The following is a 205886-nucleotide window of genomic DNA, read 5'->3' as shown; positions in this document are numbered from 1 at the left end:
ACAGCATATTGCGACGATGATTCGCCGATTTACGAGCCGAGTACGGATCAATCGGCAAAAGCATTTCGAGCAAGCTTCTGGAACATGCTGAGGTTTACAGGGCTGTGTGGGAAAGGATTTCCGGAAGTTACTGAACTGAATACATACTAAATAGGCAAATAATGTATTATTAAGGCACTTTGGCATTATCTAATTGCATACCTTAAGGCGTATACTGCATACGAGCCGTCAAGTATGCAATCTGCATTACAAAATCTGAATAATGCTGCAATTTGTAAAAGAAAATATGAAGCAATTGTAATAATGAATACAAATCACACCTTTGTATGTTTTGCTTTGAATTTTGAGTGTTTTGTAAATTTTATTAATAACGCTTGCATGCACCAACACTTACATCGCGCACTGTTAAACGAGAAGCCTGGTACACATCGAGAGCGCGTATCGCCCGTCCCGGAATGATGATAGATTCTCGGTCCGCACGTCTTGCATTAATGGAAATCGGCACAATCCCTATCGATTGTGCCATTCCGACAGCAATCAAATTCAGTTCCCGCCCCGATGAGAGTTCGATGTTTCGTTATTTATTCACCTCGAGCGCGGGTTACTTTGGAAAGTAATTTGAAATTTCCGTTCAACTCACCGATTCCCCTGGATTACTGGTGCTATTTAGTTTCTACTCATTTCGATTGAAGCAATTAGTGGACGGTGGCCGATGGTGGCTCAGTGGGTTCGGACGAGAGCGGTTTGCAGATACCGAACTTGAGCGTTACATGCCCGATAAAGGGCACGGGTGCTTGGGCGGGACAGGGGTTCGGTGGTGATGGAGATGGTTGGATGTCTCCTGCATCGGTACCGATGTTTTCCTGTGCCTTTGCCCGGAAAGGACACGCCAGCGGATGTATTAGAAAGCCATCGTTTTTGACGAACCGTCCAGGGGCATAAGTCGATACTTCCTGTCGATCTTCTTTAATATCCTCACTTTCGGATGGTTCCAGTGCTTGTGTCTCTTGCTGGCTTGATGCTTCCTCTTCCGACCCATCCACAATGGACAGGATCAACTTTTCCAGATCAAACACGAGCGAAACGCGCCGTATACCTTCGCGCGGGTAAAACGGAACGATCGTTCGCTCTCCCGCTGGCAGATGGTCCAGGGTGGAAAAATGCATCCACGGAAAGTCGCAGTACATTTCCATCGCACGACCACTACCGGTGTGGATCAGCCGTACGGCAAACCCATCTTGGGCCGCGTTGTTGAGGCTATAAATCCCGCGCACACCGTCCGCCCCTTCCAGCCCCTCGTTCCGGGCTTTGTACAGAGTCAGGCCGAGATGTTGCGCGATACGAAGATCGGTGAAATTTTCGCCTGCCGCACGAAGATTGCGCCTTTCGTCGACGTACGAGTCAGCGTTCAGTTGCAGCACGTGCTCGAACGCTCCCGCCGCGCCAGCATCATGTCCGGCCAGATTGAACAGCAACCGATGGGCCAACCGGTACAGTCCGCCACTGGTGCAGCAGGTTTGGTACTGGATGCGCACCACATTGGAAGCCTCCACACAGATGGTGACCGTGGCGAACGTGCTGCGATGATGCGTCGTCGGCGATTTGTGCACCAAGCTTAGATGGAGCCGCGTTTCGTCTACGAACGAGTGCCACACACGGTTAAGATCGACCGTACGGCAGCCGACCGCGTTCTGGCGCAGCCCGTTCCTCGTCAGCATTGGCCAGCCCTGCTCGAAGTGTGCGGCACAGGCGAGGGTCGGATCGAGCTGCAGGTACTCGTCGAGACTGTCGGCGGCCAGCAGCACGTTGGCGCTGCTGCTCCAGCTGCGGTCCGGTGCGCACAGCTCGATGATGGCCGCGTCCAGGTTCAGCACACACAGCTTCAGTCCGGCCGCTGTTTGCCAGGTAAACTTTTGCACCGCCACACGGTGGCCCTGCTCGTCCGTCAGGGTACCGAAATCTTCCACCGTAAGTCGTACAGGGGATGACATGTTTCGACGGACAATGATTTAGAATTTGGACACAGACTAGAGAGAACGGTGCCAGGGGGCCGGGTGGGTTCTGCAATCGGTTTTTTTTGTTGCAGCGCGGTGGATGAACGCAAACCGGGAAGTGAATTTGACAGAAGCGTGTGTGTGTGTGTTTGTGTGCGCGATGGATTGCTTACTTTGATGATGTTGATTGTTGTGCGAAACAAACGTATGGAAAGAATCAGTAGGCCATGAGTGCCAAAAGGAAGGTTGCGATTTTGCTTGATTGTCGTAAACGCCTAGTACTATGCAATCTGCAGTACACTATCATGCTGATAGCGTAAAATCAAACAAATGTATTCCTTAAGTAAGCCCACTCCCTCAATCTTCACCAACGTTCTTGTTCCAATCAAATCACAACAAACAAGATTTGTTCCGCCAGAAAAAGGGATTTTAATTTGTTAACTGTTTTGCTTTCCACCAACCAAAACGGAAAAGCAAACACCGCCGATGCGACGGCGGCACCATTGTTTGCTGATAGTTTTTCCTTCGCCCAGCGCTTTGATGTTCGGCGAGTGTTGTTTGCTCGTCAACGCCCTTCCGTTCCATGTTTCTCAGTCTCAGCGCTCGATGGGCTCACTCTTGGGCGCATCATCATCATCATCATCATGTGGGCATTGTACAAACACGGCGCCTAGTAGATGTAATTTCGGCGACTTTGTGCGAAACCACCCCCGGCGCAAGGAATGTAATAAAAATCATTCACACCATCTCGTCGTCTCGGTAGTGCGCTCGGCGAACGTGTTTTCCACCACGTGGCAAAGTCAATCGTAGCGTATCGGCCCCCTCTTTCAGCGCCCTGCGTGCGCCCACGTGCCGATGCTTGAGATAATGTTTTGCCCAAACAGCGAGGGATCGGAGAAACGACGAGCGACGAGAGCACGCCAAAACCAAATTTACACCAAAAAGGGAAATATTACGCTACATTCTCACGGCAGCGACACGATGACAGGATGGATATATTTGATTTGATCGCTTTTTTTTGGTTGGTGCCATTCCAAAACCGGCGTGCGTGTGTGTGGGTGCAGGTGTGTAACGCTCAAGTGCTTGTTATTTGTGCAAAACTTACCAATTTGACGTAAATTGCCACAATATTTCGTCCCGGGTGTTGAGGAGTCGCCGACGTCGACCGGAAATATTGGGTGTGAAAATAAACATATCATTTCACGCAACGGTTGGTGCGCGGCACGTGGCGGCACTCGGCACTCGGCGCTGTTTTAGCTGGTCGTGAAGGATTTGTTGTGTTTCTTGTCACTCTCTCTCTCGGGGTAACTGTGGTTTTCCGAAGGATGTTTGCCGTTGCCCTTTCGAAGGATATTTTATTATTAAATTTTTGCTCCGCACCAGACACGACCAAGCAGAAGGGTATCACACAGTGCAGGTGGAAAGCGAATGGTTAGATGAAACGCGTGTGAGCGATAGGACAAATTAAACCCGACAGCTCGCTAACTGGCACTCGAGTGGTGGTGGGTTTCTCTACACTCAGCGGGGTAGAAGAGGGTGACAACACGAAATCAGGACCACGTGGATAGTGACCGCGCGGGGAGGTTCGGGCATCAATCGCCTAATTCCTCGGACAACCTGCTGTGCGCCCGCGTTTCAAGCCAACGGGTGGTGGTGGCAGTGGTTCAGTAGCAGCAGTCCGCGGGACACTTTCCCTTGAGGTAATAGCACGCGGTTTCGATGACGAGGTAAGCGCGAGATGAATTAAATCATTTCTAAATCTCGCCCCCTCTTGAAATGGAAACAGGGCGAGAGCCTTCGTCGGGTTGTTTGTCACAAATCGAATTTATCGCAACGGGATCGTTTATAAATCGCACTTAATTAAATAACTATTTGAGTGTGTAAGAAACGGCAACGGCCTTAAATAATATGCCACCCAAAAGGGGGCTCAGCTGCTTTTATTTTCATGCTCAGCTGTTGTCGTTATGCTATTTTATTTCCCATTTTTCCTCTGTACCGTTTAGTGCTTAGAGACGATGATGCTAAATGTCTCAATATCATCAAGCAGCGGGAGAGAGGTTCGATACGATTCGTTCGAGCACCACTTGAGCGCTGACAGACAAGGAATATATAATAAAAACAGCAGTGCCAGGGACCTGCACTGTGTTTTAGAAAATCATCAAATAAAGGAAGGTCTATACACGGTGGCGATATGATTCGCATTGGTTTGAATTTGATTTGCGCACGAAAAACTCGAACGTCCCTTAGTTTCGATTTGTGGCGGGAAAACGATGAGTGGAGATTTGTATTTATCCCTGGCTCCTCTCCGGTGGCTAGTCCGCATGTTAGAGCGCATGCCATTCCGGGATGGTTGCCTTTAGGGAGGGACAAGCGTGGAAGGACGCACTCAATCAAACGCAGCCGATCGACGGTGGTGGTGCGTTTCTGCGTCACAACTTGCGCTTTGCCCTCAACGGGTTGGTGCCAGAAGTGGCGTGGAAGTGGTGTCTGATTTGAATAAATTTCTACTACTCTTCACAACTGGCGGTGATAGTACCGTACCATATACCATCTGCCTCTATGCTGTGTGCGTGTGTGTGGTGCACAAATATACAAATAACCGATACTCTAGTGGCAGTGGTTTGGAGTTTCTTCTAAAAGGGAACCCGAATTTAGCAATATTTGGGGGTGCAGTTCCGGGGAAAAAGGATATACAGGCAGCGACACACACGGGCGTATCTTTGTGTGTTGCGCATTCGGTAAATTTAGGTTTGATTTGCTGCGCGCCTCTCGATCCGGTGGGATGGGCTGATGTGCAGGTTTTTTGATGCGTCCGCCGCGTCGAACGCAGGGAATCGATATCATCGGATTTGTCTAAATTGAATAGAAACTAATAGTGGGGATGCTAACGCTCGGGACCGGCGAGACTCGGTTTTGCTGCTGCTGCTGCTTATTTGCTCAAGCTGGGATGCAATTTCGGAACGGAAAAAGTTATTCGAATCGATGGGAGGAATGAGGGTAAGGGTCGAGACAATGAAGATTAGAGCGTTGAAACGAAACCAATATATACTAACCGTGCAATGAGTGAGGAGGGACCTCTATTGGTTTATCAGAGCTTTTGTCAAATACTACTCCGTGTCGGTTTGGACGTATTTAGTGTGCTGGATGAGTGTGTGCTCTGGAAGCTTGATAATTAAACTGTGAAAGGAGTCGGTCTGGAGGCGATTGATTTGTATTGGTGTATTGGTGAATGTAGGATGAAATTGATGGCAAACGATTGAACCTAAATGGAAAATTCTATTCGAATTTATTTCAATTTTCATATGTTAATACAAATTTGTTAAATTTGAGAATAAGATTTGGACGTATTCTGTGGCTTTCTCTCTAATAATCAAATTTGATCATTATCCTTACTCTGATTTATTTTAACTGCTAATCAATTGGACCCAAAGATCTTCTTTTATCATGTAATATTAAAATAGCATAATTGAAGGTCAGAATTGTCGAATTAAATTAATTGACTGAACAATTGTCATTAGTTGTCTGTCTGTTTACTACGATTACTAGAGCGTAGCCTAATATTTTGTATGGTCGTATGGCCTACTATTAAGTAGGGTCGAAGTAACAGGAAAGTATAAACTTATACGTGAATGTATGTCTTTCTTTTTTTCTTTTATCAGTACATTTGTCAGAGAATTATAATCCACCGTATTATCTTTTCGCTTCGATGGCGTTTGAGATCAACCGCGAATCTTAATCCACGTACCGCTTCCCCTTTAGCCTTATCCCTCTCCACCGGTGCTAATGGATGCGTGTAAGCTTACGCAACCAAACAAAATCACTGTCCTTACCTTGTAACAAGCAAACCGTTAGCTTGTTTTGCACTTCAGCCAATCATTACAAACCAAGTGTCAAAGCGACCGTATCAAATTTGTGTTTTCATTTATTTTTGGTTTCAGTCTCACCCACGACACTTATCGACTTGTGGCCCTTTTTTTGTTTGGTGCATAACGTTTTCCCTACCTTTTCCAGCCTGGTGCGCGAACCCTTATCGCCCACTTGGACAACAATCGGCAGCAACAATGACACCAGTCGGCAATCGTGTACCGGGGCCCGTTTTCATCCCGTTTCCCAAAACCAGCGAGGCAAAATTGTTCCGCTCGATTTCGGCTGTGCCCGGTACCATGGGGCTTTTGATTCTTTTCTCGATTCGACAGTTGATTGTTGCTTATATTCCCCGGAACAGCCTCGATATGGTAGGGAAGTCCTTACAATAGGTACAGCACACACACACATCCTCGTTACCTACCCACTCTGCGTGTTATCCCTGCACTGTCGGTGGGGTAGAATAAAAGCGATAATCCTATCCTACTTAAAAACGCACCAAGACCAGTTTAATGCGTATGTACGTGGAGAGGAAGGAACGATTTTTCATTCATTGCAGTCGTCCTTGCGGATGGAATTTGGCTTGCGTCTGTGGTGTTGTTTGTGGAGCGAAAAGAGAAGAAGCGCAGAGTTTTTTGAAGTTTTGATGCTCTTCAGCAGCTACCGGCATGAAAAGGGATGGATTGGTTGAGTTTGGTTTAACAAAAATGTAATCATTTCGTTCAGCACGATATCAAGCTAAAGGTTCATCTATTACTTGAATATGTTTTTAAATTTTCTTGTATAAACATTTGTTATTTTGTGCTCGTTAATTGTTAATGGTTTGTCGACAAAATATATGTGATTTATTGTATCATCTATATCTACGCATTCGTTATTGTTTGTCCTAGAAATAAATATTGGATATCCTAATGCAACGTCTCAATCTAAATGTTTGAAGTTGCCTGATGTGTCGCGCTCGTTTCTACTCGACATAGCGCCGCCACAGCGCCCGTGCAAATCAGCTGTCAGTTTTGACAGCTCGCATGGCTTTGAAGCCGTGTGTCAAATAGCCCAGAACAGAATAACATAAACAATGCCGCCGAGGCTGCGTATCCTTTTTTCAAGGAATTAATCGGTTTATTTAACTGTGTTTTGCGTTGAATTTCGTTTAGCAAATTCTGTGCTCTGAAAGGGAAAGCGTCTGCCGTGTGGTTGCCAATGAAGTGAAGGAAATATATTGCCAAATTTAGCTACGAAATCAAAACAATTCAGGTGCTCCAAGACAGGGAAAACTAGAGCAGAATAACAACTCGCTCCGGTCGCTTCGTAGCATTTCCACACTGTGCTAGGTTGTATTACTTAATCTTTAAAGTATTTTGGGGTTTTGGAATAACGCAGTGGTTCAATTTCCTCAAAATTTAAAGCATTTGGTTGCGCCCCTGCACTCAAACAATTCGTTGTTCCGGTCGGGAATGTAAAGACGCTTTTCAAAAGGGAAAGTAAAAACCTAATTTGTGAGGTCAAGCACACAAGGAGCAGCTCACAATGAGCAGGAAAGTAAAATCGTCCGGTTATTCCAAAACAAATGATGATAGTAGCGATGAGCTACCGTACAAGGATCATAAAAACCGCAACCGCTCAAAGCACAAGTAAGTTGCTCCACTTGCATGTTTATGTGTTTGTTTGTGTGTTGTTAAATGTTGTATGTTTTATGCTCAGACACCGGTCGGATTCCGCGGAACGCACCTACGACGATTACGCTGAGTCCGGTCGTGAGAAATCATCCCGTGATCGGTCCAGATGGGAGGAGAAGAAAAGTTATCACAGGGATAACAACAGAGACCGGGAACAGACGACTTCGAAATATCAAGGTAACGCTGTAAAAACAACCACCGTACAATATGGTCATTGTGGAAGAGAGATTTTACAATTTATTTTTGATCCAGATGATAGAAGAGAAGACCAGAATCGCTCCCGGCAGTCTGATCGACCCGGATCCAGCCAACAACAGTATCGCCGAGACGCGCAGCCAAGCGGATCCCGTGACAGCCAGGGTGGACGTGACAACTATCGCAGACGCAGCCGCAGCCCCTTCAAACCGCCCACCGATAGGAGACCGCCGTCCGCACCGAACCAAGACCGCCGGGACCGGCCCAAAATGGGTAGAGCGAACATAAAGGAGGAAAAAAACAAGAGCGACGGGGAAGGCAACGACCACCAGTGGGGCAAGCGACGAGATGACAAAGTAAAGCAGGAACAGCAGGATGAGGATGCTCCTCCGGTGGAAAAACAAAAGCCCGACTTTGGTCTGTCGGGCAAGCTGACGGAAGAAACGAACAAGGTAAATGGTGTCGTTATTGCATATTCGGAACCGCCCGGTGCCCGCAAACCCAAGCGTCGCTGGCGCCTGTACCCGTTCAAGGGCGAACAGGCCCTGCCGACGCTGTACATTCACCGGCAGAGCTGCTACTTGATTGGGCGCGATCGAAAGGTGTGCGATTTGCCCGTTGACCATCCGTCCTGCTCGAAGCAGCATGCCGTGTTGCAGTACCGGCTGGTACCGTACGAGCGGGTGGACGGGACGAAAAGTCAACGCGTCCGGCCGTACATAATAGATCTAGACTCCTCGAACGGTACGTTTGTGAATAATAAGAAAATTGACCCAAAACGCTATTACGAGCTGCACGAGAAGGATGTGCTCAAGTTTGCGTTCAGCTCGCGCGAGTATGTGCTGCTGCACGAGAACAGCAAGGAGGATAATGAGGAGGACGAGGGACTAGATGCGTCACCGGCGGGGAAGGACCGTCCGGCTGGGGTGTCGGTGAAGGAGGAGGAAAAGTAATATTGTGTTACTTTTTGTTACCCGTTTTGCTGGTGTCCGGCAGTGCATATCAGTGTTGCTGTGCCGAACGTGACACTTGTTTTAGACAATGAGGGGAGGAAAAGAAACGTTTTGATTTGTATAAAATACTCTTCAGTTTAGCACAAATGCTTCACAACTATGGTAACATGAAGTTGTAAAAGAAACTGAGGTAAAAACTGAATAAAATGCATAAACTGCACGCTTCGCAGGGAATGTTTAATTTTCACACTAAGCGTAAAGAAAAATCATAAAATATTATAGAGCAGCATATCCTTCTTTCTTCCTTTCCTTCGCTTGCCTCACAACCACACAACCGCAGGAGCTGCTTAGCACATTGCCCTTGCTGTGTGTGTGTGTGTTATTCTCTCCACTTCACAGCCGAACAATGACGGTAGTTAAAAAGTGCACTTGAAAAATTTGCGCCCCACAAACACGCGCACACACACAGAAAGAACGGGCACACAAAGCGGAACAAGGCAAACGGGCGAATCCGCAGGATTAGGGATTGTGTCGTGCAAAACGGGGGGAAAACGAGAACGGCAAGGCACAGCAAAAAAGGTAGAGCGTCTGACCGACCTCCTGGTGCTGGGTGTGCCCACCGCATGAAGCCACCGTTCCACCGGAAGCTTTGCCTACGCTTGAATAATGTTTCCCTTTTTTATTTTATGCACCCACCACACACAAAGCTACTAGCTTCGGTGTCGCTTCAGTGTCTCGGTTTCCTATTTTTCCTCTTTATGCGTGTGTCTGTGCGCGTATTTTCATCACTTCCAGCTTCATCACGGACAGAGTAAGAGCGAGAGGCTTCATGGCGAAAGTATAACAGTTGGTTTAGGAGGCATTAATGGACCACATTTCGGGATCGATGCGGGATGCTGCTGCTGCCGCTGCTGCAGCGTGGCTGTTGAGTTTTGAGATCTCGATTCGTTTGAGTTATTTCAATTATGCACCACTCGTCGTTCAGTCGGTTCGGTTATTTTCCCCGCGTCTTGTCAAGTGCACAGAAACTCATGGGAGAAGGCCCAGGGGGTTGGGTCGGGGAATTTATTTTGCAATTGATGCTACGGAATTATACGTGTGTGTGGGTTTGCCAAACTGTGGGTGCATTATGCATGATGATTGCTACCGATTCAGTCTCGGCCGGCGTATTATTTGCTTAAGCGATACTTGTTGGGGGCAACACTTAAGAACCAAAGATCTTTTTCCGTGGATTGTTCTGCTCAAGCACACAAGCACAAGCGAGCAAAAAAGGACAGCGAAAACCGCTTCCAGAAGGAGACAGGTGTTTAAGGGTACAGTTGCCGAGCATAAAAATGGCAAAGAATAACGCTCAAAATTGCTCTTTTCGGGGGATGAAGGGTGGTATGAATAAATGGCGACAAATTGTACGAAAACAAAACATCATCGAACATCATCTACTTGAGCAAAGTAGTTTTACTTTAAGGGTAGGGATTTTTCCACGCAAATCTGTGTTCGATTCCTATCCTTTTTATAATATCATGCTTCGAATCATCTCCTCCTCATTGTTTGCGTATGCGCGAAGGTGAAATTGTTGCGCAAAATACACAAACGAACAACAATGGAACCGAACCCCTCCCCCCCCCCCTTCTCGTGTATTTTCCTCTCTTCCCATAGGCCTAGCGGGAGCTCTTAAAACTCTTACCTAAGTACTGTGCAAACGATAAAAACAACCTTTAAATTATTATTGGAAGCTATTTTCCAATGGCCGGACACCATGTGCCACTTTTCTGGTTGGCCTGAATATGTGCCGGGCAGGGGGAAATCTCTCCCCAAAAGGGCCAAACACAATCGATGTGTATAGCCAAAGTCGATTGTGAAGTGGCTCGTGGCAGCAAAGCGCGGGTAAACAAATCATGTTTACGGAAGTATTCAATCGAACAAGTTTTTGGGTGGGCAAGGTTTGCTGCAGGTCAGCAGGAGAGATGCGCTTGGCTTGGCCCAGGAGATGGAAAAAGGCCCCGAGGATTTGGTTGGGTCAGTTCAAGTTACGTAAAGGGATTTGAAACGAATACAATACACGCCACACACCGCGTACAAAGTCTTTGCAAGTATATACGCCTAAAAGTATGCAATTGACACAACAGTTCACACTGTTTTTGCATCTTCTAGCATCTGTTTTACACTGAAATGAGGTTTTTCTTTAACCTTTTTCAACTTAACGATAGAAAAATCATTATTTGAGTATATTTTATCACAAACTCCACTCTAACCTTACTGCACATGTTACATCGCCCCACCCGTCTTCTGCTTGAACTTTTGAGCGGATTACGTTACAGCTTCTGCGCGCCCTTTTGTATGTGCACGTGGCAGTGGCAGCGGCCATGCCCCCCCAAAGGATGCGCTCCTCCCGGTAAGCTCTCGAGTGCAAAGTATTTCTTTTTTTCTCTTCTTCTCATTGTTTTGTTTGACTCTTATCGTAAGCTCCCCGTCCCACACCGTTGGATGCCTTTGCCATTGCCATTCGGGGTTGGTTGTTTTTCTCGGGCACATAATCTTAAGATCTCTTGAAAGTTTGCCTCACCGAGGAAGATCTCTGTGTGTGTGTATGTGTATGTGTACTCTATGCCTTCCAACACAACAAGAAGCAGAGTCAACAGTGGTGCTCTTCTGTGTATGCAGGCGAAGAAAAATAAAACTCTTGTAAAGTCCTGCAGTAGATTTGTGTACACTTTTTGTGCCTCACTTTCGGAGGCGGAGGTGGTGAGGGGTGGGTGTATATTATGAAGCGAAAAGATGGGGTTTTTGTTTTACTTTCCCGTCTGTCAAGAGATTAGTAGTGTTGATCTAGCCGTTGCTGTAAAAGAGCAATGTTCATTCGAAGAATGTATGGAATTATTTTTAACCAAAAAATGGCAACTTTTGCTGTCTCTCTAACCGTGGCACCATCACTCAACAACACCACCATACGGTAGTAATAATTTGAAGCAGATTAGCACCAGATTAACAAACGAAATCGTGACCCCGAAGAAAAAGAAACCTCCCCCTCAATCATCAGCAATGAGAGCAATCATTGAATCCATATGGTATGGTTCACAAAATAAAATAAGTCCAAACGTTCCATATCCCATATCTCAAATAATGGTGCCAAATAAATGCCACTTCGGGTGATATTTGCTACAAATATCAATAAAAACACACACACACCCCTCCCCCTTACGCCTTTTGTTGTCACCCGCCGAATTGTGCTCACAGATAGTCAGTCGGGTGGTTGATTATGATGAGGTTTTCCTCCCCCTTTTTTTGGGCTTTTGCTTTTGCCGCACCAATTCCGGTGATCTGTTCCTCACACCCCTCTCGCCCGCTCGTACAGTTGCACAGTTGTGACTACTATTTGTCAACGGGATTACCGACGATTAGGAAATTTAATAAAGCGGCATAAATCATTAACCACTTTGAGAAGGAGAGAGAGAGAGAGGGCCAACAAGGGGGTGAGCAGAGAGCATAAGCCATTAAGGCCGGGGATGCGGTGAAAAGCGGGTATCAAAAAGCGACCATCACACCACACTTAATCCCTTTTTCAACTGCAATCAAACACACTCACACACAGACACTAACACCACCCTTCCCAGTGAATGTTTGTGAAATTATTAAACGATCCCTATTCCGGTCCTCAGCAAGAGCAGCAGCAGTAGTTGTAAAGTGTCGTAAAACAAATATGAAAATAAAGTATTTAATTATAAGCATGTCCGCGCTAATGCGATGTTGGCTCTTTCGGGGCCTGTCTATTGCCAATGAAGAGTGTCTTCCTGCTTTCTGTGTGTCCATTAAAAGCTGAAGAAGAATTTCGCTTATTATAGTCACCTCTTGGGTAGGCTTGGTTTGGTAGTTTGGTGCAGTTTTGTGGATGAATTTTCTTCTCTCACGCCCTAACAAGCACTTCATAATTCATCATACACCATTTACGCCAAATCCTAATTCATCATCATCCTTTCCCGGCGCAAAGAATCATCGTCATCAGAACAACATTATTAAAACTATTACGCGTTAAGGAGAGGCGTTTAAGTTTAATTTTATTATTCGCCTTTTTCTTCCCGCACACACGCCTCAAACATCAAAAAGAGCAATTATTTCAAAGTGTGTGTGTCTAGAATTGTGGAAAAGGAGGAAAAGAAAGCCATTTTTGCTGTGCAACGCGAGTGTAAGACACCAAAGTGAGATGAATTACTAACGTTGTTTAGAGCGCTGTTGTGTTCCTTCACTTTCACACACTTCGGACTTCACCGGATTTACTTGTTTGTTGAGGCGTAGGAAATGGTCCAAATAATTACCGGTTATTTTGAGAGATTGCAAGCGGAAACGGGGAGGCTTTTTGGCGTATCTAAGTAGGCATATACGGTGGACTATTGTCTGGCATGTGTGTTACCACGGACAACATCCCTTTTTACATGCTCAAAATCAAATACAAGGATGAAGTATCCAACACTAGCCCCCGGGGCTGGCAGGCTACTCAATAAAGCAAGTCAAGCGAAGAATGGCGTGACAATATTCCGCCCATAATCGATTCCGACACGTGCAACAAGGGCCTTTGTCCTACCTCTTTACCTCGTGCCGTGCTAAATTACTGGGAGGAAGAACGTAATTTCCTCCACTCTAAGGTCCAGCGCGAAGGTGGTAGATGATGATCACGAGGCGCTGGTTTTTTGCGGATGGTTGTTATTACGCGCTCCGATGGTCCAGGCGCCGACGATAGACGTTGCGTTAGATCGCGAGCGTGGGGCTTGAAGGAATTTGTGGAGTGGATTTTTGTGCCCGAGTAGGTATGATTGCAGGTATGCCGGTGAACTTGTAGAGAAATTCTCGTTTTCGTTTAATGCTAAGATGCTAAGATGGTTGATGTTTTGATATTTGATTTAGTTAAACGGAAAAACCTGAATTGCTTGCGCTTTGATTCCAAAGACAATCATCTTTCAAAGGGAATATTCCACCAAAGAGATGGCACACCAAACAAAATAAGCATGAAACAGTAAGTAACAAATTGCTCCTATCAATTGGTTAACAATGTTATTAAAATTTCATTTAATTTTAAGTGATTTATTTCACCGGTTTCTTAATCAGTTTCAACTATTGACAGCATTATTCCCCGCTCGCCAGATGATTGTCAACAGCTGTCAAGTGTTTGTGACACCTGTGCTGTTGAAAAACATCTCGCTAGTGTTGAATATTGACTGTTAACATTTGAAATTGACCCAAAAAACAGTGTAATGATATTAATAATTTTAAGGAAAGATACATCCTACAAATTAGCCGTTGAATATGAAAACTATAAAATAAATACTTTTATATACTGCAATAAGTAATACTCTTACCTTTTTGTTTGCGCCATCCAATTCAGCCCTTCGTCCTCAACTCCTTTGTCTGCTCCTGTCCTCTAAAACTCTTTTCTCGCTACTATTTAAATATTATCACATTAAACACCGGCTGTAATGGCGGCGAAAAAAGCAGTAGTAGTTTTTTTTCATTATTGAATTTTCCCGGATGCCCGCCAGTAAGCTTCTAGACTTCTAGCTAAAGCAACTAAACCTTTTCGACTAAAAGAAAAAGAAAGAGAAAAAATGTATGAAAATTGTTTCCCTTTACGTGCCATGTGGAACAACTTCCTCCGATCCAGTACTACCTTTCCCTGGTTCGTTCCATTCGTTCGTTCTTTTGTTTTATCACTACTATCACCTACCTCCAACAAACGGAACGGAAGGAAACAACACCGAACACGAAATTCTTCCAGATAATACGGCGTGTGTTGGTGTGTGTACGTGAGGAATCTTTGCCGTACGTATAGCAAAGGGCTAGAAAATATTTTGCGCAAAGCAAAAATTGTGTTATTATTTTTATCATCGCCTGCTGCATCGCCTTCCGACGGATTGTTTTTCCGGATCGAGGAGCAAACCTAACGACGCGGCGGGCATCACCATCGAAGCAGGCGAAAAAGCTGCCGACTTTTGCACACACACCACACAGCTCAAGCCACGCACACGTACGTTCCAGCGCAAAGATCCCGTGGAGTGGAAGCGGAACAGGACGCTCAAGGCAGATGCCGCCACGAGGTAAGTAGTACACCAATACACTGGCAAACCAGTGGTGCCGCGTCTATTTGCGGTGTGTGAGAAAGCGAGACGACGCCAACCAAACACGCGCATCCCATGGCGTCGTCTCGCCATTACAAGAGAGCTTCTTATTGGCTGGCTACTTTTAGGCGTTCGCCCGGTGTTCCGGTGAAGGGTGTCCTGTTGCGGCACACGCACACAACTACCGACTGGTGCCTAGAGGTTGTGCAAGGTACGTACACAAGTAGGCGCGTACTGTGTTGCTATGTAATTCGGTGGGTGTAGTTGTGTGCTGGTGGCGCTTACATTTATGTGTTGCCTCTTTTACATAGCCGCACGTTTGGTGGAGGTTGAATGGAGATGAGGTCCTTACATAAGGCCGAGTGTACTGTGCGGAGTGCGTTGGGTACACGGGATGTAATGAAATTTGTTGCGAAAATTTTCACATTAAACCCCAACACAATCTCTGTGTGCGTGTGCGTGTGTGTGTGTGCACATACAAGCGAAGTAATAGAATTGATTTGTAGGTTATCTATTTACCTTTCTCCGGTGTGGTTCAACGTTTCAATGGGAGAATTGCCTCCCTTTTTTTGTGTACTGTGCGTTTGTGTGTGACGATAGTTCGGAAAGATGGCGCAGGATGATGTAGCTCCAGAGGACGACGGGGAGAGGACCGCCGGCCGCATCAGATTGTAAAGTGCCCTGTGCCGATTTTCTCTTCTCCGACAACAGGAGCCAGCGAGTTTCTTTGTTATGCCATGCAACAATCAATTGGTCCGCGGGCAGCACACCGGAAGGAAAGGAAGGTGGCCACAAGAGTGGCAGAGGAGCACGGGCACGGTAAAAGAAATCATGAACAGGAATTGCGTTTGTAAACGCGTTTGTGGAGTGTAGATTAATGTTTGCAATCCTGTGGAGGACGGCGACGATGATGATGATGAGAATTTGTTGCCCGACGACCGACCGATCGATGTCGATGACAATTTTAGGATGGATTAGAAAGTGGAATGATGGTACAATACGGGGGGGAAGCTTGGATTTTCCATCCCCCTTTATCCCCCCCTGGTTGGTCCTGTTGGAGCGGAAATGATGCTTTGTTTTTGTGTGTGTCGCCCGGTTGGCTCACCGCTTGCTTTGTTTGTCTTCGATATGGTCGAGATGGCTTAGTGAAATTCACGTTCTTTGTTTGTGTGTGTGTGCCTGTGTGGTAGGGGGGATCATGATGCGGTGTACCGATTGTTTGGACGCTAGGGTTTTGTTGTTTCGAGCAAAATGGATGTAAAAGTTAATAACATGTTTGCTGGCGAGCTTTTGAGGTTAGTGTGCGGGTAAACGAGACATATTTGCAGAAACAGTTGCATACAAACCTGGTTAGGAGGATGAGCTAAAAAGTTGATCCATTTTGGTGCGCTTGCAGCTCTGTAAACCGGGATGCAGTTATTTTGGGAAATTAATGTGATAGAATTAGTATCCGCGATTAGCTTTATTTCTTCATTAATGCGATTAACTTTATTTCTTAAATATAGTTCTTCGATTTTGGCGTAACGTCCTACGCGGACATGCTGGTCTATACAGGTTTTCGAGACTTAATTCATTACCACGTAGCCAGATAAGTCAATCCTTGCTACGGGGGGACGGTCCACTCTGGGCTTGAACCCATGACGGGCATGTTATTGAGTCGTTCGAGTTGACGACTGTACCACGGGACCGCCCCATAGTATTCTCACAAATCTTCTGTAATAAAGAAACAAAGATGTAATCTTCTTATAGTTCCACCACCACTGTGGTCCTCTTGGTATTTCTCCTGCATCGAGTATAATCCTGCCAGTGGAGAGCAAAATAAATTGCAAATTTTCATTAACTTTTTCTCGCCTCTTCGACACTCCTTTCTCCATCCTTCCCTGGGTTGGGTGTAATTTGGTGGTCGCTTTGTTCCGCTCTTTACTTATTCTTCTGGCGAGAAGATACTGCGCGGCGAGAAGAAAAAAGCAGATTTTTTTTTGTTTGGTACGGAGAGTGTTGGGACGGTTTATTGGTTTCCTCCCCAAAAAGGTGTTGTTGGTAAGGTTAAGTTTAATCAAAACCAAGTACCAATATGCGCTGGGAAGAGGAGAAGGGTGAAGCGAAAAGGGAAGATGTGAAATGGGGGAATGAATTGAGCGAATATGTGGCATTGCGAAATGTAATTTAACGCAGAAAAGGTCATACAATGTAGTGGTGAGTAGTAAATTAGAAGAAGCCTTTGAATGGTGAATTTTTTTTCATTAGTAGCTTAGTAATTGTGTGTGTTATTATGCTCTGAGTGGTAATATTCTAACCAAGAGTAGTTTTAGAAAGTAATGTAAGTTAAGAAAATATCAGAAGCAGAATATTTGTATAAAATTGAATTCATCTAATTCTAATCGTAATCAAATCTAATTGGATTTTCACTACAAATTTGTTTGTAGCTTTTTATTTTATTTTTTTTTAACATTTTGGAATATTCAATTCCGTGTCTGAAAAAAAAAACAATTTTCCAACACAAACGAGAGCAAAGATACTTTATTCAAAATTTCAAACTTAAACACTCCAAACCTTACTGCTACGGCGCATATTCTTCCCTGCTTTTCTGCTGCGAAACACTCTCCTCTCCCCTATACTCCTCCACCCCAACCGATGGTTGAATAATGGTGGCAAATGTTTTTCCTTCCCGGTGACAGAGTTGCTGTTTTCCCGTTTCCGCGATGACACTGAGGCCTCCCCATCCCCACCAAAAGGACCAAAGAAAAACCAGGAAAACAATCACTCGTCTTCTCTTTGTCAGTTTTTGCCAGTCGCGCCACCATCGCTGTCGTCGTCGCCGTCGTCGTTCGTTATTGCTTTTGTTGCCTCCGTCAGAATTGTGTGTGTGTATTTGTGTCTCTAGCAGTCCAACAACCAACAAGGGTGCGGGGTGTAAAATGGCATCCGGATCCGGTTTTGCCAGCAAGAAACACACGGGGACAGGGGGGAGCAAAACCCCGCCCGGTGCGGAATAGTTTTGTCAAGGTGTTTCTTTCGTTTTCTTTCCTTCCGTCAAGTGGCGGTGGAGGCGTTGGTTGTATGTATATTTGCAAGTGTTAGGGTACTTTTGTGCTCCCTCTTGTTGTGCCGTTTGTAATTTGCGGAAGCGTAAATAGTTACTTAGTTTTGCATTTTCACTGCAAATGATTGTGAAAGAAATGGGATAACAAAATAATACCATGGCCGTTGTGTTGGGTGATGTAATTTAAATACAATTTTTTACCTTTTTTTTGTCTTTTTTTGCTTTTTTTGAAACATTTATTCGACAATTCTATTATGTTTTTAACGTGCCCTTTATTTCAAATATGATACCATTCTTCATGCAATGCAAACAACATTAGCTTGCATACCTTCAGGCGCTTAACTTTCAAACATTTTAACAAAATGCTTTGATCTTTCTGCTCGTTTCTCCACTCTGTCTACATCATCAAATTAGTTCCCTTTAGTGAGTGGAGTTGATAATTGTTCCAAAATACAAATAAATCAACACTTTCTATCCAACCGTTCATAAGCACCTCACAGAAGTCAACCGTCGGTGGTGTCATCGTCGTAAAAGCCAGCCCGTTCGTTTATCATTCAACCACGTCAAATGGCAAAACCTCTGCAACCTTTTGAGCCATTTAATTGCCCCCCTCCCAGCCAGAGTGGCACTCGAAGCGAAATCTTTCCAAAAAGAGATACTTTAACTGCCAGTGCCAACGTCAGTGATTAGTATTTTCGCACTTGCATACATTTTGCAGTGGTGACGCACCGGTAACCGTGACCCATGACGAATAGTTTTGGCGATTCGCGAGGATAAGAGGGGGTTTTTTTTAATTATGCTTTCCAAACTCAGGAAGTCGGTAGTTATCGGTGTTCAACGGCGTGACTGGTTGTGCCTTTTGTGCCTTACAATTGAGCAGCTGGGTCCAATCTTACAAACACCAAACGACTGCTTCAGCAACCAATTAGCACTCCTAAACGACTGTGTCACTCCTTTGTTGCTGTGTCTGTGACTCTGTAAAAGTGAAAGTAAATGCCTGCCATGATCGGAAAAGTGATAGCAAAGAGCCATTAAAACAACTAGTAACAACACGTGTTTTATAATCTCAATCTATATTAACAGCTAACAGTTTCCCCATGCACTAGGGAACTGGATCAACACTGGAAGCTCGCTTTTATACAATTTCTATTACACTAAAGCTAATGTCACGCCACGACGCAGTTCTTAAGAATTATTGGGGAAAGGAAGAGCACAATAAATACAGCGCCACTGTTTCAATATCGCTAGAATATCCGCTTCGAGGAGGATGCAAATGATGCAAAAAGTAGGATCAGAATTGTACTGAACCTTCCCACCCTCCCGTTATCACTGCTCGCCCGCGATCGAGCACTGGCCTTGGCCAGATTGAGCGGGTACTTGTAGTTGTACTGTGCGTTGTACTGCCGCTTGACCGCCTCCAGATCGGCCGGCAGCGGTACGCACTGCGTATCGAGGAAGTTGATCGCACCGTCGCTCGATTTGGCCAGCACGCACAGCTCCAGCTGGGGATCGCCCTGCGGCACAATGTCCGTCCCATCGATCGCAAGCGATCGACTGCTGTACGCTACCGTCCGCTCGACAATGATCCTGTTCGCACGGTCGCGAATGTACACGTAAAAGTCGGCCACATCGGACGAGGCGGCAACGTACCAGTTCACAACCAGCTGTCCGCGGAAGCTGTGGGGAAAAAAGACAAATTGTTGACAACACGCTTTGTCGATAGCAAGATCACCTCTCCTCCCTCCACTCAACACTTACTAAGCAATCTCACGGAACCGTAGATCCGGCAGCGGACGGAAGGCGTCATCTTCAACAGCCGGAACACACGCCAACAGCTCATCGGACACGTTGTACAGCCGCTCGCCGGTAAGCGAACCGGGCCCAGCACACTCCAGCTCCCGGTAAACCGCCCCGATCGAGGGCAGCAACCGGAGATGGTGGAACAGTGGTCGCATGTAGCAATCACACTGCAGCGGATTTGCGCCTAACGCCACCGTCAGGTTGGAAACCTTCATACGCTTCACCAACTCCGGCTCGAAGCGGGTCAGCTCGTTGGAGCGTAGATCCAGCAGCGTAAGATTGCTCAGCTTCAGCAACGCATCGTACGACGCGTTGTTCAGCTTGTTGTGCTGCAGATGGAGGGTGGTGAAGTTGACCGGCATTCGGAAGACTTCGTTCTCCAGCTTGGTCAGCTCGTTGTAGGACAGGTCGAGCGTTCGCAGCGATGTCAGGTTGCCCAGCACGTTCGGGCGAATGTCTTTGATATTGTTGTGGGAAAGGTTCAAGTGATGGACGGTACCGGTGCCGACCTTCAGGTCGCCCGTAACGATCGACATCGTGTTGTAGCTTAGATCGACCGATCGCAAACGATAGGGAATGTACGGATCGGAGGGGAACGTCTTTCTAGTGACGAAACTAACCCGATTGTGGCTTAGATTGAGCTGAAATGATAGAGCATATCAGAAGACCATTCTACTACTCCAAACCCTTCTTTCTCCTAAACTCACCTCCTCCAGGCTGAGACAGTCGTCCAGCAAACCGTGCGTCTTGTTGTCGATCGTGGTGAGCAGATTGTGCGACAGATCGAGCCGGCGCAACGAAACCAACCCAAAAAAGGCACCGTTCGGAACGGACCGTAGCACATTGCGGGACATGTTGAGGGTCAGCAGCTGCAGCAGCCCATCGAACGCCCGGTCGGCTACCGTTTCCAACCCATTGTCCGTTAGCTGCACCTCGAACAGGATGGGCAATCGTCCAAACGCTCCCTTCGGCAGCTCGGATATGTTGTTGTGCGCGAGGTACAGGTACTGCATGGTCCCTAGGTCGGAGAAGCTATCCTTCGGTACGGTGGAGATCCCGTTCGACACGAGATGCAAGCGCTGCAGGGTTAGCAGCCCCGCGAAGCTGCCCCGGGCCAGATTGTTCCCCAACCGATTGTGGCTCAGATCGAGCCCGAGCAGCGAGTTCATGGTGGGCCAGGTTTTCTCCGGTATTTCCGCTATTTCGTTGTGCGAGAGATTGAGCTCGTTCAGTGAGATCGGTATCTGGAACACCTTCTCCAGCTTGTTGTGCTGCATGTGCAGGAAGCGCAGACCGGTCGTTTTGGCCAGCGCGCCTCGCGTAATGTCCCGCAGGCGGTTGTAGCTGAGATCGAGCTCGAGCAGCGTTGGCAGTGTGCCGAACGTGGACGGGCCAATCTTTTCGAGCGCATTGTGGCTCAGGTTGAGGTTGCGCAGGGAGAGCAGGTTCTGAAAGACGGCATTGTAGATGTGCGAGATGTTGTTGTGCGACACGTCGATCGTGTGCAGCTCGTACAGCTTCGGGAAGGTGTTTTTCGGTATCTCGACGAGATTGTTGTACGAAACGTTCAGTATCTTCAGCCCGGTCATGTTCGAGAGGGGCAGCTGGGTCATGTTGGTGAGCAGATTGTGCGTGACGATCCACTCCGTCGCGTAGGTCGTCTCGTCGAAGGCGGTTCGGGGGATGGCGCGGATCAGATTGTGGGACAGATCGAGCACGGTCATGTTGGCACAGTTGATGAACGATTTCGGCTCGATCGTTTCCAGCCGGTTGTGGGAAATGTTTATGTGCGTTAGGTAGAGGTCTTTGAAGGCGTCCTTTTGGATTTCCGTTATTTCATTCTCCGCCAGATCGATCAACTGAAAGCAAGAGGGCGGCAAGAGGCGTTATAGGTTGTTAGGTAGAGGAAGTTACTTGTTTGCTTTTGGACCCTCAACCTACCTCAACATAGTTCAGCTGGAAGAACATCTGAAAGTCGACCTTCTTGATGCGATTGCGCGCCAAATCGATCGTACCGATGCGCGTCACCGAACCGAACGTTCCCCGCCCGACATCGCTGATCATGTTGTCGCTCAGGTAGAGTCGTCGCAGAAAGCGCATCCCGCGGAAGGTGTTGGCATCGATCTTCCGGATAGCATTGGCGGCCATATTTACCACACGTAGCACCGTATTACGGGCAAATGTTCCTCTGGGGAGGGGAAAAGAAAGAAATATCGTGTTATATACAGACATAAGTATTGGAGGGGAATTCTGTAGCTCCTTGGAAAGTACCTAGTAATTTCCGTGAGCGCATTGTTGGACACATTGCACCAGGTCATCTTGGTCAGGTCGGACACGTGCGTCGCGTCCAACTTCGTGAGATTGTTGAAGCTCAGATCCAGTATCTCCACTTCGCGCATCCCCTTGAACTGTCCCTTCTTAAGCGTCCCCAGCTGATTGCCGTGCAGATCGAGCGTTTTCACTTTCTTCAAGCTCTGTGGAAGATGTGTTTTATTACTTTTATGGGTCCCCGTTTACATGTTTCCTTCTTGCAACTCACCCCAAATATGTCCGCCGCAAGCTCTGTCAGTGGTCCGTTCACTAGGTGCAGCTTCTCCAGACTACCCTCGAACTGTGCCCCTGCGAAAGACCCTTTCGCCAGCAGCTCGATCTTATGTCCATCGATGTTGAGTACCTTCAGGAGGCCAAGAATTTTGAGTGCTTCGGTGGGGAACTGTGTCATCTCCGTGCGGACAAGATGTAGCTCCTGCAGGGTGTCGTTGATGCCGTAGAACGCATGATCCGCTATGCTGGCCAGCGGTGTGTCGGTTAGGTGTAGATGCTTTACCTGCAATCGGTGGAGCAGTGTGCCGAAGAGGTTCTCTAAAGGAAGGAAGAGTTGTTGGGGGTTAATTTGCTCTAATTATAGTGTTGTGTTCGCGAGAATTAAGATAATCAATGGTTGAGTTACGCCCAACGTCCTTCGACTCATAAACACAGGAAGACACAAACGATACCACTAAAGAGAGAGACATAAAAGAGAGATTCTCAAGTAGTTAAAAAACAGTATTAAAAATGCCAGCATTTGTAACGGATGCAATCGGAAGGGTGTGGCCATATTTTACCAACAAGTAAATGGCCTGTCAGCCCTTTTTCTATTTTTATGAAAGCGTTTAGTAGTAGAGTAAGTTGTCACTGCTGTGGCGCTTTACGATCCGTGTCCGTGAACGTAAACATGACATATTTTTTTTCGCTTTTCTGCAGCGAGCGGAAGCTCCCCGTGACCGGATGATCCGGTCAATCGAGCTCGTCAACAGAAGGGCCACAGACTTGTCACACTCGAGCGACTCGGCGACCTGCTTGGGTTGGGTTTGTCGGTGGTGGTGGCCCTTTGCCAGGGAGCTTTCCGTTAAGCCTCTGACCGGTGAGTAAACCGGCTCGATCGCAACCGAAATGACGGAGAGGGCATTCATTTCACTTTTAAATCCAAAACGAAACTAAACCACAGTTTTAGCCGCCGGTCCGTTATGGATGAAATACATAAACAAGTGTCCGGGGCGATGTTTGCAGACATGTGATTTGAATTTGCATTCTTAATTCTTCGCCGGAAGTATGCATACATTATAGGCAGGCAGGCCCGGTGGAGGGGCTATGCGTTTGAGGGAGAGGGGCGGGGGGGGGGGAGAGGTGTCACCTACATGCAAAACCAAACTTTCTAATTTAGCTGACAGATTGTTTGATTTGGGAAGCTGATAAGATGCTTGGTGTTAGTTTTATATTTCTTACTGAAAAGGCTTGACGGTCTTTTATTCATAATTTCCTGAAAAGCTGCATTTAAACCCAACATACACTCATTTTCCCTATGCCTTTTCCCCGTCTCCGACAAGAAAGAGCTTATTGTAAGCTTGTTAGGAAAGTACAAGCTGCAGTGGAAAACCGAAACAGCCGCAAACACGCGCTTGCTCCACATTTTGCCTCGCTTGCTTCGACTGACGAGGTGCGTCTCGGGTAACGGCTTTCCAGGCTCAGGTGGTGGCTGTTGCCATGGGTACTATTTTTGTTTTCTTTTATTTATTTCTTCCCACCGAAAAGCACCGATTGCTTTCAGCTGTTGCGGTACAAAGCATAAGTGTGGTGTAGTGTGGGGGGATAGTAGTGAAATGTATTAAAACAATTACGGCAACAAACACACTCTGATGATGATGATGATTGTTTGCTGCATCCTACACCCCTTCGCGTGGGCTAGTACTTGTGCTCGATTCATACGAGCACGAGCATTAGGACAAAGTGGACACAAAAAAGCATCCAAACAGGGAATTAGAAGTGGAGATGGAAGCGAACAAATTGTGTGAGTTTGTGTGTACATGAGTTTTAGGTTTAGAGTCATTTCCTGCAACAGATGATCTTGTTACGTTTACTTTAAATGGGAAAGCTGGAGAAAAATGAACCACGTATCAATGGGAAAAGGGAGACTATTTTCTCTCACAATTTCGATTTCTCGATCATGTTGATGAAAGGCAACTACTAAGTTCCAGGGTCAGTCTCAGTTTGATGCGCAGAAAAAAATCACATAAAATTCCAAAAAAACCGAAAGGTTTGTGCAGCCAACCTTAGACGATTTACGAGCCAGCCGTGTCATGTGTACCTCCCCATACACGCACACCTTAATTCGTTACCTTAATTTTTGCCAAATTTTGCCTCCATCCCTCGTGCATCGCGGGCAAAGGTGTGTTGTGAGGTGCGATGAGCCTGTGTTTTAAGTGTGACCTCGCGAAGATCGCGCTTTTTATCTCTGCACACATTACGGCGAAAAGCGAGAAAACAATAGCAATATTGCTGTACATTACGCAGCAAAGGAGATAAGAGGAAGACAAAACACATATAAAACGAGATAACGAGCAACAATGATGATCGTATGGAGAGCAGCACACACAAAGCAGATGGATTTGCTGCTGTGAAGTAATTGGATTGGGTTGCATTTGTGCAAATGCACTCCTTTGTCTCTCTCTCTTTCGGCTGGCCTGGTTTCGTGGCAAATTTGCAGATTATGCATGAGTTCGAGCGATTGCCAAACAACATGGCCTCCAATACTTACTGATTTTGCATCGCTGCAGGCGAAGCTGAACGATCGGTACGTTCATGCTGGCCAGATTGATGAACGCCACCGAGAGGCTGGCCAGGTTGGAGTTTTCGCACTGTATGAATATGCCATCGTCCGTGCCTTGGGTGCAGATGCAGGGATAGATAAGCTTCGTCCTGAAGAGCATTGGGAAAGCTTATGAGTTTAGTATTGCTACTACTCACCAGATGGCACTAATTGTGTGTACCATTGAAAGGATGTTAAGTTTAGGGGGATTAGCGTGTTGTAATTTGATTTTGTAACAACCCAAAATGGCACTTTGTTCTACAGTACATGGTTTATTTGCATATAAATGAAACAATACATTTTTTCTCGTACTTACTTTTCCGGGCATTTGTATTTCGGTCCAGGTGGTACGTACTCGGCGTGGGCGCTGGGCGGTGGACACACCGACACCCACCCTATCGTAAGCAGCACAACAAAACCCAACCCATTCACTAGCCGGGCGCCACGTTTCTGTTTCATTGTTCTATGCGCGACCATTTACAGCTTTACTTAGGGTTTTTTTTCTCTCGTTTCTCTCGTTAAACGGTTCAGTCACACTGTAAATCAATCCAGCTGTGCTGCACGGCATTCACTGTCGTGTATCTCACGGCAACAACTGCCGTGCAAACCGCAAAACTTGCTGGCAGAACAACACCGTGTTGGGTTGGGTGCGGACACATTATTCGCTGACCTTGACGTGCATGTTGATGCCGCCCTCCCCCTGGAGCCGGCCGGTGGTGAGGGTTTCGTTGCTTGTTCTCTTTTCCGGCTTTACCGATCACTTTACGCTGTTGCTGAAACGACGCAGGCTGTACGAAACGGGAAAGTAAATGTACGGTTGTTCGAACGGTGCGCTTAAAATAGTAGTTCTTTAGCCGGGTGCGGTTGTGCACAGTCCGGCCCTGCTCTTATGTCTTTAAATCGGCGATCATGATCGTTCCCATTCGTGTGGCACAACAAATACCGTAGCGAATGTTTACGATCGCAAAACAATCAACAATTTTGTGTGGACCCTTATATTGTGTGAAATCTTTTTTTTTTTCTTTGCAAAGGAAATGACATTTCGTTTCTCTGACGGTGATTTGTGTCTCATTCAAAGGATGATTGATTTTCTACGATCGGAACCGAAGCAAATGAGCTAAAAATAAATTGCTATTCGAAATCGCCCGTTCACCGGCGATGGCTTTCATGGTTCCGTTGCAAGCTTCGTTAGAGGCAGAAAAAATGGCAAAAAATCAGCATTTTTGTGTGTGGCACGTGGTTATCAACTAAAATGTGTTGCTGAAGTCTAAGAGGGCCCTCTATAAATTCCATAATGCTGTTCAGCAGTTGTTTGTCATAGTCATGAAAAACGCCCATGATTACATGATAGAAACCTTAACAAATCAAATTAATTTTCCCTAAATTGCCACTAAGGGTAACTTTCTACACTTCAAGCTCTCTGTCATCAAGTGCAGATCAATTATCGTCTCCCTTTAGCAAAAAACCGGCCACCTTGTCTGAACCAGCCCCCAGTCAATGGCCGCCAGGGGTTTGCCCGATACCGGTCCCTTCACTATCGATCCACTTCACTACACGGCCGAAGAGGAATCTGCACCGATCGATCATAGCCGATATCATCCTTCACGCTCATCGGACCCATCCATCGCGGGTTCGTCGCTTTATCGCACATGTTCGCTCGCGCAAATCTTTCGTATCAAACCGCCGTTTCACTTTCCTATATCAATCGCAATTCGCTTAACAGTGAAGCCACACATAATCACACACGTGTCTCCCGGTGTTGTTGTTTAATTAATTCAATACAGACCCACACACACACACACAAATACTAGTGGATCATTTAACTGGAACGCCTTCGGTTTCGGAGTGCAGAAGCAGCACTCCTTTTATAATGAGGGTGTGTGGTACATTTCTCACATCACAGATCACGGGCCGCAAAAAGGAGGATATTCACGCACGACTACGTTTTGCACGTGGACCATTTTTTTTCTCTCCTCCGCTTCTCTTTCTCCGTTTGCGAATCAATTTCACCACGAACAGCCTAATGGAGTTTATTTTACGATTACGGTACGGTATGGATTTACATTACGCCAGGGCATTATTGTTTATGCCCACACGCACACACACACACACTAAGAGACGGCTAAGAGAGACCGCTTTACTTGTTGCGATCATTGCGCCCCGCCATCACATCCACGGGGTGGTGGCGTGCGACGGAAACTTTATCAAGGCTGCAGCCAAACCAAATGTCACGAAATGCCAGGCAAGTAAATCGAGGCGGTGGGTCGATTGTGTTATGAGCTTCTTTTCGGATTTGTTTGAAGTGACACTCATTAGCACGTATTCCGGGCACGAATCGGCACCAAACACTGGTCGGCTTGCGGACGCATAATTTGGCACTATTTTCGATCCGTGTCAGTAAGTCAATTGATCAATCTGGTTACGGCATTAGATCTGTACCAATGCAATTCGTGCAATTCGTGACACATTTCAACTGGTTTTATGCAATCAACACTCTAGTACACTTTCGTTTCTTGATAAATTCTTAATTATTGAGATTACTTTATTCGCTATGATATACATACAATGCACTGCAAACGATCACTTGATCAGCACAGCCACTTTATTCTCCCAAATGCTGCTGTAAAGCAATCCGAACCGAATGAATGTGAAAGTATGACTAAACCAGTCGACGATCGTGTTTGATCGTACATGGGACTGGTGCGTGTTTTTTTCTTTCTTTCTTTCATCCCCCTCCTTCAGCTGTTCGGTGCAGCAAAGTATGCTGTTGGCATGTTGTTGCGAACGAGCATAGCAAAAGGGAAAGAGATGAATGGGCCACACTAGGGTTGTTCGTGCAAAGTTGACAGATAATGTTAAAAATATTAATGTTTATGTACATATTGTTTCAGAGAATAAATAAAAATAATCTTCGTGGAAATTATTTGAGGAAGAATATTGAGAAAATCCACGAATTTGCTCAATTGAATAAAACCAAGGTGTGTATAAAGTGTCGAGCAAAACAGAGGGACCGCTCGAACTGCTCGAAAAACAGCTCGCCTGCACGTGTTGTTTACATCAGAGATGTCAAAGCGAGATTTGTGGTTTGTAATATTTCGATTAAATTTTTTAAATAATCTTTCTTTTCTATTTCAGCTTTAATATCGTGTTTCAAGAAGTATTTAATATGTTGCCACTGAATCGTGAAATAAAGAGTAAACTATTTATAAAATTATACGCATCCTATAAAATTTGTAGTTCGCCACCCCTGTCCGACCGGCACGAAACGTCAAAACGTTGTTTACAACCGAGCACGTTCTGGCTGTGCGTTGCATTTCGTTGCAAAAAATCAGTAAAATTTGGTGAAAATACACAAAATTTCCACTCCTAACTTGTGTTGAACTGCAAACGAACTGTTCCCACCGCCGGCACCATGCATGGCGAGGAGAAACACTGGAAGGAAGAGGGCAAAAACTACAAGAAAGTGCAACGTGCCCTAGAGGTTCGAAAGGGGAAAACACACACACACAGACTTGCATCATGCAAATCCTCGCAACGTGCTCTAGGTGTAACCTTCTGCTTGTAATTCTCTTTTGCAGGAAAAATGGAAACTGGTGCCAGCGTTCCTGCAGGTGAAGGGGCTGGTAAAGCAACACATCGACTCATTCAACTACTTCATCAACGTGGACATCAAGAAGATTGTGCAGGCCAACCAGGAGGTAAAGAGTGATGCCGATCCGTGCTTCTACCTCAAGTACCTGAACGTACACGTCGGCAAGCCGGATGTGGAGGAGGGTTTCAACAACACGAAATCAACCACACCGCACGAATGCCGGCTGCGGGACATGACCTACTCGGCACCGATCACCGTCGACATTGAGTACACCCGCGGCACGCAGCGTGTCGTGCGGAACGGGCTGCTCATCGGCCGTATGCCTATAATGCTGCGCTCGTCCAACTGTGTGCTGACGGGCAAATCGGACTACCAGCTGTCGAAGGTGAACGAGTGTCCGATGGATCCGGGCGGTTACTTTATCATCCGCGGCACGGAGAAGGTAATTCTCATCCAGGAGCAGCTGAGCTGGAACAAAATGATCACGGAGGATTACAACGGCGTGATCCAGTGTCAGGTGACGAGCTCGACGCACGAGAAGAAATCGCGCACCATCCTGCTGACGAAGCACGGCCGGTACTATCTGAAGCACAACTCCATGACGGAGGAAATCCCGGTCGCGATCATACTGAAGGCGATGGGCATTGCGTCGGATCAGGAGATTATGCAGCTCGTCGGTATCGATCCGGAGACGCAGAAGCGCTTCGCACCGTCGCTGCTGGAAGCGGCCAACCATAAGGTGTTTACGCAGCAGCGTGCGCTGGAGTATATGGGGTCGAAGTTGATTGCTAAGCGGTTCACAACGGCAGCAACGAAGTATAAAACGACCGCCGATGAGGCACGCGATCTACTTGCCACTACGATCCTGGCGCACGTGCCCGTACCGAGCTTTAACTTTCAGGTGAAAGCGATCTACGTGGCGCTGATGATACGCCGCGTGATGGCGGCCGAGCTGGATCGCAGTGCGGTGGACGATCGGGACTACTACGGCAACAAGCGGCTGGAGTTGGCCGGTTCGCTGCTTTCGCTGATGTTTGAGGATCTGTTCAAGCGGTTCAACTGGGAGCTGAAGATGATTGCGGACAAGAACATTCCGAAGATAAAGGCAGCCCAGTTCGATGTGGGAAAGCACATGAGGGAGGCGCTCATTACGGCCGGCCTGGAAACGGCCATCTCGACGGGCAACTGGACGATCAAGCGGTTCAAGATGGAGCGGGCGGGCGTTACGCAGGTGCTGTCGCGGCTCAGCTACATCTCCGCCCTCGGCATGATGACGCGCGTCAACTCCCAGTTCGAAAAGACGCGCAAAGTGTCGGGGCCACGCTCGCTGCAGCCCAGTCAGTGGGGCATGCTGTGCCCTTCCGATACGCCCGAGGGTGAGGCGTGCGGGTTGGTGAAAAATCTCGCCCTCATGACGCACATCACGACGGAGGTGGACGAGGAACCGGTCATACGGTTGGCGTACAATGCGGGCGTGGAAGACATTCGCCTGCTGGGCGGTGAAACGATCAACAATCCGAAGGTGTTTATGGTGTTCATCAACGGTAACATATTGGGCGTGACGATCGCTTACCGCCGGCTGGTGGAGGTGTTCCGTATGATGCGCCGTCGTGGACTGATCGGAGCGTTCGTGTCGATTCACACCTCGTTCACGCAGCGCTGCGTTTACATTCACACCGACGGGGGAAGACTGTGCCGGCCGTACATTATCGTGCAGGCGGGGCGTCCGCTCGTGCTGCAGGAGCATCTCGAGCAGATGAAGCTTGGATTGCGCAAGTTCGATGACTTCCTGCACGATGGGCTGATCGAGTATTTGGACGTGAATGAGGAGAATGATTCGTTCATCGCGTACCAGGAGCGTGACATTGATCCGGAAAAGACGACCCACTTGGAGATTGAACCGTTCACGCTGCTGGGGGTCTGTGCCGGGTTGGTACCGTACCCGCACCACAACCAGAGCCCCCGTAACACGTACCAGTGTGCGATGGGAAAGCAGGCGATGGGCATCATCGGGTACAATCAGAAGAACCGCATCGACACGCTGATGTACAATATCGTGTATCCGCAGAGTCCGATGGTACGATCGCGCACGATCGAGCTGACGAATTTCGACAAGCTGCCGGCGGGCCAAAACGCAACCGTCGCCGTAATGAGCTACTCCGGGTACGACATTGAGGATGCGCTGATACTGAACAAAGCGTCGATCGACCGTGGGTACGGTCGGTGTCTCGTGTACAAGAACAGCAAGTGTACGATCAAGCGGTACAGCAACCAAACGTTCGATCGTATCATGGGCCCGATGAAGGATGGAGTGACTGGGAAGATAATCGCCAAGCATGAGTGTCTCGATACGGACGGTATCGTGTCGCCGGGCGAGCGGCTCACGTGCAAGCAAACGATGGTGAACAAGGAAATGCCGGCAGTGAAATCGAACAATCCGATCGAGCAGAAAGAGTCCGGCCAGCAGCCGATCGCGTACAGTGCGGTACCGGTGACGTACAAGGGCACCGAGCCGAGCTACGCCGAGCGGGTCCTCGTGTCGACCAACAATGAGGAAGAGTTCCTGGTCAAGATTCTGTTGCGTCAAACGCGCCGTCCGGAAATCGGGGACAAGTTTAGCTCCCGTCATGGGCAGAAAGGTGTGACGGGGCTGATTGTGGAGCAGGAAGACCTTCCCTTCAATGATTACGGCATGTCGCCGGATATGGTGATGAACCCGCACGGTTTCCCGTCCCGTATGACGGTCGGTAAAACGCTGGAGCTGCTGGGCAGTAAGGCGGGCGTGCTGGAGGGCAAATTTCACTACGGCACCGCGTTCGGCGGATCAAAGTGTTCGGATCTGCAGGACGAGCTGTTCAACCATGGGTTTAACTATCTCGGCAAGGATGTGTTTTACTCGGGCATTACGGGCGAACCGCTCGAGGTGTACATCTACTCCGGGCCGGTGTACTACCAGAAGCTGAAGCACATGGTGCAGGACAAGATGCATGCACGTGCCCGCGGACCGAGGGCGGTACTAACGCGCCAACCGACGCAGGGTCGTAGCCGGGAGGGTGGCCTCCGGTTGGGTGAGATGGAGCGCGATTGTTTGATTTCGTACGGCGCTAGCATGCTGATTATGGAGCGGCTGATGATTTCGTCCGACGCGTTCGATGTGGACGTGTGCAATGTGTGCGGCCGGTTGGCTTACTCGTCCTGGTGTCACAACTGTCGCTCGTCGGCGAGCGTGTCGACGATTTCGATGCCGTACGCGTGCAAGCTGCTGTTCCAGGAGCTGACCAGCATGAACATTGTGCCGCGGCTGAAGTTGCAGAACTATTAGAATGGAAGGGAATTGTCGCTTTACGGCCGAAGATTAATGTTATAGAGTTTGAATAAAGAATGCAGCTTGATTATTACAGTTTAATTTTCTCAACTTGTTATGAGATTTTTACCACGAGAAGGTTCATACATTCAGAACAACTCACATGTATTTTCGAACATAAGCGAACGACCTCTGGGAGATTACTTTCCCTTCACGCTAAAGTACGTCTCGTCGATGTTTTTACAGAACTGGTTCAGATTGCTGTACTTGTGAATTGTTAGTGCGAGCACGTTGTTCGGCAGCTTCATCGTGAAGATGCTGTACAGATGTCCAAACACGAGAGCGTCCAGTTCCGTGGGGCTAAAAGTAGAGAAAGCAATAAAATAAGACCCTGGGACATACCACAGGCCATGCGACTTACCTGTCCCCGAAGAAGTACCGCTTATCGCCCAACCGGCTGCTCAAATCCTGACACAGATGGTCCACCTCGCCCATAATCGTGTCGATGCCCTCGTGCAGATAGTCCGCCATGCGGAGCTGCCGCCGTACCGCACTCTCCTTGCGCCAGTTCTGCACGTGGTTGAGCGGGAAAGGAAATACGCACCCGTTGCGCTTCTTCGTCACCGTGTTGCGCACCTCCGGATCGATCCAGCTCACGTACTGCTCGGCCGTGGTGAACAGATGCTCCACCAGACAGTTGGTCGAGCGCATCTGGTCCTTCTCCTCGGGCGTGAGCGGCGCGCTGAGCGATTTGTTAAAGTTTTTCTCCAGAAACGTCACGATGTGGTCGAACTCGGCGTAGATAAAGTTTTCCACCCGCAGGACGGGCAGCTTGGTGCGTTTGCCACCGGGCGACATGAACTCGGCGTTCGCCCGCTGCTCCAGCGCGACCGGCAGGTTGAGCATTTTCAGGTAGGTGCGTACCGCCAGGCAGCTCGCATTCTCTGCCAGCAGGATCTGTTCCTCCTCGTACGGCTGGTACAGTACGGCATCGCGGGGCCAATCTTTCATGGCTGTATAGGGGATGGCGGTGGTGAGATCATCAAACAAAAGCTTCTCACACAACAGAGACGGACAACTTACCTGCTGTGGCCGTTTTTTGGTAAAAGTTATCTATCGTTGATGCCATTGGTTTGTGGGAGAAGGGTTGCTGCTAGCACCCGGCAGAAAGCACCAAAGACTAAAAGCACAAAATAAACAACAATCCTCAGCGCAAGTTATGTAAAAACTCTCGTCCGTGACTTTCACAGCAGGAGAAGAGAGCAATCACAACAAAACGGCAACTGACAGCGCGAACCAAGGTTTATAGAGCTAACATGGGGGGGTTGTGTTTGGCAAAGGTTGCTATGATGATGGTTGTTTTGTTGGTGACCACGTGCCAGCTGTGCCGACCATGTGATTTCGTAGACGGTTACATTTTAAATCAAAAACAGGAAAGCAATCAATAATTTTCGTTTATTTTAAGCACCATTTACAAAATTAACATTTCCCGACGTTAAACAGACGCCAAACCTCGATCTGATCGAGGTTACGTACGCGTCCATATCCATTGAAGCAGCTTGGACGCACGTGTACACTCGTAGCTCGAGCTCCGCCAGCTCCGAGTGAATGAACGCTACGTAGCTCTGTATCCGCGAGTCGACCAGCATAATCTGATCCCCCAAGGAAAGGTAATACTGCCAAAGAGAAACCATATGGAACCATTGAAGGGATGTAAAATGTGAAAACGAAAACAACACTTACAAAATCAGTGCAAGCGGTTGAGCTGCAGATAGCGTTCATCTTCGTCGCACTACTGTCCGAGATGGCCGCACGTTCCAGTATCGGTCCGGCCACCGTTACCAGATACTGCAGTGTGCTCAGTTCCGGCTCACCGCAGTGCAGCAGCTTTGCCACCGCTCGCGCCTCATCGAAGTACGAGTAGACGTAGCGCTTTAGGCAGAGGTAAAGAAACTGATGCCCCGAAGACGTTGCAGCATCCGTCAGCAAACCCGTAAGGCCAGCGGTTAGCTGGCCGTCAACCATTGTGCTGAAAGCTTCCATCTTCTCACTCACGGACGTGCCGATCAGCGTCAGCTTTGCGTTAATATCGCTTTTCTGCAACGCGTACAGCTCGGCCAACTTCATCAGATACTGCCCCAGCGCGGTCGTCGCATCGAGGGAAGCGAGACGGGACTTTACGCGTCTTAAAGCACGATTGATTTGGGTTTGAAAGTTTTCCTGCGTGTCCACTATCGCACGGTTGAACACGTCCAGGAACAGGTCGATGGTTGCGTTGGTCGGGTTGGCCCGTCCCGTCCTTTCGCTCGTGCCGGCCAGCACGCGCAACAGTTTGGCCGACACGTGGGTAAGTCCGTGTACGCTGGACTGCATGGTGTATGTGATAGCGGCGGGATACTTTCCCGAGCGTTCGATTAGTGCTGTTGCATCAATGTCTGATACGCGTTTCATGAAGTGAATCCTTTCCCGTCGGATCACATCCAGAGCTTTGTGTAGTGAAACGTGCGTTGCATTATCCGATGCGGATCGTTGGAGCAACTCTTGCAGCACCACTTCCGTGTGGTTCCACATGGCACCGGCATGGTCGAGCGCGTGTCGAGAGTCGACCGTATCATCCAGCGCGTACACTGCCAGGTGTTTGATGAGTTCGTTCAGATGAAGGATAAAATCCGTTGTCAGGTAGAACGATGGGTTGAGGCCGGATATGTCGTTGCCGCTTTTTTCATTCTCCTTACACAAAATTCCTTCCGTTTTCCAGAAAATCATTAAAACTAGCACGGAATAAACGCCTTTCGAGAACATCATACTTCAGCACACACACTATTAACACACTGACAAAACTGGGCTGCTGCGTGCAATCACTGTCACAGCCACGGAATCAATGTTCTTCACACATCGCAGTAACCATCGGGCAGTGCAGCTTTCACTTGCCGCACGGGAGGAGCCATTTTCACTTTCAGTTCAATTACTCTCCTCGAAGGTGATAACAGATGATCACCCCGGGCGCGGCACAAAACGACCAGGTGGTACGATAAGAGATTTGTAATATTTATCTTTTCTATAAGTAAACAACGGCGAAATGTGTGTTAGCACGTCTCGTTAAGTTCAAACTTCCGCATTGAGACGGGATGACCGTTTCGGATGTACGCGCAGCACAGGTTTTGCCAGTCGAAATACACTACTCCACCACACACCAAACAACACACACACACATGCATCATATTTCAAACGGTCTTCTAGCAATAAAACACCAACTCTATTTTCTTTTTCATTTACAGTATTTTTGTGTGTGTCTGGGTGTGTATGTTTTCAAATGGGAAGCTGGCCTCCAGATTCTTACGAAACAGGACAGCTACATTACATTGGAGTGTTTTTGTGTAGTGTTTTTCCGTTTTTTTCTAGTGATGGTTTTCAAGTTTTACAGCACACACTCAATGGAACGCGCGATGTCTCGTGTCTTTGAAGACGACTCCCCCTCCTACAAACCGCCGGTACATCTCGCGTATTTTAAATGCAAAAATATAGTTCTGAATGTATAGATGAATGTTGGGTGAGTATGTTTTACTTCTCTTTTTGTTGGTTTGATTGCATTTTACGTTTGGCCCTCTGCTCGCAACTACTACAAACATAATGCATCCCCACGTACTCTGGGGAGGGGGTGATGTATGTCTAGGGAAGTGTTAGAGCGAGCGATATACACACCGCAAAGCTAGTATACACAAACGACGGGCGCACTTGATATTATTAACTTCTTGCAAGGGGCACGCACGCAGCCAAACATTAAACTTTGTTGTAGGATGATGAAATACTAATCACTCCCGCTGGGAGTTGTTTATCCACTGACACTTGCTGTCTCTCTCTCTGTCCGGTACAAAATGAATCTTCGCACATGGTTTTGTTGCATGCTTGCTTGCTTTTTTACAAATCCCATCCTTTAAGGGTGGAACAACATGCCCCCTTGCACGAGGGTTCTAATCTAGTAGGCTTGTGTGCTTTGTGTAGGTATGTGAGTGTGTGGATCTTATGGAATGTTTTTCCCCTACTACTTGTTTTACTTAGTATGCTTTCCTCCCCCTTCTGTCTACTCCATGGTCTCTACTCCGGTGTGATCGCATTGGACACTTTTAATGCAGCTTCTACTCAAACCAAACCGATAAAGCTTGGAACCAAATTCAAAAAAGGGATTTGTTTGTTTGTTTGTTTGCTTGCTTGTTTGGTAAACATATTAATACAATTTGCCTTTTTTTTGCAACCTAGCATCCTTTTCTCGTGGACGATCATTCGATCGATTATTTCCCATTCTTTTCTTCTACTTTTGATGCAGTGCAAGATAATGAATTTCACGCATTGTGAATAAAAAGTAAGGACGCGGGAGAGTGGTGTTCTTCCCAAAATTCCTATCTTAACAGAAAATTGCTTATACAAGAAACCTAACACGAGTAGGAGGAAAGGGCTTCGAACAGCGAGTCCCAGACACATGCCTCAAAACACGCAAGATCGAGCTCGTTTATGGTTGTTCTTCATACGTGTTTTGTTTGCTCTGCCGTGTGTGTTCCTCACTTGCCTGTTACCTTTTCTATGCTCAAAACTACACTTCATTGTTCTACTCGTCTGTGCCCCCATTGGACATCGTATGTTCATTCCTTTTCTCTGTTTTTTCGTCTTATCACAACATCATTTCTCTTCAGTAAGAACAAACAAAAAAGGACCAGTATGATGTGAAGGATAGTTTTGTTAATGGTTCTTAACGTACTACGATACATTATATCAACTCCTGTGTTTCGCGTTCCCTTTTCGCCCTTTATCTCATTCCCCGTTACCCGTTACCATTTTTTAATTCTGACCCCCTACCCAACCCAACTCCATCGACTCCAACGCTACAATATAACATGTCTTTTGTGACTTTTACAGCTTACTCCCCTCCCTTTACAATCCTATACGAGAAATGTGTGTGTTTGCTGTCGCTTTTCGGGTGTGTGTAGTGTTTAGTTACTTCCTTTGTAATCCATTATCATTTTTCATAGCTGAGAGCGCTGCTATACGACAATCGCAACACAAACAAACTTGAATTTTGTTAATATACCTTTTGAAAACAGCAGCACTTGCAAGAAGGGAGGGACAGAGCGAGAGTAAAGCGTTGAAGGGGGGATGGCAGATAGGGGGGAGGGGTAGGCGAGTAATATTTAGCACTATCACAACAACACGCTAACAAACCTATCGGCCTAGTCTTACACTATCATTTCACTGAGAAACAAAATGGAAACCGTAAAACGTCCTGACAAAGTGGACGAAAGTGAAAAGAATACGAACGGAAAGCACAAACTAAAGAAAGCAATAGATCCGCGCAATACTTGTACGCAACTGCCACATTCATATAGTAGTTAATTAGCATAAGGGTTCGTTAATTTCAGCGCCCCTAAACACGGCATAAATTTAGATTTAAAACTGCTAATCCGAAGAATAATACAGATAGTACTTTAAAAACTAAAAACATACTTAATTAATGTAACTTAAACGTTTTGTTTCTTACGATGCTCTTACTGTTGCTGCTGCTTCTTTTGACTGTGTCCTTACCGATCCCTACCAGTGTTGAGCTATGTATACTACCAGCTATCCGCTAATCAAATGAAAAAATGGCGCCGATGGTGTGTGTGTGTGTTCTGTACAGTGTATAGCTTGGGTTTGTTTTGTTTTAATTGTTTACTTGCGACACCTCACCACACAACTCACTTGGCACCCATGTTTTGAAGACAATCTGCGCTGCTTTGTTGCGTTGTGTACGTCCTGTATGTTCAGTATGTATGTCCACTTTTTTCATTATTTTGTGTTTTCTCTCTCTCTCTCTCTCTCTTCACTATAACAGCAACAATGAACACAGCCTTATTAGCTACTACTGCTCCTTACGATCTACGTCCTTTTATATGCTTGGGCTTTTTGTTTCTGTGTGTGTGTTCATCATATCAATTCACTGCCTGATTTGAATGATTACAGTAGAAAAAAAAAGATGCTCGTTCCCAGCTATATTCCTTTGTATGCGATTTTACCCTGCCAGCCAGCACTTGTTCGGCACATTCGCGCATGCCAAAGTGCTCGCTGGGAAGGAAGAGTGTGTGGGACTGGGCGGAGGATACAACACCACCGGGAAGGGCGTGGGACATCTTTGCATCTGTTTGTTGTAATTATTACTTTATAACCTTTCCTTTTTGTTTGTTCTATTTCCGCACTACCTGCCGTCCCTGCTTTTAGTAGTTTCCCATTTCGCACGTTTCGGCCAGCTTTGGATGCAGCTCCTTAAACACCTTCGACACGTACGAACACTTGGCGTGTAGGCCACCGCCGGGCGGTAGGTCGGGAATGTCCTCCCGGGCCAGCTCCTTCAGCAGTGCGCCGTACTCGATCGAGCTCATCTCGCCCAGTATCTGCTCGATGCGGGCCCGCAGGTGCTGCTCCAGCGCTTCCTCGCGCTTCTGCGCCTCCTCCGAGACGGGCGGCGCGCCCGGAAATGCGATGATGATGATGCTCATGTTGTCCCGGCTGCCCTTGTGCAGGCAGGTGTCGATCACCTGGTTCGCCACGTCCACCAGGTTGTCGGACACCTCCAGCCGGTTGTGCACGAACTGGCACAGCTCCTCGTTGCTCATCACGTCCCAGACGCCGTCGCAGGCGAGCACCAGAAACTCGTCGGCCGGTTCCCGGTCGCGGCAGAATATCTCCGGCTCGGGCGACACGAGCTGCTCGCACTGGCCCAGGTTCGCCACCTTCTTGTAGTCATAGTCGCCGAGCGCCCGGCTCACCGCGAGGCTGCCGTTCACGCGCTGCACCATGACGGAGCCGCCCGCGTTCTGGATGCGCTCCTTCTCGCCCGGCAGGATCGGCTTGTGGTCCTGGGTGGTGAAGATGGGCTGCGCGTTCTGGCAGAGGACGGCGCGCGAATCGCCACAGTTCGCTATGTACAGGTGCTGGCCGGAGATGAACGCGCAGACGGCGGTCGTGCCGGACTTGTCCAGCCCGGACGCCAGCTCGGGGATGGCGCGCATCGACTCGTCCAGCTGCAGGAAGCCGGTGTGTATGCCCTTGGTGATGTCATTGTTGCCGAACTCGGTCGTCGTGATGATGCGCTGCAGCAGGTTGGCCGCACAGTGCTTGGCCACGTTGTCGCCCGCGTGCCCATCGAACACGGCGAAGTAGTTCCAGTCGTCCAGGCTGTCGCCCAGCCCGGTTTTGGCGTGGTAGGCGTCCTCCATCTCGCACCGCCAGCCCTGCATCGAGCCGACGCCGTACCGCAGCCCATTGCCCTCGCCGTGCTCGTTGTGCTTGGAGGTCATTGGCTTCTCCAGAAAGGCACCCATCGTTCTCGGCTATCTCGGTAGTAAGCTACGGGATTTTTTGGTTTTTTTTTTGCGACACGCTTCAGACCCACGGCCGGTGGAGAGATTGCCTGCGTGTGACGGTAGAGATCGAAGCCGTCCGTCACTTTCCCAACTGTTCCAAATGAGCAAAGTAATGAGAAGAGTAAGAAAAGGGAAGGTTCGTCTCGTGGTACGGAAGGTTTAAAAAAAACCTCGGTGTAAACTTACCTTCTCTGAGGCGAATGGTTATACCGCTCCTGGATGATGATGATGTTGAATTTATCAGTTAACAGTTTAATGTGAAACGATTATCTCTACGTTCTGAAAAGCAAGATAAAAAGAAACAAAATTAGATAACGATAACACAACATAATAACGGATTTAAGCAACCACAACCAACTCTTGGCCGTGTGCTTGCGCGAGGAGAGGGGAAAGTATATGTCGTAACGTTTTGCTACATATTGCTACCGTTGCTAAAAATAGAAATGATCTCATTTGCGATAACTTCATTCCTGACCGATGCTGATATTTAATTGACCACCTTTTAAATACTGAGAACGACACAGCATCACGCATGCTACTTATTTCCGGCCTTTGATACGCCTTTGGTAGCGATTTTTAAAATACAAATTTTGTCACGATCACGAAAAAGGAAGTCAAGTCAAGATCGAACCGAAGTAATTCTATCCACTGGTGCATGACTCAACGGACACTCCAACAGGAGGCATGATGGCATGCGCTCCTTTTAGATATAAAATTATTGACCGGAACACCATTGTTTGAAAGCTCGCCGATAGGTCAGGATGGCAGCAGACTAAAGGGGAAAATCGAACTAAAGGTCAAAAGCTTCCTCCCAAGCGCTCTCTCCAACACCGGCCCTCCCCTTACCAGCACAAATTACCCCATCGGAAGCGGAAGCAAATTTCGTTTGCGCCACTGGCCCATTTTGCATATGCCACATGCAGCAGAAGCAGCAAGCCAAACCGCGCCATCCCATACAGTGTGTGTGTGAGTGTCCAGGATTGGATGTGGTTTGGGTGGAGCAGAGGATGGAAAGGAAACTGGAGCCTCCATGCCAATAGAGACCGGAGCGAACGGCGCACACTGCTCAACCCGAAAGCGTCACCATGTTTGCACACAATTTAATTAAAATTCACCATCCAAGCCCTCTTCACCCCCACCATAATTTCCTCTGATATCTCGTGTGCGCTTTTACTTTATCACTAAAAATAGTGTGACGGGAAAAAGATGCGAAACAGCGTGCACACACACACACATATCGTTGCGGCGGCTCTAGGGGCTCTCTATCGATATGCTTCAGAAAAGCAAAACATTACATGGGATGGGGAGAGTAACACAGACGAAGCAGGCGGCGATGGCAGCACATTGCTCATGGCTTGCTTCTTCTTTTACTTTGCATTACACTGCCCCTTTCCCGCTCGCACTGGGAACCCCCAACGCTACACAATTGGGTTCCGCGCGCGATGGTCATTGTTAAATCATTTAAAATAGATTATTTTTAAATTGTTCGCGTAAGCGCGCAATACCATTTTGCGCCCCGACAGATTTATATGAATGTGCGCGCGGTTGGGAGCCCGAGCAGTTAAACAGTTCTTCCCTCGCTCGCGGTGCGTCTCTAAGGTGGCGGTTGGCTGTTTAGAAACCCGGGAGCACAAATTCCTCCTGCATTTTGTCTGAGTGCTTAGTGACAGTGCTCGTCTGACGGACATTCAATGGCGATTGTGAGGTGGCCTATGCAAGTTCCTATGCACCACCACATTCCATAGGCGCACATTCTCCGGGCTGGTGCTGCTGCACCCATTCCGTTGCTATGTGTGTGCGATGCCATTTTTCTTACAGGCGCCTCCAGAAAGGATTATCCCTCACTGCTATCGATGACTCCTCATCGGCAATCGATGCGCCTATTCATATGATATAAACGCACGCACACACGCCACATGGACACAATCTATCACACATCGTTCATTCTTCGTCCTTGCACTCGTGTTGACGGACTTGGGGTCGAACGGAACCAGAGCAGCAGCAGCAGTAGCAGAACGTTCTTCCGGGTGTCGCCTATATCCCTTTGCTTTCAAGTGGCTGTGTGGCTCCTTTTGTCGCCGGACGTATAATGTCAGCACATAGATCCACCACCGCCACCAGTGGTGTATCTAGTAGTTGGCCTTTTGCCGGGCATCTTTTATGAATCAAATGGGTCGGTCGTCCCCCTTTCAAGGCTCTGTCTCTTTCTCTCTCTTTCGCTCTCTCTCCCTCATCGTGCCGGACAACTAGGACGACGACGAGGACGTGCGACAGGACTGCTGCTGCTGCTGCTGTGTATGAATGAAACGCTTTCCGCGTGACCTATTTTTCGCCGTGACTGCGCGCTGCTCCCCCGCTCAAACAACGCTCATTGATGCTCTTCTATCAGTGGCTGCGATTCTGCGTTTAAAGCCCTCCTTGCGTCAGCAGGTTAGCATGAATTACCTTTCCTGCAACAACAACAACCAAAAAAAGAAGCAAAAAGAAAGAAAGATACAAGAGACTATAAAGTGTTGGGAATTTGCAAATTCAAAACTCCTTTTGCTGTCCCCACATTTGCATATCGGCTGCAATGCACACAAGCACACACATACAGTTTCCGATGAGTAAGGACACACAAACAAAACACACCGACACTCGCACACATACGCACACACGTTTACATGTTGTTTCAAGTTGAACGCGCGCGCGATTCTGCTGCCATCGATTGTATGAGTCACAAGTAGCGAGCGCCTCCGGTCACTTGTGCACCATGCACTTGGCGAAACGTAAACGAGCATTTGCATCGGTTTGGAAAATTCATGTTACAACAGGCTACCCACCTACCACCCTTCCACCATTACACCCCCTCCCCCCATCCGTCCTACCTTCACGCCAACAAACAGTGGAGGGGAAATCCAATCGCTCACGGAAAATGAATCAACCTGTGGGCGAGGAAACAAAGCGACGTCGTTGTTAGGGCGCCCGCAAGAGGGAAGGGCGTGAGAAGGAAGGGAAGGGACACATAAATCGGTCGCTATGGAATCGAAATAAACCTGCCTCTCCGCCTGCCTTGTTCTCCCTGCTGCATTTATGATGTGTCCTTTATTTAGGGTAAATCGGACAAGTCTCGACGGGTGGTGGAACCGAAAAAAGGACTTCAATACTCCATTTATTGAGGGCACTACATTTTAAAACAAGCTTTGCAAGCTTCAATGCAATGTAACGATATTTTTCTTGCTTCTAATTGGACTCGAGCCGAAATGTGCAACTGAAAGCTGATTCTTGTCAGTCGCTCCGTACCCCGCCTTAGCAATGATACAAAGTTTCAATATTGAGCCAAAGTTTTCGAAACCTCTGTGCGTACATGCCGCAGTGTGTTCTCTGGGGCACACGATGCTGATGTGTCGTGCGAGAAGGAGGGGGTGGAGAAAGAGTACTTATTTTAATTACCCTCGGAGCTCAGAACACAGTTTCGAGTCGAAGGAGAGGCCGAATGACACGGCCCGGTACGGTCCGAGGTCCAGCAAAACTGACAAGATTGCAATCACCACATGTGACTACTTAGTAATCAAAGGTGTATTGAGGGTAGTGGTCCTTGGCATCGGAAGGACGTAAGCCTCATGACAGCAGTAAATTGCAGTTGTCGTTCTTTTCATCTGATAATTCCCCCACCTTCGAATTTCACCCCCTTCGACTCCCGGGGGTGGGTTAGAAGAGAGAGAGCGAGCCTTGTTGCCTGTTTGGAACACAAAAGTTTGCCGAAAATTAGCGAGCTGGCTCCCGTGCGGTGCACACCTACCTGTGATTACTTATCGGTGCAGCAACCCCGCCTAGTCCGCGCCTTCGCTCTTCTTGCGCCTTCGCTTACGGGTGTGCCTTTCCGTTGCGACGATCTTGCGGAACAAACGGGACAAGCTTAAGCTACGCCGATGGCCACAATTCATTCGGAGCAGACGACGCGGAGTGGAAGGTGGGCCTGTGTGCTTTAGCCGCGCAACGCGCACATTATTCTACAACTACGGGACGGACGGACGGTCCACCGGTGTGCGGTATGATGCAGCAGCTTGCCTTGCGACCGTTCGCTGTAATTACAACGCTGACCGACCAACGATGACGTGAGAGGGGTCGTGGTCGTTAAGTTTGACCCAATGTGTGACACACACACGCGCGTGCAGCCTTATTGCAAGCCAGCGAGCCAGCACAGCTTGCTGCCCCCCTTGTGATGGGTGTAATGGGGTGGTGGTGTGATTGCAAAACTCCGCGCGCGCGACACTGAGGGCCAAACAAAACAAAACTAAAACGCGACTAAACGCACGCACACACACACATTGACGCACGGGCACACACACACACTCACATACACACCATTCAGCACTCGTTACTCATGGCACAGTTGCGGACGACAGGTAGAGCGCGTTTCAGCTGCACATCATCACCGTCATCACAGCAACAGCTCGCCTCATTGATCCCTAGCAGCCACTGCGTCCTTCGTTTGGTGTCACGGGGATCGTCGTTTGCTTATCCTGTTTCGCTCCAAATGCGTGTATGCTTTTTTCACACTTTAGGCGATGGAGTTCTGAGATGGACCCGTGTCCACACAAGCCTACAGCGTCTTGTATTTATCTCGCACGATGCTCTTGCTTTTTGCGCATTCAGTCGTAGGCTCTATCATCGAGACGGGATTGGTTATCGAAGGCTCTTTTCTGTATGCGTTTAACAGTGTCTTCTTCGTTTTTTTATAGCCTGCACGCGGGGTACTGCCAACCTGTTCGTCTCCTCCAGGTGTGCTTTCACGGCTCGCGCTGCTACCTGTTTGACGCCCAGTGCATCGGTGTCCTCGCACCAGCAAGCTTGAGGGCCACGGTGCGTACCTTTTGTGCCCTTCCGGTCGTGCTGTTCACGCTTCGGAACACACTTTACAGCCCGCACAAGGAGCAAATGCGTGTGCGTGTGTGGTATTGTTCAATCTAGAAGTATCGCCCGTGTCACCATCACCACAGCCACAGAGCGTAGTGTAGTGCCGCAATCCAGGAGCTCCTTGTGTTCGATCCTGCCAATGGAAGCCGGTGTGCCCGCTGCCTGTTCGCAGCAATTTGTAGCGTGCAGCCCGTTGCCACCGTGTCCGTTCCGTTCTTAGGGGTAAGGGGATTACAATCCGATCGCGGGGGAACACTTCTTATCCGTCGCACAGTTTTGTCGCGATACGCGAGCAGAGTGTGTTGTAAGTTTGCAAAGTCCACGGAACGCGCACAATTTCGTAGGCTACGCGCTGTCAGAAAAAAATGACAGTTGAAGAAAAAAACGGCAGTTGACAGCGCGGGGCGCTGCCAGAATTGTCCACTGTTGCCGTCTCGCTTGCGCATTCAAACGTCTTACGTCTGACGTATGCGTGGATTTGAAAATGAACGGTCCGTGGGAAACCGTTGCCGAATAATATTTGATTGGCCTTGTTTAACGTTCAACTGCTACCATGCTACCTTTTCTTTGATTAGCTTTATATTAACAAAAATAAAGAAATATTCCATCCGTGTGTGATATTGCTATGAGCAAAAAAAGCATCCAACAACGATTTTTCATTAAATAACATGAACATGATCGGTCCATTGTTTTGTTTTACTCAGTGGCGCTTTTATAAATCAAACTCTGTTTTACACATTTCGCACATACTCTTACTAGCCATTATTTACAATCCCCTGTTCCATACAATGCTTTTGCGCGTGTACAAAAATATATCAGTCGTATTTGTTACCCTATTTATACATCATCGTTTCCTACAACTCTTCCCTGTGCACAACAACATTTCACGCAGTTCACTAACTAATGAATGTTACTGGACCCGCTGCTACTGCTCTACCACCCTCTTTTCAACGGCCTGTTTTTTTTAGATAGGTTTCTTTTTGCTATGGTTATTTCTTTTGGTAGCGTACCCCGGTGCTGTTGTAAAGGAACAGGAAAAACAACGGACGTTACTGATACCTGTGTGCTTTGCATGTTGCTGAATGTGTATGTCCTTGTTTGTTCGTGTATTTTATTGAACTACTTTAAACGTAACAAACTTGACGAATAATGTTTTCTGTTGTTCGCAATTGTAATGCTCCCGGGTGCTGTGTTAAATCGGAAAAGTAAATGGTACAGCAAACCAAAATTCATGGATCGCAAAAACGGACCCCATATGGTGCAACTGTAATTCTACTCCTCTAATGCTCTCTCTGCATAGACTTCCCCCCAGTCGTCGTTGCTTTTGTTTGCCTATTTTGCCTATTCCCAAAACTAACGCGCGCGTGCACTGACGAGTTCCTTCACAAACATTCTCATCTTAGGTCACTAGGTGTGGTAAGTTATTAGTGCAATGTGCTGATTGTTTCATGGTTAAATAGCTCTGTCTAGTAGTATTGTCTTCGATGAACGTATATGCACGGGCAGCAGCAATACGTTCAGCACAGGCGTGTCTAAAAACAACAAACTCGAAACACTAAACAAATAACTAAATCCATACAGGTTACGCAGTGATAGCCCCTAATACTTAGTACCCTAACGTATAACGTATTAAAAATGATGCAATTACACCGGTCCGGAGTTGTGCTTCTCGAACACCTTGCACGGAGAGTTTCTGAAACTCAAACGACGTGTAAAACCGGAAGACGGTTGCGCAAAACATCGAGAAAAACATTGACCGAAAGTTTAAACCGTGTTTCTTCCTTTCCCCTGCCCCGGGCGTGATACTTTTTGTGATGGCAAACTGTGGTGACAAATGTACATGTAAACGAGAGGGGGTGAGGGGAAAAGATCTCAACCGATTACCTACACAGTACATTATAAGTACACAAGCCATGTGACACGATGTAACGTTTTACAACGACACACATGGCGTTTAAAAAACAAACACACACTGCTAGACGCCCATTTGTTTGCTTATAGGCCAGAGGCTATCGCACCGGTCTATCTATCTCTCTCTTGCTCTATCGTTCACTACTTCTCCTTCCTATCACACTTTGTTTCGCTCGTGTTTTTGTTGTGTTTGCTGTACTGTTAGTTAGTGTTCCGTTTTTCTCCAATAGAAAGCTATCACATTTTCTCACTGCATTAGGACATATTTGCCGCAAAATGGAGGGCTTGCTAAGCAAAGCAGTGTAACCCCGCATTAAACACAAGCACAGCGCTCGATCGCTCGCAATTATTACCCGCCTGTGTGGTTCCGGCGCACTTACACTTGCGCCTGTTCCTCCTCTGCGTTGGTTGCTTTGGGCAGCACGCCGCTCCCGCTCGATTGATTCGCTTCCGAGCTGCCCACCGGGCTGGTATCGTCCGGGGGCGTTTCCTCCTGCACCGTACTGACAATGTCGGCGCGACACATCGGACAGAACTGCAACAGTGCGGCACAGTTCGTGCAGAAACCGCGATGCTGGCACGGTTCGATTCGTATCGTCGCCTTCATGTCGAAGCACAGCGTGCAGGAATCCTCGCGCACGCTCAGCTTGCGCAGCTGCTCCAGGAACAGATGACGGGGCAAAACAATCTGAAGCGAAGGAGAGAGGAGAATTGTAGACTTGAATCGTACCACCGGGTGGGCTTTCGCTCACCTTATCCTGCTCGCTCAGCGCCGCATGATCGTTAAAGCTCTTGAAGGGCCGATTTTTGGGCGGATAGACAAACGGCGTGGAGCCAAAGTTGAACCGGCACTGCTGGAAGGACATGAACGAGGCCGCCGCAAAGAACCCATCGATCGTGTCGCTCGACTCGAACAGCTGCTTCAGCACCTCGCCCTCCACCCCGTCCAGGCTGAAGATGACTTCGCGCGCGTCCAGATCGAGCAGACAGCCGAGCACCGAACCGCCCGACCACACGTTCAGGTTGTGCTGCATCGGTTTCGCCTTGTGCCAGATCAGCTTCCGGCAGCCGTCGAACGCGATCGAGTACGCATCGTCCCCGATGCCGTAGCCCTCGTGGCTGAGGAAGTTGGAGTCCTTGGTCGCCCAGCCGATCTGCATCACGCCCGGTGTCATGATCAGCACCTCGTAGTACCAGCAGCCCGCATTCACCTGGTACGTGCACCGGACGCTCTCGAACGAGTACGCGTCGCAGCGGGCCGTCAGCCCGTCGGCCGAGATTTTCAGGTACTCGCTGACGTCGCGCGTGTTGAGCATCACGTTCACGTTGCTGACGTCCGCCACCTCGTATGAGTATTGCCGACCATCGATAAGGACTGGCAGGAGAGAGAGAGAGAGAAGGAAGGGGCAGGATCAGTAAGCATTCCAAAAAAAAGGACTTCCACGAGACTCGCTTACAATAGTTATCGAGACACCATTGGGCGCAAAAGCCGACCTGTCGCAGGGTGAAATCATTGTTGCTGATGTGTCGTTCGAGCCGCAGCAGTGGATTGTCCGGATAGAGTGCCAGTTTTCGCTACAATTGAAGGAAAATGTCTTTAGCTTTATTGTTCCACGAGTGCGATCGATCAAACCCTCCAACACTCACCCTAATGGTGCTCTTGTTTTCACTCGTTTGTGCGAACTTTTCCAGCGCGATCAGCGAAAACAGCATCACGTCTGGGTGGATTCCTTCGTCCTAAATTGGAAAAACGGGGAGCAGGACAAAAGAACGCATAAGCCCAGTGCTACAACACATTTTGCGATCAAAACTTACCAAATTCCCTAGCAAATAGCCGAGCGTTACCTCCGACAGGGCCGATATGCTGCACGGACCGGCCAGACGCTCGGCCAGGAAGCCCAGTATGATGCACATGTTGCGCTCGCGCTTCGGCGTGCGGCGTATCGATCGTGTTATCATGTCGGCCACCTCCAGCACCGATTCCTTCGACGGCAGCGGGCTATCGTCGAGCAGTAGCGTGATCACGCTCGGGCCCATCGGATTGTCCAGCGGCACCACGCGTATTAGGGACTTTACCAGCTGTATCCAGCCGGACGGTTTGTCCGTTAGGTCGTGCAGCATCACCATCGAGCTGGGTGTTTCCGGTTCACTGGAAGATGAAAAAAGGAGATAAAAAGGGAGATTAATAATTGCAGTTGTGATGCATTTTGGTTATAAAACTATTTCATGGAGTAAAAGCTCTCCTCTGCTCAGTGCAGCAATCAGGCACGTAACTCTCTACATCCTCTTATTGATTGCTAACAATTAAATTATTCACCGGTGGGGTAAAAAGGCTCGAAAGTAACACACATCACTTTTTTTGGTGTGAGTGCCAACATCTCGCACAAGACGAGCAAGCGACCTTGAGCAAAAGGGATCCGTGCACTTCTCCGGCCACTCCGGTAGCTAGAGAGAGCGAGCGCGCGCTCAAGTGTTGAATCAATATACCATCCGGTGAGCCCCAACTTTCTGCCACTTCCCCCTCCACTTCAGGGTCAATAATGGAAGGCGCGCCACTGCCGGGCGTCCTTTTTCCTATCTTTCTTCTCCAGAACGAAGCATTTGCGCGAGCGAAATGTAATCATTGCATCGCCTGACATGCATTGCCAGCTTTGCGAAACTGTAGTGCAAGTGATTGGCATGCATGCAAACACGGTGCCTCCTCTCTTGCTTAAAACTGCATTGCATCGCGATGCAATTCGTTTATTTGTATAACAAACGGAAAGGTACAACACACTCCACCCTTCTTTCGATGCTTTCCCACGATAGCATTGCCCTACCCTCCCCCCTATTTAGTGGGTTGGTTAGTGGCACTCACAAACAAGACGACGCCGAGCAGGACAGAATGTTAGCAAATTCCAATTGAATTATCTTGTTAGATTGTACGGGACGCATCATCTGTAATCGGATGTGAATACAGATTTCCTTCCACCGATCGGATTAATCACAGCACAAGCAAACGTCAGCCGCTCGCTCGCTTGCCTACAAATGCAGGTGCAGTGCGTCTTGCGTAGCGTCTTTGAAGGCACGTACACTCGGTGTTATTAATATGTGGCCGAAAAAGTAGCAAAGCAGAGAGTGAGAGGGCGGCACAACAAAATGCACACTTTTTGAAGGATTAAAAGGGCACGTTTCGCATTCGCTTTGAAGTCGACGTGCGGAGCGCCCTCCCCCTTTCGATCCCCATCCCTCCCTTTCCTCATCCACCGTGCACTTCCTTATCAGCAGGCGTGACTAACGACTTGCGCCAATAAGAGGCAATCCCCCCGGTTGCGGATGAAGAGCGTGCGCGTGTTCGCGTCATCGCAAGGTGGCAAGGTGTTTTCGGTCAAGCTATCTACGCAAAAAGAGCGTTGATATGGATTAGTGATATCCATGGTCGCTTCTGTTGCTATCACCCTTACCGAACGGCGTGTGATAAGGATCGACAAGCAATGCAGCAAGATGATTTCTTTTTTGTTTTGTTTTTAGTTGGTACATACGTTTATGTACATTTTAAGCAAACAAAATAGATTTAGTGATTGAAACTAAAACGTTTTCTGAAAAATAGTTTTGTTACCTATTCTGATTAGTAAAAATACAATATTTTGGCGTTGATCGTTTCAAAATAGCGATGTGCTCTCTGGAGCGCATCTACGACTCGGATTCGACTCCGGCAAAATCGGAACCACTAGTTCTGCCCAGAACTAGTCGGTCTCGAGCCGGTCTGGTGGTACAATCGTCAACTCGTACGACTTAACAACATGCCCGTCATGGGTTCAAGTCCCGAATAGACCGTGCCCCCATACGTAGGACGACTGACTATCCTGCTATGGTAACTATAAGTCACTGAAAGCCAAGCTCAAGCTCACTTCACTAGTGGGTACAAGGAAGGCCTTGCCCGACAACGGTTGTTGTGTCAAATAAGAAGAAGAAGTTCTGCCCAGAATCAGAGTCGTCTAGAGTCTTCAGGAGTTGTCCGGAATCATCCGGAGTCGCCAGGAGCCGTCCGGGCTCGTCAGGAGCCGTCCGAAGTCGGAGTCATTCGGAGTTGTCCAGAGTCGTTCGGAATCAATTGGAGTCGTCCGGTACAATGTGCTTGCGATCAGGCATTTCATTTCGTTGTGTTTTTTTGTCTTTCGTGTGCATCCAACAGGCCTTTGTTTCGACTCCAATCGATTCCGCACGACTCTTACTCCGGGAAACTTCGGACGACTCCGACTCCGGACGGCTCCAGACGATTCCGAACAGCTCCAGAAGACTCCAAATGACTCCGGATAATGCTGGGTGGAACAACCTAAGTCGGTTCCGAAATTATCGGCATCGGATCGGAGTCAACTCCGAATTTTTGCCAACTTTACCCATCACTAGTTCAGGGATTAGATTTAAAGCCGTGTTGCAGTGAGTGACTCACTACTAGTGAGTTTGTCAGAGATCGTTTCCAAGGCAACTCGTCTAGAACTAAAAACACATTTTGAGTTTCAAATCTGTCGAAGCAACCCTTCTGGTTGGTTGGTTTAACTTTGCTCAGAACTTTGCTATTTTTTACAATAATTGATACATTACTTTTCCTTGCAAATACTGTTGACCAAAGCTCTTACTTTTCTCTTGTACTAACATGAATTTTTCACCACAGAAAAAAACAAAACCCAGAAAACCAATAAAACTCTTTCTAATTCAACACCCTACTTTGTGTCCTAAATTCCCGCATGACGCCAACCCAAACCCGCTACTTACTAACTGAGGTGAGGTAGTGTGTGTGTGAACATAATCTCCGTGAAAAAAAAAGGTTTCGTGTGAAAATTAATTAGACTCAGAAGGACCTTTAGACCTCCCGGCACCCCTCTTTTCTCACGGGTTCGCAATGTGTGTGCTCGATAGTTTCCTTCCCATTTTCGTAATGCGATACGCGTGTTCGCGTGCTTCATACAAATGGTTGCTTTGATGCGTGTGTGTGTGTTTGTGTATGTTTGTGTGCGACATACAACTTTGGTTCCCTGGCAAGAGCCCCCTATTTTGCTTATTATGGGGCGACAAAGCAACCGAAACGACGTACCCACTTTCTTTCGCCAGCCCGACCCCGAACCAGCAAAAACCCAATATTATCGACGTGTTGTGCCGGTCCACAAACCATGCCAAGAGACCAGCCAGCATGTCCAGCGCAAAAAGGTAGAGACCGAAACCTTCTGCCGAAAGATTATCGAGCCAATAGACGCGATGTGTGTGTGTTTGCTTGGTTGTGATGAAATGGGGATTTTCTTTTGCGATGTGCCATTTGTGCCAGCAGACAATGGAAGAAAATCATAATTGCCCAAAGACAGCGTGCCCCATACATTAAGCATGAGAACTGGCTGCTCCGGAGAGACGCAGTTGAGCAAGCTGAGCGAATAATGGGCATTAATTGTAATGGAGGAAATCATTTCAAACCTCTTCCGAAACGTGGCCAAAAGGGGGAAGGGGAACCTATTGCAAAAAAAGCCTAATTCACATACGGCTGCTCCTCGTACCTTGTACCTCCCATTGTAAAATTCCCGCTGGGGGGTGGTTTTGTACGGCCACTATTACTACGCTACCCGATTGTGATGATGACGTCGACTCGCGTAGGCGAACAATGCGAGCTTATCAGAACGACATTAATATCATCGACTGTGCGGGGTGTTGTGTTGTGTGCTGGGGGATGCTGATTAAAGAGGCAGAGAGAGAGAAAGAGAAAGAAAGAATGTAAAAAACCCGTCCCCGGATGACCTTTTTTAACCGTTTCCGCCGCGTACGCTCGCGTAAGATGATGCGTAAAACAAGTGCCAAGGGCAATGAAGGCGAACACATGAGCACATGAGCATGCATTTTATGCAGTGTTGTTGGGGGGAAAACACGTTTTTATGATAAAAAAAACACACACACAGAGGATGTTTGCTTCATGGCCACGAGAGATGAGTCCATGTCCAACATCCCTTTCGGCGACAGACAGCGCACACCAACCACCAACCAAAGCTTATTCGTTTATCTCTTGAATGTTGAAACATTTTGGAGCGATAATGGTGGGGACACGTCAGAGGACACGGGGGTTTCTTTGACACGCTTCCTTTCTTCCGCAAATCCATCGCATTGGGGCGTTCGTTAATCGGACACTCACTTTTACAGTACGGTGCGCACGTGTTTGGAACGGAAACCCCCCCCCCCCCCCACTTCATTACGCCCCTTCCTTTGCCCCGTCCCCATTGCCCTTCCAATCGATGGTGACTAAACGTTTGCCAGCCGAATGAGAAGCTCACGCTGACAGAATGAATTAATTTCCGCCCTACTGGCCAACCGAGCAAGGATTATCGCGGTCGTCGTGGCAGGGTCCAAAGGTCCTCGATATCTCGGTTAATAAACACGCACACCCAGAGGCACAGCAGGTGCGTGTGAGTAATCAACGGCACCACATTTCAATTGGTTCAATCCACCAATCGCTGCCAAGGATTGGGGGCTGTCGCGCGGATCGATTCCGGCTAGGACTGGCAAGGACAAAAAGAGGGACAGGAAGGAAACGGCCGGAAGGGACGCGCGACGACGTCAATGCTTCGATTCGATAATTACACTCATTTACCAAGGGTCGGAGCATTGGCCCTCCTCCCCGGCCCACCCATTAATGCCCCTTTTCGAAGGGCTGTTTTTTGTTTTCTGTTTCGCGCGTTCGTTCGCATCCGTTACACTTACTTGTCCACGATCGAGCGGATGATTTCGAGCGTCTCCTTGACCAGCGCGTCCACCGTGTCGGACAGTGAAACCTGCCGATCGGACCGGGAGTAGTGCCGGATGTGGTGGTTGTGATGATGGTGATGATGCTGCTGCTGCTGACCGTTCGGTCCACCGCTGCTGCCACCGCCACTGCCCGCCAGCCGGCCCGTATCGTTGCCGGTCGGTGCGTACGAATCCCGGCTACTGTCGTCCACAAATCCCTCTTCGACCTTGTCCTTGCACAGGCACACACCCATTGCGAATACACGCGGGCTGGGAGGGTGGTGAGATGAGGGGAAGAATGCTACGAAGAGAATGGATGGGAGAGAGAGAGGACGGGGGTCGTACTACTTCTACGCCTCGAAGTATGGGCGTGGATGGTGGTGGATGGAGCCGCACACAAAACCCGTGTTCCTTTGCCGTTATGTGGTCAGCTTCTTCATATTTGCAGATGGCCCCCGGTCGACGACGTGGCCGACACACACACACACACGCTTCCGGTGTATTGGCGATTCTTTTTTTCTCTCTCTCTCTCACTTCAAATTCCTTTTTGCCGACGTTTTAACGACACTTTCTACACACACACACACCTTTTTGTTTCACTCACTGCGCGCTGGGAAAGAAACAATTTTAAGAGATTTTTTTTTGGTTTGGGTTATAGTACTAAAAATGGCACAAAACCGTTCGTCATGTCCGCATTCGTCACTGGGCAGCTTTCGCGGTACGCGTACGCACAACAGACGCAACACCCAGTCGCACACAGCATCAGCCGGATTAGCGGTGCGCACGCGGGCACGCGGGTTCGTGCGACAAAATGCGCGTAAACAAACGCAATTCACGCAATCGGCCCGAGAAGAGGGGAGTGAGTGACAAAAAGCACCCTCCCGTTACAAGATACGATTAACACAGGGTGTGGAGGTGGGGGATGGGAAGGTTTACGAAAGCGAAAGCACACCGGGGTTGGCTCGGGGAGGAGTTGTTGCGGCACCGATTACGATCATTTGTTCTGCGACACCTTTTAGCTCGGTGCGCTTTTTCTGTCGTCGGCGGCTGCGACTACTGCTGCTGCTGCTGCTGCTCGGTGGTTCGGCGATCTAAGACGGCGAGACGATAGACGCAAGGTTGATAGAGGTGTGCTCACTTCCTTGGTCGGCTAAAACGGTGCAAACAAGGGGATGGGGGTGTTTCAGGTTCGCCTGCTAGGATCATCGATCATGCTGCCAATTAGCGCTGCTGTTTAATATCACATTTTTATCCCACATACAAACACACACGCACACACACATGCTCCGAATGACGGTCAACGGTTCTTCTTGGGAGGGAGATCGAAGCTTGCCTCGTTGGGGGGTGGTGAACTTTCGTTATGCGGTGGAGCCTGCTGCTGCTGCTATTACCATCAATCGCTTGAAAATAAACACACGCATGCAACCAGTGAGTGGTGGCCGTGTTTGTGTGAAAGGGGTGTGTATGTGTGTGTGTGTTTGTGTTTTCTAAGACCTGGCACTTCACCCTCCTCCCCTGCACCCAGGACACATTCACTTTACATCACTTGATAAGGGGGACAAGAGCAAACGACACTGAAATAGAAAATAAACACCTAGCCCCCACGGAAAGGTTCCGGCCGAACGGTTCGGACTGTCCGGAACTTTTGGAACCACACACACACACACACCCGTACAAATGCAAACACACACATCACACACAAACGCACTGGAAACGAACTCAGGCCAACTATGCGAAGTTGCTCGACTGTTGATGCAATCCAACACACCAACCAACCTAGGAGAATGGAACGGGGACAGGTAACGGGGGCAGGTTGCGAACTTGTCGCCGTCCACCTTTTGGCGTGTGAGACGTTGAGATTCTTCGGCACCACCAGAGCGCACACAATTCGCCACTCGCGCGTTTCACTACTTCGAGTTGGTGCGTAATTTTCACTGCAACCCGTGGCGCAAGGAAAGTGACCGCTGCCGGAATGTTCGTACGCGGCGGGACAGCGCGAGACACAGCACACGCGAACGCGGAGGGTTTTGGATTGCCGAGGAAACCTTTTTTACGCCCGTTCTGTCGTTTAATCCGTCCCGAATGGTGGCGGAGATTAGAAAAAAAAACAATGAATCAACAAGGCAATTATGGGCGGCCCCGCAGGACGTGACGTTTGACAGTTGGTAAAATGTGTTTGCATTTTTACTTTATTTGAAATTAGAACATTCAGAGATGTTGGGACTTTTTAAACTCAAAATTATGATTGTATTTCGTGTTAAAATGTGATATTTGTAATATTACAGGGTTTCACACTTTATCTCAAGACCGCGGGACCCCTTCCCGAATCTGTCTTAGCCAAAGCCAAGACTGCGGTATGATGCTTGAAAACGTTGATGATACCTGAATTCATCGGATGCAATGCTGAATCTGCGGCACATTTCTCGAAACACACTGGTCCGCGCTGAGGACATGCGGTCTAATATTTTTTTACACGGATAACCTTTGTGTACATCAGTCTATTAGAAACACTCAATTATCCTTTCGTTTTTTTTTTACCAAAAAAGACAATTTAATAAAATGAGTGAATGCATATTTGTTTGATTAAAATATTTACAAGTGTTAAGAAAGTAGTTTGAACTGTTTAAATAATCTTTTTTGGTAAAAACACGAAAAAATAATTAACTGTTTTCAGTACACTGATGTACACAAAGGTTATCCGTGTAAAAAAATATTCGACCGCATGTCCTCGGCGCGGACCAGTGTGTTTCGAGAAATGTGCCGCAGATTCAGCATTGCATCCGATGAATTCAGGTATCATCAACGTTTTCAAGCATCATACCGCAGTCTTGGCTTTGGCTAAGACAGATTCGGGAAGGGGTCCCGCGGTCTTGAGATAAAGTGTGAAACCCTGTATTTCAATATTTTTTGTTAGTTTGCGTTAAAATAACAAAACTCCAAAGGATCGCCCACTGTGCAATGTCATTCGAATCACAACTTCATATTTACAGTGACCTACTTGTACATCGCAGCACTACGAAACTCTTGAAAATGCTTCCAGTGTCGATTTTTAAAGGAATTTTAATTTATTAAATCAAAATTGTATTCACAGTCCGCCAGCCATCACGACATCGCTTCCCCGCTTATCCCTTAATAACCGCGATCGGGCGCAATTTGATGGCCTTATTGCTTATGCCTACATCGTGGCACGTTTGCACCACATCCCGCACATCCTTGTACGAATCTGGCGCTTCCTCCTGTACCAGCTTTGGCGACGCGACACGAATCGAAATGCCCTTCTCCTCCAGATCCCGCAGCACGTCCTTGTAGTCCAGATTGCGGCGCGATTTGGCACGCGACAAGCTACGACCAGCTCCGTGGCACGTCGAGCCGAACGTTTCCACCATGCCCGTCTCGGTACCGGTCAGCACGAAGCTGCACGTGCCCATCGAACCACCCACCAGCACCGGCTGGCCGGTGAGCTGATAATCGACCGGAATCAGCGGATGGTGCGGCGGGAACGCACGCGTCGATCCCTTCCGGTGCACCAGCAGCTGCTTCGGTCGGCCGTTCACCATGTGTTCCTCCATCTTGGCCACGTTGTGCGACACGTCGTAAATGACGTGCATGTCCAGATCGTCCGGCGTGGTGTTGAACTGTTTCGCAAACGCTTGCCGCGTCAGGAACGTCATCGAGCTCCGGTTGACCCAGGCAAAGTTGGCCGCCGCCGACATGGCTTTCAGGTAGTTTTGGCCCTCAGGACTGTTGATGCGGGCACAGGCGAGCTGCCGATCGTTCGTTTCGATTTTGTCTCGCTTCATCGCTTTCTCCATCTCGACCAGCGCGTCCGTAGCGACCTGATGGCCGAAACCGCGGCTCCCGGAATGGATCATCACGCAGATCTGGCCCAGCTCCTCGATGCCCATCTTGCTGGCGGCGTATTTGTCGTAAATTTCTTCCACCACCTGTATCTCGGCGTAATGGTTACCGGCTCCGAGCGTTCCGAGCTGCGGCAGGCCACGTTTCTTCGCCCGCAGACTAACCTTGCTCGGGTCGGCGTTCAGCATTCGTCCGTACTCTTCGCAGTGCTCTTTGTCTTCCGCCCAAACGTACCCTTCGCGCAGCGACCAATCCATGCCCATTTCGAGCGCTTCCTCCAGATCGTGTGCGTTCATCGGAATGATACCCTTGGAACCTACACCCACGGGAATGTGATCGAACAGGCTCTGGGCGAGCTGCTCCTTTACCGGCTGCACGTCCTTCTCGAACAGGTTCGTGCGAAGCAGACGCACGCCACAGTTGATGTCGAATCCGACGCCACCGGGCGACACGATCGAGGTCGGATCGCTCATATCGAATGCGGCCATGTTGCCGATGGCGAACCCGTACCCTGAGTGAATGTCCGGAAGTCCAACGGAGCTGCAAGAACCAATTGGGAAGGGGAAGAAGCGATTAGCCGGCATGGTTTACGAGTGAAAATCCGGGGCATGTAATCAGTACCGTCCAACGATGCCAGGCAGGGCGGCAACGTTTGCAATCTGCTTCACGCCGGGAAGAAATCCGCCAGTCATTCCGGGCCGGCAGGCATTGCGCAGCTCGTCGAACATCAGCTTCTCAAGCCGGCTGTTTGCGTAGAATATGCCCTCGACGTTCATGTTCGACTGGAAGCCTTTCTTGATGAGGAAGCTGTTCGGCGAAAGCCGCTCGATGTACTTCATCTCCTCGTTGTACTCTCGGACAACCATTTTGGGGCGGTGCTCGAAACTTGGCCGACACTAAAAAGGTGAGTAATTACGAATTTTGCCTCACTGAATGACGAAAAATGCAAAACTATGAACACAAATGATGCAAATGTTTGACAGCTCGCAACAAGCCGGCTTTGACAGCCCGGGTTGAAATGACGGCAAGCTCGTTGATTAGCGTAAACAGTCGCGTGGAGTCTATTTTTGAACCTTCGCACGTGTCAGTGAGTGTAACGGTTGCATAAAAGGCGATTGATTCGATCAGCCTCGAAAATACCACTCGAGAAGCTACATTCTTCCAATTACGACTTAAAATTTAGCAAAAACTCGGTCACAAGCACTTTTGTCTCACAGAAAGAGAGAATAGAGGAGTTTGTGGGTGGATGTTCCAAAAAATATCATCCCACCAAGCGAATGTTCTGCAAAAGACTGTCCGAAGTAAACAAGTGCGCGCTTACGGCGCTTAGTCCTTGGCGAAGGTTCTACAACACATGTGGGCGATCGCAAAATTGGGGCCAGCCCGAGCTGACCACAACCACCAAAATCGACGCACATGCTGCCGAAGCTGTTGTGTGTCTCATCCGCCTCGCGTTTAATGCATTCATTATTCATTGTTTTGTGGCTAATGTGTTACTATTGTATGTACGTTTATTTTTGTTCCAAATTTGCCTATTTCTCTGGCATTTTATGGCAAAAGGCTTTTGAGGGGTATTGGCCTTAAGATTGATCATTTCCAAACGCAACGCCGAAAGGGACTGTCCTCGAAAGGGAAGGTAGTAGTAGTAGTAGTAGGAAGTAGCTTTCGTTCAGCAGTACGTGTGCATATTTAAAACCTTCCCACTTCTACCCCCCCTCGAGTCTGAGCCCTGAGAGAGCGAGGCGACGCTGTCCCTGTTTGTGGCCGGATCAGAGTGGTGTTGTCGTGTCGTTCGATGACGCTTGTTCCTTTCGGCTTTAGATCTCGCGCCCGTACCGCTCCGATCTTGTGCTGTTGGTGGCCCTCGCCACTTCCAAGGTGGGAGGCCAGCGTGGGCAGATGAGAATCGACAGATTAGCTGTTGGCCCCGTGCCCAACGCTCTAATGCGACCCGATGCGATGTCTTATTGCCAGTGTGCGCCCCAGTCAAACGGACCTAGTACACACAGCCTAGATCGATGGTTGGAGTTTGATTTGAACATACACACAACGCTGTCCGTGTCAACGCTAGCTGGTACTACAGTTGGAGCTGGAGACAATTTAATTCTACGGAAACCTACGAGTTCCCGCTTGGCAGGAGTGCCGATTTTGTAACGCCAAAAGCAGACGCAGAGCGTAAGGCCCCCGCTGGCGGAAAACCCGCGCAACAGTGCGAACCGCGAGTGCTAGAATATCAGTGCAACGAACTTCTTTCCCTGCTGTGGCAGCTGACTCATAGAAGTGTCTTAAAATTGGGTAGACCCGGTGGAATTGTCGCTCCAAGTGGGATTTATTTTCCAATCCGCCTCTTCCATACGTGCGCACACGGGGTACTGCGTAGTGTGTGCGAGCAGCGTTTATGGCATGTGCAGCAGCAGCAGCAGCAGCCGAATCGGCGGGTGATCGTGACGGCGGGCAGACCCAAAAAGAAGAAAAAAGTGAACTTGCCAAAAAAGTGGTCAAAAACCACATTCGTCCCCATTGAGTGAAGCGCACACACACGCCCGGATTCCCTTACCTCCCTGCTCGTGTGTTCCCGTGCGTACCGAGCGGTTGGCCTGGCGGCGCAAAGGGGAATGCAGGGGACCACTGGGGGAGTACGGCTTGTGTGGCGATGAATTTTGGCGAGATTTTCGCACACCATAGTGGCTAGTGGTGGACTGCACCAGTTTTCGACCGACTGCTGAACAGTTCGAACCGATTCCGATCCGTTAATGAATTCCCGTGTCCAGTGTCCGGTTTTGCTGCGGTCGTTGTCCAGTGTCCAGCCTTTCCGTACAATCATCTTTGGTGTCTTTGGGTTTTTACGATCGCGTGTGTGATCATCCAGCTATCGGATTATCGGTAGCTTCGCGCAAACGATCACAGCGAGCGAGCTCCAACGGCATCGACAAGCGAAAGTACGGACCAAAAGCCATTGGAAGAACCCCAATTAGTAGGTGATTTTTGGGGGCGCTATGTGTGGTCACTGTGGCCAGTGGCTGCTGGAAACGGTGTCTCGAAGTGAAGATAGGTTTAGTCATAACGGCCGGTTAAGTGCGCGCTATCCAGGTGATTCGAACACTAAAAGTGTTCATTAGCATACGTTCGCACGCGGCCTCCAGGGACAGCCATTGACACAGCCACGGAAGTGTGTGTGTGTGTGTGTAACAGGATTAGATGCAGGAATATAAACCAATAAAAGTACTAATTCCCAAACGCCTGATTAAGTGGCGATCGTGTGCCGTCACCGAGGTTTTTTACGATCGTCGTTTTGAGCTGCTGGAGTGCCAAGAGTCCATCATAAGGCCTAAAGGAGGTAAGTTCCAATTCCACAGCCACATTCGCTTAGAACACACGGCACACATTTGCATAACCGTCTTATCTTGAGGACCCTCCCCCCCCCCCCCCCCCCCTTCTTAACGTCAGCCAGTATCAGGTGAGGGCAAAGACACAACGAGAGACAGTTTGTCTCAGGCGTTGCCACTTGCCAAGATAATGCGCGAAAGAAGGCCACGTTTGAGGGGGGAGGGGGTGGAAGGGTTGGGTGTGGTGTGTATGTAAAAGTTGCATAAATTTCTGACACCCACCCAATATCTGCAGCCGTGGCTTTTGGTGGTGCAGCAGCTGTCACGCAAAGACCTCGCGCGCACCGTCGCGCGATGTATCATATCGCGGTTTTGTCGCGGCAAGACGCTCGTGATCGTGATCGTACGTACGCGGTGCGGATTTTGCTCAACACCTCAACTCTATCTTCTAGCCTTCCCGCCCCCGAATAGTGTCAGCGTGCACCTTCCTCCCTGTGAGTGCAGTCCCTTCGCGCCCCCATGTTCCCCCCCGTTTTGCTATCCGTATCCGTTAGATCTTCTGACGTTCCTTTCCCCGCCGTTTCCTCAGAGATATTCCTTTCAACCCAGCAGCGCCAACCCATCCGTGCCTACCCATATATGGGCGAGCTGGGCTTCGAAGCGTCTGCTGGATGTTACTTTATTTTTTCGGTTTTATTTCACCCATTTCGGGTGAGGTCTGCGCGTACTACGCACCACCCAAGCCGTGTTTGGGATCGGGACAGGCTGTCTCTTGGTGCAGAATGTCTCTCGGCGCGCCGGGTCCGTCCGTCCAAAACACCACCGGTAGACCTTCGAACGAGTCCCACTCGTCATCGCCTTCGGTTCGCGTATGGTACGCACGGCCCTGTTTCACGTTGCGTACCCGGTCGGTGGCGTTCCGTTTTTGCTTTGCTTTGCTTTGCTTTGGACAGCACACTGCTTTTGGACACTTTCGGGTCCAGCAGCAGCAGCCAGTTCGGAGGGTGTGGTTGCCAAAAAGCTTTACGATGTCAGGGTTAAGGGAGATCGTGTCGCTACTGTGTATAGGTGCTGGATTGGATGCTGAAAGGTGGAGGTGCTTTTTTGCTTACCGTTGGTATCGATTCCCGTTCGACTGGTAGCGGCCCAGGCCATAAAATGTGTCCAAAATTAGACGAACACCCGCGCTAACCTTGAAGGTTGTAGGGGATGGTTGGGCTTAACATGTGTGTAAACAGGTTGTATCGTTTCGTGTGTTCATGAGCGCATTTTTATAGCGTTTTACGAAGGACAAATGTAAGAAATTTGCCTACCAGGAAAGGTCATTTCACGGGACCGTAAAAAGCTAACGGAGACCACGGAGACCACTGTGCGTCCGGCGGAGCAGCCAACACAATGGTTAATGTTGTTCGCAGTGGAGCACCGGTTTTATAGTGAAACTTTAAATACAAAACGCTAGTAATGGCATGATTACGCACCAAAGATTATGCGCGTGTCAGTGTGTAAAGACCCTGTTTTCGGGGTGGGGTGTAATTAGTGAGCTGCTGTCTGTTTTTTTACTAATCACTTCTAAGCGGCATAGATAAAAGAGACGCACTCCTTCGTGGAAGAAAGCGACAAATAAGCTTCAAAGATTAGCTTGCTTTTGAGAACACTTTATCGCGGTAGCATCCATGCGCGGATGTTTTAATGATGTTGTCCATATTTGGAGAGTGGCTCGATTGGGCGGGCTATCGGAGTCTCTCTGTTGGATTACTGGTAGCTCCCACAAACACTCATAATTCACGTTCCTTGGCCGATCGCCAACAGGCCAGTAAGCATAGGATTAAGGGTCATAACTCGGACTTTTTCCACCCCAAAGTAAGGTGTGCGTTGGGTGGTTGCTGAGATGCTAGGAGATCTATAAATCAGATGCTAGAGCCTTTTTTGCATACCGAGATGCGATGCGTGTCTAGCTTCGTATTGCGAAAGCTTCTTCGTTCATTGGATTAAGATCAAGTTGCAGCTGCAGATTGCACTTTTGGTGCCTAGATCGTGTAAAATACATGACACACGAGCCATTTGCAGGTATATATCGACCTGAGGTGTGTATTCTAAGTGAGTCAAATGTGCATGAAATGTAGCCAATGGATTTGGCTCGCTACCGTTACGCCTCGCCATACAGGGGGGCAGATTCTTCATCCCGGGGCGAGGCCTTTACCTTTCATGGGAAGATGTTTTCTGAGGCACTTTGGGAAGGAGCAAAGTCTCAAAAGTCGCACTCGGTGGAGTTGGCGAGTAGGCGTCGAAATGATGTGTCGTCTGCACCGTCTGCGCAAGATGTGCGCACTGAAAAACAGACCGCCGAGTGGCCCCGATTCCGTGGGCCGGCCCGGGCGAACCGTTGCGAACCGTTCAAATGTACCGTTAAAAGACGGGAAGGTTTTTCCCGCGCCACCAACTCCTGCACAGGTGAACGCACAGGTTGGTGCGTAAATGAGTGCGTATCTCTCATTATCATGACATTTTGGTGCGTACATCGTACAGGGAGGGACCGAAAAAAAACACAACAAACAACTTCCCCCGGAGTACGCCTGCGGTCGATGGTTAAGTGAAATTATTGGCCGCATGGTTCGTGTCGGAGGCTGTTGTAGAAAGGGACTGAAGTTCAGAATTTCAAGGACACAGACGGATACAAGATTGGAGTGGGCAGAAGAAGAGAGAGAGAAAGAGAGAGAGAGATAGAGAGAGAGAGAGAGAGAGAGAGAGAGTAAATTAAATCCCCATCCCAGTGGGCCACAACCGTTCAAGCGGAGGAGCAAGAGGACCAAAAGCCACCAGGACCAGGACCACAGTAGCCTTTGGAAAACTCGACCACTTGTTTATTCGTTACCAACGTATCATCATAACATTTCATTCGTTCGTGTTCGTGAGACACTGTGGAGGCACCCGTTCAATGCCAAAGAGAACCGTGGCAAGAGATCATCATCAGCAGACAGTGGTAAACTACTTTTACCGGCGAACAGGGAACCATTTCTTTTGGGCACTTTTGGCGTCGAATTTTGGAGTAAAGCTCACAAACGTACCTGGTACAATGCAAAGCAATAACGCTGCAACAGCAAACCAGATTCATGGCTCAGCAAGCCACCGTTGTCGTTGGTAACGGGTGTGACGTCAAGGTTTCAGGTCGGATGGTGTGTCCGATCCAGTGGCACATTTTGCGCCCCAGTTCCAAACTGCAGCTGAAGGAAAGAGCGCTATTTGCAATTCTGCAGAAACCCACCAGCAGCCGGATTTCGAAGGCCAAACCGAGCTGCTGACCACGGGTGGGTGTGTGTGTAATGAGTGTTAAATTGAAATTGAATTTTTGACATTTTAATACAGGAAAAAAGAGTGCAAGAAGAATACGCCGAGAATCCACAGTGACATACGAGCGGGTGCGCGAATGTTGGTAAATGGTAGCAATGTTAATTACTTCCCCCGGCCACACGGTGGCATTCGGTTGTCTCACACCAGGGGCAGGATTAAGTGTGTATGTGCCGGGATGGTAATAATACATGCGGCAAGTACCCAGGCAAGCACGTAGCTTTCAATTGAGCCGTAGTAGTAGTAGCAGTGGAAGTGGGTCGTAAAAATAGGAATTTCAGATACAAGAGTACAAGCCCTCTCCATAGGGGGCTTTTGGCTCTCCGCGGGATTTATGATGCTTGTTTTTATTATGAAAATTAAGAGGCGAAAGAACTCCGCAGGAGCCAAAGCCTCTCTAAACCATACTAATAATAATAATAATAATTTATTATGAAAATCTCCTTTTTTTGCTAATTATTTCTCGGTGTGGTTTTGTGCTGAAGGCCTTATCTTCGTTTTTTTGTAGATCATGTAGTGGTTTAATCGAATAAATAATGAAAAGCGAGAGACATTTACAAGGAGCGCCACAGGGTTTAACCGTATCTAAGCCCGGCTTAATGTCACACGCATACTTATCAGCTCAGAAATGAGCTTGTTTCGGATGGGTGTTGTTTGAGTCATAAAATATTAACTTATCTCGTACTCTTGCAGGCCTTTTTTCCATGTATATTTCTATCGCTCTGCTTCCTACTTGTGGCTGGCCGAAAACTGCAAAAGAAACAGAAAAGTAAACGTACGGCACGTCATTCTGCAGGGTGCTTTTCTTTGCAGTACAGCCCCCCTCATTGAATGGTACCAGGGCGGTAGCAAGCATAATGGTGTAGCGAATGGATTTCATTTACCACTTTGACTTGCATTTTCCATTGGCTACTACTCATTGTCCAGTAGCAACCAATTTCGGCTCGGTTGCCATTTTTTCACCCATTCCATGGATTGTCACCAGAGAAAAAAGGGCCACCCCGTTGGCATGCTCGGGTTGTCCGCTTTTTTTCGCTGCACAGAGACAAAACTGTACTCTCTCGGTACAATCATGATAACCAATGACGGGGGTCAGTGAAGGGGAACCGATCGCGACCACGAACGGCAGCACACAGCTTTATCCGATTGCATAACAATCGTAACACAATTCGTCCCCTCGCCCAGTCCCTTCGTGCTTATCGGGCGAAAGATTGATGACCGGCCGGTATGTGTACAGCAAAGTAAAAGGGTCTACTAAAGGGTTAACAGCAACTGCTGGACACTCACTAATCTTCCCGCGACCACAAACTAGGTCAGACGCGTTTTCCCCCGCGTCTCGGAAGAGAGCGAGGACGTAAATTGTAGTTTTGTTTTATTTTTTGTTAATTTTAGCTCTCCAAGCATAACTGCGATCGCTAGCGATCACGAAAATGACGCCCCGGGTGGGGGAAATGGTGCGTGAAAAATGACCGCACAGCACCTGCACGGACAGTTTTCCGCTCAGCCTCAGGGGAAAATGGTTCCGCTGGAAGCGATAGGCGCTTCGGTCCGTGCAGAGAGAGGTAGATAGCCGGTTTGTTGGGTCAGTTAAGCACGGCTCGTGCATGGTTCGTTTGGTGGTTTTGTGGCAGCACCCGAAAGTGTTAAAATTTCATCGCCACAATTGATTTGAAGCACTGGATCGGCTCTACCCAACTGCATTTTTGTGTGTTTTTTTTAGTACTGGCAGGTGGTAAAGGAAGCGTTACCGACAAAGCACCGACGCTCCAGTCTAGTGAAAGTTGAATTGAAGAGATCACGTATCATCACGCGGATGCTTTAGGCCGGGTGCGATCAACAAAACCCATGGGGCGTGTGGAAAATTGAATCTTTTACTACATAACGCATTTAGTAGCTGCCGATGGGGGGGAAGCGGAGAGTGGCTGTAAAACATCCCCGAGCAGCAGTGTGTGTGTGTGTGTGGACGTGGAGTTAAGCTGCCCACGTGCTGCAGTTTTAACAGCTGTGATGGATCATCGAGTGAGTTTTCCACCAGCTCGGAGTGGTGCAATGAGCACCACCGAACGAGCATAAACGATCGATAGGGCGAATGAAAACGAACGAAAAAAAGTGAAGTAAATAAATTGCCACTGCAGTACAGAAAAGTGTGAAGAAATTGCAAAAAAGAAGAAAGAGAGAAGAAGAAGAGTAACGATCAAGTAAGTAAGTGAAGAGATAGGAAGAAGGAGAAAAGGTAATCACAAGAAAACAAAAGAGTAATAGCTTGTAACACAAACTAAGAGAAAAACAAAAACAAAGCAGTGGAGAAAATGAAAAAAAAACGAAACAAAAAAGAAAAAAAACCCAAAAGCAAGAGAAAAACAATTGAACCACAACCACACAATGAAGAGTGGTTAGGTGAGTGTGGAGTAAAGAAAATAATTGGGAGAAAAAAGCTATAAAAAGCTGCGGTGGTTTTAACGAGAGAGGAAGGAAGAAATCGTTGTAATAGAAGTGGACAATGAAAAATGAGGAAAAAGTCGACTGCTGAAGTGTGTGTGTGGTACAAAAAACAAACATGCGTAAACATGAAACTAGATAAAACATATGAAAGGGGAGGAGGAGAAAAAAACATGAGGAACAAAAGTAAAACGAAGTACAACAGAGATAACAACAAATTTGTGCAAACGATGCTATTAAAGCCGACCGAAAAAAGGGGGAAACAACTCTACGCTTATGCAACTTCGTTAGCAGCATCGATCAGTAACAGTCGGCCAGAAGTCCCCTCTCCCTCCCCCCCCCTCTGCTCTGTTAGGAGGGTTGCGGGTGGTTTCTTGATGCAGTTTTCTTATTCTCCTCGGCGTGGCGCACACATAAAGCATCAATCAAAACAAAAAAGAGTGCATTATCCCCCTCAAATGAAGGAGTGTGTTTGTGGTGTGGTGAAGTGATGAAAATAACATAACAAATTGTATAAAACGCAACCACACAGAGACCCTACACAGCCCCCGTTTTTCCCTTCCCTGTGCTGCTTACCCTTCTTTTTTTTAAATGAAAACATTGTGTTTCGGTCAGTTTGCTTAATATGTTTGATTGATCGTCATTTCGGATCGATGATCGGCAAAAATGGAGAAATAGAAAATAGAGGGAGAAGAGACACACACAAACGAACGAACGATGTTTTGCAAATGTACCGCTCAGCCCTTAATGTACATTCCGCATGTTTGTACAGCGGAGTCAGGGATGGATAGAAGAGGAAAAAAAAGGCACAAAGCACAAACACTGGTATGGATTCGGAAATGTTTGTGCAAAATTATTCATGCAAATGTCAGTTCTCATGTCATGTCGGCGCAAAAACAAAAAAAAACCAGGAAATTTGCATACCACACAGGCTCTAGAAGGAAAGCTTTGAGGAAGGAAGAAAGCAGTAGAAAAAAACAGAACACTCACATACTTACAAGCAAACGAATGCAGACGAAAGTTACTTCCTTTTTACAAAATAGCAAAAGAAATAGTTTCGGAAGCAGCCCGGCCAAATGATGAAGCAATTTATGCATGACATCTTGGAAACGCAGGAAATGGGTGGAAAAAAATGTATTTCGTACCGCCAGTGTCCGTCAAACCTTTCCTTTCCTCCTCCTTTCGGTAGGCAAATGAGTTGAGAGGCGCTTGCTACACTTTCGATATTCAAATCGGAACCGTTCACCGTCTACTTCTTTGTACTAAATTATGCACAAACGCACAGACTTATGCGGCCCGGGGGGGGTGGCCGGGAGGGGGGAAGGCGAGAAAAACATGTTGCAGCCGGTGGTTGTGTTGTGTGTGGTGAGTTGTTCCGGGCTGTCCAGTGTGATGGATGGAAAGCTTTCCTTCTGCGCTCCCTTCTCGTGTAGCGTGTAGGATATCTACTCTGCAGGGTGATCGTTGATCGGTAATGTAAAGCTAGCGCTGACGCTCTGTCACTATCATATCACTCAACTGTTTCACAAATCACACTTTCTGCCGCTTCTCTAATCAAACCACTGAGACACACACACACACACACGCTGAGCCTGTCAAATGGTTTGTTTGTTTCTGCTGTCTTTGCGCGTTCTTTCCACTTGATTAACGCCCCGTTTCGGTTCCGGTTTGCCTTAGACGGTACCGGTGAAATCAACTCACAAGGCTGCTGAACTGATCATGCTCAGCCATCAACCATTTTTGGGTGAGGAGCATCATCTGTTGAGCCTTTTGTTGTTGTTATTTGCTCCGCGTTACTAATAATGATGTACCGTAAATCATCTAACGGTTGCGTCACGACAATTCGAAGATAAAACTGAAACTTCAAATACACACGTTTGCCAACCCAAGCGGCCAAGCAGAGAGCCAGTCAGTCAGTGGTGACGGTGGTAGTGGTTTCCGGTGCGCAGAAACATTATGCCCATCTAGGGAAACTGCTTGGCCAGTACTTGGCACGGTACGAACCCGGAAGCCTTTCTTGTACACCCCCCTCCCCTCTCCGTGCGCATGAAGGGTCGCACATTTTTCAAGTTCAAGTTCAATCACGACCATCAGGCACTGTCAGGGGTGGGGGAGCACGGTGCTGACGGGTGATAAAATATCATGTTGTGTCGAATGCAGATAGAGGTGTCACACGCTTCCAAGACGGTCGCCTTTTTCCTGCTCGTGTGTGTGTGTGTGTGTGTGTGTGATTTTTGCATTTTATTTAGCATTTTTTTATTTCCTCCGGTTGAATATGATTTCTACATACGACACGAAACACACATTAACCGAGCGAGCGAGCGAGCACTCGCGCGTTACGGTTATGCAGATATTGCAAATCCTTTTTTGGATTTGCGGGATAAAGCGAAAGGGCAACTCGTACGGGTGTAGGGGAGAACTTTGCCAAGGACGGGATGCTACGGAGCACGACGGTGTATTATAATATTTGAATAATAAAAATATACATATACCCTCCAAATGTATCTCATTATCGTGCTCTGTTGGTAGAGTGGCGCAGTTTAGTAGTGCTTTAAAAATGACAGCTGTCAAACTGAAAGTGGACGCTTTTGTTTACAAGCAGCAGCTACTCGCGTACGACTTGTAGTAGATAGCTCCCGTGTGTTGTGTGTCGTACTGTTTGCTGTAATGAATGTACTTCCGCCTTATTAAAACACCGAGCTAGTAATAGTAGTAGTTGCAACCAGAGAGAAACAGATTGTGTGTTTGGCTACCAATCCAATTACCATAAATTTTGCATCAAAATGGGCAAGATCAAAATCACATACCGATGCCGAATTCGATTTCCGTCTTCCTATCCTTCGGCTGGATAGAACGCGACTTGCCCTCCTTGCAATGGAGTGCCACAGTGGCACAAGACACAAGAGAGCACACTACACCACCTGGCTGGCGTTTCTCGCTGACTTGTCAATCGGCGACGATCGAGAGTCAAAAATACCGGCGCTCTGTTTTTACAAATCTCCATTTGGGAAAATAGGATACGAGGCAACGAACAAAAAAAAAACACACGTTTCTAGCGGGTTGGTTGAGTTCAACTGGTACGGGGAGCGACCCCCGTAACCCTCCACAGCACGGCAACAGTCAGCGTTGCCGTCGTCGAATGCGGAATGATAATCAGCGATGGTGATCGTGCATAACGATCAATTTCGAGGTTTTTAATGACCTAACGTTTGCCTTTTTTGGCATGCGCTTACAGTGTGATTAATAAGGCGGCAGTGGTGGCAGTGGCGGCTGCGTGTGCACACACACACACACACACACACACACGCAACCAGTGTCTGTCGGCAGCCTGATAGTGCGCGCGCGCAGGAGTTGATCCTGTGCGCGAGTTGTTCGGCCGAAACGGTTCAAAGTATCCGACCAACAGATCAACATGCAATTGCGCTGACTCGTAAATCAATACACGCAGTGCCACAGTCTCCACCATACAGCCGACGATCATCGGTACGGCACGCAAACGAACGAACGCGCTCGCGCTAGTGGTCTGCCATGCCGCGGATGATGATTGCGCGTTCGTGGCGGAGGCCCATTGTGCGGAGGCCCTCTGTTTATCTTCCGGAAGAGGTCCGATTTTGCATGTGTTGCTTTTTCAGGGTTAAGGTACGGTTATGGTAAAAGCCAAACAATCGACCCCAGCTGCCAACATACACACAGGCACACACACGCACACGGAGCTTGTTTTTGTTAGTTAGCCCGTTTTGGGACGAGTGTTTCGACATGATTTAGATGTTGCGGAGGAATGATGCGCTCAGACAGTTGTTTTTGTGTGTGTGTGCGTATCTTTGTAGAGAGCCCCACAGATGGACACGCGAAACGTGCTGCCGGAAGGTTCCTTTGAACATGCCTTTGAAGGGACAGGGCAGGGAAGGTTCTGTTGGGCCCTATCCAGAACGTTCTCGCGCTTGCTTGCCGAGCTGTCGTAATGAGTCATTCCATGCCATTTGCATATTAAAAGCTACACAATCAGAGTGAAAATAATGGTGAAGAAGAAGAAGGTGCTTTGTGAACAATTAAAACACGCTTTTCTTTCCAACCGGCTGCCCGCTTTTGCTTATTTTCGAGTGGAATAAACAAAAGACTTCACCACAAGCGACGAACCTTTTTCTCGGCGCTTCCATGCCTGTCTGTCTCGGAAATGTGTCGAAAACTGTCAAACGGTGTTTTGTTTTACCTTTCACACGCTGCAAAAAAACCGTGATGACGATGATGATGATGATAGGTGGACCGTAAGAAATGGTTAATTACAAAACAGCAGTAGCAGCAGCAGCGTTAGCACTCTCACACCGATCGGAAGTGGGTCTAAGTAATTATGTACAACAACTGCTGGCGATGTTGTGAACTAAACACACACACGCACACGCAAAATCAGTTGTACACGCAAGCTATCAAGCTGTGGCATGCAGCCGTGAGAGAGAAAGGAAAAATTTAAACTTCAACTACCTCCCAACGGCGACGCGGAAGCGCGCGCGAGGAAAATGGGTTCAGTTCGGCGAGTATGAGGAAATGCTTTCGTGTAGCTGGCTAGTAGAGGAGTGATTGTGTGTGCGTGTGTTGTTATGAGACGAAGAAGGAAGCTAATTCTTGCAGCACTTTCGCGCATGAGACTGCGTATGACGGAGAGAGGTGAACTACACCGATCGTTCTGCAATTCATTGGCACCGTGTTGTCCGTGGAATGATAGGAAAATGGAGGCTGGCAAAGTAATCGGGTCACCTTTTCTCCTGAAAGTATGTGACGCCCCGTCATCGATGGCGTGTGTTTGTGTGTGGTGTATCGAAAGTTGGTTCCTCAGCCACATGGGGAAGGTGGAATTTTCCGCATAAACGAGAAGGGAATGTGGTGAACGATGGAAGGAGCAACTTTTCTTCGGACGAATGCACGATAGTGGAGCATTCTTGGAAAATAGTTCATTCCTCAGTTCGATGGAAAGTGTTGGTAAGAGAAAAAGGGAAAAATGTTCGTGGAAGCTATTGATGGGAGCTAGAGATGAATGCTGCTGTGTGAAGGGAGATCAAGGAGAAGGAGGTTTTTTATGAACATTTACAATAAGTTATCTAATGTGTCATTCTAAAGAGCAAACCTTAAGATATGAGATCATAAACTTCTCATCTTTATAAAGCTTTCATAATTGACCCTCAAAGCGAATGGAAGCACTGAACATCCTTGGCAAAGTGTCCTTTACTTACTCAACACTTAATGTACGATACAGATGACACAAACGGCACTAGAGTGTGTGCTTAACACTCTCTCGAGTACCCATGCCCATAGACTGTAATCCCTATCGACTGTTCAAAACGGTAGCAAATGCTAATTTGCCCATGTGTGTCCCAGGCGTGTGTGGTGGCCTTAGCCGATGTCAACAAGCACGGCGGCCGCACCAGGGCAAAGGTTATTTATTGAGCGATAAAGTTAAACCGACTATTGGACACGTTTACAAAACGGTGGGACACAAATGAGATGTGCCACGATTCAAGGGCTTATAAAGAATGTCGCATTAATATCGGACGGGGGTTTGCGTAATGGAAGCGTTAGAATTTATTGAACGATGTACTTGATCTGACTATGGGAGCATGGCTACTGGTTGTTGTGTGGAATGAACTAATGATCTGGGAAGTTTGTCCATTCGCCCTTCTACAAGATCATCGCTGGGCGTTGCTGTAACTTCATAACGCCCCTTCATGGATGCATTGGAAGTTGTCACAGTTGTGTGTTATTTAAGTCCACCAGCTCCAATGTCTTGTTCATCCCCCCCAGGAAGGCACCGAGTTGCACTATTTTGCACTCTGAATAGCACAACCATTAGCATTGAATTGATCGGTTGTTTTAAACTCCCGCGTTTCCTCTTCATTTACTTGTACCATGTTACCCCGATCGCGTTGCCCCTTGTTTTTCCTCTGCTTTTCTGGGCATGACCTGCAGGTCCTCCTTGCAGCGTCTTACAAGAGCAGTTAACTACAGCGCAATATCTCTTCCTTACAATCCAGACAGAAGTCTCCATTCCCAAGTGACCGCTGCTGCACTCGCTACAGAACAACAATCCGCTCCGTATGCTGTACCGTTTTTTCTTCCTCCAACTACACAACTCTGCCGCTCTGCCTGCTAATCGCAATGAATATGGATTGGCTGGCTCGTGTACGGATCGCGATCGACGGTGTTAGGCCCCGTCCACTGTGCCATATTTGTGCCTACCCAAAACGGGGTTTAGAAGGGTCGCGGGGCGCGCTCTGCGGTCACAGATGGTACACGGTTCGTCGTTAGAGAAACACGCTTGCTCCGGTGTGAAGCGCCCGTGAACATGATCATCATCACAGCCACGTTTGTGGTGACGGGACGGGGATGGGGCGATTGGTGGCCCACCGCTGCCATGCCCTGTCTCGAGCCGTTATAACAAGTTAATAAAACTGTAACGGATATCGGTTTGGTTTTGCGCTGAAAATGAAGTCAGCAGCAGCAGCAGCAGCAGCAGTGGGTGATCCAGATGGATTGGAAGAGGAAGCGGCACATCCCACCAGACATCGATGAATAATCGATCCGATCCGGTCGATCAGCATCGATCAGCAGCTTAGGCCGCTCGGAACTGGAACGGATTGGCGCTGAATGGGGAGTTCGTTTGCTGGGTTGCGGGGTCTTCAGGTGAGGTGCCGGTCTGAACGGGGCCAAAAAAGGGGATTTACCGGAGCTATTAAGCTGGGGCGGCTTCCGCCGCTACGCAAGATCACAACTCGCTTGCACTGTGCTTGCGCAGGATGCTCCGAAGAACCAGAAGCGTTCGTTGCTGCGTCTGCTCTTTGCTTCGATCGTGGCGAGTTCAATTTCATGGCCGTGCGCGCGAAGAGGGATGATCCAACAAATGTCTTCGGTCTGCAAAACGGGCTTCGGTGTGCCTTGATTTATGTAGCATTGTTCCGACCGCCGTTCGTTAGTTGCAGTGGGGATGGGGTTTTTTCCCGTCTTCTTCTTTCTTTTCTTCTTGTGCTTTGGTTTCGCCTGCCGTCAGGGTTGTCTCGCTTTTATTTTAATGGGTGCATCGCACGGGGTTGTGCATCGTTGATGCAGTTTGATTGCAGTACAGTCAACGATCGGCTCAGACGGACGGACGGATGGACGGGCTGGGTTCTCGAACGAGTGTGCGCGAGAGCTACTTTATTACCGTTTCGGATTGGATTCGTTAATCTTCGTAGAGGTAGTAGGGATGGTATAAACCAGGAGGTAGACTTTGGTGTAGGCTGAAGAGGTTCATCTCTGTCTGTCACTGGGAGGTTAAATATTTGGACAGTCAGACAATTGGCAATCGAGACGCTTAAAGTCGTTCGAGGGGAAGTTACCACAGGAAGTCTGTTCGAGTTTTAGATAGAGATATGTATTTTGGAATTCATGTTATAGGTCACAGTTATCTGAAAATACTTAAAAAATTCTGAAGATTTCATTAAAATGACTAGAAATTGTGAAGTAAGAAACCGATTCAACAATACCTAAAGAAGTCCTCGTAGCAAGCCGAAATAAACAGGAATCTAATCGGATTAACGGCATAAAAACAAACTAGAATATGGGAAGTGGAAAAACGCAAAGCATCTAATGGCACATCAGTTTTCCGAAGGAAATTAATCGCCCGCTCATTTGCGATAGGGCTAATTATCTTTTTTATTGCAAAACTCGCCTCCCTCATCACAAGCAGAGCTTGATGGAAGGCTCAGTAAAGTGTAGCATTAAGGCTTTCTTATCGTTTTGCACTGCTCCGTAGTAACGAGACATACACACACACAACGAGTCGATTCATTTACTTACTACCACAAAACGGCTATAAACTGGAACGATCAATCTAAACGCTAGGCGCTGCTGCACTCGTGCTTTGCATACCCGGAGTAAGATAAACCCGTCCCGGTCGGGGGAAGATAAACTGTACGACATTATGATTGAACATTGCAGCTTGAAATTAAGTGTCCATTCGATCGAATGGGACTGGTACGGACAGGGTGATCAGGGAGACCAACTACGGTGCAGATCAGACACCTACGCGGTTTGGGCAGCGAACAAGCACACCCCTCGGCTGGGCCATCTGTTGTTTGCTCTGGCCAATCTAGAACGCGAGAAGTGGAGAACTAGGAAGCGACTAGACAGCGTACCCTTGGAGCCCCTCTTTGCATCGTAAAGCATCGTTGGCAGTGATGGTATTATAAATTATACTTCGCTTACTTTCATGACGACGACGTGTGCGTTGCGTTTCGTCGACGACCCTTTGGATATTCCGCTTCTTCCCGCATCCCTCATTAGTCTCCAAATGGTCGAAGCTCATCGTCGTGTTCATCGTTTATCGTCAAAAGCGCGCTGTTGTCTCTGGGCGAAAGCGCACACCACTGTGTCTTTCTGTCTGTGAGCCTCTTTGCCATGTTCGTTCCACATGCTCGCCGACCGTCTGGAACGGTCCCACAATCGGAAAGGTAAAGATGATTTATGATTCATTCGTTTGCGAGGGATTGAAAATTGAAACCGAGTGCGTTTGCGTTCGATTCGTTGCACCTTCGCTCGGTAAGGGAACGATCGAGAAAGGGTCATTCGCAAAAATCGCGACCGCCCGAACGCCCGATGTCAGCGGCAGTTGGTTCTGCCGTGGCCGCGACTTCTCCTGCCATCATCGCCTGCCTTCCTGGGCGTTCGCGTCAATCGGAGCGGTTGGAAAGATCTTGTCCAACCTTTTGCTGCCCAGACGAGTCGTTGTCTTCACACGGGCTTCATCTTTGTGTGTTTGTGAGTCTGGCAGCGAGACGCAAGATAAGCTCCGCTTTGGTGGGACGCTTTTGATGGGACCATTAAAAAAAGCGTCCGTACGTGCACAATTGCTTGCACACACACGGGTGAAGATCCTCCACGGAGCACTGTGGGCCTTTGCTCGAATATTGGCGCAGACAGGATCATGGGGCTGGGGCGGCATGTCATCGTAAATCCGTCCATTTGGCTGTCGGGACCAGCCCCATAAGTGGACGGTGGCGTAGGCAATTGTGATGCATTTTCGCCTTGTTTTGGGGCCATGTTTTCGCTACCTCACACCTTCACCCACGGAGCCGAGGAACGAAGAATAGCAAGGGAAAGGTTTTAACGCCGCTTAACCTTACTTAACAATTAACGCAACACTTCTGTGGGGCTGGAGCTAAAATTGTTGCCGAAAAAATGTAACACGGCACAGTGTGTGTGGCAGCACTGTGGCATTTTAAGTGCGCATGCAGTCGCGCCACTTTAGGTGGGCAAGAACGGTAGCGGGGTTGGTTCGAAGCTCAGCCCGGGCTCAGTTTTATACGCCTTTATTCGCTGTTGATTGAAAGTAAATAAAAATCACGCGTACTTCAGACACACACAGAAAGAGACCTTAGTGCAACAAAGAGAGGTAAAGAACAGAGCAATAAAATTATCCGTAAAGGTAATTGGCAAACGGGGAATGGGCCCAGGTGTGAAGGTTAAATTGTAAACCCATCGCCGCCTGGAAGTTAATCTTCTGGCACGTCGGGATAATAAGGAAAATGGTTTTGGTCCATATACACAAGGGCTGAGTATGCATTAACCTCCGGGAAGGGCGAGCAGAAAAGGTTGTCGTTTTTTCAATTTTCACGCCAAGACCAAAGTTGGACAGTGTGTTTGATGGACCTAATGCCGCAGTCACGAAACGCTGTGAAATGTCTTGTCGAAAGCAATTTTCTCTTAAAATCCTTATTTCTTTTTTGTTATTTTTTTAAGACATAGGAGCATACAACTGATTCATACAAAAGTTCTACGCCCTGTCACAATAGCTGCAATTGCAGTTGTGCCGCAGTGAAGCTCAGAGTTTCCCCCCACATCATCTCCATTGAATGGCATCGAAAATGCGTTTTCGAAGCGTTTACGCAAGTGTTTACGCCGACGTCGTCGTAACTGTCGTCTGGTGATCTTGTGCGTCTCCCTCTTTCGCGCTCTCTTCTATGCCTTCTCGCGGTTTCGATTTACAACTCGTCGATGAACCTCAACTTGGCTTGTGTAGGCGAACCCTTCAACGCCAATGGGTTCATGGCTGTTTGCTAAAAAGCCTTTGGATTCTTTGGTCGAGCGAGAGTTATCGCAAAGCCCGGGGAAGAGTTGCCGAGAATGGGGGAAGGGATGGGAATGGGAACAAGGGAACTATCTTATCCTCTCTCCCACGCATCCACGGGTCCCAGGCCAGGCCAGCTGCATCTGGGAGTAAGCTTGAGCTTTTAGAGCTTCCCGTTGGAGGTTTGGAGGTTTTTGTTGAGCTGTTGGAGAGCGTTCTTGGAGCGCTGTTCTGGCTTTCGCTGCAACCGGTTCGGTCCAAGGCACCAAGCGTATGCTCACGATCGTTGTGGATTGTTTTTTGCATCATCGTTTTGGCAAAGGTTTTTTTGGTAAACTGAAGGCGAAGGGAAAGAAAGCTGTAACATAAGCCGAGCGGGACGAGTATGCTTTCTAGTCGCGACTGCTTTTACGCCCGGCTTAGAGCCTCAGCTGAACAACGTTCTGGCTGGAGCAGATGCACGGTTGATCTTGCGAGGACTCGATCCGATCCGGGCAGCTGCAAAAGAGTGAACGTGAAATCGGGCTCTTCGCCCCGAAGAGATAACCCATTCAATCTCCCTGGAGGTCTGCAAAGTCTTGGAGGAAGATCTTGCATTATGATCTAGTGAGTGGAAACGTTTTTGTGGTTTTGGTCACGTTCCAATAACTTTGAAGATACCTTTAAGGTATCTACAGTCATGATACAAATGAAGTACTTCTTTGTTATGGACTTTCAACAACATTCAGATTACTTTTACTCTACATAAATGCTTTTTCTACATTAAATTATACCTCTCCGACATCTTCCAACTCCAATACTTGTTCACAAAATCGCACCACCACACAAGATGGGCAATCGTACCGAGGCGGCCCCAACAAATCCATACCTCTGCTAACAAAACCCCCTACCCAACATGCGCAGGGAAAAGAAAATCACACACAATCGACACAATCGACGCTCGGAGCGAACGCCCCACGAGTCACCGAGTCCATGACCACGAAGAGCGCAAGAGCGTTGCCGTCGAATGCGTCCGTCCGGTCGTCGAACGCTGCTGCTGCTGCTGTTGCATGCAGTCTCCCCGCTTGGCGCAGGAAACACACAACAGTGCCACACACCTGGGCCGGCTGCCGCACCGCACCTTCACCGTCCCTCAAGGGCCGCTGCAAAGCTCTGTTTTTTCTTGACGCGAGCGAACGAACGCGCTCGGGCGCGCGCGCGCCCGCTCACTCGCGCACTAGAAGAGACGGCTCGCGCGAAGCCCGCAAACCGGCCCGGGGCAGCTTCAGTATCGCGTTGGCGTGCAACCCGAACGGACGTGAAATCGTAGACGTCAGGGCAGGTTGTGCCGTGTCTCCCGTGCGTAAACGTGCTTCCGAACGCGCCGCAGTGTTTGGTGCCGCGAATTTGTGCCGCGGCCAAAGCAAGCAAAGCGAAGAAGAGGAAGGAAAAGTGCTCGCGCACAAGTCGCGCCCATCGCACGTGCATCCCAAAACGCACGGCAAAAAAAAAAACAAGTCAAAAAGTTATACTCTCGCGAAGAGTTTGTCTTTCTTACAAAACTAATATTCGCCCAGGTGGCTTACAATCGCACTCCTGCAAAGCTTAAGACGTCCAACGCGATCTCCTGGCACAACCAGGTGGCCACTGCAAAGGACGTGGACGCTCTAGAGAAAAAAATACGCTTCTTTTTGCACCGACTTTTATCTGCACAGCCTAACTGGGAAGAGGCCGGGAAACAGCCGAAGCAGCAGCAGCAGCAGCAGCAGATATTCGCGAATCACTCGAGGGCAAGTAACAGTTCTTTCACCCGGCGCAACGTTTGCGCGGGAAAGGAAGAAGGCAAGAAGCACCGTGCCCAACTGTGCGCACGAACTGTCTGCTGTATTCATTATTCGCACGGCTTAAGGCACGCCGTAAATAGAGCACACACACACATTAAACCCGACGCGCTGCTTGCGCAGAAAACGAAGCTGAAGACGTGTAAAGTGACCCCTCACTTGAGCCTTCAAATCTTGAGTGTCCGGCGTGTTTGGAGTGGAGGAGTCACTGGAATCCAGGCCCTTGTCAACGAGCCAAACACCCTGTTGGTACTCACCTGGCGCCTCAGTTTCTGGAGCAAAGGTGGCGGAAAAGACGCGAAACCAAATCAACCACCGGGTGGCGGCAACAAAACCCCAAAACAGATCAAGGTTACTAGATGAAAGTGTACCGCACCGCGGACCCAGCTCGTAGGTGAAGAAGAAAACAGCCCACAAGACGGGACACCCTCGTACGCCATCTGTCATCTTAATTCACCGGTGGTGGGCCACCGAGAGGACGTTGGCGTTGCTGCTCAAGAGTTCAAGCTTTTTGTACAATTAAACGGCAACTATTTAACAGTGTGGAACCAGCGCACCGGTGTGGTTGTTGTTGTTGCTATTGTAGCTTAGCCTACTCTGTGTCTGTGTGTGCATTAGATTGTGTGTGTGCGTGTGGTACGGTTTGTGTGCCTGTGTGTATTCCCCGCCCAAAGTGAGTCGAAGAAGTGAGTGAGTGGAATCGATAAATCAAAGTAGGCGCGAATCAACTGCTACAGCAAACTCAGAATCGAGACGTGAAGAGAGTCACCACAGACACATCTCTTGCCAACTCGAGCTGAAACCCCGCACAGCCAGCCAGCTGGAAGTCGAATTCGAAAACCGGAAAAAAGGTATTTACTTACAAACGGAAAAGCAAAGTGTCTGTGTGTGTGTGTTCGTGTGTGTTAGTTTGTGAGGTTAGTGTGCGTATCGTTCCGCGACGTGCGTGAGCCCCAAATATCGAGGGGTGGAAAATTTCGCCCCCCCCCCATCAAACCGGAGGAAGGGTTGGCCGGAACATCCCGGAAACACTCGCCCCCGCGGCTGCTGCTACCGGAAAATTTGAAATTGACCGTACCAAACGAACCGAAGCCGAAGTAGCCTGATCCATCGTTCCATCTTGGTGCCTGGTGGTGCGTCATCTTGATAAAAAGGTAAATATTTGCCCCAAGTTGAAATATAAAACTCTTTCACTGAGAGGGAGCTATAGCTCTGGCTTCAAAATAACCACGGTAGCACACGGTAGAGCACAACAGCATTTGCCTACCGCTCGGTGTGGGATGTGCTGGAGCGATAGCTGAGGGGCTGAGGGTGAGATCCCAAGAATAGGACGCAATGGACCGTGGTAAATTCTTCTAAGCCCGCGCGCACCAGCGTAGAACGTGAGGGCAAGATTTTTCGCCCGGGGTTCGTCGCCTGCCCTCTCTCTCTCCTTAGTGTGTTGCGCGCTCGCACACGGATCCGGTTGGGTGGGAGTTTGTGGCCAAATTGGGAAACTTGGCCCGACCATGCGAAGGAAAGGTGGTCCACGAGCGGTCTCTAGAGTGATCTAGGGATTGCTTGGTGTAGGTTTTTTCTTCTTCTTCTCTTTGCTGTGTAATTAAAGATTTCTAATACTGGGAAGGGAGGACAAGAAAAAAAGCCAGGGAGTACCAGAATTTGTGTCACATCATTGCAGCGTTACTGTTTGCTCACTTCCATTTTGACATCTGTCACTGTGTGTTTCACTCTGCCTTGTTTTTGTTGCGTCTTTTTCTGTTTTGAAAAGTAAACACGACCTGTCACGTCCCATTCGATCGCTCCGATGAGCAGTTTAGGCTAGATTCATGATACTCTCTGGTCCAGTTTTTTTGTTTGTGCGTAGCCCCCATCTGTCCACACTACACCCCAACAATGGGAAGAGGATCAACATGGTGTGGTGTACGGGGCACTTACCAATCGTCCGCCTTCCTTTTGCGGGCAGCGGGAAAACATTTGTTCAAGTTGCGACTTTGTTTGCGGCTTCCGTAAAATTGTTTTTAAAAATAGCAAAACCCAACACCGCAATGATGGCGACAATGTTTCTGGGCGACGTCAAATGTTGCCAAACCAAAGTGGTGGTACCCTCACGTACGCCCTTCTCCTCCTTCGGGAGGGGGTGTTGAACGAGGTACGTGAGCAGCGCGCGAGTTTAATATCTTAATGGCACTGCTGCCGTCTGGCCGGCGTTAATCCAGCGTGCGTGTGTGTGTGTCATCGTTGTGGCCACCTTCCCAATAAGGACTGTATCAATTATGACACCTGAAGAAGCGCTGCCTGTGAAGACGACGAGAAGCAGCAGCACAGGTTCGAAATGTTTCTTATTTTGTTTATGCTGACCGATTGAATTCTTAAGTAGCCGAGTGCCGTTGACCAAAAAGAAAAAGGCGTTGGAAACTTTCCATATCGGTGTAGAATAAAATTAGCACCCAACGGGCATAAAACTTACGGCCAACTAATGTTTATCGATTAATCAAAGAAACAGCAACACCAACGATTACGATCGTGTGTGCGTTAGAGACGCCGGCAAGAAAACAACCCATTGGAATTTTGTTTATAGGGCATACGCTTTGTGCAAATGTGTTGTGGCTGGAGAAGAGCAGAGCAGAGGGAGAACCAGGGACACCAAGATTTATGCCGACAGATGGGTGTGATTAATAAACCCTCCGCCCGTCTCTAAACTGGCTGACGCTCGGCAAAAGGACGCGAGTCTTTAATTATAGCCCCGATGAAGCAGACGACGAACCCTGTGGCGGTGGCTTATTAGCATGGTAAACTCATCATAGGATGAGCATCAACTTTCCCGCCCGGCTGACCTAGTTCTGCTTGGGCAAATAAATCACTTACCCTTCCGGTGTTTCATTTTCACTGCGCTCGGTGGCGCCGTGTCGGCAGTGTTTTCCCTCCCGGGAGCGGTGGAGATCGCTCTGCAAGAAAATGGGTCAAGACAATAAATATTGAATCGGCCCGACTAGATTGATGATCAAACGACGTCGACGCCGAAAGTGAAATCTCGATCAATCGAACACCGGCAGCATAAAATTGCAACTCCCCCTCTTTCCCCTTGTATTGTTGATGGAGTGAAGGGGGATGCTGTATGCCGTCTCACTCCAAAGTAGCACGGAGCGAGCTTTCTGCTTTAATCGTTGCTCTCTTTTCGTGTCTGCTTGCTAGATCGGACGGGCGAGATCACATAACACGCTTTGTTTGAGATCGCTTCTTTTTCTTCTTCTTCTTCTGCCCTCCTTCTCAATATCGATGATAGCGCAAGCATTTCAGACACGACGAACCGCGCAGGAAATGACTAATTCTTCTGGTGCGCCATGGGGTTTTGTTTACGCAAAAGGTGGCCCGGTCCGTGGGTGTGTGCGCTTTTGTTGTTGGAATTGTGTCACCAAACGCACATCTGTGTGTGTGTGTATGTTTCGTGATGTATTTTTTTGTTTTTGCTATGTTTTACACTCAGCATGCTGCGAAGACACCGCGCAGAGGCTAGCTCGTTGGGCACCAGTTGGGCAAAAAGGTTTCGGGTTAAGCACGCGTGCACCCCTCATCTCATCCATCAAACAGCATGGTTTTTGGTATTGCCGGTGGCTACATAGCATGGATGGGTCAATGCCATGAAAGCTGAAATGTGAGTCTGATCGATATTGCGTGGTTTGCGTTTGGGTGTAAGCAATTCGAAATATCAGCTTACCGAACGGCGATACGATCGTTTCGGTTTCGATTTTAGCTGCCCTTGAACTTCGGTTACGATGAGCGAACAGACTCGGACAGATTAGTGTTCATTACATTTCTCTCCAACTGCCCCGTTCAAAACCCGTCCCAGGCTCCTCTGCCGGTTAAAAGCTTTGCCTGATATCATCCTCCCTGCTAGTGTTAGCAGCCACTTAAGCTGGCAGCCCCCAAATATGGGATACTTCATCCCCACGTCAAACGTTTGTGAGATGGAGCGGTGCCCGCTCCAGGCCCGAATCTCCTTCCCGAGACGTGGAATGATTTATAGCTGTCGACGCCGGTTGATAAAAACCAAAACGCATATCTTCATTAGCTCCCCATGTGCTTCTCGGTGAGATCGTTTGCTCGCAGCAACGATGACGGCTGCTTTTGAGTGCTTACACACGCCTATCATCCTCTCGACCCGATCCGAGCTGCATCCTGTTCGGCGATTGCACAAGCGCACTGCAGAATCCGCAGTGCCTGGAGCGCAAAACAAAAGACTCGCATGAAAAAGCGACGAACCTTTCAGCGTTCCGATGGCAAAGTTCAAAATGTCAGCACTGTGTGTGTGTGTGATGGTTTGAAGTTTTCTCCATCGCCTGTCCGGTGCGTTGTTCGAATGTCGACAGGTTGTGCAAAAGTTTCGGCACTTCAACCTTCCCGAATCCTTGACTGCTTGTTTTTTTGTGCACCACAACAACCGCCCAGTTTTATTTTTGCAACTTGAATGGTTTTTGACATACTGACAAGGATTAAAGTGGCTCGGTTTGGTTTTGGTTTTGTTTTTTGCGAACAGGTTGTCGCACGGATTAGGAACTGATTCCGATGGCCAGATTAGGCACGTGTGTGGCAGCTAGGAGGAAGAAACGAAGAAGCGTGTATCGCTTTTGTAAAAATAATAGCCATGAAGGGGTGGTAACAGGGTGGTTACACGGGGTTGAAAGGGAAAGACGATACCAAAATTAGCTTGCGACATGTGATGTTGTTTATGGCATTATTTAATAAACTGTTGTTTAACACGTAGCAGCAGGTTCTCACTCACACTTTGTGGTTGCGTTCGTTGTGGGTGCATAAGCGGGGAACCTTTTTCTGCAAGTTTATCTAAATTTAAATGTACGTTCCGCTATGGTGTGAAACGTTGCAAAACTGTACGCATTGCACTGCGCATTGCACTGCGTCCACTTTCGATTATTATGCACACTCTCTTCGGCAGCGTTTTCGACCGATTCCTCGAATAATGATCATTATCATGCCCGGGCCATCGCAACGGGCGTTTTTTTTTTGTTTCGAATGTCTTTCGGTGTTACTCCCCGTTCCGCCTGGCTGGACCGGATTTAATTGAGCTTGAAAATGATCGATTCGATGCAGACGGCGTGTTTTCCACGCCGCGTTGCATCGCACTGCACGCCAGTTGACGTGAAATTTGAGCTTTCACGAACCGGCAGGCGGTGAAGGTGTTGGTTGGCTGCTTTGATTCTTACCCCCGTCGTCCGCCGCAAGGGTGGAGCAGTTCAGAGAACTAAGGAGTGCACGTTTGGAAAGGTTCCCCGTAGCTTCCGTTTGGGCCTCCCCTAAACTCACGCTACTGTCCATGAAAAGGAGGAAGGAGAGCGCTTTCTTAGAAGTGGAACTCTGCTCCCTTGCCAACATGGCGCCGGCGATTGGGTGTACATTTCGAGGGAGGATTAAGTTACACGGCTGCATAAAAATTTGGTGGACGCACCGGTTATCTCAGCCTGTCAACTGACGAAAATCGGGTTTTTTTTGAATGCTTGAATCATTCAATCTTCGACAGCAAATCTCACTCTCTCTCTCTCTCTCTCTCTCTCTCTCTCTATCCTTCTCTCTTCTTTCTCTCAATGTACGAAAGAAAAAAAAACAACGGAAATGTAAATTGTTTGATTCACCTTCACGATGCGATAAAACATGATGAACGTCACTCGATCATCGACGACATGCTGATCGGCCTTCGGACTGTTGCCCCTTGCCAACGGGCTGACGGAAATGTCGCTCGGTCCCATCAGGCTGTGAAAGAAAACCATAAAAAAAATGCTAGGACCCTATTTTGGAGACTAATATTTCGGCGACGCGGTGACAATCAATCAACAATTTTTGGATCGCGCACGCTCGTGATTAGCCATATTTAGCAGGTTGCTGCCTGTGGTGCCGTTTGCCGCAAAGTCCACCGCCGCTCCGTGATGTGTGCCGTTGAGTTCGTGTTGAGTAGCACTTTACATTACTCACTCACTTACCCCAAAAAGAAACTAGTTGTCAGATTGGGGATTGCCAGCTCCGAGTCATGATCGAGAGTTTCTAGCAGAGCAGAGATGACTCAGTGAGGAGTCTCCCTTTGGCGGAGGTCTTTCGCGCTTGAGGATTGAAGGTTGAAGGTTTTATTGGCAATTGAAGTGTGGCCGATGACGGGACAGCCGATGGTCCTTGAGTTAATCAGGGGAGAAATTGCTGTCCAAGGCTTTCACTTACGCTCTCGAGAGGGTGTCACATTGGAATTTACACGGTAATAAAACGGGCAAAGAAAAAGATCAAGTCACCACCGATCGAGACGAAGGTTGGACAAGGTCACTATGATATTTTAACCAAGTCATTTCAAAATGGGTGCAAATTATATACTTCGATCTGAATTTCGAAACTATCGACCGAGAATGTCCCAGAACTGGTGGCCGTATCATGCTCGTTTGACAGTTTTGCGATCAATTAACACCTTTCGCGAATTTTGCATATGCAAATTTGAGGCGTGTTGAATATGCAGAAAAGCGGATCGAATGTTAACATTTGTATATGCTGGGCATCTAGCGGAAGAATGAACGTTTGGCTAGCTGTCGGTTGCCATTCTCTTTTTTGTTTGCCAAAACTAAGTGGACTCGATTTCAGTGCTGTGATCTTAGTTTCTACAAAACTATTTGTATGCTTTTATTTTTACAACTCGTGAATGATATGTACTATTTTACTATTTATATCCCTTCACCTCACAATCGTACACCTCCTTGATTAGATCGTGCGCATCGGCAATCAGCTTGTACTTGCTGAACGCGGTACAAGATTTGACCCGCTGTAGGCTTGCCTTCGCCTCGTACGGCACGATCTGCAGTATCAGGTCGTACTTCTCCTCCATCAGGAGTGCCAATGTGTCGAGGAACCTTCCGAGCTGGAATCGAAAGCAAAACGATTTGTAGTTATCTACATTATTCCACCATCGAACGTCAGCTAACGCTTACCGTGTCAACGCAAGGATCGCAATCACCCGGGCAGGGCTGTATGGCAGCGCAAACGCTAAGATTGTCGAACAGATCGGCAAAGTTGAACGTCGCCAGGCTGATCAGGTTCGAGATGAGCCGGCTGACCGAGTAGAGCCGGTTCAGCTCGAGCTGGTAGCACTCGCCGATGTCGTAGAAGTTGTGGATCGCCAGATCCACCACGCGGTGTGAGTATTTGCTGTAGCAGTAGGCCGCGTACGGTCCGCTCGCGATCAGGACCTGCACGACGGCCCGCATCGCCGGGCAGATCCGATCGCCGTACACGGTCACCAGATCGTCATCGTACGTGGTCGAGTTGGACACGTAATACGCAATGGTTTGATTCAGCAGTCCCGTTTTCTCCTCGATCGAGGGAACTGACGCGACGTCAACAAACGTATCCAGCGCCATCTTCAGCTCGTACTGGTAGTTGATGGAGGCCTTCAGCTTCGGCAGTAGATCGACGGACAGTGTCTGCTGGTCTCGGTAGGCGGTGGAAATCGTGGCTATCACATCGTTCGTTTCCTGCTTGAGCTGGCGTATCTGGCCGTTAAAGTTGACCACCTCTTGGTGCGCTTGCAGCAGGGCCGATTCAATGTCACCCTTGGCCGTGCTGATGTACGAATCCGCTTTATCGAGCTTCGCCAACGGACTGTGCACGGAGTAGATGAGGGGCGAGATGGCACCCGGTAATCGATCGACGGTGTTCAGCAGTGTGTTTATCAGCCGTGGACTAATGAATTCCCGTACTATCTTCATATCAATTGTTTGTCCGTTGCTGCCTGCCTCTTGCTGGGCTTTGGCCGCCGTCGTTTGGAGCTGGCGTAGCGTTTTGTCCAGCTGTACCAACGTTTGGTTGATGTAGGCGAAGCTGTCCGTCAGCCGGTCGGTTATGAACGATTGGTTACGAGGCTGCAGCGTGACGTACTCTTGCGTGTAGCCGGTAGTGAGCACGGTTTGCAGGCTGGCTATGGCCGCGAGGGTAGTCTGGAAGTCCACCAGAACCGAACGGTTGCTCGCTAGGTAGGCCAGCTGGTCCGTTATCTCCGCTCCAGGTTTCGTGAAGTTATCGGCGACGGAATAGAACGCATCGCGCATACCGTAAAGCACCTGGTACTGTGAGCCGAGCAGGATTTTATAGTCACTGAGCGTTCCAATGCCGACGGATAGGGCAGTGGACCTGTTTGCTACAAAAATGCTGCCCACAACTTCTCCTTTCAGTCCAAAATCGGGTCGTCCGGTGACATTCTACAAACGAATGGTTTGAGAGATTAGAGCAGAGATGACGAGAAAACTGAACTGAGCTACACTTGCCTGTAGAATGCACAGGAGCGACAACACCAATGCACAGATGGTTCCCATCACTGACCGCGGGTCTGCTTGCCTTCCAAAAACACCTTCCAGAGTTGGAACTCCTCCAACGTGTCGACTCGCTGCAACTAAAGTTGCAAAATATTCACCCGCCGCGTGGTCGAGACCGTGAGGCCGTGTTCGGATCGCCTACCAGCTGTGCAAACGTGCGACGCCCTAACCTCAGCCTAAATTCTTGTCGAGCTGTTTTGCAACCATCGCCATCGACTGGCGGGTGTGTTTTTCGCGAGGAAAGCATCCGTCCAGCTGCGGATTGTTGGAGAAAGATGCTACATGTTTTGTCATAAACTGTGCAAATATTTCTCAAAATAAAAACAAAAATCTGCCACTGACACACCGGGCTAACATGTCATTCCGCACTCCGATGCAGTGGTGTAGCCCACACACGGCGTGACAGTGGCGTTAGAATATAAAGCTTGTTGTGTTTGTTTGCTGCGGTTCGATTTATTAGACAAGTGTTGCGGCAGTCACTGAACGAAGTCAGCCCACCGTTCGCTTGATCACAAACGAAACCACCGGCAGGGCCGAGCGCAGCTGAGCCAGCGCGGTCAGCAGCCGGTTGGTCAGTGTAATCGGAACGAAGGTTCGGACATGCAGCGCCGTCACCGGTCCACCGCCCGCTGCCTTCTGGGCGGCCTCAATGGCCGCCTGCAGTTCGGCCAGCACGGTTGACAATTTCTTCAGCGCCGTGGTAATGCCCCGGAACCCATCCCGGAACTGGTTGCCAAGCGCCGGGCCCAATCTACTGTCGAGTGTGCTCAGTTCCACCTTCAGACCGCCGTTGATCAGCTGCTCCAGTTCGGCCAGGGCAGCGTTCACTTGACCGAACACACCCGCTACGGGTCCTGCCTCGTCGTTGGCCAGCGTCACAATCGTGTCCATGAGGGCGGTACCGGTGTGGGACAGTTTGGTGGCGATCGAGGTGACCATATTGGCGACCTGGATGAGCAGCTCGTAGCCCGACTTGATGTTGACGGTGCCGCCATTGTCCAGGTCGCTGAACGATTGCAGCGCCTCGAGCGCCCGTTCGAGCACTTTGCCACTGTTCGGCACGCTCTGCGCAATGCCAAAGTCCGCCCGCGGGCGACCATAAGCCACCGACTGTAAAGAATGCCGGACACAGCAGTAGTGGTGGCGCTTTATTCGCGAAAGATTTGTATGCAACTACAAGCTACTAACCTGCAGGGTGAGCAGTGCTGCAAAAATGGTGCAAATTCTCATGCTGAAGGTCGTCGAAATTAGTTCACCAGCGGGGGGCAGGCAACCTCTAGGGGAATGAGACACTTGTTTGATAAAGTGTCGCACGGGATGGGTCTCCCAGAGTAGACTGCTTAAAGCTACATTAATACCACCGACTGCGCTAACAGCTGAATCCACTCAGAAACAGGCTGCGATCAAAACAGCTGAACAAACAACACCATTTCACCGAAAAGAGTCTGCCGTGTTACATCATTATATTGAGTGGATAGTAAAAAAAATAGAAGAAAAGTCTATCTTTCCAAAGAAATAATGTTGGAAGTTGAAAGATGTTTGTTTTTGCATGTCAATTTTAATGTTACTACCTCTACACAACTGTCGGTCCATTAAGTTTACATTTATCGATTTCGATCTTCATCTCCTCGGCATTGAGCAGCATAATATGCTCGCCATTGTGGTAGCATCCAGCCAGCCGATAGTAGCTGCCGTTGGTTTCCTTCGTCGCCAGCCGGTACAGGTAGTCCCGCTTTTTGGCCGTGTATCCGAGGAGCGTTTTGTACTCCGCTCCCAGCTGTGGATGAAGGGTGACGGGTGAGACAGTTGGAGGAGACAGATTGAAACTGAGAGGTGACAACAATACTTACGTAGGGGACACAGTTCTGCAGGTTCTTGAACTGAGTGCAGCGCTCGACATGCACGGCAAAATCGTCAATGTCGTGCACCATCAGCTTGACGATGTTGAGCAGCGCGGGCACCAGCTTATCCAGCCGGGTCATCTGCAACCGATAGCAGTCCTCGACGTCGGTAGCGTGCAGGACGAAAAAGTTGAACACCTTTTGGCCGTACTTGCTGAAGCAGAACTGTGCGTAGGGACCGTTTTCGATGAGCGATTGCAGCAGATGGTACACCAGACTGCACATGCTGGAGCCGTAAAAGGCGGCCAGATCGTCGTCGAGCGCCAGCACTTGCTGGACGTACGTGGAGTAGATGGTTTCGAGCTTGCCACCAATATCCACATTATCGAACAGCGGTGCCGTATCGTTCAGCCATCCATCGACCATGGCTTTGAAGGTGGCATTCGCTTCCACGGTCACCTGCAGCTTGGTCCGGTACAGCTGGGTAAGCCTGCTGTACGGGCCGTTCAGTTCGGTGGTCAAGCTTTGCGTCACCGTCGTGACGGAAGCGTTCACATCGGCCGTGTTGCTGACGCCGAGCGCGATCACGTCCTGTTCGCGCTGCATCGCCTCCTGGACCAGCCCGACCAGGTACTGGTCCGCCGACTGGAACGAGCTGAGCGTGGACTTGACGATGTACACCAGAATCGGCACGTTCGTGCGCAGCAACCGGACGCCGTTGGTGATGTCGGATATGACGCGCGTCGTAACGAACTTCTTCACGTCATTGGGCGACACGGTCACGGCGGTACCGGAGGCGGCCCGGGCACTGGTGACGGCCGTCCGCAGGTTGGTCACCGCTTGCGACAGTGTGACCAGCGTCGGTCCCAGCGCTTTGAAGCTGTCCAAAAAATTGTCCTTCACGTAGTGGTCGATCTCGGCGGTAAGGTTGGTCAGCTGCCCGGTCAGATCGGTGGTGATGAGCCGTTGCAGCTTCGTGATCGCCGCGCTGATCGGATCGAAATAGGTTGCGATGGGGCCGTTTTTGTTGAGCGACATGGTGGATATTGCCTGCGTAAGGGTAACGCCGGTCGTCGACAGCTGCCCGGCGATGCTGGTCAGTGCTGCCAGGGCGCGTTCGATACGGGTGTAGCCTGACTGCAGCAGTACCGTCGGGCCGGCCACATCCACAAAAAAGGCTTTCGTTTCGAGCGCAATCGACGAAACGGTGCTGCTGCCCGATATCACGGCATTGATGGCAAAGTCCGGTAGGGGGTCCGCTCGCCCGACCTGCAATTGTGGGGGGATTTTTTGGTGGTGGGTGAAAACAATGATTAACTATCACTATTATAGTGCATTGCTGTGGATACTAACACCGAGAAACAGCCAGCAGAAAAGGATCGCTTTGAAAGCGCAGGACCTGCGAGGATGCAGCATGTTGTGTGTGCGGAGCAGTGGCATGTACTAAAGGAAATGGACGTTTTTTAAGAGCCAGTGCCCCATCCCAATGTGCAATGTACGCGTCGCAGTACGGGAGACGGTTTGTGTACAAACGCTATTCTGTGAATCGCGAATGTCTGGATCGATAACCAGTCAGTTGCGAAGAATGGGCGCGTGAAACGCGGTGCCAACTGTGCAAATATCGCCACACATTTGGGCTGGCTGTAGGCTTTCGAAGCGTAGCAGGGCAGTCGGTCGTTTTATTTATATCGCCCATCGTCCGTTTCTGCAGTTGATTGATGAGATTTTATTACAAAAAGGTTAGTTTCTTTTTCTGTTTTGCTTTGCTGGATGAAACGTGAAATGCAGATTATGGCAGCCGTATTATGATCATGCACTCAATCCCACACGCCTTAGAAGCGCAACACATAGCACAAAAAACTGGAATACTTCGTTCCCCGCTTAATAGTCGCATTCGTCGTTCGCTGCCACCAATTGGAGCGATGAAACAAATAAAGCGATGCTAATAAGATTTTATCATCCCGGCCGATCGCCATGAAGATACCGATCGCCTCCCGGTCTCGCAGATCTCCCGCGAACGATATATAGTTATCTGGGGTGAGCGTCTCTTTCGAGTTTTTGGAGTTCGCGGTTTGCGCTGGAAGCGAAGCAATAAGTTCCCAATATGGTAAAACCGGCGGCACGGTGGCGGGACCTATTAGGCGGATCTCTAGTATGCTGCCACAGTGGAAGCACCCAACCAAAATAAACGGCTCCAAATTCGAGACTCTCCCCAAGAAGAGCGCCAAACGATGAAATGGCATCGGTTTTTCGGTTCCAATAACTTAGCCAAACAAATGACGCACTGGAGGAGATTCTAATGGGAGCAAACGTTTTTTCGAAGCGGCTACGTTCCATTGGATGACATCAGAGCACGAGCTGAAATGACACCGGAAGACCGACCGGTCCGCGCGGAGTACCTGGATGGAAGTTTTGGATCTTTATTTCGGTTTTTTGGGGGGACCAACATCTCAGCAGGAGAGCACACAACAACTCCAGTTCTTGAGAGGCTCATTTCATCCCATCTCGTGTGTGACATTACACAGTTTTCTCGTTCTGGTTGCTTGCTTTAATTTCCTGCGTGTCGTTCGGAACCTACCTCCTACAGGCAGTGTCTTTGGCAGTGGAGTGTATAATTAAAGCGCATCAATAATCAAAATAGGTCACCAGCCGGTAATGGACCGTGTTCTAGCGGTAGATTCGAGCGGGTTTTGTTTGAATTTCGGGCTGCGGTGTCGTCGGTTGCCGTGATTGTATTATTCGCTCCATCGTTGCCGTACCATCTTCCTCGCCAGATAATGCGGGGAGCGTATCTTGGTGCTCTCTCGGTGCTCCGGACTCGAGACAGAACGTGGAGAAAGTTGGCCACCACATCGCGTGTTGTAAAAGTACCGTTCGTTGATCGAGCTTGGAGAAGACGTAGAATGCGAGAACGAGCAACACAGAGCCATTCGGCCGTTGGGTAGAAAAAGAGGCTACAAGAAGAGCTGGTTTCGTCGTTGATGTTGGTTTTTTTTGGAGAACGTCTTCTGATGGACTCGCAAGAAGTTTGGCCCGTGATCGCTCAATCAGTGTGGTGAGATTTTCGGTGCGTGACAGACGGTCAGTGACAGAGATCGGGAGAAAAATGGCACGCTCGACTGCTTGGTTGCTGGTAGCTGGGTGTGTTGTGTTGCTTGGCGCACAGTGCCAAGGGGCTGGCGACTTTGGACTTTCTTACAGTGTGCCCGGATTTGAGCCGAGCTTCCGGGGCGGTATCGGATCGGGGCTAGTGGCCGTCGTAAAGGCAAACGCCAGTCTGCTCAAGTACGAAGCGAACCTTGACCGTAGCGGCGCCACGACGGTATTGTACGAGGTGGCGACGAACCTCACCAGCCCACTGAACAAAGTGTTGGGCCACGTGGCAGCGAGCTTTGGAGCGAACGGTAGCGATGCGTTCCGGACGTTGACCGACGAGCTGCAGGCCACTGTGCAGCCAACGATTTTGGCGCTGGAGCAAGCGGCCAACAAGCTCCGGACGCTGGAGGGAGTCGTACGCCCGAACGTGTTCAGTGCGTTCGTCGCCAACGTGAGCACGATTGCGCTGGAGCTGGAAACACTGGCTGCGAGCTGGCCAACGTTTGCCGAAACGGTTCAAATGGCCCGGTCGTCCGAAGCTCCGTACGGTGCTGGTAACATCTCGTCGCTCATCACGCCAACTATCGTAAAGTCGGTGACCGCTCCGGTACAGCAAATCAATTCCGCTCTGGCCAATATTGCGGCGGCGTACGGTGCCGTTGCCAAGGATCGCACCACCATCATCGGGTACGAAGCGTCCACCAACACCAGCGTCCAGAACGCGCAGCAGGATCTGGCGAGTAGCGTGACGATCGCGAACCGAACGTTCGCCGATACCGCCCACCAGATGGAGCAGCAGTGCAATGGAACAGTGCGTCAGGTGCGTGACGGTTACACCGCCCTGCTCGGGCGGCTTAACGATGAGACGTCCGGGGCGAAGGTGCGCAGCTTCCTGGAGCAGCTGGAAGCGCAAGGCTTGGCGCACAATCAGCGCACCCGAGAGTTGCTGCACGAACTGGCCACCCAGTACACGGAGTCGGTTACGTCCGCAGGCGATGCGATTGGGAAGGGCCTATTTGTCGGCACGGCTGCCCTTATCGATGAGGCAACGGCCAGCGACAGTAGCAATGCCGAACGGTGCCTTCAGCGCTACATCGGTGACTTCCGGCAGGGATCGTACGCACCGACACGGCTCTCCGTCTGCTACCAGATGGACGCACGCACGATCGGATACTTCTCGTCCGCCAATACCGCTTTCCTCGAGCAGTGGCGCAATGGAGCGGTGTACGGCAATCAGGCACAGTCGGTCTGCACGCAGGGTTCGGCCAACTGTACGGCGGAGGTGGGTTAAGTCGTTGTAGGAGCTTGTTCAGCCAAAAAACGTTGTCTAATTCGATGATTTTATCGTCCCTATAGTACGTAGGACAGCTAGAAGGCATTGTCATGCAGAATCAAGCCCGGATGAACGCGTTCGATACCTTCCTCGGTGAGGAGATGGTTGCCTTGCGCGAACGGTACGACCTTTGCACGCGAGCCGTTCGAGCGGATGTGGAGCATTTGGTGGAAGCGACGACCGAAAAGTACCGAAACTGTCTCGTAACTGGCAGATAGATGGCAATGAATGAGTAAATAAAAACCATATCTCTTAAGTGTTTTCTTATTCGCATTGTAAAGTGTCCAGGGCAGTCCCTTGCGGGCGCATGGAAAGGGTCTGTGAGAAACCGGGAAGCACTACGAAAAGGCGAGCCTACTTTCTCGTTGGGAAAAGCTGGGACCAAGATAAGATGGACCTGAATGGGTAAAGATAAAACGGCCAAACAGACAAACACTAATTGAATGTTCATTTCTCATGAGCGCGGAAGCGATTGAAATTTGAATTGCGTTAGTGATTAGAGAGGCAAACCCACCGAGCGCCTGGATTGGTGGAATTGGTTGGGAGAGTGTTAAACAAAGAGCATTCAGCAACAGTTGTTAAAAGAGATTCGCCAAAGCGTTTGTTTCGGTCAGCTGATTGTGCGTTCGGGTTTGGATTCTTTTTCCCCACAAAAACACTTTGAAAATGGTGAAAGAAACGCCCTAAACGCAAGTGCAGAGCAAACAAAGGTAATTAATAAGGAGTATGCATTACAGAAGGCACGATCAGAGCGGCACGTAACAGATCTACCACGTCCTCCTGTCTCGGAGGTGTGATAGCCGGGCCGGACACCTTTGGAATGGCACACCACCATCGTCTCGGAACAAGCCGTGATCACCCGCGATGACGGCTTTACGGCGGCATTGAACTTGCGTGCGTGTCAAGTGCCGTCCACGACAGCGCCAAACTGCGCGTTCCTTATGGGTTTTGCGCGCACGAACGAACGAAAGACATCTTGCGGTGCGCAGCAAGCGACGAACCCGTTTACCGGTGGCCGTATTTGAAACCGTTCCGTGCACACGTCCCTTTTATGGATGTGCCTGTTCGCTGTTCGTTGTATTTCGTTGGGCAAGTCTTCCTTAAACTGATTGCTGATCTGCGATAATGTGCGTCCAGTGCGGGTACGGTAGAAGATCTCATTCTGGCGCGACAAACTCTTCCCCCACTGGGTTGCATCCCACTCGCCCCACGGTCCCATCTTCTTTTCGCACAGATTTACACTCTGCTGTCTCTGGGAGAGGAGAGTGTGTTTATTTATTGCATTTATTTCCCCTTTTTGCGAACATTGCGGTTAGGTTCGTCCAATCCATCCTGACAATATAAATTCACCGGCCACCGTGTTTGTCTTCTCTTTGCCCTTTTTCAGAACCCAAAACGTCGATCCTGATCCGGATAGGAGAACAGCAGTATCTCGCGCGCCGCCTGTAAATTGGAACACGAACGTCGTCGAGATCGGGAAAAACCTCTCCCCAAACACCGGACCCTCACAGACAGACAGCAGCAGCAGCACCAGCATGGAAGTGGCGTCGCTGGCAACCGGGACCGGCACGACGACGGCGACGCGGGCACCATTCCAGCGCGAGGTGCGCGAGTGGCAACATGTCGATCCAAATACGGGCGCCCTGCTGACGGGCCGGCTCGAGGCGGACCGCTGGGTAAACGGGCCACTCAACAGCTACGGCAAGGTAAGGGAGGGCCGCCGTGCCTTTCGGGAGCATCATCTTTTCGCACCTAACGGTGGTTTTGTTTTTTTTTTTCGCCAAGCATCCACCCGGGAGACGACGCAGCATTCCGGGATGCGACAGTTTTTCTCCCATCCCTGTCGGGTCTGTCCCCCTCTCTCTCTCCCTCTCTTTCTCTCTTACTGTGTGTGGATGACGGGGGGTATGTCACCTTTGGACGCGTGTTGGCGTTGATGGATTGTTCCAGTTTTCGCCAGCACAGGCCGAGAAGCTCGCGGTCCACTGGGAATGAGTCCAAGCGGACGAAAATGGACACAGCCACACGTGGAAATGGAAAACTGTAGCGCATGTTCTACGGGGTTTTTTTTTCTTTGCAAAAAAGCTGCAATTTGAAAGTCTAAGACCTTTCACTAAAGCAAATGTATCTCACTGTGCCTCATTCTCAGGGCAGATGTTTCCTTCCTTGAGAAGTAAGATATGCATTCGCCATTACTGAGACCACCAATTCACACTCTTAACAATCCCATCCCGGAATCGCTGTGCAAGTGTGCAAGAAAGTGTGCTAAAGCAGTGCATCTCGATCGCAAAACGATGGTGCCAAAGTCCAAAGTCCGTTTCAGCTTCAGGGCACGGCAGCAAAAAAAAAAGAAAAAGAAAACCATACTCATTCCTCGCAACTCGCAAATTACGATGTTAAACCGTTTATTTTCAACGCCACAGTGCGCTGAAACAATTGGCCACCCTTTAGGCCACCCTGTGTGAGTGAGTGTTTTGTTGTTTTGTTTTGCTTCGGCGAAAGAGAAAGTCTGCCTTGGTGTAAGTGTGTAGTGGCTGGGAAGCAAATGGGTTCAAACCCGGTGGCACCCCTCTTCCATCGAACCGGAAAGTGCAATCCTCTCCTCAGGGTGGGGGTGGGGGGGAAGTTATGGATCGCCGGTGGTAAAATGTTGTTGTTAAAGCTGTGCTAACATGATGTTTTCGTCTTAGGTTTAATGTTGTTTTACTCTCTTTTTGTGAAGAGAGAGACAGTGGGGTCTGAGCTAAAACGCTTCCTGACACCTTCCTCCTCCTCTCTCTCTTTTCATTTGGCCACTAACTCACCCCCAAGGGATTTGTAATGAACTTGCCCTTTTTCAGCCCAGAACAATGGGCTTGTAGTTGGAGTGTGTTTTCCAATGCATTAACCTCTGGTCCGCGAAATTATGGTTTTCCTCCTTTTTTTGGTGGCCCCTGGGGAGGGACGACGATTGGAGTGGCTGATCTTGATACAGATATTGCGACGGTTACGGTCGCTCACTCGCGTCGGGGAGGGGAGGGAAGCATTGTCTTCTGGGGCCGTCCCAAAAACGGTCTATCGGCGAAGACATCGATTGGAACTCATTTGCCTACAATTGCCAGACGGTTCGCGGCGCAGTCAGCGTGTCGTGTCACGGACAGAAGCGTTATCGATTGTTCGAAAGCGGTGCCCTGTTAAGGGTGGAAGCGGAGCGGGAAGGGAGCCATCGATAGAGTTTATTTTCCCCCCGTCAACTGCACAACAAACCACAGATGGAGTTGGCTCAAGAACGTCGCGATGAGCCGCAGCGCCGCAGTATATAGACACGGCCGGGCGGGAGAGCGAAGCAATCCGAGGAACCGCAAACCGCGCAATCGTATCGAAAGTAAACCAAAGCCACCACGAAGGGGTAGCGTCCTCCGGCATAAAGAGACATCTGGGAATTTATGACGGAACTTTACCCCGGCCGGCCGACGTTCGGCAAATGAACCATTAAGGTCGTCTGGTGAGCGCTTCGAGTGCGAGGGGGTTGTCTGCAAGAAATGGGATGGAAGGTAAGGGAGGACATGATGAGATGGTACACAGTACACGGCACAATGCTACATTGTAACCAGTCATGTGTGTTTCTGCGCGCTTCCTGTCTCGCTGTACTGGAAGCGAAAAGATTCCGTTGCGAACAAGCAACGAACCCACTCCACCTTGAAGCGGTTGTGTTGGTTGGGAGTCAAGTTGAATTTGTACCGGTCCGTGTCTGTGCGCGTACCCTTTTTAAGGTGCTGGCAGATTGGCTTTGTCCACCGGAGAGGATGTTTGGTTTGATTGCCTTTGCAATCCCCGGGGTGGAGGTTTTTATTGCATCTCTCGGTTAATCCTTTTGTGTGCCCGAATGAAGGTTAAAAAATCCTTACCTTGAATGTGGTTAACGATACTCAAGGCTTATTAGTAGCAGTAGAAGTCTATTAGGTTGAGTTTATTGAAATGTGTTACTCTTCAGAGCAACTCTAAAAAAAACAATCAAAACCCTCCATTGTACTGATTACTTCAGCTACCAAAGGGGAAGCCGCTATTCGCATAATCGCTTTGTTTCGCATCGCGCACCAAAAAAGGGCATCCCGGAAAGCCCGGAAGTATGCAAAAGCTGGCAAGCGGCAAGCCTCATAATGACTGGTTATGTTCTGCACCGTACGCCTCGCCGTAATGTGGTTACACGCTTTCGCGCAAGACGCACGCGGTTTAATGGAAGGGGGGGGGGACCCTTTGCCAGCGGTTAATATCCCACAAGGAAGTAATCATCGTTTGGAGCCGTTGACGTGTCTGCACTGTTACAATCGGCACAGCCTAGCTAACACAGCTTAGCTACTCGCGCAAGCGCTCACACTGTCGCTACCTGTCTTGCCGCAAACCACGCACACTTGCGCATGGGGTTACGCACGCAAAACGCCATGTGTAACGCTTTGTGTAACGCGTACAATTCCCATCTCGAACCCGCGTAGCAGCTGTAGCAGCATTTCGAGTGCTTATCACGATCACCGGACTGACAATGTTGTCGTGTACTGCACTGTACTGTGCCCTCGGTTGCCCTTCTGCGCCCTCTCCACCAATATAGATCTCTTCGACGATCGACAGCGATTAATGGGAAGGATAGGTAGGCAGCGCGACTACACCTCGTCGAAGGACAGCGTGCAAGAAATCTATTTAAAGCATCTCAGCACTGCCCCACTGCACGTAATGCATATGTAATTGGTGGCCGGGAGGTGTGTGCGTGTCCCTTAACAAGCCGTTTGCGTTTATTTTCCACTCAGAAAGCGGAAGGCAGGAGGGTGCGGTAATGGCACACGAAAAGCACGCACACGAGTCGCGTAATTAATTAAACTTTGTGTGTGTGTGTGTGTGTCGCTCTGCCAGCAATTATACGGTAAATCACTTGCATCGATCGATTTAATCGTGCAGACGATAAATTATCTCCAATCTGTACCCTCCATCGGTTGGTTGGTTGGTGTGTAGAGGGTGACATTCCTCCACCCCCATTTCTCCTTTCCCTTTTTTGTCGCAGCTCCAATCTTTAAAGTGTCTCCGAGCATGAATTTGTACTAATTTTCATCAAACAACCGGGAAAGTGCTAGAATGTATGTCTGTCTGTCACCAACCCAAGCTGCAACACGTTTGTCGCCCCGCATAGGCACCGCGTGCAGGTGCCACCGTTTTATGGCTTTCTGTGCCTGTCCTATGTGCTGCTATGTGCTCTAATTTTCATCAGGTGCCAATTACACTTTTGCCCCTTCGCTTGGGTAATCGGTGGTGCGACACGGCTAATTCCGTGCCTTAAAGCGTGAACCGCGCAAAATGTAAGCACAATTTACGCCCGAACACCCGTTACCGTTGCCAAATTTGCAGCATGGGCTCCACTCGGAAGGCGGAATTCCGTCAATTAGCTGTCAATTTGTTGCCGCTCGATTGCGAAACGAAAGCACGAGCGGTATGGCGGTGTGTTTCTAATCTGATTTTGAAATTTGCGATCGCGATCTCGTCGTCAATCGTTAACGAAGCGACACACCGACGGTGCTGCCATCTAGATGTGAAACGGTGGAACTGCACGCGATGCGATTCGAACGCACGAACCCGGTTGGCCTTCGAATCTTCGATTGGGACATCGTCCCGGGGAGGATGTGATTAAGTAAAAATGTCGTTCCGTTGTCGTTCTGTTGTCGTTGTGTCCCCTTCTATAATTCTTCTTCCATATGGCGTCTTGCTTCATTCCACTCGCATTCTGAGGTGTGTCTTTTCCGTTCTTCTTCTGGCTGATGGTTGTTCTTTCAGATGGTTTCACAGAACCTGTCCACACCGGACGGAACGCAGCACACGCAGCGGAAGCAGATGGAGATCCTGCAGGCCCGCACGTCCGCCGGCTCGCTGCAAGTGGTCCGCGCCCAAACCGTCCAAACGACCTCGTCCCGCTGGTCCTCCTCGACGGTGCACTCCACCACCACGAGCACAGAGCAAACGACGGGCAGCAGCGGCAGCGTTGGCGCCATCACCGGACCCACCGCTGCTGGTTCGCCCCTCGCAACGAACGGCTTCTCCAGCCATCATCTCCTGTCTTCCTTCCACCGTCCGTTGTCCTCTGGCACTACTAGCAGCAGTAGACTCTTGGTAAGTAAAGGGTTGGGTATCAACTGCTCCTTTTAAACATTCATTCATGCGCGATCGCGTGACGGTCGTCACTAGCAGGGAGCGCGCGCCCGGGAATGGGTAAATATTTTCTCTGATCAAGTTGCACGACGAGCTTGTTCCGAGTTGTGTGCAGAGACGACGCTTGTTGTCTGTAGAAATTCCGATGTACACACACACACGCATTGCGAACGAACCAATGTGAAGATCAGGAAGTTTTGTTGCGTTTTGAAGTTCAAGCTGAAATGGATACAAATGTCAATCGTTCGATGTAACGAGGAAATAGGCGCCAGTTTTTACACAAGGTCTTGTGCACGCTCTGTACATCTGAAACTCTGGGCTCAAAAATTACCAGCATAAAACCACAATCGATTAATCGGTCCACAATTGACATTTATTTGGGGTGTCCCCCCGGGTAGATCAAACGCGACCCGCTGATAGGTTTGCATTTTCTGGGGTTTGATTTATTGCCCACCTGGGTTTTGTTGATCGGCCCACACACGTGCGCGCATTGGACGACATCAAAACTGTGTCCGAAGCACGAAAGGAAAAGTAGAAGAAAAAAAACGGGCTATGACATTGACATTTGCCCCAAGATGGACAGACTAGCCGAAAAAGCTGAAATCCGGGGCGCAAGCTATACGCAGCATTGGCGAAGTGCAAAACCTGCTGCGCCTGAAGACTGCAAATACACTACGTACACCTACGAGGTGAAGCAATTTCACTGCAGTCCCTCTGGGTCTTAGCAGACATCAAACCATCAGGAAATTGGATCCTTGATCGGCATCTGTAAAGATGTTTGACACTAGGTCACTAAATCATCATAAAGATTGACGTTATTCTCCTGTCTTCTCCATCTCCGCACAGACTGTAGGATCTAGTCGATCCGATGCACCACAGACGACACCACTCGGCGGATCTGCGTTCGTCAGCACGGCCACGAAACCATTCCCAAGGTTTTCCTCCAGCCCAACGTCCGCGGGCAGCAGCTTCGTCAACACCAGCGGACCACTCCGGTACGGCCGGCAGCTGTATGCAGTCGATGCGGATGCGCATGACGATCGTGGCTCGTACCACCACACTGCTACCAACCAGCAGCCCCTTCGTACCGTTGCCGTTGAACAGGACAGGTAAGAGCGCGCGCGCGTGTAGGCTATAAGATTTCTATTCAAACACACGCCAAGCAGTCATTGGCAGTGGGATGAGAGAGGCTTTAAGGGGGAGGTGGGTATAATGATCGCGTTTATTGGTTTACGATCGAGCGAGCGAGGGTTTGCCAAATTCCACCACAAGCGCTTGCAATCTTGGAATGTTTGTCGATATGTTGGGGTTTTTTTGTTATTCTTTGCTTTTCTTTGCGTGATAGTTGCCGTCTACGCCATGACATCTTTCGGAGACTTTCGATCGGTTAGCGATTCGGTACGATTTATGGTTGCAGGCTGCGTCTGAAATGCTGAAGCTGTAAATGGTCCAAAACTGACCGCCTCATAATGTATTGTTTCTCACATTGTAGAATTTGCATTCGATCAGAAATACAACTTTTCGACCAAATCCGTGGACGCGCGGGACTTGGCCTGAATATCCACGGGTTGTGCGGGGATTGTACACAAATCTAGTTGTGTACTACTTCACTCCATAAATCAGGTACCACACAAAAGTGAACGGGTCTGCGAGTGCTTGACAATGTGCGGTTTGTCGATCGTTCTGCTCGAAAAAAACGAGAACCAGGGCCCGGGAATCAGCGCCATTTCGACCGTCCGGCCAAAGAATGTAGGCGCGGACAGAGGGGGCGATACACTGCTTTTACCATTTGAGTAGAAATGCCATCACCACTGGCACTGCTACACCTCGCCAGTCTCCCGTGGGCCAGGAATCTTGGCGTTCTTCAGCGTTCGGGACGGACGCGTCCAGCGAGAGACCGGATTGATACACGTAGAGAGTTCGTTATGTCATCGCCAGGGGTACGCCTACGGAATTTCTTTTCGCCGTTTCAATGCTGGCCAACCGCGCGCGATCGCGTGTAGGACCTATAAAGCTATAAAACGCGCCTCTAACACGGGCATTCATGCAACGCACGGCTTGGCAAAGGGACATTGGTGCAATCGGAGGGCGGCATGGCAGGAAGGAAGAAGGAACTCGGGAAAGCGGGGAGAGAAATGACACTATCCAACGCAAAACGTTTGCCGAAATTGCTTAATGCAATGCTGTGTAGGCTCCAAAACAAAAAAAAACGAGAACAACTGGCTCGGTCCATTGGAGTACGATTTGTCCAGAAAAGTAAACGAAACAAAACCAAAAAAAAAGGTGGACAGATTAACGAAAAAACATGACCAATCCAAGCCGCGGCGCGCTTTGGTCGGCACAAAAGCGTGAGGCCACCGAGAGTTGGGTACACTACACACTTCATTAAAATACAATAAACGTTCGCGGATCCCGGGCACAACAACCCAGAATTGACAGTTTCGTTTTGATTTTTGGTTTCGGTTTCGGCCAAAGCGGTTCCCGATGCCGATTCCGGCGTGTGTGTGTGTGTGTGTGTGTGTGTGTGGTATATGTGGCTACCGATTTCGGTTAATGATCGGTGTTTTACTATAAAGCGTGCTAAACGTGGTTAGCCTCGGTGACAATATGTGCTGCTGCCAACGGGCCGGGACAGACGGGAATCCCTAACTTTATGGGGGCCTCCTACGACTTTTGGCTTTGGCATGAGGGAAGGGGGGGGGGGGGGGGGAGGAGGGTTGAATGGGTTGGTTTGGTAAACCTTAACACGGCAGACACGGTGGCGTGCCACGAACTGTGTGACAGCTGGCGTTGGACTTTGGAGCTGTGAGAGATCCTCAAATCTTCGAGAAATTCTGAGAGAATTTGCGAAATTGGGAAACAGATTCTAACGGGCATAGAAATGGCTGTGAGTCTATTTGAGCAGCAATTGATCGGTGTTTGTAGACTCTCTCCCGCTTCCTCTCTCTGTCACCTCAACCGATCAACGTTCTCTTCTTCTCCATGCGTCATGATTCACCACCGATCACGGGTGACGGCGATGACGACGACGACGACGACGACGAACCAGACGTTTGCCGCGCATGATTTTCGTACGTGGGTTTTCGGTAGGCTGGGCCACGGAACCGAACCACCGTCCCTGGGAGGAAAGACCCCCAAAGCGTCCGGATCCCGCACGTGCGCACGTCATTCTTTGAACGTCAATCGTTGGATCAACGTCGTGCGTCGTCGGCTCTGGAACTCTGAGAATTGGTGTTTCCATTCCCTAACTAAACTCATTAAACTCATCCGGCAGACGCAATTCTGCCTGGATTGATGTTGTCCCGTGTTTGCAGTGTGTGTTAATAGTGTGAAAGCTTTGTGAAAAGCGAAACCAAACGCATTCGGAAGGTATTCAGCCAAAGAAAAGGTGAGCCTGTGTGTTTGGTTTCCCATTTGGGCAGCGTTACGCTATCGAATGATCGTAAAATTGAATTATCATAAATCGTAAATGTGCGTCAGCGGATGGCGGATAGTGGCGGATTGTGCATGCAGTTGTGCTGCTGGTGGACGGTGTTCGGTCGTGTGGGCGCGCTCGCCGTGTTTGCGTGTCGTACCGGAACCAATGCGCGCAGGAGTGGCTCGTGTGCGCAATTGCACATCAGCGCAAACACGCTCCGGAGAGGTGCGCGCGCGCTGTGAATGACAGCAGCTTTCGGCCTACACGCAACTTCGATTAAGATCTGTGTGGTGGCAGGGAAGAAAGACAATTAAAACTCACCTACTCACCCAGAGTAGGTTGCTCAATGCGCAAAACTCCCGAACTCCGGCGGGGACTTTTCGATCTATGCTAAAGGGTGTCAATGCTGCAAATTTAATCACCTCTCTCTCTCTCTCTCTTTGGTTCTTTTTCTCCTACCTTCTCCTCCTGGGTACTTCCGGTTGCATCCTGTGAGCAGCAGCATCAACGGCAACAGCGTACCGCTGGCCCGCGGCAAGAGCATCTCGATCGAGGACCTTTCGACCGAGCGTGACGAGAGCAACTTCGATGACGACGTCGAACCCACGCAGTGGAAGCGAGTGAGCAAAATACGGCGATCATTACAGTTCCCAAGGAAAACCACCCCGAGGTAAGTTGGAAGCGAGCGTCAATGTGTGTGTGTGTGGGGGAAGGTACGCTGGTACGATCATTTCTGGTACTGACGCGTGTCTTGGGAATTGCTCTTATTAATAACCCTATTTCGTACCTACTTTGGGGAGAGTAATTTAGTTTTAGTTTGCTTTTTTTGGGGGGGAAGGAGAACGATCCCACAAAACCGGTATCCGGAGCAACGAGACAGTTTTGACTCACCACGCTTCCCGAGCCCCAGAAGGAGTTGGTGATTTCATCGATCGCTCGTTTGTGTTTTGCATATATGCGGGTTTTGCTCTTTTTATTAGCTCGTTCCTATTGGTGCATTGGAATTTGGGGAATATCTCACTACACTTCGGGCGTTTCGGCTGCATTTTTCTTGCACCATCTGCACAGGATTCGCTTCCGGTTTGTGGTGCTCCATGGTGGTGCAGTGCTAAAAATAACAGCCCACAGCACAAACCCGATGACGAAGAGTTAGCCACTTGAAATTCAAATCAGCCAGAACGGATCCAGAGTGGGGAGGGGGAGCAGTGCGTCGTGCGGACCTGACGGCCCTGGGATACTGGCTGGGCATATGATGTATGATTCAATCCCAACCGATCACCGACGCCCGAAGCTCGCCGAAGTGGCTCGCCTCGTGTACTAGAGTACGTGTTGATGATGCAAAACCGAACAGCAAGCGACAGCAACGGCAGCGAAAAAGTGCTTGCAACATTTGCACATCATTAAATGAGGCAGGTTATAGACACGGGTACGACAGTAGGTGATCTTGTGAAAACAACAAATATGCGTAGGATGGTCCAGTTTGCATTGGACGCGAGCTCTGGTACAGCGTGTGAAACCGTCTAGTCTATGTACATTCTTGAAGTGTTTGAGTAGCTTTACTTTCGGGTGCAATGAGGTTAGGCTTTGGGTGTAGGAAGCGCGAAGTGGTACAATTCTAATGCGTCTCCTTCGTCTCCTCTCCCCGCACAGGACCAACACACGCCCGATCGACCTGCCCGAGAACTCCGTCAGCGTGTCGCGCATCTGTCAGGAGCTCGAGAACGGCCGCCGTCTCAACACGGCCATGCGCAACAACCACATCGACTTTGTGGCGCTGGACAACATCCTGAAGAGCGTGGCGGATCAGCCCTGCACGGCCGCGACCACACCGCCCCACAGCAATCCGCCCCACAGCAAATCGCCCCCGAAAGCGTCCTTCCTGACGGCGGAATCGCTGCGCGAAATACGCGGCCGCCTGCGCCGGCTCAGCAACGAGTCGCTGTACCGTGACGACATGAGCCCGGCCGATGACGCTTCCGGGCAGACGGTGGCGAGCGATCGACCCAGCCCCGCTGACGAGGGTGGCGTAACGATCACCGAGGTGGAAACGCGGCTCGGCCAGCTCGAGACGAGCAGCTCGTCCGACTCGAACTATCGCAGCAGCAGTTTGCAGACGAGCAAGAAGCCAGCGCCAGACACAACGGTGCTAGCGCCGGACGATTGGCATTCGCGCCGTAAGTCGTACGGGTTTGAGCGGATGAGCCAGCAGCCGCTTGGCAGCGGGTTTGCCATGGCCAAGATGGACTCGTCGACGGACAGTGGAATTGGGCGGTCGTCGGATCTGAGCTCGAGCTGGTCGAGTGCCGCTACCGAGAGTGGTCAGGGTGCGGGCGGTTCCTACCATCATCAGCGGGCGACGATTGTGACGCTTGGCGAACGGTCACAGCTGAAGGAGAAGCAAGCGACGAACCCGGCGATGGTGATCAAAATCACTAGCAAGCCGGTTGACAGCACCAGCGACACGTTTGCAGTTCCATCCATGGAACCAACGGACGAGGAACCGAAGCGCCACTCGATCGCGGTCGACGAGACGAGCTACGTGCGGGACAGCTTGCGCACCATGTTCGAGCGCAAGTCGTCGGTGCACGTGAACGGATTCAGCCACACGCTCATCGACGATCTGAGCCGCAACAAGAAGCGGGTCGAGTTCTGCAAGACGGAGGTACACTTTACGGCCGACTCGGGCCGGGTGAACATCGTCGAGACGGATGAGAAGCCACCGCCAACGAACAACTTCCGCCGGCGACGACGCTCATCCGGCGGTTCGTCCTACCTGGTGTCGAACCTGGACGGCGATTCGGACAGTGTCAACGCGACGGATGAATCGAAACTGGTGGGCCCCTCGTCGGAGAGTGTTGTGATCGAGCAGGACACGGCGCCGGTCGTTACCACCACCATCGGGGGAATGGGTCGTGCGGCACCGGAACCAACGCCCCGGAAGTACGTACCATCGGCCACCGTCACCGTGTCGGATGAAAGCGATGGCCACTCGACGGATGAGATATCGCTGCGCAGCATTCTGAAAAACAAACCCGTCAAACCGAAACCATACGTGCTGGGCGAGAATCTGGACAGCAACGAGGCGTTGTGGGGTGTGAAGCTGAAGCCGGTGGTAGCAGGAGGAGCGACGGTCGAGCAGAGCCAGCCCAGACTGCTGAGTGTGGAGATGGGAACGGAGTCGAAAAGTTCGTCGCCCATTGCCCCTGGCAGCGGCTACTCGACGAGGATTAACCTGACGAAGGAACCGGCGGGACCCAGCTCCTGGAGTGGCAGCAATTCCACAGGTAAGCTTCGACCGGCCGCAGCTATACTTCGTGATTGAGGGCATTTTGTAAAGCTTTTACCACATGTTTAACCGATGTACGACTCATCCTAACTATTCGAAAAGGGTCCATATTCGGTGTGCTGTACAGCGTTTGCCAAAACAAGCATAGTAAGAATGTGTGCGAGGTTGTACTAGTCTGTACCATTTTCCAACAAAAAAGATGTAAATTACCGGTCCCAAGGTTGCTTTCCACCATTGCCAAAAGCACTCAGAATTGGAGCTTTAGTTTGTTAAGCCTAAACAGTTTGCCTTTATATTAGCCCTACCTTCCGTTTTTCTTCTTCTTTCTTCCCTCTCATTGTAATGCTCTGACCCCTTCTCCGCGCTGTACATTATCCTACAACCGCCAACCACCAAACCACACACTCTCAAACAACCACCCATACGCAACAATGCTCTCCATCCTCTTCTATCCTAACCACCTTTACGATGCACATCCAACCCTCTCCAAACAAACAACACCACCATTAATGCACCGCTGTATCATCACCACGAACGACCTGGGCGCACAAGTAGACAAAGCGATCCTTCACAGTGCGACGAACGGGCACGAGTCGGCTGCGGCGAAATCAACCACCAAGATCCTGATCGACATGACGTCAGCGGGCGAAGAGAAAGGACCGGCGGCGGCGGCGGGCGACGAGCTAAAGTCAACCTCGCTGATCATGCGCACCATGCGTGCCGCGACCAAGCTCAACGAAGCGCTGAAGAGTCTGCAAGCCATTCGGCGCGACTCGCTGGGAGAGAGCGGAACGCCAACGGGGCTATATCAGAGAGGTGGAGTCGACATTGCCAGCCCGAAAGTGCGTCGCCATTCCGCATTCTGTCAGCTGAATGGAGCTGCTGGTGTGAGTCAGCACAACAGCAGCAGCAGTACGATCAGCAGCCACTCGATCGCCAAGTCTAGCAGTGCCAGCAGTATCTACGCCGACTATCCGAAGCTGAGGACGTCCGGGAAGTATGCGTCCTCGCTCGATGGAGACTCGCTGGAGCGTGATGCCACGGCGTACGGTGTTTCGCGCTACACTTCCGTGCTGCCAACGACGGCAGCATCCCGTCGTATCCTAACGAGTGAATCGCGGCTGTCCGATTTTGAGGCTTATATAAGCAAAAACACGGCCTCGGTAAGGCGTTCCAGCACGGCGGACGATGTGGATCGACTGGTGAGCAGTAAACCGATCGCTGCACCGAGACTGAAGAAGCTCCAAGGCTCAACCGTGCTTAGTCAGCAGCTGTCGCAGCTACGCCGACTGTACGATGCGGCCGAACTGTACGATAGTGACAGTGATAGCGCGAAGGCGGACGAGGAGGTGAAGCTGTACCTGGGCAATCTGGCCGACGCCTCATCGTCGACGTCTTCGTTTGGGCAGGCAACGGAACTGTCCGGTAGCTGGAGTCGCATCAAAGCGAAACGAAACATTCAGAAGTTCAACGGTAGCAGCCTTTCGACGGTGACGGCTGCGCGCGACGAACCTAAGGATACGGCCTTCTCGGTAAACTCGTCTGCAGGTAAGTGAATGCCCGGGTCATTGCACTCTCTCTCTATCTCTTACTCACGTGTTGATGCTTGCCCAAGTTTGTCCATACGTTTGTTGCGCACTCACTCACGCACATTTACTCCCCTTAATCTATTTGGGCTATACACAGTCCCCTGTGCCCCCTGACTGATCCGATACTAATCTGAAGCAGCTGGCTTTGAAAAGACAATTGCTAACATGGTAGGAGCTTGCAAATGATGAGCTTGCTTTACTCTCTTCAATATGTTGCAGAGTTTGATGTTGTGAAACCCTCGGCCCTGATCAGCCGCCAGCCGGCCAAACCTTCTGCTGTGATGTCGATTGAGCTGAAGAGCCCAACGCCCGTCAAGAAACTGCCACCAGCTTCTCACACCTCTAGTCCAGGTATGGGGAGTCGCCTTTACTATGCCGTTGCTGTGCGGCTTTACTTTAATTCGTGCGTCTTCTTTCCCAGACACTTCTACGACAAAGATAACAACGACACTGAACGATGAATCGACGGCTGCTAGCACGCAGCAGCAATCACCGAAGTTCCGACGTTACATTCCGACCACGGCCACCAGCGCCACCACGCCCGGTGCCGTGCGTAACGAGGAACGCGCCTCGCTCCGGCTGTCGTCCGGTGCGCGGCAACTGCGCGAGAATGAACTGTCATTTTTCGGCGTCAACCCGAACAAGCAGCAGTCGTCCAGCCCGGCGGGCCCCACCGGCAAACCGCCAACGACTTCGACGACGACCCCGAACTCACCCTTTCAGCGATCGGCCACACTAACGTCCTCCTTTATTAGACGCTCTGGTACCACGACGACATCGTCGACGACGACCACTACGGGGTCTGGCGATAGTGCCACATCCAAGGCGTCCCTTTGGCAGCTAACCAACGATAAGCCGGATCTGTTACGCCACGGTCAGCTAGCAGCTGCAGCAGTGGCGGTAGAACAGCCGAAGAGTCAAGCTGTAGCAGCTCCACGACCAGCTGTGGTACGCACTGGATCTTCCTCCGTTGCTACCAGCAACAGTGTGAGCGTAAACAGCAGCAGTAGCAGTGTGACAACGTCCACGCTTTCATCGGCCGATGGTAGTCCCCACTACGAGAACTTGTCCCACTTTGCGCTGAAACCGAAGGCAGCACAGCGCTCCGTGGGTTCTTCACCGTCGGCTGGAGAGTTGTTGGTGCAGCAGCAGACGGCGAAGGTTGCAGAGAGCGAGAAACCGGCTGCAGCATACGACCGGAAGAAGGATTTGGAGCGGGATGAACGCATCTTGGAGGAGCTTACCCGTGCCGCGGATGAGATATTGAATGTAAGTGAAAAGGGGAAGAGCACGAACCAAGATGCTGAAATTGAATTACCTTGCCGTCTTGTAGGTTGTGAACAACATGTCGAACGGTGAAAGTATGGAGAGCATTCTGAGTGAGCTGAACGACGGTGAGGGACATCATCGACGACTCTCAACCGGTGGCTGTACGCTTGGCACTATCCGGGAATGCTCAACGACGAACAAGATCATGAAGTCACGGGGCGTTCAAGTTTCCAAAAACATTGACGACAGCCTCAAGCGTCACCATCAGCGGCAATCGAGATGTGAGTAGGCTCTTCTAGAGGAAGATTGGAAAGCATATTAATGATCTTCCTCCGCTTTGCAGTGTCATCAGCTTCTTCGAACGAAAGCATCGGACGCCGCCCGGAGGGTAACTTTACGCGCAGTGTCTCGCTACGCGGTCACTCAACTGCATCCACGACCGCCGGTGATAGTCTTTCCAGCCGCTCCGGATCTAGCCGTCGAAGCCGCGCCCCAATGGCGACCGAAACCCGGCGTCTGGTGCGCATGTGCAGCAAGGAAAAGCTACAATCAAACGCTAGCTCCTCGGAAGATCTTCCCAGCACTACTGCGGTAGAGCCACCGCGTAGACCTCGCCGGACGCGCTACCACTCGAAGGAAACGAAGGACCCGGAACGCACGAGTGGCACCAGTAACGGACACGGTACCAGAGTGAGCTCCTCCACCCGGTCCCATCGTAACGAGCGATCGAGCGGATCAGTTCGAACTGTCAGCTCCAGGCATCAGGGTAGGTCTGAGGAGCTTTGGGTCTGGAGATCTGATATTAATTTCCCCGGTATCTTCCCAGGACAAAGTGCAACTCCAACCGCTGGACACACTGCCCAGACAGCGGTAAGCGCAAGTGTGTCGAGCCACCATTCGCTACACTCCGCCTCGTGTCCATCGTCCCGCGGGCTCAAGTCATCGGCCACTAACGGGCACCACCAGCACCATCATTCGCAGCTGGCCTCCGCCACCACCACAACGTACGTATTGCAATCGTTCATGCTGGTGCCGCCGCCCCGGCGCAAACGACGCCAGCAGCTCCAGCAGCACCCGACCAAGGTGGCCAAGGTGGTGCGGCGCCAGTCGTCCCGCCTATCGCGCCACTCGCGGGAAGCAAAGCTGGCAAACCCGGTGCGCCGTCGCCGCCGCCGGCTTGAGCAGTGCATCTGTTCCTAAACAAAAAAACACCCCGCGCAGCAAGCTTTTGACCATTTGCGGCGGTTGGTCGCGCGTGTGCCTCGCTTATTTCATTTGGCCGCTGTTTGCGTATGCGTATGTGCTTGTGTGTGTGTATTTGGAGTTAGGTGTGTACATAACAGCGCGCGCGCGGGTCGAACACTCGGCGATAGGTGAATTTGCATACTTTGTCATATATCTACCTTTTTCCCCCTTTCTTTCCTCTGTTGATCCTGGTGCGGATATTAACTGCCTGCCTTATATTACTGATTCGGAGCTAATTTCTTTCGGCTAATCTTTGGACGACGATCATCCGCTTTCGAAGATGGTTTTAACACTTAGGAACTAGCGCTGTACTTTGAATGCTTAAATTTGCTTTCCGTTAGGTCCTATCCTCAAGGTTTTGGGAATTAATTCCAACTTAATCTAGGTGTACATGTCTGAAGACTAAATAAGTCTTACTTACTGATGAGGACCACACACACCATTCTGTGATCTTCAAGCTGTTACAGTGGGTTCAAGAACTCATCCATGTCCCAGACTCATATGCCCTCTATTGACGTGGATGATTTGAAGGGTGGTGTTGTTGTTGATGATGTAGACTTTTGGCAGAAAACATCAAACATCGAGCAAATAACTTTGCTATATTTGCTTGAAGGCGATGTACTTATAACCGATCATTTACTGATCCTCATCAATACGCTATAACCTCCGCATCGTCATCAAGATTCGCTTTTCGCTGATTCGTGTGCCTTCTGGCGTTACTCTTGATTGCGCAAACGCGTAGGGGCGCACGAGTCTCAACTTTAGCCCACCCGCTCAGCCACCGTTCAGCGAACATCCGCGATCGAAGATCGCACCAGATGATCGTTGATAGCAAAAGCCCCGTCCAACTACTTATCAGCCTTCCAGAACGGTTGATGGCGCATTACAACACATGATCGTTCGTAGCCTGCCAGTACCGAGAAAGTGAATCTGCGTTGAACCTATTCCAGCTGCAAAAAAGGGGTTATCGGCGCCCTGTTCTGGGCGGCGCCGTCTCAATCATCACACCTTCACACCGCTCTACCAGTGCAACCACGGGTTGCAAAGTTTACAAATTGATTCCGTACAGACAGACAGACAGCTATGTATGTAGGAACCCCCCCGAGCCACACACGGTTTATCGTTCGCAGAAGGTCAATTGTGCGGAACGGGACGCATTCACCGCACTGGAATCGCATTAGGGGCTAGTACTAGGGAACGCAGTGAGAACGCATCTCAACGCACGTGCTGTGGCAGTGATCGCAACCGGGGCGGAGGACCGTTACAAAGGTTTCGCGGCCATGCGAACGCACTCACTTGACCGCGTGGGACCGGAACGAAAGCGTTAGATTCTAGAAGGACGCACTATCATCCCCACCTCGCGCTTATCGCGGACGAATGTGTGTGTGTGTCTAGTGCATTGACAATGCGTTCTAATGCGTTCAGAGTCGGGGCGCTCGCCGTAGAGCACGCGCGCAAAAAAGGGGAACGCACGACCTACAATTTTTGTTTTTACTTTTCCATCTGCCATTCCCGCTGGGGGGAGAGGTTCTTACAAATTAAGCGAAAGCCGGATCATAGACGCGTTTTTATTATTATTTCAAAACATCAACATTTGATTATATTTATAGTTTGTTAACCGTTTGTGATAACAGTTGCAATAACAAATAACAGGTAGCACAGCGCTTTAGCACACACTCCTCCCGGGGTTTTTGGGCAGCCCGGGAAGCATGCCATTTACGGGGAGTGGGGAAAGGTGGCTCAACTACTTCCGCCATCGATCGATCGTGTTCGTGATTAATTAATAATATTCAGTTTCTTTCATGTGATGCCGTAATACTTCTCAAACCGTTGGCTAATAATCTGCTATCGCTGCACTACACAGCCTATCTACACAATGCCTTGCGTATGCCTCTTTGGGGGAATCTTGCCATTTTGGCTCATCTTAATGCCTTCTTTGTCCATTAGTCTCCCTTGGTGGTGGCCGTCGGCTGGAACCAACCGTGCAGACACTTTGGCACGGGACCGGGCGTCACAAACTCGCACCGGCCGAGCTCGGTGAAGCTCTTCGCATCGAGCACGAGCAGCCCGGCCCGGTTCTGTTCCTCGCGGCCCCACACCATGGCCGCCAGCACGACCCCATCGTCCTCGGACTGCGGGTCGGGCGCGGGCACAAAGATCGGCTCGCTCGGGTACACGTTCTCCTCGCACCAGGTCAGCTTGCCCTTCGTCACCACGTCCACCTTGATCAGCGTGCCCGGGTTGCTGGCGTCCACGTCCGAGCTGATGGCGTAGAAGTACCGGTACGGTCGGCCGAGATGGCGCTCGTAGTAGATGCGGGGCGTCTCGCAGCCCAAATCGCACAGCAGCTCCGGCTTGCAGAAGATCGTCCTGTTTGGCATCACGTACGCGGTCGCTTTCGAGTCTTCGATCTGCACCAGATTCTGCAGCACCAGCCCACTGTCGGTGGAATCGCCCGCCGAAAAGGAGCCCAAATTTTGCCACATATCCGACCAGGAGGCGTCGGCGGCGGCTGACGACCCTTTCGGACCCGCGGCTGGACGGCCCTTCGCCCGCTCCGTGCCGCAGTTGAGCGGCAGCACGAACCGCAACGGTCGGCCGCGGAACATCTTCGCGTAGTCCGGATTGTTCTGCATGTTGCGCATCGTGTCGACGTACATGCAGTTCAGCATGGCCGGATCCTTGTAGCAGCAGATGTCCAGCACGACGTGGCCCTCCCGCTCGTACTGGTTGATGATGTGCAGGTAGAAGAACGGTTCCGTGTGGAACGTGTGCCGCAGCTCGCCCGTATCCCGATCCAGCAGGTAGATGTACGTCTGCTGGCTTTCGAACCACTTGAGGGCGGCCGCCATCGGCCGGTTCCGGATCTGGCTTACCACCATCGTCGGCACGGACACGCTGAGCGGTTGCTCCACAATCACGAAGTAGTTCTCCGTAATGCCGAACGTGTGCATGTACCCCGGGTGGAACTTCCAGCGTGCCGGGACCGAGGCGACAATGCGCGCATTCTCAAACATTCCCGGCCCGTGGGGGAAGCAGATGATGGTGTAGGCCGGGCCCGTTTTAGTGATCGAACAGCCCAAATTGTACACCGTCCCGTCGGACATGACGTGCGGATGGGAGGTGTGGTTGACGATACCGACGTAGTCGGACACATTCAGCTTCGCCTCCGTGTCGAGCGTTTCCGGATCGATCCGGTGGATGATGGGGCTTTCGGTGAACGCGAAAAACTCGTCCCCGAACGGGTAGATCGAGATCATCGCGTTGTCCGAGTTGTTGACGCCCGGTTTGTTGAACACGGCTGCAATTCTACAACGAAGAACAGGGAGGATCATTGGGATGTAAAGGGTGGATGGATCGCTTGCAAGATACTCACTTTTGGAAGATCGTTTGACACGGATCGGGTACGGCACTGGTCCCGAATTCAGTCACCACGATGCGTCGAGCTGCGTTGTTCTTCTTGTACGCGTCCGACTTTAGGAACCGACACTGGTACGTGATCTTCCCATTATCAATGTTGAACCTACAAGGACACAATCGGGGAGTGAACTCTCTCTCTCTCTGTCTCTCTGGGTGTCATCTATTCCCAACTCACCTGTGCAGCAGTGCCGAACTATCGAACAGGTGGTTAAACATCATGTCGCCCACCTTTAGACTGCCGGGGCCGTTGCGCAGCAGACTCCCGTTTAACCACTCGGGGACCGTGCCCTGCACCTTGCCCTCGATCGGTTCCACGATCTCCTGCTCGCAGGAACGCAACCACACGTTCACGTCACAGTTCGGGTACATGTCGTCCTTCGGCTGGGTGGTGTCCTTCGCTGCTTTCGTTGGCTCCGTTGCCGGCTCTTCGTCCACTTCCAGTTCGGCCTCGGAATCGACCACGCTCGACACTTCCGAGACGCTTGTTTCGGTTGCGGCCTCTTGCTCGAGCTTGATATGGAGGAGAAAGAGGAACCGTGGGATAAGATTTGATATTGTGACACACATTGAGAACACGAATAGGACACACACAGAGACACATAAACACAAAACACACACGATGGTGGCCCACCTGGGAGAAGACGATCTGCTGGTTTTTGTCGCTCAGCGCGTAAATCACATTGCTGGACGTGGGCATCGGGTTCCAGGTGAAGACGGGCGTCGCCCGCCCACTCAGCTCGAACTTGGTCGCCTCCGTCGGCAGATGGGGCAGGGACCATTTGCGAGGCTTCGGGTTCTCCTCCTGCCCGCCCGGTTCACCGTGCCGGTGCTCTTCCTGTTCCTCCGTTGCGTCCGTTGCGTCCGGTGGTACGGGAGTGGCCGCCAGGCTGCAGCTACGCGTCGAACACACGGACGATGGGCCGGAGTGGGGCGTAAAGCGCCCATTGATCTGCAGGAAGCCAATGTTGAGCAGCTGCTTGGCCGGCTCGAACGGGCTCGGACAGGGCGACTCCTCGGGAAAGTTGGTTTCCTCGCAAAAGTCTTCCACGGTAACGTCCATCGCGAACGGTAACGGTACAGGGGCGAAGCGGTGGACTTTCAAGGGACGACTTTCAACTCACGGCCAGACACGGCAACAATGACACACTGATGGGTACGTTTCGCGCGGTAGAACGTTTTTATACTTCCGGGTATTCCGAATGGATCCGTTTTTTGTTGTTTTTTTTGGACGCGCCAATTCTATCGGGACCACCGTTACAGGCAGTTAGTGGACTGGTTCTGAGCTTGGCGTGCAGTTTTGGGTACTCCCGTGGGAGCACTTGTGGTGGCCATCCGACCGACATGCGCCGTACGGCGAAAGGTTCGTCGTCACACGTCTTGCAGTTGTTTGGCTTCCTGCAAACGGTGTGTGCGTGCGTGTGTGTTGTGTTTGTTCTGGTTTGTTCCTGCTCCGGACGACTTTTGCAATTAAATTAATCAAGACGACGCAATTCATCACTTTCCCAGCGCAACCCAACCCACCGATTGCGTCACACCTTGTCCCAAATTCCCAGTTGACCGCCCGGGGGGAGGTCAGATTAGTGTACCACAAACTTACCTGGCTAGGAGGAAGAGTTGCCCTGGTCAGTCGCAGCGCACAATGAGTGTTGTCTGGTCGTTGGCCACAGTCGGTTTGTTGGCCACAGTCCCTCGCTCCGGGCGATGGCGACCACAATCCGGGATGTAAACGCAAAACGTGCGCTCTGTGTATGTCGTGGGGTGCCGTTAATTCACACCAATCACAGTTCATTGCGGGTTCACGCCGTTGAAGGGCACGGTCAAACATCCACGGGATGCGTGTGTGCACTTGACCTTGCACGGTAGTTGCGGGACGCAGGTCACATCACATCCGGTTTAGTGGTCCAAAAACAGTAAAGGGTTACAATGGCCGAATGGCCTGAAGAAGGGCTACTGTAGGGAGCTAACAAGCGGAACAAGTGATAAAGTTCACGGTACTGACCCGGGGGAGAGAGTTCGGCAGACTGAACTCCCAATCGTTGGGTGGCGATGGTGGTTTGCCCTTGCCGGTGCATTAGTGACCGCTGTAAGGTAGGTAAAGGTAAAGGTAAAGGTAATTAGGTAAAGAGCGCGTGACGTCGTAAGCGTTAGAGCGTACTGTTTTTGTACTATCAACATTTATTCGTTTCATCATTCCTGCCAGTTTTAGCAGACCATTTTACTGCTCTCTGCGAAAAGTGAAACAGACCTCTTTATTTTGGCGTTCTTTTATTAAAATTATTACGGTTTTAAGCAACCGTAAAATTTGCCCCCCTTACCCCTCACCCCTTTGATACGATCTTACGTGTTGGGAACGGGTTTGTGCTCCGTCATAAGTGGCTTCTCCATTTATAGCAGCAGCAACCAAAGTCTACTATGATGTGTGGTTGCTTCGTAACCGATCGATAACTTAAAAAAAAAAACAGGTGTCTGGTTACAGTTCTTGGTGACATAATCTTCGGAAGGTCACGCTTACTTCAGGAGGAACCTTTTCCGTGTGCTACAAAAATGCCAAATACCTAGATCTAGATTTTTTAGGACCTACTCCAGTTAAAGCCAGTTCCAGCTCTGTTCCCAACTTCTAGTTGTCTCGCAGTATCTTGTCACTATTTAACAGTCTGGTGACATGGTGTATCTTATCCTGTTTCTATCCTTATATTGTCCATCTTCTTCTTATTATTCTTCTTGTTTGGCCTCTCGGTTAAGGCCATTGTGATACGGGCCTGCCGATAAAGGACTTTGCTATTAGTGACGTCATTGATTACCTATACCAGGATAGTCAGTCCTACGTATGGTTTGAGCCTATAAAGGGCAGTTGACGAATGTAACATGGCTTCATTCGGTTCAAGAGCTACACGGATTATCCTACTGCAAATATAAATTCCAATCAAAGTCTACACATTAGTACAGATTTATCTGTCTCATAGATTTCGATCAACCATTATTGAACAGAGAGTCGTTGAGATGTTGATTGCATACAAAGTCCTTAGTAACCATCTTCTCCCCTGCTGACAATCTCGATAGAAATCGAACCCAATAGACAATCTAGCCACCTTGATACACCAACCCGACGTATCGAAGAGAGCTGACCCAAGTGAGTTGATATATCAGGTGGGCTTATCCAGTGCAATTTGACGTCTATAAACGAAAATAGGAAGAAAACATGGTTTGACAGTTAGATCCACAACAAACTGGATCCTTTGATGATTTTGCTATGGACTAACTCCTAACTCTATCCAAAATTTTCATAATTTTACTCGATATTTGAAATCAATCGGTGCCTAATAAGCCCACCTGATGTATACACTCACTTTGGAGCTGACGCTTTCCAAAAGAGTCTTCAATAGGTAACACTCCACGGAACGATTATTTGATTGCGAATCTTTCCCCTTCTTCCGTCAAAACAAGATTCGCGAACAGTTTTGCGTTTCGATGACACGATTCTTCTGTGGATTCGAAAATGGCGATTTTATGAACGTATACACATTACACTAAAAACCTTTATACGAGTGTTCTCCCATGCGCAGAGATCCCAAAAATAAGTTGAAATACCAAAATACACAGTTTTCTTCGCACCTGTCAAATGATTACAAGCAAAGATTCGTGCCAACCAGCCTGCGATAGATGGCAACAATTGCACGAATAAGATTCGCTGAACTCTGCACGCTTTTTCGTTGCCATGGGAAACGGTGATTTTGACAGGAGTTTTCCAGCAGAAATTGTTCCGTCGAAACGCGGCTGAATGTCTTCCATCATTTCCAGGCATTGGGGATACCTCCATTGTACTCCTCCAACTCGTACAAAAAAAAGTCGCGAACGACACGACCATATTGATTAACGATTGAAGGAATGGGTTACATCATTTAGCAGAAAGGGGTGTTGCCTGCCCTGCTAGAACTAAGTGTTTCTAGAATGGTTGGCCTAAGCCTCAAATCTTCTAGAATTTGTATTGCAGTAAGCGTCCATCTTTAGTAGGTCAGTGATTTTTTTATGCCCAATTGGTAACGCCTCAACACTATCAACCCGGCCTTGATTTGCTTCCGTGAGTTGTTGGCAGCCCTTCCAGCGAGTTCTTGAAGTGTCTTTGTCGTTTGAACGGTACAAGCAGGCTTCAAGCTGCTTCATTTCCACTGAGGGAGATGTGCGTCAAGTTAGTTCAGAAAACAGAAAACAATCACATTACACCATAATCAATGGGTGCAATCTATCACAATCATTCATCTCACCTTCCTATCTCGCCCTGTTTAACGACTTTCACTACCAGACTATTACAACGTTTACGTTTTATTATTAATGCACGTCAAACCGAACAGCATACGGGCAATGAGTTGCCAGTGACATTGCGATTGTAAAACTGCATTGGTTGATTAATTTGAATTGTGGGAAAAGGAATCCGCAAAACAAAGGGGAAAAACTGGTCGAAACTGCACCGATCCGACTCGACTTCCCAGAACACGCACACACACGGGGACTCGGGGCTAGGAGAGGAGAACGCAGGGGATGTACGGAAATGGTTTTGCTGATCGATCGATCGATCGCCGATTAATGACGCTGATCGCTGATCGCTGATGATAACGCCCCTAACTAACCAGCTCTAACTGGCCCGGTTCGGTTGCAGCGGACAATAGTTTAATAGCCGGCCACACACACACATAGGCGTGCCGTGTCCCATCGAAACCATAACAATAGTTTGGCGCGCTTTTCCACACTATCACGACGCTTGCTCATCATCATCATCCCCGTCATCAAAATGTGCATGGTCGCGCTATTTGCTATATTGAAACAGTTACAAACAAACAAACAAAAAAAGGATCATTCTACAATTTGTGTTTTTTTTTTTATTTCCCCCTCTTCCAGATCGTCCAAAAAACATCACCGATAAGAGACGAACCCAAACACACACATCGGATGACGCGTAGGAAAGTTCCCAACCATGCATGCACTGATCGCGGGATCTTCCCTATTTTTTTGGGGACGAAACAGATTGTTGGAGCAACGGCAAACAACGGCTAATGATGATGATGATGATGATGATGATGATGATGGCACGCCTTCATGTTGTGCTGGTGCAAGCGGACCAGCTCCAAAAACTGACCCCCCACGGGACGATGTAACGGCCGACGTTGATAAGCGACCAAGAAAGAGCCTGATGATGATGATGATGTTGTGTCTTACTGGTGGTCACACACTGCTGCACTGCTGGAACCCGAGCAGGCCCCGTACGTACGCTCCAGTTAACAGTTACGGCGATAGGGGCTGGCCGCGGTGCCTGAAAATAGAAAAGAAAGAGAGAGGGCGCGCTTCTGCTGGCAACAAGCGCATAAGCGATGTATGATGTATGAACCAATTTCAACAAAACAAAAGATTAACTAACCAACAACGTGGATTGTGGCGACACCGACAATTCGACAGCGACGAGCGCATAAGACGAGGAAGAAAGAACGAAGCAAACAAACGGCATGTGACGTTAATGTTACGAAAACGAAAGATTTATTATTGCCCTTTCCATTATAGTGTTTTTATGCATTCCTTTCTTGCGAACACACTTAGTGCATAAGGTCCGACATGTGCTCTCACTAACATTAACACAAACAACCGAGTTAGATAGCTGCTCCTTCCTGCCGAATGGGGTGGGGGAGTAGTTCGCGCTTGACAAACGATCAAGATATCAAGAGCAAACTATAGCAACACACTTGCATGCGTTTCGAGAGGATCGCGCACTGTCGTCAGGGGGCAATCCTGTGATCACAATGTAATATTTGGTAGCCTACTACTATTACTACTACACTGCAACTACTACTACTACTGCTACTACTACTACTTGCGTAAATATACATACATACATACATATCTAAAGAGAGTGAGAGAGTGCGTTATATCGACTCGTTTTACTGACTACGGGTTGGGGAGGGTTTTCTGGCGAAAGAAACGTTCGGGGTTCGTCGTCTAGACTCACTAATTAGCTCGGTACGTGTCCCTCCACGAACGCACGCAACACCCGGATCTGTTCCTGCACCGACAGGCGCGATGTACCGCCCACCACCGTGTACTGCTCCACGCTGTTCTCGTAGTTCCAGATGCGGCTGATCGTTTCGTCAAAGTGGGGACTAATTTCCTGCAGATCCTCCAGCGTCAGCTTGTTAATTGGGATCTTTACCTTTTCCGAGTGGGCGACTACCTCGCCGGAGATGTGGTGTGCCTCCCGGAAGGGAATGCCACGGCGCACCAGATAGTAGGCCTAGTTTCGAACAGAGAGAGAGAGCGAGAGAAAGAGATGCCCGGTTAGCAGTTGTTTTGAGAAAAAAAAGGTAGAGTGCGCTCCCCTTTCCGTCCTACTTACCATATCGGTCGCGAGCATCTCGTACCCGAGCGAGCTGAGACAACGATCCTCGTCCACCCGCATCGTCTGAATGATGCCACCGATCAGCACCAGACACATCTGCATCTGGTCGTACACCGCGAACATGCCGCTCTTGTCGCACTGCAGATCCTTGTTGTACGTGGACGGCAGCCCCTTGAGCGTCATCAGGATGGCACAGTGCTGTCCAAACACCGGGCCAGTAATGCCGCGGATCAGCTCCAAGCTGTCCGGGTTGCGCTTCTGCGGCATCAAGCTGCTGCCCGTCGTGTACTCCTCCGACAGCTCGATAAAGTTGTACTCCTTGGTCGCGTACAGGATCAGATCCTCCGCCAGCCGGCTCATGTGGACGGCGACCAGCGTGCAGAGGAAGTTAAACTCCACCACAAAGTCCCGATCGCTCACCACGTTCATGCTGTTCGGGGACACGCCGTCGAAGCCGAGATCGGCCGCCAGCTTGTGGCGGTTGATGTTGAACGGATTGCCGGCCAGCGCCCCGCTGCCCAGCGGCAGCACGTTCATCCGGCGCCCGAACTCATCGAACCGGTCGAAGTCTTCCTTGAAGTAGAACGCGTAGCTCAGCAGCCAGTGGCTGAAGCGGACCGGCTGGGCCCGCTGCATGTGCGTGTAGCCCGGCATCAGCACGTCGATGTGCCGGTCGGCCGCCTCGTTGATGGCGCCGACCAGCTCCACCAGCAGGCGCTGCAGGTCGGCGATCGCATTGCGCATCCACAGCTTCATGTCCACCACGACCTGCTCGTTGCGGCTGCGGCCCGTGTGCAGCTTGCCCGCGATCTGCGGCCCAATGATCTCGAACAGCCGGCGCTCGTTCACCGTGTGGACGTCTTCGTCGCGCGGCAGCAGCTTGATCGTGCCCTTGCTCCACTCGTCCCGTATCGCGTCCAGCCCGTACACGATCACCTTAAACTCGCTCTGCGTCAGCAGGCCCGCCTCGGCCAGACTCTTCGCGTACGCGATCGATCCGTCGATGTCCTCCGAGTACAGCCGCTTGTCCACGGTGAGCGAGTTGTTCACCTTCGACAGGACGTGGTCGGTTGCTTTGGAGTAGCGGCCGCCCCACAGCTTGAACGGCGTCGGCAGCTGCTGCTCGCCGGCCGACACGATGCGATTATTGCGATTACTCATTCTGTGTGGCAGAGACACGCGCGACGTTTTGCGATTTTACGTTTTGCACTTCACTTAGCTGCTGGAACCGATTTGCACCGTTTTCACTCCCAGGCCGGGGTACAGCACAGAGCCACTGAGCTTCTAAAACGTTGGTGTGCTTGCGAGCGCCCTTAAATACCCGCCCATGGTCCAGTGGGGCCCCTGGCGTGGGGACCGTTCGCTGATTACGTGCCTACAGGGGTCAGCCAGCCGAACGTGCGGGTTATCAGCAGCCAGCCAGTCAGTCGCAGGCTCCGGGGATCCGGCTGCGGCATCAAGGGGGCTGTGTGCGTCCGAACAGATGGCATCGTGTCGGGACTTTGGGCGTGTTGCGACTTTGAACTTGAACGAATCAGCGCAGTTGCGATGACTTTCCGCCCGCCCGTTCGAGGGGCTGCTGGCAAAACTATGTGACATTTTTTTCTTCCTTCTGCTTCTTCTCCTCCACACACTCATACTTTCGACGTTGTGCACGGTCCCCAAAACGGTGTGTGCTATTGCGCCGCCAGTTCGCGACAGTTCGTTGTCCTGTTCTGTGCCCGTGGGCTTACTAAGTGTGTGTCTCTCCTACGATTGGGCTATTTCCGTCCCATTCTCGGTAGACGAAGCGGGTCACCTTTATCAGCTTCTTCTTGCCAATGCATGCTTCCCCTTCTCACGTCCAGCGTCATTGTACATCGCAAAAATAGATCAACGATTTGTTTTGTTCATTTCCGTTCTTTGCTTCAACATCATTGTGTAGCAGGCCCCCGGGCCCGCCGTTGGTTGTCATGGAGATGTCAGCAATACATAAAACCAAAACCACCCGCCGTGTGACGGGGTGCGAGATAAGCTGAAAATGAAGAGAGAGAGAGAGAGAGAGAGAGAGAGAGAGAGAGGTGAAAGAGATAGCATTAGTTTCATAATTCACCGGAGAAGAGATGGCGTAATATACGCATCATCGGGGCAGGACTTGGCAGCGGGTTATTACGCTGAACGTGTCGTGCGCGTCTGGATTTGCGCATGGTTTGCGAGTGGTTTGCGAGTGTTTAGTTAACTGGAGCAATTCAAACTGTTTCAACAAGCACCTACCCAACTTCACAGAACTCGAGCCACTTTCGGGAAACGGACGACTCCCCCCCCCCCTCGATGTATGGCGTGAGACTACGAAGCTGACACACCATGGCATACTTTGTGCAACAGTCTCGCACGTTTCATTTCTCGGGACGATGCTGGTTTCCCTGGTTTTGAACACTTATTGCTCGTCATTGCCCTTTCGCTGAAAGTGTCACCTTTGGGATGCGTCTTCTTTAATCCTGTGTCCAATATATTTATGAACTTCCATTTGAAAACTTAATCTTAGAGAACCTGGACATTCAAACCGCGCTTAGAGAGTATTCGCTATAGGACATCCCTCTTGAAAAGACTATCAGTAGTCCAATGTCGAAGAACCGGAACAGTTGGCTACTATTGTTAGTCGGGACAGATGGCCTACTATTTTTGTATCCGGAATCTATTGCTAGTCGCTCAGTCAGCTTATAGTCGCTAATAGTGTAACTGCAGAGTTCTCAATGACCTCAGAGTGAGCAGACGGCGGAACTGCTGCAGTAACACAGAATATATTTAGCTAACAACTGGACCTAAGCTCCAACCTGCACACAGAATTATGCAAAGCAACGTGCTACAGACGGTCAAAAATCCCAACGGGATTGACATGGTTTCTTAAGAAGCTATCAATATGCCGCCAGTCATGGAAAGATGATGCTACGGCAATGCCGTCCAACTGTACGATCGACGTTAACATATCCAGCAAGACGTGTAGTTGGCACTTTCTCATTCCGAAGCTCGTAAAACGCGACTAAATTCGTATCGGGAACGGTACCTTTCCACAGTCCAGCATCTAACTGAAACCCAGAGTTTTGCATTTGCACAAGTGTTGAACCGCCAGACAACACCGGCAGTCGGCGTAGAGACTATTGCTGTACATGTATGTACATTACACGCTGTATGTATGATAAGCGATGTGGTTTCGTTCTCTAAAATTGATGTTATACTATTATGTGGGTCAGTGTATAATGTCCCAACGTTAGACCTCTGCACACCTTGGCTCAAACAAATCTTTTCTGTATTTATGTATAACAATTACTCAATAAATTGCTAACAAAATAAAATGTTTTTTTTTTCGGGTTGTTTTTTTTTGTAAAACGAAAAATAACAAAATAAAGTTGTGAAATTATGTCCTCTCTGGATGTATACCAAAGGTGTAATGGATCTCTAACCGTGCGGCCAGACGAGGTGAAATATACAGCGAAATGAACTATTTGACGAGCGAAATATTTGACAGGTAAAGCTAAAGGGTTGGGGGAGATACAACATCCGTTTTCAAAAATCACTTAAAAAGAGTATCTTCTTAAGTGGAACATTCACATATGGGAAGAAATGATGAAATGTTGACTGAAAATTAACGAAATACTTGAAATCGATATTTTTAATCGATTTAGTTGCGATTTTGTACACGTTATTTGTTTACATTGCACATCAGCTGGTTGCTGTGATGCGTTATTTGACAGATATTTCACCTGTCAAATAGTTAATTTCGCTGTATATTTCACCTCGTCTGGCCTTGCGGTAAAAAAAAACCCCACACGTCCCAAAGTTTGAGAAGCAAAGGCAAGAGCTACTTTGATTTGGGCTGATTTGTAGATTTGTAGATATTTAACCAAACCAGAATGACCGTGTTTATGTGGCATAACGTTCTCAGTTCGTCATTCGATCGCAGTTAGCCATACTTTCCTATTGGCTTTGCTGGCACGACTGTAAAAACATGCTCGTCGTGGGTTCAAGTCTAGAATGGACCGTACCCCCGTACCATGGACTAACTATCCGGCTGCATTGTTCTGAATAAGTCTTCGAAAGCCTTTATAGGCCGGCATGTCCACGGAGAACGTTACGCCAAGTAGTAGAAGAATAAGAAGCCATTCACCAACAATTTTCGTAGATAATGTTTGTGTCATGTAGCAAAGGTGCTGTATAATTATATCTTTTAATATGTTTTACCTCCAAATAATTTTACCGGTCCAAAGAACCTTAAAACATCGTTCGTTCGTTTACACTACGACTACCCTGCCACCCTCCATCCATTTGAAGTGTGTGAGGTTCGTCTTCTTCTATGTAGTGGTAGAGAAACAGACGCATCTACTACCACACCGAAGATGCCGACTAAAAACTGGCAATATGAGACGGGCCCAAAATTGAACGAGAATCTGCACACCCCGTTCCAGCGGTATGGTTCATGTTTGATCAGGTGATCCACTAGATATCTGTAGCGGGCGACCCCTGTCATTTCCGTTGCCTTCCATCATCCTCACCATCGAGTAGATTCGCATGAAGGTCTAAGATATTGAGTTTGCCTCAGGATACGCTTGGCACCCCCGCCCCCTCCAGCACAGCTGAATCTGCACAGTACCAGGCGTGTGGGATGGACTATAAATGGACCACGCCATCATCGAAATCGATCAAACGTAGCAGCAAATCTGCAACATGAGGGCGTTCTGCTTTGCTTTGACGATTCTCTGCGCCGTCCAGGTAGGCTACCACTGGCAGACCACTGGGTCCGCGGTGATATACACGCACTCACAGCCACTCACACGTATCTTCCTTCCAACGCGTCTCTTTTCAGAGCATTCTGGCGTACCCGCGGCCAGACTTTGCCATCAATGGAGTAGTGTCGGGCTCGGCTACGGTGAAAACAGCTGCGGTCGGACTCAGCCAGGACATCGCAGACGCTGGTAAAGGAACCGTGAATCTCACCTCCGGTTACACAGTGCTGTCGAACCTCAGCACCTCTCTGCAATTCATCGGCGATGAGATCGTCCGAGTCGCTGCCCCCCTGGCCTCGCAGCTGACCAATCTGTCCACTGATAATTCTAATCAGATCGAGACAACGTACGCTGCTATTAATACCTCAATTATTCAATTCGACGCATTGATTAGTGGAGGATTAAACACCACGATCACCGATATCAACAACACAGCGGGTACGGACTACATTGTGAAGCAGTTTGCCGATGCGTTCAAGAACACGAAACTGACGCTGGCCGAGCTGATTAAGGCAGTCGATCAACTTAAATCGGATGTGGGTAAGGCCAGGAAAGCAGCAGGTACCACCAACCCCATCCCGTCTGCCATCATTCGGGCGAACATTCCGGCCAAAACCGTCAACAACGTGATCACAGCGATCCGCAACTTGCGTGCCCGCGTTCCGCTCATCACGTACGTCATTGACAGCTCGCTGGATAATCTGCATTTGGTGGATCTGTTCATTATCGCGTTGCAGAAGGAAGTTGTGGATGGTGCCGCTAGATATCCACTGTCGTACCAAGCATTCCAATCGAACCTGGGCGTGGAATCAGCCAGCGTCAATACGCAGTTCATCACCGGTTACGGTTCAAATGTCTCCGCGATCATTTCCGGCATCAACACTGATCTGCAAAATAATACAGCGTACACCTCGGGTCTGCAAACGAACATCAATAGCTTGGCTACCGCCTACGGGTCGATCGACACAGAAGCTGGCAAGATTGCCACTGCATTTAACAATTACTCAACGAACGTACCGAACCTGATCGGCAACCTCTCGAACGAGCTCGCCACCAGCCTGTGCAATCCGCTTAAAATGGTTTCCAAGGTGCAGATTGCCAACGCTGGCTATTCGGACTTCTGCTTCAGCAAGTACTCGCCGCGTGTGTTCTCGCAAGTTCAACTCACCATCGACGCGTTCGACGTGTGCTTCGAGAAGGAGTTGGCCCGCCTGATGAACCTTTCGCCGGTGGTCCAGCGAATTGCCACCCAGATTTCCTACAACACTGCCGATCTTCTCAGCAACCTGAATGTGTGCCTCGCAATCGTCGACCCGACTGCCGAGGGTGCATGCTTCACGACGGTAAGTTGCAGCAGCTGATTTATCACAATGCGCCTCAAATCCACTCAACCCAACTGACACAACTCACTCGTTTCAGATCGCTCCGTACTATGCAGTGCTGGCCACGAAAGTCACAGCTCATACAGCGACGGCCATCAATCTGGTGAATGCTGAAACCAAAGCCAGCTACAACCGTCTCGGTGCCTGTCTCTACTCATCGCTCTCAGTGACGACCGCGAGTGCGACAGACATTTCTAACGAGGCTGCGAGCTGTCTGGATGTCGGACCTCAATGATAGCATTTCTTCTCTAAACACTACACTCTAAACATACAATACGATGGTTCAATCAGTGCAAATATAGTTGAAAGGTAACGTGCGCCCAACCAATTGCTTTAATGCATTTCGATACGGATGACATGTGACTAGTAACAGATTCTAGGGTAGAATGGTCATGTCGTTGTCATTTCAGACAGGGACTTAACTTTAGTCTGGTTTGGTGGCTTGATCTTTCTACCGATTGCCTTGCTTCGGGGTGTACTGCATGACGTGTATGATGCTAATGCCTGTTAGTACTATTACCTGCTAAAACCAGTGCACGACGAATACTTGTAATTTGCGAAAGAAAAAAAAACTGTTCTGAGAACCAAACTACAGGTGTGACAGAACCCCATGATTTACACAGCCTGCAAAACACCAAGCGAACACTGCGTCAGCGTTGGAGTGGGTCACATTGTCCTTTGCACGTTGCTGTTGGCAGGTTGTGATAGGCAAGTTGATCCTACCTTGCACGTCTCTCTTTTACCTCAATCTTGTATGTTCTGCAAAGCTAGTGAACTTGTCGTTGGAATATGAATACGTACCGACTGTGTGAATTTGTACCGAATCGGTATTGATTGGTTTGATTGATTTCGATCTAAACTAACACAAATCGCAATGGGTCTGCTTCCAAGGTTCAAGACATCAATCTCCTATGCATATGACCGATGTTTCTTTCTGTCAAAGCTATTGAGGTTTGACTATTGATGTGCACTATAGAGGTGCCATCCTGTCCTCCATGTTGTGCCATGCCAGACGCAAGAAGCGTGGCTCGCCTAATGCCAGAAACTGACGTTTAGAACAAATTGACTAACTAAACGTTTAGAACAAATTGACAGAAAGCCATGGGACAATTTTAACAGTTAAATTAAACATTGTTTATGGTCGTTGCTACCACTTTTCCTCGTTAACTATTAGCCGTTTGTTTGTAAACACTTTTTCATGAAACTGTCCAAGCGAGCTGAAAATGGCAACCTAGCAACGGGCTTTGCATCGAGCTTTTAACCTCCTTAACAAATTCTGTCCAAAATCAAACAATTTGACATCTCGGTAGGCCGTCGCGCTTAGATTGGTGTTGCTGATGTTCTTCATATTCAGATTGGCAATAACGGTCTACGCGGTCATGCCGCCCCTGTACAGGCTTTAAAGGCCGCAGTGCAACGGGGAAAAAAACGACGGCTTAAATACAAAGCGCAAAGTAACGCTCTTTTTTTTTTCGGTCGACCCATATCGGTGCATCCGTAGGCGAGCGAAATCCAAACGAAGTTACTGCTGTTAGTTCGTTTTTGCAATGTAAACCAACAATTTAACCCAAATTTATACTAAGTTTTACACGGTCTTACGGAGCTTTTTTCTGGTCTATGTGGCAGCGGCCTGAGAGACTACTTTTCGAATACCACGCAGCTGGATAGTCACAGCCCTGCTACGAGGGGGAGCGCGGTCCATATGAAGTTTGAACCCAGGCCTGGCATGTTTGTATGTGTTGACGACTGTATTACGGGACCTGGCCTCAAGTGCATATGCTGCAGTTACTGATATTTTTCTTTTGGCTTCAACGACCGTTGTCGGTCAAGGCCTGCCTGTACCCACTAGTAGACTGGGCTTGGTTTTCAGTGTCTTATTGATCCTCCCAAGGCAGGATCCTGCTATCAGTGTGCTTGCAAAATTCCACAACTCGGTTGCAACACTCCATTGTATGATTGCAAACCTCCACAGAATGCTTGTGCGTTTCCACTACCCGATTGAAACATTCTCTTAACCGGTTGAACTATTCCATTATATGACCTGTATTGTGCGTTAAAAGCACTGCTGAGCAGTCGGTATTGAATATATTCACAGAAAAATTACTCTCCTATGTTCGACTCAGTTGTAGGAAACACTTGTCAAATGATGTTTGTTGTGTTTCCATAGTGGTTAAGAGGCATATATCTACATACATGATAAATGCAAATGGAAATAGTACACCGTTTTTATCACAGAATAGAAAATAGAAAAATACACTGAAAAACTTATTGTAATGTAGTTTTCTTCAGCTAAGATTTGCTCTAGTTGGAGAGGACCATTTTTTCTGTAAACCAACACTGTACGCCGCAGATACACAACATTTAGATGTTGAATCACTTTACAAAGCTTTTTGGGTAGAATGCGCTTGTTTTAACCCGTGTTTTCACGATGGTTTCCTACAAAGAAGAGAGAGAAAAATCGCAGATTCTGTTCCAAACACGGCGTTATGTTTGATCAGGTGATGGCTCACGGGAATGCCAATACGGAGAGTTTTATGACGGCATAAACATTGCTCCCAAAACACCACCCATGGCAAAAACGCATGGCGCTACCATTTGGTCTGTATTTGCCGACGACTATAAATAGAGAATGCCATCTTCGAAATCGATCAAAAGTAGCAGCAAATCAGCAACATGAGGACGTTCTGCTTTGCTTTGACGATTCTCTGCGCCGTCCAGGTAAGATACAGCGACCTTTCGTTAGTGGTAATATACACGCATACATGTCAAAACACTCACACGCATCATCCTTCCAACGCGTCTCTTTTCAGAGCATTCTGGCGTACCCGCGGCCAGACTTTGCCATCAATGGGCCAGTGGCAACCTCGGTTACGGTGAGAACAGCTGCGAACGAGCTTGGTGCGAAGATCATTAACGCTGGTAATGGTACCGTGGAGCTCACCTCCGGATACACAGAGCTAACGACTCTCAGAACGGCTCTACAATTCATCGGTGATGAGATCGTCCGAGTCGCTGGCCCCCTGGTCCCACAACTGACCAATCTGTCCACTGATAATGTTGGTCCGATCGACACAGTGTACGGTGCTATTAATACCACTATTCTCCAATTCGAAGCATTGATGAGTGGAGGATTAAACGGCACGATCGCCAATATCACCACAGCCACGGGTAATTACACCTACATTGCGAAGCAGTTTCACGATACGTTCAACAATACGAAAACCACGCTGGGCGAGCTGAGGATGGCACTCGAGCAGCTTAGATTGAATGTGACTAAGGCAAAGAGCATGGCCGGTACAGCCAATCCCATACCGCCTGTCATCATTCTAACGTACGTTCCGGCCACAACCGTTAACGCAGTGATCGCACAGATCCGCATCTTGCGTGATCGCGTCTCGACCATGACGTTCGTCATCGACAGCTCGCTTGAAAATCTTAAGTTTGCGGACCGATTCATATTCTCGTTGAAGGATGAAATTGTGCGTAATGCCGATAGATATCCACTGTCATACCAAGCGTTCCAAATCAACCTCGGAGTGGAACAAAGCAAAGTTTATTCAATATTAGCAACCGGTCCCGGGTGCACCATCAATTTCAACATTAGCATTCAAAACGAGCTAGAAGCTAACCAACAGTACACGGACAATCTGGCACCGAAGCTCAATAACCTGTATGTTGCCTACGAGGCGATTGCTACTGAAGCTGATAAAACGAACACATCATTCGCTGCGTACTCTGGGAAGGTGCCGACGCTGATCGGCAACCGTACCACCGAGCTCGCCTTAAGCCTCTGCCCCTCGCTTCGAACGGTATTGCAGGTGCAGATTGCGAACGCTGGCTATTCGGACTTCTGCTTCAGCAAGTACTCGTCGATTGTGTTGTCGCAAGCTGCACTCACCATCGACGCGTTCGACGTGTGCTTCGAGAAGGAGTTGCTTCGCCTGATGAACCTCTCAACGATTATCGAGCGCATGCTCAAGCAACTTTCGTTCAACACTGCCGATCTTCTCAGTAATCTGCAGGTGTGCCTTAGAATCGCCGACCCGACTGCCGAGGGTGCATGCTACACAAAGGTAAGTTTCACAATGCGCCTGAAATCCACTCAACCCAACTGACACAATTCGTTTCAGATCGCTCCGTACTATGCAGTGCTGGCCGCGAAAGTCACAGCCCATACAACGACGGCCACCAAGCTGGTGGATGCCGAAACCAGGGCCAGCCTCAACCGTCTCGGTGCCTGTCTCTACTCATCGCTCTCAGTGACGGCTGTGAGTGCGGAAGAGATTTCTGCGGAGGCTTCGAAGTGTCTGGATGTCGGACCTCAATGATAGCATTTCTTCTCTAAACACTACACTCTAAACATACAATACGAAGGTTCAATCATTGGAAATATAGTGCAATGATGACGTAAGTAAACAAAAACAAATAAATCACACTGGTGCAGTAGCCGTGCGTTTAGACATTTCGTGACAATTTTACGCCGAAAAGACGAGAAAAAGAAGCCATAATCAACAGTATTGAAACATTTTACGCATACAGGAAATAAGTCTCAGTGTGAATGCTTGAATTCACGAGCTTCAATGTCAAGCATTTAGCTAATTTTTGGTCTTCTAATTTGAGAAGGTTCCGCAAAAAAAGATCCTCTTTTTGAGTGCTTCCAACCCTGTAGCTAAACCTGTAAGATATTTTACCTGTGAAATATATTTCACCCTGTGTACGGTTAGAGAATTTGAGTTGTTGTATCGCGTACGCAGCTTGGAGAATTACATTTCCTTTCATTTCATTTCATTTGGTAAATTTGTCTGCCTATTGGCTAGACAAAGTTGTTTATAATCTAACTTAAACTATGATTACATTACATAATCGGCCAGAGCATGGAATCCGATCGCCGCGACACTCAATCTCAACTCATTTGCACTCATTTCACAGCCGCTTTGGGTTAAAAATTGGCTCACGTCCCCAAAGCCGCTTTCAAGAAGAGTTGAAAGAGAGATAGTCAGCTAGAACTAGCGAGTGATCGGAGTCACTAGATCTGAATGACTCTGATGAAATGTAGAAATAGATTGAAAAAGTTTTAGGATTCAGTAATGTTACGGATACTAATGCTAATAACGGATCACTCATGCCGATTCGTCTGGGCACGGATAGTGGAGGCCGATATCGCAACAAAACGGGAAGGAACATACAAGTTGATAGAGGAAAGGAGAGGAGGGATTTCGACTTTGACGAGAAGAACTATTCGGTTAATGAAGACATTAAGATTGAAGAGACATAAAATGTATCGAATATGACGGAACCGTCAAAATGTTCATCTTAAAGAAACAATTAATCTTGGAGAGACTACAACTGCTAGAGATTTCACTGTACAGGCGTGCCCCGAGTTACGACCCTCTCGTGTTACGATGATTCGCAGATATGACGAATTTGATTTTGACAGTTAAAAGTTGTAATTGACAAGAAATTGATGTATTTTTTTTTTTTTTGAATTTCTAGGCTGACCGTTATACACACATTTCCGAAAACTACCCGATCTTGAATATCTATATTGTGTACGGCTTTTGGAATATAATTATTACATTATCGAACATTATTTTAAATAAAATACACGATATCATAGATTTCAACTCTTCAACTTCGGTTATAAACTTTATATTCATAGATATTCGATATACGGCTTTTTCGACTTACGCCTTGCTTTGGGGCAGTTTTTCGGTCCCAAATACAGTCGTATCTCGGGGGATACCTGTATATGTATATATGTATGCAACGTGAGCCTGTACGGTGGGCGATCAATAGTCGATGAATTCGATTGTAATCGAATGCGGCTTCACATTTTACTGCCCGACGCTATTTGACGGTATGTTTAGGTTCACGGTAACCTTTGGACTTTGTCCCGTTGCATTTTACCCCACGCACAGGAGCATTTAGCTTAAACCAAATACAAATCGTTCCAAAATTGATTTGTTTAGCAAATGATATCTTCTTCTATTTGACGTAAGCGTCCTACTAGGACATGCCAGCCTATAAAGGCTTGACTAAGGCGTGACTTTATTCACTACCACGCATCGCGATAATCAGTCCTTGCTACGAGGGGATGGCCCCTAACAGATTACTACATTGCACCTTAAAGAACCATATTAATTGATAAAATCAACAATACGGTTTTCTAGCTAGCAGATTTTATTGATTTTTTTTTCTTTAAGTAGTGCGTATAACCCTATGAAGGCCTATTTCATAGCATCAGGTCGATGTGGAAAGATCCTAATGCAATGCAGTTCCTGAATGATTATCGAATCAATTCGACTCAGCTTTTGCTCAAAATATAGTATTTGCACATTCCCGCTTAATTCTCACACCTACCTTCATTTAACTGCATCGATCCCCATCCCACGGCATCCGATACGGTGGCCGGGCATTTGCTGCACAGGACGAATAATACATCTTATCATTGGTGAGATTATTCGATTTCAACACGGTACACACTTTTACTGGAATTATGATAGGCCACTGGCACCACTTTATCCTACTTTCCATGTTCACAGTCACAGATCGATTGATCGACCATTCGATTAAAGCGAGCATTGCTCAGGCATGACCGGTTTCCAAATTCATACGATTACTGTATTTACTTTATCTGGTGGCCCGTGCACAGAGCAGACTCCGTTCCCAGAAATTTAACAACGCCTGGTGACCATATTGCAGGCAAACGGGATTTACATCCTGTACAAACAGGGTTCCATTGTACAAATATTGAATAATCGGAAGCTGGAGCTGTTCACCAATCCGTACATGTTCTAAGAAATGACCCATATGGGATCCATTTGGTGCCTGTGTCAACGGCAAGTTTTCAAAGAATTTAGATTTATTTGTTTTACCCAACGAAACCTCTGGCAAGTACATGTGCATTCATTCTGCTCATTCACATCGTGCTGACATGGCTAAATCGCTAGTCACTTCCAACGGGTATACGATACCGTAGTACAGGGGAACATTCTTTCCATTGTAGTCTCACTACAAACCCAGATACCGACGTATACTTCGCTACCGTTAGGATGCTTTTCTGGGCATACGGATCGCTTCATATTTTGTGTGTGTTTTGTGGATATGCACAGTTTCCTGGAAGTTTGTGAAGTCTGTTGCCCTAACTCCGTTACTCTTTATATCCACCATGGGTAGAACGAATAAACTTAACATTACGAATATACTGCTAAGCCTAGCCAGTGGATACTTCACATTAATCACATTGATCATCAATATCAAAATACAATCTTTTGAGCAACTAGTTATAAACTCACGTCGGTACTAGCCGTAGAGTTGTTTGGTGGTTTGGTTTTCATGCGGGTTTGACTACAGGTGGGTTCTTAGCTCTTATTTTAGTAGCAATGAAGGATACAAATGTCTATGGAGATTGGTATATAAAAAGCTAGGGTTGATAAGAAATTTGTATGAGTTGATAAATAATACTGCAAGCTACCCTAGCTGAAAATTAGTTAAAGTACACTGGATGGACCGGCCTGTAGTAATTTATGGACCTCAAACTTGATATAAACCTTTCTAATGAGTACATGTTCCAAATAAGACCAGTGCATCGGCAAAACTCTCATAGTGCGTTATCGAGATGAAGTACAAATACTTCAGATATGATTCTTAGACACTATGATCATTTGAATATCAACCATAAAAGACGACTTACTGGCTAAAATGAACCTAAGCAGTAAGTGGTTTGTAGACGACATTAACAATGGATGCATTTAAAAATCTCCTTTCAGCTTTATATAACCTTCTTTAGGCCAACGAATGATCAATAGTTAGCAACAACATATTTGTTTAGATATTTTGCATGTTTCCTAAACCACTAATAATGAGTTCGGTAAATAAATAAATTGAATAATAAATAAATAAATAAATAAATAAATAAATCAATACATGAATGAATTTATCGGATGAATGGTCAAAAGGATAAATACAACAATTTTGAACGCATGAGTCAAGTCCCACATTTCCATTTTTCCCGTTTGCATCTGACACGCTTGCTCTGCGGCAGCTTAGTCTAACTTCTAGATATGCACTCTTGTCATAGACCAAACCACAGAGGATCCATATTGTTTAGAATTTCACCAAAAATATGCCCTTTTAGTGCCTACCGTGATAGGTATGCTGGCCATTGGTACCGTGAAGCTTAGTCTCTTGAAGAAATATAACACAAAACAGAACAGAGCTAATAGCATCGCAGTGCCGGACGCACAGACAGATGTTGCCAACGAGCAAGACTGACGACCAATGAGTGCGAATGAGCTTGATAAGCTTGAATCCCAAACCATCCCCAATGGATGGTTCGAAAAATCTGCACAAACTCTTCAACTAGTAACACAGTTCTGTTTGTTCAGGTGATATTTTACCACAAACATACACATATGCACACACATATCTATGGCTGAATTATTCATGGTTCGTGGCCTGTGATGGTAGCAGGGTTTGTCTACGACTATAAATGGACCACGCCATGATCGAAATCGATCAAACGTAGCAGCAAATCTGCAACATGAGGGCGTTCTGCTTTGCTTTGACGATTCTCTGCGCCGTCCAGGTAGGCTACCACTGGCAGGCCACTGGGTCCGCGGTGATATACACGCACCCACAGCCACTCACACGTATCTTCCTTCCAACGCGTCTCTTTTCAGAGCATTCTGGCGTACCCGCGGCCAGACTTTGCCATCAATGGGGTAGTGTCGGGCTCGGCTACGGTGAAAACAGCTGCGATCGATCTCGGCGTGGACATTGCAGACGCTGGTAAAGGAACCGTGAATCTCACCTCCGGTTACACAGTGCTGTCGAACCTCAGCACCTCTCTGCAATTCATTGGTGATGAGATCGTCCGAGTCGCTGCCCCCCTGGCCTCGCAGCTGACCAATCTGTCCACTGATAATTCTAATACGATCGAGACAACGTACGCTGCTATTAATACCTCAATTATTCAATTCGACGCATTGATTAGTGGAGGATTGAACACCACGATCGCCAATATCAACAACACAGCGGGTACGGGCTACATTGTGAAGCAGTTTGCCGATGCATTCAAGAACACGAAACTGACGCTGGCCGAGCTGATTAAAGCAGTCGATCAACTTAAATCGGATGTGGGTAAGGCCAGGAAAGCAGCAGGTACCACCAACCCCATCCCGTCTGCCATCATTCGGGCGAACATTCCGGCCAAAACCGTCAACAACGTGATCACAGCGATCCGCAACTTGCGTGCTCGCATTCCGCTCATCACGTACGTCATCGACAGCTCGCTGGATAATCTGCATTTGGTGGATCTGTTCATCATCGCGCTGAAGGATGAGGTTGTGCGAAGTGTTAGTCTTTACCAAACCTCATACCAAGCATTCCAATCGAACCTTGGCGTGGAATCAGACATCGTTTATACACAGTTTGTGACCAATGTCGGTGGAACTGTCTCGTCGATCATTAGCAGCATCCAGAGTAATTTGAATAATAATACTGGGTACCCGAATCTGCACATCGAAAGCTTAGGCAATGCCATAAACTCTGTCAAGCCAACCGCTAGTGCTATCAACACCACATTTAACAATTACTCAACGAACGTACCGAACCTGATCACCAACCTTACAACCAGTCTTTCCTCAAGCCTGTGCAACTCGCTTCAAACAGTTTCAAAGGTGCAGATTGCCAACGCTGGCTATTCGGACTTCTGCTTCAGCAAGTACTCGCCCCGTGTTTTCTCGCAAGTTCAACTCACCATCGACGCGTTCGACGTGTGCTTCGAGAAGGAGTTGGCCCGCCTGATGAACCTCTCAACGATTCTTCTGCGCATTGCCACCCAGATTTCCTACAACACTGCCGATCTCTTCAGCAACCTGCAGGTGTGCCTCGCAATCATCGACCCGACTGCCGAGGGTGCATGCTACACAAAGGTAAGTTGCAGAAGCTGTTCTATCACAATGCGCCTGAAATCCACTCAACTCAACTGACACAACTCACTCGTTTCAGATCGCTCCGTACTATGCAGTGCTGGCCACGAAAGTCACAGCCCATACAACGACGGCCATCAATCTGGTGAATGCTGAAACCAAAGCCAGCTACAACCGTCTCGGTGCCTGTCTCTACTCATCGCTCTCAGTGACAGCTGTGAGTGCGACAGACATTTCTAACGAGGCTACGACGTGTCTGGATGTCGGACCTCAATGATAGCATTGCTTCTCCAAAAACTACACTTTAAACATAAACTATGAAGGTTCAATCAGTGCAAATATAGTTGAAAGGTAACGTGCGCCCAACCAATTGCCTCGACGCGTTTCGATACGGATGACATGGACTTATTGTATGTGTTCCAGTAGAGGTGGGTAAGCTAATGCTCTGTTATTCCAATCAATCCTCAATCTTCATGGTTCGTCGTACCGTGGAAAGTCTCGGTGTTCAAGAAGTATAGCTAGCGGCGCTTTGCACGCGGGTGGCACCGATACGACTACCTTCATTTAAAATGTGTCGTTTCCGGAGGAGTTTAATTGGAGTAGTGCCCAGTCAGACAAATCGGACTTAATTTACCCCTATCTTACCGCTAAATTACTGGTAATTTAAGAGTAATTTAATGGTAAATTAGCAGTCGTTAATTTACCCATTCGAGCAGTTTTGACAGATCCTATTCCTTCCTGTATTTTATTTTTATTTTTTTCGGCCAAATTGTTAATAAATAACACGAAATTTATTATATTACTGTGAAATGGTTATATTCAATCTTTTCCTTAACTTATACACAGGATTACAATGTATTTTTTTTTAGTAAACTCGACTTGAACAGCCGCTTCACCCGGAGAAGGTGATGCACAAATAGCACTAACAAACGCAATTTCTCGACTGTTTTTTACATTTAACAGTTTTGAACACACCACCGACGTCTTCTTCCACTAAAAGATCATTAAGACAATACTTTTTGTGTTATTATTTATATCTTTTTACTGCAACAAACGACAACACTTCGTACCGCTAAATTGCTCTTAAATTACTGTTATGACAGACACAAAACTGCTCAAATGGGTAAATTAACAGAAGGCTGTCTGACTGGGTGCTTTTAATTGACATAAAATCATTTGCTTTTGTTACGTAATGTCTGCCCTCTTCGGGACTATACTTCTTCTTCTTTTTTTTTGGCAAAACAACCGTTGCTGGTCAAGGCCTGCCTGTACCCACTGAGGAAGTGAGCTTGGCTTTCTGTGACTTATTGTTACCATACCAGGATAGTCAATCCTACGTATGGGGACACGGACTATTTGGGGCTTGAACCCATGACGGGCATGTTGTTAAGTCGTTCGAGTTGACGACTGTACCACTAGACCGGCCCATGCTTCGGTACTATATTACTCTAAATAAAATGTGCAACATGAGGGCTTCTGTACTGCTTTGACAATCCTCTCCGCCGCAAAGGTAGGCTTCTGAGAGTATCTTTGCCTGTTGATTGCATGCACATATCCTCTGGGCTATCATTTGGATGTACATTCCGGCCAAAACCGTACAAGTATCATGTCATTATGTACGTCATGGGCAACTCGCTAGATAATCTTCTTAGAGTTTTTGCGTAATGTTGGTACATACAAGAATACGATGAATGCCTTCGCAATTAACTTCCTGCAGAATTCTGACACGCTGGCTGAAAAGCTGAAAAGCTTGGAGCTTTTACATCTTCTGGCCAAGACTAGCCCTAACTATCGATCAGGGAAGAACAAGAGCGTATTTGGCAATAAGGCGACACGTGCGGCTTCAGATATCAATTTCTTCGTATGAAAATCATTCGAGACTGCATTATTTTGATGAAACTGATTCAATTTTATAACACTTTACAAAGAAATGATGCTTAAAACACATATTCACGCTTTAGATTGCAAAAATAACAACGTAAAACCCGATTTGTTCATTTGCAACCTACGCACTACGCCCAAAACGACAGTTGTCAACAAAACATTCATGGTATACTGCGATCTTTGGTATACCGATTGTAACGGTACTTTATTCGCTTGCATACGTCCGTCCTCACTCACTGTCGCTCATCTAATCCCTATCTCTCTCTCTCTTTTGATAATTATCGCTCTCATCCTTATCTGCCTGCATCTTATCGTTTGCGCTTATCGTTTCGCACTTAAGGCGAGTTTACACGATGTTCAGTTTGTTTGTCACTTTTTTCAGCTTTTGTCAAAATTTTGCAACCTGGAGCAGCCAGGAAAAAAAGTTGACAAAAGTTGACTAAAAGTGAAAAAAATTGACGTCCGCAAAAAGCGTAAACAAACAACTATTTGGCGCAGTTGTGACCCATTGCTACGATAATAGTGCTAAAATCCATGATTCTAATTGATTTATGTACCTATTTCGTGCTTCTTAAACAAAATATCGATGATTTTTAGATGTTGGAGCTTTTTGTCGTTCTTGTGTATGTTTTTGGTGCGGCCACGAGAAAAAACTCTTTTTTGCAGTTGACAAGCAATTTTGACAAAGTTCAAAAATTTTTCAACATTTTGTCAGCTCCGTGGCCACGCGCTAAATTACGGACCTACGAAAAAAAACACACATTTTCGGTAAAATGATCAGCCGTACCGGCGAACTCGTTCGTTCCTGGGAAACCCGTATAGATTTTGTTCTGTCCAATCTAGTGGTACAACCCTGCCCACTCATGAGCGACGAATGTTTCTCGTCGAACGAGTTCGCCGGTACGGTTGAATTAGTTACTTCAAAATCACTAATATGCTGCAGTCCTGCTCTTAGCAAAATGGTAAGAGATGCACAAACATCTTGGCAACACATTTCAAAAGGTTGATATTTAACAAACGGAGGTGGCCATAACGGAACTAATGAAGCACAAACACGTTAAAATCAGCCGTACCGGCGAACTCGTTCGACGAGAAACATTTGTCGCTCATGAGTGGACAGGGTTGTACCACTAGGTTGGCCAGTACAAAATCTATATGGTTTTCTAATTTTTGATCTAGAGGGCTATGAAATGAGTGAAAATGAGCGTCGCGGCGAACGTTCCCAGGAACGAACGAGTTCGCCGGTATGGCTGAATGTTCATAATTGAAAAGAAAAATCCTTCCGTGGTTTCAGAATGCTAATAGACTGTTCTGGGGCGAAAATAGTGTTCGTTATAGCCATCATTGGTACTATAGCCACAATGGGTACACTTACTCTATAGAGCGTTAAGGCCAGAGGACATTGTCCGTACTCGCTAGTGTAATTTCGATTTTCACTAGCGCATCTGGCGGCGGCTGGTGGAAGCTTTTTTCATCATCGAGGGAATGGTCGCGCCAGATTTTCTTTAAAAAAATGGCTGAAATACTTCCACAATATCAACATTATCTATCAATTGCAAAGATTTTCCAGCCCAGTTTAAGTGAAAAAAATATGAAAAATAACCTATTTTTTGAAGCGGCTACAAATTGTTTGGCAACATGCTTCGGTCAGTCGCCGCCAGATGGGGCCTTACTTTTTCACTCCCTCCACCTTTTTCACTTTCCCCCGGCCTTTACTTTTTCACTCTACTGTCTCCTTTCCAGTTATGACCAATTATTTTGCCAACATTCGCCAATCTTTCCAATCATTAAAATCTTTTAATATTGATTATTAGGGGTCAATCGACTTGGCAATATAGAAGCTTTGGTGTGCACTTTTAAGTACGTATATTATGAATTTTATTTCGTTACCCTTCATCTGTGCCATTTTAACTGGTAACTTCAAAGATAACATATATTCGCTGATCTCCAATGTGATCACCACCTTTGGCAAAACCGTTTGCAATCCGCTTCAAACGATCGCGAATTCCCAACGCTGGCTATTCGAAGTTGTGCTTCAACTAACACTCGCCGGGAGTGTATTTGCAACTTGTCCTGCCAATTAAATGATTCGACGTATTCTTTCGCGATGGAATTGGCATGCATGTTCCAAACCCGATTCTTGATCGTATGTTGTCGCAATATTGATGATCTCAATTACGTAGCGCTTGTAGGAGTGAGAGGGGGTTAAATCAAGCGTTACGATTAGTTATATGGGGAAACGGATTTTGGTACTTTGTATGTACCATGCAACCGAATAGTCCGTCATTGCTAGGGGGCCGGTTTTTGCGAGGATTTAACCCATGCGAGCCCATGGAGCAAAGACCGCAGTGGCACGTATTCCATTGTAAAAGCACACTTTTGATGATGGTGGCACACATGCGTTTCGCAGGTGGCGACACGGGACTCTACACGCAAATGGCACGAGAGTTAACTATAACGCTAGAAACAGGTGTAAAACCAATCCAATTCTCTTTCAAACTCAATTCGATTCAAACAAACTAAAGATGGAGTTAATGCGGATAGCCCTGCTTTCGTCAGAGTTGATCATTGGTCGTAATGTTATGGAGTCAACGAAAATGTAGCCGAAACTCCTGCATACGATACCGATTTTGTTCGTAATTTGTAAGACATGCGTAACATAGTAAGCATCACATGTTACGTAAAAAAGAATCATTAATTTGATGATGATACAATATCTAAATCCAAAGAATCATTTCTGGAAAGATGGACATATTTATGGAGGACCAGGAAGATGACTGGATGATATACGCATACGATGATGGTGATGCAAGAACATTGCAAACGACGCTGAGGATCCGACTATCGGAATCAATAAAAGTGAGTGATTTGTCTTTGGAACTACATTTAGGAAGAGCTACACTTATCCAAAGTTTTTCTAACGCTAAACTTATTTAAATCATCGAAAGTTGGTATAATTTAACATGCAAACAATTTTGAAACCATCGCCACGATCGCCATTAGTATCATTGGTACGCCAGGAAGAACTAGAACCATTTCTACAGTTGGTCTCAATTTTTTTGCAATTGCTTACCCACGCTCTACATTTTGCCTCTGGATGAGCTGTGACGTGTTAGCACAAGCGCATGTTTACATAGATGGGGATGATGGTGGCGATGAAAATACTTCACTGGTCTGCACACGCTCGCGGACAGGAAAAAAAGCAACCAGTGTTGAACTGAATGATCGTCGAAAAACAACCACAGGCATACTACGGGCAGAACGAAAAAATAATCTGCTTGGTTTTTCCTAAAAACGAACAGTAACGGTGGAGCCGCGCAACAGTCGTGGATTGAAAACGCTTGAGGATACAGGAGTTTGCGATGAGCACGTTTAGTGTTGCGCTCGTGCTGGTGCTTTGCACCATACAGGTTTGCTTATATACGCACGCGACGAGTGCGACAAACTACATCCAGTTCGGTTTCTTTTGTTTTTTCAGCACTTGGTCGTGGCTATACCTCGTCCCGATTTTGGAGTTTACGCCCCCGTGTACGGCAGTGGTGACGTTTCCACTAACGCCAAGGAGAGCGGTGCGCTGATCGCGAAGGTGAACATCTCCCTGGATGTGCAGCTCGTATCTGGCTACCCGCTGCTGGAGATAATCAAGACGCAGCTGATCGCTATTGCGGACAACTTCACCCAGAGTGCCCTGGCTGTGTCCAATTCGATCGATACGCTCGCTCTCAGCAACGGTACATTGGACAGTGCGTTTGGTCAATTCAACAACGCAAGCGGTGAATTCTTTTACCTGATTACCCAAGGACTGACCGGTTATCTGAACGAGCTGGACACAAAGCTCGACAAATCAATCAGCACCATGCTGGACGACGGATTGCAGGAGGTGAACAGTGAGTTGATCCGGCTCGCCGTGCTGATGGACTCGTTGAAAGCGAAGCTGAAGCTAGCGGTGAAAGCTGCCGCTTCCAACGAAATACCGAAAGCAGTTTTGCGCCAGTACGTGCCGACCAACCTGACGAACCAGATCTCGAAGAGTGTGATTACGCTCAAGGCTGGCATCCCGCTGGTGACGTACATTATTGCCAACTCGATCGAGAATCTGAAGACGGCGGATGACTACATTATCGCATCGGGCTCGGCCGCCTCTCAAACGTTCGACGATGTTAGCAAGGGGTTGGAAAATCTCGAAACGGAGGTGCAGCAGTACAGTGACGACACTAGCGAAATTACCGCCATCATCGATCCGGTGTATAAGACCAACTTCAACTTTTCCGGCGTCAATCTGTCGAGCATACCGTTGATTCAGAACCAGATGAACGAGTACACGGTAACGTACACGACGGATCTTAATTCTACGATAGCCGATATTAAGCAGTACTACGAAACATACAAGCAAGCGATCCCGCTGGTTTCCGACGGGCTGGGCGCCTTCTACAGTACCAATGCATGCGGCCATCTGGTGCGGCTGGTGAAGGTGCTGATCTCGAACGGACCGTACGCAGACTACTGTTACAACAAGTACAGTCCGCGCTCATTCGCCCTGTTCGATCAACAGTCGCGCGAGGTAAGCCGCTGCGTGGATCAGGAGATCACGCGCTTGCTGAAGCTGCAACAGGTGCTGCTCGCCATGGCCAAAACGCTGCTGTTCGACATCGAAGATGTACTGGCACAGGTTACGCTTTGCTCCCGCTCACCGCTAGTATGCAACACTAATGTATGTCGTTCTACTATATAGGCTTAAGGTTTTCATTCCCTTGGAGTTATCGCTAACTGTAGGGCATATATTTGCCATTTTCCTGCTTTTTTTCTCTCTGCTCTATTCTAGGAGGTCGAAACCTTATTCAAAAACGTCAACATAGTGGCGAGGCGGCACCAGAACACTATGCGAAACATCGTCAAATACGAGACGGTGGCCGGCCTGAACCGTCTCAGCGCCTGTTTCAGCACCTCCAAATATATGCTGGTGATTGCCATCAACAATATGATTCCAGAAATGGACCAATGTGCAAAAATGGGCCCGTATGTGTAATTGCAAGCTAACAGCCGACTGACTGATGCCCTACTGCCCACAAGGAACTGTTCATAAGGTAGAAATACTGTCAGAAGGGCTTTTAAGTAAGTTATAGGCCCATTGTTACACGCCACGGGTAAAATCTCAGAAAAAAAGCATTCTAAATTAGAAATAACCAACTTGCTACACTTGCTTCAAGAAACGGGAAAGAAACTATCGTTGGCCTGAAAACGTCCACTTACTTCCAGACCGCCGGCTGTTGGTTCAGCTGCTGGGTGCCAGCTTTGTTTGTGTTTTCTGTTTCTGTTTCAACGAAATTATTTCGACTGGCTTTCAAGAGACTCACACTTGAAGCACGGCGTGTCTGTATTGAGGAACATAGCACAGCTTTATTTTAAGTCTCTCTGAACATTTTTAAAATCACTGAAATCCTCAAATGATTGCATCCATAATCAAGCGATCAAGAACGCATAATCAAACTGTCCAAGAATCATTGTCAAACATCATCATCAGATCATCATTTTCCATCACCATTTGTCAATTGAACATTTAAAAAATCTCACAGTTCACTAATCCATCCTTCTTCTTCTTCTATTTGGCGTAACGTCCTACGAGAACATGCCCCCCGCCGGCCTATACAGGCTTTCGCGACTTTATTCATTACCACGCAGCCGGATAAGTAAGTCCTTGCTACGGGGGGACGGTCCATTCTAGGCTTGAACCCATGACGGGCATGTTATTGAGTCAGTCGAGTTGACGACTATACCACGGGACCGCACCCATTGCTAATCCTTATTCCATGATTTGATGTCAGTCATGATTGCTTGGTGACCTCATTTCCTTTTCCATTTCATCAATTGTTGTGTATCCCTTCTGAGGCCTTTCATCGGCTGCGATCTTTAGCTAAAAAGTGAACGTTACAGCTCTACTTGGTATAAAAATACTAACTGAATTTAAGAAATGTTTACATTTATATAATATTGAAGCTTGTTCTGCGTCTACACGTTAGATTAAAATAGTGCAAACTATAAACTATACTTTTTAACCTTTTGCAAAGTCATCACGAACCGCCATTTAGCCGACCATAGTTTGAAGAGCGATTGTTAAGGTTTAGGCGACAGGCAGTTTTTTTTTTACAAAATCTTCTTTCATTATTAGGAACCCACTTTTCAGCTTTTTCCTTGTACCTGTGTATATGCTCTTTTCTAAAGCTTTTGAGCGTTTGATACATTTGCTGTTAACACTTTTTGTAATAACTAACCAACATGAATCAGCGACTCATGATGGAAACGATCAGCTTTCAGGCTTGCAGCAGTCTGCGCCACCATCCATTCGACCGTTCGGGGTTACCATGCATTAGTGTAACTATTCGAAAATAGATCAAATACACGGTTGCCCAGTCAGTAAATAAAAGAACAACTATCTACAGGCCTGTTCTCGTGCGTTTGTCAAGAATCTCCAATATATGGTAACGTTCTATTTAATTAAGTACCTTTCGTTGCAATGCAATGCACGCCTCAATATCAACTGCCGAGAAATATGTATTCTCACTGTCTCTTCCTCTCTCTCTCTTTCTTTTTTTCTTTCGTTTTGTTTTGTTTTGTGATGAAATGAACCCATTCCCCGATAGTTGCACAGCATCGTTTAGATAGCTGGTGCCCACAAGATGCCGGATGATGCAACGAACAACCAAAGAAAGATGTATTCGCTTCAGAAATTTGATTTATAGAGATACCACCATCACTGTGCGGTGGAAATAGTTTTTGGAGGCCGATCCGTGCACACCCTCTATTACTAGTACCTCAGTGAACCACAGCGACCATGCAAGTGCTCCACCGTTGGCCGGTACTCCTCGTACCGTTGGTATTTTGTTTGGTGATGGTGCAGGTAATTCGAGCTGGTTTGCTGCTGCTACCGTGAATGACGCTCTGTACCACTCTGTATTGCAGCACGCTGGAGCGATACCGAACCCGGACTTTGGTGTGCCCGTTACGATCAATCCGGTAAGGAACGAGGTCATACTGGAGGCGTCGCTGCTGACCAGCGAGTTTGTCAGCGTTGCCAACGTGAGCGTTCGGCTCGTGTCGGGCACGGCGATGCTGACCCAGGTACAGGCGGCCGTCGTTTCGATCGGCCAGCGGTTCCGTGACGGTGGTATCGCGCTAATGCAACTGCTAGTCACACTCGCGACCAGCACCGGCACAATGGGGAACGCGAACGCCTTCATGCCCGCGTACCAAGGGATCGACGCATTGCAACAGCTAACCAAGACCGGCTTTGCGACCGAGCTGGCCAACATCGGCAGGGTAGTGCCACCGCCGTCGACGCTGGTGCAAAAGTTTAACGACGCGTTTCGTGAGATGCAAGGCGCACTCAACCAGCTGCGCCTCAGCCTGGAGGCGCTGGAGCGCGATATTCGCAAATCCCGCCAGAACGTGCCCGCCCGAACGCAGAGCGACGTCACGCAGGCACTGATTGCGTTGCGGCCGTGCATTCACGCCGTACGGTACATGGTGCGGACCACCCTGATGTACCTGCTGGAAGCGGACGAGTTCATGGTAGATGTCGCCAAAGAGTTGAACGCGTTCGACACATCCATGCGCAACACGCTCGCCAATTTTAGCATAGAAACGAACAAACTGAAAGAAGACGCGGTGCAGTACATAAGCGACACGTTCGGCTGTAGCCTGCTGGAGCAGCACGAGGCGCTACAACCGCTAATGCCACAGCTGTCGGCTATCTCCAGCTATGCCACCGCACTGCAGCAACCGCTCGACGGTATCCTGGCCGAGCTTGGACCGTCCGCTATCGCCGCCCGAACGGATGTATTCGTGCAAGCCTTCGACCAGTACCGGGTGGATGCAGTCGCGGTCTCGACCACTGCGGCCGGACTCTTCGTACGTTCGGCCACGGCGCAGCTGCTACGCACGATGGTACTGACGTTGATTGCGTTCGGTCCCCAGAACGAGTACTGCTTCAATTGGTTTGCCTGGCGCGCCTACAGCCTGTACGCGTTGCACCTTAACGCAGCGAGCAAGTGCTACGAGGCGGAACAGGATCGGCTTAAAACGATGGTCGAGTTCCTGCGCCACGTGGTGGATGTGGTGCTGTACGATGTGGAGGAACTGGTGGACAATCTGTCGGTCTGTGTGAATCTTGTACCGGGCGGCGGTGTGTCTTGCGTCGAGCAGGTTAGTATAACAAGGCGGTCAGCGTTTGAATCGGTACTTGCATTGGAGCATCTCCTCTATTTCTTTCTTTCTTTCCAGCAAGCAAATCTGTACACAGCGGTACTGCTTACACTATCCAAGATGCTAGACGATGGGGGTAGGCTCATCGCCGAAGAGTTTGCCGTCAGCTCGGCCAGACTCGGTGCGTGCCTATCCTCCGGCGAACAGACGACGCTTAACGACGTTGATAAATGGGAAAAGCTAGTGAAACTTTGCCAGACGCCACGTAATCAATAAAGTGCATGCAGCGACAGAGCATCATGCATCATGAAAAATGGAGTTTGTTTTTGGTCAATTTATGATGACCGGTTACTGTTTTCCTTCATCCGAAAGTTGTGTTGCAATACATTGAGAATCCATTGTACAATCCGATCATTCTCCAGCTCTTTGCATTAAGATCCGTTACCCCGAAACCGCACTGTGTGCACAGCTGGGACGGTTGAAAATCTGTACACTCATACAAGCTGGCTGGAGTGTTTACCTTCTGGTACAGGGCGCGACACTCGGCAGCCCGATCTCGGCTCAGTGCTATTCTCGTGCTGTCAGGGAATAAACGATGAAACTATTTTACGGCGCGTTCATCCTCGCTCTGCTCGGACGGGTAAGTTTGGGCGCCAGCCCCTCTCTTTCAAGCGCATTCATTCGATACGACTTTCCCCTTCCCAACTGGTAGGATGTTTCCGGCGAGCCAAGGCCCGATTTCGGCGTCATAGGAAATATCGCCGGAAGTATTCAAGCCGGCACGGTAGCGAACGAGACGGGCGAATCGTTCGATCAGATCGATTTCAAGACGATCACGCTAAAATCCCACTACACCGTGCTGAAGACGCTCAACACACAGCTAACGATAATCGGCAACAACATCTCCACGACCGGCCTGAAGCTGACGGACAGCCTGGAAGTGCTCGCTCCCAGCAATGGCTCCCTGCCGCAAGTGTACAACAATGTCACTGTGGCGATCGTGAAACTGCAAACGCTGCTCCAAACCGGCCTCACCCCCCAAACGGCCGTGATCGAGCAGCTGGTCGGCAAGTACATCGGCGACATGCTGACCGATGCGTCGCGCGAGCTGAACGCCACGCTCGTCCGCCTCACCGCCCAGCTCGGGCTGATGCAGGCGGGTGTGACCGCGGCGGTGGCTGCGACCGGCTCCAGCACCATTCCGGACACGGTGCTGCGGCGCTACGTCTCGCCCAAGGTGGTGTACGAGCTGTTGCGCGCGCTGCAGGACCTCAAGTCGCGCCTGCCGCTCGTGACGTACATTATCGAGCTGACGCTTGGCCATCTCAGTACGGCCGACGCGTTCCTGCTCGACTTTATGGACGGTGTCGACGAGAAGGTGCTGGAGACGATCCGGCACTACGACTCGATCCGGAAGGAGATGGAGGCGAGCTCGCTGACGGTGGCCGAGTCGATCGTGGCGCCGTTCAAAAAGTCGTACGAAAAGCAGATTAGCAGCATCGCGTACATCAAGTTCAACCTGCAAGCGTTGGACTCGTACGACGACTCGCTGAAGCCCGTGCTCAACGCGTATGCCGCCTTGTTCGGGCAAGCGAACCGGCTCACCATCCAGCCACAGGTTGACACCATATATACCAACTACCTGAAGAACATCGTCACACTGGACGACTATCTCGACCGGTTCTACAACGACAAGCTTTGCACGCCGACCAAGGCCGTGCTGGAGGTGCTGATCGCGTCCGGCCCGTGGGCCGAGTACTGCTTCAGCAAGTACTCGCCCCGGCTGCTCGGCCTGGTGTCCGTCAATGCCAACCGCTTCCTGATGTGCTACCAGATCGAGGCCGAACGGCTGGCGAAGGTCGCTACGCTTGTCGAGCGACTGGTCGCGCAGATCGTGTACGGCGTGGAGGATCTGGCCACCCATCTGATTGCCTGCTTTAACCGGATCCCTGATGGATCGGAGTGTATAGCTTCGGTAAAATGGGGTGTTTGGGAATGAATCGTTCGCTTGAGAAGGTAAACTATACTGTGGTTTTCTTCTTCCACACAGATCGGACCGGACTATAGCGAGCTGGTGGCAACCCTGAAGCTGAAGGTGGACGACGTGCAGCGACTGCTGACCGCCCAGACGACGGCCAGCTACAATCGTGCGGCGGCGTGCATTGCCAGCGGAAAGTGCGGCTTTGTCGCCTCGTCCGAAACGTACGTGAAGGACATTAAGCTGTGCGAAACTAAGGGACCGAAAGTCTGAACAGTTGCCGAATAAACAGAACTATCGGGAGGAAAAAATGTACATCATTGAGCTGTAGCCTAATTATTTGCCAGTGGTTCTATGGAAGCCTTAGTATTGCAGATTTATCAACTAAAAGAAACAGTTTCACTGCATTCGTTGCAGTCTGTGTGCACAACTTAATGTTGCAAAATATTCCTAAAAGGCCTAAGAAAGGGGAACTGTTTCCAAGAATTACAGCAGAGGCGGGAGAATTTGCACAGCTGCATACAGCAGCTGCTCGTCCGTTTGAAGCGTTATCTTTTTCCCCGAATCGTTTTTATGGGCATTATTCTACACAAGTGTCTCATCGATACGATAAGAAGTTTTAAAAATTCTATCAAACTTTTGGCGACGCATTCAAATTTCAGATTTGTTATTGAATTCATCACAATAGTAGCGTCGACTGTTTAACCTACAAGTATAAACGAGCCTAGTATTTTCCTGTTAATTTTGAAGAGTTCGGTCGAAGGAACGGAGCGAATCATGTTACCTTAGTAAAGAAACGTAACATTACACTTAGAATTAGATAGACGTCATATGTCATGGTTGTCAGTCCATAATCTACATGGACAAAGCCCCACATACACAGTCTCAATATGTGGTACTTGGAAAGACCAAGACTGACTACGGTTGTTGCTTTAAATTTGGAGAAGATAAGCATTAGACATTTCGAGTAGTATCGAGAAGTTTAGAATCGAGGCTAGAAGGCTAGAATCGAGTAGTTTATCTAGGTATGGATGAAAGACTTCATGATTCTTGGGGTTTGATAATAACAGGTTTGAAGTATTCCGTTCCATAACCATGCAAACTGAAATTTTCAATCTCTGCGACCCGCATGCAAAACCAAGGCCAAGGTCGTAATTGAAAAAATGATACTACTAGGGCAAGTCCTAAGAATACTACTTGATGTTCGGCAGAGACCTATTGAGAAACTGAGATGAGAACCATGCCTTTTCTATGAGAGAATTATGAGAAACAAACATATATAAGATTTTGAAACAATATTACTAAAGCCTAATAAAATTATGATATATCCTTCAAAGCCATCATAAGGGCAGTGGACACAAAATTGTTTAACCCTCGTGTATTGGCTGCTCTCCATCGTGTAACACACTCAAAATGTGTCCTCATCGAGTGGCTCTAATAAAAAGGAGCCCAGAGCCCGTACGCCCTCCAGCAGCAGCAGCAGCAGCCTCCACAGACACCACCACATACACGCGTGGTGATGAGTTTGGTCAGCTGCACGGTGCTAACTGTGCAAATCGAGTGAAAGAAAACAACATACCTTTTTTCTTGCAGCGAATTCACCGCCAAAACGCTACCACACCTCTTCGCCCGTATGCGGTGTGCGCGTCTGGCACGAGCTGGAAACACTTGTGGATACGCCGTTATCACTACAGTTGATTCGTCAGCACCGTTAGCGCGTTTCACAGCACACGGAAACCCGCAGGAACGAGCCTGTTCTCGAGCCATCATCAAACTTTGCGCAATTTCACGTCCGTTTGCGTGATTGTTGCGCCGCAAACATGCTGCTAAAATCGGCACTACTACCGGTGCTGCTGCTCCTCGGTGCGCTGCAGGTAAGAAGAAGAGTCGTTGCATTAGTATTCCGTAGCTTTCGACTTGCCCCTTCCAACTTACCAGCTGCGTCGCTCTACTCTCTTTTGTCTGTACTTTATCCTTTTGACCGTAGCGCATCGAAGCAGAGCCACGGCCCGATTTCGCCATCAAGGCCACCATCTCAGGCACGGGGAACGTGGTGAAGAACTCCGGCAAAGTGAGCGCATCGTTCGATCTGGTCGATAACCTGAACCTAACGCTCACGAGCGGCTACAACCTGCTGAACGATATGAAGGCGGCCGTTCTGTACATCGGCAGCAATGTAACGGCAGCCGGTATGACATTTACCACCGCCCTCAACACGCTAGCCGCGGACCGATCGAACAACGTGAACGGTACGTTCGCTCCCGTATACCAGGCCATCACCGCAATGCGCACACTGCTGCAGACCGGGTTTACCGATCAGTTCGCCGCCCTGTCGAAGCAGGGCCCGTTCATCACGAAGCAGTTCAACGACGCGTTCCGCTCCATTCTCGATCGGTTGACCCTGTTCACCGGTGCGCTCGATCGGATGAAGACGGGCGTTACGTCGGCACGGGACGCAGCCGGCAACCCGCCGAACGGCATCTCCTCCGACAATCTGGCCCGGTACGTGCCGCTAAAGCTGTCGATCGATCTGCAGGACGCACTGTCGCGCCTGAACGCCGACATACCGCTCGTCACGTACATCGTGGAGGAAACGCAGCGGCGCCTTAGCACGGCCGATACGTTCGTCGATCAGATGCGCACCGAGGGCCATACGATGGTGAATGACGCAAAGAGCTCGAAGGACGTGCTGCTGAGCGACGTCGACACGATCAGCACGAACGTGATGGACGCGGTGGACAATCGCGTGGTGCCGGTGTACAACGAGCAGGTGGCCGCGCTGGCTACGGTGCAGACCGCGCTGCAGGCAATCACCACGTACGGGGACGATCTGCAGCCAGCACTCGACAGTCTGGCGGCAGTGCTGGACGCGAACGGTACCAGTGCGCTAACGGCCGACATCGATGCAAGGTTCACTGCGTACCAAACCGGCGTCAACGCGTCGGTCGCCAACTCATCGTCCGTGGAGCAGTTCATGGTCGGCGAAACCTGCGTCGGTCTGCGCAGCGTGGTCGAAGCGCTTGTGGCCAGTTCGCCGTACTCCAAGTTTTGCTACAGCAAATTCTCGCCCCAAATCTTCAACCAGTTTGCGCTGTCGTACTATACTGTTTCCGAATGCTACGACTTTGAGGTGTTCCGGCTGTACCAGCTGCAGGATCTGATGTCGCTCGTCGTCACCATGATCATCTACGACGTGGAGGATCTCGGGGCAGCGATCACTATTTGCGCACCGCTAACGGATGGTGCACCGTGCCTAACGATGGTAAGAGGCTCTTCTTTGCCACCGTATGCTTTCTCCAGAATTGAAGATGGCTAATGTTTTCCATGCTTTGCAGATTGGCCCATACTATGAAACGCTGGCAACCACCATAGGCCAAAAGCAAGCCTACATACTGAGCTTCATCCAGGAGGAAACCAAGTTCAGCTTGCAGCGACTGAGTTCGTGCGTCGTTGCAGCAAAGTACACAACGATCATTTCAGTTGCCGCCACCGTCTCGAATCTGAACAGCTGCATCCTCACCGGACCGGTGGCTGTTTAGAACCATGCGTCGCCGTTATGAAGTTCCTATTGCGTATCGGTTTGAATTAGAACGATCTGAAACAGAAAAAAACGCAAATAAAAAACAAAACTATTACAATCCCAAACAGAGCATCAGGATACATGAACCTCGACAAAGAGCCACGAGAATATATGAACCACGAGAAAGAGAAGATCGAAAAATTCCCTAAAATTCGAACCCATTCTCGAAAGATGGTTCCATATGAAAATAGTTATTTGAACTTCTTTTTGTCGAAGAGCTGTATGGATCTTCTGAACAGATTCATCAGCACAACTGTAATCCGTAGGCTTCCTCTGTTACGCGGTCTACTACTCATCTACTACTAAATATTCCTGCTACGCAATTGTACTTCTAACCGACTAAAGTTGCAACCAGTTCGGATTATGCAAAGCTCCGGTGAAAATGTCTCAATCGCATCAGTCACATTTTAAACCTTTATTTATTTACTCCTTAATTACATTCCTCACAGTTTTCCGCCCTATTTCACATACCTTTTACACACACATTATACTCCCTCCTCTCTGTGTGTTTTGTGTATGTTTACGTGTTTGTTTGTTTTAGAATGTTTATGTATGCTGCCCTTTATTCTATTATGCAACAAAATATACAACCCAAAAGTTCATTACAGCAATGCAACACCAGATTCAGGAATTTATACTAAAAATTAGACACAGGCTTAACACCTTCATTCTAAGCTTCCATTTACTTATCTTGCGTAACACAACACAACGAACGAGAGCGCCAACTTAAAGAAAGCTTTGGTTTACCCTTGTCACCTGCACCTTGCATAATGTTGGGAGCGGCCAAAAGAAACTCACTAACCATACAAACTGATTCACTTTGGCCATCTGGGGTCAGCAGTGTGGTGTACAACAATTCTTTTTTTTTTGGAAATTTAATTACTATTCCGCACTTTCGTCCCTTTTTTCTACCGTTCCCTGCTCCGTCCTTTCTCACTATATTACATTTTCTTCCTTTACAGACTTACATCTCGGCCATCCCTATACAATATGTTCCTCTCTGTTTGCTTCCTTTTGAAGGGCCTCCGCATTATCTTTACCCATCTCTACCATAAAGCATCCTTTCGTTACTGCCGTAATCTAGCTAACAACAGAGCCCGCTGACACAAGCGAAAGTAACAACTTGCAAGGGGAAAAAACATACTTGCTTCGATAAAACAAAGAACGACGGAATCGAAACGTGACAGAGCTAGTGACGGGATTAAGGTCATAGCTATCGGTTGCTTGCAAAACTGCAAAACTGAATTTCTAGCTGGCAGTAACTATACTTACAAACTAATAGTGAATATAATCAGAGACAAACTGGACACGTTTTTTTCCTAGTTTGGAGCTTGATTAAGCGTCGCTAACACCTGCATTTGCTGCAATAATTCAAGAACGGAATGAGCGAAATAATTTAAACCTAACCGAGGAGAGCCGGAGGAGGGGAAGAGACCCGCAAAGTACCGCCGCTCCTCCGTGCTCGCACACACCTCGCTCGTTTGCCTCAACCAAAAATTATCTACGCGGTCGTGTGCTGGGGCGCGTGCATTGCGATAAGCACAGCGTGAGTTTGTGAGTGGTATACACGTGTAACCTATTTATAGTTTAACAATAGTAAGGATGGACCGTAATCTTAAACATCAATTAGCAGGGAGAAGCAATAAGCCAACGGACAGGACAGGCGGACCCGTTTGGCTCACTTCTGCCTAGAGAATACTTTTTTGTTTTCGGTAAAATATGGAATCACAAGAAGCTTTTAAGGGGAGGGAGAGGGTGGGATGCAGAACAGAACAGTATGCCAACAATAGTAGTCATCCCTAGCGGAGCTTTGTAACCGGGCACGAGTGAGGGTGAATTAGAGGGTTGTGGTTTTGAACAGAAAAGCACTAACCATTTTCTAGAATGCTCCCCATGGTACAAATCCTGCTCACTCGCGGACCGTCACCTGCTACACACCTTTCACAAATTTATCTATAGTAGTTCGTCGTATGCAAGGCACCGGAAACAGTTGTCTACACATGAAGTAGGGCGAAGCGCGGTGTGTAAAAAGCTAGGACAGCGTTGGTTTTCGTTCGATTTCGCAGCAGTTTGTAGGAACACACACAGCACGTCAACGGACGCGGCTGGAAAAGTTGTAACCTGCTATTATCTTGACCAACTGGGACCGATTCTTTCCTCCGCCCTTTCCCAAAAGTGCTAGCTAGGGGTGTGTGGTGGTTGCATTGTAACACAATTATAGAAGATTGGAAACTGTACGACCCAACTGGTGGCCACAAATTAGCTATGATTGTAATGGACAAATGAATCACAGTCACAGTCGTTTCATGGTAATCTTCTTTTCCACCCATTGGTTATTATCGACAGTAGTAGTTAAGCGCTAAGTGCTACCGATTTGTGAAGAATAAGAAGAAAAAACAATCTAGAATACTAGAAACACATGAAAAATTGAAAAATAATTCATTCCCTTTAAGTCTGCCGAATTCTTGGTTCCTTTGTAAACTGTAACTCTCACGGTCTCTTCTGTCTAGTTCCTCTTTTTCTGCATTTGTATGAAAAGTAAATAACCGTACCCTGTAACTACACATCTTTTCCCCTTCCTGCTCGTATGATACATTGCGATGTGTCACCTTGTCACCTTATCATTGTCTTCCGTTTTGTATATTCCCCTCCTTGAAGGTTAAGAATCCCTCGATAGTTCCTGCTCTTGCATACGATCCACACTTGTAGACATGAAATTCACTATTTTCTCACAGCACCAACTTATTACGAGCAGTGTGGAGTGTGCTTTTGTATCGATCCACAGTTTAGCATACTGTTTTCTTTTTCGTTTCCTTTCCAACCCCTTTAAGACATCACACAAGCATTCTAAAACATAGGCTATCTATCATTGTCCCTTTTCTATACAACTGCCACAATAATAAGCGTCCTGCCTCTATCTCTCTCTCTCTGTACCTCTCTTTAACAAGCTGAACACACTATCAACCACCAATTCCCACCACGCAACTAGCGCCATCGCACACTCATGCTGCAAGCGCAGACATCCTCCAACAACCAACAAGGGTCTACAGGGCTTGATAAGGTGCAGCCAGCAGTCCTTTCCAGCTCCAACAACAACCAACAAATATGCATCCAACGAACGCTTTCCGTCCATTTTCTACCATTTAGCTATTCCTGCTCCATATCTCCCCTCCATCGCGCGATATACCTTTGCGGCAGTACGAACAACATTAAAATTTCGCACCACGTCCACCATAGTGTCCTAAACAGTTCCCACCCAGTTCCGTAAGCCATTCCCGCTCTATGTAGCCGATTATTATTCTTATTGAAGGTGTGATCTGCATTATTCCAAGACCGAACCAACGGTTTTTTTTTTTGATTAACGGTTACGTGACTGTATCCTACGACAGTGGGAAATATTATAATTTCAATAGGAATATACATCTGGACATCAAATGTGTATACAAACTTACGTACATGCCCCCACTATTCGATCCTTAATGATCATTGCTCTCTTCTAACGCTTTCTTCGCTTCTTCCCTTCATTGTGGGGTGATTTATGATATACATATGTTGCCATTGCTTCGAGCTGCGCGCGACCAGTTTCGAACTGTTTCGTTGTGTGACTGTGTTTGCATAAATATAGAAAATCTCGGTCCACAGCTTCGTAACTGTTCGCACGAAAACGTCACAAAACGGGCAAGCAGGAACACACGATTCAAGTTCCCTTACCTGGAGAGGGAAACGAAATTGATTTGTCGGTAGATTTAGAACGATCTGTTACTACGTTTTGAGAACAAACCCCGCACTCCTACACGCCTATTTTGGTCTGCAATGTGTGTGTGTGCATTCTCCTCTCCTAACCTTGCGTGATTCAGACAGCCCAGGACGGTACCCACATCTCACAGAGTGGAGTACGATCAGCAAGGATATACTAGCTGTTTTACTTGTTTGTCACGGTCACACTGTAGTATGCAGCTTAACGAACGCCACCAATCAGTTGCAATAGCTTAATGTCTATGTGATTTCACCGTTCCTGCCAGTGGTGATGAAATATAAATATCACCTCCATATCACCCTGGACACATGCTGCTGCTGCCGCCTGACCAGAACTCGGCAATGATTTGTCATCGCGCACTCCAGCATTAGCGCCTTCTCTTACCGTCCCCGGGGCACGATCGTTGAACGGGAGGACGAACCAGACGACTTCAGTGTTCGCTGATCTTCCCCGCGGTACGTCGCAGCGCTATTACTATTGTTCGGCGATTCGGCCATCGCTTCCCCTTTCTTCCTCTCCTGCTCCTCCTCCTCGTCCTCTTCGCCGTCCAAATCTTCCGAGTCTTCCGCCACCACTAGCGGCGCCTTCGGGTGCTCGATTTCCGTCTGTGCGTCCTTCGAGCGGCTCTTGCGCAACCGGTGCCGGTTGGACGTTTTGGAGGCTTTGGACGTTTTTGACGACAGCGAGGAGGACGAGATAGATGAGGACGGGGATAGCTTTGTGGTGGTGGGTGGCGCTGTCGGGGCCTTTGACGCGGTCTGTTCTTGCGGCGCCGTACTGCTCGATGCGGTTACTACTGCTGTTACTGTTGCTGGTTGGTGTTTCGGGGCTTCCTTTAGAGATCCGTGCGGGGCGCACTGCCTGCCTGGGGAAGCTTGCTGCAGAAGAGGCTCGGTAAGCTCCTCCGTATCCTCACCCGGAGGAAGGTCGTGCTGGGCGTGGACCTCAAGGGTGGTTCGCTGCTGTTGCTGTTGCTGCTGCTGGGATGGTCCGGCCTGGGCTCGGCCGGATGATACTGCTCGTGCTCCGGAGTAACCGGCTCTGCTAGATGCTGCTCCTGCTGGCCAGTGGGGTCGTCCTCCTGCGCTGCGGATCTCTTGTTCCGCCCGAACCACTGGATGATTCGTTGGCGGCTCCGCTCGCTGAAGGTTGGCGTGCTCAGTATCGTCGTCGTCGTCGTCGTCGTCGTGGTAGCTGTGGTGGTGGTGATAGTTGGGAGATTGTCGGTCGTCATAGTACGCTGCATCCTGTTCCATATTCTGCTCCTCATCGATCTCATTAGCACTGGGGTGGTGTGGGACGTTGGAGGCATCGTTGTTGGAGCGCCTTCGGCGGTGCATCACGCCTGTTTTGCGAAAATCATTCAGGAAGAGGTTTTTTTTTGTTCGTGTGGGATAAGGGAAGGACAAGCAGATGAGAGAAGGACAGAGAGAAGGATACAATTAGTAAAGTAAACATAATCGGATTGTCAAAATGAGAGGTTCAGTAGAGTGTAAGGAATAAAAGGGCACGCCACAACGTTCACTGTACACAACTCAAACTAAGTAAAGCGGTTCTAGAGAATGATAGGCGGTCAACGGGACGGGATAGCGGAAATGAAACTAGGAATAAACCAAACCACCAAAAATCAAACTATTAATATCAAGCCATTCGAACACTACACTCAAGCGAAAGGTTTATATAATAGTGATGCAAATGTAACATAATTACAACCTCACAAAAGTGATCTGAAGCAATGCCTAAATACAACGTGAAAAGTATGTTATAATCGGAGCAACTTAAACAAATAAACAATAATTAATTCAATCTATGCTGTACCGTCCAGGCAAATGCATTGGTATGATTCATTCAGACACCATTAATATCCTCAAAGTAATGGATGTTGATATGGTTCGTACTTCAGCACCGTGTGCATATGTGTATATATATAGAAAATGTGTTACATTTCGTTACATTTGCTTGTGTGCAATAGTTGCGCGTTAGCACTGGCTGACCCTCCTGGTATAAGTAGTGGCGAATTTACAAAATGTTTTGCGTTTGTACCACCCCGAATCACTGTGCAAGTGCACTTCTGTTTTGCTGCTACCGGTTGGATGGCCAAATGGCAATCTTGGACGCTCCTCGCTGGCGGGTGGCGTCGAAAGCTCCCTTTTTTATCGGTGGCAATCGGCGGTTACTAAGAAACTCAACAAAGCACAGCATTGTATTCTAGAGAAACTGCTCTATTTGCACTAGGTACGGGTAGAGAGGTTGCTTGCAATTAAAGGTACAAACCTTCCGATCGCCCCGCTTGGCGAACACACGCTTAACATTCTAAAAGGCACATTTATTGATGGAGGCGGTCCCCCAGGGTCCAATGAACGGTGTTCTCGGGAGGTTTGAGTTAGAGATCCACACAATCCGTCGTAGTACCCCACAAACAAGTGTGGAGCGCGGTGTAAAAAAAAAATACTTTCAAACCATATCACAGCAAATATGTGATGACAAAAAAAACGCAAAACATGAGTAAACAATAAAACAAATAATGGACCTTTTCAAACAACTTTGTTTGTGATTGTTAAAGAACACGGTAATGTATGATTGTGCGCAAAGGAATCGCGGAAGGATACAGATATTTGCAAACAAAACATAATAATGAATGGTTAAGGTACATCAAACAAACGAATGTATGTAGGTAGGTAGAGCCTTGCCGGAGGATAAAATTGCGGGCAAATGCAAACTGTACCGTTCCACAGATGGAAGGAAAAACAGCTTCTCACAGAGAAAAGAAAGTGTGATGAAGGCACTCTATTTAGTACACATACACGGAAAACGAAAATTAGAGAAATAAATTAAAAACAAACATAAAAACCGGAACCGAAGGAACACAACCGATATTGAATGGAAATACTTAGTAACCGTGTATATCGGCTTCGATTCGCTCAAACATAAATATTCGTTCATCCCGGTGCAGCTGTGGCACCCACCACCACCCACGCACGCAAGGCACGCAGGCACGCACCCACGTTGGTGTACGGCACAGAGCCGGGCGGGCGGGCGGGCGGCCGGCGACAGGAGAATGAAGAACGAGCAAGACAATCCAGAACAAAGATAGAATAGAAGAAAGAACGAAACGAAACAGCAAAATGGTAAGGGAAAAAAGAGATTAGTACTTCCGTTACGACGGCACGACACACATGTGTGCGATAAATACATCAGGTGCATTACAGTGTGCTCTCGATAATGCGCAATAATAAATAACTGTCTAGGTTTGTATGATGTTGGCTACCTAACGAAAAACAAAAACAACGGCAATAGTGTAGTGCACAGGCAGATAAACGTTTGAACAGTGCGACAGCGCGCGTTCCTTATCTCATCGTTTCATTTCCTAACAGTCAATACGTGAGTCGATGACTTGATCTATTTAGTGGTATGATGCTACATACAAAGAGGGTTATACTGTATACTAATGTGGAAACAAATTAAAAGAATACAAAAGAAATGGAAATTTGTAATACTACTAACTAAATGCTACTAAGAGAACAGAAGACACACCAAAATCATCACAAACAACAACAAACCCGAAAACATAAAGAAGCAATATTAAATGAAACCATACCATCCCAACATGAATCCAAAAAGGAAAACATAAAAACATAAGAAGTAAAACATGAACAAAAACAAACAAACACCTAATGTACCTGTGTATACTCACGAAAGATTTGAAAAATAAATACACAACAAATTCTTCAATCGTGAGTATACACATTCGGCAGAACGAGTATGATGTCAAATGAACCAACACAAAAAGCCATATCAAATGATACATACTTCAGGTAAACAAAAAAAGCATGAAGCAGAATTGGGTAGCTCGTAAAACCAATCAGTGCAGCAGTGTTATAGTACAACCAATCACATAGACACCACACACACACACTACATCTTTTTACAAGCAACATCATCCCGGGCCGCGTACGTGGTCACGTTCATGGCAGTTGCATCCTCCATCGGTAGCGTTACATTCAGGCAGTATTCCGCGTTCGAGTAGTACGTGTGTTCGCCGCCGGTCAGCCTGGTGCGGTGGCGATGGTTTTTGCGCCAATATCGCCACCGATGGTCGATGCAACCGCACAACGCTTCCTCTGTACCGGCGCCGGCACTACTGTCCAGCGTCGTCGACCGATCGAAAGCTCTCCGATCGTACGATGACCGCTGGCTGGTAGCAACGCCTGGTGAGGATGATGCTGCCGGGGGGTGTTGTGGTGCTCCGTCTGCTGCTACTGATGGTGCTGCTACTCCTTCTCCTGCTACACCACCGCCGGTGGGTGAAGCAACCAGCCTAAAACTACTCGATTGACACCAAGCCGCGTGCCGAGTGCGGGAGTCGCCGGATGCATGCGCTCTTCTCCCGGTGCTAATGTTAAAGATCGTGCGAAAACAGTGCAAGGGCGATGATGCAATGGGTGGGGATGGTGGTGGTGGTGGTGGTGATGTTGGTGAGTGGATGATGCTTGATGAGGATGCGTTGAACAATGCAGGTGGTGCCGCTACAGAAGCACGACAACGACGACCACAACCATCGCGGCGATCATCGTCGCTACTGAAGCAGCAGCAGCAGCATAGGCCACTAGTCTGCCGATGATGGCGCTTCTGGTGGTGGTGGTGGTGGCGGTGGTTTACAACACTTGTTGGTGGATTGGGTTTGCTTACGGTTGTCGAGAGGGACGTTTCCTGGGTTTCCTGCATCGCCTGCCGTCGGTGATTGGCCAGTTTGACTTTGTTGATAGGGGCGCCTGTATAGGTTTTTTGTTTGGTTTTAACAAAACAGTTTTTTGTTTATGGTTGTATTTGCCGATACAGTTAACGCATTCGCAATCCGATTTGCGAGCCCCAGAGTGTGTGTTAAAACCCAGCGACGCGTTTTACATGGTTTGCAAAAAACCACCAACAATGGGCATGGCGTAACGAAAACAAACGGTATGGATGAGGGACGCAAAACACGATGCGAACAGCACACACGTGCGTACGGTTTAGTGTGGCCCAGTCGAAAGCGAAACGCGATTGTTTTCGATTGTTCGAGTTGATGGGAGGGAAGAGAGAAGAAAAACGAAGAGAAAAAAAATACGATTCAGGATTAATAAATTTTGCTTCTAAACGTGCTGGTTTGGTGTGTTGCTTTGTGTTACTGTAACAAAGTTATGGTGGCATTTTTGAGCTGGGCGATAATTTTAGTATCTATAGTCAGTAGTCTCAACGATTTCTACTACAAAACGGGCGATGTGAATATGACGTCGAGGGACAACACAGTTCGCGCTGAACATCATGCACTACACGCCTTCACACGCGATACATTAAATACACGAGACAGATGTGTGTTAGCGACTATGGGGTTTTAAAATAAATAAAACGATCTACATAAGATGATGGGGAGGATCATGGGAAAAGACTATTTTAAAAAAATCGAGCAGGGGAAGACTTTCGGTGACGTTATTCACTATCACGTATCGCAAAAAAAGGAACGTATCCTATGCACTTCAAAAAGTCTGGCCAAATCTAGTGAAATCTGTTTCCAACAAATGGGAATGCATAAATGAAAAATTAAACATGATTCATGGATATCGCATGGATGATATAGGCAAGCACAATAGCATCACACGATTGGACCAAAAATAGGCAGTAAAAAGTGCAGCAAAATGCTTAGCGTTTAAAGGAAGATGGTGACACGCAAATAGGAATCAAATTCAAAGGGAAAATGAGAGAAATTGTTGAAAATATACCATGGTTGATAAATTATTGAAATGGTTTCACTCTGATACCAAAAGCCAACTAAATGAACGAAAATTTCATAAATGCATTTTAGGATTAACTTATCAAACAGCTCCGGAAGCCGGATAGAAAAGCAATAGAGAAGCGAGCGCATCAGCTTGAGTTGCCAATTGCTCGATTAGTTGAATGCAACAGAAAGACAAAAATCAACTTTAAGCAAGATAGAAAGAGAGGGTACAACAAACAGAAGGAAAAACAACGAAATCGACAAAAACTATCACACAAATACCACCAATTGATCTGTGTTTTTTGTCATTTCTTGGCTCAAAAATTCGCGGCGCACCAGGGGAGGAAGGAAGCAGCAGCAGCCTGCACGCTACTTACCGATATAGCTAAGCAGCACCGGCAGGAACACGAGCCCGTGGGCGGCTCCGTACAGCACTATGCCCAGGTACATCCGGAAGTAGAACACCTGGAAGATTTGGCTGTGGGCGAACCCGAGCACCAGTATGCCGCCGAATTTGGTGAGCGTGATGCCGGAGAACACGGAGCTGCCCATCTTGGTGAGCGCGTCGGCCGCCCGCTTTTCGCGCGTCTCCTCCACCGACATGGCGAAGCTGTGCACCAGATGGGAGCAAAACTCGACACTGATGCCGACCGCCATGACGAGATTCACGAGCGAGACCGCATTCAGCGAGATGCTCCAGTGGTACATCAGGCCGCCGATGTTGATGACGATCATCGTAATCGTGATCACTACCACCAGCGACGAATGGATGTCGAAGCCCATCAGCAGGAACGTGACGATGAAGATGGCCAGCACCGAGATGCCCATGCTTTTGAGCGTGTCGGGCCACATGGTCAGATACTGCTCGTAGAACACGTAAAACACCGAGTACGGGAACACCTCGATCTGCTGAATGTCGGCCTCGCTGCGGCCCTGCAGCCGCAGGTTCGCGTGTATCGTGCTGGTAATGTTGGCCGAAATTTTGCGCGCCGAGCGCAGCGCTTCGTAGTAGTCGGAGGACGACTTCAGGATCGTGTGATAGGCCATGAAGTAGGAGGCGCCCACGTCGTTGTACAGCGGGGTCAGCGCATCGGGCCGATACTTTACGCCGCTACCGTACGCGGCGTGGCCCGCTTTGGCGCACGCCTCGTCTGGATTGTCCTCCAGGAAGAAGGATACATACTGTCGGAAGCTGCTCTCCACCGGTCGCTTTTGAGCCGTCATCGATATGTTGCATGCACCGCAGGCACTCTCTAGAAATTTGGAGAGAATGTCGCCATTAGAACAACAAACACATCCATTATTAAACTTTTTGTCTGCAATACTTACTCTGATGTGGGCAGAAGCTTCCATTGTTCCACTGTTTGCAGCAACCGGGCGCGGCCGACCAATCGATGTAGTCGTCCAGCCAGGACGATGCCGGTCGGGCAAGATACGTCGACTGAGGCTGCTTGCTGGCGATGTAAAGCTGAGTCGAAAGGCTGTCCAGGTTGCAGTACTGCCCACCGCAAATCAAATTCTGATCGTTCATCGTCGAGTAGTTTAGACCATTTTTCACCACAAAGTAAACCGGCGGCCCAATACTCAGATACTGCTGCAGGTAGCGGAAATATTTCAGCACAAAGCTATCGCCCGGCATCGACAGCTCCTGGTCCAGCCCGATATCGATGTGAGGCGCCACGGCAATGCTCGAGCAGAGCCAGCCAAAGAACACGATCATCACGGCCACCCGGACAGGCTTGCGCATCACAAACGGCACGTAGATGCTCTTGAAGAACTTGTACAGCAGCCCTTCGCCAATGTTGCCCGGCATGTCCTTCTTCGAGCCGCGCAGGAAACACAGCACGTCCAGCCGATTGTCCGTCTGGCGGATCGTGTCGAGTGCAAGCAAACTGACGAAACACGTAATCTGCAGGATAAAGTCAATCAGCAGCGCCATACCGGCGTACAGCGCGAACGCACGCACCGCCGGCATGTCGGACAGACCGCCCAGGAAGAAGCAGCAGCTCTCGCTGACCGACGTCAGTAGAATCGACGGCCCCACACGCCCCAGAATGCGACCGATGTGTTCCGCGTGCGTTTCCGTCGGCTTTTTCGTGTCGCGCTGGTGCGTTTGCACCAGAATGAAGATATTGTCCACACCGACCGCAAGCACCAAAAAGGGAATCACCTCCACGATGATCAGCGTGGCCGGTACGCCAATGTAGCCGAATATGCCCACCGACGCAACGACCGAGGCAAGCACGATCGCAACGCCACCCAGCCCGAGCGTTACCTTCGAGTCGATCAGCGCGCGGTTCCACTGGTTGACGTGGCCGAGCGAAATGGCGATGTACGCAAACATGATAATATACGACACCAGAATGGTCGACACGTCCGACTGCGATTCGCGCGCCAGCTCATCCTCGATCGACCGTTCCGACGTGAACGCGATGCTCATGTTCTCGCGCGTCCAGTTCTGCATGAACCGCACGTACTCCGTTTCCCAGGCCAGCGCCGACTGCAGCTTGTTCTTGTCGTGGTAGTTGCGCACCAGGAACGTCAGGATGACAGCGCTCGCTTCCGCGTAGCTGGCCTTCTCGTCCGCCGACTTGGGCTGCGGGATGCCGCCGAGCGCGATGGCCGGATCGATCGGGCCACCGTACGGCGCCAGACAGGCCGGGTTGTAGTAGTTACCGAAGCACTGTATCAGCTTGTCCAGATAGTTGATCACGAAGCCCTGTGCGTCCTCTTCCTCGTCGTTGAAGTTGTCCATGTCGTCGGAGAAGTAGCCCCACAGCGACTGCACCACACACTCCTGCGTGCCGGTCGGGCCGGCACCGGTGCTGAGCGGCGCGAAGCAAATGTCCTTCAGCATAATCGTCTCATTGTTGCCGCTGCCGTCCACCGCGACGGCTTGAATCTTTTTGATCTGCTCCTGCAGCTCGAACACGTCCAGCAGAAACTGTCGGTTAAACACTGGCCCGAACTGTATCACCCCGTTCGAAGTGTTGTGCATCACGTTGCTAATGTTTTCCGCCTTGATGATGATCTGCTCGATACGGTAGAAGGGCTCAAAGTTCGAATCGAAGTACTCGCGCTCGACACGCGATCGGGAGTAGGGCGAAGCCCACAGCTCAACCGGATTTGTCGTGACGCGCAGGAAGTTGATGCCCATACCCATTGCCACGATGAACAGCAGACCTAGCGAAATGAAATGCAAAGGGGTTTAGCAAGCGGAACTGGGAACGGACAATTGAAGCCTCTCTCTTACCTCCAAGCAGCACCAGCCACGGATGTTTGGCACAGGTCGTACCCCACGCGGTAAAGAAGTGTTCCAGGGCAGTTTCCGTTTTTGCTCCCAGCCGCTCAAAGTATCCCGACTCATCGTCGTCGTCATCGGCCGCACCCACACCGGACGGGTGAGGTCGAAGTTCCTGCTCACCGTCCCAAGTGGCACCTGGATAGAGGATGCGAAGGCATACAGTTCATCAGTCATCGGGTAAAGCTTCTTACTTTATCCCAATACAATATGCAATTCCATTTACACATGCTTTCGGCACACACATACATGGTTACACATTGATACAGGAGAGTAGATACAGAAGGGGATGGTTTCAAGTGCAGAGAAATAGATAAACGGTTTCAACAGGACAAATGTATGTTTGGTTGTTACAGTTTTGAATTTGCTTTGTAGCACTAAATTGGTCAGAGAAATGCTACCGGGTCTAAACATAACACAAAATCACACAGTGAGGGAACACACACACACATATAATGTCGCGTTGAATAAGAGGAGCGTTTAGTTGAAGTGTTTCTTTTAGTAGAGTAGAAAAATGGTACAGAGACAGAGTGGGATATGGTATGTAGTGTTGAATGATTTGCTTATGATGGAGTGAGCCTGAATGTGTAACACGATGGAAGGATGGTGCATGTAAAGAAAGAATAACACACAAAGCATAGCGCAAATTTGTTAGCGTTATCGGTTAGTAACTACTAACGATGGAATCAATATAAATGCATGAGTGGTTGTGAATTGCATGAGCATGGTGAATTCGTTTTGTGATGTTCCGTTTAATGGCACAAATGAAGTGATGATCGTGTCGTATGTGTAGAGATTCAAACACATGAAGCGTTTTACACACACAAACACAGAAGTATGATTTGTAATGTGCAGCACATGGTATGAGAGATGGGGAAAATGGGTGAGTAAAGCACATTAAAATAAAAACAAATGAATGGAGCAACGAATATTGTATGCCAACAAACCAGAAAAAAGGGAAACCTACTCGATCGCTTTGACTGTAGGGGTGAGTCTTCCCGGTCCGTGCCCAGATCGCCACTGTTAGAGGAGAGCCCACCGGCTAACCTGCGGCCCACCGAGGACCGCAAGTCCGATGGCAGCGCGTCACCACTATTTACCAACAGTTCTACAACAGGAGGTAGTGTGTAGTAGTAGTACCCGGGCCCCACCAGCAGCAGGTGTATGGTATTGTGTACGTGTTGTTGTTGTTGTTGTTGTTTGTTCGATTCGTTTCATAGTTTGATGCAGAGAGTTCAATAATTGGCATGGTTTTCGATTTAGTTGAATGAAGATGATAAGTTGGTTTTGGTTTTCGAGATGATTTTTGGTCGGATTTGGCCATTCCGCGTTACATGGTGTTTTTTTTTAGTTTGTTGTAGTTTTATTTTAGCATAACCGAAGAAAAAAGGAAGAAAAAGAAAACGAAAATACGGTGCGATCAGTCAAATTGTTCCACTTTTGTTACCGAATCTTCAATCCTTTAGTTCACAGCTTTGGTTAAAATTTTCAAATCGAATTACACACCATTCCATTGATCATTCCAATCCGTCGGAACCCTTACACCATCGATTAGTTACACAATTTCCAAAATATTTGTTAAAGTATCCCACATCCGTTTGCAAATTGCAGCACGGGTTTAGTGTTCGTGTGTCAGGGTAGTAGTATTATCCTCACTGTCCCTTCCATAGTTAGTCACCGTTTAAATTACACGACACGACAGAACTGAGAGCGCCATACAGATACAGAAACACGCTTCTTCGCAACCCAAAATGGGCCGGAGAGAATTTCGTGCCCCGAAACGGTGCTCAACTTCGATCGAAGTAGTGATAAAAATAACCTTAATTATTATCCACCCCAGACCGTCGTCCTGTCGTCCTCAAAACCACTCGACAAACCCCGCTGGAGCGAGAAATGGGCGACTACATCGTTATCTACAATTTATTCGTCTGCGGTCATTATTGATGGTACAGTTGTGGCTGTGTGTGTGTGTCTGTTAGCAGAAAGCAGAAAGGTCTCGCCCTGGCTGGGAAATGCTAACGAAACGGTGTAGCACTGACCACGATAAAAGGACAGCACAAACAAAAACGCATCCTTTTTACAAAAACAAAAACAGTACAAAAAAGAAGGTAATACGGTTGGCACGCAACATGCTACCGGGTGAGAATATTGTATCGGTTCGTTTAATAGTTACATGAGATAGTTACAGGAGTTTTCTCCATTTTTTTAAATACATGGTTTACACATTTCACATCCGTAAACCCGAATGTACATTAAAAAATGATTGCTGCACTGTGCAATGTGCCAGAACACTAGAACGCTCTTCATTATCTGCTCACGTCCAACGCTAATCGATGGAAACCAAGCGCATCCCGGCAGCCCGATTTCATACCAGCGGAACTTGCACACACAAAAAATTTGTACCTTATCTCATCATCTTCCCCAGCCATGCGACGCAAACGATCGAGGTCAACCAATGTCACCCCACCGATATGATAATAATCTAGTAGTAGCTCCTGGTTGGGGTGGTTAAGCAACAGAAGAAAAAAACGGAAGGAATACATTCTACATCCCATCTTTGCGCGGCGTTTTTTACCAACTTAAAAACAGTTCGACAGCATTTGCATCCCGATTCCATGTTGCGAATGTTTCATTCATAAGCGTACCGAATATACAGAGGGCGTTTTTTTTTGCGCTGATGGTAAGCAAATATTCTTTGCTTGGTGTTCTTGAACTCTTTCACGGGAGGAGTTAAATATTGAACAATTGGAATCGACGATGTAAGGTACCGTTGCAAAATATCTCCATATTCGAGTGTGTTACTGTACATCAGGCATCAGATTCGATTGACGTAAAATATAACGCTCGTAAGCGTATGCGTGTACATCAATGTCATTCGCGTCTGCTGATGTGTACTGGAGATGCTTCACAAATTTTAAGAGCTGAATTTTCAATGTTGCGCAAAAATATTCGAGCACTTTACTGCCTACCGAAACAAGCGGCTTTATGCGAAATTGAGAGTTCAAAATGCACAAAATGCTACATTTTTACATTTGATTGAATTGGTGCATACCGCCACACCAGCATAGAAGGTGATCATTTTAGCAGCAAAGAAGAAAATATTTAAAACACACACACACACACTCATTTGGTGACCAATAGTTCCACGTTCGGTGGCCTGTTTCTCGGTTATTAATGGTCTTATCGCTAGTAAAGAGGTATTAGAAAGAGCGAAATCAAACCACCCATCGGTCCAACACTCACTTGCACCGCTGCCGCTTCCGCCGCCGGTACCGGTGCTCGAGTGACAGAAACAAGCACCGATCAGGAACAGACCGCTACAGACGACAAACACCACGAACATCACGACCGCGTATCCATCCATGCCATAAATGACGAACGGTTGCGGCGGGCCTGGCGGTGCCGGTGGCTTCGGGCACGATGCTTCACAATCGACACACGAGCAGGCCGGCGTGTTTGCCTGAGAGGAAAACAACAAAAAAAAAACAGCAAAGCGCATTAGAATAAGGCAGGCAACGACGGATTCTTAGCAAACAGGGACAGGCTTACATCCAACTTCTCACTGCACGGCACGATGCGCGGGTTCCACGGCAGATAGCCATCGATGGTTTCGTTCGGCGAGCTGTGCGCCACGTAATCGATCTGGAACGGCACGTACAGATTGTTCTCCGCGTCACCCATGTAGAAGAACCACTTCTTGGCACTGCAGCGCGATGCACCCCAGTCGCCGCACATCAGATCGAGCGCGAGCTGCCCGGTCGACGGGACCGACACCTGATTGCACGACTCGAACGTTCCGTTCAGATACTGCTGCGTAATGTGGATATCGATCTTGGTGATGTACTCCTTGGGCGACGGTGCCGCCGCCGTCGTTGCGTCCGCCTTTTCCGACTCGCCTTCCTGCTGATCGACCTCTTCGGTCGATACCACCTTCATGAAGCTGGACTGCTGCGGGCTGCAGGTGAAGTCGCACATGTGCCGCACCAGGTTGGCCATGCAGGAGGGGCATCGCGAAAGGAAGTTGGCCGCCAGGGCAACGTTTTTGTTCAGCACTTTCACCTGCGAGGAAAGCACGGGGTAAAAGAGAGTGAATATTAAAATATGCTCGAGTAACACGGTAAGCTAAAGGTTGGATCCGGATCTAGTTCCGTAAAACGTATAGGAACTTAAAATAGACAAACGATACGACTGGAATTGAAAAAGATCAATCAATTTGAAGGACGTCAATCAGTCACTTCAGATTCCTATAAACGCACCGCATCCATCAAGGACGTAGAAGACTTTCCGAATCTCTGGTTTTCATTGCCAACAGAACACCAGCAAGCTTCCTATCTTTAGACGTCTGGAAGATTCGTAAAAGGAAAATAACTAAACCAGTTTTAGCTCTGTTTAGCGTATGTTAAAACGGCAGCAGCGTTTAGCACTTGCAGTAACGCCGGAGGGGATAGGAAAAGTAAATATAATTGAAAAGCATTCATCCATCAGTGCGTCATCGCAATATAAGGCGGACGCTGGCAGCACACATTAACGTCCAAAATTAATGTCTGTAAAAATAGTTTATTCCCCAAAACAACCCCAAAGGGAAGATCAACCCATTCAACAGCACGCACACACTCATGTATGCCAGAGCTCAATCTAGATTTTAAATGTTTATTTTACATTCACACACGTTTATAGAGCACACTGAACTTCAAACTCCGGGGTAGGCCTACACAGCACATTACCCACTATCACAGGATCTTGACGATTCTCTCCGCAAACGCACTGACCTTCGGACGGGAAGGCACAAAATGCAAAACATATTGGGATGAGCGATCACCGTGCACTGCAGACCGGTTCCTCTGGGTCATTCGATCGTTTCCTTGGGTAATATGCGTGAGGGCAGCAGTCGGAGGTGGTACAACACAGCCTTGGTGCGTGTCGGTGCCCTCTAGCTCCCCAGGCTAGCTAGCTGTTAAACCGGCAAATACCGTGTCATGTTCTCTGATTCACGCTAGCCGTGTCCAAACACTAGGTGCATCGTCCCCGACTGACCTTAAAACCTAATACCATGGCACTGGGTAAGAATTGCCTGTTCACCGATAGCTACCCGTGTTTGTGTTGCCTTAGGGCGCGGTATTTTCTTCGCGATCCCTAAACTCGCACCACAAGTGGCGCTACTTTTAGCCATTGCGCGCGATGCACTTGCCGCTCGGTTGACACAATTGCTATTATTTGCGTACCTTGAACAACCACGAACGATCGCGACAGATGTGTGTGGTGCGAGCTTAGGATCTTAAATTTTCGTCAAAAGTCGAAAGAAAAACATAACACGAAATAACAACACATGGATCTCGCACACACTAACTAAATGCCGGGGGGAAAAGCGCAGAATATTGCTCGCTAATGAGCTAATGTCATCGTGTGTTTCGAGTGGAGCGCGGCGAGCAGAGCGCGCAGCGTAGGTTGGGCCGGTAGTGGGCATCATTATGCTACGCATCGACGCAAATCGACACGCTCGGGTAGGTGGGATGCGGAAATACGCAATTCTAACTGTGGATGTGGACGACGCTCGTGTTTCGTCACTGTCAAGGTCAAGTGAGCGCGGTATTAAGTCTATGTCTATGTGTATTTGTATGGGCCAGTTGCTACAACACCCTAGCTTAGACTTTACAACTAACTCTGGGTGGTGGTCGGCGATCCACCACTTGCTTGCCGGTGAGATCACTGATCTCACGTCGAAGAGAGAGAAATACGACGCAGATTCGTCGCACCAGCTAAAAAGCTTTTTCAAATTCTTACAATGTGTATTGGGACAAGGTATGAGACTTGGCGCTTCCTCTATGTTGATGTAGATCTATTTTCACTACATCTATCCTGAACCGTTTTTTTCCGTTCAGTGTTTCATTCCGAATATTAATACCCATACTGCTGGTCTAATCCTTTAACTCACCTGTGCAGCGTCACAGCACGTGTTGATGCTGCCCGTGGCATCTTCTACGAGCAGATGTTTACACCACACCTTCAGCAGATCGTTTGCCTCCGTATCGATCGCTTTGGCCGTACCGTTGTACGGACAGTATTGCGCCCGTCCAAGCGAGTCGACATTGCAGATACCGTACCATACACACTGGTTGCCACCACTTTCATCTCCTCCGATCGTTTGACACTGAGCCTGCAGAGACAGAATAAATGGAAACAGTTTTTGTTAGTAATATTTCACACACAAAAGATCACTTCAAATGAACAAAATTGTAGAATACACGCAGCAACAACAAATTCCTAAGGATAGCCAGACGACACAGTCGATGACGTTTCGCAAGATTAATGAGCAAAGCCGCTCGCTCATGTACACGGTTCAACTAAACCGAAACGCGCGTTTTAATGAACTCTTCCTTCCTGTTGCCTTCAATCGGTTGCAATTTCTGCCATCTACAACCCCTATATCGCATCCTCCGCAAAGATCCTCCTGCCATACATTCCGCACCATCTTCGTAGACGATATTTTGCCGCCGACACGGTTGCTAAATCATGTTTGCTGACATTTTGCCGAACCATCATTCGGTGTGTTTTTTTTTTAATTTTCGTTTGCCCTTTTTTGCCAATGTCGTTGGTGAGCATTGCCAAAAACTAATAAACGTAAAGGATACGCCAGAGTGGCGGTGGTCATGTCAGCGAATAACAAGATTACGTAAAGTGAAGTGTTTGTACGACTTATTTGTGCAATGTTAGGAATGAATCATTCGTTTCCGTCAGTTTGGAAAACGAAGAATCAAAATACAGTTAGCGACATTGATCTAGAATTGCATTAGAAATTCAAACTCAATAGCAGAATCTCCATATCTGTGCAGTTGATCGTGAGTTTTATCTCACAGTAAACAAGCTTTTGCTTTACAGGAACATGCTCCTCCTCATCGCTCAATCTTAAATCTCTCTCACATTAGACTCGACTCCACAAGTGCAGTGCCCACCCAGCAACAGCAGTCGTCAGCCAATCAGTGCTCCCCCTGGCTTGCTTCTCGTGTCTGAACATGGAAAATTCCTATAACGGGGAGAGCGCCTTCACCGCACGCTCCCAAACACACACCCAATAAAAAGTATCTACCGCTTCCCACCATTCATAATTCAATCATATCCCCCGTGGCGGGTGTCGGGAGCGCCATGACTCAGGTCATGATTTTCAGTGATACTTTTCCCACCGCCTCGACGACCCCGACGGCCTTAGAGGAGAGTTACGGTCAGGCTTCAACCATTTGGGTCCGACCGACGGATGATTAGCATCAAACTCAATTAACTCGCAGCGATGGTGTGGTGCTGGAGCAGGGTCAGAGTCGTCCAATTTCCCAGGAAAAAACTTCATACAAGTGTGTGAAAAACGGCTCAGACATTCTAGAAGTAATTTGAATTAAGCTGATATATTTCGATATAAACATATACAAAATGCTAAGTTCCTTTCTTGATGGTATTGGACCAATTGGAGTTTTCACTTGCATTCTGTGCACCGTGCATTAGGTGACACTATTAATGAAACTGGTTCTCTCACCAGACGTCACACCTCGAAATGAGGGCACACACATTCTTCTTATGCGCGTCCATGAAGCTCTCTCGAGCAGCGGCAGAACCCCGACGGCGTGCGTACCAGCGGATCATGCACGTCTAATTGAATCAACATCAACGTCGAGAAAGTCAATTGGACGGGACTTTACTGAATCAAGCCAGGGATGGAATGTTTGGGAATTCTCACCCGCAGCTGTAGCAGCAGCCATTATTAGCAGGACACGATTGTCGGCGGCTGTTTGCTTGTTTCCAAACGCACTCTTCCTGCGTTTTTGTGCATGATTTATTCAATAATCTTCAGACAAACGATCAGGGTGGGAGTCCGGGACGATGGGTGCCGTTTTATGACGGTAGGAATTCCGTGTTCTGACAATCACCTTCAACGAAAAGTGGAAATCATGACTAGTTACACTAAGATCACTTAGTGTTAGTGATTTTGTTGTATTTGTGTATACAAAGTTCTTATGTAACGACCCGCACCCGTACTAGTTCCTACGAAAATCATCCACCACCAAACTGTAGCTAAACATCTGCCACGACATGAGGATGAAATACATTATTGCTACTGGGTTTAGTAATGATGATCCTCCTCCTCTTCAAAACACAATTGAAGCGATGATGTTCGGCACTGCTGTTCATTGTTCTTTCGTGGTGTGTATTGTACATAAGATGTCTTGTTTGCATCGCGAGATCTTCATTCGCACATCATGCTCGCGTGTCTTGGAGGTTATTTTTAGCCTGCCAAAAAAAGGTCCCCATCATCATCCCCCGCGTCGTAACCGTGCCGATTGTTTGGGTGAGGATGTAAAAATACCCCCGAATGTGTTGTGTCTTTAACTCTTCCTTTTGATACACACTCAACGTTGGCGCACCTCTATAGTCTACAATTCCCCCCAGGCAGCCGGGAGACGTTTGCCAGAAGTAATGCGTTGCTACAAGCATTTCGCCACACACACGTGGCAAAAACGAGCAAAATATCCGGTGTGAACAAATTTTCTGCTTGCTCTTTGGCAGATACATTTTATCGTTCGATTAATTGCAAACAATTTCGTTGTCAATCGTTTCCGCAGGGGGTGTGTGTGTGTGTGTCTATGGGTCGCTTAACAAACGGTACAAGCCAAGCTACCGTCGTAAAAACATCTTCCTAACGATATCTACACGAGCACCAAAACAAAGTAACTAAGGCAACCAACCGATCTCGTAGTAGCAACCTCTGTCTCTCTTTCTCAGTATCCCTTCAGCCGGTTTGTTTGGGCACGTGTTTTAGTTGGAGATAAAACGTGGCTCGATTCAAGCCAGATTAATTTTTTTCTCGAATGTGGTTTTCTTCCTAATGAAAGTCACACGACGTTCAGTAAGATGACGACGTTGAACTTTAATCAACCGTCGTAGGTTCGTTTCACGAGCAGGTGGTGAAGTGTGTTTTATAGCAGCTATTTACTTACTTTACGATTTGCACATGCGTAAATGATGAGAATTGAGCAAATTGCGCCATACTTGTTAGACAAATAAAGCTTCATATTTTACCATCTCGCCGGGAAAAGGAATAATGACACAGTAACGCAAATGGAGATCAAATAGCTTTGAACCGAAAACACAATGTCGTTCTACGAGCCATAATTTGTAATATAGTACACAAATACTAATGCCACCTCGAGATAGCTACAACACATCCATGTGTGTACGTGTAACTCATTAACATTGGCGACTCACCTCTCACACAATCGCCATAGAACGGGTATGGGATGAGATAGGTAAGCTATTCCGCGTTCCTTAAAACGTTAAGTCATCGATATCTCCTCCGTGCTGCTAGTGTAGCCGGCGTCAATATCAAACACAGGTTTTTTTACTGGCATAACTTCGCCAGCCTACATGGAAACCAGTTGTTTACACGATCACCTTACCATTCCATATTCCATCTAAGGTCATACCAGTGCGTATACGAGAGAAGATTTCAAAACGTTGCAAACTTTTAAATGTTTTTCAAAATTAATCACACTACAAAGCCGCACGTTTTGGGATGTGTAGTTCGTCTTCAGTGCAAACCATCCCCTTCTAGAACAATCCATTGCGCAAACAAACGACCTTGAAATGCCGACTCTTCTAGATTTACATCAAGCTATGACTAAAGCTTTATCTTCGCAAAACCGCCTTCCTGACTCGGCCATCAGCGAGGTGTTGAGCGAGAGTAAATTGCAACTCCACAACCGTTTGTTAATGTATGGAAGGTTGCGCATACCTTCTTAACATTGCGCAATCTCCATTACAGTGCACTACGCACTCCCCCCAGTAGCAGTAGCAGCAGCGGCAAGACCTTTGCAAACCTTCCTCACACCTTGCTCTCTGCAGCTACAGCTTCAGTGGAGCTTCGATGCTGTTACTTGATTCAATGATCGAACAAGATACTCACGTCACGTACTCGAATCAACAACCTAGACAACCTTCATACGAGATACAGTGATCTACACTGATAGCTGATGGAGGAGATTCAAAGTTCATCAGATCACGAGGAAATGTGACGTGGGGACACTGATAATTTTATCTACCATCACATTCCCGGGTCTAACGGAGCACCTTAAACAATTGTATCAATGTGCAATCGTGCGCCCTCTTCTTCTATCATGCCGGCATCCATATACGATTGGCTATTGAGGTGCGATATCTAGAGCATAACGTTGAGAGGAGCCATATTTCAACCATATTTTGCAATCGATGCAGCCCAGTCGCCGTTCCAGATCAGTGGTTGCATCATGAAATCACAGTTGCGAATAACGTTACACTGTGGTTGGTCTCTTTTGAAGACATTATTTTAGACCACTTGTGGAAAGAAGTTGGACCATGTCCTGAAGTGATTTTATATACCATGAAGATGTCATTAATTAAAGCTTGTTTTTTCATTTTACATATAATGAAAGATTTATTCTTTTTTTACTGCTACAAGGGAAAGATATTTTAAAACCAGCTCATAAAAACCACCTTTGGGTATTTAAACCACATTTTTCCAAGAAACCGTCTCAATCTATTTTAAGCAACACGTTTTTCAAACTTTTAATCCCTTCCCGACAGTATGACAATTCGGGGAACTCTGAAATCGATAATGAAGGTGAGACGGTGTAACATTCCTTAGTTTTTTCGGTTTTCTTCACTCCAGAGCAGTAACACCACCATGTTCCATACTCTTCAATTATTGAAGAAGTAACCATGGTAAGAAGGTATCTTGGTATCCCCCGCAGAGAACGAAAGAAAGATTAAGGGTAATGCTTCTAGAATCTTCTGATACGACCTTCAGGCTCACTGCTGTTGGATGGTAAATTCTTCGCTGCTGGATATCGGACCTGCTGAGCCATTCTGTGCGAAGGGAGAATCGATGTTTTCCCTTTCAGAACCGAAATATTTATGTGCACCCTCCGTGTGTATTGAGCTCCAAAGCTTCCCGTTGTGCATCTCATTAGGCGGAATGAAATGGTTTTCCATGTTCATTCTAATCCTAAAAAGCTTTGACACTACTCTCTTCCTTTCGCGATGATTGGAATTACTATTCATTATTCCTTCATTGTTAAACCTGTGTGTTGCAATCATGCCGCTGAATTGAACCGTTTGGGGAAAGGAACCACTCAATACACGCTCCACTGTCGCCTTCCGGACACACATAGACCGTACCCCATGCAAAACCCGGACGGACAGTGTGACACAGACACACGATTGCATGATCCAAGCCCACCAAAGTGCACCGTGACCATCCCCCGTCGTTGTTGCTGCAACACACATTTGCATGTGCGTGCCTTCCGTCCATATACGCCGGGAGTAGCCGTATAGAGCCCCCGCGTGACAGTGGCACAACAAGTTGAGTCAGTTCTGGCAAAGTGTTTGCCATTTCTTTTTCCCAACAAATCACACCACATAAAACTAGGTTAATGCTCAATTTACATAAAATGTAAACGCGCGCAAACGGGCGGAAAAATTGGTCACGTTCTAGGCACGTCGGGCCGGGAAGAAAAGCAGCGGCACCAATGGTGGAAAAAACGCAACGTGTGGCGCTTGCTGCTACTACAAGTGAAATAATTTTCCATGCTTGAAAAATTGAATTACCCGTGCCCGATCCTTGATCTAGTTGGGCAGCAAGCTTGGGAAGAGAGAACTCGAGTTCTGGCACCGATCCAGCGGCACAGTAGTCACGTCCAGGGAAGGTCATCTAATGGAGGGCAGCACGCATAGTTCATGATTACGCTCTCCTGATTTTCGCTTAACTCGCTCTCTGGGTCAGGCAATTGTTTTCCCCAGTGATAATGTGGGTCGAGGACACAAATGTCACACAGCAAAATGGAAAACCGAAGAATTCCATAAAGTTAAAAACGGGTCCAAAATTGTTGCACAACTCGGTCTACCATTTTGGAGTGGATTTAAAGTCGGTCAAACGCATAAATCTCAGCATCCTGGCATAACAAACCACTGGAACATTGGGAACAAGGATATTGGTGCATTTGGCTCTCTGTCGCTTTTACTGGATGATAAAATTAGTCATCTGTTTTACGAAGTATTCTGTAACTGTCTGGAACTGTAAGACTCTAAGATATTCTCACGAGATGACTACAATGTCCCCGCACGTCCACTGTCCCATAAATCATTTGATTTTAGGAAAAAAGGGAACATAAATCCCCATCGAGTCACACCACCCGCCTCTTATCAGGGTTCACTAACACACCTGCTCTCCCGCCCCAAATGCGCCATTTTTACAACCGAGCCTAACGCCGCTCGTATAGCTAATGAAGCTTCAACAAGCAGCCTTGTCGACATTGAGGCACACGACGATAAAAAAAACCCCCGAAGGTCAACTATAATCATCTAAAACCTACACCGCACAACAGTTCCCGAAACGGTGCATGCGCAACTAGTTTACGACTCCAGCGGGACAACCAACAGCCAGGGGAAGAGTACAGCAACAAGAGGAACATCAATTTCGTGCATCAAAAAATTAGACACGATAATAATTCTACCTTCTTTCCACCTCAACAAGAAAGCTAGCCCAAGAACCTTGCTGTTAGTTTGTGACCTTGGGCAAAGTTCAGCCGGTAGGCGGCTTGTGTGTTGCACATTATTCAAAAAGCCGTAACGATACAGCAGCTCGAGCCAGCGCTAAACACACCGGACGACGCCTGAACGGACGATGATGGTTGACCTTTTGTTGGAGGACTTTGGGACACTGAAATTGTGGCACGCAAATAATGCCTCACGTGATGGGAAACAGACGGGACTCACGGGAACATGACTTGTAGCGTGATAGAGCTCCAGAAACCCTAAACAGCAGGGAACGAGAACAGGGACACGAGAAAGGGGCATTAAGGCACACCAGCGGGAGTGTATTTGTTGCTTTATTGATTCATTTTTAATGCTTCTGTTGAGGGAAGAAAATTGAATTTAATGTGTAAATGCCACATGGTAGAATAAATCAACCCCAACAACTTTTCATCCAACTTCCATCACAATCTTTTGAAAATTCAAAACATAAAACACACAACGCTATCAGTGGAATTCCACAAGACGATGCTTTTTTGCAGTTCGGTAACAAGAGAGCACATGCAAAGAAGCCATCTTATCAGTGAATTGATGCTCGCACACCCCACTGTACAAATCATCATTGGCTTTACGGTAGGAGAGCTGACTCACCAGGGGCTGAGACTTTAGCTGTAACACGTAACGATCGCAATCGTTAATGCCAATGACCAATCCCATTGTCTGTGATTGTAGCAGACTGTAACAAGATAACGCTTCCAGATATTCCCCAACAAAGATGCAAAAAGAAGCATTTTAAGGAGGGATGATGCACTTTGATGCATTCCCTAACATTCCAATCTATTCTACGTCCAAAGCATAACAGGCAGCAGAGACGGCACAACCGAGAAAACATAATTTCCCTCCCCAAACCTTGCTGCATCATGGGAGGTTGAAGAACCGGTTTGACCACTTTTATTTTCACATCCACGGAATGTTCTCCACAAGTCCAATGTTTCAAAATACAGCCGTTGAGGAGAAGGCCTGATTTTTGATGCACATAGCTGCATACGAAAGCACATAGGCAGAGACAGGGTTTGGCTTTGGGAACTTGGTTTAACATTGAAACTGGCATTTTTTAAACTGTTCCTCCAGCTTTCAGGGTCAGAAATGTCGAAACCAGTGACAGGTATGGGACCCGTCAAGATCAGGTTAGATACATTCGGTAAGATATTCGACGTCTTATCATATATTATTTCGACGAATTGAAGCACACGAGATACAGCGCTACGGGTGTCACGCCATGGAAAGTGTGGGGAAGGGGGAGTGATAAGATAGGACGAAGCATGGTGAACATTTCTCCCATACCATGATCAGTATTGAGCTCTATTTTGAGTAGTAGAAACACAATTCCCTGGGAAGCTTTCTCTCTCTCTCTCGGACGCTTTTGTCCCTCTCAGCTAATTTATTCCCATTAATTCATCTTTAAACAGTCCACATCACGCAAACCAAACATTCCTTATCAGCTCGCGGGAACTCTCACGTGTGTCAGTGGTGCCTTGCCTTCCTTACTGACGACAGTAAGCAGACCAAGAAGTGACCGATGGTCTGACGACGACTCAGCAACGGCCTCCAGGCGAGACACAGATATATCATTGTTGCGTGTCTCTTTTGCTCGCGCAAGTTTCTTTGTTTCAAATGCTGACGTATGAGACTCGGGTTGGTGTGGTGCATGGTGGTTCTTCCCTCTGTACACTTCACTACAAGGTAAAGGCATGTAATTCAAATTGTACCTCATCACTCATCATCGCTCCCACCCGGTAAGAGATAAGGGAGGTGGTGTGTGACGCGTAGAGCCAGGACAAGCCAGCAAACGATGACATGTGTACAAAATCTTTCTATTTCTATCTGCTTGCTTCCCTCCTCCACCCAAAGCAAAACGTGGAAAATGGACCGGTCAAGGTGCATCAGTCAAAAGAGTAAACTTTGCCCGAGATGCTTGGTGGTTGGCTTTCACTGGGTCCAGTTTCCATTCCACCGCGACCGGTACACACACGCACCAAGCAACAATGGTAAAGGGAAGATTAATGTTGGACACACGAGGCAAGCTTGCGCAAACTCGGCCATCTCAGATGTCGTTCGTTTACACAGCTGTTTTTCGCCTGGGTTTTTAAAGTGCACTCCAGATTGGATTAACCGTGAGTTTGCTTGAGTGTGAAAGTAAACGTCCGCCAGCAGATAAATTAAGGCAGCGTTACTTAAATATAAAGAAAAAGCTCATTTGTGCCATTTTTGGACAGCATTTTGCACAGACAGCAGATGATTCATTCGTTCAACAGCTTGAGTTACCGGTGCAATGGAACAAGACGGTGCTTCTAAAGGAACAAGACGGACAGGATGTGATGCATTCGATGGACAAAATCCGATAAGCAGCAGCAGCGATGATGGGATGACACTTGTGTTTTTTTCGGGTTAAACTGTCAATCTCACGAATATTACTTTCACCCAACCCACCCTAACTGTTTGCTCGCTTTTTATCGTAGTTTTTCGTCATATTTCTTCGGCACGAAATCAAACTGATAAACACACTGCACACGAACGATAACAAACTTATGAGACACATGTCGCTCCTCCAGGAGGGGGAAAAACCTAAACAAGTTTTTGGCAATTGGACACCATTTTCGCAACGCGCTGCACTCGTGAACACACGGGTGCACTTTCCTCATCCCTATGCCACCTTCCCTTTCTCTCCTAAAACAACACCTTGACTCGTATGTATATGTTGTTTGTGCATGTGGAACATCCGCCAAAAAAACTCCCCAAACCATCAGCGCGCAGTTCGTGCGTGATTGGCATTTCAGTTTTGGGTTTTTTGTTTGTTTTTTTTTCAAAATATTCCAAAAATAAATCACCAATTGCGCTTTCATTTATAACAGAAGCACACACACACACACGATGGGCTTGACGTCGTCGTCACTGGGCCCCATCGATGATGGTAAAAATGATGAATGAATAATCGTTCCACTGGCAATACTTTTACCCCTTTGCCTACGCCTAATCAGGTTTTCTTTACTTTCGGTAGACATCATCACCTTAGCCTGACGAACAAGTTGCTCAATGCTGTCAATACCGCAGAGAGAGAGAGAGAGAGAGTTCATTCATTTAAAAGGTCAAAAACGCAATGCAGGAAATGAAATAAAAATAATGCCAAAGCTCGATCGATGTCGAGGGAATGGTAATTTAATAATCATTACCAATCAGAATGCGTAAAAAGCGACACAAAAAATCCTAAAAATTAGATTGAAACACACGGGAAGGTTCTCTAATGCCACAGCAATCAATAAGAGGACGTTAGCAAGAAAGAAAACAATGAATTGGGACACTTTTGTCGATACGCTTCCGTCCCGGTGGAAGACACCTCATCATGCTTACTTTGGCCTCTGTGCACAACGATGACTTCACCTCCAACCTGCCTTCCCCCCCTCCCCCACCTTGGATTGGCAGGTGTCATTCCCAGGCCTTACTTACTGTTCCTAAAAATGCCAATGACGACAACTTCTTGCCGCCTTTGTGTGTGAACATCAGCTGAGCTGACTCAGATGAGTCAGTCGAATTCTTCAACTGGAACTTTGCAACGCAATAGCCCTCATAGGATATCGTGTTTTTTTTCTTAAACCATAACATAAAACAGCTTGAGATGTTTATTCCCACACGAGTCGGCTACGGAAGGAAGCATCAGCGCAATGACGTCATCGCAATCATCCGTGTCTATTGACCCCGCAGAGGACATTCCAGGGATGAGGGCTTGTTCGTTATTTTTACGACAAAAAAACCCTTCTATCCTGTTTTATCCCCCAACAAACAATCGAACCACTCCTCCAGAAAGAGTTGTAAAATCGATACTATGGGGACTATGTGTAGGGTGGGTGGTGTTCCCTGAACCAACCAAGAGCCAAGCCACCAGTTGCAAAAACACACACACACACCAGAGCCGGAAGCGCATTTTGTGCAGTGTGGTAGAAAGATGAGCCACGGGAAGCTTTCCAACAGCCGAACGAAGAACACGACACAATGCCAAACACGCAGTTCCGCCATACACCGAACGTTCGAGGGCAACGGAAACTGCGCAGTCGCACGAATTTGGGCTGTCGGCCTGTCGGAAAAAGCGTTCGACCCGGGTCGTGGTACCAAGACACAAGGACCAAACACGAGACCGGGAGCTTCCAGTGTTTTCCTTCATGGGGCCATTCCACTCTGCGGGGATTGCGAAATGCAAACGCACACCACCATTAAACAGCTGATGCTCGGTACCAACACAAGCACACAACAGAGTACACACACCACACCATTTTGGACCGAGATCCTAGCAGACGGAAGCACGAAAGGTAAGAAGAAAACGAGGAAAACGTGCTTAGTTCCTTAATTTGCTAACCATTAGGGACACGCATCGTGCATGGCGGTCTTGTGTTAGGCAACGTGCCCTTTGAGTAGTCGTCGCTTAGACACATTGAAATGGCAGCTTGGCAGCTTGTGTGGTGCGTGTGATAAAAGGACATGCCACGTGATTAAATGTCGCTTGGTATATTCCAGGGAAGTATCTCTACATACCACACACTTTTTACGGCGTTAGTCACCCGTTGTAATGAAACCAAGATTCCAACGCCATTAGAATGACTCAGTTAAATTAAAATAAAACATAAAAACACTTCCAATCAAAAGGTCACGCTCTCGTATTCTAGATAAGAGTCCTTCCTCTAGGGCCAGAATCCCAAACAAAACTCCGCATGATACAATCCAGTTCCAACCAGAAGAAAGGCGGTTTCGCTCATTATCAGAGAGAACTTGCCGCCACGGCAGCAGAGTCATCTTACGGATGACTGCCGCTCAGACAAACCCATTGAATGCTGAACAAAACGCGCCATCTTCTGCTTCAAGTGTACAACGCGTACTTGAGCATGCAAACAGCAAAGAGTAAAAGAGTAAAAGTGTGTTTGTGTGGCTCTGCAAGCACTTACTCGTGTATACGAAGAAAGTGCTCTATCTTAAACTTTCCCAACCCAAACAACGCTCCCTCCGCTTTTCTTGGTGTTGTTCTCCAACACGAATTGGTGGGGAAATTTCTATTTCTACTGTACTGCGCCCTCCCCATTGCACACAAAACAACAACCAAACATTGCACACAAGAAACGCCGGCAGGGGGTGAGCGAAATGAAAGATGCGCCCGATACCGGCTGGCGGCTGGTGTGTTTTCGCGGATCGATTTCGACCATCCGACGAGAGCAACGAAATTGGTACACAAAACACCAACATCTCCACCACCACCACCACAAACATGGTGAGGTTTTGCTGCTCGAACTGGGGTTTCCCCTGTAGCGATCGTTCCAGACGTTTCTCTGATGGCCACCAGAAGCCGTGCGAAGGTTGTGCAGAGTGTGTATGGCCCAACACACACGCACACCACACATAATGAATGCACGATTACTATCGACCAGCCAAAGTGACCGAAGGTGTACTACTGCGCCATAGCGCCAAAAACCGATCGATTGTTTGTTTTTTGGAGACCACATTTCCAATTCTTCCAGGGTGGTTTTGCTGTTGACTCAGATATCATTTCGCCGGTACTACTTCTTTGGAAGGTACAACCTTCAAATCGCAAATTCGGTATTAGGACCACTGTCAGCCTTTTCGGGGGGGAAACGATGCAAGACGTACGACATCGTTTACTTGCGACAGCAGGGAGGTGATCACGTCTCACCAGCAAGCGCATTGGGAGGTCAGTGGATGATGGAATACCTGCTATAGGCATATTCGTGAATAACTGAAGGAAAGATCACTACGGTTGAAGTACTGCGATGTTGAAACCATCCATCGTCATTTGCTTGTCAACAGCACGATTTCAGGGCTTCCCCATTGGGAGGACGCTGGTGTCGTCTCCGTGTCATGGTTGGAATAATAAATCGTGCTTTTGAAGATCACAGGGAGATACTGCGTTGTGCTGCATTTCATTGGAAGAGGTAAATTGATTGTTTTGTTTAAGTACAAACCAAGGATTATCTAGCGTCAACTAGGTAGTTGGAAGTCAGTACTTTATGTAAGATCAGTATGTCATATTAGTACCTCAAAGTTTGACCACGTACACCCTAATTACGTTTGCCTTTTTGGACAACCTGTTTCTCCCCCCAAAGGCGTAACAATGTTTTAGAATGGGAAACACCAAGTCGAAATCCAATTACATCAACACACGTAACACTACTTGCCCAGGAAGCGTGCTTGCTGTGTCTAGTTTCTCAATTTCTGTGGGTTAAATACACTATATGACAACTTCGATCGATAGTGAGCTTTTTTGCCAATAGAAGGGCACTGTGGTGATGGTAGTGGTGGTGTATGCACATTGTAATTTTCTCCTCGTCCCTACCCTTACACCCCAAGGCAAGGCAAGGCGAGCAAGCAGGTGTGCCCATATGTCAACACGTGCCTAACGACACGCAGCCATGAACGAATGCAACATGTGACCACCACTGGCCGTCGAGACTACCTGCAACCAATATTCCAATAAGTTCGCGGTGCCCAAAATCAGCTTAAAAACTAACAAGCCAAGACGGGTCCACACGTTTTCGGTGACCGTTAGAGGTGATTTTTTTTTGCACACATCAGGGACACATTGCCTTTAACATGGACACTCTCTAAAAACCCCGTGGCTTGGAAGGGAAACTAATATGCGACTTGGCAGCCCCTATTTCTTCTTATAATAAGGTTTTGAATAGTGGTAGATAGCACATCTCTATGCCACAGACAACCGTGATGCCTTAACAGCTTGACTGATACACTATTGATCTTGAAGTTTGTTATACTCCAAGTTTGCAAAATAGGCATCCATACTGCATAATAGCGCAAGATCTTGTATTGATGCGCAAACTAAGCCACAGCAAACCTCTATTCCCTAAGGTACAATAAGCAGGAGCTGTAATAATTACTACTTTATCAAAAGTATCATACGATGACTAGAAGATTCCAATGCTGTGTACGCATTATTGACAGTCTGCTCCATCTCGCTTAGGTAATAGAGACGTGGCATACCGTAAAGGGTACGTAACCTTATCGACTATTTGATAATTAGATTATCGGTCAGCCTGAAACTAGAGCGTAGACGCCAACAACCCACTCCCCCACTGTTATTGCATCTCCTTCCAACATTCAAGAATCTCAACAATCCAACAGCGAACGACAACGACGAGCTGTGCAAATCTCAATCGCACGCGGGATTGCGCCATGAGTCATCCAATGAAACGGAGCCATAACATTCTAGCCACTCGCGCACGCGGAAGCAAAGTTGGTTTCAAGTTACAAACCACGCCACATCGCAACGGGCGCAACGATGAAAAGAACATTCCGCTTAGTGGCGTAGTAGTAGTTTGCTGCTTCAAAGCAACGTAGATTAAAACAAAGCACAGCAAAGCATTTGATAGCCAGTGCGGAGGGTGATAAGAAAGGAAGATTGATAAAGCAACGTTTATCATACATATTGAGTGTTTGTTTGTTTTTTTTCGGGGAAATGTTATAGATAGTGCACCACCGTCTATTTTTATCCACAAGCAGATTGTTTCATTCCAACTTTTATCGCTTGTTTGATAACAATGTTCATCCATAATAATTTACATCCCCCCGACACCGACACCGGTAGCACCGCACCGAAGGTATAACAAACGAAAGATACTACATTAGCACCTAATATAACGTAACAAACAACGCGATGATCAAAAAACCCCGGGCGCCATCACTGTCCCCGCGGCCCTTCTTATTAGACAGCGCGTGCGAGAAGTAGTAAAATCACGATAAGGTACTACACACCATCAGGCGACCGCGCTAATTGACCCTTTTCAATTGGCATTTCCCTTTGGTGTGCCCCCCGCCAACCCGTATGGCGGAACAAAATGCGCGTAGCCAGCCACACACGCGTAGAGTGCGGTCCACTTGCGTCAGCCGTCCCCATGTGTCCATTGCGGGAGTGTCGTGCTACGTTAACCTGGCGCAAATAGTACACTACGCTAGCCGACCGATTTCACTTCCTGTAATGCTCTGTGCGCACGCCAGTGTCGCCAACGGTACATGATTATGTGCGAATTGCGCGAGCCGGGGCGAAGAACGCAATGAAATTGATAGATTTTCATTACCTCTTCAATAGGCCAGCCACATCCCGGAAATTGTATTACGAAGGTTCCACCATCCAAAAGTCTCACAGCCAACGTAAAGTGAGCACCTTAATTCCGTCTACTTTAAGGATGAAACCTAATTTGCAAGCCCATACCCTCCCCGGGGGCAGAACCGAGAAGGTGGCCGCAAAGATTGAAATTGGTAATAATTGAATTAGTGGTTGGGCTTCGGTCCTCCAAGGCATTCCGAAGCCATTTCGCTGTGTCCGGGAATTAACGTACACTTTACTCTTCCAGCCAGCGTCTGGCACACCCAGCGGCGTCGGGAAGTCAGACAACTTTTGGCTTCTACACCTCGTCCCTCTGTCGCACGTACTTTAATTTGTACTAAATCACGTGATCTCACGCGACCAAACAGACAGCTAAAATTACATGGTGTTAAAACGTGGACGATGGACAGTGCGAAGAATCGTTGGTTTTAACGCCAGAATCGCCAATCGGTGGTGTGTTTTTCGCTCGTTGCATTCCGAAGCCAATTCTGGGCACTAATCTGTGCGTTTCGTATTTATCGGACCGAATCCATTACATGTGTTGTGTGTTTATGTCTCGGCTCTTAGTCTTGGAACCAATGTATCCTTCTAGAAACGACGATTCAAGGACGATAATTCGATGTGCGGTCAGTTGCTTAAAATACGGCGAAAAATCGATGTGAAAGAGCGAAATTGAATCCAGCGGTAGCATGTAATTGATATCGGAGGAATATTCTAGACATGCAATGGGCGCCAACCTGCCGCCACCGTACTCCCCCACTCCCCAAGGATCGATGTACATAGACACCCAATACATCACGCCAACGTTTTCTTTATGGTCGCGATGAAAGTTCAACACCGACCGAGGGGAAACAACAACCACCGGACCAAAAGCCAGCTTGCGGACACACACACAAACACATGTTGGCTTCCATTTTACCCATGACCCACTTCGATTCTAAGCCGATAATGTGTCATCGCGATCGTTGAAGTGCATATCCATTACTGGGGTGGTGTAAAAGCACACGCCAAACACTACCAAGGCTCACCCACATACACAGAAAGTGTCCTTTGGGCTCGCGTAGTTCCCGGTGGAGTGCTTAGAATAGTTGTCCTCGATACGGAAGAATGGGTGAAGGTCTGGAGTGTCCATTTTTCATCAAAATTACAACCCGTCATGCGAAGGCTAGTAATTTTGTTCACTTATTTGATACTTTGAGCGCAACTGCACAGGCACACTCCCTTCTAAATTACTTATCGCAAGCCGTCAGAACATTTACCGGTGTTCACTCAAACAGCTCACACCTGCATGATGCATCGCAATTGTGCGCAAACATTGATAAGAAGGGTGGACACGATTAAACACCATCGATAGTGAAACACCTGCAAACAGCTTGAGCTGCAATCTGATCTATCCGCTTCCTCATCCAAAGCAAACACAACACGCCGTCCTTGTACATTGTAAATGAATCATTTTCGAAAAGGGAGTCGATTAAAAATGGTTTTACGATAACGACGAACCACTCTTTCGCTCCGGAATTCATTCCCATTTTTAGCAATGACTCAGTATATTTCAATGGCAATTGGCGATTGTTAATGGCCTTTTCTCTCAATAGTAGGTGGATTGGATGAGCTGTTAACAGGACGTGATCGTAGAAAAAAAACGCGTCGCCATTTAGGGTCGCTTTTGATCGGCTTTTGATGGTATTCCGGAACCTCCGGGGCTCTTATCAAAATGGTTCTTCGTATCGATGACATCAATCTGCATCAAAGGCAAAAACGACAGGTCGAATGATATTGGTATTTGAAATGGGGAATGCATTTGGGGTGGTTGGGGGCACAGGGCACAAAGGATGAGAAACGTTTTCTACATTTCTCCATCGTCCAACAAATCGTTTGCCATCGCTTATCGAGCTGCGAGCTGTGTTGGGCTGTCGTTTGTGTGCCTAAACGTTTATCGAACGTACGCCACCATCACATCAGCCCCACACTACGTCCCTCTATCGACCGCATAATATGCATTTGATTCGCTCGATTAACACCCGGCCGTAGGGAATGAAAAATCATGTTTACAGTAACAATTGCTACACACGACTGACCGGTAAAAATCACAATTTTCTTCTCTTCTTCATCACGCTGCCCAACCCCGAATGGTTGTGAAATGCGTCTTTGGCAAATAGTGGAACACTCAAATTGGAGCTGCTTTTAGACAGTTTAGCAGATTTCTGCAACACACATCCGCGACTCAAAATCACAACTCGCGTCGACTTTGGTCATCCGTGTCAAGCGTGACGAAGCGGAGATGTAAAAGACGTAGTAAAGCATGCCGCATGAAAACTATTCGCAACATCGATGGTTCTGGACGGTGAAACCAATTTTTGGACCATGATGTTTTGTCCAAGCCAGAAGCCACGCTTTGCCAATGCCACCGGGGGAATTGTTTCCGTCTTTTCAGCCTTCATTTTAGTATTTTTTATTTTTCTAAGGCTTCATTGCTTCCTAGCTTCTCCCATGTTATCCAAGCGAATTAAATAAAAAAAGAATAAATAGTTATCTTGCATTCCACAACCCCCCCTCCTTCCGAAGGGTTCAAGTGTTTGGGTGTGTTTGTTTTCACCAGCCGGAGGCCAGTCACTTTTCAAACATAACATTTTTCCAGCCATTGCATTCCGAGGAGCGCTGTAGAGCAAACGGCACACAAAAAAAACCTCCCAAGCCCCCCCTCACGCGCGGATTGACCTCCATATGCAATGTGTGGTTGTGTGTGCGCTCACACACACACATCCAAACGGTCGATGTGGTATGATGTTGTGTTGCGCTTTGCGCACTAGCGAACAGAGCAAACAGTGCTTGGCTTGGCACTCGTTAGTTAGTTGGGCGGCTAGACATGATGGGGAGGATGGGGAGGAGGGATCCAATTAGGGAGCCCAAGCCCCCCAAAAGCACCTTTGCAAGTTGGTGCTGCTGCTCATCCTTCCCCCAACTAACACGAGCCGGAATGGCGGAATGGCGAAATGGAAAAAGGAAAAACTAAAACCGTTGAATTCGCCAAGCGCCATAAATCGTGACGTCAAACGCGCAAACCAGCAGCAGACACACACCGCCTTGTATCTATGTATGCGCGCGGTACACACACGCACGTAGCGCTTTTGCATGACCTTTGTGGTGGTGAGACACGACAGGTGCTATGCTACACACACTACTGTACGTACCTTCTCTATTGGCATCATGCAAATTGCACAGAGGTAGAAGGAAAAGATGCTGCAACAAGGACCACAGAGAGTGTTGTTTACAAACATGCACCTCAACGATAGCGGAAAGGTTGCATCGATGCACTTTTTCAAGCGGGATGATATTTGCATAATATGTATGCAGTGAGTTTGTGTGCGGAATGGTTTGCTGAACTGTTGACAGACACATTGGCTCTAATGTATCACATTTCATAATAAAGCACCCGCCGAGGTACTGCTTAGCATCAGTTCGCGATATCGAATTTCCATGCAACTGTGTCTTTTCCGCTGTCCCTGAATTATTTAATTCATTCGATCTTTTTAAAAAACCTTTACCTAAAAATATAATGTATAAATCATCAGCACCGCAGTGACACAGTGGACCCTCCCTTCCCGCTCGCGCGCACTCACCTGATCAATCAGTAAGCTCCCAAGGACGAGCAGCGGAACAAAGAACCAGCAGGCGGCGGTGGACGATGATTGCCTTCGGTTGCAGGACGTCGCTTTGCCCGTTCCGGCTGCTGCTGCCGCTTCTGATGGGCAAGCAGCTCGTCGAGTGTTGCCGCTAATCATTTTCATTTCTTTCCGCACGATTGCATCTATTGCCACTTTCTATCGAACACCTTCTCTGCTGATGGCCGACTTTCCTACCCAGCCTTTCGGGGGCGGAGGCGATGGAGGACGAGGTCTGAGCCTCTCTTTACCGTCGGAGAATACACCCCTGGCTCTCCCACACAACGGTTACTCGTCGGCTACTAAATGGTGCACAACTTTGTTTCTTAATCACACTTCATACAGTACACAAACACACGCGCGTACGCACAAACACACTAAAAAAGAGATGCTGTAAAAACAGGTAGGCAGAACATGGTATAAGAAATAAGTGGTAAGAAATGGAATTGAACGCACACACACACACGCAAACGCGCACACAAGGAACATTCACTTGAAAATGCAATCGAAAATCGGAAAATCGGTGGCCGCGCTTTCCCGTTTCGCTCAGGTTGCTTTGTTTTTCTTTATCGCTTTTGCTTTAACCCCACCCCTTACCCGTGACACGGAGCGACGGTAACGAAAGCGACATTGATTTCTCAATCGATATCTAGACGGTGGCAGACCGCACCGAGGCCGCCTGCGGCCATTTGCGTGAAGCAAAAACTTCGCTTCGCGAGTGAGAAAATCTTTTCCAATTTTTACAATGCAATCCACGCGCTTCGTTGCGACACGCCACACTCACAATATTTCTTCACTCGTGGTTTGACTGTTTGCTCCGCTCTTTCGCAGAAAAAGGCTGGCATTTAAAGATACTCCGCCATTTGCAGGAGCACCCCCACTTAGAGAAAGAGGGAAAAAAGACAAACGTTGCACCACACCTTGATTCTAAGCAAAACGAAGCAGCTTTGTGCTTCTTCTCCTACACGCTCGAACGACGAGCCGTTTCCGTTTTCTGGTGTGTGTTTTTAGCTGCATGCACTACAAACAGGAGCCGCACACACTTTCGGCAAGGGGCTGAACGTTTAAGCTAAAGTGTGAAAATTTGCTCGCGAAAAGACGACGGACGACGCGCACGCACACCCACCTTGGTCGAGCACAACTTTTTTTCTGTTTGCCTGTTTCGGTTTCGGCCGTTTGACGTATGTGCAGCGTTTGACAAAGCGCCAATTATGACCAGTTCGGTGGTTCACTGTCCATTTTGACCGGAGAGCGACGATGAGTTATCCACAGTGGTTGAATTATGGGATATTTGTCCTATTGAATGAACAGCTCTCGCCCATAGTCCATACAGGTGATGAGGAAATTCGATAAAACTAATTTAAAAAAGAAAAATTATTCTCAAACCGTTTCAAACCCTATTTAAATAATCTAAAACAAGAAAAGCCTTTCTTTTGCAATCATTTTGGTCACACTAATTCAAAATTTATTCATCTAACACATAGCACATGTGCGCAAATTCCGTTGCTTTATTTCCTTGCAAACCGCGATATCCATCAGATAGCTTAATTACCACCAAATGCATTTAATCTAAAGTTTAATGCTTCTTTTTCTTCTTCTTCCCCTTCGACTTCTTCCGGTGCTTTCCTTCGTCCGAGGAAACGGAGTCCTTCCGCTTCTTGCTCGATTTGCTGCTGCTCTTCGATTTCTTTTTCGACGCTTTCTTCTTGCGCTTCTTAGCCCGTTCGTCCGACGCACTGGACGAGCTGGAGGTGGAGGAACTGTCCGAGTCCACCGAATCCGGCGACGGGCTTCTGCGCTTCCTCTTCTCCTTGGGCTCGCTGCTGCCGCTTCTCGACGAGCCGCTGCTGGACGATCGTCGCTTCACTGGTTTCGCATCCGGTCGCGCCCGGTCCTGTTTCGCCGGCTCGCCCCGCCCGTACTCCTTATCCGCCCGGGACGACCGGCTGTACGAGGGGCTTCGAGCCGACCGCTCGCCGTAATGCTGCCGGCGGTCCCTGTCCTCGCGCGAATGCATCCTCTGGCTACCGGCGTGACGGTCGGGTGGGCTGTGGCGACGGTCACGCGACCGCGACCGACTACGGGACCGTCTCGTGCGTCTATCCCTCGAACGAGACCGACGCCGCGGTGGTAGTGGATCGGACCAATGCAAAGCGCCCCGCGATGAGCGACCGCCGCCGCGCGGTGCATTCTTATCGCGCGGCCCGTTACGCTGCACGAAGCTGTTGGGATAGGGACGGTTTTTGTAATCCACCATGCCCTGGTTGATGCGAATGTCTCGCCCGTTGCGCTGCTCCATGTAGGCGGAGTTGCGTTCGGTCAGGTTCGGCTTTCGGCCACGATTGCTCTCCTGTGCGTTGCGTCCCGGAGGGCGGTTTCTATCCCGATCGCGCATATGGTCGCGCGAACGGCTACGCTGCCGACGGTCCACCTTTCTGGCACGCGAACGAGACCCGGACCTGGAGCGGGACCTGGAACGGGATCTGGAACGAGACCTAGAACGAGATCTGGAACGCGATTTGGAGCGCGATTTGGAACGCGATCGGGAACGAGATCCTGAATCGGACCGGGAGCGACCCTTCTGTTCCTGCTCCCGCTCACGTTCCCTTTTCGGCGAAGCATTCGACCGCTTGTTGGATCCGCCTCCGTTACGATTCGTTTGCTGCTGCTGCTGCTTCTTACGATCGTAATCCTTGAACGACCGCTTATCGGCCCCGTCCTTGAACTCGATTCCCCGGCCCTTGCCGCGCCACTTGATCTTCGATACAGACTGCGAAAAGTCGACGTGTATGCGGCGATCGTCGATCAGCACGTTGTCCATCTTAAAGTAAGCGTCCTCGCACGACTTTTGGTTCTCGAACTCGATGAACGCGTACTGCAGCGAGTCGCCGGTCAGCTTGTCCCGTATCACCTCGCACCCGACGATCTTGCCGAACCGGCTGAAGATTATCTGCAGATCGTCGTCCGTCGTGACCGGATTCAGCTTGCACACAAACAGCACGTTCTCCGGCGGCGCAATGTCCGCGTCCGGGATGTCGCCCACGATCTCCAGTATCGTGGCTCGCGCTTTCGCCTCCCGCTCGGCAATCATTTCCGCAATCTCCTGCTCCGTCTTGCCGCCCAGATCGTCAATCTCCTCGTCCGCCGCAATCCGGCCGCCCTGCAGCCGCTCGGCCGACGGCGAGGGCGACCGGCTCGGCTCGCGGAACCCGCGCGGATCCTCGAACGGATCGTCCAGCACGACCGTGTGCGTGATGCGCACATCCTTGTACGGCCGGTGCCGGTCGTCGCAGATCACCTCGTTCAGCTTCCGCAGCACCTCGTGGCCCTCCGTCACCTCGCCGATCACGGTATGGCGCCCGTCGAGCGAGGTCAGGTCCGGCCCGAGGGTGAAGAAAAACTGCGACCCAATCAACTGCTCGCCCGCATTCACCATCGACAGCAGCCCGGGCTCGGAATGTTTGATCTTCGGCACGCTTTCACCCTCAAAGTAGCGCTTCTCCGCCCCCTCCAGGATGCCCCACACGGACGAGCCGCCATCGCCGGCCCCGGTCGGGTCGCCCGTCTGCGCAATAAAGTCCGACTGGATCGTGTGGAACAGGTTGTAGTTGTAGTACTTCAGCTTGCACAGCTTCAGGAAGTTGAGTGCGGCCCGGGGACGCTCCTTCAGGAACAGGTCCACCGTGATGTCGCCGATCGTGGTCTCGATTACGACCGACATTGCAAACCGGGGCAGCCAAACAGCCCACGCACACGCAAACACGCAGCCAAAGCACGCTGCTAAACGGGTTCCGCACTAATTCCGGGTGAGTAAATGGATTATTTTACACGTTTTTTCGCAAAATTTGTTTGTTTACAGTCCGTGCCGAGTCGGGGGAGAAAACGCGCGATTACAAGAAAAATCCCCCTGGCTGACAGCGCCATGGCTTGACAGCAGAGTGACCAGAAATACCGATTTATCTGTATTCCCACGAAGAATAATGTATTTAGAAGTTTAATTTTTATCGCTTTAGCTCAAGGATAATGTACAGGCGGTCCCCGAGATACACGGTACCTCTTATACGCGGATTCGGAGATACGCGGTTTTCAAAATTTGACAGTTCTTGGAGCAAATTGTACTGATTTGACGCATCCATTGTGAAATACCAAATAATTTCCGTGTTGATCGAATGTAAAATGCCATTTAAAAAGGTTTAAAACTATTCAATTCATTAGAAACATATCAAATAATTAATTTGGTGACTAAAACCACCCCCTACTTGCAAAATTGCACGAAAATTAGTGATATTTTCGCTGGAAATCACGAGATTCGACTTACGCGGAAATTCGAGATACGCGGTATTATGCGGCCGTTTTCGGTCCCCAATAACCGTGTATCTCTGGGACCGCCTGTATTTAGAAGGTTGATTTTTATCGCTTTTGCTGGGCGACATTGTGGGAGACATCTGTCACTCTCTGCATACAAATTTCATTACCCCGCACCAGCCCTCCTCGATTTTTATACCGGAGCCCCCGGAAGAGAAATGTCAAGTCGAGAAATGTCATTTTGCTCTGAACAACTTAACCTTGTCATTTATAACACCTTGCTTTAGCTGGGCGACATTGTGGGAGACATCTGTCACTCTCTGCATACAAATTTCATTATCTCGCACCAGACCTCCCCGATTTTTATACCGGAGCTCCCGGAATAGTTATGTCAAGTCGAGAAATGTCATTTTGGTCAGAACAACTTCACCTTGTCATTTTCAATCGATTTTCGAAAACACCTTGGTTTTAACCTGCCGAAAACTACCGATTAAATTTTGATACGCCTACCTAAAACCGCCAAAACAATCTGGCCACACTGCTTGACAGACGCTTCTTTCGCTAAACGTCAAACGGCAAACGTCAAATGGGATTGTGTACAAAACAAAGCTATCGTCCTCGCAAAAAGGTCCACTTTCTGGGAAAAGGGAAAGTAGTTTGTCGCTGCATTACACCCGAGGATTGATTTAAAGGTATTATTCGATGAACAAGTTGTTCTTTTCCTGCGTTACATGAATTTCCACTCATTTTAGAGCGCTTCGCCACGGGATGGAGGTGGATGATACGAACGAGTCGAAACGCAAAATACCAGCCTACTACTACTTGCAGCCATCGAAGAATGGCGACGAAGAAGCGGAGGAGGAACTGTACGATTCCAACGGGACACACATCACCTCCGACTACCTGAACGATATCGTAGCCGAAACCATGTCGGACCGGTACACGGTCGTCCAGGACTCCCCCTCCGACAAATGCCCACACTACAAGTGTAACGAGTGTGAAAAGCTGCTGCCCAACACGGGCCACCTGATAGCGCACATGGTGGTGCACACCGGGGAAAATCCGTACGTATGCAGCCTCTGCCAGCGTTCGTTCGCCAACTCGACACGGCTCAAGCTGCACCTGAAGGTGCACTGCATCAAAAAGCTTCACCCCGGGTTGACGGTAACGCGCATAACGAAAACCGTACCAGCGACCCCCTCCATACCGAGCACGAACATGGAGGTGGATGTGGATCAAACGTCACCCACGGTAAAGGTGGCCACCTTCCGCTGCATCGAGTGCGAAGAGATACTCCCGAAGGACACGCTTTACCGGCACATGAAGCAGCACCTGCACGATAAGAACATTTTCGCCCAAAAGCCGCACCAATGCAACCGATGTGGGGATGCGTTTGCGAAGGCTTCGACACTGGAGAGCCACCAGGAAAGCTGCCAAGCGTCCCCAATAAAGGTGTCCTCGGAAGTGGATCTGGTGCCAATCAACAAGCAGGAGCCTTGTTCGAGTTTAAAGAAGCAGATCGAAGCGAATCCCATCCTGTCGGGGTTGCTGTTACGCGAGCAAAAGGAACCGCCCATCTCCGTCACGACGATCGAGCTAGAACAGGCAGAGGAGCAAACTCGCGTTAAGGTGGAAGAAGATTCCTCCAAGACTGATGAGCTACACAATCTGCTTAAAACGGAGCTAGACCAGCTGGAGGAGTTCAACTCCGAGCCAGAACAGCAAATGGAAGAGTTTCTCCCGGCGACCACCGCAGAGCAGCCGGTCAGTGGCATAACGAACAGTAGTAGCAGTGGAATCGGCTTCGTCATCAGCTCGGTCGCAACTGTGGACCAAAAGTTCCTCGAAGATCTCGCCCAAATGGAACTGCAGGCCCGCTCACCCGAGCTGGAGGAGATTGGGCCGGCCGACGAGCTGCCGGAAATGTCCGCCACACCCGCGACAGGGCTCGGTAGCTTTGGCAATCCGCTCACCTCAACGACGTGCACGCTGTGCGGCAAAAGCTTCAGCGAACCGTTTGGTCTCCGCCAGCATATGCGCATAATGCACGCCGACACGAAACCATTCAAATGTCCGGAGTGTCGCAAACGGTTCGCCAAAGAGCAGGCCATGCTGATACATCTGCGCGTGCACATCAGCAATCGGCCGTTCATGTGCATCGTGTGCTACAAAACGTTCACCCGGGCCACGGCACTGAACGGTCACCTGTCGTCGCATTCGCACGATTCGCTCAAATGCTTCGCCTGCCTGGAGATGCTGCCGAACGTGCAGAAGTACGCGCAGCACATCGAGCTGAATCATCCCGAGTTTCCGGAGGTGCTGTACCGCATACGGGCGGAAAAGCCGGAACACGAGCGAACGAAGCTGCTGAGGAGGCTGCTGCTCCAGCACCAAGCAGCTCCATCGTCCATCGGCCGTGAAGCGACATCACATACCAACCAGTAGTGGGGGGGGGGCTTTTCTCACCACGTTTTTTCTGTAATAAATATCTTATTGGAAGCGCAAAAGACTCTTTTAAGGGAGAAACAATTAATTTGCTGTTCATTTATTACCTTTTTTCTCACATATATTTAGTAACACCGAACTTAGATAATGCAAGTATGCATAATAATTAAGATACTACCACGGTTGTTACGCACGTTATGGGGTACACAAATAAAGCCTGAACCTAACCGACAAATGCCCGGAACAGAATGTGACCTAGATTGTTAAACACGCTGGGGAATCAGTTTTTCCTTGTTTTGCATCATCGGCACACAGCAAAACGAAAAAAGAAAGAGGTTTTTGATCTAGCCTATCTAAAACACCGGATCCGGATGGGTATGTGTGTGTCTGTGCACCCAAGCCTAGACTCTACAGCGCGGTAGAAAATTGCGATTAATGCTCTAAAGTAACCCGTGCCCCATCAGCCGGGGACATTACTACGAATGAAACTGTTGCTGCGGCTGGGCCGATGTATGCCACTGGGCATGTATTTGCTGTTGCGGTTGCTGCTGCTGCTGCTGTTGCTGGTGTAACACTGGATCGATCTGCTTCAGATAGCTTGGATCGATCGATGCAATCTGATTGATAACGTAGCCACCGGTTGCGTTTGGTGCCGTCCCGCCACCTCCAATCACATTGCCGCTCGCATCCTTAATGCTCAGCTGAATCGGGGTAAGCGTTTGCGTCTGCTGCTGTTGCTGCTGCGGTGATGTCCCGATCGAGGCGATGATGCTGTGATGCTGTGCTCCACCACCAGCAGCAGCAACACCACCGCCACCACCGGCTTGCGGACTGCTGTGGAGCGGGATGATTTCGATCTGATTGTGAACCGGCGGAAGGATCTGCTGCTGCTGCTGGTGGTGGTGATGGTGGGTCGTCGCTATCGGTGTTGCCGTTATGGGCCACGCTATTTGGGGGCTTTGGGCGATCGGTGTTAGCGTGGTGGTGGGAGCCTGCTGATGCTGGTACGGATTCACCGCCGTCAGCTGCGCACTGTCGATCGCGTGCACCGGTATGAGCATGCCGTTTTGCATCACCAGCATCGTCGTCATGGCGCCGTTCGCTGCGCTCGGAATGAATTGCGCCGTTTGCTGGATCTGCGGCTGCTGATGCTGCTGGTGCTGTTGCTGCTGGTCGTGCTGCAGCTGATGTGGATTGTGTACGATTTGGTGTAAAGCTTGCTGCTGCACCAGAGACCCGCTCGGGTGAGCAATCACGTACTGCTGCGACGGTCGGCTGATGGCCTGGTGGCGCGCCTGGTAGTGCGCCCGTATGTCCGGCAGCTGCAGGAAGGTCATGCTGCAGAAGCTACACTCGAGCGGAGCGGTGTGCGAGTTTTCGTGCTGCTCCAGCTGCTGCTCCTCCTCGAAGATGGCGCCACAAACGCAACACTGCATCTGGTCGTCGTACAGTGCGTTCTCTTCCGCCGTTTCCGACAGGACCTTTTCGCTACCGTCATCATCGTCATCGTACCCGTCGTCTTCCTCCTCCGGTGCTGCTGCCACCGCGACCGGCTCGACCGTTTGTATCACGTACTGTTGCTGTGGCTGCAGCTGATGTATTAGCTGTGGTTGCTGGATCTGTATCTGCTGTAGGTGTATCTGTGGCTGCAGTAACTGTTGTTGCTGTGGTTGCTGTTGCTGCTGCTGCTGCTGCGGCTGGGGTACTGATTGCTGTTCCTCCTCGACTTCCTCATCCTCTCCGGCTTGCTCTTCCTCCTCCTCATCTTCCTCCTGCTGCTGTTCCATATCCTCCTCCTCGCCCTCGTACGGACCTTCCGCCCCTTGCGAATCCTCTCCGCTCGACCCAGAGCGCAGCGCTTCCAGCGTGCGCAACTGTTTGCGCTGTTGCTTCTTCGAAATGATCTGCGTCATGACGGTGCCCCCGTTCCGGATCGCTTCGTCCATTTTGCGCAGCTCTCGCATGCGTATCTTCACGAAATGGAACCGCTCGTAGTGCAGCTGAAGGCATTTGAAGCTGGGCGTCGAGTAGCGGGGACATCCGAGCTGACACTTTAGCATGTTGATCGTGTGTTTCGCTCTGCAAAAAGCGTTGTATCCAGTTAATCAACTCCAAATAAATCCCTTCCTCCTGCTTCCCCGCTTCCGATACTCACTTGATGTGGACCTGCAGCTTGTTCGGGTCGAAAAAGTACTTCCCACAGTCCCGGCACGTGTGCTCGTCCTCGAAGTGCAGCCGTATGTGGCCGAGCAGCTGCATCGTTTTGTTGAACGTGGTGCCGCACGTTTTGCACTTGAACCCGAGGCGCAGCTGCTCCTGCGACCCGTCGGTCACGACGCGAAAGTGCTGCACCATCTTGACGATCTGGAAGTCGCGAAAGTTGGGAAAATCTTCCGCATTGGAGGCACGCGTTTTGTCCGACTCTTGGTAGTCCTGGTCGTCGGCAGCCGGCACTGGTGGAACAACGACCGCTGCATTTGCCGTTGCCATGCTGCTGCTGCTGCTGCTCCGGAACACGGGCCGCTGCTTTCACCCCCTGCAAGCTACCAACCCTCCTTCCGATGCTGCTGTTTGTGCTCTGTTTTTTTCGCGTTATCCTCACCGTTCGGCCGTGAAGATGGGTGTTAAGCAACAAGCCTACGATACAGCACAGCACGATGCAGTATTTTTCGGCAAAACAGATTTGATACACCTGCTGGAAGCAATTGCAGCAGAGAGAATTATCAATCCAATTTTATGATTTTGTTGTTCCCCAAACATGTCGTTTGACGTTTCGGTCGATGTAAACAAATATACAGGGTTTCCCACGATTTATTGGTTGGTTCCCACGATTTATTGGTGCGTTCCCACGATTTTTTGGTCATTTCCCATAATTTTTTGGTAGCAACCCACGATTTATTGGTCGGTTCCCAAATATTATTGGTCGGTTCCCAAATATTATTGGTCGTTTCCCAAATATTATTGGTCGGTATTATATTATATTATATTTGGGAACCGACCAATAATATTTGGGAAACGACCAATAATATTTGGGAACCGACCAATAATATTTGGGAACCGACCAATAAATCGTGGGTTGCTACCAAAAAATTATGGGAAATGACCAAAAAATCGTGGGAACGCACCAATAAATCGTGGGAACCAACCAATAAATCGTGGGAAACCCTGTATCACACTGGGACTGACACAACGCGCACAGTGGTCGATGTTGAAGGCGGAAATTTTATTCGATTTCATGTAAAAACTGCATTTGTGATAAAGCTGTTTGTTAAACATTTAAAAACGATTTTTTATTAAACAATAATGGACCAAATAAGATGAAAATCAACGAAATACATTTGTATGCTGAAATCAACCAGTTCGAGCAGTCGAGCACATTCCACTGTGAGCTTTTAAAGCGTCGAGCAGCAACGAAAGCTTCAACCCCCTGTTTTGAATTGTGCTTGTGTAGCCGTTAAAACACGATTTTCGGATGCATTCTTCTACAAGTGATTTTTATTTTAAATTTATTTAAATTATGTATTGCGCTGACCCACAAAAAATACAGTGCATTATAGCCAATGTTACCCTTATATCTAAAACGAGAGGGAAGTCATTTTCACTACCACTGAAACGATGACAAATCATAAGGCCCTTGCTGTGAAGCATTTGCATACACTGCGTTAGAAACATGCACAACTAATAGCTTCCTTTTCTCCCCGAGAGGCCACTTTCCCGATTGATATACGCGAACAGGTTTGTTCACTGCTGGTGCGTTCAATTGCAATCACCTTCCCCCCCCCCCCCTCTCTCTCTCTCCTCGTCCCTCATGGCTCATGGCCACCATGGGTGTCGGTTCGAGGCAGGCGCCGTTGCCAGAGAGAAGCGCTCACGATGAGTAAGAAACAGGTTGTCCGATGGGGTGAGTTTTATTTACATCCCCATGCCGAACCACCACCCATTGCCCGGTACCATTTGCTCGCAGCTTCTGTTCTGCCTTCCCCCCCCCCTCCCCTCCTCACTCCCACCAAAACAAAAAAGCCATCTGTCGTTTGGCAACAGGAGCACAGGCCAATAAATGGTCGCTGGCAGTGCCGAACATGGAAACTGACTCCGCGCCGAAGGTCACCGTGTTCAGTGCGCGAGTTATGAATTCGTCATTCATTCACTCCAAATCGGGACTTGTTTTGGTGCTGGTTGTGGTTAAGGAAAGGCAAAAAACACCGCTTCCAAATCAACAACTGTGCCAAAGAAGCGCCGCTTAAATATGGTACGCTTTTTCTTATTTTTCTCATGTGAAAGGGACGTAATTGTCGTAGCTGCAAATATTGTGCAAGCAAACACGTGTACGCCATGAGGTCTACGACCGAAAGGACTCCGTCACAAAAGATCCTCACGGCACACAAATAATCAAACCATATCATTATTTTTATTATATTTCACATCGACTCAGGCGCAGCGATGTAACGAGGGCTCATTTGATCGCATCAATTCGATCTTTGATCGAACCGTTGGAAGGCTTTTCCCGAAATCGATCGACGAACTCGTGCTCGAAGATGAGGACGAAAAGCCCCTCAGGATTAATCGAAGAAATAAAGAGAGAGAGAGAGAGAAAGAGAGAGAGAGAGAGCGAGAGAAAGAAAGGGAAGAAAAATGTATTAAATGAACGGTCCCCGTTTGGGTTGCGCTGTTCCTCTCGATCATCGTTTTGATCATCCCCCAGCGTGCCAGCGTAAGCGAAGGGGGGGGGGGGGGGGGGGTCCTAGGTGGTGTGGACAATATTTTGGTGGCAATAAATTATGCTGGCCAGTTGATTGGCGGCCTCGTTCGATGTAGCAAAGGAAAAAGGGGTGGATATAAAAGGATACCTCGAAAGGTGGAAAGAGTTGCTTGCGTAAGAGGTTTGTGCCTAATTACGACGACAAGATCGTACGATCGGGAGCTGGTTCTTTATTTTTTTGGTTCATTCCTAAAAAGACAAAGGAAATGGAAGATGAAAAGAGATGCGACCATAAAGAAAGAGCAAATTTTGAATTTAAAACATGGGAAAACATTAAAAGAAGAAACAAAAAACAGTCGATAATGATGTCGTTTGATTGAAGATCATAAATCGTACATTGTTCGATGAATGATTGGAAAATATTGAATGCATTTTTAGATTTATTCATTCGCGAAGAAAACGAACAAAAACACAAAAACACTCCTTTATATCACACACATTTCGCCACCCAGCCCCAAAATGGAAACAACTCCTCAACCGTGTCTTTATGTTGACTGGTAAAAGCAGAAGCTCTCCGCCGCTTCTAGCACGAACTTGGAAGAAAAACAAATGCCAAGCTTACCCCTGCCTCCCCTTCCTTTTCGATCCCCTTTTCGTTTTTTATTAACCATCCTCTAGAAACTGCCCCTCCTCATGGCCATAGTGTTCCGGATTGGTGCTTCCCCCCTGGAGGGCCACCACCGCCACCATTATCGGGCACCTTTGCGAGGGTCCAGAAAGGAGTTGCCTTGCGTTCATTACGTACCTTACTCACGTCACGTTGTATTTGTGCGTGTGCTTCTGTGTGTGTGTGCATGTCTGTGGCACACGCCCATCTACCGCGCTCCCTCAACCACGGCACTCACAAAACTGCAACACAACCGCAACAGACCGGAAGCAGCACCAACCGCTCCCCCGTATAAAGCGACGAACCCCAAGACGACGTGCTGTTTCTATTACCCCTTCCTCTTCGGAAGTTATTATCAATTCCGCTTCGGACTTTCGTCTGCGTGTGTGTGTTTGTGTGTGTGTTTATGCGTGGCATTTGCCGGTATATGGCAGCAAGAACGAACAGCACACACAACAATACGATCGCATGGGGGAGTTGCACGGTAAAGCACGGAATTGCTAATGACCAACGGGCGGCCATCCGTAGCGTGAACGCGGGCGCGCGCGCTCTCGAACACTTGGCCAAGAACGCTGCGGGGAAAGAACCCCACTCGGCAGAGCTCAAACATCGTAATGGTCCGCTGAGTTTCGGGCAGCTGTTTCGGGTAAGGCAGGAAAATCTTACTTGCCCCGTTCCGTTAGCGTGCATTATGGGCTTTTCACTGTCCACACTTTATGTGCGTGTGTGTGTGTGTGTGTGTGCGTGTGTATACTGAATGGTTCCGTACAATGAACTTCTTGTTGGTAAATTATGAACAAGAACAAAAAGAAAACGGATATAAACGGCTTTATAGCTTCAGCGCACGGACCAGAGCATCCAGAGCAACTGGATGAGAGTGATGCACAATGTTCCCTTACTGAGCGGTACGTAACCGAGATCAAGCAGTTCCACGATCGTTCAGGCATCTCGCATCAAGAATGTCCGGAACTGGTCTACCTGAGGTTCCTCGCTTACAAAAGTCTCTTTCATTCAGAGTAGTGATGGGTAAAGTTGGCAAAAATCCGAAGTCGACTCCGATCCGACTCCGATAAATTCGGAATCGACTCCGGAGGTAGGTCCGCGCTGCAATATACGGAGGCGTTTGGAATCGTTCGAAATGACCCGGAGTCGTCTGTAGTCGTCCGGAATCGCCCGGAGTCGCCCGGAGTCGGAGTCGTCTGGAGTCATCCGGAGTCGTTTGGAGTCGGAGTCGTCCGGATTCGTTCGGAATCACCCGGAGTTGGGTTCGACCGGTGTCGTCTGGAGTCGTCCGGAGTCGTTTGGAGTCGTTTGGAATCACCCGGAATCGTCTGGAGTCTTCCAGAATCGGCTGCAGACGGAGTCATCCGTAGTCATCTGGAGTCGGCCGAGGTCGGCTTGTAGATGGGTGCACGCGCAAAGTGAAAGACAAAAAAACACAACGAAAGCAAATGTCTGATCACAAGCACATTAAGCACAACGGCTCCTGTTGACTCCGACCAACTCCGATTCCGAACGACTCCGGACGACTCTGGACGACTCCGGACGACTCCGAACGACTTCGACGACTCCAAACGACTTCGAACGACTCCGGACGACTGCCGGGGTGCTTCCATTTTGCCGGAGTCGGAATCGGATCGGAGTCGTGGGTGCGCTCCATACAGCACATCACTAATTCAAAGCTTACTTTTCCGCTTGATAACAACCACTTATCAGTGATCAATCAATGTAGGGGAAGCTGGGGCAAAATGGTATGGTGGGGTGAAATGGTCACCTGCATTATTGGCCAATTAACACGTTTCCAATGACTTCTAATGATTGAAAAACTTCAAACACAATGTTTAAAGCCCACCATGAACGTTTCATAACCTAAGATTCTAAACTAATTGAATAAATTAGCAAATAAAATATTTGCTAAAAACGATGTAATTTTCTTCGTCTCGAAAATAATATTTTGGAAGAATTTTATTTTATAATTAGAGCAAAATAAGAATGTGTATCCAGGCACATGATATTTATCAATGATTTACGTGAAAAAAGTAACCATTTTGATTGAAATTAAAGGTTTTTAAAATGTTTCACTTGGGGCAAAATGGTCGTTCCAGCTTGGGGCAAAATGGTCAGTATTGTTATGTAAAGAGCAACATGATGAAGAGCTTTCTTCTTCTTTGGCTCAACAACCGATGTCGGTCAAGGCCTGCCTGTACCCACTTGTGGGCTTGGTTTTCAGTGACTAATTGATTCCCCCCATAGCAGGATAGTCAATCCTACGTATGGCGGCACGGTCTATTTGGGGATCGAACCCATGACGGGCATGTTGTTAAGTCGTACGAGTTGACGACTGTACTACGAGCTTTACATGCATAAAATTGTGCTGTATGTATTAGTGATGTGCTCTCTGGAGCGCACCCACCACTCCGATCCGACTCCAACTATTGTTAGTCTGATTCCGATTCCGGCAAAATGGAACCACTAGATCCGCCCTGAGTCGGAGTCGTCCGGAGCCTTCCGGAGTCGTTCGGAGTCGTCCAGAGTCGTCCGGAGCCTTCCGGAGTCGTTCGAAAGTTTTGTTGTGTTTTTTGTCTTTCACTTTGCGCATGCACTTCTTATACAGGCCTTTATTTCGAGGGCCGACCTCGGCCGACTCCAGACGACTCCGGATGACTTCATCTGTAGCCGATTTCGGATGTATCCAGACGATTCCGGACGAGTCCGAACGGCTTCGAAAGATTCCGAGCGAATCCGAACGACTCCGAACGACTCCGGACGACTCCGGACGACTCCGAACGACTCTGAACGACTCCGAACAACTCCGACTCCGAACACACTTAAAAACACTTAAAAAATAAACATAAATTTCTACTCTCACAATTCTACCAAGATGCAAGAGCGTAAACCAAAGCCTAAAGTGCACTATTGTGGTCCATTTTGCCCCTTTGCTATGATGTGTTTTGACATTTCGTGTAAGACCATTTTACCCCGCACAACACATTTTCATGACTTATGAAGTTGATTTTTAAAATTCATTTTAAACGTGTATATTTGTTATTAATGCGTAATTCTTCTGATTGTTTTTCATGAATAAGACGTTGGGGTATCGATTGCCCTCAAAATAACAATGCAAAGTGGTGTTTAACCAATGATATACAGACCAAAATCCTTAACAGGTCCATCTTGCCCCACTTGCCCTACACAGCTTTCCGTGCTGTATATTTCCAACGATAAGATCCTCCGAGCACGATCCGAAGCCATTATTGCAGCCGATGAACTTGTCAGAAGACACTTTTCCTCGTGCGGAAGCTACCCCGAAACACGTCTCCATTACCATGCTAATTGGGCATTGTGAAAGAACCGCGGTGCACCGGAACTGCCGGAAAGCCGTGCCGCCGACGGGAAATGATCCGAATGTGCCCCAAACCGGCATGCAGATGAACTGCGGATGGGTCGTCCGGTACCGGATACCGGTGTGTCGTCTCCTGTCCACACGTGCCTGTGCGTGTTGTTGACCTGCTGAGAGGTGAGTGTGACCATGAACCATGAACGCGTATAGAGAGCGTGGCTGTCAGCAGGATTAGATGAATTAAGACCCTGCCCGCGCCCGGTGGCATTAGAATTAATTTCTATTCTTTCCGTGCCGTGTTTTCCGCTCGACGAGGGGGGCGATGACGCTTCAGGCGATGGCTTCACTTCCGGGCTGGCTGGGAGCAAAACACAAACACACGAAATGTTGATGGGTGCCATATGGGGAGCATCCGGTCGATGCGCGTGGCATACAGATACAGGTGTCCCGTACACGCCATGCCAGCTCTGGCATTAGCTATTGGAAGAAGATTTGGGATTGATACTTACAACCAGATTCACAGCTCAATTCTTGGTAGAAAATCTCCCGTTAGCAACACACACACAAACAACAGTGAGGTTGAATGCTTCCCCATCACGCCATGACGTTTGTATGTTCGGTGGTACATACCCATCAAAGCAACCCAAGATCCCATAACCGCTGCGTGACGCGTTCGCTGTCGGGTGTTAATTAGCATCAATTAGCGAGCTGTTGCTCTCTTTCACTCACTCTCACTATCTCTCTCTCACTAACTCTCCTGCTCACCTGGCACACACGAGTTGACATCAGAAAACGGGCAAAAACAATTTCCGCATTTCGCCGGTTACTGGTCGTTTACGGGCTCGAATGCCTGCGGACTTTGGTTGGAGCTTTTTTTGTTGTTGACTGGACCTATCATTAATGAACCGTCCAACGAGTCCAACGGTTGATCTTACAAACCCGTGCGTTGATTTCTTTCGCCACTCGCGTTTAAATGGAAACCTACAATTTGCGATTTTCTCTCGGGCAGATCCCTTTCGGCGTGTTGGTCCGATTGACAACGACTTTCTTTGTACCGAGCAGCCCATTTCGGGTGTGTGTGTGTGTGTGTTCTACCATTACTGTAATAACTACGCTTACCCATTATTTAGCGCACAATGTAAGGGAAGACACACACACACACACACACGCGCTCATCACTACCGTGTCGCGTAACACCCCAAGCCAGCATAAGGTACGATCAGCGATCAGTAGGAGGGTTGGGTCATAAAACGCTGCCTAAAAAGCAGGGCCAGCATACAAAAGGGGGTAGCATAAAATTAACCCTTTGCTTCTCCACCAAACCATAGCCGGGGGTAGCCCCAAAGTGGCCAAAGTGGCAGAGAGTTACTGCGATCAGCTATAAGTTGTCCAAAAAAGCAAGAAAAAAACACATCACCAACGACCAACAAGCCTTACAATACAATATAGATGTGCGTGGCAGTATCATTACGTAGGCCGGGTTTGCGCATTCGCGGTTCGCTTCGGTTGGCCACATGCGGGCTTGTCTGTGTCTGTTCCTACTCCTTTCTTTGTTACCGTTTCGGACGCTTCGTTGATTATGCTTGGATCGCTGCAGATCGGGCAGATGTGCGCAATGCGAAAAAGAACTACCGACCAGAAGACAGAACCCGGGCGACGAAATGGCAACATAAATAAACGACCCCAAAAAAGGAGGTCGAACTTGCGATCGCTTAAACCAAAGCTGTTCGACGTTGGGACGCCCAAGAATGCAACCGATCACTTCATCTTCGCGCTACACGATCGCTGATCGAGGAGCAGGAGAGGAAGCAGAGGGGAAAACTAAGGGGGACTTATGTTGCAAAGGTAAAATGGGTGAGGAAAATGGCAAGAAAAACGAGGCAAGCACAACAAAAAACAAAAAAAAACAGGTCACGGAGGAAAAGGGGGAGAACTTTCGAGCGATCGTTTGAGAGGGTCGTTTGGCGAGTCGCGCGTGTTCTTGGTGGGTTGCGATCGATTTACCCCTTATGGTTGCGGCGAATGCGTGTTTCTTCTTTCTTCTTATTTGGAGCAAAATCCCACCACCGTGGCAACCACAGTGGGAAGTGAAAGGAGACAGCGGCCGAAACGCCAATCCGCCAGTGATCTTGAAGGTCGGCTTCTTCGCTTGTGCGCGATCACGGGTTCAGCCCCTGAAGAGAGGTCTAGTGTGGCCAATTTCGTGCAGAATGTAACTCTTTGCAGCTAGAATACAACCGTTGGGGGAGCATTTTGAAAGTTGTCGAGGGTCAAACCGGCGCCAGCAAAAGCCTGATCTTTCATTTGCGTACCAAGGTTCGTCGCTTGACGCGCTGACGGGGTAGTCTTTTGTATTGAAAGTCACCGGGGCGAATGCGTTCTTTTTTTTGGGTTTTTATTTTTCATCAATATCATCGTATTTTCCACGTTAACTTACCTGTTTTTCTTTTCCAAAGATCGGATGAGAGTCAATACACTCTTTCTATTGAATTTTTCATTTCAAGCAAACGCAGCCGAATCCATAACACAAAACCCCACAAACGCGGGTTCGCAAACGTGGTTTGGTGCGCATCAGCAATTTTAAATGGCGAAAAGATTGGCGTTGGCAAATCGATGGGATCGCTACTTTCTTTCCTCTCTCTCTCGC

The 205886-nt window shown here is 48.5% G+C and overlaps 26 protein-coding genes across 43 annotated transcripts; 11 read left to right on the top strand and 15 right to left on the bottom strand.

Annotated features, from left to right (window-relative positions):
* Positions 1-308: 308 nt before the first annotated feature.
* On the bottom strand, positions 309-2208 carry LOC120959670 (uncharacterized). Its single transcript, XM_040383263.2, has one exon. It carries the CDS (start codon positions 1989-1991, stop codon positions 696-698), a length of 1296 nt encoding a protein of 431 aa, XP_040239197.2. The 5' UTR covers positions 1992-2208; the 3' UTR covers positions 309-695.
* Positions 2209-6900: 4692 nt separating this feature from the next.
* LOC120958645 (smad nuclear-interacting protein 1) lies at positions 6901-8902 on the top strand. The gene is made up of 4 exons (XM_040381588.2): positions 6901-7189; positions 7265-7489; positions 7560-7711; positions 7787-8902. The coding sequence occupies exons 2-4, from the start codon at positions 7386-7388 to the stop codon at positions 8680-8682; spliced, it is 1152 nt and encodes a 383-aa protein (XP_040237522.2). The 5' UTR covers positions 6901-7189; positions 7265-7385; the 3' UTR covers positions 8683-8902.
* A 9995-nt stretch (positions 8903-18897) lies between these two features.
* LOC120956449 (toll-like receptor 6) lies at positions 18898-27468 on the bottom strand. The gene is made up of 9 exons (XM_040377922.2): positions 27319-27468; positions 25071-25542; positions 24704-24864; positions 22169-22491; positions 21901-22103; positions 21571-21817; positions 20337-21488; positions 19588-20270; positions 18898-19506 (listed from the first exon to the last, which is right to left on the bottom strand). The coding sequence occupies exons 2-9, from the start codon at positions 25229-25231 to the stop codon at positions 19074-19076; spliced, it is 3363 nt and encodes a 1120-aa protein (XP_040233856.2). The 5' UTR covers positions 25232-25542; positions 27319-27468; the 3' UTR covers positions 18898-19073.
* A 546-nt stretch (positions 27469-28014) lies between these two features.
* On the top strand, positions 28015-31752 carry LOC120956448 (DNA-directed RNA polymerase III subunit RPC2). The gene is made up of 2 exons (XM_040377920.2): positions 28015-28235; positions 28333-31752. The coding sequence occupies exons 1-2, from the start codon at positions 28167-28169 to the stop codon at positions 31666-31668; spliced, it is 3405 nt and encodes a 1134-aa protein (XP_040233854.1). The 5' UTR covers positions 28015-28166; the 3' UTR covers positions 31669-31752.
* Positions 31753-31794: 42 nt separating this feature from the next.
* LOC120956450 (metaxin-2) lies at positions 31795-32933 on the bottom strand. Its single transcript, XM_040377923.2, has 3 exons — positions 32734-32933; positions 32072-32663; positions 31795-32010 (listed from the first exon to the last, which is right to left on the bottom strand). Exons 1-3 carry the CDS (start codon positions 32777-32779, stop codon positions 31851-31853), a joined length of 798 nt encoding a protein of 265 aa, XP_040233857.2. The 5' UTR covers positions 32780-32933; the 3' UTR covers positions 31795-31850.
* Positions 32934-33087: 154 nt separating this feature from the next.
* On the bottom strand, positions 33088-34455 carry LOC120956034 (uncharacterized). The gene is made up of 2 exons (XM_040377402.2): positions 33394-34455; positions 33088-33326 (listed from the first exon to the last, which is right to left on the bottom strand). Exons 1-2 carry the CDS (start codon positions 34453-34455, stop codon positions 33111-33113), a joined length of 1278 nt encoding a protein of 425 aa, XP_040233336.2. The 3' UTR covers positions 33088-33110.
* Positions 34456-34867: 412 nt separating this feature from the next.
* Positions 34868-44321, bottom strand: LOC120956035 (protein phosphatase 1B). Its single transcript, XM_040377404.2, has 3 exons — positions 42823-44321; positions 39228-39320; positions 34868-39132 (listed from the first exon to the last, which is right to left on the bottom strand). Exon 3 carries the CDS (start codon positions 38997-38999, stop codon positions 37893-37895), a length of 1107 nt encoding a protein of 368 aa, XP_040233338.1. The 5' UTR covers positions 39000-39132; positions 39228-39320; positions 42823-44321; the 3' UTR covers positions 34868-37892.
* A 271-nt stretch (positions 44322-44592) lies between these two features.
* On the bottom strand, positions 44593-54704 carry LOC120957056 (RING finger and SPRY domain-containing protein 1-like). 3 transcript variants are annotated; one of them, XM_040378992.2, is made up of 7 exons: positions 54301-54704; positions 52569-53202; positions 47667-48000; positions 47499-47588; positions 47309-47426; positions 46604-47226; positions 44593-46539 (listed from the first exon to the last, which is right to left on the bottom strand). In XM_040378992.2, the coding sequence occupies exons 2-7, from the start codon at positions 52844-52846 to the stop codon at positions 46228-46230; spliced, it is 1755 nt and encodes a 584-aa protein (XP_040234926.2). In that variant the 5' UTR covers positions 52847-53202; positions 54301-54704; the 3' UTR covers positions 44593-46227. The 3 variants fall into 3 exon arrangements, with proteins under 3 accessions (XP_040234926.2, XP_040234925.2, XP_040234927.2); XM_040378991.2 differs by having other exon boundaries at positions 54369-54704; XM_040378993.2 differs by having other exon boundaries at positions 52569-54704.
* A 930-nt stretch (positions 54705-55634) lies between these two features.
* On the bottom strand, positions 55635-57430 carry LOC120958423 (RNA-splicing ligase RtcB homolog). The gene is made up of 2 exons (XM_040381221.2): positions 57072-57430; positions 55635-56990 (listed from the first exon to the last, which is right to left on the bottom strand). Exons 1-2 carry the CDS (start codon positions 57314-57316, stop codon positions 55715-55717), a joined length of 1521 nt encoding a protein of 506 aa, XP_040237155.1. The 5' UTR covers positions 57317-57430; the 3' UTR covers positions 55635-55714.
* Positions 57431-58424: 994 nt separating this feature from the next.
* Positions 58425-118388, top strand: LOC120958944 (mucin-5AC). Of its 6 annotated transcripts, none has more exons than XM_049610624.1 (13): positions 58425-59787; positions 93485-93803; positions 97894-98226; positions 99112-99374; positions 102183-102353; positions 103334-104967; positions 105522-106517; positions 106778-106909; positions 106980-107827; positions 107892-108108; positions 108171-108593; positions 108654-108831; positions 117386-118388. In XM_049610624.1, exons 2-13 carry the CDS (start codon positions 93633-93635, stop codon positions 117408-117410), a joined length of 5391 nt encoding a protein of 1796 aa, XP_049466581.1. In that variant the 5' UTR covers positions 58425-59787; positions 93485-93632; the 3' UTR covers positions 117411-118388. The 6 variants fall into 6 exon arrangements, with proteins under 6 accessions (XP_049466581.1, XP_040237967.2, XP_040237966.2 ...); XM_040382033.2 differs by lacking the exon at positions 58425-59787 and adding an exon at positions 76913-78627 and having other exon boundaries at positions 102201-102353; XM_040382032.2 differs by lacking the exon at positions 58425-59787 and adding an exon at positions 76913-78627 and having other exon boundaries at positions 105525-106517.
* LOC120958952 (uncharacterized) lies at positions 84108-86024 on the bottom strand. The gene is made up of 3 exons (XM_040382046.2): positions 85780-86024; positions 84448-85713; positions 84108-84377 (listed from the first exon to the last, which is right to left on the bottom strand). Exons 1-3 carry the CDS (start codon positions 85825-85827, stop codon positions 84180-84182), a joined length of 1512 nt encoding a protein of 503 aa, XP_040237980.2. The 5' UTR covers positions 85828-86024; the 3' UTR covers positions 84108-84179.
* Positions 86194-87178, bottom strand: LOC125907558 (uncharacterized). Its single transcript, XM_049610640.1, has 2 exons — positions 87016-87178; positions 86194-86937 (listed from the first exon to the last, which is right to left on the bottom strand). Exons 1-2 carry the CDS (start codon positions 87055-87057, stop codon positions 86317-86319), a joined length of 663 nt encoding a protein of 220 aa, XP_049466597.1. The 5' UTR covers positions 87058-87178; the 3' UTR covers positions 86194-86316.
* Positions 87305-90570, bottom strand: LOC120958951 (uncharacterized). Its single transcript, XM_040382045.2, has 3 exons — positions 89022-90570; positions 87678-88937; positions 87305-87604 (listed from the first exon to the last, which is right to left on the bottom strand). Exons 1-3 carry the CDS (start codon positions 89106-89108, stop codon positions 87401-87403), a joined length of 1551 nt encoding a protein of 516 aa, XP_040237979.2. The 5' UTR covers positions 89109-90570; the 3' UTR covers positions 87305-87400.
* Positions 90688-92338, top strand: LOC120958957 (uncharacterized). The gene is made up of 2 exons (XM_040382052.2): positions 90688-92046; positions 92121-92338. The coding sequence occupies exons 1-2, from the start codon at positions 90775-90777 to the stop codon at positions 92313-92315; spliced, it is 1467 nt and encodes a 488-aa protein (XP_040237986.2). The 5' UTR covers positions 90688-90774; the 3' UTR covers positions 92316-92338.
* On the bottom strand, positions 110626-114594 carry LOC120958946 (carotenoid isomerooxygenase). 2 transcript variants are annotated; one of them, XM_049610627.1, is made up of 4 exons: positions 114090-114594; positions 112668-113002; positions 112449-112595; positions 110626-112381 (listed from the first exon to the last, which is right to left on the bottom strand). In XM_049610627.1, exons 1-4 carry the CDS (start codon positions 114315-114317, stop codon positions 111016-111018), a joined length of 2076 nt encoding a protein of 691 aa, XP_049466584.1. In that variant the 5' UTR covers positions 114318-114594; the 3' UTR covers positions 110626-111015. The 2 variants fall into 2 exon arrangements, with proteins under 2 accessions (XP_049466584.1, XP_040237975.2); XM_040382041.2 differs by lacking the exon at positions 114090-114594 and adding an exon at positions 113124-114039.
* On the bottom strand, positions 117996-120222 carry LOC120958958 (argininosuccinate lyase). The gene is made up of 2 exons (XM_040382053.2): positions 118869-120222; positions 117996-118766 (listed from the first exon to the last, which is right to left on the bottom strand). The coding sequence occupies exons 1-2, from the start codon at positions 120030-120032 to the stop codon at positions 118488-118490; spliced, it is 1443 nt and encodes a 480-aa protein (XP_040237987.2). The 5' UTR covers positions 120033-120222; the 3' UTR covers positions 117996-118487.
* A 2965-nt stretch (positions 120223-123187) lies between these two features.
* Positions 123188-135311, top strand: LOC120958954 (uncharacterized). Of its 5 annotated transcripts, XM_049610635.1 has the most exons (4): positions 123508-123617; positions 123712-124974; positions 129144-129387; positions 135269-135311. In XM_049610635.1, exons 1-3 carry the CDS (start codon positions 123573-123575, stop codon positions 129339-129341), a joined length of 1506 nt encoding a protein of 501 aa, XP_049466592.1. In that variant the 5' UTR covers positions 123508-123572; the 3' UTR covers positions 129342-129387; positions 135269-135311. The 5 variants fall into 5 exon arrangements, with proteins under 5 accessions (XP_049466593.1, XP_049466592.1, XP_049466591.1 ...); XM_049610636.1 differs by lacking the exons at positions 123712-124974; positions 135269-135311 and adding an exon at positions 127824-129086 and having other exon boundaries at positions 123188-123617; positions 129144-129459; XM_049610634.1 differs by lacking the exon at positions 135269-135311 and having other exon boundaries at positions 129144-129459.
* On the top strand, positions 133502-135222 carry LOC120958959 (uncharacterized). Its single transcript, XM_040382054.2, has 3 exons — positions 133502-133600; positions 133695-134948; positions 135025-135222. Exons 1-3 carry the CDS (start codon positions 133556-133558, stop codon positions 135220-135222), a joined length of 1497 nt encoding a protein of 498 aa, XP_040237988.2. The 5' UTR covers positions 133502-133555.
* A 4720-nt stretch (positions 135312-140031) lies between the features above and the next one.
* On the top strand, positions 140032-142012 carry LOC120958956 (uncharacterized). The gene is made up of 3 exons (XM_040382051.2): positions 140032-140239; positions 140308-141540; positions 141652-142012. Exons 1-3 carry the CDS (start codon positions 140192-140194, stop codon positions 141853-141855), a joined length of 1485 nt encoding a protein of 494 aa, XP_040237985.2. The 5' UTR covers positions 140032-140191; the 3' UTR covers positions 141856-142012.
* A 1164-nt stretch (positions 142013-143176) lies between these two features.
* On the top strand, positions 143177-145479 carry LOC125907555 (uncharacterized). The gene is made up of 2 exons (XM_049610637.1): positions 143177-145028; positions 145107-145479. The coding sequence occupies exons 1-2, from the start codon at positions 143934-143936 to the stop codon at positions 145302-145304; spliced, it is 1293 nt and encodes a 430-aa protein (XP_049466594.1). The 5' UTR covers positions 143177-143933; the 3' UTR covers positions 145305-145479.
* Positions 145480-145577: 98 nt separating this feature from the next.
* Positions 145578-147321, top strand: LOC120958953 (uncharacterized). Its single transcript, XM_040382047.2, has 3 exons — positions 145578-145668; positions 145741-147003; positions 147079-147321. Exons 1-3 carry the CDS (start codon positions 145624-145626, stop codon positions 147277-147279), a joined length of 1509 nt encoding a protein of 502 aa, XP_040237981.2. The 5' UTR covers positions 145578-145623; the 3' UTR covers positions 147280-147321.
* Positions 147322-148591: 1270 nt separating this feature from the next.
* LOC120960047 (uncharacterized) lies at positions 148592-150662 on the top strand. Its single transcript, XM_049610633.1, has 3 exons — positions 148592-148880; positions 148994-150268; positions 150342-150662. Exons 1-3 carry the CDS (start codon positions 148827-148829, stop codon positions 150543-150545), a joined length of 1533 nt encoding a protein of 510 aa, XP_049466590.1. The 5' UTR covers positions 148592-148826; the 3' UTR covers positions 150546-150662.
* Positions 150663-150986: 324 nt separating this feature from the next.
* LOC120958945 (NPC intracellular cholesterol transporter 1) lies at positions 150987-189116 on the bottom strand. Of its 6 annotated transcripts, none has more exons than XM_049610625.1 (12): positions 188702-189116; positions 187742-188174; positions 169329-169550; positions 166946-167455; positions 166640-166856; positions 164364-164504; positions 163349-163534; positions 161425-163278; positions 160473-161348; positions 159033-159115; positions 157242-157296; positions 150987-155688 (listed from the first exon to the last, which is right to left on the bottom strand). In XM_049610625.1, exons 2-12 carry the CDS (start codon positions 187907-187909, stop codon positions 154724-154726), a joined length of 5277 nt encoding a protein of 1758 aa, XP_049466582.1. In that variant the 5' UTR covers positions 187910-188174; positions 188702-189116; the 3' UTR covers positions 150987-154723. The 6 variants fall into 6 exon arrangements, with proteins under 6 accessions (XP_049466582.1, XP_040237971.2, XP_049466583.1 ...); XM_040382037.2 differs by having other exon boundaries at positions 187742-188160; positions 188704-189116; XM_049610626.1 differs by having other exon boundaries at positions 187742-188160; positions 188910-189116.
* A 150-nt stretch (positions 189117-189266) lies between these two features.
* On the bottom strand, positions 189267-191795 carry LOC120958947 (peptidyl-prolyl cis-trans isomerase sig-7). Its single transcript, XM_049610629.1, has one exon. It carries the CDS (start codon positions 191502-191504, stop codon positions 189360-189362), a length of 2145 nt encoding a protein of 714 aa, XP_049466586.1. The 5' UTR covers positions 191505-191795; the 3' UTR covers positions 189267-189359.
* Positions 191796-192169: 374 nt separating this feature from the next.
* On the top strand, positions 192170-194533 carry LOC120958950 (oocyte zinc finger protein XlCOF28-like). The gene is made up of 2 exons (XM_049610631.1): positions 192170-192780; positions 192841-194533. Exon 2 carries the CDS (start codon positions 192857-192859, stop codon positions 194531-194533), a length of 1677 nt encoding a protein of 558 aa, XP_049466588.1. The 5' UTR covers positions 192170-192780; positions 192841-192856.
* A 471-nt stretch (positions 194534-195004) lies between these two features.
* LOC120958949 (uncharacterized) lies at positions 195005-197442 on the bottom strand. The gene is made up of 2 exons (XM_040382043.2): positions 196689-197442; positions 195005-196612 (listed from the first exon to the last, which is right to left on the bottom strand). Exons 1-2 carry the CDS (start codon positions 197021-197023, stop codon positions 195010-195012), a joined length of 1938 nt encoding a protein of 645 aa, XP_040237977.2. The 5' UTR covers positions 197024-197442; the 3' UTR covers positions 195005-195009.
* Positions 197443-205886: the final 8444 nt, after the last annotated feature.

The sequence above is a fragment of the Anopheles coluzzii genome, chromosome 3 (assembly GCF_943734685.1).
Source record: "Anopheles coluzzii chromosome 3, AcolN3, whole genome shotgun sequence".
NCBI lineage: Eukaryota > Metazoa > Arthropoda > Insecta > Diptera > Culicidae > Anopheles > Anopheles coluzzii.
The sequence above is the reverse complement of the archived record's forward strand: the minus strand, read 5'-3'. Positions and strand labels throughout refer to the sequence as shown.

Coding starts and splice junctions, on each gene's coding strand:
- LOC120960047 (XM_049610633.1), top strand. CDS start 148,827: ATGCTGCTAAAATCGGCACTACTACCGGTGCTGCTGCTCCTCGGTGCG. Junction 148,881..148,993: donor TGCTCCTCGGTGCGCTGCAG/GTAAGAAGAAGA, acceptor TTTTGACCGTAG/CGCATCGAAGCAGAGCCACG. Junction 150,269..150,341: donor GTGCACCGTGCCTAACGATG/GTAAGAGGCTCT, acceptor CATGCTTTGCAG/ATTGGCCCATACTATGAAAC.
- LOC120956035 (XM_040377404.2), bottom strand. CDS start 38,999: ATGGGTGCCTTTCTGGAGAAGCCAATGACCTCCAAGCACAACGAGCAC.
- LOC120958959 (XM_040382054.2), top strand. CDS start 133,556: ATGAGGGCGTTCTGCTTTGCTTTGACGATTCTCTGCGCCGTCCAG. Junction 133,601..133,694: donor CGATTCTCTGCGCCGTCCAG/GTAGGCTACCAC, acceptor GTCTCTTTTCAG/AGCATTCTGGCGTACCCGCG. Junction 134,949..135,024: donor AGGGTGCATGCTACACAAAG/GTAAGTTGCAGA, acceptor CACTCGTTTCAG/ATCGCTCCGTACTATGCAGT.
- LOC120958953 (XM_040382047.2), top strand. CDS start 145,624: ATGAAACTATTTTACGGCGCGTTCATCCTCGCTCTGCTCGGACGG. Junction 145,669..145,740: donor TCCTCGCTCTGCTCGGACGG/GTAAGTTTGGGC, acceptor CCCAACTGGTAG/GATGTTTCCGGCGAGCCAAG. Junction 147,004..147,078: donor GATCGGAGTGTATAGCTTCG/GTAAAATGGGGT, acceptor TCTTCCACACAG/ATCGGACCGGACTATAGCGA.
- LOC125907558 (XM_049610640.1), bottom strand. CDS start 87,057: ATGAGAATTTGCACCATTTTTGCAGCACTGCTCACCCTGCAG. Junction 86,938..87,015: donor CAGCACTGCTCACCCTGCAG/GTTAGTAGCTTG, acceptor CATTCTTTACAG/TCGGTGGCTTATGGTCGCCC.
- LOC120958951 (XM_040382045.2), bottom strand. CDS start 89,108: ATGCCACTGCTCCGCACACACAACATGCTGCATCCTCGCAGGTCCTGC. Junction 88,938..89,021: donor TCTGCTGGCTGTTTCTCGGT/GTTAGTATCCAC, acceptor CCACAATTGCAG/GTCGGGCGAGCGGACCCCCT. Junction 87,605..87,677: donor TGCAGAACTGTGTCCCCTAC/GTAAGTATTGTT, acceptor CTTCATCCACAG/CTGGGAGCGGAGTACAAAAC.
- LOC120958949 (XM_040382043.2), bottom strand. CDS start 197,023: ATGGCAACGGCAAATGCAGCGGTCGTTGTTCCACCAGTGCCGGCTGCC. Junction 196,613..196,688: donor AAGCTGCAGGTCCACATCAA/GTGAGTATCGGA, acceptor CGCTTTTTGCAG/AGCGAAACACACGATCAACA.
- LOC120956034 (XM_040377402.2), bottom strand. CDS start 34,455: ATGATGTTCTCGAAAGGCGTTTATTCCGTGCTAGTTTTAATGATTTTC. Junction 33,327..33,393: donor CAACCGCTTGCACTGATTTT/GTAAGTGTTGTT, acceptor TCTCTTTGGCAG/TATTACCTTTCCTTGGGGGA.
- LOC120958645 (XM_040381588.2), top strand. CDS start 7,386: ATGAGCAGGAAAGTAAAATCGTCCGGTTATTCCAAAACAAATGATGAT. Junction 7,490..7,559: donor CGCAACCGCTCAAAGCACAA/GTAAGTTGCTCC, acceptor TTTTATGCTCAG/ACACCGGTCGGATTCCGCGG. Junction 7,712..7,786: donor GACGACTTCGAAATATCAAG/GTAACGCTGTAA, acceptor TTTTTGATCCAG/ATGATAGAAGAGAAGACCAG.
- LOC120959670 (XM_040383263.2), bottom strand. CDS start 1,991: ATGTCATCCCCTGTACGACTTACGGTGGAAGATTTCGGTACCCTGACG.
- LOC120956450 (XM_040377923.2), bottom strand. CDS start 32,779: ATGGCATCAACGATAGATAACTTTTACCAAAAAACGGCCACAGCAG. Junction 32,664..32,733: donor CCAAAAAACGGCCACAGCAG/GTAAGTTGTCCG, acceptor TCCCCTATACAG/CCATGAAAGATTGGCCCCGC. Junction 32,011..32,071: donor CGGTACTTCTTCGGGGACAG/GTAAGTCGCATG, acceptor CTCTACTTTTAG/CCCCACGGAACTGGACGCTC.
- LOC120958423 (XM_040381221.2), bottom strand. CDS start 57,316: ATGGTTGTCCGAGAGTACAACGAGGAGATGAAGTACATCGAGCGGCTT. Junction 56,991..57,071: donor CTGCCTGGCATCGTTGGACG/GTACTGATTACA, acceptor TGGTTCTTGCAG/CTCCGTTGGACTTCCGGACA.
- LOC120958945 (XM_049610625.1), bottom strand. CDS start 187,909: ATGAAAATGATTAGCGGCAACACTCGACGAGCTGCTTGCCCATCAGAA. Junction 166,857..166,945: donor CGTGCAGTGAGAAGTTGGAT/GTAAGCCTGTCC, acceptor TTTTCCTCTCAG/GCAAACACGCCGGCCTGCTC. Junction 157,297..159,032: donor AAACGTCCCTCTCGACAACC/GTAAGCAAACCC, acceptor TGGGTGCCACAG/CTGCACCGGGATGAACGAAT.
- LOC120958954 (XM_049610635.1), top strand. CDS start 123,573: ATGAGGGCGTTCTGCTTTGCTTTGACGATTCTCTGCGCCGTCCAG. Junction 123,618..123,711: donor CGATTCTCTGCGCCGTCCAG/GTAGGCTACCAC, acceptor GTCTCTTTTCAG/AGCATTCTGGCGTACCCGCG. Junction 124,975..129,143: donor AGGGTGCATGCTTCACGACG/GTAAGTTGCAGC, acceptor AATTCGTTTCAG/ATCGCTCCGTACTATGCAGT.
- LOC120958956 (XM_040382051.2), top strand. CDS start 140,192: ATGAGCACGTTTAGTGTTGCGCTCGTGCTGGTGCTTTGCACCATACAG. Junction 140,240..140,307: donor TGGTGCTTTGCACCATACAG/GTTTGCTTATAT, acceptor TTGTTTTTTCAG/CACTTGGTCGTGGCTATACC. Junction 141,541..141,651: donor CGCTAGTATGCAACACTAAT/GTATGTCGTTCT, acceptor GCTCTATTCTAG/GAGGTCGAAACCTTATTCAA.
- LOC120956448 (XM_040377920.2), top strand. CDS start 28,167: ATGCATGGCGAGGAGAAACACTGGAAGGAAGAGGGCAAAAACTACAAG. Junction 28,236..28,332: donor AAGTGCAACGTGCCCTAGAG/GTTCGAAAGGGG, acceptor TCTCTTTTGCAG/GAAAAATGGAAACTGGTGCC.
- LOC120958958 (XM_040382053.2), bottom strand. CDS start 120,032: ATGAGTAATCGCAATAATCGCATCGTGTCGGCCGGCGAGCAGCAGCTG. Junction 118,767..118,868: donor AGATGCTCGCGACCGATATG/GTAAGTAGGACG, acceptor GTTCGAAACTAG/GCCTACTATCTGGTGCGCCG.
- LOC120956449 (XM_040377922.2), bottom strand. CDS start 25,231: ATGGTCGCGCATAGAACAATGAAACAGAAACGTGGCGCCCGGCTAGTG. Junction 21,818..21,900: donor GCGCTCACGGAAATTACTAG/GTACTTTCCAAG, acceptor TCCCCTCCCCAG/AGGAACATTTGCCCGTAATA. Junction 20,271..20,336: donor ACTGTCTCAGCCTGGAGGAG/GTGAGTTTAGGA, acceptor CTATCATTTCAG/CTCAATCTAAGCCACAATCG.
- LOC120958950 (XM_049610631.1), top strand. CDS start 192,857: ATGGAGGTGGATGATACGAACGAGTCGAAACGCAAAATACCAGCCTAC.
- LOC120958952 (XM_040382046.2), bottom strand. CDS start 85,827: ATGGGAACCATCTGTGCATTGGTGTTGTCGCTCCTGTGCATTCTACAG. Junction 85,714..85,779: donor CGCTCCTGTGCATTCTACAG/GCAAGTGTAGCT, acceptor ATTCGTTTGTAG/AATGTCACCGGACGACCCGA. Junction 84,378..84,447: donor GCGATCCTTGCGTTGACACG/GTAAGCGTTAGC, acceptor TTTCGATTCCAG/CTCGGAAGGTTCCTCGACAC.
- LOC120957056 (XM_040378993.2), bottom strand. CDS start 52,846: ATGGGTGTGTGCCTGTGCAAGGACAAGGTCGAAGAGGGATTTGTGGAC. Junction 48,001..52,568: donor ATCCGCTCGATCGTGGACAA/GTAAGTGTAACG, acceptor TTCATCTTCCAG/TGAACCGGAAACACCCAGCT. Junction 47,589..47,666: donor GCTATTTGCTAGGGAATTTG/GTAAGTTTTGAT, acceptor TTTCCAATTTAG/GACGAAGGAATCCACCCAGA.
- LOC125907555 (XM_049610637.1), top strand. CDS start 143,934: ATGCTGACCCAGGTACAGGCGGCCGTCGTTTCGATCGGCCAGCGGTTC. Junction 145,029..145,106: donor GTGTGTCTTGCGTCGAGCAG/GTTAGTATAACA, acceptor CTTTCTTTCCAG/CAAGCAAATCTGTACACAGC.
- LOC120958957 (XM_040382052.2), top strand. CDS start 90,775: ATGGCACGCTCGACTGCTTGGTTGCTGGTAGCTGGGTGTGTTGTGTTG. Junction 92,047..92,120: donor CGGCCAACTGTACGGCGGAG/GTGGGTTAAGTC, acceptor TCGTCCCTATAG/TACGTAGGACAGCTAGAAGG.
- LOC120958944 (XM_049610624.1), top strand. CDS start 93,633: ATGGAAGTGGCGTCGCTGGCAACCGGGACCGGCACGACGACGGCGACG. Junction 98,227..99,111: donor CTAGCAGCAGTAGACTCTTG/GTAAGTAAAGGG, acceptor ATCTCCGCACAG/ACTGTAGGATCTAGTCGATC. Junction 108,832..117,385: donor GCCTCCGCCACCACCACAAC/GTACGTATTGCA, acceptor CCCCTCTTCCAG/ATCGTCCAAAAAACATCACC.
- LOC120958947 (XM_049610629.1), bottom strand. CDS start 191,504: ATGTCGGTCGTAATCGAGACCACGATCGGCGACATCACGGTGGACCTG.
- LOC120958946 (XM_040382041.2), bottom strand. CDS start 113,552: ATGGACGTTACCGTGGAAGACTTTTGCGAGGAAACCAACTTTCCCGAG. Junction 113,003..113,123: donor AGCAGATCGTCTTCTCCCAG/GTGGGCCACCAT, acceptor CTCCATATCAAG/CTCGAGCAAGAGGCCGCAAC. Junction 112,382..112,448: donor TGTCAAACGATCTTCCAAAA/GTGAGTATCTTG, acceptor TCTTCGTTGTAG/AATTGCAGCCGTGTTCAACA.